The sequence below is a fragment of the Rhipicephalus microplus genome, chromosome 8, assembly GCF_043290135.1.
Source record: "Rhipicephalus microplus isolate Deutch F79 chromosome 8, USDA_Rmic, whole genome shotgun sequence".
In the NCBI taxonomy this organism is placed as follows: Eukaryota; Metazoa; Arthropoda; class Arachnida; order Ixodida; family Ixodidae; genus Rhipicephalus; species Rhipicephalus microplus.
The window spans coordinates 7,061,710-7,346,844 of record NC_134707.1 but is presented as its reverse complement, the minus strand read 5'-3'; the positions used below and the strand labels follow the sequence as shown (position 1 = coordinate 7,346,844).

Here is a 285,135-nt window from a genome sequence, read left to right as displayed (position 1 = left end):
TTAGCATGGGTACGTAATATAACACTGGTGCCTCGAGTGTCCATATCTTCGTGACACAGAATGCCGCAACACAGCAGGGACCGAGAGAGACGAGACAAAACTCTAACCATTGAGTTGAAAGTTCGCGCACCGCTTGTGCTTTTTCTCTCTCGGTCGCTGTCGCGTTTCGCTGCTCCTTGTATTGAATTCTAAACAACCATCCTGCTGACACATCCTTCCAAATGTCATTCTCTTTCTTTCAGGTCTGCGTCCGAGGCGTGTGTGGAGGTAGCACAGCCAAATTACCGCCGAAAAGAGTCACCCCCACCACACCAACACAAAAGACAACGCGCAGTGTGCCCAGCACCAGTGAATGTCACTGCGATTGCAGCTCCACGACGACTCCCTCCAATTACAAGTATAAGGCACGGCTGGGCCTAGTCAGGAATGGCATCGAACCTAATCGTGAACAATAAATGTGCTTTCTCGTTCAACAGAGTCGCAAGATGAATTTGCCACTGGCGAGTTCTAAGATTGGGCACCCAGCGTCTTGAGTAGGCTGCGTTGGGTAGGCTTTCCTTGCGATCAGAGTAGAGCGTACTAGAAGCATTTCTAGTACACTCTGTTTAGAGGAACAGCAGAGTATGTGTGTTGAGTCAAACGCATGCGACAACGGGTCTAACGCACGGGACATCGAACTTGAGGATGGCCACCAGGGGGCCAGGGAGTTCGCATGTGCCTCGCATCAGCTCCGCGGAAAGTTGTTTGGTCTGGTTCAAATTGTGCAGTTACAGCAAACAACTCCTATAATCGCCTGCCTGAAGTTCTCTGGATCATCTAGACCACGACTTCAGGACTGTGAGTACGTTTTGGGGCATTTTATGGCTATTTTGGTGTCGACTGCGTCTCCGCCCGGCAAAGCCTAACGCTAGCGGTGAACAAACGCGGCGGCTCGGCGGTGGCCGACGCCCCCGGCGTTCGCTTCAGAGCCCCGTTGTGGAGACGCGACGGCAATTAAGGTGACCGTGGAGGGTACTGAAATTACCCCTGAAGAATTTAGAACCGCTGACTGGATCATGAAAGTTGGAAAACATGTTAAACAGCTGCGTGACGCCGCTAGAGGTGAGAGACAGGGACGCCAAGATGGCAACGCCCGGGCAGAAAATGGAGCCGAGCCCGGCGAAGGCAGGAAGAAGACAGCGGCTGCGAACGCAGCATACAAAAAGCTGGGGCACAAGATCGCGGAGCGCTCGATTGCGTTGTATCTACCGCGGTTGCCGGCGAACGACTACAAGATAATCATTCGTCCGAAGTGCGGGCTGGCGCTCACAAAAATTCCGAACACCAGGCTCAGTGAGGCGGTGCGCATGGCAGCGCAAATTCCGTGGATTAAGGGACAAGAAAAGGAAGTGTTCAATGTTAACGACAAGCAAGGCACCCTGATTTTCAGCACTCCAGACATAGACACTGTCTGGAAGGTGACCAGGATTAAGTCTATCAAGATTGAAGGCAAGAGCTATGATGTCACGGCGTACCTCGCGCCGCACGAGGATAGCGGGCGGGGTGTGGTGCGCGGCATCGACCCGAGATTGTCAGTAGAGGAACTGACAGAGGCTTTTGACAACTCAAGGAACCCGCCGATACTTGGTGTCAGGAAGCTGGGGAACTCAAGTTCAGCGGTCATCATCTTCAAAAATGAGACAGTGCCCAGGTGGATGTACTGTTACGGCGTACTGCTGAAGTGCGTGCTTTATAAGAAACGATACGAGGTGTGCTACCGATGTGGCCAGCTAGGACACAGATCGGACGTGTGTATCAGCGACCATGTTCGCGCCGGGGATGCGGAATGACAGCTCCACCCGAGGACCATGCATGTGAGCCCAAGTGTAAGCTGTGTGGCAAAGGTCATCTGACAGCAGATCGGAAATGCAAGGAAGCTTTCAGGACCCCTTATACAATAAAGAAGAGACAGTGGGAGGCCTGGCGGCGAATGGAAGGAGAAGAGCGGAAGGCGAAAGACGCCGATCCACAAACGTGCAGAATGGAAGAGATCAAAGAACGGTCCAGGAGCCGGTCGAAGCATCGAAGAGGGTCAAAAGGAAGAGCAGGTTCCTTCCCAAGACTACCAGAAAGACAAGAAGGAGAGCTGCCACCAATGACTGGTCCAGTAAACGAGGGGACTTCCGGCAGTGCTGTCCTCAACAGTGGGAGACCCACGTCGCCGAACCGCAAGGTGGGTTGGGGAGATAAGGCCTCCCAGGATAAACGCAATGAAGAAATGGTAACCATTAAGGAAGAGAATCGCATGCTTAAAGAGCAACTAGCAATGATGAGTCGGCAAATAGAGCAGCTTCAAATAGCTATTAAGTCGTCTAACACAACACCGATTTCCCTACCACGAATGCCGCAGAATCAAAATATAAAAATGCTGGAGGAGCAGAGCGCTACTCCGCCTCCAGCAAAAAAGAGGCCAAAAGAAGCGGAAAAGCCCGTAATAGATGAGAACGTAGCGACAGTGATAGACATGAAAATAGCGCAACTGGAGGCAAACATTGAAGCCAAATCTACCCAGGACGATGAATGGCGTAAGGCCTTCGAGAAACGAATGTTCGAGATGTTTCAAAATCTGACACAGCAGTTGCATCAGCGGGATAAATAACTTACCGAGGAACTTAAAACAGAATTCGCGAAGAGGGATCGGGCGTATGAACAGCTCGCCCAAGAAGTATTAGGTAGGCCGATGAATCACCTTAGTGGCAATCATGGCTCACAGATTCAGTAAGAACACCGTTTGGCAATGGAACTGCAGAGGCTTCACGCGCAAGCGTGCGGTTCTGCAGGAATTCCTGAGGAAAGGGGATCGACCGGATGTTATAGCTTTACAGGAATGTGGGAGAAAGGCGACATTGCCGGGTTATAAATCCTATGTAAGCGAAGGCACGAGTACGCTGGTGGCCACCCTGGTCAGGCGAAACGTTACGGTGGTGCAGCATGACATTGGTAATGCACACATCGACCATGTTCTCATAGAACTAATACCCCAAAAAAAGGAAAACGCTAGCTTGTTCGTATTAAATATATACAGCTCTCCCAGACAAAGGCGATGAGACTTTGGGAATCTCTTCGCTTCTACGCGACGTAAGAGTAAGAACAACCCATTGCTGATCGTCGGTGACTTTAACGCTCACCACACGGCATGGGGATATAAGCAGGCTTCAATTAAGGGCAGGAAATTGTGGGATGACATGCAAACTCATAATCTGGAGTTAATAACCGACCAGTTGCAGCCAACGAGGAAGGGAAATAGTGTCGCGGTTGATACCACACCCGACCTTACCCTGACGGGGAGCGGCACTAGTGCCACTTGGTGCAACACAAACGAGGATCTAGGCAGTGATCACATGATCATAGAAATAGTGGTAGAGGGAGGCCCGGCAACACCTCGGAAACGAAGGGTAGAGGCCGTAAATTGGGACTCTTTCAGGGACCTCAGGGGCGACCCGACTCCCATTTCCGACATTGCCGAGTGGTGCGATGGGGTGTTACGTACTGTTAAGGAAGCCACTGAAGTGGTGGAAACCGAGGAGGACAACGAAGTGGTAGACACGAGATTAGTAAATCTTTGGAAGAAAAAGAAAGCTTTGGAAAACCGACTCCAACAGAGGATATGGGAACGGAGTATCAGAAAACAAATAGCAGCTTTAAACAGGCAAATTGAAGAGCACGCCATCACGCTCACGAAGCAAAGGTGGGGGAACGTCTGTCAGGAGGTGGATAGAAATATAAGTACGTCCGGGACGTGGCGACTTCTTCGTCACCCTCTAGATCCGGAGAGCACGAAGACAGCATCTAAACAACAATTGGAACGGATGGCGCACCAATTTGAAGGCACTAGGAAGGAACTCTTAGAAGAAGTTCGGAGCAGATACATTAATCCCGCCGGATCCGAACCTCTCCCAGATTATGGAGGGCGGGAAAACGCAGCCTTAGACGCCCCTATCTCCCTGGCTGAGGTGCGAGCAGAGATTAATCGGCTAAGGACTAGATCAGTGGCAGGGCCGGACAGAGTGACTAACAAAATGCTCCGTAATTTAGACGATAGGTCCATCGCTAACCTAGCAACGTACATGCAGGAGTGTTGGGAAAAAGGGACGATACCGCAGGAATGGAAACTCGCAAATGTAATTTTCATTCCTAAACCGGGTAAAAAACTCGGTTTCGAGAATCTTAGGCCGATATCGTTAACGTCTTGCGTAGGTAAGCTCATGGAGCATGTCGTTCAGACGCGGCTCAATAGGTACATGGAAGACAATGGTATGTATCCGGACACCATGATCGGTTTTCGACCCCGACTATCAGCGTGCGACGTGATGCTACAGCTCAAGGACCAAATTATAGACAAGCCAACACGAGACACAAAAGTTATCATGGGTTTAGATGTGGCAAAAGCATTTGACAACGTGAGGCACGTATCAATCTTGGAGAATCTGAGCTCCCTGAACGTCGGAAAGCGACTTTATGACTACGTCAAGGACTTCCTTTCGAACAGGACAGCCGCTTTAAAAATCGGGGAAGAATCCATCGAGGACATTAAATTAGGCAACAGGGGGACACCTCAGGGCTCGGTGTTATCACCCACCCTTTTCAACATTGTGATGTTGAAACTGCCTGAACAGTTAAAGGATATTGAGAATTTAAATCACACCATTTACGCGGATGACATAACATTATGGATGAACAAGGGCAGTGACGGCCAAATTGAAGGCTCTCTGCAAATCACCATTGATAAAATCGTGGAGTACCTGGAGCCCAAAGGACTTAAATGCTCGGCCGAAAAGTCGGAAGCACTCTTCCTCATGCCCGCCGGAAATGGCGGCTCCACAACAGGCCTGAAGTGGGCATCCACTTGTATGTTAACGGCGCAGAGATCCCCACGGTCGACAGTATCCGTGTCCTTGGACTAAGGATTCAGGCGAACCGTAAGAATTCTGAAACTCTTGCTAGGTTGGAAGCCAGTTCTAATCAGACATGTCGTCTCATCAGACGAATAGCAAACAGGCATGCTGGGATGAAGGAGGCGAACCTTCTTAGATTAGTGCAGACCTTCATAATAAGTAGGATAGTGTACGTGGCACCTTATTTAAAATTAAACCAAGCGGAGCGGGGCAAACTCGACACCATTATCAGGAAAAGTGTGAAAGTCGCGCTCGGACTTCCCCCAAACACGTCAACTGACAGACTTATGAAGTTGGGGGTATCTAACACACTCGATGAGCTAATTGAGGCTACTGTGACTGCACAACATCAAAGACTACTCGGATCTAAAACGGGGAGAGCAATATTAAAGAGATTGGGCTATGAGCCCACGCGTGAGCAAGCGCGTTCAAAAGACATACTGATACAGATCAGGGACAGGATAAAGATACCTCCGCTACCCAGAAATATGAACCCTAACTTTCACGAAGGCAGACGTAAAGCCAGGGTAGAGGCATTACAATCTAGGTACACTGGTCGACAGGACGTCGCGTATACAGACGCTGCGGAATATGAAAGCAAAGCGGCACACACGGCAGTGGCGGTCAGGGGAGATGGTGGCCTAATTGCGTGCTGCACAGTACTTGGTGTCGAGACTGTAGAGGCCGAGGAAGTGACCATAGCTTTGGCCATCAGCCAAAAGGGGATCAGGGTGGTCATCAGCGACTGCAAAAACGCTGTGAGAAATTACGAATCGGGAAGGGTGACGGAGACTGCCGTCCGTATATTAAACATGGTAGGAGTACCCAAAGAGCAGATTCTGCTTGTCTGGGCTCCAGCTCACCAAGGACTTGATGGAACGAGGAGGCTCATTCCGTCGCCCGAGGTCTCACCTACCGGACGACCCCAGGAACCTCCTGGGTTACCGAACAAAGAAGCGAGTATATGCGCACATACCATGAAATCGTCGCACACTACAGGCTGAATCGGCAAGTATACCCGAGAGCGGACAACTCACTAAGTAAGAAAAACGAGGTTTTGTGGCGAAAGTTACAGACCGGGGTTTTTCCAAACCCCGCACTTTACAGCAAGTGGCACCCCGCAGTTTTCCAGTCCCAAATTTTGTGATGAGGTAGCGAATTTGGTCCACATGGTGTGGACATGTCCAAGTCAAAACGATGGTTTTCACGCTGTAGAATCCTGGGAGGCCCTGCTCTGCAGCCCAGATCCCAACGTCCAGCGCGACATCATCAGTCAAGCCCTTGCTGCTGCCGCGTCCCAGGGGATTCCGGCCGACAGCTAGGGGCAACGGGCCATGCCTGAGCAATTGACTGACCTTTAATAAAGTTTTCTCTCTCTCTCTCTCGAACTTGAGGCAACTTAGTATATGCAAAAGAATGGAAGCTTGAGCGAGTTGGTATGAGTTCATCTTGGCCTGGCCAAAGCGGAAGATGCATCAACATTCGCCTGCGAGAACACGAACGCTCATTATCAGAGTCAAAACTGTTCCCCCTCGCCGCTCAGTGTCGCTAATGCGGCTGTCTACCGTTATTCAACGACACAATGAAACCGTTGCGTCATAGAAATCAACTAACAAGAAAAGTTATTTAAGCTTTCCACATCGGAAGAAGAAAAACGATAAGTATGTCAGCGTGCCATCAATTGCGCTAAGCGACGCAGAGGAAGAGAGAAATAAATAAAAGGAAAATACAGGGAGGTTAGCCTAGAAGAACTCGTTTGAATTCGGCTATCTTCTTAGCACCTGCAGAAGGTGATATCAGTGTTATCATTTCCCCTTGCTGGCGGCGTGTTCGATTGGTCTTGCTGTTTAGTGTTTTATGCATTTCCTGTCAAGTGGCACTTCTCCTATATATCATCTGTTTCTTTCCCGAATAAGTGTTAGTTGAGAGTCATCGCTTGTCTGTGTTCTTTTCTTCCGTCTTTGTCCCGTGTGCGCTGTTCAGCCAAGATAGTATACATGTAATACTCGGGCCGCTGTGCACCGTGGCCTGCGCAGTGTCCACGTCGTTTTGTTCGCTTGATGATGCCTTGAAAACCCGCACCAGTTTTTTTCTTATTTTTTATTGTTGGGTCTTGGGCAAATGCAAACACGAGGAGCCAAGAGTGGCTCGAGTATTGTGCAGGCGCACTTACATGTCGCGAATTTCTAGGATCCCTGTGCCTCTTGCAGGTCCACTTATGAAACTCTCTATTATCGTTATAAAGTAAGCAATTCCAAATCTTAATGGTCAACAGTGCCGGACACACAAAAAGTTATGACGTCAGGCACCAAACTATAAGAAAAGTGTAAATAAAGTCTTGATGTAAATTGCATGTAATGAAAGCGTAGTGCTGGAAGCTTTTACACAAAAATATGTGTCGATCTGTTGGCGTGTAGTTCGTGCAAATAACTTATGAATCAGGGGCACTCTTCATTTGACATAACGTCCAAAAATACAGTTGAGGAAGCCTTTTTTAATTAATTTTGCTTTGAGCCAAGATTTATACGGCTTAGCCGCACGCTTACGGTGGGGTAACACTACAAAGAACACACCAGACACATTTTAAAACAGGGTTACCCAAATGTGTCCTGGAGTAACACAGTGTTACCCCATGACACAGTGTTACACTTCCATAAGCACATCACTAAGGTATCATGAAACAACTAGCCTCGTTCATTGCATTAAAGATTATTATGTATACATCAGTGTGAAATAACAAAGAAAACACAGATGTGACAATAAGGTCGACATTCAGTGGAACGAACAGAACAAAGAGCGCCATTGGCTTTGCACATAACACTTTTCGTATGCGGGCTGCTTGCATTCAAGGGATTACTACCTGCATGTAATTTTCTTGCTGGTGCAACAATCTCACGTTGACATAATTTTCATTGTACTCAGTGACGAAGCTGTCCGTAAGCCTTATTACACCAGAAAAGCCACCACGTTTAGTAAACTTATTGATCAACATAAGCGCCCAGCTATTATAAATAACATATACAGCTTGAACTTAACAGACACTGCTTTACATGTTCGTTTCATAGATTTTAGAGGACTGATTTATCACACCTCGGCGAATAATGAGGGCTCCGATTTTCTTAAGTAGGTTGAAGTTTGCGAATACTTCCAGAAAACAATAAAATATTTTCCAACTTCAAGTACCATAAAAAGGTCTCATTGACTGTAAATAATTTACTAAGATTACATTTGCGATTTTTGTAAGTACAGCCAGCTGCATTGCGTAAAAGCTGTCGACAAGGCGAAACTCATGGCACGACACCGTTGCCAGATTCTACCGAGCAATCCAGCGAATATTCATCGTAATTAAAAGCAGCTCAAAAGAAGCGGAAACACAGTCAATTTTCCCATTTCCCCAGTAAACACAACCACCTTCTCTTTACTATGCAAAAGCGGCTGCTATGCCTAACTGGCAAATATAATTTGGGCGATGTCTGCAACAGTGCTAAAGAGCGAGAGAGAGAAAGAAAGAGAGAAATGAAATGCGCAAAGGCAAAAAAGTTCAAGGAATCAGCAAAATAAAGTATAGTAAGAGTTCGCGTTAGTTGACACGGCACGTGTTAGAGGTAAAGATGCTTACTCGGTGGTGGTAGTAGATGCCAAAGGGAGCGTTCGAAATGCCACTTCCGTTTTGTAACAAGGATCCGGGGGTTACCGAGCAGGTGGCCATTGCTCTAGCACACATTGATTCTGGCAGATTTCTAAGTCCTTGGAGACTTTCGCTCTGCGATTAAAGCCTGCTCGATTGGAGTAGTTGCAGAACCAGCTTGCAGACTGCTCCAGGTTAGGGGTACCACTCCGCGTATAGAAATACTCGGCTTCTGGTGAACGTGGGGTTATTGGAGGAAGCCCCGATTAAGCTGGACAAGTAGGCGCATAAGGAGGCTCGAGGATTAGTGTGACCTGCACTCCCTGAGGGGACTAAATCTCCTGATCCCGTGTTAAGAGGCCAGCTGTCAACGTACAACGAGATCACCAAGTATTACTTCGGGGGCAGGGCACTTCTATCGCCACATTCTAGACTAAACAGGCTACAGGCGGTTACATTAACTCTTCTGCTGACATGAACGTGCCCTAACCCGGTCGTAACGAATAAAATCAAACCGCCCTGCGGGGTTTCGGTCTATTGTGGCAAGTGCAGGGGTTTGCTCGATTTAGACCATATGGTCCAGCGCTGTTTGACGTCGGCTGGTGACGCTTCTCAGGGTGAACAGTGGTGACAGCGGATGCTTCCATGACGTGCTGACGGACCAACTCAGGGCTGCCCAGAGAACCCGTGTGACGTCAGAGGGGCTTGGCCGATCTGTCCCAAAGTGGGAGCAGCCAGCGTCAGTCCCGGACAGATCCTCAGTAACACAATAATGTCATTCATTCAGTATCATACTGTTTTGACTCTTAACTCGAAAATCTCAATGATGATTCGTAGACGTGATGGACAGCCCTGTCCAATCCCAAGTGATTCTCTTCTCGTCTTTTGTTTCCAGTCGCCTTTTTAACATATCACCGCTGCCTAAAAGAGCAAACTAAATGTGCGTCTTCATGGCCGTCAAAGCTTTTGCTTCGTATTGTGTTATTGTTGTTCCAGTCTTGAAGTTGTCTTGTTCGTGCATCAGTTATTCTCGTTCATTGCACGATCATTGTTACTGTGAACAAAACGTGTTCTTCTTTAACTGACATCAATCTATTTTTTTTAAACATACGCGTCTGATTTTACTTCCGTATGGCAAACCTTGTCATCGCTAAACTTCAAGTGCTGTGGAGTGCAGTGACCATCTTCAAAGTTCGGCGCAAGGTAGAAGGACAGTCGGAAAACTTTGTTCTGAATAACATGCTCACAAAAAAAAGTCCACAAGTGTCGTCTTTAGAAATGCTGGGAAGACAAATAATAAAGGGCAGTGGTAAAAGGTCAAGTAAGCTATAGTGTTGATTTATCGCAAAAAGACACAACGGGAAAGAAGGCAGCACCCAGCATTACTCTCAACTGACATGAATCATTGCGTCACTCCACTCTATACCAACCATATACAGGTAGGATATGCGTCGTGCATGTCCTACCTGTATTCTACCTGTACAACAACCTCAACTCAGGGACCCGAGCACAGTCATGATAGCGCATTCAAACAACAAAATTCACTAGTAAACTAAGTTCACTAGCAAACTAAACAAGAAGTGCAGCTCGCCCATCTTTGACGCTCGTGCTGCACAGGAGCTTGGGTTCACCGAAGCTCTGGCTGATCTGGAATAAATGACGTGCCACCTATGTTTTGTTGAGTGAGAGTCGTACATTGAAACAGTCACGGCTATTCTTTACGGTAGTCAATCTAAACAAAGCTTGATAATTGCACTTTTTGCAGTTCTGAGCTCATTGGGATCCTGTACCAGTTGGCAGGGATCACTCATGTTCGTTAAGGCACTCATCCAACAGCGGCCTGACTGACCTATACACAGGTCAGTGAATGAGCGCCTTAAAGAACATGAGCGATCCCTACCGACTGGTACAGGCTTCTTTGTCCGATTCCTAGATTCAAAGATCTTTGAAAATAGAATGACAAATGACAGAGTTGATACAAAATATGTTGTTCGGGCATCGCCCCAAAGTACAACATCAACGCAGTCACCAACACACCTCCCTTGGTCGCTTTCAAGAGAACAACGCATGAGGTTCCTTGCCAAGGCCAGTTTCTCCGCGTTGCGCATCGAAGGCTTTGTGCAGAATTTCGACCCGAGCCGAATAGACGAATACAACTTTATTGAACGTCCGGCCAGGGTTAATGCGGCCCAGGTTTAGGTCTTCCACAAGAAAATGACAAAGGTTTGCCTAAACGCCACCTCGCCAGATTGCTGGACTGCCCACGTTTAGATGCCGGGATCTGTGCTGCGCACAGCCATTGCCCACCTCAACGACGGGGTCTGCAGAGTAGCTGCTATGATTTCGGCAACTATACTACAACCACACAGCATGTGAAGTGTGGCTCAAGAACACCTCCTTCATGTTTGCCGAGATCAGCACCACCCAGCACTAGAATCTTTTCCCCAACCTTGTCAGTCTGCTTCTTCTTGTCAGTATTCTTCCTCCCCTTTTTTATTTATTTTTTATTTATAAATACTGCAATCCCTGATAGGGATTTTAGCAGGTGGGTTAGAGTGCATAAAAAGGATACATGGTTTACAACAACTGTTCAATTCAACACAGATGAAATGGCTCTTCTTCTCGGGTACAAAAAGTTGTTACAAATAATACACGAAAAATGGCCCCCCTTTTCTTTGTGCAGAGGCATGCACAAGGGAAGGGGGGCTGCCTTTGCTAGTCCCCTAAGAGGGGTAGGTGCAGGGGCAGCCGCATACATTGACCTAATAGGAAGAGATTATGGAGGGGTCACTGCGACAAAACTTCACCCCCCGCCGCCTGAAGGAGCACCCTGCACATGTCTATGGTCTTGGGTAATGAAGAATTTTTGGGGATAGACAGGAATTCAGTGACGTGTCTTGCCTGGGAAGCACGGTCCCGCATCAAATAATCGTTAGCCCCAACGGACAACTTTTTCTCGCCCTGACTCTCCCTGCTATACACATGCGCTCTCTCTTCTTCGTGAGTCACTTCCCCATAAAACACGTGGACAATATCAACACTAAACATTGAGGCTATCAGTGTTAACGCGATGGCGTTAAAGAGCTCATTTCCCAGAAATTACAGCGTCGGCGTCGGCGTCATTAATTGTCAGCGAAAAATCGTGATCTTGTAAGTGACCGAAAATCGAGAAAGGTGAAAATAAAATTCTGGGTTTGAGTGGGGATTGAACCGGGGTCGTTTCCATGGCAAGGGGGTGTTCTATACCACTGAACCACGAGCCAGATTGTGAATACATTGAAAATATCTTCCCCTGCTCGGAAATACAGTGAATGTATCTCTCATGCTTTACAAATGCATGCGTCTTGTATACATGCTTTATAATACAACATGAAACATCGCACTAATAATGCGTGGTACAAGAGTAGTTGCCATCGGGCCTCAGTATATGCGATTATTATAATGTCTTCGTGGTTTGAAGCCAGTCACCGACTACAGATGGCACACGTGTTACTGCGCCTATTCTCTTAAGGCCACGCATAGTGGATGCACTGCAAGTTCGAAAAGATTTCATGCACCATGTGTTTTAGGTACGCACTAGGGACAGCAGGATATCGCTATCGAGTTCAACTTTTAAAGGTGAAGCTGAGAGATCCCGTAATTATTTTTCGTGCTCTTCAACTGCATGATGTTATCTCCTCGTGCGCAGCCGAAAACACATAAGACGAAGCGAAATCGGTTTATCGCGCCCGGTATAGTCATGCGAGAAAAAACAGAACGGACGTGTGACTAGGTGGCAAAGCAAAGTTGGAGAATTCACGACTCATATACTCCTCCCACATAGAGCAATCGTTATGTCAATTCTTTATGATGTCACGCGAACAGCCCGCGGATATCTTCATTGTGCGGAAAATGCAAACGCCAAATAATGTAACGGTACTTTGTATATTGAGAGGTAGTTCAGGGGCATCTTAAATGCATTTCTGTTCACTTACACACGCAATCTACACTTCAATAAAAATACCTTCGGCAGCTTACAGTTCCATCAAGGTTTACCTTTGTCCTCTTGAAGCAACAAAACTATTCCTGCCTGCTTTATCGATCTATTGCTTCCAAGGCAGAGTTGCATAATCAAAAGGGGGCAGTGTATTCATATACACTGCAACAAACATGTATGAGAAATGCAAACAGCGAACAGCTGCGCCTCTCATAGCGGAAAAAGTTATGGCCTATCAGCTGATTATCAGACGTACGTGATGCGCGACCTCATACAGATGCAAGGAAGATAACGATAAGCACAAGCCCCATCTTTCACTGTCACTCTTGTTTGCTCGCTCTCGTACGCTACAAATGAAGGACAGTACACCGCCGACTGCACGCAAGTGCTACCTGTGGCTATGGCTTTACATATTGCTACGGGTAACTCTCACTGAGCAAGATTGGGTAGTGTAGGCATAGTGCTTGTTAGGTAGTGCTATCGAGCTTTGCCTGTCGAGCAACGCGTACAGCCGTCAGCACCTTTAACTAGAACACTTCGACGCGTGTCCAGGGCTAGTTTGATTGATACCAGCCGCTAGGTGCTTGGCGCTTTTGCCGAGATAATACTTCGGATAGGCTTGGATAATCGGCATGTATGCTTATCATCTTGACAACAGAACCCAAACGTATCTGGTGTCAGTGTCAATCAAACTGCTGCAGGACACGCGGAGGAGCATTCGTGTAAAAAGTGCTGACGGCTGTACATATCAGCCGGGGGACTACGCCCCTGATAAGTACGCGCTGCTCGACAGACAAAGATCGATAGCACCACCTGATAAGCGCTTGATCCCGTGGCTGAACACGTAGGTCGCGAATTGTCAGGCTGCTGCGAACGCATCGTGCTGAAACTCGGCGTTAAGCGCTGAACGTAGTATAGGTGAGCATAGGATTAGAAAAAAGGAGATGATCAATCAAAACAACTTCACGCGCTCTGCGATTGCGGTAATATGCAGCGGGAGCATTCTCGTACGTTTAATCAGAGCATCAAGAAGGCATTGTCAAATATATTCGCACATAAGGGTAAGCAGAAACTAAGATATGAAGAATATATTCGCACATAAGGGTAAGCAGAAGCTAACATATGAAGCATGTCGTCATATTGTGTTTTTTTTTATACATTCCGATACGACAAGCTTTGGTGTATATACTAGATTATTATAACAGTGTATATAAAACCTTTATCACACGCAAAAACCAAATTATACGTGAGCAAAATCTTCTTAGCGCGTGTGAAAAAGATGTAGAGTTCCGGAACAAAGCTTAGGGCAAGACCGTACTTGTTTCTATTGCTACAGTCTCGAAAAAGCGAAATATGTGACGGATAATTTCAAACGAGTTTTTTACGTTAGCCTTCCATCACGCCTGTTTTTCATTTCGCATCATCGCATAGTAAAAAGGACGCAGACGGCAGTGGTGAACACGGAACTTTGCCTTCGCACGCAATGCTGCACTTACAACACTTTCACACACAACACAAATGTTCAGACTGCTACTTCATCGCATCGAGATGGTCGTACATACCTTTTGCTGCGATGAAAACCCACAAAAGTCGTGTAATATTAACGATGACTGCCACACAGAGCACACAGTGGAGCAGAAAAATCCAACGAAAAAACCGCGGCAGCACAAGGGTTGATGAAGGTTCACAAGGACGGCCCACAAGAACACAGGCGAGTGTGTCACCAAAAGCACGAGCGGGACACCATGTGCGCATGCGTCGATTTCCTTATTTTCTTTTCACGCAAGTATTTTGCTCCGACAAGGCCATTTAATAGATCAGTGTGCATTGTTTCGTTTTGAAGGCACTTTTATGAAAATTGTTGGTTTGGAAATCACTTCCTGGCACACTTTTCGGCGCTTAGAAACTTTTTAGTTCGTTGTACATATCCAGAAAAAAAAAACGTTGTGGCAATCTTTAGAAAGCACAAATTTGGGACATCTACATTAGGGTAATTTGAAGCTGTGAGGCATCGCAGACGTTACAGTCACCTATCTATCTATCTATCTATCTATCTATCTATCTATCTATCTATCTATCTATCTATCTATCTATCTATCTATCTATCTATCTATCTATCTATCTATTTACGCTGCGATTGATTGGTTCAATGGTTTATTGATATGTGGATCTTAACAACCTGAATACACCATATGATTATGAGAGATGCCATAGTGTAGGGCTCTGAAAATTTCGACCATCCGTGGTTCTTTAGCGTGCACCCAAATCTGAGCACGCGGGCCTACAGCATTTTAGCCTCCATCGAAAATGCAGCCCGCAGCCGGGATTCAATCCCACGACCTGCGTATCAGCAGCCGAGTACCTTAGCCAATAGACCACCACAGCGGGGCATTTTTACGCTACGAGGTGAGGAGTAGTTCTTATTATTTTTTACGTCACTTTGGGTAAAACATTTTATGAAATTACAAGTACCTTACAAAGTAGTTAGGTTCCCATCAAACACCATAAATGGTAATTGATATCTTTACTAATTAGAGTCGAGTTCCAAGTCAAGTTTTTCAAAAGTTTTGAATTATAGCGATTGTTTACAAAGATCGGAAATATAAGTGCACTTCAAACATTTGAATGAACTTGGCAGAAAAAAAAGCCTTGTTTGCAGAAAAACGTTTCTTATTCAAAAAATAAAAGACGTAAGTGCTACAGACGAATTTGAGTGCGTCGTACATGCGTATCTTTCAAGTCAGGAATAGACGTACACAGTAAGTTCAACGGGCGATGAAATGTCAGTCAATGCCTTGTAATCGTATTATAAAATGAAGCGGCTGACAGCAAAGCCCTCAAGCCATTCGTCATGATGCTTCGCATAATCATATTTTCAGCACTGGTCATGTCGTCTAGAGGTAAGAAACACTGCTTTCCCAATACATGTTTTGATATCGGGAGTTTAACGTCCCAAAACCACTATATGATTATGACAGACACCGTAGTGGAGGGCTCCGGAAATTTCGACCACCTGGGGTTCTTAAACGTGCACCCAAATCTGAGCACACGGGCCTACAACAATTCCGCCTCCATCGGAAATGCAGCCGCCGCAGCCGGGATTTGATCCCGCGACCTGCGGGTCAGCAACCGAGTACCTTAGCCAGTAGACCACCGCGGTGGGGCTTCCCAATACCTGTCGTAGATTTAATTTTTCTGTTATTCCTTTGTAGATACGATGACATTTTTTTTCCGGCACCTCACGTAGGCGTTGCTTAAGCGAGGCAACCCTGTGTTATTGTCAGGTGTAGCCAAGGGTAGCCATTCCGCCACGGTCGTCCAGGAGCTACGGTTATCGATAGCCAACCCGCAGGTCGCGGGGTCGAATCCCGGCCACGGCGGCCACATTTTCGACAGAGGCGACAATGTTTGAGGCCCGTGCGCTTAGACTTAGGTGCACGTTAAAGAACCCCAGGTGATCGAAATTATATCGCGGTTTTGGGACGTTAAACACCAACAATCATTACTATTATGTTCAGAAATCGCCATCATAAATTATTTTGTCTACCATGCTACAATATTTAGGAGCGGTGCGTGGGAAAAAGGGAGAGATAGAAAACAGTTAGCCGTACGAGGACAAGAGATATTTCTCATAACCTGGAGGCCGTAACTCAAAGCCCCATCAGCTCTTGCCATTGAGCACCCTTTCAGAAAGGCGTCTGTATCATGTGACCCGCCAGACATCGTTAGGGGCCCGCGGCCCACACATGGCTGTTTTCATCCCATGAATTTTTTTCCTCTTGATAAGTATCTTCATGAGGTACTCAGACATGACTAGCCTCAAGCATTTTTTTCGTGAGGCACGTACCCTACGTGTTGGAAAATAGCCGTGGTACTATAAGAACTGTATAGTTTAAATTCAGCTTGCCGATGTCAGACACCTTTGAAATCTGTATTGACATGTTTCTCGAATCTGGAAACAAGTGCCCTTGAGAAACCGGCGAGGAGATGAAATATAAAAAAGGTCTTCTTTCAAATGGCTACACTATCTGGAATAATGTACAAGTTTTAAGCCACGCACTCATGGCGAGATTCGTATTTTGTGACACCTGGTTGTTAGTTTACCCTTTCACCATGCTATATCGCCTATATATATTCACGTGATTCCATACCCGATATGACGTCTGTTTAAAATGTGCTTTAGGAGTGTGTTCACCAAGCTTCTTATGCTCGGGGCAAGTCTCTTGGCGTGTAAGCTAGTGCAATGTACCCGATATACGCCCACCGTAACTTTAATGAGGAAATCCCCAACTATTCCACTATGCCATTCTGCTGATAAGTGCAGCACCCACTACACATCTGTAAGGCATCGTGTAAACTTTGTGCCGCGAAGAAGGCTTGTCGACTGGCGGACCCCGAAGTGAGCGCTCGCGAACCAGAGGCGGCACGCAAGTGGTGGCGAGAGAACCTCGACTTGAGACCTGTATCGACATTGCCTTCTCCAAGATTCAACTGCAACCTCTAGATCCCCTCGCCACATGCTTCTCCGGCCACAAAATTGTAATCTTCAAAGGAAAACGCGTCCCACAGCTTTGTAGTCGGTAATGTGATCCCTGTGCATAATTGCTTAGATATGCAAATGATACATCCTGTGTATATATAAGTGCTTAAAATTGTGTCAACATGTAAATAACGAAACACTGTGTATATGAATGCATATACAATCACCCCTAAAACAACATGTCACTGCTCTATATGGTGGTAGAGGACTTGTATGGCGAGACCATATGGTAGAATACTCAAATGCTGCACACAAAGGGCCTGATTTGAATAGCACTCAAATAGAACTGTTATTCAACAGCGAAGCTGATTAGCGAACCATTCATTCTGTGTCGATCACCGAAAACTATCACTATGATCTTAACTGGTATGCGCCGTTGTGCAGCTCACAAGAAAACATTAATGGGCATGTGCCACAGCTCGACACTGGTCTATTGAAAATTAAGAAGGCGCCATTTTTTGTCCAAAGAATGGCTGCGATGCGACAGTGGCGAGCCGGGGACCCCGAATACGTACTACAAGATAATGATAAGGAAAGGCAACGGTGGCTGCAAGAAGAACTTGAAATGCTGGAAGGCCTACGCCAACGAGGACGTACCCGTAGATCTATCAGGAGTGCGAACGTTTGGTTTCAGCCCGAGGTTTTGTTTCTGGAGTGTGGACGACCTTGACGTGTCTGCGAGCATCTGTGGTTTAACTCGAACCTGTCTGCACTGAGAATCAACGTTGAAACAACCTAACATCACCAAGCAAACATCTAGCAACAGCGTAAAAGCAACCTGGAACCTGCATCACCTAGCTGAGGTTTAGAAACAATCCAGAAGCAACCGGGCTAGTCTTCAGAATCGTCCAGTTTTGTTTTCTTCAACCATAATTTTTGTCGAGTTTTCGTCAAACCATAAGCTTCAGTTCTTGCAATAATATGTGATTAACATTTAGAAACAATTAAAAGCTCACGTCTACTTAATGTGCGCTTGTTCCTGTTTTAGCACCTCAACTTGCAAACACGCGACACAATGTAGATCCAATACTGCCGGTTGAGAAGACATGTATGTAATGTTTAGGCACCAGCAAAAAGGTAACATTCATCAAACTCGTGACAGTACTTTTTCCACGTACATCTTCTTCGTCTCTACCCTCCAGCATTGTTTCTTTTAAAAAACAACCCGGAAACAACTAAACTAGTCTTCTGACTTGTTCAGTTTTGTTGTCTCAAGCCTTGTGTGGCTTGGTGAAAGCTTCGCCGTTTTTTTTTTTTTTCGTTGACGTCACCTAAATCGACCGTTATTGAGATCTCGCAAAAGCTTTCGCCGTAAAAGTATGTGAACGTCCGCTGTTCCATTTGTTTTTCACAGGATTGCCTCAACCGAGGCTGGTTTACCCACGCCTACTGGAGGAACGTGCAGCCGATGGAAGAATGGTGATGCACCTGCACGACAAACTGACGTTGAACCTCAGAAAGGCGTCGGTGGCGGCCCGAAACTTCCGAGTCCTGGAACATGAAGATGGACGCGAAGTGACACGTTTTGTAAGTACTCTCGCTATGATCTCTAAAGCGTGGCTTTTGAAAATGATGGCCAAATTGGCATGCCAGTCATTCTCATGACATTGCGCTAATAGTATTAAAAGAAAACGTAAGTGTCCCATGCACATTTAGAATGTGTTATTACATGATCATCTGTCTGTGCCATATGATTAGAGCATAAAGTGTGTTGGCAGTATATAGTGAAGAACATGATTGATATGTGGGGTTTAACGTCCCAAAACCACTATATGATTATGAGAGACGCCGTAGTGGAGGGCTCCGGAAATTTCGACCACCTGGGGTTCTTTAACGTGCACCCAAATCTGAGCACACGGGCCTACAACATTTCCGCCTCCATCGGAAATAGTGAAGAACATAGTTACGTGAGTGAATCAATGCGACGACACATTGGCTTTATATTTCAGCCCTAATATACCCCTCGATATCAATAATCATTTTTTTACATAGCTCTTCTGGCGTCTTGCACAGATACTTATGGTCAGACACAATAGACGCAGTGGTACAGCGAACACATGAGGTATCTTAACAGATTTTATGCAACGGCAAGTTCACCGGTTGAATTATCATGTCAAACTAAAGTAACATGTCGAATAACACACTACAATGCCAATATCACACACACTAACAGCAAATTGCCCTCGCACGTAGTGTATGCGGCGTCACCGAACTTCGACTAAACACGAGAGTACGCCGGAACACATAACGGTATTGTCCCCACGGACTTCCACTGAGAAACAAACCGTCACTGACTATACGCCCCATCTCTGCTCAAGATCCCCGCATCAATCAATCAATCAATCAATCAATAACTGCAACACTCGGGCACCACGAGGCGAACACTACTTAATGGCGCGTACACCCCTACGCCTTTAATATAATGAAAACTACAATTCACTTTTAAGATGTCTAAACTCACTCTTGACAGTGTGTCATGAAACAGTCCACAACCTTGACAAAATGCCTCGACAAGATTTGCAGCAGGTAGTTCATTACTATGTTTATCTATCCATACGAACGTTAAAGATCACGGCACTACAAAAACATCGCTAGAATCGTTTCTCTGAACAAAATAACAAGATCACTTTCTCCGTGTAACGCACAGGCTGCCATACTCAGTTGTCTATCTTCGCTAGCGCGTTTCAATATGTCATTCTTATGACGGGAGATATCATTACTGGATAGAAAGTTCAATAGTCTACCCTTTCTGAGATTTCTTGTCTTAACGCTTTTTACTGCCTTACAAAACTTGGATCGAGCCTCAACAATCAAGCGCATATAAGCTCATAAAAATGAAAGCATAATGTGTGACGTCGAAGTAATTTAGATAGCTTGCGGGAAGATAGATCAGTGGCAGCGGTATCATGCACGCTTGACAACATTTACGAATATCGCATGGTAACATTAATCGCATAGATTATTTAAACAACCATTTTGGTACTCTTAACATTCAACAGAAAAAGTTATCCCATCTATATAAACCACCTCTCAGTTTTTTTTTTCTTTTGATTTACTGTTGCAGTGGACATAAGCTCTTGAACAAAACTGGTTTGACCCCACATTTATAGATATTTTTCTAAGTGACTGCTTGTTTGTACTTACGTTTGTGTTACTTGTCTCTTTCTTATTTCCTTTCCTTCTACCCTGCTTTATTCAATGCTTCTCTGTTCCCAAAAGATCAGGCAGGCATTGTGCCGCTGTAAGTGGCAGTTGTCAGCCTCTTCCTGGCCTGTTTCCTCTGTGTTTTATGTGTATCCAAATCAAATAAATAAACAATAAATAATGTTTGTGTGATGCTAAATCGCGAACAGGAACTCAGAATCTTCCAAAGCTTTCCGTTTGTGCTAAACACGTACAGTTTACTTATTTTATTGATAATATAACTAAAACAAATTTCGTAAAAACAAAAAAGAAAAGAAATTTAGTTTTGATTCACCCCTTTTTTTTTCAGTTCGACGGTAGAGATCTGGACCGGAATCTTCACGAAGATGAAAAACAGTTCGCGACAGTGCACGTCACAAGAACCGACGACGGGGTCGAAGTTGTGAGTTTCAAAACTTTATTGACGAAAAAAAATTCGTACCATGCGTTTTCTGCTTTTACTCTCTGTTATCGCTTCTACGAGGATGCAGAATGGTGTCATGGGGATCATAAATACGTCGTCGTGATATCAGCTCGCTACATTTTGAGCGAATGCAAAAGACAGACACTAACCCCGTTAAACTTCTTAGTTGGCAGCTTTAGGCGAAATTTTCCAAAATTTCACTTTGGTAAATTTTTAATACATAAATAGTATTACGGGTGTGTACCGCAAGGTTTGTTGCATACAAGGCATACAAAAACCTAGAAAAACCTAGCTCAAACGATAGTGGTGATGTGATATTCCAGGTGCGTAAATATAATTACTAAAAAGAGTTGCACATTTTATATCATTAAACATCGCACAATAGTGGGCATCAATATATACATGTATATGTACCATTTAATCATCTCTTTATTAAAGCTTCGATTTACACGTAGTCTGAAAAACAGAGCGCTGGATCTGTTTCGTATTGTGCTTGCACTTATATGGATACCCTGGGCGGGTTTTAGCCGTCGCCGTCATGCTCTGTATAAAGTCCATGGACATTATACAGAACTTGATGGTGACGGCTAAAACTGATAACATCACCCTGCACAGTATGTTCTACACGAGCGAAAAACCAGCATTTAGTAGGGTTACGGCAGATGTCATCCTAATAGAGTTACCTGCTAGCCTTGCTTCGTATGCTAACTTGTTGCTATATCGTATTCATTGCTTCAACCTTGCGGCGAAATTGTCATCTTTTATTGCATTGCGGTCTTATGTTGAAGTATTCAGTGTAACTGAAATATCCAAAGTGCCCCATGGCTTTGATGCGTTTGCTTGAAGTTAGCTGCTTTATGCAGAACACAACAGAATAACGTGTTACACTGAAGGAGAGAGAGAGAGAAATCAGAACAAGGCAGGGAGGTCAACCAGAAGTGTAGCATTCGGTTTGCTACTCTTCACCAAAGGGAGGGAAATGTGGGAGAAAGGTGAGAAGTAAAGCGAAGAGAAAAGTATAAACAAGAGAAAAAGAAAAAAAAAAGAACAGCCGAGGTGTTATAGCCTATTAAATAGGCCCCTACCACGCGAAAAGGCTTCGATCCACTTTCTGTGCAAAGATTGATCGTGTCGGCTTTCAAGCACTGACTGTTCTGACAAGGGTCTGTCGTCAAGGCGTGCTAACGCAGCAGCTATGGCGGCGGTCTGTGCGCACTGTAGCGATGACAGTGACGCAGAATGTGCTCTATCTTTTTATCGCTGCCGCAATGATCGCAAACAGCACCGTCATCCAGTGAGGCTATATACCTAGTGAAACGCGGTAACCTGGTGGAAATCGCGCAGTCACATTTCGATGACGTGCAATGCAATTCCAAGTGACGCGTTGCCTTTTGCAGGAAGGTGTTGTTGGACCACACCACAGAATCGAGCCAATGCGAACAATGGAGCGATCAGAAAACGGCCTGATTCCACACATGATACATGAAATTGAGAAGAAAGAACTGGTAGACATCGAGAAAGCAATACCTCTAAAAGGCAAGTGAACAAGCTGTTGTTGAACAGGTCGTTCAGACTTAATTGTAACTTTCCTTTATTCATCTTTTTGTTGTTTTAGGTGATAGCACCGTGAACGAAAGGGCTAATGTAGGTCAATATGTACCTGCAGAAGTCATCGTAGAAATTTTCATGGTCTCTGACTGGCTACATCATAAGCACTTCAACACAACGATTGAGTTAATATTTTACCTCTGCGTAATGATCAACTCGGTGAGTATCAACAGTATATTTACAGAACTTACTTTTTTACACCAAGCAATGGGGAATGTACATACATACATACATACATACATACATACATACATACATACATACATACATACATACGTACATACATACATACGTACATACATACATACATACATACATACATACATACATACATACATACATACATACATACATACATACATACATACATACATACATACATACATACATACATACATACATACATACATACATACATACATGCCTCCGATGCAAAAGCGAGATAGGTCCCATGAACACCGAACAGACTAATGGTGCATTAGCATGGCTATTTTCTGCCGGTTTTTATGCCCAATGCTATGCCACAAAACGGTTGATGTGGTGATGGCACAACACAAAGACCAATTGACGCAATTTCAAGGTTACAATTTTTATTGCAAGCTCGATAAACTTCATTTAGGCAGTCACTTAGAAGTACCATTCCTTATGTGAAACAATCAAGTAGAGCTCAGCCGTTATTGGTCAAGTAAGTGGGCGTTCAAACTGAGATTTGCTCTACCGTGTTCCCGCAGGTTAACATAAGATACGCAGACACAAAACAACCGACGGTAAAGTTCCTTCTTACGGGAGTTCATAAAGACCGGGTAAATAGTGACGTCTTTTTGCATGAAAGACTTCTGGCCCCTTTTGTCAGCAACTTACACTTTCTCATTTTCTGCTCAGTTTAGCACTTATAAAAAAGGTACCAGCACACAAATGGATGGCTCACTGACCCTTGAGAACTTCCGGAAGTACGCCCACAACAAAAAATATGAATACGGTGATCCCGATATGGTGTTCTTAATCACTGGGTATGTGCACCATTAAATCCTTAGTTTTTACTTCATATTATTATCAAATGATTTTTGTTTTCAACTCACTGTGGCATGACGTTTTTCAGGTATATATTATACTCCACAGAAAAAGACGGCACGAAGAACACGAATCTCTTAGGTAAGCCTATTTTGTCGTTGTACAAAAGTAGTGGCAGCATGAAAGAACAGGAAAAATAAAAAAGAATATACTTTATTCGCAAGAGTTTGGCACAAGGGTCATGGGCTCAATGAGTGAGGCCCAAAGTCCAGGGCTCCGCTGGCTACTGCCGCCTGTCTCACGTGACCCAGAAGGGCAAGCTGTACCTTTGGGTCAGAGCTGGCGAGCTGTGCCTCCCATTGCTCGAAAGTATTGAAAGCTTGCCTTGACCTCAAAAGGTAGCTAAATTTGGTGGTTGCTTTAGGTATTCCCATAAATTGTGGTAGAACGATGGTGAACCACCACACCACGGACAACCTGAAGACATCTTGGTTGAGAAAGACCCCCGTTTGAATACTGCGGAGGTCAGTCACGTTCTCCCCTTCTAATGATTTGCGGTGGGTGCTGTATTTTTGTCGCGTGCCTGACTGCTTAGCGAAAATTTCGCTAGGGGCCATTCTGGATGCGTCGTTATGCTCCTCGTTAGCTTCCTTTTCGGAGAGTTTCAAAGGATTGAAAGTGCAGTCCAGGCTCTGCTCGGTTCGTGCACTTTCGTTTCCCTGCAGGATTGCGTGTCCTAAACACCAGATCAGCCTGCATTTGTTCGTCAACCTTCCGCCAAGAAACTTACTCATTTTTATCGGAAGGCGGCCTTTTAAAAAGAAACGGCACGCTTCACGCGACTCGGTAATGATAACTGTATGCAGTTCAAATCTCTGTTCCTGCGCTTTGATCACAAGTGAATCAGGCCATTCGAATCCTCCGGCACCTCTGCGGGGCCAAATGGGGTGGTACTACAGAGTCGTTATTAGCCCTACATGTTGCCTGGATACGCCCCATCGTAACTTACTCACTGCCTCTGCTGCACGGACTTCCAGCCTCCACCGGAAGGAGACTTCACTTGTTATTGGCAAGGAGCTTGAGGGTATGTCTGGGTTTACCACGGTCAACTTCCAGTGCTTTAGTGTATGCGGAGGCTCTAGAGCCACCTTTGGCAGTACTTCGAACTAAAGAAACATCTCGAAAATTATTTTGAATTTTCACGCAACGTGAAAGTAATTTTTTATCTGGTGCACTAACACAAAGGACGGCAACGAGACTACAGGATAGTATATCATCATTTCAAGCAGTAGGACCAGAATTTAAACTATGGAAACCTTCAAAACCACCTCGGACGCTGCCACTTCTCAACGTTATCCGTGAAATATACGGCATAGAGAATAAAGCGGACATGGCACCTTTAGTAGCAGCACAGATGGTACTTCATCAGCTTCATGTATTGCATAATGAAAAAACGAAGATATATACAGACGGATCATGGGTTGAAGAAGCGTCAGCCTGTGCGGTCTTTATACCCGAAATTCAGAAAAATAAGATGAACAAATTATCGCACAAATTTTTATCGACGACAGCAGAATTGGCGGCTATCTTTGAAGCAGTTAAGCTTATTTGCGAGAATCCTGAGCCACGAAAATGGATGATATGCACTGATGGCAAACCTACTCTTCAGCTAATCAGAAATGTGAGATCACCTTAGAAAAATGGTGAAATAGCACGATGTATTGCAGAAACTGTGGAATATGCCTCATCGCAGGGTCACAACATCGTACTCCAATGGATACCCAGCCACATTGGTATAAAGGGAAATGAAGAAGCTGATAGCCTCGCGAAGAAAGCGTTCAAGGAAGGACGGGATTGCGCAATCTCTATGTCTGGGGCGTATATTCGACTATTTATAACGCAAGGAGCTAACCATTGTTCGATGGAGAAGTGGTTTGAGAGCCCTAAATCAAAGAAAACAGTACTTTATGAAGTTGATTCACACAGAAAATTTTCCATAGCTACAGACCTCCCACGACACCTAGAGACATTGATCCAACGACTTCGATTAGAAGTAGCATACACAAACAGCTTCCTGCACAAGATACATCGATCCAACTCACCGTAATGCCATTGTGGTCATGCAGAAGAAAATGTTCGCCATATTCTTTTGGAGTGCGTTAAATACGCGAATGAAAGAGAAAAATTAAAGAACAAATTAGCGAGTTTTGACAGACGGCCCCTCACAATAAAGAAACTAATTGGACCATGGCCTGAGATGCGTCTCCAGAAAAAGGCAATAACCTTCCTGACAGACTTTTTAGTGGAAACCGCACTGGACAAACGCCTATGACAGACAGCCAGAGATGGGTATATATAAAATGTGGTCATGTATATACTGACAGTATAATAGTAAGGTGTGCGTGTAAATAGTTTATGACTGTGTGAACTGCGCTAAGAAAACTGTGTATCGGCATGATACTTGAACTGGTTTCAGTGTGCTATTATGTTTTTTTTTCTTTTCCGTATTGTTAATTTTTGATTACCGTTCTGTATTATTATTTTATTTTTGGCTGCAGAACTTTGTGATCTGGAGTAGCCGAGGCAATAGGCACCTCAACCTCTCCACAGCAAAACAGTTAAAACAGAACAGAACAGAACAGATCACAAGGGCAATGACAAAGCATTCCGCCTCGCCCATCGAGGGCGTGTACAGCGATGCACATGTCACCATGCTGTTATGGCGGCTAAGCCTATGATACAACTGACCATTTGAATTTTCACCGGGAAACGTCCACACACAAAACATTTGGTTTGTTTTTAAATGTTTTTCAGAGCCATTGTATATTCTCTCCTTTCTGCACTTTCTGCTTGTTTTTTGAGGCCATGCTCTTGGGCAGCGGAAAGATGGTACCGCTGTCTTCAGCTCAGGGTATGTGTTATATAAACACAGGTCCAATAGTTTTTGGCTTGGTGTGCTTACCGATAGCCCTATTGTCACTTTTTAGGCATCCCTGATTATAGACTCGATGTTTTGTTCTGATCTGTTTAGCGCGTGTAAAACTAGACTGTACGTAACCTTACTAAGTACGAGAGCCTGTACTAATCTGATTGTGTCTCCTTCGTTAATTCCCTGTTTTTGGGATGTTGTTCTCTGGATCATTCACGCAACTTATTTCATAGCTGAATTTAATATGTTTACTGTGTGATTCGCTCTTTCATTGCACAGAACCCAGTAACCCAAAATACGATATTTGACGACTTCAATTTGTTTATCGATGTTTCCATTACTTTTGCATTTTTTTTCTACGTACCCTTAGAATTTCATGCTTGTTTCGGACACAGCTGAGCCCACTGACCATGGCAAATTTTTCAACTGCCTTTGCAGCCTCTTGAAGGGTCTGCTCTTTGCTAGCCAGAGATCTAAGCGCTGCCCACAGGGTGGTATTGTAGGGTGTATCCCAACAGCGGCACATTATCCCAGGATTGCTTGAATCCTATAATGGCGGTGATAAAGAGTAGGGGAGAAATGATGGCTCCTTGAGGGCTACCTTCTCTTGGCATCTCAAAAGCGTCCGACGTGACTTGAGACACGCTTATTAAAACCCACCTCTCTGTGAGGAAGGCCTTTACGTAATTGGAGGTGCTTGCCCAAAGTCCGATGTTGCTTAATTCTGTTAGGATGAACGTATGCGCGGTACTGTCAAATGCTCCTTTTAAATCAAGAGTTAGTATCACATGTATCTGCTCCCACGCTTATAAAGCTCACAACTTCCTCTTGTAATAAGAAGAACGCGTCTTGAGTGGAGAATCCTTTGCGGAAACTCAGCATTAAAACACGAAACTCTGACAGCAAGAAACGTCCAACCATCACGTTATAATGAATAATATGCTGGGCGGATGTTCAGTATGAAGTATCGTTGTGATTTCATAACGAAACCTCTTTTGATCAACGCGAGTTGAAAACTTCAGGGTGTTACCACGTCCCATGGGAACATGAATGTAGATTCAAACCTTAAGGTTTCTTAAGTCCTACGTGGATTCTTGCTGAGTCATCGTATAGTGAAAACTTTCTCGTAACCGCATACCCACAAACAGAAAGGAAAAATTCACAAAAGTAACTCCTGAAACACTTTGCATTTTAAGGTCGGTTATTTTGGTTCAGTGCATGCTATGGTTTATATTTACAGAACTAGATATGCAAATGAAAAGAATAGACAAAACACAGTGCGTCTTCTTCGCTGGAGAAGTGTGGTTTTTTCCTTTTTCATCTGTGTTCCTTACGGCGTAGGTTCAATGAAAGTGTATTTGTCGCTTAATATCCTGTCTCAGTGAAACGCTTTGTGTTGTGAGCTCCACTTGCGCTACCACAGTGTTGTATTAGTGCATGTGAGGAATAAAGCAGTACTTTCAGAGCTACTTCTCTCCAAAAAACACGCGTAGCATCCGGGACGAGCGCACCTTCAAAATTCCTTGTTTCTTGCAGGAATCGCCTTTGTGGGTGGTTTATGCACCGACCACTTCGTAGGCCTTGGAGAAGACACCGCGGGTCTCTACAGCGGAATGCACACGCTCGCCCATGAGGCTGCCCATGTGTAAGAGTTGACTTTTGGCTTTAAAAGTTCTGCTTCGGGACCACTCGGGCACAGCGCATGCACTAAGTGAACAAGGCAACCGTATTGGGCGCCGAAACGTTGGTTCGGTTGTTTTTGCGAGTGTACTTTTTTTGAACCATTGTTTTTTCATCGAGTTTTCGTCAAACCATATATGCTTCAGTTCTTGCAATAATATGTGATTAGCATTCAGAAACAGTTGAGAGCTCACATCAAATTAATGTGCGCTTCTTTCTGTTTTAGAACTTTGCAAACACGTGCAACATTGGAGAGCCGATTCCTTACTGCAGGTCGAGAAGACATGAATGCGATATATAGGCAGCAGCAAAAAGTCAACATTCATCAAACCAGTGACAGTACTTTCTCCACGTACATGGTCTCTATCCTCCCGCATCGTTTCTCTGTGGCCCGTTTCTTTCGCCATCCAGCATCTCAAGGTCAGCGGACTTCACTGTGCTGCCACAAGCCGACGAGAACTCATTATTCGAGCTATGCGCACTTCGAAACTATCCGCACGGCAGTTGCAAGAGGCACACCGTATCACAAAGCCGAACTTCTGTTCTCTATATAGGCCGTGCGTTTCCGATCATATAGGTACAGGCGTTGAAGAAAGCGTGTTTCTTGAAGAGATGCGACCATCATACCTTTAAGATTACCTTGCACTGCAAAACATTTCTATTGTACTTCTCGCTGCAATTATATACGCGCGTCATGAACACTCGTCAGATATGGACACCACGCTGTTTATCACCCACCTGTGTAAAGCTGTGTTGCTTACCTCAGCTCACTTATTCAGCTATATGTACCTCTGGACCCTTTCGCAATAGGGTATGTCGTAGTTTTTTGGGGTTTTTTTTTCAAGTAAAAAGGGTATAGTATGTACACGTGCAGTAGTGGCGCGCCGTAAACCAAACAAAAACACTGATCACGCATTTCAACTGTATACATAGAGTGTCCGGACTGATGCTATCTTACTGCACAGTGGTTGCTTAGATTGCCTCAAATCCGTAATCTATCGCACGGATTTAGTGTTGTGGTTCTGCTTTTCTTTAACGCTACACGTGTGCGCTCATTGCACTCTTTGATTCACTTTGCATGGCACGGAATTGCGCATTACCGCGAGCGGAAAAATGAGCGAAATGATTTACGAAATGAACAGGTCCATCTACAGCACACGGCTCCGTATTCGTAGCGCACACTGACCAAAGAGAGCCAACGAAAACTAAAATGGGATAGATAAGGAGGTGCAAAGCGAATGGCAGGCGCAGCAGGCGGACTATGTATTCCAGAACACACTGCCTTGTGAAGCTTGCCAAGAGATGCCTGTTGGGATCTTTGCGGCAATCGAGTCCATGGTCGAACGCAGCAACCTCTGTGGCAACACAGGTTTACGTACATACGTCGATCTGCAACACCGATAAGTTAATGTTGGTCAAACATCATTCTCACACACACGCGTGGCATCGGCGCTTGTTTTAAAATACATAGATTGATTGATATGATTGATATGCGGGGTTTAACGTCCCAAAACCACCATATGATTATGAGAGACGCCGTAGCGGAGGGCTCCGGAATTTTATGACCACCTAGGGTTCTTTAGCGTACACCCAAATCTCAGCATTTCCGCCTCTACCGAAAATGCATCCACCGCAGCCGGGATTCCATCCCGCGACCTGCGGGTCAGCAGCCGAGTACCTTAGGCACTAGACCACCGTGGCGGGGCAAAAAATACATATATTGTAATATTGTTCTTCAAATCTAGCTTAAGTTACAGGCGAGTTACTAAATTGCACCGAGGAATAAGAACAGACGTTGAAGAGCGCTTTAGCACGCGCCGGTAATTTCAGGATAAGCACGGCACCGATCTTGTTGATGAAACCGGTTGGCATTGGTACATTCTTTTTCTGCGTTCATGGTAACTCCTAAATTCGATTAAAACTCGCGCTACCTTGTTCCCGGCATTTTCAGGTCTCCCCCATTGCCTGCACAAAGCACGCAGCATTGGGAAGTCATTGAAGAATGAAGAATTTAAACAAAAGAATAGCATCTAGCACAAGAAAGTGCTGCGATATGGGACTGGTTTGTTTGTTTGTTTTTTCGCCCAACAATATATGCTGGGTGGAGCCTACGGGCTTGTCTATAGATGACGCACACATTTTCGATATCGCGTATTAGGCTAAGTTTTTTTTTTCATTCCGAGGAATTAAAAGGAATGGAATTGCGTCAAGTCCTCATTTCCTGGAATTCCATTGGAATGGAATGGGGGTGCCCATTGCGTAACACTGATTGAGACTAATTTAGCTGCGCATTACTACGCTACACCAAACCGAGATATTCAAGATACATGCGGTAATTATGCTAATTAAGCTAGTAAAGTATAACATCTGCTTGTGATCAAATGACTGGGACCCAAACAATTCCGATCGCTGCCGAACGAAGGCCAGATGATACTAATAAATAGTCAATCAACAGTAATTGGTTTCGACTAAATATTCAGTAAGCCCTGTGATATGCCTGCACACAGTACAGTGGGATTAAGCTTTTTCAATAATTCAATCTGAAATTGACGGCCGATGAATACCGATCGATAACCAATCAATATGTCAAAAAATTTAGAGGAAGAGCCGAGCTGTAACCTACATTACTGCTTATGTTAAGATCGCATTCCAGTCCGAAAAGGTCGAGACTGCTTCGAGCTATAACCTACATTACTGCTTATGGTAAGATCGCATTCCAGTCCGAAAAAGTAGAGACTGCTTCAGAAACAAAAAGCTCCGCTGTGATTCAGCCTTACGGCGCTTATTGCAATATTCCCACATCTGTTTTATTGACGCACTCTAAGGTTATCTGAGTGGGGACATCTTAATTGTAGCATACCTTACTTTTACTCGTATCTATTTTTCTGGACGAAATTCGGCGCACGGAGGGATGGTATCCACTGATCTATGCAAATTTTGTGCCGCTCCTCCAAGTGTTTCATGAATGCCTTTTAACCCACAAATGAGCACTATTCACCAGTAAACTTGTGTGTACCACGTGGTGGCTCACACAAGTGGTGGCTGTGTGTACCACGTGGTACCACACAGCCACCACGTTCGCCACTGCATAGGTTCATTCCTTGTGCCTGAAAGTGCATTGCAGTAAGAAAAAAATGAAATTCCAGCAGATCTCACGAATTTCGGGTATCGATTTCCTACAAAGCAGTCCACGAGCACCTGTCTATACAAAATAGAAATTGTTACAAATGGCATTACAAATACACATTTTAAACAACCATTTCAAATTGCCGTAAATTAGAAATTGTAAGCTTGAAGAGACGCAAGGAGCATATGATTGTAAATATATGTGAGATATATAGAAAAGTCAAAGCCATGTATGTGATGTACTTAGTACTACTCATGCGACATAAATGCAAGTTCTGAGACGCGGCTATTCAAATATTCCCCATGCGTATTTTAGTCCTTCTTGACTCGCCGAATGTAAAGGTTAAATTTTTTCAACCTGTCTCTTCAAGGCTCGGCGCTTCTCACGATGGAAGCCCACCAAAACCGTGGATTCCTGGAGACCCAGGATCACTGACTTGTCCCTGGAAAGATGGTCACATCATGAGCTACGTCGACGGTGGAACGAGACATCACCAGTTTTCATCGTGCAGTCTTAGGCAAATTCAAAACGTCTTAATGTGAGACACTTTCAGTTCTTCCTTTTGTGCATAATGCATATTTACGTTTGCCGTCAGTTTTGCAGTCACTTACGAAACGAAACGGACCTTACTTCTTCCCTAGCACCCATTGCTAGTTTAAGCAAGCCTGTGCGTGCTCAGTCTTTTGGAGCTCTCGAAGTGTGTGTTTGTGTGTGTATATACTAAAGTCATTGACTTTTTTATCGCTGCGATGCCTTAATTACATTTGTACTGTTTTCCCTAAGGCTTCATGCAACGCCATACGTTTAGCGAGATTCATGTGACAGCGAATTTAATCGCTTTTGTCTCCACAGCAGCACGTAGTATAAGCATTCAATAAATGGCTTACTGGTCAGTCGATTTAATTATATAGAGAATTCGTTTGCTACGAGGACATTTATGTAATCGCAGCACGTTTACAAAAGAATTATCCTTGCTAGGTTTCGATCGAAAGACCATACACAACTAACTCAATGAAAATAATTCACAGTGGTTGTATAACCCCCAGAAACTACTGCACTCACCTGCATGCTCACAAATCAATAAAAATTAACACGTACACATCTAGAAACAAAACCATTCTTGCGCACATTCTGTATAGTTGCATGTTCACTTTCGTATGGTAAACAAGTAATTTTAGTTACAATAAACGTGTGCATGTGTGGCGGCATCCCAATGATGTATGGATCACCGACTGGGAACATCCCTTCTCATGCTAAAACCCCTTCACTTTGCATTGTTTAAACCTTGTCTTGTTACGCGAGCAACACCGCGTTTTGGCATCGCAATAAGGAGAACGGTTCAGAGACCAGTTTTTTCTGCACAAGACGAAAACTTGGGTGCTGATAATGATTATGAGAGATCAGTTCGATTTCGATCATGCATTTTCAGATTGCGAGGAGAGATCTGTTGGCTAGTGAGCAAGACCAACCAAGGGCATACGGAACCGGGAATATTCCCTGGCATGGAAGTGGCACCCAACGAGTTTTGCAGGAGCGTTTTTCCGAATCAAAAGAATGTGACCGCTGACATGGTGAGTGATGGGCTGCTTTCATCGCAGCCATTCAGCAGGCGTGTAAGGAAGTTCTGTTCAACCAATCATTATGCACTGTTAGCGCGTGTTTGCATACGTTTGTATATGTGCGTGTATGTATTTATACATACTAAACTGGGGAAAAAAATCTTTCTCTCTTCATCGTTTTCTTTCTCTCTTTTTGAATTCATCACTTCTCCTTTCTTCTTATCCCTTCATCTATTTGCTTTTTTCGCTCTTTGTTTATCTTTCTTTCTGTCTTGCTTGATATAACAAACTTTGAAACTTGGAGCTTCTTTTTTCTCACTTGCACGTTTGCACGTTTCGATCTGTACTCGAATGTTTTTTTTTTTTGTTTTTTTGACCAACTAACTATTTGATCTTGATAGGACAAGGTGCGGGGTGACTTGTGGTGCAGCATCGCGTTTATGAGGGGCTGCGGCGTTAGCGCACCCAGGATTTCTCTTTGGGGGGTCGAAACTAGAGATAAAACTTGAGTACCACATACTAAAAATTGTTATAGGTTATATTACTTACAAATTATTATTATTATTATTATTATTATTATTGTATGAAATGAGGTGACGATGACAACGATCTCTAGGTGTTTTTACCGAAAGACCTTGAAAAACCTTGAGAAGGCCAAGAAACCATTCGATGAAGTAGTGCACATACAAAATAAACGGGAAATCAAATAAAACAAGGCGTAACCTAGTTCTCAACAAAGATGTCCGGCAAATACGCAAATACTTAATTTTTCTAGCTTTCCAGCTCCGTTTAGTGATTCTGGCGCTGACGTGTTGGCCGGCTGGTGGTGAAACAATGCTGTTTAAAAATATTATGACTTCTATGGCAGAGCAAACAAAATGAACGCAAGAAAGACGCACGGCGACACCTGGCGCAGTATGCCTTTCTTGAGCCCCAAGTATTGTGTATTTTGTCTTTTTACAGCCCCTCTTAGACGTCCGCCAAGAATAAAACAAGAATAGTCAGACTGACGACTCGTGAAAGCACTTTCTTTTTTCTTTTTTCTTTTTGTACAAAGCTTCTTCATTGGAAGTGAGCGCAGCTTGAGCCACAGAGGATGCGGTTTCCGCTCTTTTAGTGTAGGAGTATAATATGTGAATACGACACAATAGAATAAATGAGGCGATTTCGCCCTCAAGCCACTTCTTGGATTGAAACGACAACAACTTGAGAACAAGGCTGCACTTACGGGGGGAAGGGGGTCGACCACTGGTTGGAAGATAAAAACCCCCGATTCCCGCCCCCTTCGGTGCACCACTGACGTAGGTGACTCGGCGACAAGGACATTGGGGTGTATATGTGGGTTATGTCAGCCTCTGGGGGGGGGGGGGAGCTACAACCCCCTAAACCCCCACCCCCGTCGGTGCGCCAACGGCGGCAAGATTCTGAGAACCGGGGAGCGACGACAAGCGAGTTCCTTAAGGGGGCGAGGAGCTTATGCCTTGTGTTCCGAAAATTTTTGCTCTTGGGGGGTGGGCCAGGCCATAGAGTTTCCTAAAATCAACTAGAGGGGACTTTGGCGCTGCGATCGTTCAGCGACCATGGGAATGATGGGTATGACATGTATTTGCCTAGTCTTCGTGCTTGTGGGTGACGAATCGCACTTTCGTTTGTTGCTGTGTTTCAGTCTTGTTTCGAAGGAAAGAACAAACCCTTTCTAACTTCGTGACCCGATTCGAAATGGTAAGCATAAATGATTAAAGTGGTGAAGTGCAACTACTGAACATTCCCCGATTGTTGTTTCCCAGGTAAGCAGCTTCAAGCAAGGTGAAGGGCTGCAGCCCCTATTATGACAGAGTAATAACAACCAGAAACTGCACTGACCAGAGTAAAAAGTGAAAAACACACGTGTGTTTTTCACTTTTTACTTACGAGAGGGGGGGGGGGGGCGAAAACTTTGATGTGGGCTTCTTCTGTACAGAAAAAGCCCTCATCAAAGTTTTCGCCCGCCCCCTCTCCTTTAATTGCCAAGGCTGTTGTTCGTGCCGATTTTCTGTGTGTTTTTTCCCTTTTTACTCTGGCCGTGCAGTGTCTGGTGGTTTTTACTTTATCAATAGGAGCTGCAGTCCTTCACCCCCCCCCCCCCCCCCGTTCCCCGCTAGCGCCAACGCTACACTCCTGCCATCCGGTGGGTGCTCTTGTAAGGTGTCGTTCCTTTTTCGTTAACACCTCATCAACACATGTACTGGAAGATGTTTTTCAATCAACCTGCTGTTTCCATTAACCCACTTTAGTTTCGAAATCTTATACCCTTGTAAACCTATTTCTCCCATGTTCTTTCTTCTATTTTTCTTTCTGCAAGCCAGTGTTTTGATAACTTTCTTTTTCTGTCTTCTATTTCAGAATTCAGACCGTATGAAGGATTGCATGGTGAAATGCCAATATCCAGAAGTTACCAAGTACTGCTACGGTTACCGCTGCGATTATTATACGGTGACTAAATCCGTGCACGAACATGCACTGGACTACATGTACTGTGCTGTAGGCAAGGTAAGAGACTGGAAGGAACCACGAAGTTACTATAAGTGCATATATATGAGGTTCATATTTTATATAAAAATGCTGTGACTTGGGAGAACAAAATTATGGACAGCAAAGTATAGTGAAATTGAGCATCGCAAGAAAGTCTAATATTCATCTAGTGTCTCATATAACTATAGCGCACACTGCTGTTGTAAAACTCGTGTTACAGCGTTTGTGTAATCCCTATCATTGCCAGTATAAGTGCACGTGCCTGTATTTAAAAAAAAAAACAACATTGCGAAGCACAATGTTTGAATATTCACCAGCTGTAACATGTAGCAGAAACAAAACAAGTGTGCTTACCTTTATGTCATCTTCTTTTTCATTGAACGTAACGTACCTCTTGAGCCGACATTTCTTGACATAATGTATTGTGAAGCCACAACCGTGCGCAGGCGGTCTCTCTTTGTTGTTATAGTTTTGATAACTTTGCCAGTTATGGTGTTTTATGTGCAGCCATCACGGTAGAGTATCCCATATTTGGAATTCTGCATTGATTTTGACTACCTGTGTCTCTAACGTGCACCTAAATCTAAGCACATCGGTTTTCACCCCCGTCGAAGAACGAATGCAATGGCCACGAGTTGATTATGGCTGTACACTACATTCATTTTTCACCAACTATATAGTTCAGCAAACATATGCTGTTTTCGACTAATATTTCAATTTTATTTATTTTTTGCATTAACACTGCAATATCTGACAAACTGTTCTAAGCATGGGTACCTATATCATAACCCCTAACCCTACTCCAAAAAATGAATAAAAGCACCACAGAAGTTGGCATGCCTGCCTTTGTGCCACTGAGCATCAGAACAGACAGATGGTCGACAACTCAACGATGGAGCCGTCCATATATGTTGAACCTTCCATCAACTAGTATGACGGGTGAGCTAAAAATGTTTCGTTAAAGTACATCCCTTGGTAATACAGTTCGCCTGCAGACCAGAATGCCGCAGGTTCGATTCCGAGCACGACTGTCGCATTTCAATGGAGAAATGCTGGAAGCCCATGTGATAATTAAGCGATGTTAGAGCTGGTTACACCAGATGGTCGAAATTGTCAGAGCTCACACTGCGTCCCCCGTAATCATATCGTGGTTTGGGCACGTAAAACTCCGGATATCTTTACTGTTATCACTGGAAACCATCGATGGATTCACTGGTAGGCTGACTTTTATTTCCATTAGTGGCGTAAAACTAAGAACTCAAGCGTTGGTATTTTCTTTTCTTTTTTTCATTCAGGTTTGTGTACGAGGCGTGTGCAAGAGCAGCGGTGGCAGTTTGCCGCAAAGGCCAACCACCAGGAGTACAACAACGACGACAAAGAGAACAACAACAACAACAACAACCGCTGCTGATCGCACCACTGAATGTCGTTGCGACTGCAGCTCTTCAGGATATCCGCCCCGACCACCAACACCAACGCAGAGATATCGCTGGCCCGGTTTGATACGTAGATATTAAATGTGATTTTGTCGCCTAATGAAGTGAAAAACAGCTTGTTCCTAACGATCCATAATAAAATAGCGCTTAGTCAGCGCCAAGAACTTTCATTTGAAATAACATGGAGGAATCACGACACCGCCATGACGTTTCCACTCAGGGCTCGCAACAAGTCGTAAGTCTCGAGACAGAGCCGTTGGTCCTCTGCACAGACCTGAGAAGGGGCACGTTAAAATATACATATACTCACTTCTCCTCAGAAGTGTACTCCCAGTTCATACTCAGTTACCCGAGGTGTCAAAATTCCTCTACATAACGCCCACCCCCCACCCTACACAAAAAGCCCAGAAGCTCATTTTAGTATTTGCCGGAGAACGGGCATATAAATACATAAATTAAAACAAGCAAGTCATATGGTTTACTTATATATCAATACAACGGACCACGTATACGGAGGTTTACGCAATAAAAGGCACTGTGGTAAAAAATGAAAACAGTACAAATGTGAGCCAAAAATAATTTTAGATACCATCGCGCATCACCACCACAATGACTAGTGACTAGGTCAAAATGAACTTTTACGTGATAAAACCAATTAAGATATTACTAAGAAGCACGCCGTATATGTGGGGACTGAATGAAGTTTCACCTAAATTTCAGCCCAAGGGCGACTTTCTTTCCGCCCCAACTAAATGTGGCTGCTTTGGCCGAAAATCAAACCTGCACCCTCAGGCTCACAAGCGCGAGACATGTCCTAAGTGGTTCACAGGCGCGTACGCCGAATCGCGCAGATGCTGTTCTGCAGTAAACAGTAGGACAAGTTTCGGTAGGACGTCGAATCTCAAAGTTAAAGTTTGTTACGTACATGCGCCGCCGCTGCATTCACTGGAACCAAGGAGGTTGAACTAAATCTTCACTGCACTTCGTTGGTGCAGTAAAGCCGTGCCACGTACGCGGCGGCCATCTTGCCAGAAGCAAGATACGGGAGCCAAAGCGCACCCGTTGAGTGTTTTTGTTGTGGTGGTTTTTCCCAGTTATGATGTAATGCGCACGATTAGTTATGGATTCAGAAAAATTGCGAGAAAACTGTTTTCGCTCCTCTTGTAGAATTCATTTTAAGAAAAATATGAAGCTTCGTTTTAGGCATACCTTAATTATAGCAATAATTGGAAATATTTACTACGGTATAATACGTAAATCACTGTACCTGCTTTATAACATATGAAATCTGCAATAGCTGCTTTTCGTGACACCTATACTAGCTTCACTGACATACTATGTTCAATGTACCAAATATGAGACAGTGGATGTAACAGGATTAAGTGGCAGGTTGACAAGAATAAGAACTCAAATAGCAGATAAGAACACAATAGACTTCTTTCTGTTTCTCTTGGCGTTTTATTTGCAAGCACACACCAAGAAAGGGTATATGTAACGCAGGTTTCTAAAGGGACAAAATAACAACTTACGCCAGAGTGAAAGCTCAATGTATGACAACGTCTAAAACAATATCAACAGCAGTGCTCTACTTATCGAGAAATTAAGGTAAATGCACGATAACACATGCGCTACACGTAGCACATCTGCAAAATGATTCCGATGACGTGAAAGGTACCGCCTACCATTAATAACAAGTAATAAAACTAGCTCCACTGGAAAAACCTTCAGTGCATCAAGAGACGTAATAAAATGCCGCTTGTTCGTTTCTGTTTGATTCAAGAAAAAAAAACTGCCACACGTTACTATGGGGAATGGCGCGAGTGGTTCAAAAGTTCGATTTTCACCCGGTTTATATGGACAGGTCGTGCATCTAGCGGGGGCCCAACTGAACCAAGCAAGTATACCACTTTGCAGGCTATGGCAGGAAATTGTTCAATGGCGGTTTTTGCTGCTGTGGCTCCCGCTACTTTCGCTCTGCTGCTATTCACCCCGAGATCAGGCAATAGGGGGCAGCACCGTCCCCGTGCTAGTGTGAATAGGCGGCCGGCGGCGCGCACGCAAATGCACGCAATGGCGCGTTTTCTGAGCGCTGTGAGCAGATTGTCAGTGATTAAAATGCCTTGACTGCTGCCAAGTCGTAATAAATATGCCGTTCATTGCTTATTGGATATACGAAGCTCCCCGAACTTTACTTTTACTTGTGACAGAAACGCAGTCTGCCATTCAAAGGCGTGTTCACGCTTGCCGACTGTTTGTACTTTTACACTGCAGCGTGTCACGTTTCTTGTATTTTTATTTTAGGTGTTGAGCTTGTGTCTTATCTACTATGCACTGCTGAGCACGACTGAATTCATTCTTCATGCTCACTGGTAATGAATAACAAACCCGCTCACCCCCCTCCCCCCAAAAAGGAAGAAATTCGATATTTTTGGGCGATAAACCCAAAAATACCACTATTACACATTCCGCCTTTTCGTCTTAATCCTTTCTTCATGCCATAAACGTCGGACAGTCGATAAGTTTATTCAGGAAAGCTACATGACTTACAGCGCTTAAACGCGCTTGTTCTTACTCCTGTAACTGTATAAAAAGGTAATAGTTCAGCCCGCAGCTTTCTTATATATTTTATCTGCATCAAAGTGATGTAATGGTTCGGTTAATTGATGGAACGAAGTTTTTTTTTTTTTTTTTCAAGCGAATGTGTGTGCACTCATTCCATCTGTCTAGCACAACGCTACAAAAGCTCTCAAGATAATGTGAAAAAAAAAAGGCGACCTTCTCCTTGAAATTATACGTCATATGTGAGACACGCCGTCTGGAATAATTTTGATAATCTGGCCTCTTTTAAGCGAACCCAAATTTAAGAGCAAGGCAATTAGGAAATTCCAACCAAAAATTGTATTACAGTGCTTGAGTCAGCGCTTGGTCAGGATTTAAAACGTTGGTTTTCTTAATACAATTTTTAATTGGAGTTTTCTAAATGCCTCATTGCTATTACAACCAGGCTGACTTCTGCCAATATTCACCTTTGATAAGAACACGGGCCTGTCTGTATAAATATATCGCACAATGCTTAAATTGCGCACGGCAGCTCAAGTTTAATCAGCTTTGTGTCATTCAATTGAAGTACCGAAGTGTCAGAATTTACTGTGCAGCATTGTCATGACACTAGGACTGTACACTACAAGGTTATATCAAGCACAATTAAGGCTCGTCACAAAACCGATTAGCAAGAATTCCACATTTTTTAAGTAGACACCTAACAACAATGCAAAACTTTAGTTTATCCATGATTCACTAAAACGCTGCATTCACACAATATTTATTATTCCTCGTGCTTGGGCCGACGCCAAGTGTACTTTATGACGGGCTACAGCTAAAAAGCGGCACCTACACCGACATGATCGTGGCGAAGAGAGGCTACGACTGCGATACACATTACTCTCGCCAAGTGCTCGACCTCATCTTATTGCGGTACATATACAGGCGAGTAAGACCAAATGCTTCTGTAGACAGTGCTAGGCAAACGGTTACTCAAGCAATTACTACAGAAGTACAAGCAGTTACTGTTGCGTTAACAGAGTGGGACAAACCAACCTTTGAGCAAGAGCATGACGTACGCGTACGTGCTAGCCTATGTGGATAGCAAACGACGCTGGGAGCTATGCTAGGTGCGCCACAGCCAGTGGTCACCTGGCGGCGACTTCGCTCGATCTCGGGGCGAATAGTGTAGGGCGGCCGCGATTGCAAAGTTGGGCAACGTTGCGCACGGCAAGTGGCGTGCTACGTTCCCCTTGAGGCGAGCAATTTCAAGTGCGCTAACCCGATGCGGACCACTAAAATGTGATTTTAATTCAGAATAAGCACTTCCTTGGCACAAAAGTAACACTACGAGGTTTCTGGACGGCTATTTCAACAATCATTGTTTACTTAATAGCTAGCTGCCTTTCGTGTCCCTATAATAAAAAGCATACTCGTGAGCAAATATCTTTCTCAGCACTTGTCATTGTATTCTATTCTTGTGACGAAACCACATGCGAATCAGTTCGCCCAGCTCCTTTACAGGAAATAGAAATGTGGGTGTCCAAAGCATTACACAAAAGGACATACTCATTAAGAAGCATATACACATCAAGGCTTTCTTTGAAAGTTGTTTCTTTTCTCAAGACAAGGTTTAGAACCACTAGTTCTGGTTTTGCATGGACGTACTTAAAATATGGATTCCGCTTGCAGTCGACACTGCTTCAATAGCTTCCACACAGCTTTTCAATACTATTTCATTGCTATCGCTGCTCCTGTCAATGTATCAATTAAAACACTCAAATGGCATCCTAAGCTGCGAGTCAACGAGCAGATGCACATCATGAATTCCTGACCCAAAGTCGACATATCCGAGGTAGTTTTCCATAATCTCAATATGTTTTCTCATTTGTCATCAACAATAACGTATAGTATGGAGCTTTTTGGAGACAGTGACTAAGCCGTGAATCCAGCCTTTCTTTGTATGCAGTTCTCCTATACTGTGCTCTGCCGACATGTGCTCGGCATTAAACTTTGAGCGCACCTACTCATAAGCTGAGGAGATGAGAAAGTGCTGTAAGCTGAGGAGATGAGAAAGTGCTGTGTTAACGCGACCGCTCGCAACTCTGATAAATGTGTGCCTTCTTGGCAGCATTTTCATGTCCATCGGTAAAGTTGCTCCATCTAAGAGGGAAGACTACAGCAAATGACACCCCCTTCCCTTCCTCAGCCATCAGCTTTCGACTTTTGATCTCCTTTATTATAGCTTGAGGATAAAGCCCTGGCTCTTTTGGTTCAGTCTGTAACTTCTATGCAGCAGAATTTTTTTCTTCTGAAGCTGCTTTATCTTTCCCTTAGAAAACACGAAGCATTTTTTTTAATAAGAGCCGCTGTGTGGGTGATGCAACCATCACAACTTCAACAACCCTTTCGAATTGAATACATATAACTGTAGTACCACCTCGAGCCTTAGTTATGATCGCTCTTTCTGCAGCTTAAACAAGCACTGCACAGTTCCGACTAAGTGCCTCGTTTTGCTCGCTGCAGTACAAATAACAAAATAGAACGCAGGAATGTAAAAAAAGACAGGTCGCTAGGTATTGCCCAAACAACATTAATTACGCTAGTACGAGTAGCAAGTTAATCGTTTAATTGACACAAGGAATCGATAACTACGTAAATGTAGAAAGTCGTCTATTCTATTCACACACCGCACCAGTAGTATCAACAAGCACAAGGATGTGTATCACTGGGTTTCGCAGGTGTTCTATAAATGCGGCAAGCCCAGCCACACAACTAGCGGGTCACAGCGCAATTTGGTTGAAACATTCCGTCCAGAAGTGCCTCTAACACATATGTTATTGCAGTTCTTTGGCTTCCAGTCTTCCCACAATCTTAATTAGAACACACATGTTGAACAGTATGCCCTGACTTGCATCGAATTTTTGGATTCAGGAAACTTGACTGGGAAAAAGAATTACTAAGACATGTGCAGATAGGTTGCGAGCTTTCAACCTGTGTTCCACCATACAAAGCAGTTTTCATCAAGCTTGAAACATGCTACTCAAAACGGAAACTTTATCCCAGAGCACCTTTTTGCTTGATTTATGTACCCTTGAGCAATGCACACTGAATCCATTAAGTCCGGACGCCACAAAGCCACAGAACATTCGTAATATCAGTGCACCTACAGCGGCTAACATTGCGGAAGGCGCGCTTTCTGCCCATGGCAAGATGGCAGCGTGTGGCTTCACCTGAGGGGCGCCTCCTCTACTCCAGCAAATTTTACTTAACCTTGTAGGCTGAAACGAGATGTAGGTGCCAACGAGATGTAGGTGTAGGTTGAAACGAGATGTAGGTGGAATAATGTAGGTGCCAGCTGGGGGACTACGTCCCCCAGCTGGCACCTACATTATTCCAGTTGAAGTAGAGTGAATCGAATGGAGCTCACATAGCTTGCAGTGCAGAGCCTGCGAGCAGAGAGAAGACCCTCCTTTCCCACACTCTATGCAGCTTCTTTTGTGACATCGAAGAAATGAGCAAACACCTTTGTGTAGCTGTCCAGTCTTTGGCACTCAATTACGTACTCTCCGTGCGGAGGCATCTGTGTGATGTGCAACACTGATTGCTTCACCAGCCATTTCCACACAGCCTGCCTTCGCGTCTCTCAAGGCATAAAACAATACAGAGACAAAGAATGAACTAAAAAGACACAAACATACACAAGACAGTGGCAGAAAAAAACTTCATGCATAATCACTAATCGACAAATCAGTGTGCATCGGATCATGAACCGTGGCTTTTTATTTTGTTTTTGTTAACAGCTAGTTTTTTATTTCATTTTTGTTGACATAGTGTTGCTGTATGTTTCAATTTATGGGTGGTTAAATATCAATGTTTTCACGATGTTGCGGCCTTTATTTTTTTTATATTAACAACTTTTGTAAACAGTCACAGATGCTTTCCCAGATGTTTTCACATTTGCGCTGTACAAGTACACTCCGCCGGACAATGGCAGGTCCTAAGAATCTTCACCCCTAAAAAGGGACAGCAAGACAGAAAAAGAAATCAGTATACAAAAAGAAATAAAAGAAAGGGGAAGAAGAGAAAGCAATAAAAGAGAAAGAATGAACACCACAGCTACGCATAGTGAGTGTGTTCCGATACTCACTCTAGACAGCTAAATAGACAGCTAAATAGACAGCTAAGTGAACAGCGGCCATCTTTCTTAAGCCCCATTTAAATTCTCACGTAGCCAGCAAAATGACAGCTTCGATAAGACGGCATCGTAGACAAATACTATAGTGATACAAATACGATGCAGGCTACTTTGCTGTCAAAACAAGATGGCAGCTAAGTGAATTGCTTGGATAGCATGGATCGCGCCGTAGTAGTCGTCTGCACACAAATGCTTTTCCAGACACTCAACGTGAAGAACATTAAATTTTTCTTGGATGTTAACATGAAATAAGCTAAAAAGGTAACAGTTACAATTGTTTATTTTTTAGCTTTATGTTGGCGCCTCGTAACATAGAAGCCGTCCAGACGCTTTTACATTTCTCGGGCAACATGGGTTGAATGCTGTCTTCAGAACTGTCAGCGTAGACTGTTTGCGATGTTGTCTAGAATCAAAACACAGCCAGTATAGCACAGCAAGGAAATGAGAAAGGAAAGTGAAAATAAGGACGAGGTAAAGTAGGAAAAGGGTAGAGCATAGCACACGCATGTATAGTATAACATAGAAAGTGGCACTATTAGAGCTTTAGAATTAGACCGAATGGCCTGCAGAAAGGGTAATCATGCAGAGGGTGTGATATTGTTATCAGAGTGCAACAGTGATAGCTATCTTAATCGAAAGCAAAAGAGAACGGCGGCAAGCAAAGCACTGCAGGACAGTACACGACAGCAAGCAATGGTACGTATTACTGCTCAACAGTGCAAAACATAAATGCAGATGCAGCCGTGGAGAAGTGCACGGCCGTATGTATAAAGTGTTTTTTTTTTTTTTTCGTAGACAATACAAGCTTTTAAAAAATTGTACAACAATCAGGCTCCGGCCGTTTCGGCACATGAACTGTATGTCGAGGTAGAAATACTTTCCAACAGATAGTATGACATTGACGCCACTAACAAAAGCATGTTGATTGATTTGTGGGGTTTAACGTCCCAAAACCACCATATGATTATGAGAGACGCCGTAGTGGAGGGCTCCGGAAATTTCGACCACCTGGGGTTCTTTAACGTGCGCCCAAATCTGAGCACACGGGCCTACAACATTTCCGCCTCCATCGGAAATGCAGCCGCCGCAGCCGGGAATCGAACCCGCGACCTGCGGGTCAGCAGCCGAGTACCATAGCCACTAAACCACCGCGGCGGGAACAAAAGCATGTTAATTAGCTAATTATTGACTGGGTATTTGTGAATAAATTATGACACACCCACTTTGTAGAAATCGCATAAGTTGCACATAGTTCGACATTCATACCTGAATTTCCCAGGCGAACTTTATACTGATTGAGCCGAGAGCACATAAAGCGTGGCACTATCACAGAAACAATCGACCCGTGAGAGGGAAGTGATGAAATTTTCATGAAAGCACACCGAAAAAGATTGACATGTGAGGTTTAACATCCCAAAACAACCATACGATTATGAGAGACGCTGTAGTGGAAGGCTCCAAGAGTTTTGACCGCCAGGGGTTCTTTAATGTGCATCCAAATCTGAGCACACAGGCCCACAGCATTTTCATCTCTAACGAAGAAGAATCTGATTGGCAGTCACTCTAAAATAAAAAAGTAGACACTTTTCCTACAAGTTTACGTCCTTGTCTATTTTTTAAACTTTAAAGAGGCATGAAAACCTATTTCACGTGTCCGCAAGAAGACGCACCAAAGCAGCTGCATATCAGCTTTCTGCTTCTTAAGCAAGGAAGACAATGGTATTGCAGGTTTCTGGTGCACAATTAAATGGAGATGCTCACAACCACCAAACACTACACGCAAAAGCAAGGCGACACATAGGCACAAATGAGATGACTTGCAGCTTTTCATGAGAACATGCGGCCACGGCGCGCTCTCAATCAAGTTTCGTCACTCCCTTGTCACGTGCTCCAGTTTCAAGCAACAGAAGGTAGAATGGATGACAGTTGGGCTTGTTGATTCATTAACCTAAGCGTTGAATTGCACAAACAAGACATGAACTAAAAAAGAGATGAAGACACAAAACGCAAAGCTTGTATTGCGCTCTGTGTGTCTTCATTTAAGTCTCAGTCCCTGTCTTGGTTGTGCAAGTGATCAGTTTTCATTTCAACTTAGAAATTTGCTGACAAATGTCCTAAATTACGTGCAACTCCTGCACTTTCTTAAAAATAGGAATGCCATAGACTAGCTGGCACAGCTTTGAAATATAAACACCTGTCCTCAAGTCCATACTTCAAAAATTTAATTGTGAAGTTCTCTTTAATTAGCTAAAACAGTGTCATTTTAGCAGCTATTTTCACCTCTTCGCAGAGTTTGTGTGCCAAAACAACAACATCCTTACGTCAGGCTCTATTCATTTTGGCACATGAACTATGTGGAGGCAGAAATACTTAACAAGTAAAATGACACTGTCAGTGATAGATTTAACAAATAAGCGTACAACATACGCAATAGGCTTGTTTATAAAATCTGTATTGCCTAAAAAAATTGTATGCATGATGTGCAAACATTAAGCACACCACCGATAAGGTGAGCGATTTTCGCTCCTGTAGTAAAGACAAGATAATGACTTTTAGGGGTGCACAACAATTCACTTTATAAGGTATGCAATTATGCAAGTCGACACAGAACACATTGTTATGAACACATTGTCATAGCTTATTATAAAACTGTGTAACACGAAAATATTGTAAAGGCTTACCCCTGATAAAGGTTAGGTGTGCTGCCCAGACCTTGACAAAAAGCAATTTTCGTCTGTAGCGGTCAACAACACTGCCTACGCTATTCTGTAGTTAGCGGAGTAGCACGCTTTACCGATAGGTTATGTCATGCTTGAGGAGAAACCATCGCTGCCCCTTTTATTTCACTGACTGGTAGGGCACTTTCGCTTAACTTGGCACGGAAAAAATCAACCTCCCAAAACCACCATATGATTATGAGAGACACTGTAGTGAAGGGCTCCGGAAGTTTTCACCATCTGGGGTTCTTTAACGTGCACCCAGATCTGAGCATACGGGCCTACAGAATTTTCCCCTCCATCAAAACTTCAGCCGCTGCAGCCAGGATTTAACACCACAACCTGCGGGTCAGCAGCCAAGTGCCTTAACCACTAGACCACTGCGGCGGGGCCCGTATCGCAATACAAATCATACATCACAGATGTGTTTCACCCCTGAAATACGACACTTTCCAAATGTGTCTCATTACAAAAAGCAGATGCTCAAAAGTATCTGACATACTATAGTGACATTCGTGTATCAGGCTACTGACCAGTCCCGCTATAGCACATTCCCACCTGGGGATCTTCGTTCACATTCGACATTATGACCAGCTTGAAAAACAGCCTTACCGTTAATAACCACGTGACCTCCTCCAAGGCAGAGATGCCGTTACACATTCATCGCAACATAACTAAATCGATGCCATGATTATACACAATAAAGTCATCAATCAACATCGTCAATAGGTAAAGGGTAGCCGGGCCAATCTCGTCAGCTGAGAGATATATATTTTAATGAAGAGCTGGAGATGCTTGTATGGCTTTTTGCCAGGCATGCTGCTCTAAGTTCTGGGAGATGATTTAGACTCCAACGAAAAGTTTTTCAAAAAACCCGATGTTTCAAAACCGACTTGGTTCCTTCCTCAGGGGTAACTGCAGGACTACGCAGCAGCGGCATCTTCAGAGCACTCGCAGGGCGAATAATGACACCCCTCTTTCTCCTTTTGCCATGGAGCGCAGTCTATGTGTGTACACTGGGGAAGGGATCTGAGAGAGCAGTTGATGTTGTGGGCTGTCTTCTGTATGTGCCACGACTCGAGTAGTAACCTTCTCCTCCAGTTGGGCTTGCTTTCAAGAATGGCCGTTGCTTCGAAATTTATCGGGTGATTCAATGTCGCAGCATATTCGGCGACTGTGCTGCGCTCACTATAGAGCTTCCGCAAATCGTTGGGGTGTTGCTTCGGTCGTTCCAGTAGGTTATTCATCTTGCCGATATACGAAGAAGGGCACCCGGCACACAGAATTTCGTAAACGACATCGAGGGTCCTGTCTATTTTGGCCTCTCTTTCGGGCAAAGAAGGAGGCGGCCCAGCACACACGAAGGCACATGCTCAATGCGAACCCCTTCCTTGAAGATCTGCGCCAACATCTCGCTGATTCCCTGAACGTATGGGATCGGTACACCTTTCGAGGGGCTGCCAATTAGGGTTGATGGGGGTTTCCGTATCCTATGTTGCTCTGTGCGGCGAGTGGCGGCTCGAATGAAGTTTTTTTGGGTATTCGTTTTTTCTGAGGTCCGCAATTACGCTCTGTGTCATTGGAGCATAAGTTTCTAGCTCTCTGGAGTAGCATGCTCACAACCGAGGCCCTGTGGCAGGCAGGGTAGGAAAAATCAAATTGAAGGTAGCGGTTAGTGTGCGTTGGCTTCTCATGAACGGAAAACTCCAGGCCGTAGCGCTTTCTTGCCAGCTGGACATCGAGAAAGGGCAGGCAGTGGTTGCTTTCACACTCGGTCGTGAATTGTATGCCTGGGTGCACGATATTTAGATGTCTGAAGTTTTTAACTTCAGACATCATCATGACGCAAAAGCAATCGCCCATATAACGCAGAAAAAGCTTGGGTCGTGGCGAGAAGGAGCTGAGTGCTTTCTCTTTTATGTACTCCATGGTCAGGTTTGCCATTGTGACGGAGATGGAAGCTTCCATCGCGGTTCCACTGTTCTGCCCGAAAATAGTTCCTTTGTAGGACAAGTATGTACTGGACAGGCAGAACACCAGTAGACGGCAGAGCTCGTCAACTGCCAAAGGAGTCTTTTCACTCAGGCTTGCGTCCCCCTCAAGCGCAGAACGGGCAGAGGAGACAGCTAAGGAAACTGGCACATTGGTGAACAATGAAATGACATCAAACGAGACCAGGCTCTCATCATCGTCGACGCTCACATCTGACGCTAGCTGCATGAAGCGGCTGGAGTCACGGACATGAGTTGGTGTCTTCCGGGTTAGGGGGGCGAAGATTTGGTGTAGAAAATAAGAAAGGGCTTGGCATGGGGAGGAAGTGAAGTCTACAATCCGTCGCAAGGAGACGTCAGGCTCGTGAACTTTCGGTAATCCATAGAAACTCGGCGCGGATACGTTACGGTAGATTAGTCGCAGGTAAAGTGTTCCGAGATCCAGATAATGCTTGAAAATTTCCGCGAGTAGCTTGTTTAGCTGTGTCTGAGTTTGCTTCGTTGAGTCCTTTACTAGCTGCATGTATGCATACCCTTCTAAAAGAGCTGAAATCTTCCGATCGTAGTCCCCGCTGTCCAACACCACCTTCAAATTGCCCTTCTCGGTGGGCAAGATGACAATGCTCCGATTCCGTCGGAGTTCCCGAAGTGCTTGGTTCTCTTCTGTGGTCAAGTTCCCACTCCTTTGTAATGGTAATTTCCAAAGGATCCCAATTGATTTCAGCCTAATTTCTTCTCTGGCATATGGCCTCATGCTCTGGACGGCTGCCTCTACAGTCGCGACAAGTTTCAGTAGACAGGGCGTCATTGACATGTTATAGCCGTATCCTTTTGTTAGAACAGAAGTTTGCCGATCAGTGAGTTGACAAGATGAAAGATTGGTGACAAACCTGGAATTTTGGATGCTTTGGTGGAACCCCGGTGCAACATATAGGAAAGTTTCTTATCCTGAGTGGTCCGGAGCTTTTTTGCTAATGACGCCACAACGAAGTCCGCAAACGCCTCTATCGCAGACATCAACTCAGGAATGCGGTGCTCAAGTTGACGCTTGGTAAAGAACAGGTCCAATTCTTTTTTCCGTAGAGAGGCGTTCATTTCATGAAGGCAGGCGTTGATCACTCGTTCGGCTCTCGTGACGACTTCCAAGCCTTCATGGGTCGAGACAGGTCGTTTTAGGCGCAGGCTTTGAGGAATGACTTTCCTTTCTTTGCAGGTGCGACTGAATACGAGATCAACTTCCAGTTTCATACCCAACCAGGCAGACTTCTGACCAATGTTAACATTTATGCTCCCAGTTCTGGTGGATGATTATGATATGTAAGCTGATAAACACATAACACACTCAGCCTCACACACACATAGACTGCACTATTTACAAAGTTTTTCAGGCTTGTGACCCATGAGGAAATCGGTAGGGCTTTCGTTGTGTCTAACACACTAGAGCATTTCTCCTCATGAGCCCAAAATATGTCCAATCTCGAAGTCCCGTCGGAGATTTAAGGCCATTGAGCAAAAAACTTTGGCAGTGCCGTATGCCTTTCACATGTGTTTCGTTGCGCGAGTCAAGTCTTTGCACCGGCATTGGCGCAATGATTATCGACAAGCATGCGTAGACCGCATATAATGGGAACGCCCAAGGAGCAGCCCACCTATGAAGAACACCATCGAGAGCAGAGGCAAAACTGCCACTATCAGGCTCGCCAGTCACCTGCCTTCACCAAATAGATTGGGTCCGACTTTCTCCCATACAGTTAAACCCTTTTATAAAAGGCATGCTCCAAGCAGCATTTCCTGTTTCTTTACATCAGATGTTTTTTATAAGCACAAGTACCTCGTAGGCATGTTCTTATCAACCTGTATTTTACTGTAGGCCCACTGGTGTCTCTTATTCCCGTTTGTTTCTAATATCAGTGTCTCTTATAACGGGGTTGGACTGTATATGCTGTGGTGGTGCTGACACTCCCTGTAAAGTTGTTTGTGCAGCGTGGCGCACGTGTCACGCCCAAAAGTCGCATTTCCGGTTACAACCACCGGGCGGTAGGTGGCATTGTGTTCGCATTGATCACCACTATCATCATGATGGTGTAGCGCCAGTGGTGACCCCTGGCGAAAGGCAAGCCTTGGTGGCAGGCGAGAGTTGAGCGACTCTCTTCTGCGCGTGGTGGTTGCCGCAAACGGTTGTCTCTAGAGTGGGTCCCAGGTGCGTGGCACCGCAGGCTGCGCGTTCGGGGCCCTCGTGGTAAGTCAAGCATTGGTGACGCTGCCTTGGGTGTGTTGTTATTCTGTTTGTCATATCATTGCGTGTTTGTCATGAAGTGTATGGTATTATTTTGTACGGATGTCCTAGCATGTTGATAACAATTTATGTATCGATTCGGTGGACGATATCATCGTTATAAATTAGTTGAATAAATGGTGTGTTTGGTTTGTACCGACTGCGTCTGCTGTGTCCGTTCACTCCAAGAGCGTGGCGTGGTGCTTGTCATTTCAAGCTGCCCAACGTGGAGCTCTTGGAGTATCGGACGACAGTTTTCGCAGTTTAATACAATTTTTTGCTGGAGCCGGGGTAGAGTAGGCCTAGGGGGACTTCTTTGCTAGCGACGATGGTGTGCTTGTTGAGAGCGAGGAGGTCGGTATTGGTGACGTGTTTGAACTTCTCGGCACTCGAGATTTCTTTTTTTTTTTTTTGCTCGCAAGTGGTTTTTTGTTGTTAGGTTTCAATAACTTTGTTCAGTTAAGACGAGAGCCAAGCGGTCTGCATCCTGGGGTGAGCAAGGCTCAGACCACGTGGTTTGTAGGCTAGGCCCGAAGCAAGTTAGTATGGAAGTCTCGTGGGTGGTTTGATTTTCTGTAAATAGCTTCTTCTATCTCTTTGGGATCAGGGAGCTGGGCGTCGTTGTACTCAGGTATTGCTGCTCAACGCCGAGGCGTCGTAACACCGTTTGGGACGGTGGACGCCGATCACTCGGTAAGCTGCTGTGTGCGCCGAGTGATAGGGCCACCTTACAGAGTGGATGTCTTCTTGCGGCTGCCTCTTCTGCACCTAGGCTGGGTGGATTCCGGTTTTTGTCGAGCGACTCATTAGGCTCTGCGCAGCCGCCTTTCGCACGTGGCACAACTAGGTGGATCGTGGTGTTGATGTGTTGCACTCTGCTTCCCTCACTTTTTTTCATCTTGCAATGTACTAGCTATCAAGAGTAATTTTTGTTTTATTTTGATGGGCGTCTCGGCCACTGCCGATGTATTAGCTAGCAGTACTGACCATCGTACCACGTGGACGAAAAGCCCGAAGCTCCCTTCCCTAGGCCCTGCTCTATTGTTTCTGTCGAGTGTTTTGGAAAGTATGCAGCGGGAGGGATGTAATCTATGGCTGGCTGTCTTCTGCACATCGTCAGCACTGCTGGCCAGGAATGCGGTCGTAAGGTCAGGCGATGGAGATGCCTGGGACCTGCGCAACTGCCTGCAGTCCGGCGCCCTCGAGAGTGCTGGTCGCAACCGGAAGATGTGTTGGCGCGAGTGACGGATCATTGGCCGACGGCAACGTTGCTGTTGTGGGACCGGTACTGAGGTTTACTGAAGTCGAGCCGGACATTATGAAGGGACATGTGTTGCGATTTTCTTTTGTTAGAGCTTGTGTAGCTGATTTCTTTGTTTTTCAGAATATGGTTTGAATTAAGGTTGAAAATATTCAATATTTTCTCAATATTCATATCATGTCAGCGTGTCTTTATTGCGAAAGGACTTAGGTCTGCCGACCCTTGCCCATCGTCGCCGTGTTTTATCACTATCTCTTTTTCATAAGTTTTATCATTGTTCGCTCAATCAAACGCCGTACATTATTCCCCCTGGCAGAACATCGCATCGAACTGGGCACATCAACCATGTGGGCCGCCCCCGCACTCGTACTACTACCTTTTCAGGTTCTTTTTTCTTTCGCACAGCCATAGATTGGAACAGCCTGCCTCACCAAATTGCCGCCCTAACCAGCGCACCCGCATTCATGCAAGAGATATCTCATCATTTTTCAGAATAACAATTACTGGATGTCATTTTTCATCTTTCCAACTGATTGTATATACCACAAAATCATGTAAACCATATTTCCACGTCATGTTTAATAAATGCTTATTCAAATGTCATTTCTAACAATGTATAATGAACATATGTAAACCCACCCCTTATGTAATGCCCCTGTTGGGCTTTTAAGGTAATAAAATGAAATGAAATGAAATGAAAAAATGTAGGGTTGCTGACACCCCCTGTAAAGTTGTTGACGCTGCGTGGCGCACATGTCTCGCCCAAAAACCGCATTTCGGGTTACAACTACCGGGCGGTAGGTGGCGTGATCGCGTTGATCACCACTATCATCATCTTGGTGTAGCACTGGAAGTGACCCCTGGGGGAAGGCAAGCCTTGGTCGCGGGCGAGAGTTGAGCGACTCTTTTCTGCACATGGCGTTTGCCGTGAACGGTTATCTCTAGCGTGAATCCCTGGTGTCTGGCACCGCGGGCTGCGCGTCGGGGGCCCTCGTGGTAAGTCAAGCATTGGCGACCCCGCCTTGGGTGGGCTATTATTGTGTTTGTCATGTTATTGTGTGTTTGTCATGGAGTGTATGGTAATATTGTGTACAGATGTCCTAGTGTGTTGATAATGATTGATGTATAGATTCGGCAGACAATATCGTCGTTATAAATTAGTTAAATAAATGTGTGTGTGTTTGGTTTGTACAAACCGCGTCTACTGTGTCCGTTCACTCCAAAAGCGTGGCGTGGTGTTCGCCATATCAAGACACCACAATGCATTAACTTCTTTCGCTGTTGCTGGCGCACGGTTTGTCTGTCTTCAAAATGCAGTATAAAAAGGCCTTGGTACTTTTCGTCAGGAAGGCTTCCTTATGCCTAGTGCGCAATAACAAGAAACACATAATAAGTAACAGATGCAACCTCCTTCACGCTAGAAGGAAATATTGAATGGTAGATACCTCCTACCGCTAATGCTCACATGAAAGCCGACTGATTCATGAAGAACCACAATTCTGATCACTGTGGAAATTAACGTGTTTAATGCAGCTGCTTTACAACTTTACAGCTATTACAAGTGGTGTCATAATAAACGACTCAAATTCAAAATAAAGACATTAAAATAAGTATGTGTACAATGCATTGTATACTATATATGTTAAATGAATAATTAAATATGCTCAAGATGGAAAGAGTATTATGCAAACAAACATACAAGTCTTAAAACAATGAACGAATGCCAGTTCATCATGGCTATGCTAAAATGGCATTAGCATCATAAAAATAAAGCCACCTGCCAGCATGTGGCAGAAATAAAAGGCCGGCACTGAATTCCTGCTTGCAGTGCATGCAAAATAAGATCAGTAACACAACTGCTAACTCCGGAGCAGGCACAAAGGAAGCAATCAAATTAATAACTATAAACTCTGCCCAAATGACTCCACTAACACTGCTGCTAACTTCGAGCAAGTACAAAAGAAGCAATCAAATTAACAACTCTGTCCAAATTACTCGAACTGTCCGAATTACTCTGTCCAACTCTGCCCAAAGTACTCGACGCTTAACAAAATAAACTTCCGGTCATTAGGCTAATGTGTTTTAGTCCCAAAAGCAATACTCTGTGTGTGCATATAGACAGTCACAGGTCCAGAGACTGCATGAAAACCAGAGACTGCATGAAAAAACTAACATAGAATGAAACCACGCCATGTGCAGGCTTAAGCAGGGAAATATGCAAAATTTGGATGTAGCCCTAGCACTAGTCTTTAGATTACATTTTAAACAATTCATTCCACCCTCCGTACGTTGATTTGAAAAACCTCCTATTCTTAGCAGGGGGTGAAGCCACAGATGACTCGGTGGTGGTCCGCGCTGATCCGCTCCGTGCATGGGCAGCCGCAGGTGCCTGCAACAAAGGAGGCATGTTTTGAAAGCATCCAGCCTTTTGAAATAAATCGTGTAAAGAAAAAAATGAAGCTTGTTCATGCTCCAAAAGTTCACTAATCACATAATAAAGCGCAATTCCACATTAAAGAGACACTAAAGAGAAACAATGCGTTCATTTAGATCGATAAACTGCACTCTGAGATCTCCAATGTAATAAGTTCATTATTAGCGGAGAAAACAGAGGTTAAAATTTCATTTTTCAAATTTCGTGCCGAAATCTCGAGCGGGTGACATAAGAAATTCCAATGTATTTTTGATACTTTCATTGGCTCGATAAAATTTCCTGATACATCGTATGCTAAGTCCATGGCACCCACAGATTACAATGTACTTCATTTTATTGATTAGAAGCTACGTAGGACCCACATAGCAAAGAATGGCAGGTTGTCAGAAATGTGCTGTGAAATGAATAGGATTTAAAATACTAACATTTGTCGCAGATATCAAATCAAACCGTAAAATCATTTTAGAAGTAACTGCAGTCTCACACAACTGTAGCCAAATAAGCAGCAGATAATCAGTATGAGATAAAAGCAATGCTGCTCATTTTGGAATTTGATAACTTTAGCCTGCATGTCTAGCAGAGAAAAAAAACAGCAAAATGAGCTATATGCTTAATGCCAATTCTTGTCGCACAAGTGAGATCAAAGCTGATAATGCTGCACACTTGTAGCTCACTGGGATAATAGTACACAGCTTCTTTTCAGTTTCTTTAGGACTTATGAGTTGGTCAAACAGTAAAGTTGGTCATTTTCATTCTCTCAGCATCAATTTGGAGCAGGCTTAGAGCAATTATTAATAAAAATTCTTGTTTGGGGCAGCATGGAGCAGCGATTCAATTTTGAAGCTGTTTGGAGCAACTGGTGCAGCCCTTCCATCACTGAGAGAGATATTACACCGCACCATTTCAAAATGTTTGCTTTGGGCACATAGCTCCAGCGGACGCCACAATAAATTTTCGTGAAAGCCACGCAAAGCAGCAGCGAGAGAGCAGAGATTTACAATAAAGCAACGCACTCCTTTTTATATCACAGGGAAATTTTCAATGTCCTCTTCGTTGCGGATTTTGTCTGTTCAAGGAACTTTGCCGTGTGAGCTTGCACAAAGAAGGTATGTATACATCAAGCACTCTTAAACTATCACAAGATCCACCCCGAGCTACAAGATTCTGTAACAGAGACTGAGAATTGTGCAGTGGAAATTGAGGCTAGCCCGCTGCCTTTGTGCGGCTGTGCCGCCTTCTCTGTCGTTCTCATGTCCCGACATGACTTCCCTTCTTCGCTGTTTGTGTTGCCACAGGCAATGAAGTGTTGCGACCTTGAGCAGTACTGTGTTCTCGCTATGACGATAGTTAACGCGTGCCTTGCGGCTCACTGATACGGGACCCACGCTAGTGGCCGCACTCATTCGGGTTACGTGTACACTACAGTGCCTATAGCTCAAATAAGACATCTGCTAAAAGCTTTACTAGTAAAACAACAAAAAGAAGCTCAGAATTGTAATCATGTTGTATGACACAGGTTCTGATTTAGCTTTGTAACTCAGCTGTTTCAATAAGACATTTGCTCATTATCATTAGTCAATGCAGTTTATGAATGCTCAAAGTTATCAAATTATCATTTCTTTTCATGCTGCCATTTCATTTCATTGCATTTTCAGGGGTGGAAGTGCACTTCAGTGTTTTGAAGCAGCTCAGGGAGCAGAAATAATGCTGCTTAGGACTACTGTTGGCACAGTTTTTTTTTTTTTTAAGAGAAGTTTTGGAGCATGTTGGGAGCACCAGAAGGTGTGTTTGGGAGCAACACGAGTTAGTTTTGGAGCAGCCTTCTAGGTTCAAACATCATCGTAAATCTAAATTTTTTCTAATAAAAAGAGTCACACTTTGCTGCAGGCGAAACAATGAACGCAGTAGCAATGAATTGAAAGGTTACGCGCAGTATGGCAAGCAGATCCAAATATGCCCCTTGTTCCTCACGCACAAATGATGCATGAAACGTACTCACAGGTACAAATGAACACGAATAAGCATCTCAGTTGTTAGTTCGCTGTGTCTGAAAAGTGTGCCCTTTATGCGCTTAGTAAATACAACAGAATCGTTCTGGTGATAGCCCAAGGCCAGCCAAGACCTACGAGTGTCCCCACTGAGAGAGAAGTGCACTTTAGTGTCCACCCTGCTCCTTCTTTGCGGGGCAAAATACGCATGGGAGATGACAGCGCGAGCCACCGCGTCGTGACGATGTGGTGACACGTGCTCACTGTGCCATCTTGGTTAATGCTGAAAACATGATAGTTCCTCCCGAGATGCCCGTCAGAAGCAGTAAGTGGTAGATATAAATAGCTTGCCGTTTGAACGATGAAGGAGGTGCTGCTTCGAGGCTCAGTTGTTAGCACCTCGCACTCATAATTAAGAGATTCCACCGATGCTACTTGCCAGAGTCTTTTTTCGAATTATTTTTCTTTCTCGCGTTCTCATATATATAGATTTGTATACATATACGGTGAGTGTCATTGACGCCGGTGGCAAAATCCAGTGAAGAGTGTCCATATAATTGATTGATTGATATGTGGAGTTTAACATCGCAAAACCACCATATGAATATGAGAGCCGCCGTAGTGGAGGGCTTTGGAAGTTTCGGCCACCTGGGGTTCTTTAAGGTGCACCCAAATCTGAGCACATGGGCCTACATCATTTCCGCCTCCATCGAAAATGCAGCCACCGCAGCCGGGATTCGATCCCGCGACCTGCGGGTCAGCAGCCGAATACCTTAGCCACTAGACCACCGTGGCGGGGCTGTTTCCAGTCTCGATGGTGCAGCACTTTTGTTCACAGACATTTCCTCCGAGCAGCGCCAAGACACTTCGATAATCTCTATGATAGAGGTACTGTCTCAGCCGCCCCAAGGTATCGCCAATCGTTCACGACGACGTACAGCTCGATATTTCGCCATCTGTGATGGACTCCTGTATCGTCCCAACTACCTTTCCGATGGCCTCAAGTGGTTGCTTGTGATTCCTCGCCATCTACGTGCTGCTATTTGAGACCCCTTTTACATAGATCCTTAACGCGGCCATGCCGGTGTGTTAAAAACGTATGCACGCCTCCGGCTACGGTACTATTGGCGCGGAATGTACCGATTTGTCAGACAGTACGTACGTTCATGTTCCAACTGTCAACACCGAAAAAGCCCACTGAACATTGCCAATGGGCAACTGCAGCTGTTGCCTTGCCCATCCCGACCTTTTGACCTCATTGGAATTGACTTGTACGGTCTCCTTCCCTACACTTCTGACGGGAACCGCTGGGTGGTTGTTGCTATCGATCACTTTACACGCTATGCTGAAACTGCTGCGCTGCCAGAGGCCACATCACGGGAAGTTGGCTTGTTTATCCTTCACAATCTTGTTCTTCGCCATGGTTCGCCTTGTGAGCAACACAGCGACTGCGGACGTACGTTTATTTCCGAAACCGTGCAAGCCCTTCTTCGTGATTGCAACGTTATGCATCGGACAACTCGCGCATACCATCCGAAAACGAATGGGATGACTGGATGGTTTAACTGCACATTGGGCGACATGCTATCTATGTACGTGTCCTCTGACCACACAAACTGGGACCGCATACTCCCCTTTGTTACTTACGCTTACAATAGCGCCATTCAGTCTACAACAGGATTCTCCTTGTTCTTCCTCCTCAACGGGCGCGAGCCTTCCTCATTCATAGACACTATTCTCTTGTACCGTCCAAACGCTTCAGAATCCACAACTACAACTGTATTCGAAGTCGCCACTTATGCGGAAGATCGCAGGTGATTCGCACATTCCTTAACCGCACAGGATCAAGCGTACCAGAAGGACCGTCATGATGAAGACCAACCTCCCCAATCATATTCGCCTGGCACGTTGGTATGGCTTCGTGCTCCCTCCTCTGCTCTTGGTCTTTCCACCAAGCTTCTGCCGAAGCACAAAGGCCCCTACAGAGTCCTATGTCAGTGCTAACAGATAAACTATGTTGTTGAGCCGATTCAAACATGGACAGACCTACGCCGTTGCGACCATGAGACTGTTCATGTCGATTGATTGACACAGCGCTACAACCCACCTGGTTTACCCGTTACATAGGTCGCCAGGATGGCTCCTTTTCTGAGGAGGGGAGTGATCTGTAGCAATGAAATATGGCACAGGCAGGAGTGCCAGTGAAAGAAGAGAAGGAAGAGTGTTGTTGCTGCTCGCGCTTTCTCCGCTTGACAGCTGGTCGGCTTTACCTCTGCGTTTCCCCCAATAAACATGTTTTCTGCTCACTGCTAAAGACGCACTAACAAGACATTCAACATTCTTCAAAAAAGATGATAATGCTAGCAAATTCAAGATGGCGTTGCTAAAAATTCCAAGCAATTCACTTAAAACACAGACAGATGTAAGTTGTAAGCTGAAAAGCTCTCATATTTCGAAAACCGCTCTAAAAAGAATCTCTATGGCAATCTGAAATCGGATCAGAAAAATTAATCAAAAGACTGAAGTGTTGTCGCAAGGCCATCCATTCTGTGGCTACTGACATCATAACCATAATTTTTTTTCCACTTTACGAAGACTGCAATAGGAAATAAACATTCTAATACCTTATATGGTTCAATTTCCCCCCAAACATCAGTGTGACTATCAATGCTAGAAACTAGAGGTCATGTATTTACTATACTTACTAAACAGCAGCATGCCTACTTTTGTGTTTAAGCATGGAAATGATGATTATAGGTACATAAATTTGCATAAAATTATATCCTTATGGTTTAGATGCAATTTAGGTTTTGCAAATTAGCAGCTTTCAATGAAATCTTGTGCTATAAATACATAAGTTTTCGCAATGATATATACTCCTACACGCAGATACTCACTGCCTTGCTGTACTTAAACATCAATGAGTGAATTGAGAAAAGTAAAGCATAATAAATAATGTCACAACATAAGGTATTTAGGTTTTAAGTATGAAGATTAGACAAATCCATTTACTAACTAGAAGGTATCAACGCCACAGATCCCTGTGCTGGTTAGCATTTGTAAAATCGCCAACAAAAAGCTCTATGCCACAATCAACAAGGCATGGTAGTGAACCGGAAAGGCTGTAAGAAAAACCTAGCCCTCAATGTGTTATTGTTAAAACTTTAACACCTTCACTTCATTTCTCCACTTTCACGAATAAACTAAATCTGACCTAGAGCAGTGCCTTACCACTGGTGAGGCTGCTGTCTACAGCTTTTCTGTTGTCGCACAGGCAAAATGTCCATTTATTGCATTATTTACAATGAATTACAGCAAGTACACATTAAATGACATTACGATCCCCTGCAGTTTAGGTAGAATTCATCCTCCTCCTACCAACTTGCACTAAAACTAATAAAGCAGTCCAAGTAGTGAAAAAAAAAAAGAACAAGCTACAGAGCCCATGCATGATTTATGAGCAGTGACCTTGTAGCTTGTAAAACAGAAAAACAGAAACTACCTCAGGTGCTTCTGCAAACAGGTCAATGTCACAGGGTGATGCCTCTCTGCTGGCTTCACCACGCCTAGTTTTCTGAAACATTTCATAGTGAGCATAGTGTAAATTAGCAGACAACCGCATAGAGCAGACAACAGTACAGAGCAGGCAATGAACATAAGCACATTAATACAGTCGAATCTCAATAATTCGAACTCGAAGGGGTCCGAAAATTTGTTCGAATTAAAAGAAGTTCGAATTAATGAAAGCTAAGTAAACGTAGGGCTCCCCATGCAGTGGCGCATGTGCATTGAGCTAACACACGAGGGGGAAGTTTTAGAAGACTTCCATTTATTCACAAATCACAGGACATCCGTCATTATTTGAAGTAATCTGTGATTATTTCAGCACACGTTTGCCTTGCAGCGAGTCAATCAATTTCGCACACAGCTTGCAAAGCATGTCTACTTCGGCTTCAGCATTCTCCTGGTAAGGGAAGTTGTGCGCGGCAATGTCCAGCGCCGACACTTGAAGACCACGATGACTGCATCGACGCTACTATTCTCCGCGCCGAAGCCGCAGCGTGGCCAGCACGTGACAAGAAAGGAGGAGCGTCTCCACATGGAGAGAAGCAAATTGGCATTTGAGATAAACCAACACTCCACGGCAGCTTTTTTTTTTTTTCTTGCTTTCTTCGGGCGCGTGCTTGAAAAAAGAAAGGTTACGTGGCAGGGACAGGAAAGGGGGAAGCGTGGAACCGGCGCATGAGAGAGAACCATACTCAGCGACAGCTTTTTCTCTCTCTCTCTCTCTTTGCACGTAGCGATAGAAAAAGAAGAGTCTTCACGTGGCAGGGACGGGAAACGAAGAAGCGTGCACAGGCGTTTCGCAAATCAGCATTTGAGAGAGAGCAAACATTCCACCTCAGCCTTTTTGTTTCCTTTTCCTTTCTTTCGCGCTAAGCGTTGAGGTGTCGGAGGTGCCGCCGCGGGATTGAGCGGGGTGCTAAGAGCATTTTTGGAGTGCGGTATGTTCAAATCAACCGTTGAAAGTGTTTGTGCGTTCGAATTACCGGGCGCTTTCGCCCATTGAAATACACATAGCTTTGACGGGACCTCATCGTGAGTTCGAATTAAGCGTGTTCAAATTAATGAGATTCGACTAAAATACCTTTGTGGCAAAAAACACGACCAGATGACAAACAATCACAAAAAAAATTTGCTGACAAAAGCACATTAATATTTCCTTTGTGGCAAAAAACACAACCAGAAGACAAACAATCTCATAAAATTCGCTGACAGAAGCAATGCTCTAATGTACTATTAAATTAAAATGTTTCTTTATTACTGTACTATATTGTAATTTTTGCATTAAATAAAGGCCTAAATACCCTGAATTCTTGAGGCTCACTGGCAGTTGTCACAGCACCTTAAGTCCCTCAATTTTACTTTTCTCTTCAAATCAGGTTTATAGTTTCAACAACCAGAAAATTAATGAGTTCAAATCACAGCACCTTAAGTCCCTCAATTTTACTTTTCTCTTCAAATCAGGTTTATAGTTTCAACAACCAGAAAATTAATGAGTTCAAATACATGTGACAACCCAGCCAAAAGTTCGGTGCAGCGCTACAAATGATACAGCTGGTTCAAACAGGTGCAACAATGACAAATATGTCAGTGTGTGTGCATCAATCTTGTTCTTTATGAGCAACACCACTGCACCTAACCTTTTCGCTAAACGTCAGCAAATTTCACCCATTGTCAAGATACTTAAGAAAAGAGATGCTGACCCCAAACATTAAAGTAAAGTTTAAATTACGACATGTAAGCTGTAATTTTAACATTAAAGATGATGTAGTTCCCCGTAGCTTGTGCGATGTCACCAGAAAATTTATCAAGGGGGTGTGCTGTGCGCTAGCAATGTAACAAGCCCCCACTGCTGTGTACAGCAGGTGTGAGAGTAAAAAAAAATAAAGAAAATACATGTATTATATAAAGAGAGAGATAGAAAGAAACAGAAACAAAGAGGAGATACAGAAATAAAGGGTGTAAAAACATAGAAAGATTAAAAGAACAGAAAACAGAAAAAACAGAAACAAAAAAAAAAGCAGAGAGAGAAAGCGAGACAGGGGCCATGGAAAGAGAGAGGAAGATATAGAAAGAAACGAACAAAAAAGACAGCCAAACAAACAGCAAGAGAGGAAAAAAAAGAGAAATAAGGATAGCAACAAGAAAGAGTTGAAGGTGAATAGAGACAGAAATGAATAGAAAAAAGGAAACAGATACAATAAAAGATGCTGGGGGCATTCGTTATCGACTTCCTCACCTTGGCACGATCATAATCACCATCATCGTTTGTCTCTCAGTCCTTCCTGTCACCGTATGTCATTATTATCACCTTCGTTTGGGTACATACTCTGCCCGTTCATTTTACGAGGTCTTGCCTCGAATAAACCCCATCGCAATTAAGACTTCATAATATACACAAATGGAGAGAAAAAGAAAGGAAAGAGGAACAAGAAAAAAAAGGAAAGAGAAACAAAGAACACCGCCCAGCTGTGCTTCTTCCTTTAGGCTTAGTGCTAAAGTGCAAAACTACTATTTTTTATAATGCTTCACAGAGAGTTATATAAACTTAGATGAAATGTATAGCAGATTTTTAAATGTAATGTATTTTACTACTCATAATTTGCAGCCTACTCCTATTCAAAGTAGCTTGCACTTTTCTTCAAACAAAGTGATATATATACACAAGCCTGGCTCTAATTTTTCAAAATATATTGTGCAAATAAGTTAGGTCACAACAAGACTACCTATATATATATATATATATATATATATATATATATATATATATATATATATATATATATATATATATATATATATATATATATAAGTCATTTATTGCTTCAAAGCTCAGACTTGCTATTCACGCTCTGTAATGATATGGCTGGGACAGTCCTGATCACACAGCATTAATGAATAATCAGCAATGCCTGACATACCTAAGAAACGTTGAAAAACCCGATACTATATGCTGAAAACAATAAATTAGCACAAATCCACAGCACACACCTTCGGGCCTCGCTTACGAGAAGTTGCAGGTGTGGAAGGTTTCTTGCCCCTCTTTGGTGGTGTTGCCTTCTGAAAGAAATGCCAGATTTGTGCCTTTACTGTAGAAAGCTGCTGCGTTCAAGAATGCTATGCTTTCAGACACATCTAACAGTCCAGCGAGCTGTGCGTAAGCACACCCCAGCATTGACGAAGCACAAGTACCAAGGTTGAGCACAAATGTGTAAATTTGTGTTTACACAAAAGAGAAAAAAAGTGTAAAGCAAAAGTTCGGTGCTCAGTGATAAATGACTTCATTTTGTTAAGTATAACGACTGCTATGAACAACTGTTCATGATAATTGCACCTTGTTACTAAAAAATATGGCCACTAAAGGTAATGTTGGCTCTGATGCAAGTATTTTAGTAATATCTACACAGATCTCACACAAACTGCAGATGCTGGAAATGAAAGTACTATGTACAGTGTGGTCCACTGTTAAAGAGAACACCACATTTAGAAAAGTCCATATTGCCAGCCTTCAAGCAGCAAGTGGATTAGGAAACAATGTTCATGTATGGCACCAGTGTGAGATAATAAGTCAGAACTGTCATTCACTGGTAGTCTGACACAAAACCAAGTCATTATGTTTTCACGAGAGAATGAAATCCAAACACGCTGTGCGCAAGTGTTCCCTTTAACAGTGGTCCCATCTGTACATTACTGAGCCCTGAAATTTTTGTTTCAACCTGTTTCAACAAAATTTTGTTATTTCGTTACCTCAATGTATATTACACTGAGTTTCAACAGTACATACGCAATGCCTCAATAAAAATCTATTGTAACACTTAGGCTTGTGTGAATATAAATTTTTAGGTTGGAAGCAAACAGTGAAGCATAGCTTTGAAGTGAAAGTCACTTGGTCGAATTTCGAATCGAATTCTAATAGTGTAAATAAAAGGTTCTCAGCCATGGTGTGTCGGGGACTCCTTGTGAGCTGGTGAAAGGGATGGGGGACCCCTTGCAGCGGAGGGGAGAGAGGGAGAGGTACACAGGTAAATTAAAACACAACTAGAGCGGGAAACAGGTGCCTTTTATTGCTAACAACATCATCAAAGAAACGTGCCACATCCCTTAATTTTGGACAGTTCGCCAATATGGGGCACAGTCCCACGTAAAGAAAAATGCCAGTGAGGGTTGCGCAGATCATAGAAATGGCTTTCCGGACACCCTAGGGTCCGCAAAACCCCATTTGAGAACCACTGGTGTAAATAAATACAGTAGACACGAGATAATTCACTCTAATATTCATACCTTCGGTCAATTCAAACAAAATTCAATTTTTGGTTGGCCCTCTTATTTTTTCAGTGTATTTAAAAGCCCCTTATTTCAAACTCCATCATTTGGTTAATTCATACTTTTTACGGTTCTATATTAGAAAATATCTGCTGCTTTCCCAATGTTTAAAAATTTACATGCTTTAATAATAGGTCTAAAGATGAGAAATAAACACCTCAGGCTTTCAAGTAAACAAAAGATTTGCTAGTACATGCATGGTAATAAAGCACGTGCATGGTAAACCAGTTCTGACAACATATAGCAAAGAAGCAGTTGGAAATTCACGATTGCTTTAGTAGGTCTGATCAGCAGTAAACGGTTGATAAACTTGTGGACCATACACCTTTGCTTTCTGTTCATTGCGTGTAGTGAGGGTTTAAAAACGCTTAAGAAGTTTTCATAATCTGATAAAATCAATACCTAATCATAATGTGAGGTGTCACTTCACCGACAGTCATATATCTGAGAACTTCTGATAATTAAAGCTTCTTGACAAAATTCAGAGGTCCCTTCGAGTTTGAATTAACAAGAGCCGACTATACATTGAAACTTTCAATAATTTAAGTTCAAATCGAAGCAGACTCAAACACTGTAATATTCACGCAAATATTTGAGGCACTCAATTATTTACACAAGCCTGCGAAAAAGTGAATGACAGCACTCACTTTCTCGGTCTTGGCTCTTTCAGTGTGCTTGCCTGTGCTTTCTTCCTTGTTGGCGCCAGCCAGTGCATTACTTTCTTTTTGCTTTGACTTGGTGGATGTCATCATCTCAATTTGATTCACCAATACCGAGAGCTGCAGAAAGAAGTTATAGTTAACAAGGGACTTCATTCAATTCTTCACATGCTGAACACAAATATTATACATCTTTTCAACAAACAAACCCTAACATATTGCTCAATAAGGTTGAGAGCTGGGCTAGTAGGTGACTGATCATTACACTTTAAGGTTAAGCAGCACACTTGTTTACATGGACAACAGCAACAAGAAAGACACGATACTCGCTATGAGTGTTGTGCCCCTCTTGTCGCTGTTGAGAAGTGTGCTACATAACCTTACCGCCTAAAATATTGTCACGAGCAAAACAAGACCTACAGCCAGGAGTTCACCAGAACCAGAGCAACGAAAAATGTTTTCTTCTCTTCTCCTCAGCCCAAAACGAGTATGAGCCACAGGGGCTGGTTTATGAATGGTGGCATGCGTCATTACCCCCTCTCCCAAGAAGCACCGTCGCGATGTTGTACATGAAGGCAAAAAAAATGAAAAGAAAATGAGACGAAAATTACTATGCAAGCAAAATGAATGGTGGAAGGTGGAAGAACGTAGTTGGTTGTGGAGTCAAGGGTCAAATGAGAAATAAGAAAAATAGGAAAGAATATAAGGAAAAGACGAAACAAAAAGAAATACATGAAATTACCAATAAGGTCAGTCACTCCACTGGTGATTCCCAGAGCGAAAAGCATGATTTGAGACCTGAAACGTGAATGACTTCAGTTTGCAGGGGGGCGACGGGAACGTCTCGAAGTGCCTTCTGGGAGAACCTCGTAAGTAACATCGCCGAGATGTCGTACGACCTTGCAAGGGCCGAAGTAGCGGCGAAGAAGCTTTTCTGGAAGGCCACGCTGTCAGATAGGGGTCCACACCCAGACTTCATCACCAGGCTTGAAAATAACTTCATATAACTTCACGGTGACGAAGGTTGAAGCGGCGTATGTCTGCTGTTTGGAGAAACTGAATACCGTGACGAGCGAGTTGACGGGCCTCTTCTGCGTACTGCGTGAATTTGGCGGCATCTGTGTGGTCTATTCCTAAGTTGTCGGGCAAAAGCATGGCGTCGAGCATCGGCGTGACCTCGTGACCGCGGACTAAGCGGAAAGGTGTGAAACCATTACTTTCTTGAACAGCAGTGTTATACGCAAAAGTTATGTAAGGAAGGATGGCGTCCAAGTTCTTGTGATCGACGTCCACATATATTGACAGCATGTCTGCCATTGTCTTATTGAGACGTTCAGTCAGCCCGTTTGCTTGCGGGCGGTAAGCCGTTCTTTTACGATATTCCGTGCCACTTAATCACAAGACTTCCTACAGTATCTCTGCCGTGAAAGCTGTCCCACGATCAGTTATGACGACAGCTGGCACACCGTGACATAAGACGATGCTGTTAACGAAAAATTGGGCGACGTCTGCTGCGGTAGCTTTTGGAAGTGCCTTTGTTTCACAGTGGTGTGTTAAGTAGTCAGCAGCGACCGCAATTAACCGGTTTTCAGACGAAGACGTGGAGAATTACCCCAGCAAGTCCATGCCAATCTGATGAAAAGGCCCCTTTGGTGGGCCTATTGGTTGCAGTAGTCCCGCTGGTCGTAAAAGTAGAATCTTACGTCGCTGACAGTCGCGATATGTGCGAACCTAGTGCTTCACAAGTCTTTGCGAGACGTGGCCAGTAGTAGGAGCGATGGATCCGTTGCAGCGTGCGCGTATAGCTGAGGTGTCTGGACGAAGGCTCATCATGACCCACATGTAAAATGTCACCACGAAGCGTGGTTGGCACAACAAGCAGATACATAGCTTATGTAGCATGAAAGTTCTTTTTATAAAGCACTCCATCGCATAAACAAAAGGATGATAGCGAGCGTGCAAAGTTTTGAGGAGGGTGGGAATTGCGCCCTTCCAGGTAGTCAATGAGCGGGATAAGCTCAGAGTCATGACGCTGTTGCTCAGCCAAGCTGGTTGCTGATACAACAGAAAGAAAAGTGTCGTCTTCAAGGTCAGTGTTGGCATTTTCGACTGGTGCACGTGTGAACGACAGTCAGCGGCAGTGTGTTGCCGTCCAGATTTGTGGACGATGGTGACATCGAAATCTTGTAGCTGAAGGCTCCATCGTGCTAGACGACTTGAGTGATCTTTGAGCTTCGCAAGCCAACAAAGGGAACGGTGGTCGCTAACTACCCTGAATGGGCGGCCATACAAGTATAGGCGGAACTTTGCTACAGCCCAGACAACAGCGAGGCATTCCTCGCTATTGTGATCCAGTACAGGCGGAGCCTGGAGAAGGCTTCGGAGGGTGTTGAACGCATGGCACTGGTTGGGACCCCAAACAAACGAGACGTCGTCTTTTGTAAACCTGTTTAGGGGTTCAGCAATCTTCGAAAAGTTTTTGACAAAGCGCATGCAATACACACAAAGCCCCAGAAATTGGCGTAAGTCATGCTTATTTGTGGGCACGGGAAAGGCGGCAATGGCGCAGGTTTTCTCCAGGTCTGGGCGGATGCCCGCATGGCTCACAACATGACCAAGGAACTTCAGTTCTTCGTATCTGAAATGGCATTTCTTGGGTTTGAGAGAAAGCCTTGCTGTTCTAATTGCCTGACGAACTGCCTGAAGGCATTGGACGTGTTGTTCAAACATGTCTGCAAAGACCACAACGTCATCAAGATAAACAAGACATGATTGCCATTTGAGCCTCGTGAGAACCGTATCCATAATTCTTTGGAAAGTAGCTGGCACTGAGCATAGACCAAAAGGCAACACTTTAAACTTGTACAGGCCTTTGGGAGTAATAGAAGCCATCTTTTCGCGGTCGCACTCATCCACTGCGATTTGCCAGTAGGCGCTATGCAAATCGATGAAGGAAAAATATTTAGCATTGCATATACAGTTTAACGAGTCAGCTATCCGGGGTAGAGAATTAACGTCCTTTTTGGTGACCTTATTTAGTTTACGGTAATCAACGCGAAAGTGCAACGTATCATCCTTTTTCTTTACTAGTACAACTGGCGAAGCCCAGGGACTGGTCGATGGCTGGATGACATCGTCCTAAAGCATCTGCTGGACTTGGTCACGTATAGGGTCTTGTTCTTTTTGCGACACCCTATAGGCATGTTGTCGGATGGGTCTCTCGGTGGGTTCCGTGATGATACGATGCTGAGCAAGTGGTGTCTGTTTAACCTTCGACGTAGTGGCAAAGCAGTCTTGAAATGAGCCGAGTATACGCAAAAGGCTTTCTCGTTGAGTCGAAGGTAGACTTTCATTTACGTCGAGAGTGCTCGCGAAGGCCTCGTCAGGATGGCCATTCGATGAAAATGAAGCTAACGTGGACGAACTTTTGGCATCGGCAAGTTCTTAAAAATATGCAATGGCAGTGTGTCTCGTGAGGCGGCGATATTCGTCGCTGAAGTTCGTGACCAGCAGGTGAACATGCCTGTTGCTAGGCTGAATGATTCCTCGGGCAACACAGATTTGTCATGAAATAAGGAGTGAAAAATTGGCCTCCGCAATTACTGCGTCAGACACGTCCGGTCCCAATTCTACCTTGAAAAAAGGGGCTGCTTCGAGGTGGGAAAGTCAGAGAATTATTGGTAACACAGAGCGCTCTTTTCCGGAATTGCGTGCCGTCATTTGCCGCGCGAAAAGGATCCTCGAGCAACACAAGTGATTCACGCAGGTCGATGGTGGTGCCGTATTCACGAAGAAAGTTCATTCCTAGAATGACTGGCCGAGAGCACACGTGCAATATGAGGAAAGAGCCCACAAATGTTGACGTATGTATTCGAATGCGTGCTGTGCACATGCCGCTGCAATGCGTGCTGTGCACATACCGGTAGGCATCAACAGATGGCCCCCTGCCGTGCGCAACTGGGGTTCTTGCCATGATGTAGTAACCTTCCTCAGTTGAAATGCCAGTGTGGCGCTCATTATGGAATAGCCGGCATCGGTGTCGACGAGGGTGTTGAATGCATGCTTATCGACGAAGATGGCGATTTCGGCAGAAATGATCTTTCTGCTGTCGGAGAACACTGCAAAATCGGAATGGTCCTTGTCGGTTCGTTGTGTCGAGGAAGAGTCTTTTACAGTTCGCCGGACCGAAGTGGTTCCTAGTTTCTCCTGCGGGGACTTGGTGACCGGCTCCTGAAAAAAGCAAAAGATGACGAGGGCAAACTAGGTGACGTAGACCAGTGAGGCGATGGTGATCTCGACTGGTGATGCTGAATAATCAAAGGAGTTCACTGCCCGTGAGATAGGCTTTGATTTCCCGGGGACGCTTTCCCGGGGGACGCGGGGGACATCGAGCATAATGGTGGAAGCCGCGGAGACCTAGTTGCCGGTACTGACAGTTCCGGTATACGTGACCCGCTTTGCTGCAGTGATAGCAGAGCGGACGATTATTTGAGGTGCGCCAAGTGCTTGCCTTGCTACCAACTTTGTCTTGAGGCAGGCGGTAGAAGGGAGGGTGTGCTTGGAAACCTTGAGCCGAGAGGCGGGCTCAAAGCAGTGTCGTGGAACGATGGCATAGCCTGGTACCTTGGCCGCATAGCAGGATCTGTAGCCAGTGGCGCAGGGGATCGCAATGCCGCTGCGTATGTCAGGACTGGCGCCTCTCGAATCGGTGGTGCAATTGGGGCCAGGGGTGTGACTACCTGCCGAACTTCTTGTCTGATTACATCTGCGAAGGCTGGAACAAGTGGATGGGATCCCACTGCTTGAAGTTGTCGTAATATGTCCCAAACGATACTTCGAATGAAGTCTGCGAGGGCCTTTATATCGCTGTCAGAGCCGATAGAGCATGCGGTGGTCGGGATCTGGCGTTTATATTGTGACGACCGCTGCTGCAGAGTACGTTCCATCGTGGTTGCCTCATTGATGAACTCGGCGACTGTCGTTGGTGGATTGCGCACGAGTCCAGTGAAAAGCTGTTTTTTTACTCCGCACATCAAATGCCGCTCCTACTTTTCCTTTGGCATGGCACGGTTCGCGCGCCTGTAGAGCCGAAGCATGTCCTCGACAAACATGGAAACTAGTTCGTTCGGCCGTTGGTTTCTGCAGGGTATGGCTTGTTCAGCCCTCTCCTTCCTCTCAGTGTAGCGATAGGCGTCACGGAGCTGTCGGCTAAACTCTTGCCAGGTTGCAAAGGAGCCCTCGTGGTTCTCGTACCACGTCTTCGCAGAATCTTCCAAGTAGAAGTAAACTCGGTGCAGCTTGCGAACATAGTCTTATTCGTTGATACTGGCAACCCGATCGAAGTGGTCGAGCCAGTCATCAACATCCTCGAGGATGTCTCCATGGAACAGCTTTGGCGTCTGTGGCCATGAAAAACATGCGCGAGAAGAGAACCATGGGCATCGCTGGCTTGGACCGTCTGGCTTGTCATCGGATTGCTATCTTTCTGGGTGTCGATGCCAAGGGACCAAATTAAGGAATAGCCCACGCAGGCGGCGCCTGCTTCTTGCTCTGGGAGATGTAGCTGTTTCCAAGATGGCCGACACAGCCGAAGCACACGTACCCACTGTCTCCACCAGTAATGTCATGAGCAAAACAAGACGCACAACCAGCAGTTCATCAGAACCTGAGCAACGAAAATGCTCTCTTCTTCTCAACCCAAAATGAGTATGAGACACAACGGCTCGTTCATCAATGGTGGCATGCGTCAATATTGATTGGCCACACATTATTTCAATGAATAACACAGTGCTACAACCACAGAGACATGGTGAAAGCTGAGACAATAAAGGTCCCAGCAGAACAAACAATAATCCCCTCAGTCACTTAAAAGTATGAATGTGGTAAAAATTCAAAATACACGTAGCGACAGCTTTTTAAACAGCACGTTCTAGACCCTGAAGTACTGTTTTAGAAGAGTGTCTGACTGCAATAGGTGTGCACTAAGCAGTCAATAACCAATTTTAATTATCGGCCTCTACTTTCTAGAGCACTGCTCAGCAGGCACGAACTCTTTTTGTACTCTTCATCTGCTCAACATGTTATGCTTCCTCTCTAAACTACTGCACGCCAAGCTAAACAGCTAATTAGCTTGGACTGAGCTTATAGCTGTTATATGCTAATCAAGCTAATCAGAGATTTTTTTTTCTAAGAACATGTTAAGCCCACAATAATCAAGCCACGTCATGCCAAGGCCTTGCTACTAAACCCTTTCAGGCGCCAACTGTGAATAACTCTGTGTGTGTGTCAAGTGGAGATGTTATTTCAAGGCACTTAGTATTCTATTGTAACAAAAATAATGTCATATGTCCATTTCGAGTTGACAGGATCGGGTTGACTGGCAGATCGTGGGAAAAGCCCTTGTCCTGCAGTGAACATAGTCAGGCTGTTGATGATTATAAAAAATAATTCTGCAGGGCTTGTTGCCGAGATTTCCGTCTGTTCATAACTTCTTTTCACTTTCCGCTCTTTTCCCATTTAGCCAATATTTCTAAAAATTGAGCTGTGCAGTAGCGCTCACAAACTTAAAGGTTCTAGTGCCACTAACCGATTCACCGCTCGATGAGCTCGCCCCGGCTTCTTGTGTATCATGTGGCGGTGCAGTCGGTGCCATGGGCTTTGCTGCGGTCCACGAAATTCTAGACTCCAGTGGTGTTTTGGTGAGCTCTGGAGTGAACATCGTCTCATGTGCAATAGGACCAACTGCAGATTCTACAGCTGCTGGTGTGGTGGATCGCTGCTGCACCATAGGTTTTGCAACCTGCGAGATGCACCAGTGTTTATGTTTATTTAGGGTTCGCACATTACACATGGGAGAGGCATATTACAGATAAAACATGACCAAACAGTTGACATAATATAAGCAGGAAAACTTGAATAATATAAATTTCTTTATAAAAATGATTAACTATCGCATATGTCAATAGCGAAGTAACAACTAATGGCAGCCCATTAAACATCACAAATTCATGTTAAAACAGTAAAAAAAAAAAGAACAAGTAATGAAATATGCAAGAAATTCAGAAGAATGACAAGTTAGGAGAGTTGCAAAAAACTGACAGCAACACGAATGGAGAAAAAACATAGACAAGCACGACTATCACCAGAATCTTTATTAAAGTGCCTCAATCTTACAATAAATCTTTAGTTGCTCGTCTGCGCTTGTCTGTCCTCTTCTCTCCTTTCGTGTTTCCGTCCATTTTTTGCACAGCTATATTATGGTAAATTAAACAAAGCACAGTCAAGCAATGTCAAACATGCTATTAAGAAAGAACTCGAAACATGATGGACCTTTGGCGATAGCAATAGCTGATTGTGGTAGTAGATTCCATTGAGCTCTAGGTATAAATGCACGCAAGTAGGTTATGGCTTTATAGCAATGAGCGTGAACGTTTTTAGGTATAGATTACACAAAAGAAGGCAAATTAAGAAAGTGTTCATGAAGATTAATGTTGAGACAAATTTTATGAAGGAGAGTGAGCTAGGCTATTTATTGCCTAATGGTAAATTATAAAAGTTGTAACAAGAGCAACGACTTGAGAAAATGCCCCTGTTAGTCCTGATCTCTCGTTTAGGGTCAGACAAGATCTCCCGAGTGATATAAACCATAGATCGTGTTCATAAGTGATGATATTTGACACTGTCTTTGCGCTCTTGAAATGAGTAATAAAAAGTCTAAATAAAGTAAAGTGTCACTATAGTGAAACAATAAATTGGTTTATAATTAATTGCCAATAAAAACTCAAGTATGGTTAATTTCCCCAAAAAATCAATGTGGAAGGTCCCACTTTTAAATTTCCCCCTAAAATCCCTAGTAGTGATGTCACTGTTTTTAATTTTACTTATTTATTTATTTTTAAAATTTGGTGATGCAGATTCCACTAAGTTTCTTGAAATTCGCTATGTTGAAGGCCTAGATATAGTCCAGCCCAGTGTGCAGGCATGCTGTGGTTAAGGTACGCCACCAAAAAGTGGAGCACTTACAGTCTGACGTCACGGCAACATTCGGTGTGCTCCGCGAGTACAGTACAAAGGTAGAGCGTGCTCTTATTTCACATGCTCCAGGTGGCTGCCGTTAGACCACGATGCACTATGCACAGCTACGGCGGTCTGTAAAATGGTTGCGTGTGGGTCACGTTTGGAAAGTGCAGCCATGGCTTACTCTACATTGAGTGACAATTACATGATTTTATGTCCGTTCGAACAGATTATATATCACATCTGCATGTTGACCAGTAACGGTGGATACTCGTGAAAAACGTAGAGAAAAACAAACTCCTGGGAAGCCTTCGAAATTCACTCTCGCGTGTATACATACATGACTCTCTTTCCTTTCCAAAGCAACTTTTGTAGTTATTTTTTCTGGCTCCCCGAGCATTTAACACAATGCTAGTGAAGAAAGAAGTTTTTGCCAAGTCAAAAGGGTGTACTTCTCGATGGGTTCATCAAGTAGACCTTTCCACTTCAGCGGAGCGTATTCAGTTACTCGGAAAAGAGGCGAGACATGACGATATGACCACTTCGATGCACCTAACGCACCAGTACATACCTGTTTAAAAAGAAAGTGGATGAAATGTGCACAGTAGACTCCCGTTAAGATGAACTCTGTTAAGACGAATTTTCATTTAAGACAAACAGCACAAGAGTGTTTGCTTGGTTTTTCGTAGACTCAATGCAAAAAAAAAAGATCTTTTTAAGGAGAGATGCGAGTCGAAAAATCGCGTTTTTAGCGAAATTTCTCGTATTTCTGATTTTTATTGCATTGTAATCTTCAAACCTTCTTCTTTCATCTGTGAAAATTTCAAAACTAAATTCGAACCGCAGAATGCAAAAAAATGTGTATGAAGGCTGTGGTGTACACGTATCCCGAAGGAGTACGGCCACCAGCGTGGGTCCGGTCTTAGCGAGCCGCAGGGCACGCGTTAACCGTCGCCGTGGCGGGAAACACGATACTGCTCAAGTCGCAACACTTTATTGTGGCAACACCAAACGCAGTACAGCCCGTTGCAAAAAAAGGCGCGGCGGGAAAGCAAGTAGGCTTATCCACGCCACGGGCACAAAGTACTACACAGGGGTGCCACGAGCACGTCTCCGCGGTAAAGCTGATCCACGGAGACACCGGAGCAAAGGCCCGGTTGCTCGAGCGAGGGCAAAGGCGCTCGCGTTGGCTTCGAAGGGAGACGGGTCGGCGTAGCTAGGCCACGCACTAGGACACCGTACTGCCCTTCGGCCGGGAGTACGCAGCGGGGCAACAAAAGGTGAGCGTTCGCATCGGGCGCGAGGCGCCGTCAGCGAAGTCCGACGAGCCCCGAGCGACGGGACTCGACAGACGGAAAAGAATGCGTGGCTCACCGTTTGAAGTCCCGGACTGTACTCGCCGCTCCCGACGCAGCGCGCGAAAACCTCTCGGGAGGCTCCCCGCGCGGCGCCACAGTCAACATCCGCTACCGGGTGAGGGAGTTAAACGTCACTCCGCCCTTCCCAGCGCGGCAGACAGCAAAGGAGGGCAGACATGTCGGGACATGAGAATGGTAGAAAGGCGGGAAAGCCCGCGCAAAGGCAGCGGGCCAGCCTCAATTCCCACATCTCCCTCTCCTAAACTTGTCCTTTACCGGTCTGCAAAAGGCAGCCGGACGTCACCCATGCAGTTAAAATGACACTGCTATGAGCGGTAGCTAACCTCAGTCCAGCCCTGCTACTGCTGCTTAAAAGAAATATGATTACAAAGGAGAAACAAAACATAAATAACAAAATAAACACACGACACTATACAAATACTGCAGAAGGGAGCACAGCAACGTGGCACTAGTGTTCGTGGTGCTAAAGGGGGATAGCGTCCAGTGCGCGGAGGTGCGGTAAAGGCGTGACAGTGTCCGCTGGGTGCGATGCCCGAGTGCGAGGTCACAGGTACCGGAAGGGGGCTCACTGATGGATTGTTGCTGCTCTTGATAAGCCGCGAGTCCGACGAAAGCCGCTTCGGTTGTTCGGAGGCCCCGCATTTCCGGCTCGATGACGAAGCTGGACGTTGCGGGAAGCCGGGCCTCTCCGGTGGTCAGGGAGGCCGAACCAAAATTGGCTGCGAGGCGCCCTGGCGTTGGCCGGCAGCATATAGCTGCTTTCAGCTGGCCTCGCGCAGGAGCCATGGTGGAAAAGGCAGCACGGCTTCTTCGGCGACGGCCAAGAGCAGAGCACAGCCAGATGGTCTGACGTCAGTGGGTCAATGACCCCCCAGCACCTCCAGTGTCCGCGTCGATGGAGGGCAGCCATGACGCACTCTTCGCGGGCTCGCACTGAAGCGTCACGCACTTACACACGCACGCACACACACCGCCGACGGCTGCGCGAGCGTAGGCGCAAAGCGTCCTTCGTCTCTCTCCCTCCCGGCAAGCACCGACACACAAGGTCACACACAGCTCCCTTCGCGATAGCGAAACGAATACGGAAAAAAAAGTAAAAACAGAGCAAAACGACACTCAACCTCTGGCGAAAAAACATAAAACACAAATAACACTTAATATTAGACAAAAACATAAAATACACATGAACACTTCAAAAAAAAAAAAGAAAACACTGGCAGCAGACACGGCGGGGTCAACTTCTTTACGAGAAAAGGCCGTAAAGAAGCTAACCTATACTGAGGCTAGACAGTAAACTGAGGGCCTTCGGTTGCGGAGAAGTCCGCCGTCCGGCGCGAAATCACAAAGGTGACCGCTTCCTCAGCTTATACCGGTGCGGGGTCCGAATGCGGTCCGCCGCTCCGGGTGTGCCCGTTGCTTGCGCGAAGTGCCGCAGGGCACTGGCGCAAGCTTGTCAGACCATGACAAAGGGCTTCAGGTCTGCGATGTGGGCACGGCTGAGTTTTCCCAAAGGGGATCTTTCAGCTAGTACGCGCCACGGACGCTCACTGACAATCGGTTCATAAGACCGGGCGGCTTTCCAACCCTTGGCTCAACCGTTTGTCAGACGTGGCAGGCACGGAATAGCGATAAAAGCCACGCTTCGTGCCGGGCCAGGTCACAACATTGCTCAGTTTGCAAAAACTTTCGAGCCACTCAGGTGACCGGCCATGGGTTCGTCGTGAGAGGATCGCAACAGTGCGGCTCTCAGACTTTTGGGCATAACCACCTTAAACGGGTCTATGGACTCGTCGTCAGTGGCTATATATTTCAGCAGGAGCCCGTCATGGTCCAGCAAAATGAATCCGCCGGGGACTCAGCGACACACGCTGTTTCAGCCCCCTAATCGCGCCCGCCGCAGAACAAGCAGCGTAACGGCGCTCCGCGCCTCGTCAAGACGGCTTAACGGCGCCCGCCGCAAAGCAAGCAGCGTATACGGCGCTCCGTCCCTCCGAGACTCGAAACGGATCACTCTGCTGAGCCTTCAGTAGCTCTTCGCTGCCGAAAGCAATTCCCATTCTCCCAAATGGGGGAGTCTGGTATCGCGCCCACTCAGGACCGCAGCAACCGCCGCGTGAGTCGGCGTTACGGGTTCACTCTCGGCCTCGTGGCCTTCGGAAAGCTCCCCCGCTCGGCCGCTTCGCGGTGCGCCGCTTACCTGGATAGCAGCCAAGGTTTGTCCGCATGGGGACTCACCCTTCTCGCCGAATGGCGGCGAAGCTGCTGTTTCGCCCCCGACGCTTGCATGTGCTAAGGCACCGCGAGCGGCCGTCGCACCGAAATCCAGGTTCTCGGCAGACAACAGGGGGCACGAGATAGCGCGTCAGCTACCACGTAGGAGTGTATTCACCACAAAAAGGGGTGACGACACAGGCGAGCGCCGAAGGGCGCCCGTCGATAGAGGCGGTGGCCTCTTGGTGCAACGCGGCATGCCACGAAGCAGACATAACGTTCGGGTAGGGCAAGAGGCCCATTCCGAAGCGACGCGCCATCTCCAAAGGGAGCGGCTAGGCGCCTCGTGTCGTCACCGCAATAGGGGGTGCCGACACACACGGGTGCAGAAGGGTTCCCGTCAATAGAGGCAATGGCCTCCGTGTGCAACGCGGCATCCGCTAAAAGGGACAGCGGACAAAAGTCCCGCGAAGCAGCCATGTTGCGACGAGCCCGAATCGCGCAGGCGAACTGACTCGCTAAGAGCAGTCAAAAGCTAGAGCTTTTGATACCGCGTTGGGCGCCAGTGTGGTGTACACGTATCCCGAAGGAGTACGGCCACCAGCGTGGGTCCGGTCTTAGCGAGCCGCAGGGCACGCGTTAACCGTCGCCGTGGCGGGAAACACGATACTGCTCAAGTCGCAACACTTTATTGTGGCAACACCAAACGCAGTACAGCCCGTTGCAAAAAAAGGCGCGGCGGGAAAGCAAGTAGGCTTATCCACGCCACGGGCACAAAGTACTACACAGGGGTGCCACGAGCACGTCTCCGCGGTAAAGCTGATCCACGGAGACACCGGAGCAAAGGCCCGGTTGCTCGAGCGAGGGCAAAGGCGCTCGCGTTGGCTTCGAAGGGAGACGGGTCGGCGTAGCTAGGCCACGCACTAGGACACCGTACTGCCCTTCGGCCGGGAGTACGCAGCGGGGCAACAAAAGGTGAGCGTTCGCATCGGGCGCGAGGCGCCGTCAGCGAAGTCCGACGAGCCCCGAGCGACGGGACTCGACAGACGGAAAAGAATGCATGGCTCACCGTTTGAAGTCCCGGACTGTACTCGCCGCTCCCGACGCAGCGCGCGAAAACCTCTCGGGAGGCTCCCCGCGCGGCGCCACAGTCAACATCCGCTACCGGGTGAGGGAGTTAAACGTCACTCCGCCCTTCCCAGCGCGGCAGACAGCAAAGGAGGGCAGACATGTCGGGACATGAGAATGGTAGAAAGGCGGGAAAGCCCGCGCAAAGGCAGCGGGCCAGCCTCAATTCCCACAAGGCATCGCGGTGGCTCAAAATTTCGTGAATTTGCACCGATATTGGCCATCTTTGACTGCGCGCTGCTCCCCGTCGCAGTGCCGCCCGCCATCGCGATCGGTTGGGAAAGTTGATTGATTGATTTATATGTCGGGTTAAACGTCCCAAAACCATCATATGATTATGAGAGACGCCGTAGTGGAGGGCTACGGAAATTTTGACCACCTGGGGTTCTTTAACGTGCACCCAAATCTGAGTACACGGGCCTACAACATTTCCGCCTCCATCGGAAATGCAGCTGCCACAGCCGGGATTCGATCCCGCGACCTGCGGGTCAGCAGCCGAGTACCTTAGCCACTAGACCACCATGGCGGGGCTCGGTTGGGAAAGTTGCGTCCAGCCTTCTTCTTACAGCTCTGACGACTGCCAGTTTCGTACGTGGGCAAAAAAAATTAAAAACGAGGCCTTTTTATCACGTTGTTTGAGCGGTTTGAAACGCGCGACACCCTAAGCCGCATCACCATTGGCTACCGAGTCATTGTCAGCTGTGTTGGTGGCGGCCATCGGCATTTGGTCCATCTGCTTTTCTGCGCGTCTACGCATATTTCCGCGATGATTAGCCCAAAAAAGTGCAACGTGAGACCGCAGAAGTTTCGAACGAAGCACGAGTTCAAGGGAAGGCGGCGTAAAGCGCCCCGAACGACAGCGACGAACGAAAACATGCCTACGTGTGCTAGGCCTGACGGCGGCATCGACGAGTGCGCGAGCGACAGTGGCTGCGATGAAGAGATTGACGCTGCGCTTTCTTTCGTCAGTGCTTCGGAAAAGAAGCTCGGCTTCTTCGAAAAAGATGAAAGACAGCGCGATGAGGTTTGTGCAACGACAGTTTTGTGTGACACCCTCTTGCTGACGGCACTTGTGGCAGGTGCGGCATGCCCTGCTTGTGGTATTCAAAAACTTGCCGTTCGGGAGCCGGCAGAAAAGCGCAAGGGACTTTCGTCGCTCCTCGAACTTCATTGCGAAAACAGCGAATGCTCAGCGACTGTTTTTTCGTGCTCCTATACGTCACTGCGTGTTACGGCGGACGGCAGCAGCCGAGTGAGCCAACGGTACGACAGTGGGAGCTCCTGAGATAGTTTCGCTGTAAATGTGAAGGCGGTGGTGGCTGCACGCGCTGTCGGCATTGGGCATGAGCAATTGTCGAGATTTTGCTCCATTATTGGACTCCCAAAGCCAATGCACCACTGAGGATTTTTTTTCGATAGCAAAGAAGGTGCACACCGCTGCCATGGCAACTGTGAGTGAAAACTTGCGCCGATCCAGAGAGTTGACGAAAGAAGTAGCAGGCGAAACTGATGTGGCTGTTATTTTCGACGGCACTTGGCAGAAGAGGGGCCACAAAAGCCACAACGGGATTGGCGCAGTTATCTCCTTAGATACTGGCCTCTGCTTAGACTTCGAGGTCATATCAAATTACTGCCTGACATGCAGTAGGCACAAGGATATGGGCCCAGACAAGGAAGTGTGGCAGGCATTCCATGGCCCAGTCTGTGAAAAAAATGCAGACTGTTCCTCCCATGCCATGGAAACGGAGGCTGCAATGCGCATTTGGCAGAGAACATTGACTTATGACACCCCACTGCATTTCATGACATTCTTGAGTGACGGTGACAGCAAAGCATATAGTGCAGTTGCAGAGTCAAAGTCTATGGTGCTGTCAATATAGAAAAAGAAGACTGCACTAATCATGTGGCCAAGAGACTTGGCACCGCGCTACGGAAGCTGCATGTGCCATTACCACGAGGGCAGAAAATGAAAGAGCCAGCCATTCAGAAGCTGCAAACATACTATCAGATTGCCATAACAAGCAACAGGCGGAGTGTACGGGATATGTACACTGCAGTATGGGCTTCATACTTCCACTCATGCTCTACTGACAATGCTGGCAGCCACAAGTTTCGCCCTGCAGGAACAGAGTCGTGGTGCAAACATCAACGCGCTGAAGCACTTGGTGAACCTGCACCACGCCACACACCTCTCCTGACAAAAGCCCAGGGATTAGCTGTTTTGCCCATTTATAAGCGGCTAACGGATGAGAAGCTCCTTGTTCGATGCATCAAAGGGAAAACCCAGAACGCATCGGAATCCCTGAACAGCAAAATTTGGCTACTTTGCCCCAAGACTAAGTTTGTCTCCTGAGCGGTTGTCGAGACTGCCGCAGCTATGGCAATCCTGTGGTTCAACAAGGGTCATGCTACTTTCGAGCCCATCCTGGAAGAGCTCAACATACTGCCATCTAGAGATCTAGTTACTTTCAGTGATTCCCGCCATGCGAGGCGCATCAAGAGAATGTCCGAGCGTCTGACAGCAGAAGCAAGGACCCACCGTCGTCGTGGAGTGAAAAGGGCACGGCTAGAAGAGAGTGCTCACAAGGACCATGAGGGCACAACCTATGCTGCAGGACAGTTCTAGTAACTTGCAGTGCTTTTCAAAGTTCTGTTGAACATTATGGCCAAAGATTATGCATTTCTAACAACTCTGTGATAAAAAAAAAAGGCTTCAAACTTTCAAATGCGTTTTTCTCCTTTTGCAGTTTTGTGTGATCTGTGCTTCTTATACACGCTAGTTCGTATACTTAGAATTGTCATACCTCTATGAAATTTTGCACATAGCATGATGAAGGCCCATAGAGTGCAAGTATTTATTCAGATTGTCAGTGCTGCTTGATTGTGTTTTTCAAAAATTACATAACATTGAAAGCTCTTGGCAACTAGAGCCATAGTAAATTTTTCTATTTTATTATTGTATTTCACCTTTTTACACACAAAATTGATATAGTTTTTTGCACTCTACAGTTCCAAAGGATTATAGTCAGCTATATCTGCATGCTTTATCTCAAACTTTTATAGGTCAGAATTGTTGCATAACAATGGCCATAATTTTGCAGTATCTGACCTGCAGAAAGAAAAACAAGCAATCTACATGAAAATAAATCACATATTTGAAAAGAGGAGAAAAAACTCTATTAGCATGCCAATTTGTGTTAAATTCACACTCTTATTAAAGAAAATCGTTTTTCGAGTAGCATCTCCCCTTAAGATGAACCACGTAATAGGCCTCTTCTGTTAAGACGAACTTTTTCAGCGACCAACAACAACAGGGATTCAGCGGAACAAATCCTATAGTTTTCATGGGGGAATTCAGGCAAACAATAGAAAGCAAAATTGGGGAAAAAAAACCTTCTTGTCACAAACACTTCAAGCGAATCGAAAGCAAATAGAGACGTGGAAGAAGAAAGCAAGAGAAATGAAAAATAAAGATCAGCGCATAAAGCTGGTATCTCCCTCACCCCTAACCTATAGGTGGAGAAAGGGCCGGCTTTATCGGCAAAGAAAGCAACAAAAAGCGTTAGTTCTTTCATGTTGTCCTTGTGTTCCTCAGTTCTGTAACAGAAGTACAGTACAGTAGAGAGCAGAACACAAGAGCTTGGCTAGAGGGAAAAATGCAAGGAAAAGGTCGTGAAAACAAATCAAATGAGACTTAAAGCAGGAACAAAGATTGTACATTATAATCATATGAAAAAAATATGGTCCCACGAAGCATAAACAACATATGAGCACTAGCACTTCCATTAGAGGAGTCGGATGCATTATCATCGCCCTCACACAATTGTGCCTGAGCACTAGTTGTGGTCAGTTTGGATTGTTTTTCATAGGTCAGTCAGCCGGAATCCCTCGGGACACAGCAGCAGCAAGGGCTTGACTGATAATGTCGCGCTGGACGTTGGGGTCTGGGCTGCGGAGCAGGGCCTCCCAGGATTCTACAGTGTGGGAACCGTCATTTTGACATCGACATGTCCACACACCATGTGGACCAAATTCGCTACCTCATCACAAAATTTATACTGGGACCAGAAAACTGCGGGTTGCAACTTGCTGTAAACTGCGGGGTTTGGAAAAACCCCAGCCTGCAACTTTCCCCACAAAACCTCATTTTTCTTACTCAGTGAGTTGTCCGCTCTCGGGTATACTTGCAGATTCAGCCTGTAGTGTGGGACAATTTCACGGTGTGTGCGCATATCCTCACTTTTTTGTTCGGTAACTTGGGGGGTTCCAGGGGTCGACTGGTAGGGGATACCTTGGGCGACGGAATGAGCCTCTTCGTTCCCTCTAAGTCCTTGGTGAGCTGGAGCCCAAATGAGCAGGACCAGCTCTTTGGGTACTCCTACCATGTTTAATATACGGACGTCTCCATCACCATTCCCGATTCATAATTTCTCATGGCGTTTTTGGAGTTGTTGGTGACCACCCTGACGCCCATTTGGCTGATGGCCAAAGCTATGGCTACTTCCTCGGCTTCTACAGTCTCTACATCACGGACTGTGCAGCACGTCATCAGGCCCCAGTCTTCCCTGATCGCCACTGCCGTGGGTGCCGCTTTGCTTTCATATTCCGAAGCGTCTGTATACGCGACGTCCTGTCAACCGGTGTACCTAGATTGCAATGCCTCTGCTGTGGCTTCACGCCTGCCTTCATGAAAGGTAGAGTTGATGTTTCTGGGTAGCGGAGGTGTCTTTATCTTGTCCCTGATCTGTACAGGTATGTCTTTTGAACGCACTTGCTCACGCGTGGGCTCATAGCCCAATCTCTTTAATATTGCTCTCCCCGTTTTAGATTCGAGTAGCCTTTGATGTTGTGCAGCCAAGGTAGCCTCAATCAGCTCATTGAGTGTTTTAGATACCTTTAACTTCATAAGTCTGTTAGTGGACGTGTTCGAGGGAAGTCATCAAGCAACTTTCACTCTTTTCCTGATAATGGTGTCGAGCTTGACCTGTTCTGCTTGGTTTAATTTTAGATAAGATGCCACGTACACTATTCTACTTATTATGAAGGTCTGCTATTATATAAGAAGGTTCGCCTCCTTCATCCCAGCATGCCTGTTCGCTATTAGTCTGATGAAACGACATGCCTGATTAAAACTGGCTCCTAACCTGGCAAGCATTTCAGAATTCTTACGGTTCGCCTGAATCCTCAGTCCAACAACACAAATATTGCCGACCCAGAGGATTTTTGCACCGTTAACATACAAGTAGATGTTCACTTCAGGCTTCTTGTGGAGTTGCTGTTTTCTGGCGGGCATGAGGAAGAGTGCTTCCAACTTTTCGGCCAAGCATTTAAGTCCTTCGGATTCCAGGTACTCCACGATTTTATATATGGCGATTTGCAGAGAGCCTTCAATTTGGCTGTCACTGCCCTTGTTCATCCATAATGTTAAGTCATCCGCGTAAATGCTGTGATTTAAATTCTCTATATTTTTTTAAGTATTCAGGCAGTTTCAGCATCACATTGTTGAAAAAGGTGGCTGATAACACCGAGCCCTGAGGTGTCCCCCTATTGCCTAATTTGATGTCCACGACGGATTCTTCTCCGATTTTTTAAGTTGCTGTCCTGTTTGAAAGGAAGTATTTGACATAGTCACTGACAAACTCTGTTTCCGACGTTCAGAGAGCTCAAATTCTCTAAGATCGACACGTGCCTCACGTTGTCAAATGCCTTTGCCACATCTAACCCCGTGATAACTTTTGCGGCTCGCGTAGGCTTGTCTATAATTTGCTCCTCGAGCTGTAGCATCACGCCGCACGCCAATCGTCGGGGTCGAAAACCGATCATGGTGTCCGAATACATACCACATTGTCTTCCATGTACCTATTGAGCTACGTCTGAACGACATGCTCCATGAGCTTATCTACGCGAGGCGTTAACGATATCGGTTTAAGATATGTCACATATCAGCCTAATATATGTCGTGTCATTTGTGTGTCCGAGGCTTGTAATCGTGAGTAGCGTAAACCGAGATCTTCAGCTGCATGTCATTCAGGAAAAGTTTCTGCGGACTGAAAATGAGAAAATTCGAAGCTCAAAGAAAAGATTGCAGACTTTCATAAGCAACTTGGCATATATTGGCTTTCTCAACGTAACAGTATGCAATGGAGGCATATCCAAATGTGATAGCAAAGCCAGTAAAACAGTCTCTCAGAAAGTGAACAACTAGAATAATAAATTTTACATTCTTTGAAAGAAAGTTGTGCTTGGCTCTCCCTTTTTATCTTTTCTAGATTGTCAAAACCAAGAACTCGTTAGATTGGTTTATATACTTTACTTGAAAGCATACTTTTTTTTATGAAGCTGAGCCAATCAATTTTTTTTTATTTTGTTCCTTTCCTTGACATTGTAAGTATACTCCACTCCGTGTTTTCAAGCAACATATCTGGACATATTTCGCATGTCAGCATTTGGTTTTCGGGGGACTTGTGATAAGATGAACAAATTATCGTCGTCCCTTCGAGTTCGTCTTACTGTAGTAACAGGACACTTAAATGGCCAGTAAACAACCCTAAGCTCCGAAAACTCTTATGAAGAAAAATATTGTCACGCACCAAAAGCCGTAGAGACAAGCAAGGAACAGCGGGGCAGAAAGACACGAGCGTGTATCTTCAAATGAAGCGCTAACCACACTTCTTCTTCGTTCTCTTTGCCCTTTTTGGCTCGCTAGGGCTTGCCGGCTCACAACTCTAGGTGGCATTATTCCCCTTTCTATTAGAGCATCGACCCGATGCTCATACACAAGGGGACAGCAGGGCCGATAAGGAAAAAAAAAAGAAAGAGAGAGAGAAACAGTACCTATAGTGCACAGGGCATATGCAGGTGCAAAAAAAAAATTGTCTGAGGTTGTTCATTAGAGAAAAAACCATTAACACAGTTCACATTTCGTTCGAGACCCAACGAACAATGTAAAAAAAAAGAAAATGTTTGCTGCCCGGGCCCAACAAGGCGAGTATCACCGCGTAATATAAGGTTTTAGGTGGACGACATGCACAATCTCTGTTCGTAGTGAGTGGCGTTGGGTCGTTACTGAGCCTCCATCTGGAATAACTTCGTAGTTGACCTCGTTCGACCGCCGTAATACTTTGTAGGGTCCAAAGTACTTGCTCAGGAGTTTTTCGCTCAGACCTTGCCGTCTAACAGGAGTCCAAACACACACTTGGTCACCAGGTTGATAGGAGACTTGTTGATGGTGGATATTGTACCTTTGAGCATCTTCACATTGCTGCGATCATATGTGCACGCGAGCTAATTGACGTGCTTCCTCTGCATGTTGAATGTAATCGTCAACATCAGGAGTTAGCTCTTGCTGGTCAATGTCACAAGGAATCATAGCGTCTAGAATGGTTTGCACGTCTCGACTGTAAAAAGGAATGGTGCGAACCTTGTCGTTTCCTGGGTTGCAATGTTGTACGCAAACGTTACGTATCGCAGGATTTCGTCTCACGTTTTATGCTGCACATCCACGTACATAGAAATCATGTCCACCAGCGTTTTGTTCAGCCATTCTGTTAAGCCGTTACTCTGGGGGTGGTATGCGGTTGTCTTGCGGTGGTTCGTGTAACTGAGCTTGAAGATGTCGTCCAACAGTTTTGCCGTAAACGCTGTCCCTCGGTCAGTGATGACGAATAATGGGGCGCCGTGACGAAGCACAATGTGGTGCATGAAAAACTGGGTAACTTCAGATGCTGTACCACGTGGCAATGGCTTCGTTTTAGCGTAACGGGTCAAGTAATCAGTTGCGACGATTACTTGCTTCCCGCTTGCTTTGTCCACTTGCTTCCCGAGTGAGACAAAGGAAACAGTCCAAGGAGGTCCATCCCAACTTGGTCAAATGGCGTACGTGGTGGATCGATGGGTTGTAAGAGGCCTGCAGGCTTTACAGGTGGTGACTTGTGACGCTGACATTCGCGGCATCCTTTGACGTAGCGTTTGACACAAGCTGCGAGTTTTGGCCAGAAATATATCTGTCGAACCCGGTCGAGCGTCCGTGAGTATCCCAGATGGCCAGATGTTGGCTCATCGTGGCAGGCTAATAGGATGTCATCACGAAGGTCTTGAGGGACGACTAGAAGATAAGATCTGCTGCCAACACCGGTGTTTTTTTTGTATAATATGCTGTGACGTAAACAAAATGACGGCAACGTACAGGAAAGTGGACGAGGAACAGACGCGGTGCTGCCTTCTAAACGATTGATGACGGGCCTTAACACGGGGTCCGCTTGTTGCTTACTGAGGAGGTCTGCCCCAGTGAGAGTCCCCAGGAAGGCGCTGTCGTCTTCTACAGCTGTATGATCGGATTCCAGAGGTGTTCATGATAGCATGTCGGCGTCTTCATGCTTTCTACCCGACTTGTATACAATCGCGACATCGAACTCCTGAAGTTGCAGACTCCATCGTGCTAATCGCCCAGAGGGGTCTTGGAGGTTAGCCAACCAACATAAAGCGTGGTGATCAGTCACAACTTTGAATAAGCGCCCATAGAGATAAGGCCTGAACTTTGAGGTCGATTGGGGAAAAGTACTTTGCTTGCCTCAGCCTGTCAAGAGAATCATTCACTCAAGGCAACGGGTACACGTCTTTCTTTGAGACGTTATTCAGCTTCCTATAATCGACACAAAACGAAGTGTACCATTCTTCTTTTTTACAAATACCACTGGCGATGACCAAGGGCTGCTTAATGGCTGTATTACACTGTTTTGAAGCATTTCCTTCACTTGCTTTTGAATCGAGCGTAGTTTGGTTGGTGAAACGTGGTAAGGCTGTTGCCTTATAAGGTGCACGTCGCCGCAGGTGATAATACGGTGTTTGGTAATCGATATTTGACGGATTCTCGATGAGCATGCAAAACAAGCGTGCAATTCTATCAACAGGTTGTTAAGCCTTCGTTTGTTTTCATCAGGAAACGTTGGATTTATATCGACACCCTGGAGAGGTGCTTCGGCATTATCGGTTGCCTCGGAAGCACAACACTCAGTCACATTGGTTACTGGATAGGCATAGGCGATGACAGTACCAGGGAAAAGGTGTCCGCGCTCGTAGCTGAAGTTCGTAACAAGTACCTCGCAGTGGCCAGCCTGTAGGTCTACTAGGCTTCGTGCTACGCAGACACCTTGGGAAAAGAGTAGGGATCGATTGCTCTCCGCCACAATTTCATCGTGTGCTGATTTGTTACACGCCACTTGAACCGTAACACTTGAGTGCGGTGGTATCGTCACAGCATCGTCAATTAGTTGCAGACATACTCGATCATGACTGGGATTATGCTCTGGTGTGGCGCTTTTTGTTGAGAACATGACGAGGCGTTGTCAAATGTCGATGATAGCACCGTGCTCCCTCAGGAAGTCCATGCCAATGATCAGGTCTCGAGAACACTGATGGAGAACACTCAAGCTTGATTGATTGATATGTGAGGTTTAACGTCCCAAAACCACTATATGATTATGAGAGACGCCGTAGTGGAGGGCTCCGGAAATTTAGACCACCTGGGGTTCTTTAACATGCACCCAAATCTGAGCACACGGGCCTACAACATTAGAACGCTCAAGCTGACAACGAAGGTAGAACCACGAATCTGTATTCGTGCTGTGCAAACGCCGAGTGGCATGACGATGTGCCCACCAGCAGTACGAATTGGGCTGAGGTTCCAAGGCATCGTCACTTTCTTTAGGAAAGCAGCCTGTTTTTCACTTATTATAGAAAAATCCGCACCCGTGTCAACTAAAGCACTGACTTTGCGACCGTCGAGCAGCACAGGAATGTCTAATGAAATTTTTGCGGAGCCAGCTGGTGTCGTCGTCGGAGAATCGTCAGTTTGCGGAAGCGTCGGTAGGAGGCCTTGAGCTTGTCCAGTATGAGCGGCCTCGCCCCCGAAGGTCGCTGTCATTAGTTTTCCCGGCGTGGATTGGGCAACTGACCCTGCGCCACGCTCGAATAGGTGCGGCGATTAGGAGAAAATCGCCGCGGTGACGGGGAGCGTGACTGGTGCAAGAATGACGAAGTTCCGCGCTGTTGAGCCACATACTCTTCAATTTCAGGGGGCCGCTGACCGAACCTGTCTGGTGGCGAGTTCGTCGAAAATCCGCGTAGTCCAAGTTGTCGGTAAGGACACTGTTGGTACAGGTGCCCTGCTTCACCACAGTGGAAACAGAGAGGACGTCGATCTGGCGCACGCCAGACGTCTGATTTCCGCGAGATCAGGCGAGGTGCGCTGTAATATGGCGCCGCTTGGACCGTCTGCAGCATGGCTGGGGCCACGGTGGGATGCGGAATTGCAGGTGTAACAGGTTGCCGCAAAGCTTGAGCATACGACATGCGGGGGAAGTCACTGGATGGTTGATATTCCCGCATGCAAGGCGGTTCTCTTAAGGCATGCTTGCTGGACTTCCATCTCGGACAACGCTGGACAACGAGGAGGTAGTGGGCTGCAAGGGCACTGACAGCTTTTGGAGTTCTTTGCGGATAACTGAACGTATGAGCTCTCGGAAGAAATCCATTTGGCCACCGAAAGCTCTCAAGTAGTCTGTAGTTGAAGTGTTGACGTGCTGTTCGTATGACGGAGCCCGGTGCCTAAAAGTGCTTTCGATGGTGATGGCTTCCGTGAGAAATTCTGACACAGTTTTGGGTGGACTGCGTACAAGCCCACCGAAAAGCTGCTCTTTCACCCCGCGCATAAGGTATCGTACCTTCTTTTCTTCTGGCACGCCGGGGTCAGCTCGATGGAAAAGAGGCGCATCATTTCCTCGACATACATCGCAACCCCTTCGTTCGGCAGTTGTATGCAGGAATGCAGATCGCGCTCAGCTCTCTCCTGACAGTCAGAGCTGGCATATGTCCCCAAAAGTCGGCGTTTGAAGTCTTCCCATGATGTAAGAATACCTGCCCGGTTCTCATACCAGACACGTGAGTCGTCTAAAAGACTGAAATAGACATCCCGCAGTTTGTCCGCGTCATCCCACTGGTTCTGCACGGCAACAAACTCGTAATGAACAAGCCAATCTTCCACATCCTCAAGTGCAGTGCCATGAAAGGGATTTGGCATTCGCGGTGTGAGTAAGGTGCAATGAAGCGGCGTTGTGCCGTTCGTACCGGTTGGGTTGGTGTCAGTAGGGCTGGTCGGAGCTGCCATGTTGTTTGCGAGCAGTCCAAACTCAGGGGATTGCCCTCGGATTCTTCTGCTGGCGCGATGCACAGGGGTGACCACTGGTACAACGCTTGTGTTCCTGCTATGTGGAGGGGTACGGTGCATAGATTACCCAGCACCTCCACCAGTTTTTCACGCCCCAAGAGCCGTGGAGACAAGACTGGAACAGCGGGGCAGAAAGACACGAGCGTGTATCTTCAGACGAGACGCTAACCACACTTCTTCATTCTCTTTGCCCTTTTTGTCTCGCTAGGGCTTGTCGGCTCACAACTCTAGGTGGCAATATGTGCACTTTTGCTTTGTGAACATGATGCTGCAAGAATTTTGCAAATACGTGCTATATTAAGGAAGTAACAGGGGTCGCAACATAGCTCTCAGCTGGTTTTTGTTCTTCCAGGGAGGGGAAGGCATAGCCTGTCATCGTGACTGGTTTAGACCGATCGAAAGCTGCCCGCTACGCCAAGTCCCCGATTAGAGACATTTTGTCGCTGCGTATTAAAGGAGCATTGGCGAGACATAGGAAAGAAGCGGGGGAATCGTTTTTCGAAATGGAGGCTCTGCGCAGCACTGTAATATTCAGAAAATGTGATCACGGTTGTCTACCCTACGAATTGCGGAGCTTCTCTAGGGGGCGTAAGAAGAAGTTGGAACCTGTTGACTGGCCTTTTAAACTACCTTGACAAGTCTGAACTTGCATATGAAAGTGTTCAGCTGTTTGGGAACGATGCAGTGAATGCGTATCGACCATCCTGGTATGTTAGGCTAGCAGCATTAAACCTAATTCAAGGGCTAACGCTTGGCGTCCGAGATATACGTCACAGTGTGGATCTCTGAGGGGCAGCATTCGCAGCGGTGAAACATATTCAGTCCTTCTTATTTGTGTCAAGAGTTGTGAAAGCTTTGCAGTGTTAAAATCACATTGCAAAAGAAAGACCGGAAAGTGGGGCACACTGCTCGCCGACTTCCACTAATCAGTGAAGGCTGAAGTGGAAAGTCTACTAGGTGGACACACCAAGAATCGCACCCCAGTGCACAGAGAGACAAAAACATGTGCGCCGACCAAAAAGAATGTGTAGAAAAGCAGAGAGCGAAAGAAGCTGTCTATATGTCAACCGAACACTACGAACCGAACACTTCAAGCGCCCCTCCAAAGCTGCTCGCTGTGCATGGTGCTGGCGCCGAGCTCTAGAGCGAGTTAGGCTGTTGTTGCTGGCTGTGAGTACCCAGCGTATCCGACCTCGGTGTGCGCGACCTGACACCCTGAACATGCCAGGCTATATCTAAGATTTAAGTATCATGCTTCTTCAGAAGACAATGTACTTCATTTTTACTGATAAGAAATGACAGGCCCAGCAAGACGCTGCCAAAATCTAAGACATTACGACAACTAGTGCAGGAATTAATGGTGCCGTCACCACTCACATTTTCTTTTTGCATGTCTCTTTGCTTACCAAGCACCTCCTTTCATAGCAAGAGTGATGTTCTTGATGTTTGTGAAAAAAAGAAACTGGTAAGGGAAAAATCATTTTTCTCATAAATGTCCATTTATACAACATATCAATTCTATTCAAGGCATACTTTGCTCGTCTTAAGTTTGGAGTTGAATTGATAACTTCGACAGTACATGACAAGTCATAAGTTGTCGTAAAGCCGGAGCTGAAGGCGTGTCTATACAGACCTCACTAAACTCCTGGCACTACAACATTGTAGTGAAACAGTATTCCTGAATGGGAGGGATTCCGGGAGTTGCAACAGCACTTGCCTTCTTCATGAACTGAACCTCTTCTTTGGCCTCCTTGTAGAGCTTCTCCATACGCTCCAGATTCCTGGCTCCCGTCTCCTTCGCATTGTTGAGCTCAAACGACAGAGTACGAACCTTTTCCTTCAGCTTCAAGACTTCCGCTTTCTTCAGCTGCTCATTCTAGAAAGTTGACAGAAAAAGAGAATAATTCTACTCATTTAACCATGACCATTAATTAAGCAGGTGCATACACTGTAAAATATAGAAAAACCTCAATTATAAGAATGTTATGATGTAAAAAAAAAGACTCGTATTATCCAAAAACATTAAAAACCAATATGTGACAACTAAAACGTGCAGTACGTTTGCATTTATGTTTTATTAAAGGCAGAGCAACACCATAAACAGCTGTCATTGTAGATAAGGTTTATAGATGTCAATGGTCATACTTGCATTCATAAATATTAGACTTCTCGAATATTGAATTTGAGGTTCGAAGCGAATAGTGATTTTGGTCGAATAATTGCGAATCGAATTCGAATAGTATATATGACATATAAAGAAGAATGGGCATATTTATCATGACCAAACTAACCTGAACAACATTTTTATGTGAATAGGGCCTCTATGCAAATTCCATGTCTTTTTTTTGTTCAAAGGAAGATGAAACAACTTTAAGTAGTAGCAGGATTCGACTTTCAGCAGGATGCTAGTCATAGCCCTTAAAATACGTAACACATTAAAACTTATTGTACTTAGAGAATATAAGTTGTCATAACAAGCTTTTAAGCTAATAAAATGAATTAATGTAAGGGTAGTATTTTCATTTGAAGGGGCCGATCGACTTCCAAGTAGCAATGTAATGGATTCACTGAAGAAGCTTGTTGCCACATAAATTCACCACTGCAAAAACTATCAGGATCCGTCCAGTATGCGCGGAGCTGCAAAGATTTCTCGCATAAAATTATACATTTGGTGTTGCACGTGCAAATCATTGTTAAGGCGCAACAGGTCAGATTGGCGCAAAATGGTGCACCACTTACACCCCTGCATTCGCGCACCCCTAACTTTCAAGTACCTACCGCACTCCTCGTACGGTAAAGTATTGCCTTGTGTAATGTAAAGTACTGCCTTGTGTAATCTACAAACTGTGCCACTGCTAGCAAATCTAGCAGCTTTTTATTTTGTGAGTGATCAATGCATCCCAACCTAGTTGAAATTCCAAGATACTGCAATTGATTTGGGGAGCATGCAATAATTTATATTGTACGGGCAAATTCAAATCATTGTCTACATGCCAAGATGGGCATCTCTGAATTAGTGTAGGCATTGGGCATATACAGCTGGCATGTTAGAATTGCTGAATTCCTGGGTATAGTAAAAGCACAGCCCATTTTCCAGGAAAGCTGAGAATCGCATTTCAGCAGTGGCTACACAGTTCTGCCAGAAAGGAGCTTAGGAGGAATGCTTACTTTTTGTGCTTCTTCCAGTTGTGACTGAAAAGATTCTTGCAATGAGGAAATAGTCTGCGCAGAGAGGAGAGAAAAGTACTGCTTTAGAATGTTCCAGTTGCCTCAGCAACCGCAATAGTGAAATCAACACCTAATTGGCATTATTGAAAATCTTAATATCCTACCTTCTGGTGCTTGTCCGCTTCAGCACTTTTAGCGGCCACCTACACAGAAGCCATTCAAATCACATTTCCACCGACTCTAAAGTTACTATCCCGTGGTGATCAGAATGAGTGCTAAGGAAAGCCATAACTGCCATTACCATGTTCTTGAATGAAAAGGTGGTCCCCAACTGGTATTTCTCGTTTGCAAGTTATTAGAACTCCAAGCTCGATATACTTTGAGCTTACCCTCTGTTTGGTTTGGTAAACTTGTTTACATAAATGCACTGGCTGTATAGTAGTCACTTCACTTACATTTCCACATACATATTAGTGAAGAAATAAACAAAATCAGATGATAAAACTATTTTTGTAAAGGTACAGTGTTTTTTTCCAACAGCTCTAAGGTTTCACTAATTCATGCTAGCCAGCTTAGAGGTTTCAAAGTTTCATGCTAGTCAGACCGTTTCATCTTTCATTATCCTCTCTTCTCTTGCTGTATTACATGAGACATTTCGATGAACCAACTAAATATCTCATTCTGCTGACATATGCTTTTCTTATCTCTTCTCAATGAATAAAGTGCAAAGAAAGAAAAGAACAAATGTATAAAACATGACAGAGTAAAACGCACATTGATACCTTTCGGTACATGAACTCATGTTTCAGTCCAAACCAGACATTGTGATCCAGACTTTCACAAAGGCTGGTGCACCAGCCCAAATGTCAGTGAATATACTGCGAAAAGTAGATGTTTGTCCTACCCTCATGTTTCTTACTCTACCGGGGCCAGCGCAATTTCTTTGCTGCAGTGATGATAGGCCAAGGTGGCACTAATTTTGCCACTAATTAGATAACTTAGAAATCAATAATAAGAAATCTTACTAAACATTTTTATTGACAATTTATAGTGCAGTTCTTTATATGACCAAGATGTTCTGCATTGTAATTTATGCCGAGCCTAGTTTTTAAAAATAAAAAAAATATTGCACAAACTTTCAGAGATCTACTGTCGATTTTCTGGACTGCCATGTCGAAGAAACCACACCGGGTGCGCCGGAAGGCTAGTGCATGTGCTACATCACGCCTAATTTCACTTTGTGTAATCGCAGCGGTACTAATTCGCGCTATTCTGACATGCGCTCGCATTCTTGCACTTTACTAATCGTGCTACCGCCATCCCCTTGAGGAGGAGATACCACAGCTGGCATCGCCCCAGGGAATCAGACACTGGTCATTGTAGTATGAGAAGCTTTCTCCTTAATGTTTGAGTCTTGCACCTTCCAGAAGTTAAAATTACAAAGAGTCACAGAACCTTTGCCCATCATGGGCAAAAGACAATGCCGACATTGGTCGGCATGTTCTGCTAGTATGTAACTTGCGCAAGGCATGATAATTCGAATTACTTAAAGGAAAGTTCTGATGTCCTTCCATGAACCATTATTCCAGTGCCTTCAGTTTCGGTTCCTCCAGCAACGTGATCTGGAAATTCGATGATTGATTGATTGATTGATTGATTGATATGTGGGGTTCAACGTCCCAAAACCACCATATGATTATGAGAGACGCCGTAGTGAAGGGCTCCGGAAATTTCGGCCACCTGGGGTTGATCTGGAAATTCGACGCTGGATCTTTGAAGCTACGTGTAATAATCAACCTTTAAATAATAGGCTCACCATAAATTATGACATAGAACAACTTGGCCATGTAAACAACAACCCTAAAATTGAGAATAAAATGTTAATTAAAATTTTTGTTGATTCTTTCTGAGTGATCTAACTAGTGGCAAAGTCTTTCCTCTTCGGCCTGGAAATTGACTGTAAAAATAACAAGTGCCTAACTCTTTGATGAAAATCTGTATTGTTTAAAAATAATTGTATACATATACGCTTTGCTCAGAACACATGAAAGACACGTTGGATCGCTTAATCTCATACTCAACATGTGGAAGCATCACAAGCAAAGTTTAAAATGCTCAAGACCACACCTGGTTCATCAGCTCCCGCACCTTTGCTTGCAAGGCCAGACAGGCATTCTTCTCCTTTGCTATTATGCTTTCATTTTCCTGAGAAAGATCAAACAACTGTAATAAACTCATCAAAGTATTGGCACGAATCACTGAAGCTCACTGCCACAATACCCAAATGACAGAGCACTTGAAATAAATCGGAGATCTAGTGGGTAAATATCCATTTCAATAGAAAGTAAAGCATGCCCACGTGGACACATGATAATACTATTTCATTTTATTATCTTGCATGCACACCATCTTTATAGATGAATTAATACATCAACAAACAAAATACATTGTAAGTAAAATGGAAGTTACATTCAATATATACACAGCTGAACTCTACTAAGTGATAAACAGGCAGTATCGCAACTATCTCAACTACACATAACAAAGTATGTCTAAAGCTAACAAAATAGATGTAGTACACATGCCATGAAGTGTAAAAGTAACTTTTTTGTTGAAGTTCTGTCAAACCCTATCAGGTTTCCCGATTTCTCACGAAGTTCATGCATGCTTGTACATATCTGTCTGCCAATGACATTACGAAAGACTAGCAGGTTGAAAAAAAAAATAATTGTAAGAATATACTGTCGTATGATATAAATTATATTAAATAATATAGAGTGAATGTTGTGGTACGAATACAAGGTCTTGACTTTGCTTTTGTGTCTATCAATTTCTTGGGGGATCCCAGGAACTTCCGTGAGCCAATAGTTGAACCCCTTCGCAAAAGACTGACACAGAGGTTTGACTGTATAATTGATCTGATTTTTTTAAGGACTTACTGATGGCTCCCGTAGCTATTAACTTGTTAGGAATGCTTGCTCATTTTCAACATAGATGACAATTTATCACCCTGTTTAAACAAAATGCAGAGTGAATAGTACACTGGGTTGATCCTCTAAAAAGTTATAAATTGAATGCTTTCAAAGCAAGGATCATTTTTATGCCAGCACTTCACTTTTACAGCCTATTAATAGGCTTGCTAGTGAATTAGTTTTTTTTTTTTTTTTTTCGATTCCGCTGTTCCTCGTTTTCTCTTTCACAAAGCCTTACCACTTGCATTGCACTAGCATAAAAGCTACGCTGCCTCCATGATTGCCTACTGCAAGGCCTTGATAGATAGATTTATATGTGGAATTTAACGTCCCAAAACCACCACATGATTATGAGAGAGGCCATAGTGAAGGGCTCTGGAAATTTCGACCACGTGCGCCGAAATATGAGCACACGAGCCTACAGCATTTTCGCCTCCATTCAAAATGCAGCCGTTGTAGCCGGGATTCGATCCCGCGACCTGCGGGTCAGCAGCCGGGTACCTTAGCCACTAGACCACTGCGGTGGGGTGAACCTACTGCAAGGTCTTGTGAGCTTGTAATCTCACAGTGCAAGGGACGTGATCACAATGAGTCAACACTGCCTCTGAAAACACTGCACCCTGCATGGTGCAAAATCGCTGTGACATTCACTGAAATATTCACTTTTTATTTATGTGCACCATGTGCAATTGAAATAAGCCATCAGAGCCGCTGTTAATGCACCACAATAGGCTTGTGCAAATATGCGAGCACATCGAATAATAAACTAATTATAATGTATTCAAATTGGTTTCAAATATAAATGAATAAAGATTCTGAACTATTCGAAATGAAGGAATAGTGAATAATACTCAGCATGTAAACCCCTCCGTAAAGATGATTTCACTGCAGTGAGAGAATGCTGTACCGTGAATACATCTTTCCAGAAAAAATCCGTGCTGCCGCGAAACCCTACTTCAAAGTTAAATGAACATTTGCCCCCATCGATTCTTCCTTCTTAAGTTTAAAAGCTTGTTCCGATAGCTAATATGCTCTAAGCATAGCAAGCTTTAAAACGTAAGATATTGTACAGGTTATCACTAGCATTCTACCGAAGAGCAATCCTGCTACTGTTCAAATTTATTTCCACATTCTTTAAACAAAAAGAATGACATTTATACATGTCTTCTTTCAATTTTCAAACAAAAAGATTTATACAGGTTCGTTGGGTCTAGAAATATGCTCATTTTTCTCTAAAATATGGAATATACAGTATTGGAATTATTTTGAAGTTATTCAAACCAAATTACTATTTGCTTCTGAACTTTCAATTCATTATCTACACAAGCCTACATCACAAATTGCTGTCCCCACAGCGTTGACAAATGTCAGACTGTACCCACAAATTGCTAGACTAGCATCTCGATCATGATTCTCAAAGTGTTTTTTTTTTTTGCCAGGTAGAAGTTTTAATAACATATTCAATGCATTCCAAGGCACCACATTTTCTTTACGGGGTTCTCGACACCAGTGTTCTCATTTAGAGAAACAATATGCAAATTTCTCAACTTCTTCAAGTTACTCCTTTAAGGGCATAGTGAAAAAAATATTTGCCTCCAATATTTCCGCAAAATTGAAAGATTGGGTCATCAAATTGAGACAATTTTCATTCCAGGCAGATAATATGGGAAAACAATTATTTTAATGCGTTTTTCACAAACTTCCACTGCCACATCTAGCATTGGTGCCGTGAACTCGAGACGGTGACATTTTGCGATGTCCCACACACACGCAAGACGGGCAAGTCAACAATGCAAGCCGTCCCTCACGTCTCTCGACTCGCTCAGCACCCCTGCAGTTCCCAAAACGAGTACGAACAGCAACGGCCATGAACAATGATTCTGGATGGGGCAAAGCTCCAGCACTCTTGTGGAAGAGAAAGAGAAGAGAGGTGGAGAAAAGGAAGAGGAGGACACGTGCCTCCTGCATGTGCCTCGGCGAATGTGATGTTACACAACCCACGCTCGTGAGCAGATGCTGGGAGCTGACAATCCATCAAAAATAAAACCAACTGTTCAAAAATGCACAAATTAACTCCGTTAATCAGAACAGTGGCATCTCCAGAGTTGAATTTGAAAGTTTCATCAGTTTTTCCCATTTTTGTTCAGTATCCCTTTAAAAGCAAAAAGTGTAGGTTTTATAGAATTTTAAATCAGATCTGCTCCAATTTCTTACTTCAAGAACAACTTCATTCTGTGAACTGCTCCAAAGGCGAAAATTCATTAAATTAAAATTAACACTGCTATAGTGCTCTTTTTCTGTAGAATGATCAGAGAGCTGGTTTACGAAATAAAAAAAATTAATAAATGCATTTACTACCCCAGAATTAGCAGCCCAACTTCAGTCTAAGGACACTCGCTTTGATACACACCTCATGTTTACAATGTAGAAAAAAAGCATGTCAAAAATGAGAAAGAAAAAGAAAAGCCACATCATTCACTGGCCTTCTGGCTCTCCTCAAGAGCCTGTTTCTCAAAGCCAAGTCGGCGTAATGACATATTAAATCGATTCACCTGCAGCAGCATACGACACACACGCTCAAATGATGCACCATTTAGAACAGTGCTGTGTAATTGCAATGTTGAGCCAGATATGAGAGGAATAATATTCACAATATCACTGTCCCACTAATTATGTGTTTTTTTTTTCTAACTACATCCAAATGATCTGTACTGAAACCTCAATCTAATGCAAATGGATATAACAAATTATCGGTTATAATGAATAAGTAAAGAATAGTTTAAATTTAGATAGTGTTAAGAACATATGTTTAGAATAAATTTTCATATATAATGAGGTATTTTCGTGGAGGATCTGACTTTGTTATACAGTCGAGCAAGGATATATCGAACTCGAAGGGGATCATAAAATATTTCGATACATTAATAATTCAAAATATAAAATACGTGTATTTAAGACTTGAACATTTCAGGTCTCGGAAATTGTTACAAGGCCTAACATAATGATTCGCTCATAGTACAGTGAAGAACAAGGTGTGAGCTGCAAGCCATTGTGCTTTACATCGCATGAAAACAGTTCGTAAACTTGTCTTGCTTTTTGCGCTGCCAAGTTCCAGTCATCATCAATATCATTGAGGGTTTTCAAATAAGTAAATTCAGCTCCTTAGGCCACAACAGTGTTGATTGACGCAGAACGCGGATGCAAAATTTGTCGCCCGGTAAAAAGATGGTAAGCGGTGGCAGTGAAGACACTGGCATATTCATAACCACACTGGTACCCTTCCACGGTAACAACAACGGCAGCTGTGATTTCAGCATCGATGAAGTCACACACAGCTCCATCATGTGCACCGATGAAGTTGCTCACTGTCCAAAATGGTGCCCGGACGCTGGTAAGTCACAGAACGCACTGAGGCACCGTGTCGTCAACGGTCATGACGCGCCAGAAGTCATCACCTGGCCCGCAAGTAAAGTTTATGACAGTGCTCTACGTGACATCGCTCCAAGCGCAAATCATAATTTTTATCGCTAAATGCAGGTCAAAGTTCTGTTAAACTCTTGAATGAAGATTTGTCAGGAATAAGAAAAAAAGTACACAAATCCACAAGGCACAAAAGATAATGCCGTGTTCCCACCGTCAACATGTTAGCGATATCTATGTCATTTGTGGCTTTGTAGGTGGCAGCCGCTGATTTCAGCTGCTTTGATGCGAAAAGCTAGAAAAATCATAGCCTCTGAGAGATGCATTTTCAAACCGAAAACACTGAAAATACATCATGAGGCTGTACATCTGGAAGGCCATGCTTCTCAGGCTCACGTGCAATTGTGCGCCAACAAACAAGGAAGGGAATGCGAACATTTTAACGAAATTGCAGGGTCACTTCGCATTCTCATTTTGGTGGCCTCAGTAAATGGTGATCTTGAAAAAACTACACCCACGCGTTAACACCTGCAGATCGCGCGTCAAACATACCTGTGCACTTGCAAGTGCCGCGCAGCGAACCAGATCAGCGCGTTAGGATAACATTGCCTTTTTGTTGCCTGCACGTGAAAAGACATCGAGACTTGTTAGAATGCAGCCGAAAATTGATGAATATCCACTAGGAAAAATGCACTTTCTGGGTTTTGGCGCTGTGCAGTGTTCGATATAGCTGATGTCCTGCTGTGCGGGAGTTCGATATATGGTTGCACATGTCCTATACTTTAGCGTGAGATATTCAAGAGGATTTCTCAACTGTTCAATATAGCCAACAATTCGATAAATCGAAGCTTGATATATTCAGTATCGACTGTACAAGATTTGAGAGTATTTTACTGCATTAAGTTAGGGACAGTTGTTATGTAATTCAACATAATTAACAGAAATAATAAGTAAAGAGAGATGAGAGGCAATCAGACGAAATATTGCATATCATTTTTTTTTATTACAGATAAAATGTCCCAGCTTTGCACTGTAATTAAAACGACTGTAACAGCTTTGCACATGAGGTGTTTCCCCAATAGTATTGAAGGTGCCGTTAAGACCCTCGGCCACAGACGCAGTATAGGGAAAAAACATGCATTGCCGCATACTTAAATATAGGTCATGGTGTAAGATACAAACACTTTAGGTGAGGACACTTGGTCTTTTCCCGACGTCATCTGCGGGTAACCAGTGGGTGACCATAGGGACTCATTATATGACACGTTATGCCATTATGCGAGCCCCTCCTACCACCTGTGCAACGGATGTCGCTGACTTTCTTCTCCATTAGGTCATCATACACCATAGTGCCCCGGGTCAGCTACTGACTGATCGAGGTTGATGTTTCCTTTCAAAAGTTGTCGATGACCTTCTCTGCTCTTGTACAATGTATCACAAGTTCATCACCGCTTACCATTCGCAAAGAAACGGACTTACTGAGCACTTAAACTGTACACTCATAGACATATTACCCATGTACGTGTCTGAGGACCACCTGGAATGGGACTGCACGTTACCATTCGTTACATTTGGCTACAATTCGCCGCGTCACGACATTACTAGTTATTATCTGTTTTATCTGTTGTATGACCGTGACCTGCTCTTGCCTCTCAGCTCACTACTTCTTTCCGAGGCAAACTCAACCCCATACTACGCTCACGACGCCATTGTTCGCGCGGCTACGGCACGTCGCGTTGCCCGTGATTGACTCCTGGCATCTCAGGCCAACCAAAAACACCATTACGACAGTCACCAGTTTCAACCCTGGCTCCCTGGTTTTGCTCTGGCTGCCTTCACGTTGTGTTGGCTTGAGTAAAAAACTCCTGCCACGCTATATCGGACCTTACCGAGTTCTTTGCCGAGTTACCGAAGTCATATACGAGATCTTGCCGCTAACCCCCAAGCCTTCGTCCACCTTACCAGCTACTCTCGACTCGAGCCCAACGTCCCGTTCACCGATCCCATGCACCGAGACTGTGCTTTTGCCGCCGAGAGTTAATTTTACGTAGATGCTGGTGCCAATGTCGACTGGAGAATGCTTCTAGCCATAGAAAAGGTTGAAGTGTCTCGGGCTCAGAACTGATTGTGTCGCACTTACCTTAGGGCGTCTGCAACTTCAATTGCAACTCTACCCATATCGATACGTTTACGTGTTTTTGTGTGTGCGATAGTGGCCTGAATCCGTCTTTATTGTCTGCGATTGTACAGTGCGATAACGTCAGGATGGGATCAGGCATGAATTGGACGCGAGAGAAGTGCACATGGCGTTGACGCGACGGCAACGTTGTCACACTACGTGTTCATGAGCATTTGGGGCAATGAAGAAGTAAGGGCAGCTGCAGGGATATGCCATAGAAGATGTGCGATAACAAGCTTGGCGTGCATTGTGGTGTTCGCTTGCTTCGGCTGCCTCTCAGCTTGGCTGCTGGTAGGTACGAACTCCATCAATACAATGTTAAGTGCATATTGCATGTGTCATTGAAGCCTTAACCTAATGTTTCTGGCATTGTGCTGTTTGCCGCAAAGATCTTTTTTGTGCTCTTCACTTCGCGTACTGTTTTCGTGGATTGCTTCACACGAAAGAAAACTGTCAGGAATGCTTTACAGCGCGTTTGCAAGAAAATACTTTCTTGGCTTAAGAAATTGAGTTGCCGCTTGCATTGCTAGGTTTTCGTTGAGCCGCTACATATATTAGAATTCACTGCATAAGTGAAATTTTGTGAAAAGTGCAGCTATGCTCAATACTGTTGTCTGTGATGTTTGCAAATTGCTTGAAGCCCTGATGAGTGCAATAAGAGAGAAGTTATGAATCTAGAAAAATCTTTGCTAGCTAAACCTAGGATGTAACTGAGTAAACACTCCTGCCTCATCAACGGCTTGCATGACACCTAAAGCTGCTTTGTTTTTGCTGCAGCAAATACTTGTGGCTGTTTTTCGCGAAAAAGTGATGTAATGTGTGCAGGAGAAAATTAGTGCGAAGGTGGGAAGGAAAACGTAGCCAACATTTTTGTTTTCTTTTTTCAGTTCATGCCGGAGTCAAGTGGTGAGGCAACTACAGCCGTGTCGCGGTGTGCACTGTATGTGTAGTTGTGTGCGTTAATTGCAGTTTTATTCTGCTGCAATTCTTGTTACATTGATGGCTATATCTTTATTTCTTGAGTGTAATTTACAATCATGATATGGAAGCTCTATTTTCCGGTCTCGCAGTGCAATGAACCTCTTTTTGTGCCTCCGTTAATCAAACATTAACAAAATTAGCATGTGCTTACCAAGTATATCACTTAAAAATAAAAGTTTCTGCTCCTCCAATGATACTCATGTATTAATTAAATTGTGTGCATAGACACACATTGACATCGTGTGCCTGCCACTCTAGCGGTGCTCCTTACACAAAGCTCATCGCTGCATGCAAACGATGCGCTAAATAAAGATTAAAGTATGTCTTCAGAGATGAGCTCGCATGTAGAAGCGGTCTCGGAGGCTGTATAATAATCCTAGTCACAACAAAATGGCCTTCAAGACAGTCTTTTCTGTGGTCTGCCATCTCTGGGGTTGCAAAGTTTCACCACACCCGTTTGGTGCGCTGCGAACCCAAATCAGCGGCAGGGGCCTACGGAAGTGTCCTCTCTTGGCCTTTTATATTACTCCATGTCGATATCGCCAACATGTCGACAGTGAGAACTCCGACCAACTCGGCATTGTGTCTTTTGCACCTTGTGGCCTTCTTGCCTCGTTTCTGATAAATCCTGATTTGGGAGTTGAACTTAATGTTGACCCCCATGTAGCGATAAAGATTATGACTGGCGCTTGGAGCGACGTCAAGTAAAACACCGTTGTAAACGTTCCTTGCGGGCCAGGTGACGACTTCAGGTGCATCATGACTGCTGACAATGGCGTACGATGCCTCAGTGAATTCTGTGACTTATCAGCATTTCCAGGCACCATCTGAGACATTAGCGTCTTCATCGGTACAGATGACAACGTTTCTGACTGCATCAATGCTGAAACTTTGGCTGCCGTTGCCGGAGCCGCGGAAGTGTAGTCGTGCTTTAATGAATGTGCCAGCACCTTCACTTTCGCTGCTAACCAAGCTTCTGCCACGCTGCAAAGCTTGCATTTGCATTCTGCGTCAATGATTACTATGGCCGAAGGAGCTAAGTTCGCTTCTTTGAAAAGCGTCAATGATATTAAGGATGACTGGAACTTGACGGCATGCAAGAAGCAAGGCAAGTTTATGGACTAAATAAAGTGGGGTACCCTGCAGTTCACACCTTGTTTTTGAGTGCTTATGTTAGCTCTTGTAACAATTAATGAGGCCTGAAATTTTTTAATCTAAGCCTTAATATGCATATTTTATATTTCAAATTCTTGATATGTCGAACTATTTCGCGATCCCCTTTGAGTTGGATATATCCGGGATCGACTGTATACCTTTATAACGAATTTTTGAATATAACAAACTTATTTTCTTGTGAGATACAACTTTACCGTAATTAAGTATGAGTGTATACAATATTTAGGAAGTGACTACAATAGTTAATATCATCAGACCTCGGCTGAATCTCAAACTTCTACACCCAAGCAGTTACAAAAAAAATTCCTTCAAGAAACTCGCAGCATAAACAGCAAAAAAGCTGCGACAACTGAGGTTGTTCTGCAGTGGCTTACCTTTGCGAAAACCTCATCGTCACTTGTATCAGTTTGAACTTCAGTGTCCATCTACAAAGAAGGAATTCCCAAATGTGAAGTACATGCACCCCTTCACAGACAAAGCAAATAACCAAGATGTAAAAAAAGAAAAATAGGAAATAGCTGTCAAGGTAGTGTGTACACGTTCATAGATGCTTTGCCTCATGTTTGTGACACCGCTTCAGCTATTTCGTGAGACCTGTGGCCACATTATACAATGAAGTGTTTATTCATATGAAATGTAACACAAAGTACTCATTCAAGGGACAATGCACGCCATCAACGAAGACTGCCCCCAAAATATTACTTTTTATTTCATATTTTTGTTACCTTTAGTCATCCCTCACATTACAATCGAACACCAAAATACTAACTCTTTCCTTCTTAGATACAGTAAAATGCAACTCTTCAGATTACAATTGTGGTCTCCTTACGATAGAGTAAATATGATAATTAGAAAAATTAATGATAAAAATTTGTAAATCAATACTGCAGAAACCTCGAATAAACGTTACAATGTGCACTATGCACTTGAAAACAAAACAATCGCCAAGCCCACATGGAACATGCAGCGCATTCAAAGCGTAAGCTAAAAGAGCGGGCTTTCTTAAGCGTGTTGCACACTCTTAGAAGCAACTAATACAAGTGCACATGCGAAGTACCGACTACACCATGAATCATGGTAATTTTTACGAAGCAGAGAAGCGCTCACTATGCCCTCATTTGTCATTCTGTGGAGAACTGTGATACCCACTGGGTCCGTAAGAGATCATGTGCACATGGAGCTATTGCTGATGATGACGAAAAATTATGACTGAGCCCTCTGTACGGGTTGAAAGCTGTTAACGACTGAATTCTTGCACAATTCACAATGTATGATGCCTGGTTGTCATTTTCATACTCTTCTACCACGTCACATGACATATGTTAACATGATACCTTGTCCCACATGATGCCTGTATAGGGTTATATAGCAAAGGAGTTCCAGGCATTAGCGTGGCTTTGTGGTGGAATACTCGACTGGCGTGCAGGGGGCCCAAGATCGAATCCCATCCGATCCTAAAACTTTTTTTTTATTTAATGCAACAGTGGTTACGGACTGGTGTGGCGGCAGATCTATGGCACCAAAACGGCTCTTGTAATCTCATAACAGCTTTCGCTGAAAAACAAAATACTTAGAAATCTTCAAGGAGTACTAGTCCGTTAATCACTGGGTGGACAGATATTAATGACGAAACGTAAACCACATAAAACAGATAGAACAGTAGGGAACAAAACTTGACAATTTGTTACGTGCTAACAAAGTAAAATCTACTTGATCCGGCTTCCTTCAACTTTACCTATTAACTAGGTATTCAACATACTGGTGCAGTATACATGCCATGCTGCCTCTGACAAAAGAAATGTGCTATTTTAAGCAGAACGATTTTTGTACGAAAATTTGAAACGTTCTTCCCAATTCAACAGTAACATCATTCCTTTCGAGCACACAATTAACATGACTTCCGATACAATCCTTCCGATAAAACTGACCTTTGAGAACGGGCTTAATTCTGCTGCTACATCGAAGTCGTCAGCCTGCAGGTCAGCATCAAAAAATGAGAGATATGAAAGCATTAGAAAAAGTATGAAAATACAAAAAAGAAACAAAAATTTCACTTCAGATTAAAGCATGCAACCTCATTACTTTATTCATGATAGGTTCAGTTTTCATTCTGCAATTATCCTGCAAAAAAAAAAAGAAGGCTTCCAAAGGATATTCAAAGGAGAATAAATATCAAGCTATGTGCAGAGAAAGACTAAAACCATCACCATGATTCCATCTTCTGTCTGCACAAAGGAGTCCACCTATGAGGAAGAAAGCTTTTTCAATACTTACGTAGTGAATGTCTTATAGGAATAATGTTAAGCGACAACTGAAGAAAAGCTTCAAAGTCAACAAAAACATCACCTTTTCAGACTCCTCTGTCTGTGCGCCATGATCAACCTGGAACAACAAAATTCAAAAAAGCAAGATTTAATGGTCTTTGCTGGAAGTAAAATTTGGTATCATATTTATTAGAGCTGTGAGAAAAACTAAATTTCGGGTGCAAAGCAAATATTGAAGTGCGAGTGTGAACTGCATCAAATATTTTTCAGATACGACAAATCTATACTGTGCAAAAAAGTAAAAAGATGATTCCTAAGCATATTTTTATGAGGCAGCACCATTAAAGTGTTTCTTTCGGCTAGGTTGATGAAGCACTGGCAAGGTGGTGTTTCGTGGTTGTCTTATGAAAAACGAAACAATACACAGGCCGAATGGTATTCCTTTACACGATTTAATGCAATCCAAGGTGTTGTCGACAACACTTTACACATAAAAATCAAAAATGCTATTTTCTCAGCCTCTCCTACTCTTTCAACTTCTGTGGAAACCCAAATTATATAATAATAATAATAATAATAATAATAATAATAATAATAATAATAATAATAATAATAATAATAAATGGGGGTTTAACCTCCCAAAACCAGAATATGATTATGAGAGACGTCACAGTGAAGGACTCCAGAACTTTGACCCCTGGGGTTTTTTAACACGCACTTCAATCTAAACACACAGGCATCAAGCATTTTCGCCACCATCAAAAATGCCGCCCCCGTGGCTGGGATTCGATCCTGCGACCTGCGGGTCAGCAGCTGAGTGCCTTAGCCACTAGATAAATCACCGTGGTAGGTGAAAGCCCAACTGATGTGGTGAAGATGGGTGTGCTCCCTTCTAGTTCAATGTTCAAAATCTGCCTCTTAGAACCTCGATATATAAGAAGAATATCTGGAATGCTAGATGCTAAAAAACTTCGACCAATTTACCAATCACTCTGCTCAAACTTTAAATCCAAAAAAAGGATTAACTGAGTCCCCACCTTTGTCGCATCTATCGTCTCCATGTTCTAACGAGCGTTTTCTTCACTCAATAGATTTGCACCCATAACAGAGCTTAAAAAGCAGCTTTTCCGAAATACACAATTGTAATGATGTGGAGCCTATTAAAAATCTGAAGAAGTTACCTTTCATTTTTGGGAAGTTTGACGTTCTAATAATAAAACTTCCAGCGCAAATTTAGAATATTCCCACACCACTAATATTTATACTTCTTCAGTCTGTAATTTGACTTGACTGCCAAAAAAATGGCTTGTTCTCGTGTCTCTTCAAGCCTCACAGTGAAGATCAAATATACTGAAAGTGCACTGCATGAAAGGCCATACTAATGTTTAAGCACACGTCTTTTTGATAGCAAGAGTGCATTGGATCAAGGACAATAACAGTTACAAACCCTGTAGGGCTGCAAGAAAGAAGGAGGCACAGCGAAGTCTCTTTTTGTTTCATTATTCAAGGAATTTCTACAGAGATTGGAAAAAGAAATACAGACAAGATAACACAACAAAATCAATTTCAATGGGTGTTCGTGAGCATGCTGGAAAACTTTCTCAGTACATACAACATGTTCAAAAGAAATGGCTGCAATGCAGAGAAGGACAGGGTAATGTCCCAGGCATGTTCCTTGTGTGGTGACGGTTTCGACAGCTAAACATTTTTTCTGGAGTACATTTAAAATCGACCACAGTCAAACCTCATTAATTCGAACACGCTTAATTCGAACTTCCGGTTAATGCAAACTCAAGATGAGGTCCCGTCAAAGCTATGTGTATCCCAATGGGCAAAAGCAACCGGTAATTTGAACACGCAAGCACTTGCGGCAGTTAATTCGAACATACTGCACTTTGTAAATGCTCTCAGCACCCCGCTAAATCTTGCGGCGGCACCTGAGACACCTCAATGCTGCGCGCGAAGGAAATGAAAAGAAAAGAAAAGGCTGCGATGGAATGTTTACTCTCTCTCAAATGCCGATCTGCAACATGCCCGTGTCGCAATTCTCCCTTTTTCGTCCCAACCACGTAAAGACCCTTCTCCTTCCAACGCCGTGCGTGCAGAGAGAGAGGAAAAAAAGAAAACAAAGCTGTCGCTGGGTTGAATGAATGCGTGGTTGAAGGAAAAGAAAAAGGCACCATCTTCTGCAGCCCTTGCCCCTTGCGGGAGCACGGCTCTGCGCCTTAGGGGGAAGGGGGGGGTCTCGCACGCCGGTGCTGCATTTCTTCCTTTCCTGTCCCTGCCACGTAACCTTTTTTTCAACGATGCGCGCAAAGAGACCAAGAAAAAAAAACTGCCCTAGAGTGTTGGTTTCTTTCAAATGCTGATCTGCTTCTCTCTGCGTGGAGACGCTCCTCCTTTCTTGTCACGTGCTGGCCATGCTGCTGCTACATAGCCCGCAACGCAGTCATCTTTAGAAAGTCCGCGCTGGACATTTCCGCGCACAACTTCTATTGCCAGGAGAATGCTGAAGCCGAAGTAAAAATGCTTTGCAAGCTGCGTGTGAAATTGACTGACTTGCTGCAAGGCGAACGTGTGCAGACGCGCATCACCTATTACTTCAATTGTTAAGACGTTTATTGGCGGACACTCGTCGATGATCCACGACAGTGACAGTCAATGCAGGGACCGACTCTCAGCACGAGCTGCTCTTCTTATGAAAAGGGCGACCCACTAGAAGGCACTGGAGAGGACTACCGACTTCTCGAAGGCTTTGCCACAACTACCTCGGGTACGAAAAGGCAGCCTCCTGGCGACCTAACAGGTGGTTACAATGAGCGGGTCATGGTAGGCGTTGAGGCGCTCCACGTTAACAATGTTGCATCCTCGACGGCGCATGTTCGAAGATAGTTCGATTGGTTCAATGAAGTAGTTGACAGGGGAAGTGCATTTGACGACACGGTAGGGGCCTTCGTATTTGGGCAATAGTTTTGAAGATAGGCCAGTTGCAGTGGTAGGGATCGAGAGCCAGACGAGTGCTCCAGGGAGGAACGTGGGTGCAGTATTGATGGCGTCAGCGCGAATGCTTTTTTGCCGCTTTTGATCGTGCGCAGTAAAGATCTTTGCAAGCTCTCGACACTCTTCAGCAAGCTTGGCTGTAGCAGAAATAGGCGCCCACTCGGACGGATCTGGCTTGTACGGAAGTATAGTGTCGATGGTGTGCGACGGGTGCCTTCCATATAATAAAAAGAAAGGTGAAAAGCCAGTAGTGCTTTGAGGGGCGGTGTTATATGCGTAGGTGACGAAGGGTAGAATGTCATCCCAATTTGTGTGATCGGCGGCGACGTACTTGGAGAGCATGTCACCGAGCGTACGGTTGAAGCGTTCCGTGAGGCCATTCGTCTGCGGGGGGTAAGCAGCAGTTTTGCGGTGAACAACGTTGCACTCTTTGAGAATGGCTTCGACGACTTCAGACAGGAAGACGCAGCCTCGATCACTGAGCTGTTCCTGAGGTGGACCGTGTCGCAAAATGAATCGTTGGAGCAGAAAGGAGGCCACATCGCTCGCTGTAGCCGCGGGGAGAGCGGCAGTTTCGGCGTATCGCGTGAGGTAGTCCACAGCAACAATGGGCCAGCGGTTACCAGCCGACGTTGGTGGAAGTGGCCCATACAAATCGATGCCAATGCGCCCAAAGGGCCAGGCAGGGCAAGGTAGAGGTTGCAGACCTACCGGTGACAGGTGCGTTGAAGCTTTTCGGCGCTGGCAATATATGCAGGAGCGAACGAATTTCTGCACGTAGCGGTACATGCCGCGCCAAAAGTACCGTTGGTGAATGCGATCGTAAGTCTTTGATACCCCAGAGTGCGCACATTGCAGATCGGAATGAAAGAACTCGCATATGTCAGAGCGCAAACCGCGAGGTATGACTAGTAGCCACTGGCGGTCGTCACCGTTGTAATTGCGCCTGTGGAGGAGGTCGTCACGGACGGGAAAATGGTGGGCTTGACGACGCAACGCGCGAGTGGATGGAGTGGATGGATTAGCCAGCAAGTCTATCAGTGAGGCGATCCATTGATCCTTGCGCTACTCAGTAGCAATGGTATGAATGCTAATGGAAGAAATGGCAAGGTGAGATGCTGTGTTGTGGGCATTGTCATCAGGCAAGGGAGAGCGCGACAGGGCGTCGGCGTCAGCATGTTGCCTTCCATTGCGGTACAGCACGCGGTTGTCATAGTCTTGCAGGCGAAGTGCCCACTGGGCGAGACGGCCTGAGGGATCTTTCAATGACGACAACCAGCATAGTGCGTGATGGTCGGTGACGACATGAAATGGGCGACCATACAAATAAGGTCGGAACTTTGTAAGGGCCCAGACGATTGCCAAACATTCCTTCTCGGTGATGGTGTAATTACTCTCGGCCTTAGTAAGCGTACGGCTTGCGTACGGCTTGCATACGCCACGACATATTCCGGGAACCCTGGTTTGCGCTGCGCAAGGACAGCGCCAAGGCCGACACCGCAGCCGCGTCAGCTCGTAAGTCCGAGCAGAGTCGAGCTAGTTCAAAGACTCTTCCCAGAATATAGTTACGGCAAGTGACCGTAATCCTGTTGCTTGGGTCCGCGCAGAACTTCGATAGGTCTTCCTCTAGCTCCTGGACTCTCGCCATTACCCGAGACCCGAGATCCGTCCTGAGACCCGTCGCCACCGCTGTATTCTCTGAGACAGACGACCGAACATCTTCTTCCTGATCTGTCTCGTTAGTGGGTATGGGCCGCACTGTTCCGCTTTCAGCAGCGCCAACAGTGGGTATGGGCCCCTGGAAAAAGCACGCGCGCTCGTGCTTTTGGTCGGTTGGACGCAGCATCGGCTCCTGCTAAATCGCCAAAAGATATCCGTGTGTACCTCTGTAGGGGCCGTAAGGTCATAGTGGCGGAGTATGGGAGGCGACGTCAACAAATGACGGAGCGTTGTGAAAGCGTCATCGCACTGTGATGACCACAAATGGAGAGGCCCGTTACTTTCGAGGAGCTTCGTCAGCGGCGATATGATAGTCGCGAAGTTTTGAATGAAGCGCCGAAAGCAGGAACACAGCCCTACGAAACTGCGCAGTTCCTTGATGGATGTCAGCTTGGGGAACTCGGCCACGGTCCGGAGCTTAGCTGGATCGGGGAGAATTCCGTCCTTGGACACGATGTAGCCGAGTATTGTCAGCTGTCTAACTGCAAATCGGCACTTCTTTAGGTTCACCTGCAGACTGCCGTCACTCAGACGCGTTAAAACATGCCGTAGGCATTGAAGATGTGTCAAGAAGTCCGGAGCGAAAACGACGACGTGATCGAGGTAGCACAGGCACGTGTGCCATTTTAGGTCACGCAGAACAGTATCCATCATGCGCTCAAAGGTGGCGGGCGCATTGCACAGCCCAAACAGCATGACGTTGAATTCGTACAAGCCGTCGGGGGTGACAAAAGCGGTCTTCGGTCGAGCGTCCTCAGCCATAGGTACTTGCCAGTACCCTGAGCACAAATCGAGGGATGAAAAGAATTCTGCTCCTTGCAGGCTGTCAATCGCGTCATATACCCGCGGTAATGGGTACACGTCCTTACGAGTGATCTTGTTGAGGCGTCGTTAGTCCACACAGAACCGCACAGAACCGTCCTTCTTTGTGACGAGAACGACAGGAGACGCCCAGGGGCTGCTAGAGGGTCGAATAACATCACAGCGAAGCATGTCGTCGACATGCTCCTTGATTACATGGCGTCCTGTGGGAGATACGCGATATGGACGTTGCCGCAGTGGTGGCTGTGTGCCTGTGTCGATGCGATGCGTAACGGTGGATGTGCGGCCGAGAGACGGTCCGGCGACATCAAAAGAAGACTGGAATTCTTCCAACAGGCCCAGAAGTTGGGAACGCTGGCCTGGCATAAGGTTGTCGGGAATGGAGGGACCGAATACATCATCGGATGATAAAGCAGATGTTGAAACAGCACTAAGCGTACTGGAACTTGAGCAGTGCATGTCATCGGGTTGATCCATAACTTGTTCGTCTTCGATGGGTTCCACGCTGCCGAGACAATCCCCTCGCACCAACGTAACGCTGTACGGGGATGAGTTCACTACAAAAATAGTGGTGCTGCCGTAAGTGAGTTGCACGGTCGCGAAAGGAACCAGCAAGCCTTTTCTGATGAAAAGGCGATGAGATGGCGAGAGGAGCGTAGCGGTGTCAGAAAGGCTTGCGCAGTAGACCGACACCGTCGCGGACGAGTTTGCAGGCACTTGGGTGTCATCTCTGACGAGTAATTTGCTTGCAGCACATGGACTGTCGGCCGGCGTCAAAGAAGAGAATTGTGTGAGTTATATTTCTGCTGGTGCGCAATGAATGAGGGTGTCACGGCGGGAGAGAAAATTCCATCCTAGGATGACGTCGTGAGAGCATGAAGGAATTATGATGAATTCGACTGCATACATCACGTCCTGAATCATAAGGCGGGCTGTGCACATCACCGTAGGGTGAATGCTTTGGGCGCTGGCTGTACGGAGGGAGAGCCCGGAGAGTGGCGTGGCCACTTTGTGCATTAATCGGCTAAGTTTTGCGTCAATGACGGATACGGCGGCTCCAGTATCTACAAAGGCAGATGCACGAACGCCATCCACAAGTACGTCTATCACGTTCGATGGGCTTTCCTGAGTGCTTCTGCAGTTCGCCAGCGTCGCAGATGGACTGCGACGACTAGTTTTCCTGGTCGCCCTCGAGTGGACGTGGCCGCATCGGCGACAGTGAGCAACGTGGCGGGGATGGTGAACGGCGGGTAGACGGAGCAGGGCGGGACGATGGTGACATAGGCGGCGACTGGTCATAAGAGCGGCTTGATTCGCTGGGAAAGTTCGAGGCGACCTGCAGTTGCTGCACACGATTGCAATAGCGTGCTACGTGACCGACCCGACCACAAGCAAAGCAGATGGGGTGATTGTCAGCAGTGCAACATCTGTTCGCGGGTCCCATCCATGTCGCAGAATGCGATGGGCGAGCCGGCTGCTGGTATGAGTGCATGGTGGGTGGCACTCGGGGCCCATGGGGGACGTCGGCGTATGTAGGCGACACAGTTTCTCCGAAGGCCTGGGGCCTCGCGGTGGTTTCGGTGTAACTTAGGGGGTAAGCCACAGAAATCGGTGGGGGCGGCCTGGCTACAACTTGGGCGTAGCTGAGTGGCACAGATACAGGAGGCGGCTAGTGGTATTCAGGAACGACCTCCGTGATTTCTTGCTGAATGGCTCGGCGGAGTGGAGGTAGAAGTGTACTTGATGGCTGCTGAGCATGTTGCGGCGGAGCAAAAGCCAGTAAGGAGACCTGGCGGGCAACTTCTTCACGCACGAATGACTCGATTTCGGCGAGCAAGGTTGTGTAGTCAGGAACTGCTGACAAATCCGAGAGACCAGCCTCACGTGATAGTGGTCGACGGGTCATTAAGCGCTGCCGCCGCAGCTCATCGTAACTTTGGCATAATGTAATGACTTCTGCCACAGTGTGAGGGTTCTTGGCCAGGAGCATGGTGAAGGCATCGTCGGCGATGCCTTTTAGAACATGCGTGATTTTGTCAGCCTCTGACATGTTCAGGTCGACTTTCTTGCACAAGACAAAGATGTCCTCGATGTAACTTGTGAAGGACTCACGGGTCTGCTGTGCTCGTTCATGTAAACGATGTTCGGCTTGCAGTTTACGAACGGCAGGACGGCCGAATACGTCGACGACAGCGGTTTTAAAAGTGGACCAGGTCGGGAAATCAGATGCGTGGTTGTTGTACCACATTCCGGCCACACCCGCGAGGTAGAAAAACAGGTTACCGAGTTTAGCAGCCTCGTCCCAATGATTGGGGACGCTCACGCGTTCGTACATAGCGAGCCAGTCTTCGACGTCGGTGCCATCTGCGCCGGTGAAGACAGGAGGGTTGCGGATGCGGGGGACACCAGGACATGGCGTCGGCGTAGGAGGAAGCGTTTGCTGAGCAGCGTCCTGGTGTGTGGTAGAAGGCACGGTACGGGATCGAAGCTCCAAGGGCATCGAATGCGAACCAAAGATGTTTGAAGGGCACCGCACTCTCAGCACTCTCCACCAAATTGTTAAGACGTTTATTGGCGGACACTCGTCGATGATCCACGACAGCAACAGTCAATGCGGGGACCGACTCTCTGCACGAGCTGCTCTTCTTCTTATGAAAAGGACGACCCACTAGAAGGCACTGGAGAGGACGAACCACTGTTCGAAGGCTTTGCCACACAATTAATAACGGATGTCCTGTGAATTGTCAATAAATGCAAATCTTCTGCAACTGCCCCCTCGTGCGTTAGCTCAATGCACATGCGCCACTGCATGGAGAGCCCTCCATTTGTTTAACTTTCATTAATTCGAACTTCTTTTACCTCGAACAAATTTTTGAGCCCCTTCGTGTTCAAATTATCGAGATTCGACTGTATTTGGCTTATCCACAACGACGAAATAAAGAGGACAAGCAATTTTAAACCACTGGTTTCGTTCATTTGAAAGGAAATGAGATTAGAAAAAAAAAGGCAATGAAAGTTTTTGCTTTATAAGTACGCCTTTACACTCATTTCAAATATGTACTCATTAGTTTTATAGTAACTTGCACAGTTTTCATTTTGTGCCATGAGAATGTAAAACACATACTTCGTTTTGAAAAAACTTTCTATGCCATTAGTCTTTTACGGTCCTGACCCATCAATGGCCCATTTTGCTCCATATTAACTGTAGAATGTAAATAACTATCAAGAAAGTACATATAGGACATTTTGATGCCCAAGAAAAATTGTAAGAATCCCTAGAATACTCAGCCCATACCAATTGCTTAGTTCAGGTTCATAATAATTATACACAGGCAATATTAGGTCTTAAACTATACTTGCAACCCTCGCATTATAAAAAATATCTAGACGAAATTTCATCCTGATGAGGCTATCAGAAGTACAAAAAAAATTATGTGTAATCTAAAGTGGTCAGTCAAAATGGATCTAGAGAAAATTTCATATTGAAAATATAAGTCAAAGGTGATCTATTCAGCAAAAATAAGTTTTTCAAAATGATTTTTTCCATTATAAGAGCTCAGCAATCATTGTTTTTTTGAGCATGTGGCTTTAGTGAACTCCTCACGCAAAATTGTTACCTGGCAAGCCGCCAGATGACAATTTCCAGCGGACTCTGGGCAATGAGCCCTTTTCAGTTTTTAGTAACCAACTTGTCCTCTTTAAAAGAAATTTAACCTACTTTGATTTTAATTACAATCTTGTTTTTTGTTGTAAAAGTAGAGAAACTAGACTTGTGAGAGCAAATAAAAACAAGAAATATGTAATTTCGAAGAAAATAAGCGTGCATTTTTCGCCATGCACCTCCCCTTAACGGGTGCCTGGGGCCTCTTTGAAGTTCGGATGTAGTAGTTACACTAAGCAGCATAGATAGATGAATGCACAGCCCTAAAACTTTCCTCTCTCTCGAGAAGTTACACAGACAATGCAAGCTACAAGAAAAATTTGCTCACCTTGTTCTCCTGCTGCTCCTGTAGTTGGCGAAGGTCACAAGTAACAATCAGTAAGGCACTTTGTAAGTTTTCATTCTGACGCCTGAAATGAAGAACATCAAAATCGACAAGGTTTCCCAGCTATGAAAGGAAAAATTGGAATTGCATATATAAAAAGGCGCTACCAGACTAATATAAGTGGAAGAGTTGGCACAAAATATTGCATGAACTACTGACATCAGAAACTTGCGACAACAAACCAGTTACTAAGCAACTATAACAATAATGAAAATTTTCTTGAAAAAGAAATCTAAATGAGAGATCTAACATTTTGAGTATACAAATACAGCCTAACACAGATAAGCCGAGTCTGAAGTAGACCTATGTGCCGGTTTCCAAATCACCAGTGGTGCGACAGTGGGTGAGAAGGGGGGGGGGGGTTGATGCAAGATTCAAAAGCCAGCAGGAAGAAAACTTCAAAAAAAAAAAATTTGCGAAAAAAAAGAAGGATGTTTTCCACAGAAGGGTGCAGCAGTGAGAGTGATTGCAACATGAACATGTAATGTTAAAACAAAGTTCTAGCAGCGAACTCTTTTTCATCCAGTCTCGTGCAACTGCAAAACGCTGGTGTATGGGCATACAGCTGCTCTCGAGGGGAAAAAAAAAAACGTTCAGTTTGCCGTATAGGTGGTCCCAGCACAAAGTGGTGATACCATTGCATAGAAGGGTATACGAGCTGTTTTCCGATGCCATGACAATTTTGCATGCACGCCTATGCTCCCGATCACGCCCTTATAGTCTATGTTCTCACTCGGCTTGAACCACGTAGCCCCCTATCTTTCATAATCCTTCGTTCAGTGAAAGATTGACAGAGTACTTCCTGCCCAGTTGAAGTGCAATGGACAACAGGCCTCACATGCAGAGTGATGTAACCACATGTGGTCTCCTTGTGACAAAGATGGGCAGTTTGTTTCATCTAAGCTTCAGCCGTGTTTCTTGCTAGCGCTCGTGGGTACAGCGTAAGATGTGCATACAAAAGTTATTGATTAGGACTTTATGCAGAACGTGATGGCATGATGAAAATATATATACAAAAGGTTACCCCCCCCCCCCTTTTTTTTCAGGAGAGTAGCAATGTCTTCGCTGTAAAAAATTTGTCCTTTAGAAGTATCGAAATCTCCGGCGTCTCTTCCAATGATTTCATATCTCCTACAGGCAATATTTTTTCGACACTTGACGCAAAGCAGGCGGACAATGTGAGCACTAAGTGTTCAGCCTATCAGGATTTCAAGCTTGTCAGCTACGCTCAGTCCCCTCCGCTTGACTAATCAGAAACTCACATAACGGAGCAAGATCAGTTCATCGTGCACAATAATAATACAAGGCAAGGAAGAATAAGTGAGCAAATGTATGGGAATGCAGGATGAGAGGCAAGTCCCAACTGATATTTCTCGTATCAACAGAGATTAGGAGTGCTCTCGAGCGCCCCAATGACATCACGTGAATTACCGTTCAGGTGTCACGATGAGCATAAAAGTGGAAAACAGAGACGACAAGAGATAGTATTGCGCTCGACTTCTTAGAGGCTGCTTTGATTCCCTTAAACAGACGGGACATGCAAAGACGGGCACAAGAGAGTTGTCAAGACACCACAAACACCACGATGAGAAAAAAAAAATCATACGGCGGCGAAAATGAAGGTATACAAAAGAAAAAAAATTGAGGCAGCTTCGCACTAGTGGTGCCAAGCCTGAAAGATGTGCGGAGCATTCCTCATTTCTCTTTCGTTTTCTTTTTTTTACTTTCTTTTTTTTTATTTCTGTTCCAGTTTCCTACCTCTCCACTCTTTTCATTTCCATTGATTTTTTTCGCTTTCTCCCTCTTTCTTGCTTTTTCCATTTTTCCTTTTGCTCACATTCTATTTTCTGCCTGATTTCTCTTTTTTTTGCTATTTTCTACGTGTTCTTGCCTGTGTTATGCCAAGCGACAACAGCATACGACAGCACGGGCCTTTAAAGTGCTCCACAGCTAATGTCACCAAGGCACTCAAAGAACAAGAAGAAGAAGATTTCTCTTTGGTGTGAGCTCTCACTAAATAGGCTATAGATGCCCATGCTATATGGGGTTTCACCTGCATTGCGCCAAAATTTGACAGTATACGATGGCAGCATAAGATGACACCATATGAAAACCAAGGCCCCTAAATTGCTCTGCCCTTTTAGGAACCCTGAATCAGTTTTCTGATGTTTTGTCAGCATTTAGGCTAGAGCATCATCAAACCATTCACACCAGAAATTTAGTGACACACTTTGTACCAAGGCTGCTACAAACAAATTATACCACCACTGCCTGGCCTCCTCAACTCATCAGGCACACTGACACCGCTGGTGTTAGCAGAGCTCTCATGAGCGCCCTCAGCGTTTTGAGCTTTTACCAGTCAAGACCTCCGAAATCGCACGCCCACAGGTGTCTCGCAGTATCGGAGGACATCACATTCTGCACCCGGCAGCACATACGCTATCTGGTAACAGAGACAACAATGGCGAAGTGGTTCGTATCTGCTCTGGCAGGTGCCGCCACCCTACCAGCCAATCTCACTTCCGCGCATTCTAGAGCCCATGACAGCCAATCTGATCAGAAGCCATGGTGACGTGGCTGCTGATTTGCTCTGCCCTAGTCAAGCGACCAGTGCTTGGCACTTTGTGAATGTGTGTTGACAATGCGTTTGGCAGAGTAGCAAGAACATAAAGCTTTAAAGCATTGTAATAAATTGCACAGCTTATGCAAAGAGCTCAAATCGGTCTCTAAATCCCCCTTGGGACTGTCTACCAGCCCAATGTGCTTGTACAAAATCACCAAAGCCATCTCAGGATCCCTTACTTATCAGTGTATTCTCTATTCTCAAGCAAAAGGTGACACTCATTAGTCAGTTACACGTGACGGTCTACGTGAGAGATACCTGGTCCCTCTCTTCACTCTTGTGTTAGTATTTTCACATTGGGCTGTTTTAACAGGAATAGCTACCAACTAGCTTAGCTATTGGTTACACTAAAGTGTTAATTACCACCACTTCTCTATTTATAAGAAGAAAGTGCATTAACCCATTGATATACATTACTCATTCATTTTGTTTATCTATCCACAATGTAGTAGGTCAAAGGCTCCACAAATACCCAATCCAACGAGTTGGGTGATCGCCCTATAAGGGTGGAAGATGCTGCAGCGTCGAGTTTAGGCCAGACTCAGAAATGTATTTCTGGGTCTCACAGTAGGCAATACTTTTGAGACTTCTGGAGGAAAGAAAGATACAACTTCCTGAGAGCTACTAACCACAGTCCATTTCGGCCGAGCGCATTCAGTTTCTCGAAAAAGCGATGGGCCGTGACATTTGCTGTTGACCATGTTCAATGCACCAAACCAGCCAGCACATTCCCAACTAAGAAGGAAGTGGATGAAATTACCGAAACAGGAACTTGTCCACTTTGTACATGCATATGAATATGTCCCGAATATTTGCGGAGGATTCAAGGAATGCGTACTGGCCTTCACAGGTGCATTAGACGCGCGGCCGCATTAAACCTAATGCGATGGCTTATGCAATCAGAATATTTGCCAGGTTTCCAAGACTTATGCTCAAAAGTGGACGTCTAGGCACTGAGTTCGTTGCATCAATGGGCATTCCAGCTCTTTCATTAGTGTTGAGAGCTGTGAAAGATTCTCAACATCAAAATTATGTTGTGCAAGACCTGCAAACAGGCGGATTGATCGCCAAACTCCAGCAAATGAGCTGCAGCCCAAATGGACAGTCTCCTATGAAGACAAGTCAAAGATAAATTCCCAGCACAATGTATTGCACTTTACACCGTGCGACTCAGCCATAAAAAATTAAAAGGGGGGCCACACCGGAAGTTGTTGATTTGTGGACACTAGGAGCGCACGCTGTCGTGAACTTCCAATTTTTTTTAATGAGCTGCAGCCCAAATGGACAGTCTCCTATGAAGACAAGTCAAAGATAAATTCCCAGCACAATGTATTGCACTTTACACCGTGCGACTCAGCCATAAAAAATTAAAAGGGGGGCCACACCGGAAGTTGTTGATTTGTGGACACTAGGAGCGCACGCTGTCGTGAACTTCCAATTTTTTTTTCTCATGAGCTAAGAAAAAGGAAAAAAAAAACATGAGGTTGATGGAAATAGTGACATGAACTTGAGGAGGTAGCAGCTTCACAGGATATGGCCCTATAGGCATGCACTCTTTTATTTTTTTCTCTATTGTTGAAGCGCATTCAGGTCTTTTAATTAAAACCCAAAATAAAAACTCCATAATGTCAAAATGACACTGAAAAGGAAGATCAACAAAGAGGGCGTGTGGCTGGCTGAGATCCCAAAAATCAGCAGTGGCTGAAATGGAGAGTTCATTACATAGACACAACGAGAAGAGCTCCCCTGATGAAGTGATGTATTTTAGATTCCCTGGTCGGGTTAAAATGAAAGACATACAGCGGCGCGATCACTCTTGTGAATTCAGTGGCGGCACTATCAGCGCGAGCAAAACCAGGCGGCGGCGCACAGCTCTAGTCTGAAGAGATCACTAGACCAGTTTGATATAATACCAATTCTTTAGACCTCTGGCAACGCACTTCACTGCATTACACCACTCCAATGCTTTGGTTAGTATGTGGGGTTTAACGTGCCACAACCACCATATGATTATGAGAGACGCCGTAGCAAAGGGCTCCGGATATTTAGACAACCTGAGATCCTTTTAACGTGCACCCAAATCTGAGCACACGGGCCTACAGCATTTCCGCCTCCATCGAAAATGGAGCCACCGCAGCCGAGATTCGATCCTGCGACCTGGAGGTCAGCAGCCGCATACTTTAGCCAGTAGACCACTGCGGCGGGCTGCTGTGAACCTTGCTAAATCAAATTCTCCTGAAGCACACATGGAGAACTGAGACCCCAGTTGCAGATGCGATTTATGTATTTACGCATGAAATTCGATCCATTCTTTTTTGCAAAGCCTGTATCCCCCATGTGATTTAACTGCGTGCCCAGCAACATCTCTTGAAACGGTGCCATTCAGTTCGCAGGCACAAATGTCTTTCATGAAAAGACAGGCAAATGCAGCATGATTGATAGATATGTGGGGATCAACGTCCCAAAACCACCATATGATTATGAGAGACGCCGTAGTGGAGGGCTCCAGAAATTTCGACCACCTGGGGTTCTTTAATGTGCACCCAAAGGGCAAATGCAGCACTACTACACTAAAGTCTTGCTACAACAAACCCGGATATAACAAATATCGGTTGTAACTAAGCAACTGAAAAGTACTGTTGCATTAGACATAGTGGTAGAAAAATATATCTTTATAACAAATTTTAAATATAGCAAACTTTTTTTGAAGAAGATGCAAATTCATGATAGTAACAAGGTTTGAGATTATAAGGAGAGACAAGCTTGCAGGAGTTAAGTGTTCGGTGCACTAAATGTGGTGGCTAGTCTTAGTATCGCAATCCTATTTGTTGCTATCACATTCGCGGCATTGCCTTTGTGGAGAAACTGGCTTTTCTCAGCTACGGTAACACAACCAGCATGGGATCACAGCATACCGCAGCTTTGTAAAGAATAAAGTTGAGCTGTGATGATGACGTATGAATGAAGCTCGAGTAAGTTTGAAATGTCCACACAGTCTTTGAAGCAGCCAAGCAAGTGAACGGATGAATGAATTCTACTGAAGTATCAATCATTGGAATATACTTTAAATTAGGCACATGGAAGAGCACACGATACACTGATACAAGTGACTTTTTTGGCACGCTGTTAAAACATAATATAAACCAAAAGTACATTAGATGAGCGCAGAGAAGAGCCTTGAAAGACCTCAGACAACATAAAAAAAAGTCTTACGGATGCCTCAAAGAAGTACTTATGTCCCACATCCAATAAAGGAAGTCGTGTGGATGTCCCGTAGGCTTCAGCGAACGGATGTCCATTATATATTACAGACGATGACGTGAATGGATGGATGCATGCGTGAGATCTGCCTGCATCCACTCATTTATGTCCCTTTATGGGATGTTTAATGAACATGGTATATATAATCTCGTGTGGTTTCAATTAATCTACTAACTGATATTTTAACATGTATATGCACGTTGCTTCATGAATTAGTATACATTTTCAGCGATCATTTTTTAACGCACGTGTACATATATATAGGACTTGCGTAACCCTTCATAAATACACACATAATAATTAAGCAGGTGAGAACACATAATGAAGCAGTGTTTTCAAGATTTGGAAAATAACAAGCAAACAAGGCAACATAACCACTGAACATGTTATAGGCCTACAGTCACGTGGAAAAGCAGGAGTGCATTGCATCGCTGGAAGAGTACATTGAGGGGTATTAAAAACATGTAAAGAAATGCAAGACTTTCAAAGAGACAGTTCTTTCTACTAACTAGCATACATCCTCCAAATGCTGTATGTACTGGTAATTACTGAATACAGTGGAATGTACAACATCCAAATATAATCCCATTATGATCCCAAGATGTCCTATGTGCAGGATTTCCCGAGGATCTCGTTTTTTGTCTCATTCTGGAGCCTTCATTGAGGTGTCCGGGAATTCTTTGGGACATCCTTAGAAGTTCCCACATATCCTAAGCAGCTCATCCTAGGGGAATCCAAAGGATGGCTCTGTGTTGTCTGGGAGTACAAGTAAAATAAGTGAAAGAGCCGAATACCTGTCCACATAATTTCTATGCATCTTTTGTGACGCGTTTGAACTCTTGCAATGAACAAACAAGAAGCAAAAAGCACAATTAGCTAATAATGTAAAAAGAAAGTGATTTGTGGCAAACCTGAGCTCATTTGCAGTATCACAAGCATCTGTTTTCTCCTTGGTGAGCTGTTCCAAAGCTTCTTCCAGCTCCTAGTGGTTTCCCACAAAAGTTGACAAGGTTATTGTAGTATGTGTTATCACAGATGTTTGGTAGTCCAGGTATTGCACAAAATAAGAATGCAGACTCAGAAATGTTGACTGCTTTTAAAAATGTAGCAAGACTCAACAAGTGTTTTGAAGTTGTTCAGCATCAAAGCTTGCTACAGCATGCAGAAAGGTTTGTGGCACCTTGAAAACACAAACATCACTGGCTCCATAGACAATCTACTGCTATTACAGTTTTAATCAAAGCACTGCGGCTGCAACAGTCACACGTGCTCGCATGCAAGCGATTAGCCAAAGCGCAGTCAATGCATGAGGAATGAAACTTTTGTGGAGTGCCAAGCTTAGCTCAATTGTTTAAATAATTGAGCATAAACAGTGAAACATGTATCAATATTGCATTTTATGGCTAGACTTCTAAATGTCCCACATCAGCTTGCGAACATGCTAGAACAAAACGTTATGATAAGAACTAGGTGAGGTGCTGAGAATTCATTTTGCACAAAGTGGAAGTAGACAAAGATGTCAGATCATGTCACAATGACAACTGGCCTTCTAATCTGTGTGCTTGGCCTATATATAAAATTCACAATAAACATTATCAGGCTGAGTACGAGTGGCTGATATGCTCAGCTATCATACAAAAATGTTTTTTAAATAAATACTAGGTTATACGTTTAAAAACAAAAAAAAAGCCACAAGGGCATGAAACGGGTATCTTCTGTTCAACTGTACTGAAAAAAATTTTGCCTCCATACATCAGTTTTCGAGGGAGAGAGACAGCCACACATTGAGAGGCTTAATTTTTATTCCATACTGGCTTGAAAAACACAAATTTTGAAGTTGAGATCATTAGTGTTCTCAATGATGGATTTTGGCCGATTCCTCCTGGAATGAGCTATGGCCACATAAGCACTGTCTCTGCTCCTTTTGATCAAAGCTGGGCAGTAATCAGCACAACACGTATATTCAAGTGACAAGCTTATTATACACCCATGGCTGCTACAATACAGACACTCAAGTTATATGAGGATTTCCCTTAGGCCCGTATTCCCAAACCATCCTCAAATTTCACTATTGGTTGTAAGCCTCTGTTTTACTTGATGCACAAAGCAGGCCAGTATTCATGAACCAATCTTCTTGTGATCTTTTACATTGTTATTAACTTTCATGCCTTTCTAACACAAGTAGAGGGTACGGAAACTTGAGGGATACTCGTGTAAAGGCCCAGGCTGATTTGTGAAAACAGGCCATAGCTGCAGGCGCACAGTAAATGAGACATCTATAGCCCATATCACCAGATCACGGCTGTGATCTCCCGTCTCGCATACCACTCAACGAGTTTGCAGCCGTTTCATAATCACAAGTTTTTCAAGCAGGTGACTCAGCTGATCAACATCTACCTTCAGCTTCTTTTCCAACTCGGAAGCATGAGTCTCCTTCTCAAGCAGCAGCCAAGCAGCTCTCTCCCGTTCTTCCACTGGAATTGCTTCCGCCTGGGCTAGGGCTTCCCTGGTGACACACAAGCAGGTCAGCGCACACCGATATGCCATCGACACAAGCATGGGCTCACCAGCACAAATATTCAAGCACACCATCATGCAGGCCTTTGCCACAGCTACTTAGATTGCCATGCCAACCATAGAATTTCCTGAAATTAGCTAAAGTAGATTCTGGCGCTGTGATTGTTTAGCGAACATGGGAGTAATGGGAAGTACACGAATTCGCTAAGTCTTCATGCTTGCGGGCTTCGAACGCACTTGTTGCTTTGTTTATTGCAGTGTTTTGGTTCCGTTTCGAATAAAGGAACAAACCATTTTGAACCTCACGACCAGATTTGGATTGGTAAGCCTAAAAGGCGAAGGTGGTGAAGCGTAACTGATGCCGAGGCAAAGCAGCGCATATTGATGAGAACAGACAGATACAAGGAAAGATAGAGACACAGTGTGTGTTCGTTCTCATTGATACATGCCGCTTTCACCTTTGCATGAACAACCAACTAGCTCGAAATGTGTTATTCCGTAACTGATAAACTATTGCAGAATGTTGTTTCATGACAAAGCATCATCAAGCCACGTGAAGACAACCAGAGCCAAAAGTGCAAAAATTAGACAAATCCGTGTTTTAGCCACCATTCCCATGCTCACTGAAGTGCAATGCACTGCAGCTTTTATAGACACTAGCGCCAGAGTTCACTCTACTGTACTAATATAGGTAACATCTGAGCATGCAATGAGGTTATTTTTAATAAGCAATAGCGCAGCTGCAGCTTATAGAAGGTTTCGCTTGTCGGACCTAAATGTGCCATGAACCACCCCTTGTGTTTGATGATAAAACGCGTGTGGCAGACGGCAGGCGATGCGGTCATGCTGTGAACAGCTCAGCCAAATTTTAATCAAATGCAACAAGAAGTGTTCAGAAGGGTGTCTTGTTGGGAGAGTTGGTAATAATCCATTGTTAAATGTAGCACAAAAGACACAAAAAAGGGGAGCACAAAAGGAGTGTTCACGAGCAAGGCACAAAGATGCCACTTCCTAAAAGGCCCTCTCTTCAATACAAAACCCACATTCATGCAGTTCAGATGATGATGATGATATATGGTGTTTTTGGCGCAAGGGCCATTTGACAGCCAAAGAGCGCCAGTTCATGAGACAGGAATGTGGACAATGGTTGTGATTAGCGGCTGTATAAGGGCCATAAAATTCCTCGCAGTAAAGCGGGTAAAAACATACAAGTAATAAAATCATGACTATGCCGTGAAAGGTGTGCATGGTGTGAATAGGTGACAAAAGTTGGTGATAATGAAAAACGATGGTGGACATGTATGGCATTAGCACAAGTACCTCACCGGTTCATACCCTTGCGTGCAAGGGCCGTGAGGCAAGTGCTTTCCTGTGTAGCCACCGCAGCAAAAACCTCCCTGGAGAGGTCGTGCTACGGGATGCCCGGGTATATGATATGAAAATTGCGAATTTCTTTTACAAACGCTAACAATGATTTATGACTAAAAAGCGGTTCCCTACCAACGAACATTGCAGGGTGTAAAGGTATATGTTGTCGGTAGGGTAATGGAAAATGCTGTTTTCTTATAGTTTCTAAGTGTTTACACTGGATTAACACGTGAAGGACGGTTAATGGTTCACCACATTTGTCACACAATGGTGGATCGCCACCAGACAAAAGATATGTGTGTGTCGTGTATATGTGTCCTATCCTGAGTCTCGTTAGTATAACCTCTGTATGACGGGATTTTGATACCGGCAGCCAATGACCAAGGTGTGGCTTGATAATGTGTAGTTTGTTTTGTGTGTGTGTATCCCACTTGCTCTGCCAGTAGTTCCTGATGTTTCGTTTGAGAGACGGCTTAAGATCAAGGGCCGGGATTAATATGGGTGTAGGGCCAGTGCTTTTGTGGACAGATGCAGCAAGCTGATCCGCCCTCACATTGCCTTGGATCTCACGGTGCCCTGGCACCCAGCACACTACAACATGTTGTTTTAGTGTGTAGAGTGCGCACAAAATGGAGTAAAGTGAGACAAGGACCGGGTTTTTTTGTTTTTTAGGACTGTGCAGAGCCGTTACCACACTGAGGGAGTCTGTATAAATTACTGCTTTTTGTATTTGTAGTTGTTTGATGTGTTTAGCTGCCACAAGTATCGCGTAGGCTTCTGCTGTGAAGATACTTGTGCTTGGATGTAGAGGGCCAGCATCCGAAAAGGATGGGCCGACAGCAGCGTAGGACACAGAGGAGTTGGACTTGGAAGCATCTGTAAAGAACTCAGGACGTGTGTATTTGTGTTGAAGTTCCAGGAAGTATGTTCGGATATGGGCAATAGGTGCATGTTTTGTAACTTCTAGAAAGGACACATCGCAGTCTATGGTCTGCCATTGCCACGGTGGCGGATATGCTACAGGAGCCATTAAACTGTGTTCTAGTGAGACTCCAGTTTCCTCGGCTAGACTTTTCAGGCGAATCAGTGAAAGAAGATGACATAGAAATTTGCCATCGCGTGACTGCTAAGGATGCATCTTGCCCTCATATTGTTGTGCAGTTCAACAACCGGTCTAAGCGAGACGCAGTTCTGGAAAAGGCGAAAAAGTTGCGCTTAACGACAGCTGATATTGGTTTCCCAGGAAAGACATTTGTCTACGTCAATGAACACCTATGCTCACAGTTAAAAAAACTACTGGGACAAACTGTAGCGCGCAAGAAGGAAGCCGAATGGCGATTTGCCTGGACGAAAGGCGGCAAAATTTTTGCGCGAAAGGATGAGAAGTCGAGGGTGCTTCAGATAACTACTGAGAGCGATCTCGAAAAGATCGTTTAAATTTGTTGAGCTTCATCCTTTAGCAAAAAAGCTAGAAGAAAAACAGGGCAAAAAGAAAATGGCTGCAGACTGCTTAACGCCACACCAGTTGAGCCTATTGGTATCTGGTAGAAAACACCACATTTCCTACCTTCATATAAATGCGCAATCAGCCAGAAACAAGGCAGATGAGATAGCAATACTGCTTGAATCGTTTGAGTTCTCCTTTGACGTCATCATGGTTACTGAAACCTGGTATCGCCATGAATCCGACGTTCTTCGTATACCTAGCTATGCCACGTATTTCTTGAACCGCAGTGATAAATTAGGTGGTGGTGTTATGCTCCTGGTCAAAGATGTGTTTGAGTGTGAAATACTCGAGGCTTTTTCTGTGGTTACTGACGATTACGAGATTATGACTGTAAAATGTTCTTCGGGTATTTTTTCTGTGGTATACCGCCCCCCCAAATGTAACATGTGCAACTTTTTTACGTTTTTAGACACTTTCCTGTCGTGGGTCAATGAAAATGGTTACAATCTTACTATCGGGGGTGACCTAAACATTGATATGCTAACTTCCAGCCCCCAACGTCTTGAACTTTGCAATATCATGGAATCAAACGCATTTAAAAATGTTATAAAACACCCCACTCGATTTCATGCCCAATCCTGCACACTTATCGACGTCATTATAACAAATAGCACAAGTGCACCTCTTTGCTCGGGTGTCCTTAAGACACATATTAGCGACCATTTGCCTGTTTACTCAATTTTAAGTCAAAAGAAGCTTCAACTTAGGGATGCAAAGCCACCGCCTACCCCATTCCGGTACATATGTCCTAGCACAATTGATATGTTCGCTGCATATATATCCAAGATAAAATGGGACGCTGTTTTCCGTGAAACTGATGCAGACACAGCGTATAATGTTTTCATCGAACGTTTTAGTGAAGCCTACAACAAGTGCTTTCCGCTCAAAGCAAAACGCAGACCACGCAAGGCAAGAAAGCCTTGGATTACTTCGGAATGCCTTCAAGCTATAAAAGTAAAAAATGCACTTTACCAGAAATTTCTAATATCTAGAGACAAAGAAGACTTGAAGACATTTAGAAAACATAGAAATACTACAAACTCCTTATTAAGGAAAAGCAAACTTGAATATTTTAGCAACCTTTTCAGCCCTGAAAAAACCAAAACGTCCGAAGCCATCTGGAAAAAGTTAAACATGTTGCTCCACCCACACTCGGATGATAGCACATACCCGACTAAACTCATTGTAGACAACCGCGTTCTAACTGGTGATGACCTTGCTGAAGCTTTCAATAAATTCTTTACCTCTATTGGAGAGAGCTCACACGACAATAATTTTGCGCGATTCATGGGTTCGCAAGTAGGCGAAAGTGCATTTCTATTTCCAGTGACTACACAAGAGGTTACGGCAGATTTCATGTCACTAAAGAATAGCAGGTGTTGTGACGTAGACGGCCTGGAAATCCGTCCAGTTAAGCATGTTATTCATGTCATATCTCCTATTTTAGAATACATCATTAACTTAATCTTCTCATTGGGCACGTTTCCTAGTCGTCTTCAGATAGCCAAAGTTTCTATTATTTTCAAAGGTGGTGACAAAAATAGCATGACCAATTACAGACCAATTTCTATTTTACCTGTATTTTCTAAAGTAATTGAAAAGTTGTTACATAAACGAATAGTGTCATTCTTAACCAAGCACCACATTATGACGCCTTTTCAATTTGGTTTCACAAAGCAGCGCTCAACAGAAACTGCCCTACTAATGCAAAAAGAAATCATACTCGATGCATTTGAAAAGGAAATATATACACTTGGAATTTTTGTAGATTTCTCAAAAGCATTTGACAGAATCAACCACATTACATTAATTAAAAAACTAGAACACTACGGTTTTCGGGGGAACTTTATAAGTGTCATAAAAACCTATTTGAAATACCGACAGCAAAAAGTAGATATAAATGGCTACGCATCTAGTTTTAAAAAACTGTCACATGGCGTGCCCCAAGGAAGTATTCTGGGTCCCCTGCTTTTTAATCTGTATGTGAACGACTTGACAAACATCGATAACAATACAACATTTATTATTTATGCAGATGATACCAGCTTATTTTTTAAAGACTGCGATTTGCATAAACTAGTTGACAAAGCAAATAGTGTCTTGAAACTGCTGCACATTTGGAGCATAAGAAATTCGCTAATTATAAACACCTCAAAAACAAAATCTGTGCTCTTTCGTCCAATAAATAAGCCCGTAAACTGCGATTTATCATTAGTGATTGGCTCAGAATCTATAAGGATTGAACCGATAGTGAAAACTCTGGGAGTTTTTTTCCACGAAAACATGCTATGGAAGGATCAGGCTGAGTTTGTCCATGCTAAACTTTCTCGTACTGTAGGTATCTTATCGCGCTTACGTTTTCTCTTGCCACAAAAAATTAAACTCTTACTATATAATTCGCTATTTTTATCTACATTAAGCTATTGCTATCTAGTATGGGGCACCACATCGGAAAAGAACTTAGGCCGAATATATAGATTACAGAAAAAGGCTGTGCGCATAATTACAGGTGTTCCTCGCGATGAACATTCCAAACCCATTTTCGAAGCCCTTAATTTACAACCAATGCCTGAGATATACAATACAATTTTAATGAAGCGATATCGTACTTCCTTAAAGAATCACGACTCTTTTCTTACTGATTTAGCGCGTTTGACACCCTATACCTGCCCCTATAGCACACGAGCTACCGATGACTGGAAAATTCCTTACACACGTACTAACTATGGTCGCCAGATGATGAGCTACTTACTGCCACTAACCTTAAACAGTTTCTTACAATAAACCATTTATACTGCTCCGTTCTGTAAATGTTTTTCAACGTGTTAATAAAATGCAAATCGGCATGACCTTGAAGTACATGTTTTGATATTGTATAATAACTGATGATCTCATGCTGCTGTTGCTGTTGCTATGTTGTCAAATGGTGCGAAAGCCTTCGTCAAGCCTTAATGGCTTTTTGCTTTCGCCCCACAGCATCACTGTTGTGACTTTTGTAATGTCTCCTGTGATGTCGGAATAAACTGAATTGAATTGAATTGAATTGAACTGAGAAGGGCTGCCTCATCGAAGGCCTGTTTTGAAACAGAAATGAGCTCGACAAATCATTAATAGTAGAGTATGAGGGGTGCTTTTTATCTGCTTTCACCTTAAGGAAATAAACAAAAGACATATAAGTTCTCTGCAGATGAAGCGACCACTCATTTGACTCAACATAAAGGCTTTCTACGGGGCTGGTGCGAAAAGCACCCGTAGAAAGGCGGATGCCCAAATGGTGTACGGGGTCCAGCATCTTCAACGCACTTTGAGTAGCAGACTGGTAGACAACGGCCCCATAATCTAAGCGGGTGCGAATGAGACTTCTATAGAGGTTCATGAGGCATTGCCTATCACTACCCCATATAGTACGTGACAACACTTTTATAACATTCATGGCTTTTGAACATTTTGTTTTTAAATACTTGATATACGGTACGAAGGTCAACTTGTTGTCCAAGATTAAGCCTAAGAATTTATGCTCGGCTTTGACGGACAGACGTTGCCCGTTCAGTCGAATGTCAGGTTCCGAGTGTATGCCTCTCTTTCGAGAGAACAAGACACACGTGCTTTTTTGTGGGTTAAGTCGAAATCCGTTTTCATCTGCCCATTTGGAGACCTTATTTAAACCCGGCTGAACCTGCCGCTCACACATGGCCAAGTTGCATGACTTGAAGCCAAGCTGAACGTCGTCGACATATGTACAATAGAACATATTGCGGGGAATGGACAAGTGCAAAGAATTCATTTTAATAATAAAAAGTGTGCAACTAAGCACACCACCTTGTGGCACGCCTGTTTCCTGGACAAATGTTTGGGAGAGCACACTGCCCAGACGGACACGGAATGTCCGGTTTGACAGGTAACTTTCGATTATATGAAACATTCTTCCGCACACACCAAGGTGAGACAGGTCTCTTAGAATTCCGTAACGCCATGTAGTATCATAAGCCTTTTCGATATCGAGGAACACAGAGAGGAAATATTGTTTATGGACGAACGCGTCTCTGATCTGTGCCTCGATACGAATAAGGTGGTCTGTGGTGGATCTACTTTCTCGAAACCCGCACTGAAATGGGTCGAGCAAATTATTTGTTTCAAGAAAATGTACAAGTCGGCAGTTTATCATTTTTTCGAAGACTTTGCACAAGCAGCTTGTAAGTGCTATAGGCCTATAACTCGAGGGTAAAGAAGGGTCCTTGCCCTCTTTCAAAATGGGAATAACAATAGCCTCTTTCCAGGAGGTAGGAATAGTGCCAGAAGACCAAATAGCATTGTACAAACAAAGTAAGGTTTTTCGGGTTTCGTTTGGTAGGTTTTTTAACATTTCATACATCACACGGTCAGAACCTGGGGCAGAAGTACTGCAGGAGTTTAGAGATGTTTGGAGCTCAGCTAGATTGAAAGCTTGGTTATATGCCTCGTATCTAGTGGATTTGTGTTCGAGTTTCTGCTTTTCTATTCTTGTTCTGTATTTTTGGAAAGTGTCAGTATAGTGGGACGAGCTGGATACCCGTTCGAAGTGTGCACCGAGGAAGTTTGCCTGATCTTCCAAGGTATCACCCTGAGTGTTTACGAGTGGAAGTGTGTATACTTGTTTTCCTGCTATCCTACCGACCATGTTCCAGACTTTAGCCTCCTGTGTGAATGAATTAACCCCCGATAAAAACTTCTGCCAGCTTTCTCTTCTGGCCTGCCGACGCGTTCTCCTGCCTTGAGACTTTATTTTCTTGAAGGTTTCAAGATTTTCGGCTGTCGGTGAGTTCCGAAGCAGCCTCCAAGCTCTGTTTTGCTGTTTGCGCGCGTTTCGGCATTCAGAATTCCACCATGGCACACCTCGTTTTCCAAGGTGTCCATTTGTTTGTGGGATGCATTTTGTTGCAGCATCAATCAAAAACGTTGTGAAGTAGTTCACAGCAACATCAATGTTCAAAGTACAGATGTCATTCCAACCTAGACAAGCGATAGTATGAAACTGTTCCCAGTCGGCTCTGTTTATGAGCCACTTGGGAACACGTGGTGGACACTCAGTTACTGTCATTGTGCTCAAAACTACGGGGAAGTGGTCACTTTCGTACAGATTACTGACGACTTTCCACTGGAGTAGAGGCACAAGAGATGGAGATACTATGCTCAGGTCTATGGAGGAGTAGGTGTTATTAGCGAGGTTATAATAGGTTGGTTCTTTTCGATTTAGGAGACACGCGCTCGACGAGATAAGGAACTGTTCGATCAGTCGACCTCGCGCGTCATACCGAGAGTCACCCCATAACCTGCTATGCGCATTAAAGTCTCCAAGGAGAACATACGGCTCCGGAAGTTCATCAATTAGAGAGTGTAAATCGCGTTTTTGGAGCTGATAGCTAGGAGGAATGTAAATACTGCAGATTGTGATCAGTTTATCAAAAAGAACCGCTCGAACAGCCACTGCCTCAAGGGGTGTTTGGAGTTGTAAGTGTGTGCATGCTATTCCTTGATTCACTATGATGGCAACACCTCCGGATGATGTCATAGCATCAACACGGTCTTTTCAGAAAATAACATATTTAAGAAGAAAGTTTGTGTGTTTTAAATTAAGGTGTGTTTCTTGTACACACAGCACTTTTGGCGAGTGTTCATGTAAGAGTTCTTGGATGTCGTCAAGGTTTCTGAGAAGGCCCCTGACGTTCCATTGTATAATTTGAGTGTTCATGGTGAATGTGAAATAGTGCTGTGTGTACGAAAAGCGAGTGGCTGTTTAGACGGGGAGTTTGAGTTCACTTAACAGGGCCATCACCAGGCGCTGTTATTTGCTTTTTTGTTTTCTTGGCGCGCTCCAAGGAGCCACGCCGCTCTTTCGGCACCAAGGGTGCCGATGTATCCATTGCCTCCTCGGAGGCACTGGATGCCCGCACATGCGGGCTGTTAGTTCGAATTTTGGGCCTCGCCTGGTGAGGGGAGGCCTTGAGACCCGAAGACTCTGGAGTCTCCGGTCTCTGTTTGGGAGTAGGCGGTGTAGCCTGGGCTACAGCCGCCTTGGGGGCAGGTGCCACAATCGCCGGCTCGGAATGCGCGGGCCGGAGGGGTGGCGAGGGCTGGTGCAGCGGTGCCTCCTGACGCGCCGCATCAGCGTATGTAGGTCCATAGAATGGAGCGACTCTTCGCCGTGCTTCCTTAAATGTAATATTCTCCTTCACCTTCAACGTAATTATTTCTTTTTCTTTTTTCCAGTATGTGCAGGAGCGTGAATATGCGGCATGGTTTCCTTCGCAGTTTACACAGTGTGGCGGTTGTTTGCAGTTCTCAGACACGTGGCCTAGGACTACACATTGCACACAAGTCTGGCGACCACGACAGGTTTTAGAGCCATGGCCATACCTCTGGCATTGGAAGCAACGGCGAGGGTTTGGTATGTACGGCCTGATAGATGTCTTTGTGTACCCTGTTTGAATTGATTCCGGTAGTTTACTGGATGCAAATGTAAGTATTAAGTGTTTTGTCGGTGTTTCTTTATTGTCTCTTCTGATGATGATTCTCTGTACATTAGTGACATTTTGGCTCTTCCACCCCTCCAAAAGTTCAGTCTCAGTCAAGTCAAGTAAGTCCATGTCGGATACCACTCCGCGAGTTGTGTTCATTGATCTATGTGGTGTTACGGTTATTGGTATGCCACCGAAATCTGAGAGACGGTCTAGCTTTTTAAATTGTTCTTTGTCACGGATTTCGAGGAGAAGGTCTCCACTAGCCATTTTGGTTACCTTGTATCCTGTGCCAAGAGTTTCGGTAAGACATCTAGAGACTAGGAAAGGAGAGACGGTCCTGGCTTGCTTTTCAGTTTTTTCACAGCGAATGACGTGGAAATGGGGAAAAGTTTCTATTGGCTGGTTGAAGAGATTTATGTCGTCGGTGCGTACCCGCTTTAGGCCGGTACGATCAGATAGTAGAGGGAATGCGCCATGCATGCCGGTCTTATTTTTGTTCAGCAGCGTTGGCAGCCACCCACGACGGAGCCCAACAAGGGGACGCTGCAAGTTTACAGGTGCTGAAAGCTTGCAGACGTCAGCCGTACAACACTGCCATAACCCAATGCGCCTAGACCAAGGTAGGCTATTTGCACAGGGTTAACCCTTGCCGCCAGGAAAATTGGAAGTAAACAGAAGAGAGTAGAAGACAGGACAGATAGATAGTGAGAGATAAAGACGAAGATGTAGGCAGAGAGGGATAGGAAAAGGCGACTGCCAATTTCCCCTGGGTGGGTCAGCCCAGGGGTGCCGTCTACGTGAAGCCGGGGCCAAAGGGGTGTGTTGCCTCTGCCAGGGGGCCTTAAAGGTCCAATCACCCAGCGTCGGCTCAACCCCCAGAATCCCCTTTTCCCCGGACACGGCAAAGCCACGCACGGCTAGGCGTGGGAGGGAGTAGAAACTCCCCCGTTAGCTCGGGTCCGTGGTGTCGCTACACACCAAACGCCTACTTGCGCAGGCGCCCCTGCGGGGTCATGCAGTTCAGAGAGCCGTCATAAAGTAAGTTCTGCACCACACAGAAGATTCCAACTACTGGCTGGTAGTTGGTGAAAAGCAATGGCGGCATTCAAAGGAGATGTGCTTTTTTCCACAGGGTGGCACCATGAGCTGAGTGACGGGCTCTACAGTCTGCTAACATTATAGAATAAATGTGACATGTCCACCAGCGAGAGTGTCGAGAAGAGAGAGCAATCGCCCTTAATGATGCACACCCAAAGCCGTGGTGTGCACCTAACGTAGCTTCATGCCACGCTGGCCTTCAGTGCTTAACTTCTAGTGCTCTTGTCCGGACAAGCATTACTGCATTCAACGAAATGCCGCAACCCCTCTTGTACTTGACGGCCTAAAAAAAGTTTTGTGGCGATTGATTCGTGAGGCAATGAACTCTGATAATAGGTTCAGTCAATGTTAACAATAAAATATGGTTCAGGACCCCTTGACGCGATGAGATATGACATCATGATAGTTTCAGTAAGCCAAACAGAACAGAGTCAAGAGCGTTCGTTTTGCTCTTTTTCGGGTGAATACAAACCACAGCTATTATACATGGAAACAGACTGCAATGAAGAGCATCTTGGTATCTGCAGGTCACAAGATGGCATGGCTCACATTTGTACCTTTTAGCAACAACTTGACTCAGCTGAGACCACACGAGACAAGATAGTCACTCTTCGGCATCACAGAAAGCAAAAAAAAACATCCTAAGTGCGACAAAATGATGATTGTGACTTACTTAAGTGATGCTACTTCACTCTTTGCTTGTTCCAGATCACTGGTAGTGGCTGAAGCAAGCTGCTCGAAATTCGTCACACCTTCATAAAGTCGTTCATTCTCAGCCTGCAAGCAATTGAACTCCATTTTTACACCAGACCACAAATTCCAAGATAGCAGCAGAATTACAAATACGACAGACAAACTACAAAATAATACCACCGTAATGAATTTCAATACACACTTCAGCAAAAGTTCCAGAAAAATAACAGTCCCTCCAAACTTGCTTGAGAAGGAGTAGGCAAGCCCACCTCCCAAGACAAGTTTGAATAATGCACAACCCCCCCCCCCCCCTTTTGCTGAAGCCTCAAATTAAAACACTACTATAACACATATTCATACTAAAGTAGCCAGACCTCCCAGAACTCTTCCTCACAGGAACCTTAATTTATAAACAGCATTAAGCAAAACTTGAAAAACCAACAAAGATCGCCAGGCCTGGATGCTACGCGCAGCAGTCACAGCTAACTCTAGAAGAGTGACCATTCATAGCCTTTATTAAACACCCTTTGGGTAACTGCTACAAGCACAAGCATACTAGCAGGGTGCCCACTACACCATTAATTATCATTTTTCTTTAGTAAGGAGGCATTCAAAATGCCATCTTTCATCATTCCTTGGAGAAGCATGGTACTCGCTACACACTTGCAAGAAATTAAGTGCAATTTTTTTATGCTGTGGTTAACCACGAAGTATTACACCTTAACTTTTTGTACGGGGTTGGGGCATTCGACAGCCCACTCGTTCCGCAATTCGCATTGCAACATCTGGATGTTCCTTTGCTGTTCTAAAACTCTTTATTGCTCATATTAACGCAAGTCGTTTTCCGACATTAAGACTGCCTAAGGCCAGTTTGCAATATAGAGTTTCAAGCACTGGTGTGGCTCTGTGGTAGAATACTGGGCTGGCATGCAGGGGACCTAGCTTGGAATTCCTTTGTGTCCTTGGTGCCTTCTATAGAGTTTTAAATGCGAAGCTTTTTTTTGTGTACTGCAGGCACTTTTGCCATCTGTTTGTCTGTCTTGCCACTTACGTCTGGGTGCTTTCATGTTCACCCCCTTGGGTTGAACCAAAATTTGCATGAGAGGGTAAGATGGTTTGACGAATATGACGCGCTGGCCAAGACATGAATAATGTCATAATCTCGCCGCGCACATTGTCAAACACTTGCCGCCAGGCAGTGACACATACTTGGGGGCGGGTATGTGCCACTGGTATGCGAGTATGTGCCACAGGTAATTGACAGTTTATATCTCTTAAGTAACGAAGAGAACACACATGGGCAGAAAAAGCTGACATCGGCAGCGTTTACCCGACAAATTCAAAGAATAAATGTGAAGGTCTAGGCAGGAATCGAACCCAATCAATTATCAGACAATCAATTGTTCTACCACCATGCAAGGTCTCAGAACTACTTTTTAAATATTCGTGAATGGTGAATTGTAGTTGCAGTGCTCGGGAGCCATCTAATTTTTTAAACATTCGATATGTACTTCCGTGCTACAGCCATCATGCCGGGTTAATGTCAATTGCAGTTGGGTGCCCTGTACCGAAGTTGATTTATGTAGCAGCATACAGGAGCGGCCGCTAGATAAAAAAACAAGGTGTGATCTGTTGCATCGCGTCGCCATCAATGGCCAAATGTGTATTGGCAGAGTTGAGTTTCGGCCGCCTTATCGGGGAGGGCGCCGACACTCCAACCGTTAAAGCGGATGGCACTTCGTGTTTCAATGTGGTTGTGTGAGGATTTCTGCATGTCCGTGTGCTTTTAGAGTGCTTTCTTGTGCTTTTTCCTGTGTGCGATTGTTTGTGGAGGGCAGTTTGCTTCATGTTTCGTGTGATCGAGCACGATTCCATGGTGCGCGTGCATGGCAGACTGTTCTTTAGTGCTGTGACACCGAGAAGCTGTTGTGTGCTGCTGAGCAGCTTGAATGCGAAAAAAAAGACGCGACATTGAAGCGCAACATATTTCCCTGCGATCTACACTTTCAAAAAGCACATCAGGATGCGTATTATTGGTAACAAAGCACTTATTTTAGTCACAAACGAGCACTGAAGCAGACGCGTGCCGCTGCCTCCGGGCGACATCAAGCCACCCTGCCAAATGTTCCCTTCAAGGGTGCGCGCTATGTAACAAGAAAAGAAGCATGAAAAGGCACTTAGGGCATGCTCTTACCCTCTACACACTCGACAGCCAACTAGCACAGATGAGGAGAAATCGAGACATCCCAGTGGGGCCTCTTTTGGAGCGACCGTTTTCGCAGCCGAACCGGCGAGACAAAACTCTTTCCCCAGGCTGTTGCCCTGGTACATGCTACATGCAGTACAATTACTTGGAATGTTTGCAAAACCAGGAAGGGTCCAAACTAGAAATGTTAGAGGGTAGTACGGGTGGCGAAGATCGGGCAAGAAGAAGTTGTGATGTTTGAGCAGTGTGAGTGAGTCGTGTAGTGCAGTCAGTCGATGTTGATGAATCTAGTTACGACACCGCTGAACAACTTTGATGAGTGTCGCCGGGACAACGACCAGCACTGGAGTTTCTTTCAATGCTTGCTTGAAGAGAATTATGTGTGCTTTTGCGGTGCGTTTTAGTGGGCTGTTATGTCAGTTCTTAGAATCTGCCCGGCGATTGCTTCCTTATGAACGGAATCAGTGACCCTCTTCATTTTAAGCGAGTCAAAAGGGCAGCATTGATGAAGAGTATTGAAGCCTATACTCCACGAATGACTGGCCCTCCAAGGGCAAACTGTTCACATATTAGGCGCGATAGGTACTGCTAATAACGATTAGGAATTGAACCTATGATGTGGAGCTACGAAACAGGTTATTAACGGCCTACTGTGCCACGGAGAGATGCGTGCGAAAGCGTCTATCCTGGGAGAAGTGGTGGACCCAGTGCGGGCGCAAGGTGAACTAGGCCCATCCGGCCGCTTCAACGATACACACCAGGCCGCACCTTGGTTTCTAATCCAGCGGCCGTGGTCCAGGGCCACCATCCTCCAGAGCACTAACACTTCATATCAGCTTATTGCTTCTGCTGTTGCTAAAGAGACTTATGTTCCTCTTAGCATTGCTGCACAAATGCAAATAGCTTTATATAAACATCTGCAACTTTTCAACATATGTCTATGCACGTAACATTTGTACATATATACAGCATTCTTTCCTGACATGTCCTACAATAAAAAAAAAAATTACATCTTACCCATGCACGCTTCGCATAACGTCGATTCCCAAGGTATGCAAGATCTGCCGATTTTTTTTTTTCTTTTTTTGCGTGATAATGATTGGCGGCGAACAACTACGACGCACGCGACCCTTCATAACAGCTTTTGCTGTAAAATATAAGACTTTTTGCTCAAATGTACCCCGACCATGCACACAGCCCTCTAGTAAGCCTACCTTCAGAGCCCATATGGTCGAGGCATAGTTCACACACACTCCGTTCAGCCGTTGCAGCTCCATGTCCTTCTGAACACCTTCGTCGTCAAGCTCAGCCACCCTGTTGCGCAGGTGCGTCGTGTTAAAGTGTAAATCGCCTGTTCAGAGAGGGCAAACATCAGAGGAGCATGCAGGCGCATTCTCACTTATGCTCTGTTTGTATCTACTTATCCCTGCGCCACCAGCAGAACAATAGACTTTATAAATGCTGGCAGATCACATGAAACTTAAAGCAAGGGCAAGAGTTAGAATAAATTAAACTGTATTTTGTAGCAATCGTAACTACAGCATAAATAATTATCCAATTACTGAACGTTCAATAAGGTTACATTTCTTTATAAACTGAATTCAGCGACCCACTCAAATTACTTTCAATAGTTATCGGCTGGAAATATACATTCCTAAAAAATCACAGCATATCCACAGAGTGAATGATGTTGAGTGGGGCGAAGCGTCAGTCAGCCCGTTTGTGCATCCATTCATCTGTCCGTCCGTCTTCTAGTCTGTCTGTCCATCCGTCCGTCCATGCATCCATCTAGTGAACACTCCAAGTACCGCCATCTCGCATCTCACATCTCCAATACAACATGCCCACTCCGCATGTCCATCCATCCGTCCGTCTGTCTGCTTGTTTGTCTGTCTGCCCGTCCATGCTTCCATCCGTGTGTCCATCTAGTGAACACTCCAAGTACCACCATCTCCCATCTCCATCCCCTGTGGCACATACCCTCTCTAACCTCTGTTGTGATATGTGCCACTGGAAGCTACCGTTTTTTCCGGTGTATAAAGCGCACCTTTGTACAAGACGCACCCCCCAGTTTTCGCAAGTTTTCATGCAAAAATTAATATATAAGACGCACCGGTGTATAAGACGCACCTACATTCACTCACTTTCCGCAAAGAAACTTCATAACGTGCAGTTGAGCGAGCATTGTAAAATGCCGTACATACGTTTCTGAGCGCCAGTCCGTAAGAAAACTTATACTACACCAAACTTGTGAGAAAAAATAATGCGCACCCACTGAAATGTTCCGCACGACTGCAGGAAAACATTTTATTCCTCAAAGCCCTCAAAGTCCTCGTCCTCCGACGCGCTTTGGAATAGTTCAGCGAGCTCTGGCGGCAGTGACGCTGGGACTTCCTCTGTTTCCTCTTCGGAATCGCTGCTGCTGCTGCTGTCGTCGTCGTCGTCGAGGCCAGGGGCTGAGGATGCTAGCAGGCCTGCCTTGCGGAACCCCGCAGTTACGGTGGCCTGCGACACCGCACACCAGGCTTCGCGCACCCACTTTGCGACCTCGCAAAACGAAGCACGCCTCATGCGTCCAGTTGCGGTATAGCTATGCTCGCCGTCGGACATCCATGACTCCCACAGGCGCCGCAGAATAGCCTTGAAACTGCAATTCACTGAGATGTCCAACGGCTGAAACATTTTTGTCATCCCGCCTGGGATAACCGCAGCGGTGCAGTTTTTTGCCTTGATGCGCTTCCAAGTGAGCTCCGTTATATGCGCCTGCATGCTATCCAATACCAGGAGGCCCTTCTTCGCATGAAAGAAACCGTCCGGTCGCTTAGAAAAGCATTTTTCAAGCCACTTGCCCATCATCTCTTCGTCCATCCAGCCTTTCACGTTCGTTTCTATGACGACACCAGCAGGAAAGACTCTTTCGGCATCGTCTTCCGCTTGAATATAATCATTGGCGGAAGTTTTTGCCCGTCGGCGCAACATGCCAGCACAACCGTGAAGTGCGCTTTTTCGTGGCCGGTAGTTTTGATGGTGACAGACTTGTCACCTTTCGGTGCCACACTCCTTTCCATTGGGATGTCAAACGTAAGTGGCACCTCGTCCATGTTTATTATATGGCTGTTGCCGATGCCATCATCTTCAATGGCTTTCTTAACGAAAGCCTGGAATCTTTCAAGCTTGTCCTTGAAATCTGCTGGCAGATTCTGGCACATGCTTGTGCGGGCCCTCATCGCCAGCGCTTTGCGGCGCATAAATCTGGAGCACCAGGACGGCCCGCCAACAAAATCAACGGCGCCCACCTCCTTAGCTAGCGCCTGCGCTTCGAGACGCAGCTGCACCGTTGACATCGCCCTACCTTGGGCACGCTACTCCAGTATCCATGAGTGCAGACGTCCCTCAAGGTCTGGCCATCGTGCTTTCTTGCCGCGGTCAGCTTTCTTGTCACTCTTCATGGCCTGAAGCTTACCAGTCGACTGTCGCCATGTGCGGACCATCTTCTCCGTGACGTCGAAATGACGGCCCGCTGCCCGGTTTCCGTAGTCCTCTGCATACTTCACAGCAGCAAGCTTAAACTTCGCCGTGTAACTTTTCCGTTTAGCCGGCATACTGCAGGTGAACATAACAAAGGCGCGGACCAACCGAACGAATGAAGTTGCAAATGGCGACTAGTCCAACTCGCTGAACGACAGCGTAGCGGTGGTAGCGGCAGTAGCGGCCGAATCCGAACCAAACCGCCGAACCCGTCGCGCACCTATCGCCATCTTACGCCGATTTCACTCACTGAGTACAGCTCTCTATGGTACAGCCTCCGAAACTCGCGCAGCTTCAGTGAGCTGAGAACTCGCACGACGACATACTTTTTAAAATTTTTCCGTTTTATGTACTTTGGTTTTGTTTTAAAAATGTAGTACCGGCACGTTGAGTGTTCGTTATTATAATTATGATGCATAATTCGCATTGGACTGCTCTAGTGGTTTAAAAAAAAAGACTAATGAGCATCAACTTGTGTTTCTCCCAAAAAACTACCAAAAAAAGTGCGTATAAGACGCACCGTTGTGTAAGACGCACCTCCGAAAATTTTGGAAAAAAACCGCGTCTTATACACCGGAAAATACGGTACATACCACAACAGAAGGTAAACACATTCACGCCTTAAGGAGCTTTGCCCCTAAAAGTTATTTTCGCCACAAGGGCGAAGGGATGATGTGATGGCAACAAATTGGAATACCAAGCAATGAATGGCAGGCAACTTGAAATATGCAGCGCACTGCTCAAGCAGAAAAGGTGCACAAAAAGACCACTTAAGAGACTAGCGCAAACTTACATTCACACCTCAACACTTAAAGCCCGCTGCTCAAACAATGATGCACATAATGTACGCATAGGCATACACAGATGAGCCCGAACTAACAGTCAAATTTGTTATTTTGCTGTGTTTGAACAGCACGCTCCTTTCACAAACATAGCCGCTGAAGCAGGCGAAGTGACCTTTGTGCACTCTGTGAAATCAATGCAATCTTTCTGGTGAAGGCACAGGAGTTACAAATCAGCCCCATCCCAAGATGAGCGCACGCGCATGGGCGACCATACCCTGTAGGGCAGTAATTAATTTATTGATATGTGGGTCTTGACGTCCGGCATATTTTTCGACCACCTGGAATGTAAGGGGTGATCTTGCATCTTGTAGAACAAGGCTGCCTCATTCAAGTTGTAGACGTCGTCCTCTTCGAACTCCTGGAGCAGCGGTGCCAGCGTACGTATCTGCCAGTCGTCAACAACTGGCAGATACGTACGCTGTCCAAGCATCATATTGTTGCGCATGCCTGGGATGAAAACGAAGATGAGTGAACATGCTGGCTGCCCCAAGCTGGAGAAAGAAGGAAGACGACGACACTGCGATCATCAATCTGTTGGCCGCTCCGGCGCTTCTTTTCGCGACCAAAATAAGCGGCCCCTTCAGCCGTATAGTCCTGGTCCTCCTTGTGCGAAACAGATTGGTGGAGGTGCGGGGTAAGATAAACCCAACGACAGGAGCTTCACTACCAGGACTTCGCCGCAGCCACCACCTTGACGGACTCCCGCCTGCACCGATCGTAATGGCCCAAGATCAGCCATCTAACGCTTCAAGGCCAACTCTAATGGGTTCCGTGCCCTACTACCGAGCCCCGCCAACCTTCGGAGGAAAATCGGGAGAAGATGTCGACACGTGGCTCGTCCAGTACAAGCGAGTCAGCATGTCCAACGGCTGGGATGCCTCAGCTCAGCTCAGCAATGCGGTCTTTTGCCTTACGGATACTGCGCTCATGTGGTACGTAAACCACGAGGACACACTGACGACGTGGGACGTTTTTGTTGCGGAGCTGAAAGTGTGTTTCGACGGCTCGAGCATCAAAAGGAAGCGGGCTGAGAAGACACTGTCTTAACGCGCGCAGCTTCCAGGTGAGACATATACCACGTATATAGAGGATGTGCTGAAGCTCTGCAAGGTGGTCAATGATCAGATGTCAGAACAAGACAAAGTAGGACATTTGCTGAAATGCATAGCCGAGGATGTCTATAAGTTTCATCGGAAAAGAGCACCTGAACTCGGTGTCCGACGTCATTCGGCATTGCCGAACATTCGAACAGCTGAAAATGCGCAGGATTGCTCCAAAAATCGGCCGGCTCGCAAATATTACAACGGTTGCCAGCATCGACACGAGCTCCTGCCCAGACCTGTCCTCTACGATTCGACAGATTGTTCGCGAAGAACTTTTTCGCTACAGAAAACAGACACATTCAGCAGTTGATCACCATTCTGTAAACGACCAACATTCGGTATATGTGCCACGTGAGGCTGTGACTGCACCACCGCCTTCTACGACCCCTTGGCAATCGATGGTTAGTGCAGCCGCTGTTGAGTACAGTGCACCCCCACAGCCAAGGAGAGCACCACGCTTGCCAGCTCCTCGCCATGACCGGCTCACTCAGCGTCCGCCTTCTTCGCAACGCCCGGTCTATCCCTGTGATATACGGGACGAACCGACCCACTACGCCAGGGAAGACGATGTTCGATTCATCGACAAACAGAGTTTCGACCTCTCACAGTTTGCTACTCCTGTGGTGTCCCAGGACATATTTCGCAATTTTGCAACCGTCGACGTGTAGCCCCACGGTATGGCCACCCACCACACTTTGCACGGCCTTCTGAACCACTTCGGGACGACCCGCGAGCAACGTACTATGGCCCACCACAACACTCCACACGATCGTCTGATCGACTGCACGACGACCTTAGGGCAACACACCTGCTGCCTCGCGAAAACTACAGGACACGCTGCTTCCGGAACCACTCCCCTACATCTGACAAGAGCTTGACGCCTCCACCTCCTCGTGTTCCCCCTTCTCCTTCACCACGGCATCGTAACACGTCTTTTTTGCCACAGGAAAACTAGCAAGTGCGGCCGAAGGACGTGAGGTCGCCGGAGACATGCTAATATCAGAAATACCTCCTGTGTTGATGCTCAAGAACAAAGTACGTGTTTTTGTTGACGATGTGCCTGTGATAGCTTTGGTGGATACTGGCAACAATTTGTCATGAGTGCGTGTTTTAAAGATACCTTGGGCAGGAAGGTTTTATTTAAGTGGAATCAAGCTTCGAAGTTTTGCGGAGTGATTGGTGAGCTACTGCATCCTGTTGGTGTGTGTCAAGCTGACGCGTTTTTCGGAGGCCACGTTACCCCAACGAAGTTCGTGATTATTCCGCAGGCGACACATGATGTTCTTTTGGGTACGGACTTTTTGAGGGAGTGTGGTGCGACTCTCGACTGCCGCACAGGGACAATATTCTTGAGTGATCACATTCCGCTAGCACTCTTGGAAAACCCTGTGGATGGTGAGACAGCATTGTGTGTCTGTGGCGACACTTTCATACCATCGTTATCAACGGTTGGTGTACCTGTTGGTTGCAGTGACAGCTATTCCGCCGACTTTGATGCCAATGTTGAACCAGTGTACACCAGCTGCATGAAAAATAAGGTGTTGATCCTACATTGTGTGGTGTCGATTAGACATGAACGCGCTGGTTTATGGACTACCTATTGCTCCACAGAACCCGTGGTGTTACCAGCTGGTCTAAAGTTAGCCGTCGTCAGTGGACAACACGAGGCCTTACTGGTGACCGAGCTTGGAGATGCGCTGGAAGAGCATCGTAGTCACAGTTTGGAAACGGCTCTTCTGTCAATGGTTAATAAGTCGCTGAGCACAAGTGAACGCCAAACATTGGTGAATGTACTTTCGAAGCACGTTTCTGCATTCGACTTTGCGCAGAAAAACAAAAAGCGTTCTTAATCCCTGCTTCACGGACATGTCACACCATCAACACTGGTTTGGCCAATCCGATTAGACAAAAGCCATAGCGTGTTTTGCCATCCGAGCGGCGGATTATTAATGAGTAAGTGAACGAAACGATTCAAAACGGAGTTATTCAAGAGTCGGCGAGTCCATGGGCAGCCCCAGTAATTCTCAAAAAATAGAAAGACGGATCCTGGAGATTTTGCGTCGGCGGGTTATTAATGAGCAGGTGAACGAAACGATTCAAAACGGAGTTATTCAAGAGTCGGCGAGTCCATGGGCAGCCCCAGTAATTCTCGTTAAAAAGAAAGACGGATCCTGGAGATTTTGCGTCTATTATCGCCGTTTGAATGCTATAACAAAAAAAGACGTGTACCCACTTCCACGTATTGATGATGCCATAGACTGTCTACATTCGGCCTCTTACTTTTCCTCTGTAGATCGGGCTACTGGCGAATTCCCATGCATCCTGAAGATAAAGAAAAGACAGCCTTTGTAACCCCTGACTGCCTTTTTGAATTCAACGTGATACCACTTGGACTGTGCAATGCACCGGCGACGTTCGAGCGATTTATGGACATGCATTGTTCTTCGTGGCTTGAAGTGGAGCATTTGCATGTGCTATCTCGACGACGTCGTCATCTTTGGCCGCACCTTCAGTGAACACTATTCACGTCTGGATACTGTACTGACTTGCATAAGAAACGCTGGCCTTGTTCTTAACTCAAATAAATGCCACTTCGGAGACCGACAAACCCTTGTTCTTGGACACCTAATCGATCATGATGGCACCCGTCCAGATCCCCAGAAGACAGCAGCCGTTGAAACGTTCAGTGCGGCCAAGGAGCTCCACAGTTTTCTTGGGCTTTGCTCCTGTTTTCGCAGCTTTATACCTAAATTTGCCGATGTCGCGTATCCGCTGACATGTTTGCGAGGGAAGAATATTCCCTTCGAGTGGACTCCGGAGTGCGACTCCTCTTTTCGTCAACTGAAGTTCCTCCTGACGTTGCGGCCTGTTCTACGATTCAACCCTTCAGCTCCAACAGAACTGCACACGGATGCCAGTGGCATAAGAATTGGTGCCTTCCTATTTCAACATTATGGTAACCGCGAGCACGTGATCGCATACCCAAGTCGCTCCTTGAGTAGGCCCAAGCAGAATTACACTGTCACAGAACAAGAATGCCTCGCGGTAGTATTTGCGATTCAGCGGTTTCGGTCTTACCTATATGGACGCCCTTTTACAGTCGCCACCGACCACCACTCATTGTGCTGGCTCGTCAACCTTCGGGACCCTTGCGGCCGTCTAGCGCGCTGAGCACTTTGGCTCCAAGAGTATAACTTCATAGTCTCGTACAAAACTGGTCGACGACACGCTGACGCAGTTTGCCTTTCGCGCATGCCACTGAGCACTACAGAGTGTGATGCCGATGACCTCGACCACCTCGTAGCTTCTGTGTCACCAAAGTTTCCCGACCTCAGTACTTTCAAAGATGAACAGCGAAAAGACACCAGGCTATCATCGCTCTGCACAGCTCCGACGGCATGCCATTTCTGTGTACGCAATGAACTCCTGTATAAGAAGAACTTTTCCAGCACTGGCGCACATTTCCTTTCGGTAGTGCCGGAAAATCTTCGAACAGCGATTTTAAGTGCTATGTAGCACGACAGTCCTACGTCCGGACATTTAGGTTCTGCGCAGACGCTTTACCGTGCTAGGGAACGCTTTTATTGGCCGAAAATGCGACAGTCAGTCGAGGTGTATGTGGCCAGCTGCATGCAGTGTCAACGTCACAAATACCCATCTACTGCTCCGGCAGGTCTTCTACAGCCCTTGTCACCTCCAAGCACATCTTTCCAACAAGTGGGCATTCACCTCGTGGGCCCTTTTTCAAAGTTGGCTAAGGGCAATCGCTGGATAATTGTATGCGTCGATTACCTCACGCACTACTGCGAGACGGCGGCCATACCAGCCACAACTGCCAGCGACGTTTCTGTGTTCCTGCTGCAGCACGTTATCCTCCACCACAGCCCACCTCACGTGATCATCAGTGATCGTGGACGACAATTTACGACAGATATAGTAGAAGAACTGCTTCGAATGAGTGAGTCCCGCCTTTGTCACTCGTCGCCATACCATACGCAAACAAATGGGCTCGCGGAGCACACCAACCGCACAATTGTAAACATGCTCTCTATGAGTGTGTCATCCGACCACAAAAACTGGGATGACGTGCTACCATTTATAACGTACGCGTTAAACACCGCTAAGCACGAGACAACAGGCTATAGCCCCTTTTTCTTGATGTACACACGACCGACACGGCATACACTGGACAAAGTTTTGCCATTCTCGGCGCACGAGAACCTCTCAGTCGCTGATATCTTCTGCCTTGCAAAAGAGGCGCGTCATATTGCTTATCTACGCACTTTGGAATCACAGGAAGAATCGAAGGAACTCTAGTACGAAGAATCGGGTTATGCCAAAAGTTCTTGGCCACATATGACAGACCGTTTGTTGTTCTCAACAAAATCACTGAAGTGACGTACACAATAGCTCGCCTCACGAGAAGTGGTAGAAGAGCCGCTAAAACCTAAGCAGTCCATGTCCCTCGACTGAAGTTGTACACACATAGGTGAATCAATTACCTCGCCCGGCGGGCTTTGTCTGCGGGGGGAGGAATGTTGCGCATGACTGGGAAAAAAACGAAGATGGGTGAACATGCTGGCTGCCCCAAGCTGGAGAAAGAACGAAGACGAGGACACTGCAATCATCAACCTGTTGTCCGCTTCGGCGCTTCTCTTCGCGACTAAAATAAACGGCCCCTTCAGCTGTATACGTTCTCGTCCTCCTTGTGCGTAACAATATGCTGATGTACACGAGGACACCACCAACAGTGGGCTACTAGCGATGATGGCCATGATGGTGACGATAACGAGCCTGGCCGCGGGCCCCTTTGGCTTCAGTTGTCGATGTCGTGAACACCTTCCGTAGCTTTGTCGAATGCAGTGGTGGTGACAGTGAAATGCTAAGTATTGTGAGCAGGTTTAAGAACATGGCACTTGGGGCGGCGAACTACCGCAATAAGCAATGCAATATCACCAAGTATTTTAAATAACCTTTTTCTCGAAAGGAAAAAAAATGTGATTTCATCTTGTAGTTCTTGTTTGCTTTTTTTTTCTTCATTCCAGTTAATTTGAAGATTCGGTTAATTCAAAGAATTTTCACGGTACGGCAGCCTTTAGATTATCGAGGCTTTACTGTACTAAATAGTTCTTGCTCCTTAAAGCTACATGGCACTCCTGTCAAACAGCATTGCTTATGAATATTTTAATGAAATAGAAAGAATCAGCACTCACGACTGTCTTGTCGCAGCCCAAGTAAATCCAACAAAACGCTGAAAATGGAAATTAAGTTTATAAGTAAGCAAACTAATAAGCAAGCTAAGAAATGCAAGTTGTAAAAATATGGCGAAAAATGTGAGCCAAAAAAAAAACACTAGGTCAAGAACTCACTCATGTGAAAATTCCTCTACAGCAGCAGCTGTCTCTCCATTTTCATGCTGTAGCTGTTCTAACGAGTCCAACATTTTGCGCTGGGAGTCCCGAAAATCTTGCGCCATTTTTTCGTTGGTCTCCATCAGAGCCTTCACTTCAGCTTCCAAATGTTCTTTTATTTTCTAAAAAAAAAAGTATTTCAATAAGATAAATTATGGGTTTGTTAAGGGAAGAGGACAGAAGTTCTTCGGGACAACAGTGAATTGTTGGTTTTTCATAGTTGAATGAGCGCAAAAAGATTAGGTGCGAGTTCTTAATTCTTACATACAGTCAAAAAACCTTTTGCAATCAACAGAATACTTTCAGGTACTATAGAAAATTCTCAGATTTCATTATTTCAAAAAAATCAACAGTAAGCAGTACTTTAGTAGTGTGAAAAACCACAATCATGTTTGAATACAATCATAGGGGGCAGCAATCCACTTGAATAAAAAAGAAGTCTATTCCCAAGCTCTTGAATGCATGGCCATTAATGATAGCTGGTGAGGGATGGTTGCCACGATAGAGCAACTTGAAAAAAACGAGAGAAAACTGTGTGCTCAAGAAAACAAAACAGCTCACCTGAAGCTCATCAAGGCCTTTGACCTTGTCTTCTAAAGCCTCTTTATCAGCCATCAAGGCAACTGGAGAAAAAAAAATTATTTGCAGCCAGTTCTATGCTCAGAACAACAAAGTGTTAATCACATGACTGTGTGTGTGATTGGCTAGAATCATCATTCTGGCCATAATTATTAAGCATCACTATCATGCTGAGTATTAAATATTTTTGAATCCTCATCGACATCTTGAGAATAATTATCATACTCAAATATCAGAAATCCTACTCAAGCATTAACGGTGTACATTTAAAAGCATTGTATACATTTTCCTTTCACATTACATACACTTTTTGGGTGCAGTTTGAGGACCTGTGGGGCCATTCTTCATTTTCAAGTTCCTGACCTAGCCGACTTCACAACAGTTTCGTAGTAAATCTAGAATGGTATGACAAATATCACAACACTCAAAAAGTTCTGCTAAAACATTGACCACTTAAATCCATATATGTGCTCGCTATGGTTATAAGGTTATACCTCCTCAGTTAGACAAAACAAACTTTAAACAAGCTTATATCAGTGGTTATTGACAAAAACAATCTCGAAGTTTTCGTGTATTTAGACAGGGACTTCCTGGCTAATGATCACTTTTCAGCGTACAGAGCCAAGAACAGTGAAAGCATTTTGAAAGAAGCGTCGACATGCCATTCATATTTTGATGTCAAAGCGTGGAGACCGAAATTCAAAGCAAATAGAAGCACTATTCAGAAACAACTAAGCTTTAACAGGACATACAGAGATGAAAAACGGACATGGGTCGCCAGCTGCCTACTTGACACATTCCCATTTTCCGGCCCCAAAGCAAGTCTCGAATTATTACGTGCACCAATGCTGAGCATGGTGCCAAAAGTCAGGAACTCGACAGTGAAGAATGGGACCACAGTTTTTCACATGCACCCAAGAGTGCTTCTAAAGGAGAAAGTGTCTGAACGCTTTGACATCAAAATGCGGGTGTCCTGTCGACACTGCTTTGAAGATGCCTTCCATAAAAGCTTTCGTGACTGCGCCTATCCCTATCGATGGTATGTTGTATATATTTACAACTTCAATGTTTGCCCCCGTCCGAGCGCTTGTGGACACCTTACTGTTATATTCAGTTTCGGTTTTTACTTTGTGTTCTTTCACCCCCAGGGGGCGCGTCTGTCCTTTATGTATATATTCGATGTGTTGCGTACAATAAACGGCTTTTTGTACGGTGGTGCTGCCGGTGCTTCTTACGTCTTTCGCAAACACCACATTGGCGACGAGGATGGGATAAACACGTCAAGCTACCTTCAGCATCGAGTGTCGTCCGGGTCCGCCCCGCCATGAGTTTCTCCGGCCTTGCTCCGCCGCCGCCGTTCCTCCCGACGCCCGGCCGGCTGTCACTTCCATGGGGGGAGAGGGAGCAGACCTTAACAGTCTACCTTTTTTTTTTAAAATGGTATGACCTTCTAGCGTCCGGAGCAGCTGAGTTCCCACCAGCGCGACGCAAGGCCATTCTTCTGCATTGTTTGGGGGCGGAAGGGCAGCGTGCTTACCGGACTTTACCTGCAGGGTCAAATGCCGCAGCACCAGCAAGCGCCGCAGCACCGGAAGTACAAGAAAAGCCTCCCGCGGCCGCTACTGACGAGTACGAGGCTGCACTCAGCGCCTTACGGCAGCAGTTTTCCACGTCGTGTAACGTCGCCGTCGAGCGTCATCGTTTCCACCGCCGCAGCCAACACGCAGGCGAGTCCGTTCATGACTTTGTTGCTGCTTTACGGGAGCTCGTTTCGCATTGTTCGTTCGCTTCACAAGATGATGCTCTGCGGGACTGATTTGTTGCCGGCGTTGTTTCCAACCGCGTACGTGAACGGTTGCTGCTCGAGGGTTCCACCCTTTCGTTCGAGAGCGCAGTGCGCATCGCTCTTCAGTTTGAGCAAGCAGCTGAAGAGTTGAAGGAATTTTCTGCTTCGGTCGAGCCTGTTTCTGTACGGCGTCGTTCCCAGTATTCGCATTCTTCGCGAAAATTCAATTTCCAGCCAAAAGCGCATTTTCAGCAAAACTCTCCAAGCGCTAGCGGTTCGCGTGCGCCGCAGGGGCCCCGCCCCCCTTGGCGAGACAGAGATAGCCAGTCCGTTTCACCACACTGTTTCCGATGCGGCTCGCGGAATCACCGCGCATCAGCGTCACAGTGCCCTGCGCAGGGGAAGAAGTGTTTGTTTTGCGGTATCAAGGGCCACTTTCAGAAAGTATGCAACCGCAAGGGTCAAATGCAAGGCAGGATTCGTGAAGTTGGCATCGATGACGATGCTTTGTCAGGGGGAAGTTCTGAGCAAGTTTTGACTGTGCAGCATCCCGCTCGCAGCGCAATTTACATACAAGTACGCGTAGCGGATGTCAAGTTGTCATTCCTTGTTGACTCAGGGTCGTCTGTTTCAATTCTATCGGAGCAAGAATTTCACCAACACTTTCAAAGCAGTTGGCTCCTCCCAGCTCCGCATGTCACTTTGTTTGACTATTTGAAGCGGCCAATTTCCGTGCTAGGCTGTTTCCAGGCAGACGTTCAGTTTAAAGGGCGCTCTGCACCACTTCTTTTCTACATCGTTCGCCAAGGAACTTGTCTGATAGGCCTCAACGGCATTAAGGCCCTAAATCTTCGAATACAGGGCTCCACTCTTGAGTGCCTGCACACGTCCGTTGCCACGCCGCCGCGTGTTAATGACCCGACACCTTGTCACATTCCGATGCAGTCAATAGAGCAACCCAGGCACAGCTGGACAAGGATGAAGAAATTGTGTCGTTGGTCGAGTCGGCTTGCGTGACGAAAGAAGAATTCAAGCAAGCCGTCCTCAACGATGGTTGTCTGCAAACGGTCAAGTCGTTCGTGCTCGGTTCTTGGCCACCACAAAAGTCCATACCAGAGGAGGCAAAACCTTTCTACTCTGTGCGCGAAGAACTTTCTGTTGTTGATGACCTTCTACTGCGCGCAGAACGCTTTGTTGTTCCGTCCTCACTCACGGCTCAGTTCATCGCCGTTGCCCACGAGGCACATCCGGGCATCACGCGCACAAAGGCACGACTTCGTGAGCTATTCTGGTGGCCCCGGATGGACAAGCAAGCTGAATCCGCCGTGAAAAACTGTCACATCTGCCTGGAGGCAGATAAGTCTGCCAAAACATCGCCAGCGCCATTGCAGCCTATTGACTGGCCTGAAAGGCCATGGCAGAAACTGGGCTTAGACATTGTTGGCCCATTGGAACATGCACCTCACAATAGCCAATTTGCTATAACACTGGTCGATTACCATTCCAAATGGCCAGAGATATATTTCTGCAGCGAAGTGGCCACAAGCACCGTGAAAGACTTCTTAACCAGTGTTTTTGCCCGTGAAGGATACCCGGAAGAGATTGTTTGCGACAATTAGCTGCAGTTCACTTCACGTGAATTTGTAACCTTTCTTCAAAACCGAGCCATCAAGCTGTCTCATTCATCTGTATATTACCCCCAGGCGAATGGGCAAGTCAAGAGGTTCAATCGAACTCTGAAGAACTTCATCCAGGTTTCACTCCTTGAAAGGAGACCTATCCGCCAAGCAGTTACGGACTACCTGTCTATTTACCGCTGTACTCCACAGGCTACTACTGGAGTTGCCCCAGCAGTTCTGCTGCATGGGCGAATGCCCCGAACCAGATTGGATATTATGGGTTTTCGGCACCAGCGTTTGCAAAAGACCCAGCAAAGGAACTAGCGCGACTGCGCCAAAGGGTCCGGCTTCAACAGCAAAGCAGTAAGGAGTACACGGACCGCAGGAGAGTCGCTAAAGAGCCAAAGATAGCTGTGGGTGATTTCGTTCGAATCAGGAAGCAGTCCGTTCGCTTCAAGGGGGATCGCTCTTTTTCCTCGCCAGCTGAGGTGTTGGGGAAGAGGGGACCTGCCTCTTTCCGACTTGCAGACGGCCGCACATGGAACGCCTCCAAGCTTTCCCGGGTTCCTGAGAGGGGCACTAGTCCACCATACCAACGTTCGGAGCTACCTGCGCCACAGCTTCCGGTTCAAGTGCCGCAGCCTGCCCTGCCGCCGCCGCCTTCTCCCGGGTCACAGCCCCCGCCTCCTGGCGTACTGCAGTCTGCCGTACCGCAGTCGCCTGCTCCTGATCCGCAGCTGCCTGTACCGGAGCCTGCCATGCTGCAGCCGCCTTCTCCTGGGCCGCAATCGCGGTCTCCTGGCGTACTACAGAGCTCTACAAGCTCATTACCATCTCTGGCCGTGCAGCATCCCCATCGGCCGTCCCGAGAGCGCCGGCCACCGGTCTGGCTCAAGGACTATCAGACTCACTAGTTACCTGTGTGTATAGCACAGTGTGTATGTAGTGTAAATATGTATGTGTATACAGCGTGTAAAATGTACAGTGCATGCGTAGGGGTTTCTTACTAACACTTACTAACAACTAATCACTACATATAAGGGAGGGAGTATGTTATATTCAGTTTCGGTTTTTACTTTGCGTTCTTTCACCCCCAGGGGGCGCGTCTGTCCTTTATGTATATATTCGATGTGTTGCGTACAATAAACGGCTTTTTGTACGGTGGTGCTGCCGGTGCTTCTTACGTCTTTCGCAAACACCACACTTACATTACCTAAAAATATGAGTATTTTATCAGTTTCGCTTGTGTGTTTCTCTTTTTCATCACGTAGGGATCCTAAAGTGCCTTTCTGGACACGCAGGTGAGCATGCGTAGTTTCAATGATGCCGTCGAAATCACATGTGACCACTTCAGGAAAACGGTGAATTTCGGAGGATTCTCGTGCATCTGGGCTGGAATCTTCAAATTATAACACCAGCACAGGCTCGGAAGACAGCATCGACGTTTCTGAGTTAAGCACGGACGGAGAGAGTTCGTCAAACCGCCCCGGAAGATCAGCGGTCGTCCGCCGGTCAGTTTAGCTTCACGCTCGGACTGCATTATGGCCGGCGCACGTTGGTGTAAGTCAATTTGATAGGTTCTGAAGGTTAGGGCTCCTATCTGCAGGGTGTCTACACCCTTTGGGCGGGATCACTTGCCAGAAGCAGCGCAGAAAGATGCAGTTACACGCGCGGAGGCAGCCGGGACTTGTGGTGTACACGTATCCCGAAGGAGTACGGCCACCAGCGTGGGTCCGGTCTTAGCGAGCCGCTGGGCACGCGTTAACCGTCGCCGTGGCGGGAAACACGATACTGCTCAAGTCGCAACACTTTATTGTAGCAACACCAAACGCAGTACAGCCCGTTGCAAAAAAGGCGCGGCGGGAAAGCAAGTAGGCTTATCCACGCCACGGGCACAAAGTACTATACAGGGTGCCACGAGCACGTCTCCGCGGTAAAGGTAATCCACGGAGACACCGGGACAAAGGGGCCCGGTTGCTCGAGCGAGGGCAAAGGCGCTCGCGTTGGCTTCGAAGGGAGACGGGTCGGCGTAGCTAGGCCACGCACTAGGACACCGTACTGCCCTTCAGCCGTGAGTACGCAGCGGGGCAACAAAAGGTGAGCGTTCGCATCGGGCGCGAGGCGCCGTCAGCGAAGTCCGACGAGCCCCGAGCGACGGGACTCGACGGACGGAAAAGAATGCGTGGCTCACCGTTTGAAGTCCCGGACTGTACTCTGACCGCTCCCGGCGCAGCCCGCGAAAACCTCTCGCGAGTCCCCGCGCGCGGCGCCACAGTCCACATCCGCTTCCGGGTGAGGGAGTTAAACGTCACTCCGCCCTTCCCAGCGCGGCAGACAGCAAGGAGGGCAGACATGTCGGGACATGAGAACGGCAGAAAAGGCGGGAAAGCCCGCTTAAAGGCAGCGGGCCAGCCTCAATTCCCACATCCCCCTCTCCTAAATTTGCCCTTTACCGGTCTGCAAAAGGCAGCCGGGCGTCACCCATGCAGTTAAAATGACACTGCTATGAGCGACAGCTAACCTCAGTCCAGCCCTGCTACTGCTGCTAAAAAAAAATGATTACAAAGGAGAAACATAAACATAAATAACAAAATAAACACATAACACTATAAAACAGTTGCGAAAGGGAGCACAGAAAAGTGGGATTAGTGTTCGTGGTGCTGAAGCGGGAATAGCGTCCACTGCGCGGAGGGGCGGAAAAGGGCGTAACAGTGTCCGCTGGGTGCGATGCCCGAGTGCGAGGTCAGAGGTACGGGAGGGGGCTCACTGATGGCTCGTTGCGGGTTTTGATAAGCAGCGAGTCCGACGAACGCTGCGTCGGCTGTGCTTCGGAGGCCCCGCATTTCTGGCTCGATGATGGAGCTGGGACGTTGCACGAAGCCGGGCCTCTCCAGTGGTCAGGGAGGCCGAACCACAAGGGGCTGCGAGGCGCCCTGGCGTTGGCCGGCAGCATATAGCTGCTTTCAGCTGGCCTCGCGCAGGAGCCATGGTGGGAAAAGGCAGCGTGGCTTCTCCGGCGACGGCCGAGAGCAGAGCACAGCCAGACGGTCTGACGTCAGTGGGTCAATGACCCCCCAGCACCTCCAGCGTCCGCATTGATGGGGGAAAGCCATCACGCACTCTTCGCGGGCTCGCACTGAAGCGTCACGCACTTACACACGCACGGAAGCACGCACGCACACACACCGCCGACAGCTGCGCGAGCGTAGGCGCAAAGCGTCCTTCGTCTCTCTCTCTCTCCCGGCAAGCACCGACACTCAAGGTCACACACAGCTCCCTTCGCGGTAGACGAAACGAACGCGAGAAAAAAAAGTAAAAACAGAGCAAAATGACACTCAAGATCTGGCAAAAAAAAACACAAAACACAGATAACACTCAATATTAGAAAAAGAAACATAAAATACACATGAACACTTGAAAAAAAAAAAAGAAACACTGGCAGCAGACACGGCGGGGTCAACTTCTTTACGAGAAAAGGCCGTAAAGAAGCTAACCTATATTGAGGCTAGACAGTAAACTGAGGGCCTTCGGTTGCGGAGAAGTCCGCCGTCCGGCGCGAAATCACAAAGGTGACCGCTTCCTCAGATTATACCGGCGCGGGGTCCGAATGCGGTCCGCCGCTCCGGGTGTGCCTCGTTGCTGGCGCGAAGTGCCGCAGGGCTCTTGCGCGAGCTCGTGAGACCGTGATACAAAGGGTTTCAGGTCTGCGATATGGGCACGGCTGAGTTTTCCCGTATGGGGATCTTTCAGCAAGTACGCGAGTGGAGTGCAAGCTTTCTCCACTCGGTACGGACCAAGCCACTTAGGAGCGAGCGAGGTTGAGAACCCCTTACTGGCATCGCTAAGGGCGTGGTTGCGCTTCAGGACAAGATCGCCCACCTCAAAAACTAGGTCGCGATGCTTGCGGTCATATTGGGCCTTCCGCTGAGCCCTGGCCGACGCCAAACTTTGCCTTGCTTTGCAGAAAGCTCGACAAAGCCTGTCCGGAAGTGCCGACGCGTAAGCAGAGCAGTCTGCCGGCGCCTCCTCGTCCTCGAGCTGGCATTGAGTGACGCTGGTCACCGGATTTGCCAACTCCCTTCCAAAATTTAAGAAGGCGGGCGAGAAACCAGTTGAGCGACTCTCGGATGTTCGAATAGCGAACGCGAGCTCACTCAAATGGTCTGCCCAGTCCCTTTGACTTTCGGCAAAGGCCGCCAATATCGGTTTGAGCGTACGATTGACGCGCTCCGTCAAATTGGACTGGGGATGGTAGGGTGAAGTGGTGCAGTGATCAATTCCGAGGGAACGGCACGTGACACCAAACACCCGAGCGGTGAAATACGAAGCATTGTCAGTGATGAGCCTTTCCGGGAAGCCGAACCGGCAAAACACTTCCTGCAGCTTCTCAAGCACCGCTCGCGCTGTCACCTTCCGAAGTGGGAAAAGTTCCACCCATTTCAAAAAGTGATCAGCGACTACCATCAGGTGAATGAACCCCTGCTTACTTCTGGGAAATGGTCCCATTAGATCGCAGGTGGCCACTTGCCACGGACGCTCACTGACAATCGGTTTCATCAGACCGGGCGGTTTGCCACCCCTTGATTTCACCGTTTGACAGACGCGGCAAGAACGGCAGTAGCGAAAAATGTCTCGATTCATGCCGGGCCAGGTCACAACGCGGCTCAGTTTTGCAAAAACTTTCGAGCCACTCAGGTGACCGGCCATGGGTTCGTCGTGAGAGGATCGCAACAGTGCGGCTCTCAGACTTTTGGGCATAACCACCTTAAACGGGTCTATGGACTCGTCGTCAGTGGCTATATATTTCAGCAGGAGCCCGTCATGGTCCAGCAAAATGAATCCACCGGGGACTCAGCGACACACGCTGTTTCAGCCCCCTAATCGCGCCCGCCGCAGAACAAGCAGCGTAACGGCGCTCCGCACCTCGTCAAGACGGTTTAACGGCGCCCGCCGCAAAGCAAGCAGCGTATACGGCGCTCCGTCCCTCCGAGACTCGAAACGGATCCCTCTGCTGAGCCTTCAGTAGCTCTTCGCTGCCGAAAGCAATTCCCATTCTCCCAAATGGGGGAGTCCGGTATCGCGCCCACTCAGGACCGCAGCAACCGCCGCGTGAGTCGGCGTTACGGGTTCGCTCTCGGCCTCGTGGCCTTCGGAAAGCTCCCCCGCTCGGCCGCTTCGCGGTGCGCCGCTTACCTGGTTAGCAGCTAAGGTTTGTCCGCATGGGGACTCACCCTTCTCGCCGAATGGCGGCGAAGCTGCTGTTTCGCCCCCGACGCTTGCATGTGCTAAGGCACCGCGAGCGGCCGTCGCACCGAAATCCAGGTTCTCGGCAGACAACAAGGGGCACGAGATAGCGCGTCAGCTACCACGTAGGAGTGTATTCACCACAAAAAGGGGTGACGACACAGGCGAGCGCCGAAGGGCGCCCGTCGATAGAGGCGGTGCCGCAATAGGGGGTGCCGACACGGACGGGCGCAGAAGGGTTCCCGTCCATAGAGGCAATGGCCTCCGTGTGCAACGCGGCATCCGCTAAAAGGGACAGCGGACAAAAGTCCCGCGAAGCAGCCATGTTGCGACGAGCCCGAATCGCGCAGGCGAACTGACTCGCTAAGAGCAATCAAAAGCTAGAGCTTTTGATACCGCGTTGGGCGCCAGTGTGGTGTACACGTATCCCGAAGGAGTACGGCCACCAGCGTGGGTCCGGTCTTAGCGAGCCGCTGGGCACGCGTTAACCGTCGCCGTGGCGGGAAACACGATACTGCTCAAGTCGCAACACTTTATTGTGGCAACACCAAACGCAGTACAGCCCGTTGCAAATAGGCGCGGCGGGAAAGCAAGTAGGCTTATCCACGCCACGGGCACAAAGTACTACACAGGGGTGCCACGAGCACGTCTCCGCGGTAAAGGTGATCCACGGAAACACCGGGACAAAGGGGCCGGTTGCTCGAGCGAGGGCAAAGGCGCTCGCGTTGGCTTCGAAGGGAGACGGGTCGGCGTAGCTAGGCCACGCACTAGGACACCGTACTGCCCTTCGGCCGTGAGTACGCAGCGGGGCAACAAAAGGTGAGCGTTCGCATCGGGCGCGAGGCGCCGTCAGCGAAGTCCGACGAGCCCCGAGCGACGGGACTCCACGGACGGAAAAGAATGCGTGGCTCACCGTTTGAAGTCCCGGACTGTACTCACTGCTCCCGACGCAGCGCGCGAAAACCTCTTGCGAGTCCCCGCGCGCGGCGCCACAGTCAACATCCGCTACCGGGTGAGGGAGTTAAACGTCACTCCGCCCTTCCCAGCGCGGCAGACAGCAAAGGAGGGCAGACATGTCGGGACATGAGAATGGCAGAAAAGGCGGGAAAGCCCGCGCAAAGGCAGCGGGCCAGCCTCAATTCCCACAGACTGAACTTTGAAACTGCCCTTTTCGCTAGAGCTCTCAACTTTGTCTATTTTTTTACTGCTCAAGTTATTGGAGAAAACAGAAAACAAATGTTTTCTGTGGAATATGTGATGCAAGCTTGTCTTTTTGTCGCATCGCAAAACTGCTTCGCATGGTGGCATGAAATACAACACATGTAATGTTATTCTATATACGCAAAATATTTGCATTTACAGTGCTTATATTTACAGGATAATTGTGCATGTTCCTTGTGCTTAAAATATGTATTTCGATTTTTTTTTCTTACGCTGTTCAGAGCAGTGTTGATAGTCTCATAAAATTTCTTTGTTCATGTTACACCTTTTTTTTTCGTTTGATCATTTTTTGTACTATTATTAATAAAGTTGTAGTTTCAAACTGACTTTGTTTGAAAAATAACTCCTTAGTATACAATTTATTACTATAAACATTAACATAAAAAACTTTGGGTGCCATAAAAATGACGTTTTCTGGACAACCTATAAACAGGCAAATTTCTCATGGTCATGACAGTGTTAATGTGATGTTAACACCTGTCTCATCTCTTCGTTCATCAATTGTGTCTTCATATTTCGCATTACCTCCTCAAGAATGAACCCAATGCTGAATGCTGAAGATTGCATATATTATGACGACTCGGTTGTAACGAGGTTTATTGGCCGTGAACTCGCGAACAAACAAGCGCAACAAACCCGAAGATGAAGCGCACGTTCAATGACGATGATGATTGTCAGCCAGAACAGATGATGATGATTGACTGCTGTTCAGATGAGGATGAAGCACGTAATAGATGCCTACAATATGCATATAACATGAAAAGCAATACTTGACGTGCAAACTTTGAAGTCAACAAATACACCATTATTTCTAGTGCTTGCACTGATGAAGTCACATGCACCTTCTGTTAATAACAAATCATTAATAAACACAGTGATAAAAGTGACATTCTGGTTTTTGGAGCAGATTCTAGATAAGCAAAAATACTATTTTGGAGTAGCCACTAGCAGTCAGTATGATAAACTAATCTTAATTCCCAAATACAGTCTGCTCGTCAGGTACAAATACACAGTTAAATCAGATATATATCTAGATGATGCCCGTACATCTACTACTGTCGATATCCTAGTATAGAAGCTGCATACTATAGATGACAGCATACAGCTTTTTTTTGTTTTCATTTAGGCTTCTTGGATGGTCACTCTGATAAAGGTCACTGTTTTGCACTTTCCAGCGCCATGCTAAAACAGGTTCAGAGCACTTACGAACAAATATTACACTTTGGAGCGACTGAAGCAGCACTTTCATCACTGTGGACAAGACATTGCAAGGAGGAGGATAAAATAAACTGGGACACTACCTTTGTCAGCAGTCAACAATTTGATGGTGCCGTCGTTTGCTACTTTTCTGCACAAGGAAGATGTTATACAAGGCTTTCATTAAAAGAAAAAATCATGGCAGTCATGCCAAAATTTACATGTGATTCCAGTATGCTTTGTAAGCTAATGGCAAATACTTGCCGTTTTTTTAAGCAGTTCACCCTCGTGCTCACGAAGTGTTAAACGCTAAGGTTTTCAGAAACGAGCAAAATGAAAGAACTGTCTGCAAAATCCATGACTGTGCGGTATGATAAGTAAACTACTAAGCTGTCTGCGAACACAGGGTACAAAGTTTCGGGGGAAGAACATTAAATTTATATTTTCGATATCATAAATGGTTATCTCGGTGATATTATTTAACTTATCTAAGCCCACACAGACCTAAATGAAAAGGAAAGATAACAGGACAAGCGCTTACTGAACAAGAAAGCATATTTTTATATTTCGTATTCATTAATCTCTTATTTGCAAGTAAGCAGTTGTCCTGTTGTTCTTCCTTTTCGTCTTGGTCTGTGCACGCTTAGGTCAGTTAAATCACACGTTTCAATCTCCTAACAAAGTTATCCATCCTCTCACACTATATCTCAGGTAAGATGATTCGAGATCTCACACTTTATTATGTTTGGTATTGTGACACCAAAGATATGGCATTACAGCCATTTTTGAAAAGGCAAGACCAAGATTGTCTCGTTACATGATTCAATTTACATAAGAGAGAACAAGAAATGCAGTTACTCATCACGAAGAGTGTTGAGTTCAAGTAGCAGTTCGCCCAGCACGTTGCCAAAGTTTTCCATGATCACCACCGATGACGTGTTTTCCACGTCCAGCTGGGTGCAGATCCCTCCAGCCAGCTTCTTCAACCAATCTTCCAGCACAGCTTTTTCTTCCTAGAAAGGAGCACAGCATACCACCATTCAAAGAGGGCCTCCTTAGGCTTGTGCAAAAACACGCCTTTTTTAGTTCAAGGCAGACAGTGATTAGTAAACAGTGTGATTAGTAAAGAATATTTTTCAGATGATAATGTTTCCTTTCCTATCACGAAATATTTCCGGTTCATTAATTGAGCTATATAATAGCATCGTTGAGCTCGAAGTTGACGAATGTCACGCTGGAGTAATGCCGAATGCTAGCTGGGAACCAACGAAATTCCAGCTGCATATTCATTCACTTCAGGCTAATCATCATCATCAGGCTCCCCTTTACTCTTCCCTCATTATTTCTTTGAGTGAAATTGCCCCAACTGTGGCTTATAACTGATCCTCATCAAACGACCAGTCTTTGCAGCTGAAAAGTTCCTGGTTTGGTAATCAGGAAAAAATGCACGGTTTTAACCAAGTTTCAGAGCGGATTTATATAGTAGCAGGCATTGAACAGCCGTAGGGTGCAAGTTCAAAGCAGCAAAATATGTTACATCGTAATATTTGCAATATTTAGCCTATTTAAGACCATATAACCCTCTCTAAGTCATGTCTTAAAAAATGGATGTAAATTAAGAAAAAAGAGCTCCATTCACAAAAGCTAGGTGAAAAAAAAAAAAGCAATTTTCATCACTGAGGATACAGCAAAGATGTGAAACATTAACAGCATATGCAGAGCACTCAGAGGGCAATATTATATGAATGCAGTGACTGTTAGCACTCTAGAGCATTTTGCACATGCACAAAATACATTTGCAATTGCTCCAGTTGCTTCACTCATGCTTTTAATGCTACAGTTGCAAATACTGCAATTAAAACCCCACTTTCCATTATTTGTAAAAAGGAGAGTTCAGTATCACAAAAACATCAGGGTGCAACAGGGTACATGGGTTTGGGAGCAGTCGTGGGAGCAGGCAAACATGCTTTTTGCAGCAGGCTTGGAGCAGCCAGAAAGACGTTTTACATTTCTGAGCAGGCTTGCATGAGCCAGAAGGGCCTTCCGGCAAGTTTAAAGCAGTAGGAACATTCAGAGCAGATGTAGCCCCGTTTAAAGCCCTTGTGAAGCAGCATCGTTGTACTTTTCAAACACACAGCTAAATTGTGCAATAGCCTCATTATTGCAATGAAATTATATAGACACTCCCGGTGGGTGTTAATCGTTGCCATCATATCCTGTATAAATAAAAAATTGGTACCATACCCCTGCACATCCTATGTTCTATCAGCGCACGAGCAAGGGCGACGAACGCAGCGGAAGCAGAGATCAAATGATCAGACCGGCTCCTCTACGTTACTCAGAGGGTACGTGCAATAACATCAGATACCCCCGCCCAGGAGGCACGTAGCCCAAGAAAAGAGGAAGGGCTCCGCCCACTTTCGAGGAGCATAAAAGAAATGAGAAAGTGGGGGTGTCATTCGGGCAACAACTATGAACTTCGCTTCTAAGGACGTGGTCGCGATCACTGGCGCAGATGCTATCTTGGCAGTCAACAGTGAGCGACTCGCACACACTTCCACGTTTTGAACTCGCACTGCGAAAAGACTGTGCGAAAAGCATTGCTCTCCTTGGTTTGGCCATATTCTCGAACACCAACGTTTTGGACTGTTACGTGAGATCAGAGTAAGCTGCCAGCCTCACTTCGTATAAAGTTGCATTTGCTGCTATCACATTGATTGATTCACCCTTGTGGCGCAACTGTGACTTTTATGAAAAGCCGCCCATGTACATCTCTTTTACCTGAATGGGCGAGCATCAAATGCTGAATCGATAAAAGCAAAACACAGCGGCCAAATTAACGACAATGTGCGCATGCGCTCTATGAGCAATCTTGTGCCCCTATCTCCACTAGGGTGTTCCGAGAACCAGGTCCCCCTCCCGCCCGCTTTTGAGCACCGTTGCAGCCATCTTTTTTTTTTTCTTTCTCTTCCTGCCTTCAGGTTATAACCTGATTACAACCTGGTCATAAACCACAAATTCTGGAAACATATGAACACAAGATTGCCTAATCGACCTTCACCAGAAGGTCAAGACCAAGCAAGAGCTGATGACTTCAACTGTTATTTTCGATCGATTCTTACAGTCGATAATGGCACTGTGAACATAAATGCTTCTTTATATAATAAGGATATCCAATTGTTAGGCACGCCTTCTTTATCAGAGGCTTGCATTCTGTCACTGCTTCTAGGCATCAATGAAAAAAAAAGTTGCGGTACAGATGGAATCCCGAATGGCTTCCTTAAACGATATGCAGAACCAGTCAGTAAACATCTTTATTTGATATACTCCAAATCACTGGCAGACTGCTGCATTCCAGCTGAATGGAAAATTGCCAAAATTCTCCAATATTTAAATCAGGTATTGTCGCTAGTCCTTCTAATTATAGCCCTATTTCGATCACCTGCACAAGTAGTAAAATTCTTGAACATATTGTGTTCAAATTTCTAATTAGCTTTATTGAATCAAACAACATGCTGCATTCCAACCAGCATGGCTTTAGATCAGGACTATCTACAGTTACACAGCTCGTCGAAACACTTCATGACCTGTCTCTCTGCATAAATGAACGTATTCAAACTGATGATATTTTTTTCGCCTTCTCGAAGGCATTTGACCGCCTCTGGCACCCTAAACTACTACTGAAACTTAATCACTAGTTAGGCGATGGCCCCATCTTCCGATGGATAACTAATTACTTAACTGACCGTCACCAATACGTACAGCATGGCATCCACACTTCTGACCTAGCTCTGGTGTTGTGAGGCGTTCCGCAGGGGTCTGTAGTAGCTCCAGTTTTGTTCCTTATATAAATTACATAACTACGCAGACGTTAAACTCAGACTCCTTGCAGACGACTGTATGCTCTACAATGAAATACATCATCATGATGATCAGGTGAAGTTAAGTAATTCACTAAACAAAATAGCTCAGTGGTGCACTGATTGGCAAATGACTATAAAGATTGACAAAACTGTATTTATGTCTATTACCAACAAGGTGTCTAAGTTTGATTTTCAATACCATATTAATAATGTGCCACTACGAAGAGTTAACCAGTACAAATACCTTGGTATCACAATTGCGTCTGATCTTAGTTGGACAGAGCACATGCGTCAAGTGTCGAAAAAAGCGATGAGCAAATCATTTTTTATTAAACAGGCCCTGTGATTCGCCACACATGAAATGAAGCATCTTGCTTACGTCACATTTGTCCGCCAGGTCTTAGAATATGCTAGTATTGTGTGGTTCCCTCACACTGTGAATAATATCGCTATACAGGAAATGGTTTAGCGGAAAGCAGTGCGCTTTATCTTCAACAGATACGGGCGCAATGACTCACCTACTGCTCTATTACACCGTGCTGGTCTAGCCACCCTTCACAATCGTGCAAAGGTTTTCCGGATTAAATTTCTTTATCTACTTTTACGCAGATCACTCCGCGTAAACCCAGATCTTGACTTGAACTTTCGAGACACCAGAACGATGAGGCAAAGGCACGCATGGGAACTCGTAGAATACTCATTTAATGATACTTTTTTTATTCGTTCTTTCCACGCGTAAGTCGAGAATGGAACACACTGAATACAGTCATTGGACAGCAGCCAACATTAGAGAAATTTATGAAACTAATTGAAGGTACTTATCTATACTAACCTAGTTAGCATGTACAGTGATCACCTGTTTTTCTTCCAAGACCAATTCCTTTAGAAATTGGTCGCTTTGCCGTCTAAGCTAATGAGGCGATCTGGGAGACTGTACACAAAGACCCAACGGAAAAAACACATAGTGAGAAGATACTAAATACTTATGGCGATTCCATTTTGTGGAAGCCTTCTGGATAGAAGGTTTATGAAAAAAAATAAATTTATACACCCAACCCTAGCAAAAGGTTATGCAGATACAAGCCCACATGAGGAGGCAGACATACCTTTTCTAGCCTGAGCTGCTCCTGCAGGCCGTCTCTCTGTGTGACAACAGTACTATGCTCTTGGGCGAGAAAGTGCATCTTGTCTTGGCACTTGGCTGCATTGCAAGACATGCACAAGTGGTTCACTTCATGGTTTGCAATACACATCAGTGTCATATGCTCAACTATTAACATGACACTTAAAATGAGTTTAGCTCACATCAATCATATAATATCCATGGAGATCTGCCAGCAAACTTGCTAGGCATCTTGATACTTGTAGCTATACCTAAACTCTCATCAGTTTGCTAACACTTGTACTAGCCTTCCATCGATCGCCAGTTCCAGAGTCCTTGATAATGAACAGTGACTGCCATGCCACTACCTAACCATGTTACTATGTCAAATGAAGCCCTTATGTTGTTATTTCCTAGGGTATTATCCTGAAAAGTCGACAATATTTATTGAGACAGCTCATACTGCTTCCTTCCATCATTAGATTCTAAAATAAAGTGATATCACTTAATCTGAAGTAAATCTTACCATTGTCCGCTGTCAGACACTCAACACGCTGCTGCAGCTCTCCGAGCTGCTCTTCCAGAGCCATCTTAATGTCGACTGTGTTCTGGTACAACTGAGACTGCAAAAGTTCAAATGCCCTGGTTTGGAGATCACCTTGCCACTTTATATTTTATAGGACAAGCATCCTATTCATAAATCTTCGTAAAGTTCTGCATGTACATATGCTGTCACATAGTGCACAACCAGTCAACGAATTTCTCACAGGCAACACACACATTTATTCAACAGCTGGGCTTTAGTAACCTTCGAACTAAGAGAACCTTGCATGTGTGCCTCTAAGTGCGCATGTGGTATGTATTTAAGCATCACAATTTAAATGCAGCAGCACACACTGCACCCCACCTCTTGACGTTTCTTTAACAATGAAGACGAACAATCCAAAGTTTGAATTAGAAAAAGCGTCACCCACTTCAAACCAGCAACCAGCTACATTTTAGGCAAATTACACCTGTCTGAGCGGGACCTCAATTTGAGTTGACTGACACCTCTTCAGAACAAAAAAAACAAGCTCAACTATACAATACTTTTTCATCCAAGTCCTTCTTGCTGTCTTCAAGTTCTGCAGTAAGCTTCTTCATTTTATGTTTGCGTGCGGCTTCTGAAAAGATGAGGAAAAATAAACCACCAATAAGCTTTCCAGTAAAAACGTGCACAGTCAGCATATAGACTCCAATGTTTGACAAGCAGCGATTATTGTGACACGCAGAGTACTGCTTTCAAATTCTCCCACAGAAAGTAGTACAGCTCTTGCATATTTCTGGGAAAACTGTGAACCCCCTGCCTAAAAATTTATCATTATCATTTTATTTTAGAACAATTTTTTTTACCACAGAAATGTCAGCCACAACTAGCTTTCAACCTATATTGTCACGACGCAGACACAGCAGGAGTTCGATATAGAAGAGCTCACTTTAATTAAAAATGAAGGGCGCTCGTAAAGAGGACCGGGCAAGAGCTTCGTCTTCCTCTCTGGCTGTGCGAGCTCTCCTCTGCAGATTGAATGCGGCATTTGCCTCCCTCCAGGAAGAGCATCGACCCGATGCTCGGCTACAGAATTTGCGGTGTATGTAGTTGACGTATTACGCAACTGGCTCACTGCAATATGGCTTCATCCGCACAACGTGTACGATTTCAGATTTTTGAGCTCGCGAGGAACTGTCAGGGATGACCTCATAATTCACGTCACTTAGGCGCCGTATAACATTGTAGGGACCAAAGTACTTCTTCAGTAACTTTTCACAAAGGCCGCGTCGGCGAATAGGGCTCCAGACCCACACTTTCTCGCCTGGTTGATAAGTGACGTATCGGTGTCGCAGGTTATAACGTTGTGCGTCGTAACTCTGCTGTCGGGCGATTCGCACGCGTGCTAGCTGCCGTGCCTCTTCAGCTCGTTGGGTAAAGGCTTGAACATCCATGTCTCTATCCTCGCAGTCGTGCAGCAGCAGGGCATCAAGCATTGTCGTCACTTCACGGCCATAAAGAAGACTAAATGGCGTGCTCTGTGTAGTTTCCTGCTGCGCCGTATTATAGGCAAACGTCACGTATGGTAGAACGTCGTCCCAATTTTTATGATCCACGTCGATGTACATACTAAGCATATCAGCAATTGTCTTGTTGAGGCGTTCTGTTAAGCCGTTGGTTTGTGGGTGGTAGGAGGTAGTTTTTCGATGCGCTGTTCCGCTCAACTCAAGCACTGACTTGAGGAGCATGGCCGTGAAAGCGGTACCTCTGTCTGTTATTATAATTGTAGGAGCATCATGCCTCAGAACGATATTTTCAATGAAAAATTGTGCCGCTTCTACTGCGGTTCCACTTGATAAAGCCTTTGTTTCTGCGTAGCGAGTAAGATAGTCCGTAGCGACAATTACCCACTTATTTCCAGTATGCGAAGTCGGAAATGGTCCAAGGAGATCCATTCCGATTTGTGCAAAAGGCATGGTGGGCACTTGAACTGGTTGCAACAATCCGGCTGGTTTTAAAGGTGGCGATTTTCGTCGTTGACAATCGAGGCACGTGCGGACGTAATGCTTTACAGTGCCTGGAAGCTTCGGCCAGTAGTACTTTTGTTGGATTCTGGCCAATGTGCGCGTGTATCCGAGGTGGCCGGAGGTTGGCTGATCGTGGCAAGCGCTCAGGATCTCATCGCGAATGGATGTCGGGACGACAAGTAAGTGGGCATTTCCGCTGGGGGCGAAGTTCTTCTCGTATAGGACACCACTGCGCAAGCAGAATGATGGCAGGCTCCTTGCAAATATCTTGGGAACGCTTGTAGACTGGCCGTTAAGAAAATTAATAAGAGGGAGCAACTCACTGTCTTCTTTCTGCTTAGACGAAATGGTGACCGTGTCGACCACTCCTAAAAATGCCATGTCACCATCTTCTGAGACATCATCTTGCTTTATAGGCAACCTGGATAAGCAATCAGCATCAGAGTGCTGTCGTCCCGACTTATAGACGACCGTCATATCGAATTCTTGTAGGCGTAAGCTCCAGCGCGCTAGCCGACCGGATGGGTCCTTCAAGTTGGTCAGCCAGCAAAGAGAGTGGTGGTCGCCGACTACGTGGAAGAGACGGCCGTAGAGGTATGGGCGAAACTTCAGAACTGCCCATACTACAGCAAGACATTCCTTTTCCGTTGTGGAATAATGGGACTCGGCACGGGAAAGCGTCCTACTTGCATATGCAATCACTCTCTCAGCTGAGTCTTGCCACTGGACGAGTACAGCGCCTAAACCTACGTTGCTGGCATCAGTGTGGATCATGGTTGGAGCGTCCTCGTCAAAGTGAGCAAGCCCAGGGGGTGTCTGCAGGCGCTGTCGTAGAGCGTCAAATGCTGCTTGTTCCTCTTTGCCCCATAAAAATGGAACATCGTCTCTCGTTATGCGTGTTAAGGACGACACTATGTGCGAGAAATTGGCGATAAATCTGCGGTAGTAGGCGCAAAGGCCAAGAAAACGTCTCACAGCCTTCTTGTCCGTCAGCACCAGAAATTTTCGGACGGCATCGATCTTGTCGGGGTTTGGATGAACACCTTCATCACATGTCTTAAGAATCGGAGTTCCTTGAAACCCAAATGACATTTCTCAGGTTTCAGCGTTAACCCAGCGGACTGTATTGCTCGAAATACTACTAGCAGCCGTCTTAGATGTTCCTCGAATGTTGGTGAGAGAACAATGACGTCGAGGTATACCAGACACGTCTGCCACTTAAGGCCTGATAGGACAGTATCCATCAGTCTCTGAAATGTTGCTGGGGCTGAGCACAATCCGAAGGGCAAGACTTTAAACTTGTAAAGCCCGTCAGGCGTAACAAAAGCAGTCTTTTCTCTGTCCCGCTCATCGACCTCGATTTGCCAATAACCACTTTTAAGGTCTATCGACGAGAAGAAGCGTGCATGCCTCAGCCTGTCAAGTGAATCGTCAATACGCGGTAGTGGGTATACGTCTTTCTTTGTCACGCGGTTCAGCTTGCGGTAGTCCACACAGAAGCGTAAGTTGCCGTCTTTCTTCTTAACTAGCACTACCGGTGATGCCCAAGGGCTTTTTGACGGCTGAATAATGTCATCATTGAGCATTTTCTAGACTAGTTCTTGGATTGCTTCGCGTTATTTCGGTGCCACGCGGTATGGGTTTTGTCGAATTGGTCTTGCCGTCTCTTCCGTTATAATTCGGTGCTTTGTCAGTGGCGTTTGATTTACCCTCGAGGTCGACGAAAAACAATCTTCAAACTGGCCGAGAATATCTAGAAGACTCTGCCTCTGCGCTGGCGATAAATCTGTGCTCACGTCGACAGGCAGTGGTGTTGAAGCGACCGGCGTCTCTGCCTGTTGTACTGCGAAGCACTCGCGGAATTCTACAATTTCTTCGAAGTATGCAACTGTGGTACCCTCTGCAATGTGTCGACGCTCGTTGCTGAAGTTTGTCAACAGGACCTCTGCTTGCCCAGACACTACACTGACGAGACTTCTGGCAATAGCGATTCCTCGAGAGAGTAAAAGCGTCGATATTTGTTCCGCGACACCTTCTCCACTATGCTGCGTGTTACATGTGACAGAGACGAGGCGGCATGACAACGGTGGCATGGTCACGTCGTCAATCACGTGCATGGGCTTGCGCTGCAGCGCTGCGCTATGGTCCGCTGAAAAGGTCAGTACATCGTCCGGTATATTTATAATGGCACCGTACTCCCGCAGGAAATCCATACCCAAAATGGCCCGTTTACAACACTCTGAAAGAATAACCAAGGTTGCCACGAATGATGAATCCCCGATCTTGATTCGTGCGGTGCACTTTTCGGTAGATGTCAGCAGCTGGCCTCCGGCTCCTCTAATTTGCGGCCCCGTCCATTTCATTTTTACCTTCTTGAGTTGGTCGGCCAGATTCGCACTCATTAATGAAAAGTCCGCACCAGTGTCGACCAATGTGGTCACGTCGTGACCGTCAATTGAAAGTGTAATGTCGGCGGTGACAATCTCGTCTTTCGTCGGTTCATTCGGAATGTGCAGCACTTCATGCGGCGGTAATGGGGGATTTTCAAATCTTCGGCAATTCGCAACCTTCCCTTCTAAGGTCGCTGCTTTTAGTTTCCCCGGCGTGGACTGGGAGACCTTCCTTTCGCCATGTTCGTGGTGCTACCCCTATTAGATTGGGGAAAATGACCTGGGGAGGGCGAGCGTGACCAGAACCCAGGAGAAACGTCTCGCGGGATCGTCGCGCTCGTTTCAACGTTGCGCCTTCCGTCGAAATAGCGCCGAGGGGTAGTGAACGGAAATCCTTGATACCCGGCAACGCGATGAGGACAATACCGCACGATGTGGCCTGCTTCCCCACAATGGAAGCACAGGGGCCTGTAGTCGGGGGTACGCCATATGTCGGTTTTGCGGAGTGGGGGTCGCATCGGTGTCGACGTTTCCCTGTAGTACCAAGGCACTGTCGGCGGCTGTTGCTGGTGGTACTGTTGAGGTGGCGGCACGTTAGATCTAGGCTGTCGACGGAGAATATCTGCATGTGTTGGCCTAACTATTTCAGTGTTCGGCTCGGGAAGTGAAAGCGCTTGCCTTATTTCTTGGCGAACAACTTCTGTGACCGACGTAATTGCGCAGTCATTCGGTGTGGCGGCGAGCTTCTTCACCTCTTCTTGCACAATTTCGCGTATCAGGTCACGCAAAGAACGCTCGTCAGGAGTCACAGTGGTCACGGCGGTTGCGCTGATTTGTCCGGTGTTGTTTGGACGGTCGTACTGGCAGTACCGTAGCTGTAGTGCGCGTTCTATGGCGGTCGCCTCCTTCGAAAATTCGTTGACGCTTGAAGGTGGGTTCCGTACGAGACCAGCAAACAGCTGCTCTTTAACACCACGCATGAGGTGGCTGATCTTTCTCTTCTCGCACATATCGGGATCGGCTCGATGAAAGAGACGAGCCATGTCCTCAACAAACATAGCAACAGACTCGTTGGGCTTTTGAATCCGTGATTGAAGGAGTCGTTGTGCATGCTCCCGCCTTTCGGTGTTAGCGAAGGTGTCCACGAACTTCCGCCGGAACTCGTCCCACGTTGACCACACGCGATTCGTGAACCACGTGCGAGCCCCGTCTTAAAGAGGGAAATACACGTACCCCAACTTCTGTGCAGCGTTCCACCCGTTAATGTTGGCTGTGCGCTCGAACTCCTCAAGCCAGTCATCTGCGTCCTCATATGTGTTGCCATGGAAGTCCACAGGAGTTTTAGGGGTGAAAACAGTCACCTGTGTCGTGCTTGGGCTCGTCATGATGGGGCAACTGCTTCCCGGCGCGGTCATGTTTTCCGTCCAAGGACCAAACTCTGGGCTCAGGCCTAACAGGCGGCGGCTGGAGCGGTGAACGGGTGTTTCGACGAGCGGAAGTCTTTGTGGACTAAATCCCGGGCTGTTGGAAAGTGTCCTGGACATGTACCCAGCACCTCCACCAGTGTCACGACGCAGACACAGCAGGAGTTCGATATAGAAGAGCTCACTTTAATTAAAAATGAAAGGCGCTCGTAAAGAGGACCGGGCAAGAGCTTCGTCTTCCTCTCTGGCTGTGCGAGCTCTCCTCTGCAGGTTGAATGCGGCAATATTTATGACTGAAAAAACTCAACCAATATTCATCATCAAGCTAACAAAAATTAAAGTGCCACAGTTGCTTTCACCAGAAGAGCCACCTACAGCGATGCATTAGGTATGTTAAGCTGGAGTAAATTGAAGCACAACAATATTATCAATAAAGATACAGTAGAGCCCACTTATAACGAACCTAAGTGTGATGCATCATCTGTTTGCTGTATCCCGAAGTTCGTAGTAAATGAAACAAGCTTTTAAAATACTTGGCAGTGAAAACACGAAATTTTTCTTTCCCGATGCATGTGTTTTGAAGAGCAGAAGTGATAAGGTTAGTCTCGAGTTTACTTAAAGCAGCAGTGTGCTCTTCGCCGAGGTCCTTGGCATAAACAAGCTGCCTGGGTCTCTCAATGTAGGTAACTGCAAAAAGCATGCTTGTGGGCACTGGCTCCAAAGTTTCGTCATCGTCATCATCCAATTCCACCAAATCGCTCTTGCCATGCACTTCATTCACAATGCCCTCATCCATCCAGGGTTCCACAGTGCCGGCATCATTATCAGCCATGATGAAATCATCGCAACAGATGTCCTGCACGCCCTTCCATGTCGGTGTCAAAGACGTGCTGCCACAAATTGCTGCTGAAGTGGTTCTGTTTGGAAGCTTCAGACTCAGTATTGGGTCTGACATCGACTAAGTTAGCCTCGCGAAAACAGTTTCACACATGTAACCATCACCACTGCCCACGCAGCCTTCACCATCCCTACAGCTGAATAGTATACAGGGACGCCCAAAGCATCAAGTTAGCTGCCGGGCGGTCAACAGGTATGAGCAAGCGCTCCACGACGCGGCTCCTTTAAGTCTTAAATGGGCGAATTGCGGCCAAGCCAAGCAGTCACACTTTCAACAATTTGTTGTGCAGCAGGAAAGAAAGCAGAAGGCCTCGCACGCACACCAACAGCAAGCATGACGCATAGGCGCGATTTATGAACCCATTTCTCGTCAGAAAACTGCATTCAAGCCAGCTTAGCTGGCCGCTGGCGTCGCGGAGAAGTGAGAGGGGAAGAGTTGCGATAAAGAGAGGAAAGCAGACTTGCGAGCGACATGTGAAGTTGCGATAGAGTGATGCATGAGTAGGGGAGCATAAGGTGAGAAGGCAACCTTGAAAATCAAAACACGCGGGTGGAAGGGAGGTCGGGTAGCTTACATGCAGGGTCGACCAAATGCAAACTTCGCGCATAGGAAAACTTGGGAGAGTGGTCTGCGTGCTCAGAGGTCGAAGAATCGCATTGTGGCATCAGGAAACTTGCCTGCCCCGCCAACTTTTGATAATTCGCAATTCGTTCTGTGTAAAAGTCGTTTTTACGCTTCCGAACCATGAAGAGGGCATGCTGGGCCGAGTGCGAAGTGAGCGAAAACAAGTCTTAAACACGAAACGAATTCAAAGTCAGTGGGGTAGTGCAAGCAAGCGCACTGGAACGATACGACACGGATCCAGACAAGAAGCAGACGATCGGGTACAGTCGATGGCCGACGATGGTAGGGTCGTCATTTAACAATAAGAATTTATGAGCACCGCGCTGATGACTTATCAATGGTCGAAAGTGGTTTTCCAAGAAGTTACCAGACCACCATCTCTGTTCACAGTAACCAATCGACGACGCTCGCAGACGTTCTTTGTAAGTGCAATTTTGTGCCATTAAAATGATATATAATTCCACGGTCATGCGGATATCGTTCATTTCAAGCGAAAGTTTGTTTTATGTGGGACCATTATATTGTTACGTGATTTCGTCTGACTGAAAGAGGGCATAGTGGGGCATACCCAAGAAAGGTGCCTCAGTCTGAGAGTGAAGAAGTGGACGTGGTCGGTGAGCTGCATTGTGGCTGTGGACTGACAACTTTTATTTTCCACGTAACATTTTGGTGGAGGTGCTGGGTACTCTTCTGACAACAGAGCTACGCAGTGGACACCTCCTTAAGTCTGCTACCATGGCTCCGGGTGAGGATACGGCTTCGCCACCTACCTCAGCAACGACAGCAACCCGGCACGTCGCCCTAACGCAACCCCGTGATCCCGGTACCTTTACTGGAGAGGACAACGCGAATGTGGACAAGTGGCTTAGCATGTACGAGCGCGTCAGCGAGCAATATGGCTGGAACCCAACCGTTATGCTTGCGAGTGTCATTTGCTATCTTGACAAGACCACTCGCATCTGGTTTGCGACCCACGAGCACGAAATCACAATCTGGGAAATGTTTAAACAACAGCTCCGCAACCTCTTTGGCAACCCGTTTGGTCAACAGCTTGATGCCCGAAAGCAATTGGCTGTACGGGCACAGACGTCCACTGAGCCCTACTTGACTTATAATTATATTCAAGACGTCTTAGCTTTGCGTCAAAGGGCCGATCCCAACATGACTGAGGCCGACAAGATTTCGTACGTTTTAAAAGGAATCGCCAACGATGCGTTCAGCCTGCTTGTATTTACCAACGTAACGACCATCGACGCCGTGATCAAAGAGTGCCGCCGTCTCGAGCAGGCGAAGAGTCGACGCATTTTGCAGCAGTTTCAGCGCCTACTCAACACCGCGGCAACGTCGTCTTGCGAAGCCACTCCTTGTCATCCGTCTACAACCGAAGACGTGACGCGCATCGTCCGACGTGAACTCGAGGCCGCTTACCCGGCTGCCGACAAACCGACGTTGCCCGACGCCTTATGCCAGCTGTCGCCTTGATCCAGGCTGTTGTCCGCCAGGAATTCGCCAACCTTGGTATCCTGTCCACTGCACCCACCCTGGATAATACTGGTCCCTCGATAGCTTCTGTGGACATGAGACGTCGCCGTCCGTACTCTATTCGAACCAGGAACCCGTCTGAATGGCGAACAGCTGATGATAAGCCAATATGCTTCCGCTGTGGTTGCGCAGGACACATCGCTCGTTACTGCCGCAGCCAATGGCCATCTGTGTCTTCTGGCTCGTACCCCGCTTACAGTAACTCATTCCGTCCACCAAACCACCGTTATCCGACCCGCACTGAGTCTACAGCATTTACTGCCCCCGAGGACTACGGCCACCCTGTCCCGTCGTCGCCACCGCCTCAAAGCCGCCCTTCTCGTTCAAATACGCGTCGCCGCTCTCCCTCGCCATCGTTTAACCGCCGCATGTCCCCGAAAAACTAGGCTGCGCAGCTTCTGGAGGTGAAGCTGCCCTATTGACCTTACCCAAAAATCCTCTGTTGCCCTTATGTTTGAAACGGAGCACCCTAGAAGTATATGTTGATGGCACACCTGTTGAAGCTTTGATAGATACGGGCTCCCACGTCTGTATTATGAGTTCGCGTTTTCGTCGTCGCATGAAGAAGGTCCTCACGCCCCCCTTGACCAGTGTCGTCCAAGTTGCAGATGGTGCAACAGTCCCTGTCGTCGGTATGTGCACAGCTCAACTTACCGCAGCCGGTCAGCAAGTGGTCGTCCTCTTTACCGTGCTTGCAACATGTCCCCACAACCTCATACTAGGCCTCGATTTTCTTGCCGCCAATTCTGCTCTGATTGATTGCTCCACTGGTGTGCTCCGCCTTGAACTGCCACAAATCAGTGCCGCCCCGTACCAACCTACATGCCGATTACAATGCAGCGACTTTGTTCGCCTGCCCTCCAAAACTGTGACGTACGTCGATTTTCTGTGCTCACCAGCTGTGCCCGACGGTGACTATTACGCTACGCCTCTCACCGACGTACTCCTTGCGCACAATGTTGCAGTGCCCTATACAGTGCTCAGCATCACAGATAACAAAACTTGTCTACCTCTTGTCAATTTCGGCTACATGAATCATGTGCTTCCACAAGGCATTTCTGTGGCCCACCTGTGTCCATTGCTCGATTCACAAATTGAAGTGCTTGTCTTAGACACACTTGTTTCACCGCAGCGCACGTCACTCACAACACATTCGGGCAGCCGTCAAATTGTAGGCATGATCGCCACCGATCTGCCGCCTCCACAAGTTGAAGCCCTACAACATCTTCTCGAGGCCTACTAGGATATTTTCGATTTTGGCGACCGACCTCTTGGGCAGATGTCCTTTGTCCAGCATTGCATACACACAGGTGATGCCAACCCTGTTCACCGCCATCCCTACAGAGTGTCTGCTTTTGAGCGGAGCATAATTCAGAAGGAGGTGAACAAGATGCTAGCGAAGGACATTATTGAACCATCCTCCAGTCCCTGGGCATCCACCGTGGTATTAGTTAAAAAGAAGGACGGATCGTGGCGATTTTGTGTGGACTATCGCCACCTTAACAACATCACCAAGAAAGACGCATACCCTCTGCCCCGCATTGACGACGCCCTTGATTGCCTCCTCGGTGCCGCCTACTTTTCTTCCATCGATCTTCGTTCTGGTTATTGGCAGATTGCCGTGGACCCCATGGACCGAGAGAAGACGGCTTTCGTAACACCCGATGGCCTCTACCAATTCAAAGTCATGCCTTTCGGCTTATGTAATGCCCCCGCCACCTTTGAACGAATGATGGACTTCCTGCTCCATGGATTCAAGTGGTCTAAGTGCCTTTGTTATCTGGATGACGTGACTGTGTTTGCTCCCACTTTTGAAGCGCACCTTGAGAGATTGTCGAAAATTATTGATGTATTCCGTCTTGCCGGCCTTCAGCTGAATTCATCCAAGTGCCAGTTTGGTCGCCTTCGCATTACAATACTTGGACATATTGTTGACGCTTACGGCGTACAGCCTGACCCAGAAAAAGTTCGAGCAGTGAAGGACTTTCCTGTGCCAAAAACCGCCAAAGATGTCCGCAGCTTTGTGGGGCCCTGCTCCTATTTTCGGCGGTTCATCAAGAACTTCGCGGAAATCACTCGGCCCCTAACAGATTTACTCAAACCAGATGAGACGTTTACCTGGGCTCCCTCGAGCAGCGTTTTCCGACCTGACCACTTTGCTCACTTCTTCTCCTGTGCTGGCTCACTTCGACCCTACGGCGCCGACCGAAGTGCGCCCCGATGGTAGCGGTTACGGAATAGGTGCTGTGTTGGCTCAGCGACGTGGGCAGCATCGCGTGATAGCTTATGCCAGCAGGCTGCTGTCCACCTCGGAGCGTAATTATTCCATCACAGAGCGCGAATGCCTAGCGCTGGTGTGGGCAGTCACGAAATTTCGCCCTTACTTATACGGCCGACTATTTATCACCGACCACCACGCTCTCTGCTGGCTCGCCTCCCTCAAAGATCCCACAGGTCGTCTCGCCCGCTGGGCACTCCGCCTCCAGGAGTATTCTAACACCGTAGTGTATAAATCAGGAAAACTGCACAAAGATGTGAATTGTCTGTCACGCTACCCTGTGGCCGACTGTGATCCTACAAGCACTGATTCCGTGGGCTGCGTCCTTTCCATCTCCCAGCTGCTTCATCTCAGGGACGAGCAGCGTTGCAATCCGGATATCAGCCGCCTAATACAACAGCTCGAATCTTCATCGCAAGACGCTTCTGTTCGCATGTTTACCTTAAAGGACCGCACCTTATCAGCGTAATTTATCGCCCAATCGTCACGACCTACTTCTGGTCATACTGAAGCACCTGCGTTCCACAGTCCTACGCGAGCTCCATGACGCGCCAACAAGGGGTCACCTTGGTGTCTCTCGCACATATGACCGTGTCCGCTGCCGCTTCTACTGGTCTTGCCTTTCACGCTCTGTACGTCGCTATGTCAAGGCTTGTGAAATTTGCCAGCGTCGCGAAAAGCCGTCGGGACTCCCTTCCGGATATCTTCAGCCCATCGACATCCCATCGGAGCCATTCCTCCGTGTTGGTTTGGATCTTCTCGGTCCCTTCCCAATATCCGCCTCCGGAAACAAGTGGGTCGCAGTGGCTACGGATTACGCGACCTGTTATGCAGTTACGCGAGCCATGCCAACAAGATGCGCTACAGACGTCGCTGATTTTCTACTACGCGATCTCATTTTAGTGCATGGAGCCCCTCGTAAATTGCTGACAGACCGAGGCCGTACGTTCCTTTCGAAAGTGGTTGACGATATCCTGCGTTCCTGCTCTACTCAACATAAGCTCACGACATCGTACCACCCCCAGACAAACGGGCTTACAGAACATTTAAACCGCACCCTGACAGACATGCTATCGAAATACGTCTCGACCGACCATCGTGACTGGGACCTTGCACTACCCTACGTGACGTTCGCATACAATTCCTCCCGGCATGACACTGCTGGGTACTCGCCATTTTACCTTCTGTTTGGATGGAACCAACATTGCCGTTGGATACCTTCCTGCCAGCCGCTACGCAGTCTAATTCTAAATATGCACGCGACGCTATTACCCGAGCTGACCACGCTCGTCAGCTTGCCCGCAGCAGATTAATGGAGTCCCAAGACTCGCAGAAGCATCGTTACGACGAGCGGCATCAGGACGAACACTTTCCAACAGGTTCCCTCGTTCTTCTTTAGTCCCCTACGCGACATGCAGGCCTTTCAGAAAAACTTTCTCGTTTCACGGGCCCATACCGCGTGCTTAGACGAGTGACCGACACTACATATGAAATTGTCCCTGATAATCCATCAACCTCTTCCGCTCTGCTGTCAAGGAACATCGTCCACGTATCAAGCCTCAAGCGTTACCACACTGCTCCTGCTGTGGCCCTGTAAACTCTTCGGGTCGGCGCTTTTGCCGCCGGAGGTCGTGTTACGTGATTTCGGCTGACTGTAACAGGGCATAGTGGGGCATACCCAAGAAAGGTACCTCAGTCTAAGATTGAAGAAGTGGACGTTGTCGGTGAGCTGCGTTGTGGCTGCGGACTGACAACTGTTATTTTCCACGTAACAATATATAGGCTCGATTGTAGTGTTAAAAAGTTCTGAGATCACTGCAAATGCTGCTAGGCACAGTTCCCACTAAGAGCGCAATAGTTGCACATGCCAGCAGATTCAACCAAGACCTTTTGTCAATGAGTAAAATGGTGGATCTCAAAGGCCTCACTTTTGTTAAGGTAGGGTAAAAGACTGAACTTGAGTTTCAGAATTTGGCAGTACAGCAACACTTATAATAGCTATGACTATAAAACTCTCAAGTTATTTTTAAGATTTTATTTAAAATCAACATAGTTGTACAACATAAAAAAACAAGAACATAGGAAAGGATACAACACGGGTGCCGACTTCTAACTAAATTTGATTAGTGAAAATGCCAGAAGTATATACACATAACAGCACACCTCAGCACAAATGCACACCCTATTATAACAGCCAGGTACACAATCTTTTTTGAGTGAGCGCAACAGAAGCACACAGTTGTCCCGAAACATTGTCAGCAGTTCACATTCATACTCACTGAGGCTAATCAAATGCAACTGCTAGGTGACCCCTGTGTGAGCATGCCTTCTGTTGCACTTACTAAAAAAGATATTGCATATTCAATGTATCCATGCGTTACATAGAAATCAAATATGTGTATATCAGCAGACACTAATACCAATCAGCTTTCACTGGATTTGTAAGATTAAGCTTAATATAAATGACACACAATAGTGATTGATACATTATGCATGTAACATGGCTGAACTGGGCTAGCTAGCGTGAGATACAGTATTTTTTTTTCGTGAAAATAAGCACGGATCAACAGCAAGACAGAGTGTAAAGATATGTAAAATACATGCCACACAAGCTTTAATGTGCTTGTTGCTTCAGTCCTCTCTTGTTTCAACATTTCTCGCGGGTTTTTACCACAATCGCATTTTCCTTGTGCTCTTCCAAGTTGTATGAACAACTTGGACTGTGCAATATTATTCTTATCTAGTTCTTAGTCCAATTTCATGCTATAACCATATGGTTTGAACCATCCAAGTTAAACAACAGCTGTCCACGGCAAGATAGTGGTCACTAATCCCAGCTTAGTGATACACATAGAGTGTGTCCAGAATATTGCCACTGGTACGTAACAATATCTTTGCCAACTTGTCAAGCTTCTTAATCATACACTCCTTAGATTGACCAGGTTTCACGAGCCACAGGAAGGTTCATATGAATAACAACTCACTCTTTTCCACAGCCTTCAACAAGTGTCTCGTCATATCGGCCACGAAATTCGGCAACTGCTGCAAGGAAGAAGCGTAGAAAAATCCCAGACAACTTATTGACAATGTTGATCTCGTTGTGTTCACAAAGCAAGAATATAGCTCTGATTTCATGTATGTGGGTGAGTGTGAAACACTAATGCAAAAGTAAACCCAAACCTGTCTTAAAGGAGCAGTGACAAACTCAACGCATGTCGCATTTTTTGCACCAACACATAGTTTTGGATCCCCTAGTAACAATTATTTACTAATAATGCAACAGTCATTCAAATTAATATATGTCATATCGATTAGTATGACCAGTATCGAACCCAATTCAAACAGGTACGAAGCCCACCAAATTTCAGCACTGCCGAGCTGTCATCTCCCATGGTTTTGCCCCATTTGATCACGTGGCCTCACGAAATGACAACTCGAGTTTCAGCTGACAATTCGTCAGCTCAGTGCGCACATGTATAAGCATGTCTCCACCACCCCCCTTGTCATTGCTACCGTCATCAATGTCCACAAGTGATGATGAAAACACTGATTGATTTGTGGGGTTTAACGTCCCAAAACCACCATTTGATTATGAGAGACGCCATGAAAACACTGAGGAGTATAGAATCGCTGTGATCATGGTGTGGCGAATAATTTTTTTATTCTTCGATTAGAAATAGAAGCATGACTGAGCAGCAGCGACGCAAATAGACACGCACATTAGGGCCACGCTGGCTGGTAAGCCATATCATTACATGTTCGCGATAACCATGGCGTCAAATAATCACATTTGCCTTCACGAGTCATCAACAAATCACCTGAAGTGGCACAACAAAAACGCAAGATTCACACAAATGCATTACACAAACTAAGCAAAACAAGCAAAACAAAGCAAGTGAAGCCGTTGCAAGGCATTACCACAATATAAGTTTAGTTCACTATAATCGCAACACTGAAATTGTCTGCAGTGTCGCTGCTCGCTTATCATCACTAAGAGCCTGAGGCGTGGCCTAGTAGCTTGCCGAACACACCAACACACTGTTGTTGTCGCATGGCCGTGAACCTGCTGTTGAGACTTTGAATGCTCCTTACACTCGAAATAGAGTAACTTATACTAAACGGACGCCATTTGTACTTAGCTAAATAACCTCATGCATAACAAGCAATTTAATTAATGCCAAATTTTGAATTTGAAACTTGGTGTCACTGTTCCTTTAAAGAGATAATGAACCACCCCTTTAGCTTGGTGAGAAAACACATAATGAATAGCAGCCACTACCATAAATATCTCAGCCAAATCTTGAAGTCCTACACGGCAAGGAGTTTAAAAGCAGAGCACGAATATGCCATTTTCTCAGGTGCTTCTGAATTAATACAGAGGCCTGCGCCCACTCTTCACAGCTGCTGGTGCCGGCTGTTTTGAAGTCAAACAACAGATAGAGGCCCATAGCAGTCACAAATTAAAGAGGCCCTGAAACACGTTTTTAGTACCCATGGTATGGATTCACAAAAAGAGCTTATTGCCTCACGAATTCAACGCCACAAAAATTTTTAAAATCTGTCCAGTACGAGTGGAGTTGCAAATATTTGTACCACGCTGCAATCACCTTCCCTCTTCTCTCATCCTGACAAAAGCACTGGAAGCTAAGAGAGGCATGGCATGGGCAAAGATAATACGTCACGCACGCCTCATGCCCATCAGCATTTTTTTTTATTTCTTCTTTCTTCAAATGCGTGGCTTTTTCAGTAGCGGCTTCTCGCGGCGATCCCTGTAACGACCGAGCGTGCCATGTCCAAATCAGCCAATGGTTGATAGATGGCCTTCTACGGGTGATTTTTAAACTTCCTCCGTAATTTGTCGAGAGAAGGGAACGCAATCTTGAGTTGATTTGATAATTTATTGTGAATTCCAGGCCGCATGCTGCCTATAATATTTGGCTCGTGTGTTCTCGGAAACCTCTACAATCAATCGGCAGCCTTTTATGACCATGCTCAAACAGGATTGTAGGGCCCTTTTAAAAGCACTGTTTTGAGTGAATGTGCTTCTTGCAATGGGTTGCCACCAATTGTCAGCACAGAACTTCATACTCTGCTGATATTACATGGCAGCCACACTAGAGATTATGAATCACAATGGGAAAGAGCAATTGCGTATAAAGTAAAATACGTGCACTTTTGCTTTGTGAACATGCTGCGGCAAGAATTTCGCGAATGCGAGCTACATTAAAAGGAAGTTACAGGGGTTAGGGAATCGTTCTTAACTGTTCCAAATTTTCGTGCAGATCAGCAACCTTCTCCCTCACAGGGAGAAGGGTGCCGATCTGCACGAAAATTTGGAAGGGAGGGCAAGGCATAGCCTGTCATAGTGACTGGTTTAGACCAATCAACCAGCTGTATCCTACGTCAAGTCGCCGATCGGCAACTTTACGTCACTGCAAGTGAAAGGAATATTGGTCAGGCATAAGAAAGGAGCGCAGAATTTTTTTTTTTTTTTTTTTCGAAATTAAGGCTTTGCACAGTGTGCGGGGCTACAATATTAGAAAAATGTGATTGCCGTGGTTTACACAACGAATGGCCGAGCTTCTTTGAGGGGCGTGAAAAAAAGGAGGAGCCTAATGAGTGGCCCTTTAAGAACATGATGCTTGCTAACTTAACTTCTTTCCTCTGTGCCACCCCTAGCTGCATAGACTGGAGTGAGCACGCCGAGACGTGAAAAGAAAGAAAGCACTCGAAGTGCTTCACAAACCTATGTAACTCTGCTCATCCTTGATGGATACGAGAAATTTTCCCAGCAATAGATTCGTGAAGCAATGAACCCTGATACCAAGGTTATTCAATGGGTGGGTTAAGTTAACGAGCTCATGCGCACCCTAGCCAAAGGAGTGCGGTCTAGTAAACTTGACCATTAACCCCTTAACTGCTCATTCACTTTGAAATTTTCCGGCCATAAAGTGCTTATTTTTTCATTGCTGATTTCGAATCTGATCATACTAAAAGCAGCTGGTCGATGTGGAAAAAAATTTTTCACCAGATACTTAGAGATAGAGTTAGTTAGAGTTAAATGAAAGGACTGAAGTTTATTTCTGAACAATACATAAAAAATCCACTACCTGCTGATAATAAAATTAAAAACCTTATAAACAAGATAGTTACAGACGCCACATCTTTTTTCACTTGTGTGGGCTAGGCAGCCTTGAGTATTTCACTTGGGAAATTTCGGGGCAGTGCGGAAAATTTTAAAAGACGGAATAATGCAAAGCGGCTTCACTTGCGGGCACTCGCATTGTTCGCGTCCAAGCTGTTTTAATCATCACTGGAACAGCTACTAATTCATTGTCATCGCTGTCTTCACTTCCGAACACAAGATAAATATCTGCAATCGAATCATCATCACTCGAAGAAGATCACGAAAGCGAATAGCTTGTTTTCCGTGTCTACAAGCCAGCTAAGCATGGATCGCCGCTACTGCACACTACCTTTCCATACAAAAACTGCTCTCCTGCCGCAGGAAGAAACTAAATCCTCAAGAAAATGCTGCCATTTAGTGGATGACGTGCAATGTAACTCGCAAATGTGTGCTCCTCCGCCTGAATGCTAGAGAGGAGTACCTATTCCACTAGGACGAGTTCTACTCGTCCAAAGCAGTATGGCGACAGTTTGGGCAGGACGAGCTATACTCATCCAAAGCAGTTAAGGGGTTAAAAAATGACCTCTGGTTCATGACACCGTGCACGAGGGCCTGCTAAAGAGCTCGCCTCTACTACAGCTTCCAGACGAATGGCGTGCTTCCAGCTGTCTCCACCGTTAAAGTGTGTTTTTCTTTATTAATCGTTCCTACTTAGGAAACATTACATTTGCCATATAACCGTTTTGTGCCCTCAAAAGCAATTATTCAGCAGAAATCGCCGTAGGGCTAAGCTCCGAAGGCATCGCACTCGAGCGCATATCCGAGCACGTTCCTTTGGAGTTCAGAGCCCACCAACATAACGCTCCTAAAGATCACTCATTATGAAGGTGGTTCAGGACCCTTTTAACATCTTGAATTAATGACTGCATGACTTGAATCATGATGAGGAGTCCCTTAGCTATTTACTTCCCTAGATAAAAAATTAAAGGCTGCATACGTACAGCGCTGTACTGTCCCGTAGCCCTTGACTCTTCCATCAGCTGGTCATTCACACCGTAGCCTTGTCGTAAAAAAAAAAATGAAGAAAACATCATTACTTACTGCTGTAATCAAAAATTTAAACTAGAGCTGTGAAAATAGTGTTATTTTGGGTGCAAAGTAGGGGTAAGCAAATATTCAAACTTTTACATATTCTTCGAGTGTTTGCTATTCAAAAATTTTTCCGTAGTTTTAATATTGAAGCCTAAAATTTTGCTATTTGCACAGTTATTTGCTATTTGATTCGATTCGCACTACAGTTTTGACTATTAGAACTTTAAAAAAAAAATACAGTCAACGTTCGATAAACAATGACCCCTTAAGCTTTTTTTTTTATGCTTCAACCTATTATACTATTGCAAGTGTTGCAGCAAAGCCGCCTTTCAGAGCTTGATATGGTAGTGAATGTAGTGACTCGAGAAAACGCCGATTCCTACAAGGAGATGAAATGCACCATTACGATAACTCCTTCGCATTTTTATTGTGTTTCACTTTATTACTTCTTCATATTGGGGCAAAGCTACCTTTAGGGCTCCGCTATGGTTGTAAACTGATGTCAGTGTGCACAACATTTGTACACATCCTTAGCATCATTTTGCAAGATTTCACTCAATAAAAAAATTAGAACACAGTCACCTTTCCTCCGCATGCTTTGCATGACATCGATTACCAAGGCACGTGGGATCTGCCCAACTTATTTTGTCTTTGAGAAGTTCAAATAGTAAAATTTCACTGTGAATCTAATCGAATAGCAAACACTATAAGAAAAATATTCGAAGTTTTGAATATTCGCACACTCCTAGTTTAAATGGCTTCACCCCACCAATAATTAAGAATGCCAGTCTTATACCAGCTATACCACAGTGCACTGAAGTGAAAGAAATATGTCCACTTTTTATACTCACATGTGGCTAGCCTATGCTGCAAGCGTTGCATAGCAATGTAGTTGTCTTTCAACGCAAGTTCCCTCTCTGCAGCCCTGTGAGCAAGAAATAGCAAATGAGCTCTTTCAAGTGGAAAGGTTTTAGAATACAGTCAGCCCAAATTAGCTCCCAAAACATTTGTTTTGTTTTTATGTTAGGAGGACAGAGATGGCTGCGAAGGGGAGGTATTACAGTACGCCGTTCAAACACCCACTGTACAACCAAGAGAGTTGTAGAAACTCAATATCCAATTCCTCCTGCAATGACTTTTTAAAACTTGTTATAGCGCTAATTTGGTGCATTTTGGCAAACATTGTTGTTCTACGCGATGCACCTACATATTAGGATTGAGAGTACTTGAACATTTTGCAAACACAGTACAATGACGACATGGACAAAGAGAAAACGAGGGTCAGACTATAGCACTGACTCACAACTGAACGTTTATTAACAGGCATAGGCTGCCAAACTGACTCATGAGTGGACTCGCTCGGACTCGGACTGACGTCAGGCCACGAGTCTTTGTTGAAAAATCAAAGCGAAGTTGGGGGCATGTTGATTACGTGGGAAATTTTATGAATCTTTCACCAAGGGACAATGTTATTTGATGACATCGTCATTTGATCTCATGATGTCACCAATTGAGGCTATCTGTGATGTTATGAAGAGTGTCATGACATTAAGATAATTTTTTTCCTCAGATTATGAGAGATTAGCCACCAGGGGGCCGAGGTGCGTAGTCGCACCTCACATGGGCTACTGCTCTTACTGCTATTTTCTGTGCAACCTTGCCTAGACACTGCTCGCATTTGGTGACCTGGGATTCCTCATGTTACAGGGCATCGTTTGACAGCAGACTCATCGCAATGAGTACTTTTTACTAGATATTGAACTCCAAACATATTGTGCCTGTTCGCTGGGACCCAACATCACCAAGGAATCCAGAGGCCGCGCTGCACGTGCACGCCGCTGTGACACGAGGATGGGCCTGCAAAACAAGCTGGACGCCAGCGGCTCGTAGGTGCACGAGCATGCTGCTCGCGCAACACACAGGCACAGCGTCTGAGGTTAAGAGCTAACGCTCTCATGGAAACGCAGACGTCTAACCCATGTCAAGGGGGCTCGAGTACGATGCAAGTGTACAACATGGAGGGTAACTCAAGAACGACATCACACTGGACGTTTGATGAAAATAGTGGCAAAACGACAGGCAAAGCCTACATTGAGTGGCTACAAGCTGACCGTAAAGGCAGGTCAGCCAAAGAAGACAAGTCAGCCGAAGAAGGAGCTACACAACCTGTGAAGTCAGATGCTGAATCTCAACCGCAGCGTCAACGCAGCACTAGGATGCGGCCATTCCCTACTGATGACTACAAAATTGTATTCCGCCCGCAACCAGGACTAGATCTTTCAAAGCGAACACTCATCGAGGTTACACATGCCATGGGAAGATCCAGTGGCTTGGTGCAGCAGGACTATTATGACCATGTGCGAGTGCAGGTGCAGAAAGTAGAGAATGTGATCATCGCAAGCACAGCAAGCACTGAATGAACTTCCAAACTGCAAAGTCTAAATGATATACAGCTCGGTGGAGTAATATATCAAGTAAATCCGCATATTCGACTTCCCGATGATGTGTGCACCAGAGTGATCAACGGCCTCGAACCAGGAACAAGCCACATGGAGATTGTCGCAGGACTTCGCATAGACCCAAAATAGCAAGTCTTTGGCGCGCGCATGCTGGGATCTTCCACTGCTGCAGTTATTACTTTCGACGGGCAGCACGTTCTTTTTTACGTAACGTACCTCAGTGGAGACTACCGATGCAAGCCATACCGAAGTCCATCCAATATAGCCAAACCTGTGGCGCTATAGGTCACCGACAAAACGTCTGCCCTCAGCCGAAAGCGAACTTCTGCTATAAATGCGGCAACGAAAAGGCACAGAACCACACGACTGCCAACCAATGTGCAAGATCTGTGGAGAATACCATGAGACTGCTGGAAAGGAACGCAGGAAGAAACTCCACAGCAACCCCCCTCCTTATCAAGTAAGACGCCAGCAGCTCGATAACGCCCGCGCCCGTGAAAATCGCTGGAGTGCTCAATCCAATGATTTACCCGGGTCGGTTATCACACCAGAAATTTCACGGGCCCCCTCTTTTCACCAAAAATCTGACCAAAGTCGCTCTCGCTCTAAGAAAAAAGGTCGCTCTGGATCCCGCACGCCATCACGGTCTCGCTCCGTTAGGAGAATCAGTGACGCCGCCGCGGTGGCCGGCAGTGACGAGCCCAGTTCTCTAAATACCACAAGTGCCTCGACCATCTCGCCTGCTCAGACAGCGATCATAAGGGCTCTAGAAAATAAAGTCTAAGATCTACAATGGAGAATACAACACCGCCCACCAGCCGAGTGTAGCACGCTAGAACTTGACGACAGCATACTAAAACAGACGGAAGCAAGAATAATGAAGCAGGTAGACGAAAGGCTGCTAGCACATGAAGCGAAGATGCTCGACCTCGTCGAACGACCTCTTGAAGTTTTCGAGGAAGCCATCACTGCGAAACTCCTCGCATCCATAGACATAACCATAGAGAAAGTGGTTACTAAAATTATGGAAAAGGTAGACCCACTGACCCGTACTGTAAGCACGCTCGACGCCAAGCTTGATGGCTTCATGGCCCAACAGCATAACTTCATAACTTATGTATACAAAAATTTCGTTACCCATGAGCAGCTGGTGGAGTAATCAGGAATCAAGTGGAAAGAGCGAAAGACTTTAGGGGATGAAACTGCAGCAGAAATTCGATCGACAGCACCAAACTACCAGCACCAGGCGGATTCGATCGACAGCACCAGGTGGAAATCAACTGCCAGAATGGCAGCTCCCACACGTAGACAGTCTGAGCCACTCCCCACTCTTCGAATTTGGCACTGGAATTGCAGATCCTACAGACCTCGTTCTGCAAACTTGCAAGAATATGTTAAAACAAATAATCCAGATAGAATCATGTTGCAGCAAAACCAAACAGAAAAAATCAAGCTCCCTGGCTACAGCACTCTCACATGCTCACCCCGCACCGCAATTCTTGTCAAGAAGACTCTAACCGCACAGGCTCATAAAATTGAAGACATTGGCATCGAACACACCATCGTGGAGATAATCCCCACTCGAAAGACTCAACAGAGCTTATACCTGGCTAACCTTTACAGCCCTCCGCGGGAGCAGTTGCACGAATACGACCACTTCGTCCACGAGCTCCGTCGAATGGTTAACGGCAACCGACTCATCTTAGTTGGGGACTTCAATGCTCCACACACGGCCTGGGGCTATCACAGCACCACCAAGAAGGGGGCGCGTGTTCGCGACGCTGCACAGCAACACGGTCTGACACAGTGGAATGACTTGCCTCATCCAACCCGAATGGGCAACAGCATGTCGAGGGATACTAATCCTGATTTCACGTTCACTCAAGTCGTGCACAACGCAACGTAGACAATGCTACTGGACACTCTAGGGAGCAACCATCACATCATTCAAATAGAGGTCGAACAGGCTCACCGCTTGCTCAAGACAGGTAATGCTCGGCTCATTGACTGGACCGCGACTATCAAAGACATTGAAGCCTGGTTAAACAGTATTGTATGTGTTGCTGACGGACATACCGAAACGATACACTTGAACGAGGACAATCCGGCAGTCGATAATCATCTCTTTCACCTATGGGAAGCTCGAAGATCGCTTATTAAACGATGGCAACCGAAAAAGCTCAACCGCAAGATGAAGCGCCACATTGCCGTACTCACCACGCAGACACAAGAGTATGCCAAAAACCTTGCGAGCCAGAACTGGCCGTCCTTCTCTTACAAACTTCAAGGGACAATGAGCACAAAGAAGACTTGGCGCATTCTTCGAGCCCTGATCGACGACACCAACACCAGAACTAATCAAAGAAATACAATTCAGCGGCTCATGCACAACCATGAGGGCACAGAGCACCAGTTACTCCAAGAACTTCAAGCAAAGCTGTGTGGCTCTGTTAACCAGCAAGCTACCTCCATCAACACTTTGACACCCAGGGAGTACTGAGGAGCACTGAACGAAGCACTAGATCAGCCTTTCACGCAGGCAGAGCTACACGTGGCCCTCGCTAAGCTTACGCGCAACACAAGCCCAGGAAAAGACAGAATGACCAATAAGCACCTACGACAGCTACCGCCCCGGACGTTGATGGCACTCCTTCGGCACTATAACGACTGCTGGAAAAAGGGCGAGCTACCACAAGCCTGGAAGCACTCGGAGGTGACCATGGTACCCAAGCCAAACAAGCCCATCTCGATTACGAATCTTTGTCCCATTTCCCTTACATCTTGCGCTGGGAAACTGTTTGAGCACATGGTAAACGATCGGCTCACCATACACCTCGAAGACAATGGTCACTGCCCGAACACCATGTTCGGCTTCCGCCAAATGCTCAGCACACAAGACGTCCTCTTGCAGATAAAGGAAGATATTCTTCTCTGCTTGAGCAAGCACAATAATTCATCTGTTCTAGCTCTGGACGTAAAAGGTGCATTTGACAATGTGAGCCACGAAGCTATTCTGCGTAGCCTGGAAGATGTCGGCTGCGGAGCCAGAACACACGCCTACATACTGGCTTTCCTCACCAACCGCACATCCACTGTAGGTATTGCCAATATCTGGAGCGAGCTTTTTCAACTCCCTAACAAAGAAAGGCACACCGCGAGGCTCAGTCGCAACACTATTGGCATGCGCAACACTATCCGCAATACGCCTCGAGGCAATATCACCACTTCTTTTCAACTTGGCCCTCCTTAAGCTCCCATGTCTCTTGGACGCTGTCCCTGGGATAGATCACACGTTATACGCAGATTATATCACTATGTAGACAACAGGTGCAAGCACGGGGGAACAGGAGGACCGACTTCAAGAGGCGGTTAACATCACTGAAGAATATCTCAAGACCTGCGGCCTCCAATGTGCTCCGGAAAAGTCGGAACTGTTAGTACTTGCGGCATGCACCCGGGGTAGACCACCAAGCTATGACGCTCCTGACCCACAAGTCTTTCTGCAGGGAGTCAAAATGCCACAAGTTGACACGCTTCGAGTCGTTGGACTACATATACAGAAAGATGGGTCTGGCTCCGCTGCCCTACCCCGGCTTCAGAACACTGTGACACAGCTCACTCACCTAATCCGAAGGGTGACTAACCGCCGCAGTGGCTTCAAAGTGGACGACACCCTTAATATGGTACAAGCTCTCCTTTACAGCCGCATAATGTACGGAACTCCCTACCTCAACTTGAAGACAGCGGAGAAACAAAAACTTAATCTGCTGATACGAAAGGCTACAAAGCTTGCCCTAGGACTGCCGCTAGCCGCCTCCACTGACCAACTGCTTCGCATGGGAGTTCACAATACGTGAGAAGAACTCACCGAAGCATACGTCATCAACCAGGTTGAGCTGTCACTCACAGATCAAGCCGTCCTTCGACGCACAGGATACGAGACCACCCTAGAACCCAACGAAGAACGCAAAAGCAAAATACCGTCAAAGCTCTGAGAATGCCTTGAAATTCAGCAGATCCCTCGGAACATGCCTCCTTAACATCACCGAGCAAGGCAGCTCGCCAAGGTTAACATGATCCGGAAAGACCATTGCAATGACCCGCAGGCGCGATACGTGGATGCAGCCAAATATCCGGGACGTAACGCCTTCGCGATTACCGTCACAGATTACAAGAGCGCGGTACTGGCATCGGCGACTATCCTCGTCAAACGTGCGAAAATAGCTGAAGAGGCTGCTATAGCCCTCGCCACCCAGACGAGTGAGGATCCCATCGTGGTCTTTACCGACTCACTAACAGCGGCACAGAACTACCTGAAAGGCAGGGTCTCCGCAGTGGCAATTAGGCTACTAAAGCGCATGGACAATCCTTTTCTCTACATATGCATCATGTGGATTCAGGGTCATGAAGGTCTCGAGGGAAATGAAGCAGCACACACCGCAGCCCGCAAACCTGTCAACCAGGCATTTCTGTACGAGATCCGAGGCACCTCCCACTCAAGATAAGAATCAGAGGCAAGAAAACCGGTACCACTAACGTATCATGCACTGCTGCAACATTATCGGCTCGAACGCAGGTCATACCCTCTGCCACATCCAAAACTCACAAGAGACGAAGGCACTGACTACAGGCAACTTCAAAGCAACACGTTCACCCACGGCGTACTATTGCACCATATGTGGCCAACGTTGCACAGCTACATCTGCCCTCACTGCAATGTGGCAGGCACTCTGGCGCACATTCTACTGCAGCGCAAAGTAGACGTCCCAAGACTACAAGCAGCAGCACCAGATGCGGACCAAGACCTCCTCAGTGAAGCGTGGGAGGCTGCGATCGCCCAGCCGGATCTGGTCGAGCAGCGTCAACTCGTCGCTCGAACCCGGCGGGCTGTCTAAGCCAGAGGGTTCCTGGAATAAGGGACCCTCCCACCTTCACTCACAAGCTTCATTCAATAAATGTTTTTTTCTCCCTCTCTCAGATTATGATTTCATTTGTCTGACTTATTCAGATGTCAATGGTCCATTATGTGTCGTAGTCAACTGGGCATAGCAACAATGGCGTTAATTGAAATGAATTAAAGTGGACCGAAAATCGCCCTTTTCATTGGCAGGATTCGAACCACAACCTTTGAATAACACGTCTGATGCTCTGCCATTTAAGCCATGACGGAAGGTACTTCTTTATTCACCAGTTCTTAAGTGTTGCTGTACATCTGAACCCTGACAGTGTTAGACAGCGCATCCTGTAGCCAAGGCCGTGAGAGTAGAACACTTTTTTTGCCAAAGGGCTTCACATGGCAGGTCATGTGGTGTAAATCTTACCTACGAAAAAAGAGATTGCTCGTACATTTTAATTATTTTTATTCATTTCAATTCACATCATCACTAGCAAATCAAGTTGAATACCATAATTATTTGCCTCTATGCCTTCCCTGGCCTGTTGATTCCATTCTGTGGTGTCTTAAAAAAAGGAAATGAAGAATGGGCCCCTTAAAGAATTCGCCTTCTTTTTTTACCAACTGACCCCAGGCAGTTGTGGGGCAAATACTCTCCCCAGTGTAGTTAGCAATGCTATGCAGCTCCAGAGTGAATGTCACGTAACAAGGCTTGTGTGAATAGGAAAATTAAAGTTCTGAGCAAATTCAAAGTAAATATTGATTTGTCAAATAATGGCTTAATCCTACAAACGAGTGGTTGTCTTCTTTCCCTTTTTTTAACTATTCTGCCATCTTGCGGGTTTCCACAGAACTCATTTGCAATAAATTGCATGCTTTCCTGACACACAAGCGGTAATTTCACAGCACACGCAACTCGCAGCTATTAGCGTGACATATAGCCCTTGTGACAAGAAAGTAGCTCCAACAGCACTGATTTCAAGAAAGGAAATGCAAGCAAGGATTGTCACTTAGTGCAAGAAAGTTGCCCCAAATACTCCCAATTCCCTTACATTGTAAAAAAAAATATAAAAAACGAGTATTTAGGAATCATTTCTGCCATAGAAAAATATTCATCATCTGGCTTGCTTGTGCATTTGCTTTTAAAAAATAAACGCTTTTGCTGTTTGCAAAGACAGGTCCTGAACGGCTTTCAGTTTTTTGAGCCAGCATACAACCTAGTGGCCATGGTGACAAACAAAAGCCGGCTATCTTTTAGCCTGCTCTTTAACAGTTTTCTGCCTCTGTCTGTCCAAATATTTTAATTACAGTTTTTTCCAAGCTACCCACAACATAAGAGTTAGTCCCTTACTTCAATCACATTCCTGTTACCTGAGAGCAGAAAAAGAGAGAGATATAGTATGAAGAAAGGCAGGGGAGGTTCTTTCGTTACTGTAGCAACCCTTAAAAAACAACCTTTTTGCTTCAGTGTTGGAGAGTGACAATTGAGGTGACCGAGAGTTTCTAAAAAAAAAAAAAAACACGTCTGGCTGCTATTTCGATCTTGAAACCGAGTGAAAAGGTAAACTGGCTTTCACCACTTTCCTATTAAGAATGCCAAGTCATTCTAATAGTGCGCCTGCAGATGATGACAGCCAAGTGCCCGGACCGTGACGACAAGCAAGAAAGCATGCACGGTAGATGATTATAGTTGCAAGCCAGAAATACTTCCAAAGTACACAGTTTTAGCACCCAATCAAATGGAACATCAAAAAACAACAAAAAAAACAAAGAGCTGCATATGCTATGCAGAATACCTCATGCAGGCTGCCTTGCAACATTGCTCCACCTCTTCCGAGCTTTTCTTGAGTTCCATGAGCTCAAGGGTGATACTGTTCAAGCGATCCAATATTTGCTGCCTCTCAACATTGCAGCGATCCAACTCCGCCTCCTGAAGAACCAGAAAGCAAGAAATAAATACCTGCAAACTGCTTGTATGCCACACTGACAAAAACATGTTTTCGAATTATTCCTATGTACAAGACCTTTGCATTTTTTTTTTTTGCCTTGTAGTTCAATTGAAACCTATTCTGTCTAAAAAAAAAAAAAAAAACGCCAGGCCTGCGCGGAAGGTGCAGCACAGTCACATCGAAAGCTAGAACAGCGGCCTTTTATAGCATTTTCTAAACACTCATTGGGTAACTGCTACAAGCACACTTGCTGGGTACCCACCACGGCAATAATAATAATTCCTGGGTAGTAGACCCGCATTCACTATGCCATTTTTTGTCATTCTTCTGAGAAGCGTTGTATACGCTAAACACTTACAAGAAATTTCGTGCAAATTGTTCATGCAGTGGCTGACGACGATGAGGAATTGTGCCTGAAGTGGGTATGTGCCACAATTAATAGTGATCGAAAAAGAGCTTTTGTAATGGGTTGGAACATTGGACAACCCACTCGTTGTGCTATTCACAATGTGTGATGCTTCATTGTTCCTTTGCTGTTCTAAGACGCTTTATTACTCATATTAACACAATTCCTTTCCCGACATCAAGCCTGCCTAAGGCAAGTGTGCCAACAAGTCCCAAGCACCGGCGTGGCTCAGTGGTAGAATATTGGGCTGGCATGCAGAGGACCCAGGTTCGAGCCCTACTGTGTCCTTGGTACTTATTTTTTTGTCTTATTTCGCGATAGCAGTTAGGAACACTGAGGGCAGACAAGTACGGCGCTGCGCGTAACCCCGAGTTTTGATCTCATAACAGCTTTCGCTGTAAAAATAGACACCTGCTACAACCTGCGAAATGGACTGCCCTGCCTGTACAAAAATTATGAAGTCAGCATGTGTCATAAAAAAAAAAGATTGATTGAGATAGATTGAATTCGTGGAGCCCGCACTGAGAGTCTTGAAATTCTGCACTAATATAATATAGGCAACTACTAAAACCTTTAAGAGTAAACTTCCTGCAGTACAAAAGTTCATTCTCTATGGCAGCTAGTCTGTTCTTGCTACATATGTTACATGCAACACGGCATTTTGCTTGTTAAGCCTAGGCCAGAAAATATGGAGGCATGATCGATGTTCTCATTCGCATGCATCGTGATGAGTAAACGCGCAAAATGCTTCACAGCATGGGACGATTGAAGCAAGGACTGAACACACTGCCATTGTGCATGAGCTTTTCTCTGCCAGGAAAGCCACCTGGTAGTTTTTACAATCCTCCCACAGCCATAGAGTTTCCTAAAATTAACTAGAGGGGACTCTGGAGCTGGGATCGTTCAGCCACCGTGGAAACGATGGGTACTACACAACGTGTTTCGGTCAAGCAGTGATTCAGTTAAGGACAAACAATTTTAACAATACAGTAGTTTACACGATGATGGTGGCTTTTTCCACAGCTGTAATCTCCGTGGTCACCACAGTGCTTGGACAGCAAAGTAGCTGACATCTATGACCACACCTGCCTCATTGCTGAAGCAAGATTAGAGATCTTTTTAATGAAAGCTCTTGCACTCAGTTTATCATACTCACGAATAAAATATAAACCTAGTGATCTTGCATAATCGCGAGGCGAATCGCTTATGTAAAATTCACCATTGTTTAAGACACACCACAAAAATACATCAGGAAAAAATGCATCTTATAAAGAGAAAAGTATGGTAACATTGTTCCTAGGAATTGAAATAAACTGTGATTTGAGGCATCTACAGTTATGCGCTCTTGTTTTTCGCTACACTGTTTACTTTAGTTGCTTAAGAGGTAGCGACATTATAGCTGTGATCACAGGTAAAGACTATTCTAGCGGTGGCTCAGTCCATTCCCATGACCCACCCAAGTTTTCTGAAAGCTTCTAAACAATCCCAGAGTAATTCTTTGACTTCTGCGAAAACATCCGAATTCCCTGACAATTTCCGGTAACCTGAACAGAGCATCTACACAAAGCTGTAAAGCCGGCTCCTCACCTTCGATTGTAACTTCGTTTCCATGGCTACAATTTGATCGTCAGCAGCTTGAAGAAGACTAACCGCCGTCCTTCGAGGCATGGGCAGAGGTAGTTTTCTCGGCAACCCACTTGTGGCACACACGGCTGAAGCAAATGCCATGCAAAAGTCAAGCTAATAAAAACCAGGCACAATCTTCAAAACAATGTGAATCAGAAACAGCTAATAATAGTACATGGTATGCTGACAATAAGAATATTATTGCTGCTACACTAATACTTACACAAGCAAAAACATTTCTAAAGAAATGCAGTAATGAAATAATTGCACAATTGAAAACTCCTATATTATACAATGTTAGGTATGTGCAGTCAGAAAATGAATTCCATTGACACAAATTTAACATTGGCAAGTGTACAAATTTAAAATTTTTAACCAGCTATACAACACCTCTCTAAAGATTGCTGAAAAAAAAAAAGATTAGCCAATAATGGCTATAATGTCCTGTGAAATGCGGTTACAGCCTGATGATGTACAAGGCAAAAAGAAATCGGTTAAAAAGCAGTGGATAAGAAGATTTGGTGCAAACCTTATGACAGTGCCAACCACATGCATCTGTAAACAAGAGATTGCCCCAAAAGTTTTTACTCTGGGGCTACACAATAATCTCATAAAAAACTCAAAATCAAGGTTAAAACATTCAGTAGGAGATCTGCCTGTCCAGGAACAACTGAGTTTAACCGTTTCACTACTGCAAGAAAGGAAAAAAAATATGCCCAAATTACCTATAAATTTTTTTTCCCTCAGTTTTTAAAGCCATTTTTTAATGAAACAGTACCATTCAATCAATTCAATAGAGTTCCTCCCTTTCACTAATAGCTAAAAAAATATAACTTGGGAATGGCTTCAACAAATAGAAATACGTACAAAGACACAATAAAATGAAAGCCGATCTGCAACTGGCACAGTATTGACTAAAGAGGCCATCTCGTGTCAAGAAACAAAAGTGTGAAGAGTATAGACTTTATTGGTTCCATCTGTGACTAATTTTTGTTGATGAAGAATGCTACAGTCTCACTCGGTCATTCCGAAACAAAACTTCGTCCTTATAGTTGTCAACAGCAGCGAAAGGGTTAATGAAAACTCCATTGATGATATGTGGGGTTTAACGTCCCAAAACCACCATATGATTATGAGAGACGCCGTAGTGGAGGGCTCCGGAAATTTCGACCACCTGGGGTTTTTTAACGTGCACCCAAATCTGAGTACACGGGCCTACAACATTTCCGCCTCCATCGGATAATGAAAACTCCAACCAAACAATAAATTTCCGACACTCTGAGACCTGACAGGGCGACCTTTCTGCAAGCTTTACGAGTGGTTACCTGAGCCTTTCTACAATAACACTGCCCTCCATTTATGACCCATGGCTTATACAAGTCGGAGCAGAATTTCGTGCAAGATGGTAATTCATAATTTCAGTGATGGAAGTGACTTTCTACATTTTGGAGCATATTTTCGAGCAGCCATAAGTGTTTTTTGGAGCAGAAAGAAACGCTAGTTTGGAGAAGCTACCAGTGTTTTCTGAACAGATACTAAATTTGCCATACATAAGTTGGAGTTCGAGCCTTGTCGAAGTGATTCATAAATATCAATATTTATAATGAAATATATTCAACAGACAACAATCAATTTGAATTTCATGAAGCAAGCAACGGCCAGTTGTCAAAAATGTGCTGTTAAGTGAGCTATAATTTAAAATACTTGTATTTGAGGCATAAATCAAAAACTGAAAACGCTGAGCAACACATTTTAAAAGTAATTAATCCCGTATAACTGTTGCCAAGTCAGCAGTATATAATCGGTATGAGATAAAATTAATCCTGCTCATTTTTACATTTCCATACACGAGACTGATGTCTAGCTCAGAAGAAAAAAAAAACAGCCAAATGAGCTATATATGCTTAATATGACAGTTCTTGTTGCATGAACGAGATCAGAACCGATAATGTTGCGCACAAGTAGAACACTAGGATGATAGTACGCAGATTCTTTTCAGTTTCTTTAGAATTTACGAGTCAGTCAAAAAGTAAAAGTTCGTCCCTTTTCATTCTCTCAGTGTCATTTTGGAGCATGTTTGCAGCAATTCCTAACAAAAATTACTGCACAGAACAACATATCTCTTTAGCAGCAGCACTTACATTACTATAATTAATAAAGGACCACACAACAAAAAAAGATGGACAAGAAAAAAGACCCACCCAGTGCAAACTTTTAACTATATTCATTGTGCCACAGGATCAGAGTCTGCAAGCATAATGAAAAAGTAATAAAACTGCTTATTACCTTTCAAGTGACCTTCGTCAACCAGCTCACCGCCTGTGTCACTGTGCTCTCGCCGCATTTCAGCGGTCAGGTAGGGCCCCGAAATCGCTGTTGCCCTTGGCAGGCGCTGGCCAGGTCTCAGGCTCATGTTTAGGGTTTTGGCTGAGTTAACGCACGGTGAGCCAGGCAATAAGTGGGGAAAAGAAAAAGAAGACGGTCATAACAGAATTTTCAAACGTACTCCATGGTAATTTTTACTACAACAAATATAGATAAAAAATATACATCTATTAAAAAATATTATAATACAACACATTCGCAATTGCTATGATCAAATATTACCCCATCTTCCCTTTTTATTTATTTCCTAATCATTCAACATCACTGAAATTATCTACTAAATTTAAAACTACGACATCCTGGCCAATCCACCAAAGTGGTTACGTGCCATATTCTGTAAAGCACGAGCAAAACAAAAAAAAATTTTTTTGGCCGGATGTCAAAAAGTCATCAGACCCCTCTGAACTGTGGCAAACCTAAAACATCGCCAGCAGAAAAAAAAAAAACTTGCAGTAAAAACAATTTTGCTGTAAAAATTAAAAAAGGTCAGCACCTGTACTTATACGCATGCTACAATAAATATACACTAGCCACAGATATTGCTGTGAATTCTGCTAATTAGCATAGCAATGTCTCCACTAATAGGGTAATTACATGCTTTGACATAACAAGTGCTTTGTAGCAATTTGATGGAACACCACGGATGACAGAAAATACCTCAAAGCAATTGCACTGGGGCTCTGACCGACATACGACTGCGAGGTTCCGTAGTGATGGTAGAGTAAGGTAACTATGGTGCGGTTCCTACGCGCAGAATGCAGCTTTAGAACAGGACGGCCACAACTTTCTAAAAATAGCGCATGAGCAAAGCCAACCCTACGAATGATTAATGCACACGCTTAGGGTCTTCGTATAAGCTTGTACTATAAGTGTAATACTAGTTACTAAAGCATAAATGAGCGTTTTAGTACATTTTTTTTTTCGAACTAGAACATCACGGTGGGTACGGTTACCTTTGCCATTTCAGCGTAGTACTTCAGACTCCTGTCACTGTGTCCGCCTTTAACGCGTTTGTAATTTGCTTTTCAACTGACAAGTAAACAAAATTATTCAGTATGAATCAAGAGACAAATTGTGACACAGCCCGCACGAATAAGAACGCAGAGTGCATAGAAAATCCATATACTTACTAAGGAGATGGAACGCCACAAGTGTTAACGTTCGGTTACGTAACTTGCCGAGGCCGGACGCACTGAAAATGCAAGAACAAAACAATGTAATAGCATAATTGAATGTCTCGACTGATTCAAAGTGCCATTCAGTGCATCTTCTATCATTTGACGTGAAAAGGTCAAGCTACAGGAAAGTTTACGAGCACCGTAAGAAACGAAACTTCACTACGCGTCTCCGCCACCACATGCTCATATAGGTGCCCGTTTTCGAGAATTACGATAAGCGAAAGCGTTGAAATTAGTTCGTAAATGTTGTTGTAATCCTCTCTCACATTCGTAAGTGAATTGAGTCACGCAAATTAAGCTCAAATTTATTCTAATTCGAACTCACCTAGGCACGAGAACTACGAAGGCAGCCTTACCAAGCGAAGGTACGCGAAAACGCGAGAACTAACGTGCGTCTGTCTCGAAACCGGATCTAACCAGATCCAAACCAGAAGCCAATAATGTTGTTTCACAAGTTACAATTTCATCCTTAAAAAAATTTTAAGTGAATAAAATTTAAAATACTTACGTTTTCTTGCAATTTTTTGTTGCTAAGTTTCAAACAAGTTTGACGCTATGCGAAACAACCGCGCGAACTTCTTTAGTAGATTGGATTGGATGTGAACAACCTCGCTATTCAGGCGCGCGTGTGTTACTTTGAAACGCCGCTAGGAACCGTGCATTGCGAAAAGGAAGTACCAGTTGTCAATTTTACGTTTTAAAGGGAAAAAAAGACAAAACTTGTGGTTAGTTCAGTAAATATTATGACTAGGTAGCGTTAGCCGCCGCCTGATCTAAAGGGCACAGCCACATCTATCTATCCATTCATCCACCCATCCTGATGCGCAAGCCAGTTACACACCTTTCCTTCCTCCGCGCAGTTATATGTAGTTGCAAATTATTTCTGTTTTTGTTTTTTCGATGGTGCGCATGCGTGGGTTTAAATGTGCACCTTGAAGTACAAACTAAATGAAAGAGCACCTACCAAAATGAACCGGTTTAGAGCAATTAAAACAGACGTTTTGGCCACCGTATAGTAACCAGTTCACTCTACGGTATGGTTTACAGTAAAATAGCTCAGCGAAGCAGGCTTCGGTCTGTTTTAGAGCACTGCCAAGACACCTGGCGTACGCTTGCGACAGATTACCCATCATTTCTGTTCAGCGTTTTTTTTTTTTTTTTTCTGTAGTCAGGATAAGAAGAGATTCCAGATATCGACGCGAACACCACTTTCTTAACTTCGCAATTGCCATTGCCTTGGCCCCGTCGTTGTTGTGAGTAGACGCATCCGCGTGTTCCGCAAGTGCATCGGGTACTCCGTTATTTTTCTTGAACTCATTCATGTGGTCTTTCAAAGTTACTACTCTTCCCGATATTATCATATTCGCAGTCTGCACATGGAATTTTCATAAAACATGCCTAGGAACTTTTCTTTTTTGAACGCGGGCTCTTTACGTGCGCGAGTTTGTATTTAACTTTACGGACAGCGCGGACGTATACGTCGCGGACAACGCGGACGTTTCTTAACATGCGCGGACGTGTACGTCGAAGGTTCGTAAAAACCGTAGCAACCATTCACTGACACTTGACACATAAGGAATGGATCGATGCACGAGCTTGGGGTGGCACACCGCGCGCGAGGCGGCGTTGCGCGTGTGATTTGCTCCACGAAACTGACAGTGTGCCCGTAGTCAGAAAGTTCGCAGCGCGCTTTGGAAAGATAAGAGGTTGGGCCAACGTCACTGGAGCAAATCCTATGCACTCTTTGTATGAGGGATTCATTGATATGTGGGGTTTAACGTCCCAAAACCACGATATCATTATGACAGACGCCGTAGAGGAGGGCTCCAGGAATTTTGACCACCTAGGGTACTTTAACGTGCACCTAAATCTGAGCACATGGGCCTATGCCGTTTCCGCCTCCATAGGAAATGCAGCCGACGCAGCCGGTATTCGATCCCGCGACCTGAGGTTGATCAGCAGCCGAGTACCTTTGTCCCTAGACCACCGCGGCGAAGGCATCAGGTAAGAGGACAACAAAACGTTTATGACAGGCTGGGTGGACTGACTCGTAATGCAGGTAACGGCCGGAGTACGTCGCCTTCCTGAAGGCACCAAAAGAAAGGCGGCCGTTTCTACATGTAAGTCCAGTAAATGGTGGACGACCAGAGAGCTCCGTTTCTATCTCAGGTATGTATTTTCCTTTCGAGCAATTAGGCTTAGAAACAGCAGCCTATCCAGGGGGCGCCCCCCCCCCCCCTGATATTTTTTTCTCCGTGGCATACAAAGTGAAAAATGACCATCTCAAAGAGTCCCGAAAAAAGTGTCTGCTTACGCCTTTGTTTAAGAACACAAGTCAGCGCGATTCCACCGCCGCGGTGGTCTAGTGGCTGATTGTACTCGGCTGCTGACCCGCAGTCGCGTGATCGAATCCCGGAGGCTGCATTTTCGATGGAGGCGAAAATGCTGTAGGCCCATGCGCTCAGATTTGGGCAGTGCATGTTAATGAACCCCAGGTGGTCGAAATTTCCGGAGCCCTCCTCTGCCGCGTCTAGCTCTCACAATCATGTCGTGGTTTTGGGACGTTAAACCCAGGGAGGTTTAAACCTCCTTGGTTAAACCCCACATATCAATGATCAATTGAGTCAGTGAAATGTACACTGAGCATTCTCTAAAGTGCCCCTAAAACAACTTTAGATTTAAAGATGACAGAGTGGTTTCTTTCTCGCCTTCACTAACTTTCCTTTGGGGTGGATTCAGCGACTCATTTCAGGGGGGGGGGGGGGGGGCGGTCACTTGAAGTAACACTAAAGGGTGGGTAGATGGTTAACGGTCGTAGCATAAATGCCGGTAATGTGTGCTCACAGCAGTCCCACTCAATTGTTCTAATTGGTAATAGGAGGTTGATGACAAGCGCTGCAGAGAGGGGGGGGGGTGCGAGATCACTCCTACCCCCCCCCATCCCTTTGAATCCACCAATGCCTTTCCTACAGGCTGTATCACCTATTCACTGTTTATTTCTTCATAAAGCACCACTGTGGGCAATGTTAGCACTAAGTACTGAACCTATCAAGATTTCGCGCTTTTCTGCTTTACGCTATTACGTCCGCTTACGTAGTCAGAAACGCACCAAATTAAGTGCAATCAGTTAAACACGCACGAGTCATGCTATACTAGGTATGCGCGACAGCATGTATGGCAGAACAGTGTGACTACAGGCATCTGTCGTACTTGAACCAATCGAGAGCTTATTTCTTCGTGATATCGCGTAAACAGACTGTTGGGGTCTCAAATCAGGCCTCGAAATGCACGAAGAGTGTCAGGAGGGAATGCTGCGCTCGTTTTGCGTATTTTCGGAGGTCGTATTGGGGCCCTTTGAAACTATAAATTATGTTTCCTCCTCGAAGTGATATCATAAAGAAATAAAAAAAAACATTGGCCCCGTATCTTCACGTTTCACTGCAAATGTCGTCGAAAGAAGATAGTTTTGCGTCTAAAGAGAGTGATCGAAATGATTATTTGATGTTCTGCGCGAGCAAATCAGTCGCTGCCTTAGAGTGCCTCGACTCGTGCAGCGGAGGCGAACGAGCACATCGAGGCATGTCACACGTGAGACACGAGCGCTATCTGGCAGTTATCTTGGAAAACGAAGCGTGCGGAGTGCGCGCCTGTCTCGGAGGCGATAAGGTGAAGAGCGCAAGGCGACGGGTAAGTGCCATTACAGTGTCGTCTTAGCAAAGCGTTGGAAACACTTGCGCTTTCGTGCATAGCGTTGCATTGACTGCACAGCGTTATAAACGCTATGGCCCTTAGAATTACTTATGTATGCCTTTTCTAGTATAAATAGGCACATTCAGAATATTGACGTGTTGTTGTTGTGCCGCAGATGTGCGCAATCACTTTTTAATGGACAATCGCACAAGTATGAACGCTGAAACTTGAGCAATATTGGTGGGCGCTGTGGGTGAGGTTGAATTTTGGCCATTTCGGAGTTGTTTTGACGGACAAACCAACAAATATACAGACAGACAGACCAAAGGTTTTGCGTCGAAGGTCTCCAAGAAAGATTATCGTCTTTAAAAATTAAGAGAGGACGCTCCGCGAAACCTGGCCTCATGAAGTACGACATGACTACGCAACAATCTATAGTGCTCTCACCAAGCGCCAGAGAAGGCAAGTGCGAAAAACAAAAACAAAAAGTCAATTGAACAGCATGTTTTTTTTTTACAAAATAATAATTATACGCCCATATTTGGTATGTTCTTTATACATAAAAACAATTTATTCAACACACCTTACATAGCATTTTTTGTTAAGCCGCACTGCCATAAACAACATTAACGATTCGCGCTTATTCAGGTCACCCTGGGATCGTCGACACTGGGGCACTGTGACAGGGCCATTTGCGATGCTATACTTAATTATTTAAAAGAATTAAAGAGAATGCCATGTTAAAATTTTCAGTACATCCAAAACATTATGTTTAATCTATCTTTCACTCTAATTCATTTCATTAATTAGTTCACATGTTTTACTTTATGTAGCATTGCATTGAAAGACACCAAAATCATCACAAATACTTTTGTACCTGTTTAGATTGTCTTTTTCGCACAATTTCCGCCCTCCTTTTCTCCTCCCTCTCTCTCTCTCTCTCTTTTATTATTTTTTATTATGTTTCACTAATTCTACTGTCGCCCACTTCGGGGCTGGTCCCCCGTGGTGGGCAGTGCCATTCTTTCGGGAATCATCATTATCGAGTCCCCACCATACAAGCATGTGACAAGCCCAGGCATAACATCGGGAAGGTCTCGTTTCTTCGGCGTTTTCGTGTGTGAGACAGTAGGTGAGGCACGTTTTCAAGCGAGGCTTGTTGAGTGGCATGTGGTTGGGCTAGTTGGGTCATTGATTTAGAAAAACGTTACAACTGCGCAAATAAGACAGCATGTAAAAAAACATAAACACGCCCACGCACGTATCACTTCGTGTGGGGCTTGTTTATATGTTTCTTACGTGGTGTCTTATTCGCGCAGTTGTAACCTTTTTCAGAAGCTTGTTAGGACGGCGAGGTTAGCTAAAAAAACAGTTTGAGGCTGCATGCGGCGGCAAGATGTGAACATTGTGCAACGTATGCTGTATAGAAAAGCATCTGTGCGATGCTTTCTCGTTTTGTGCTTTTTGTGTGCTCAACATCTACTTCGTCATAAAATAAAAACAATGTGGATACTCTGTCTCCGGTCTATTTCATTTATACATAGATTTGTCGCTTGTTCCACAAGAAGAACAAGCATAAACAAGTGCGTTGAATAAAGCCTTAGTGAATTATGATTATCTGCATTATGCATCTCTTTCTATTATAACTTAGCCGAATTAAAAATTATGCCATGAACTCAATTCGCACGAACAATTTTGAGCTATACAAAATAAGGAATCGCTAAATCGAAACGACAAACAATACCCTTGCCATTTGGGCGGAGAAAAATGGTCTGAAATCATTAACTTCCGCCATAGCCAAACGCCGGTTGCGCACAGTAATCCAAATTTCGCGCCAGTGAAACCCAAACGGAAAGCGTAGGTTAGTTTTTTTTACCAACCACCAGATGCGCTAGGCTCAATTGGCGTGCTGGGTCAATCGGAGTGTCCACTCTTAACTTATTTTTTTATTTCTCAATGGTGATATCGGCTACCATTCTTGTATGTTATTTAATTTATTTGTTTAATTATTCAGTAGTTCACACCTAATCTCCAGTCGCGCGTATGCACTGTACGTCGTTTCGCACGGGTGTTACCGGTCGCTGTCGCAACCCACGCTCACATACATCCATAACGGGGGCGCTAACACAGTGAGTGTACCGCGTTTTCCGAAGTGTAAGCCGCGGTATAACGAAGCAGCTACACTTTAGCTGTACCCTGGATCAAATCCCACACTTGGTGGCCTGGATTTTTCGATGGAGGTGAAATGCTTAAGGCCCGTGTGCCTAGATTTAAGTGCACGTTAAATAACCCCCGGTGTCTGAAATTTCGGGAGCCCTCCACTGGGCGTCTCCCATAATCATGTGGTTTTGGGACGTTAAACCACCACAACAAAAATTATTATTATTATTATTATTATTATTATTATTATTATTAGTAGTAGTAGTAGTAGTAGTAGTAGTAGTAGTAGTAGTAGTAGTAGTAGTATTTTGCAATTTAGCTGTAGTCTTTTCGTTCTTTTCCGATTCGTTCCCACTATTTCACGTTGGCGGATCGCTGTGGCAGCGTGTTGTGTTGACCAATATACCTGTGCTTGCGGTGAGCAAATTTTGTCATCGAATCTTGCGTTCGCGTTTTACTTTCGTGATGAACTCGCAGAACTGTTTCCCGGTTAGGAAGGAAAATTGTAAAGCTTAAACTTAAACGACGCTTCAGAATTGGAGTGCACGCTAGTGTTCACGGATTGAAGCTCAACAATGCAGGAATAAGCATACCTATAATGTACTACGTGGGTCAGTTTCTGCTGTTTTTAGTTCTTATATTCACAGTATCGTGACGAGGACGAAGGGATCAGACTGTTGATCCAAGCTGAAACTGTTTACTTGGCCATGCTTGAAGCCGTTAAATTGAAGTCAAATTACAGCGGTAGACGCTGGCACTGACAGTGGTGAATAGGTAATGTACTACGTGCTTTCGTTTCTTCTGTTTTCAGTTAATACTGTCACGGGATCGGGACGTGGACGAAAGAATCAGACTGTTGATCCAAGATGAAACTGTTTATTCCGTCGAGCTTGCGGCCCGTAAATGGAAGTCGAATCACAGCGGTAGACACTGGCACTGATAGTGGTGAATAGGTAATTTACTAGGTGCTTTTGTTTCTACTACTTTCAGTTCATGCTGTCACGGGTACGTGACGTGGACGAAGCAATCAGACTGTTGATCCATGATGAAACTCCTTATTTGGCCGAGTTTGAGGCCGGTGAACGGAAGTCAAATCACAGCGGTAGACGCTGGCACTAATAGTGGTGAATAGGTAAAGTACTACGTGCTTTCGTTTCTACTGTTTTCAGTTCATGCTGTCACGGGATCGTGACGTGGACGAAAGAATCAGACTGTTGATCCAAGATGAAACTGCTTATTCGGCCGAGCTTGTGGCCGGTGAATGGAAGTCACATTAAAGCGGAAGACGCTGGCACTGACAGTGGTGAATAGGTAATGTACTACGTGCTTTCGTTTCTTCTGTTTTCAGTTAATACTGTCACGGGATCGGAACGTGGACAAAAGAATCAGACTGTTGATACAAGATGAAACTGTTTATTCGGTCGAGCTTGTTGCCGGTAAATGGAAGTCGAATCACAGCGGTAGACACTGTCACTGATAGTGGTGAATAGGTAATTTACTACGTGCTTTTGTTTCTACTGCATTCAGTTCATGCTGTCACGGGTACGTGACGTGGACGAAGGAATCAGGCTGTTGATCCATGATGAAACTGCTTATTTGTCCGAGTTTGAGGCCGGTGAACGGAAGTCAAATCACAGCGATAGACGCTGGCACTGATAGTGGTGAATAGGTAAAGTACTGCGTGCTTTGGTTTCTACTGTTTTCAGTTTTTACTGTCACGGCTTCGTGACGTGGACGAAAGAATCAGACTGTTGATGCAAGATGAAACTTTATTCGGCCGAGCTTGTGGCCGGTAAATGGAAGTCGAATCACAGCGGTACACACTGGCACTGATAGTGGTGAATAGGTAAAGTACTACGTGCTTTCGTTTCTACTGTTTTCAGCTCATGCTGTCACGGGATCGTGACGTGGACGAAAGAATCAGACTGTTGATCCAAGATGAAACTGTTTATTCGGCCGAGCTTGTGGCCGGTGAATGGAAGTCACATTACAGCGGTAGAAGCTGACACTGATAGTGGTGAATAGGTAAAGTACTACGTGCTTTCGTTTCTGCTGTTTTCAGTTCATACTGTCACGGGATCGTGACGTGGACGAAAGAATCAGACTGTTGATCCAAGTTGAAACTGTTTATTCGGCCGAGCTTGTGGCCGGTGAATGGAAGTCACATTAAAGCGGAAGACGCTGGCACTGATAGTGGTGAATAGGTAAAGTAATACGTGCTTTCGTTTCTACTGTTTTCAGTTCGTACTGTCACGGGATCGTGACGTGGACGAAGGAATCAGACTGTTGATCCAAGATGAAACTTTATTCGGCCGAGCTTGTGGCCGGTGAATGGAAGTCACATTACAGCGGTAGATGCTGGCACTGATAGTGGTGAATAGGTAAAGTACTGCGTGCTTTAGTTTCTACTGTTTTCAGTTCATACTTTCACGGGATCGTGACGTGTACGAAAGAATCAGACGTGTACGAAAGAATCAGACTGTTGATCCAAGATGAAACTGTTTATTCGGCCGAGCTTGTGGCCGGTGAATGGAAGTCGCATTAAAGCGGAAGACGCTGGCACTGATAGTGGTGAATAGGTAAAGTACTACGTGCTTTCGTTTCTACTGTTTTCAGTTCATACTGTCACGGGATCGTGACGTGGACGAAGGAATCAGACTGTTGATCCAAGATGAAACTTTATTCGGCCGAGCTTGTGGCCGGTGAATGGAAGTCACATTACAGCGGTAGATGCTGGCACTGATAGTGGTGAATAGGTAAAGTACTACGTGCTTTCGTTTCTACTCTTTTAGTCCATACTGTCACGGGATCGTGACGTGGACGAAAGAATCAGACTGTCGATCCAAGATGAAACTGTTTATTCGGCCAAGCTTGTGGCCGGTGAATGGAAGTCACATTAAAGCGGAAGACGCTGGCACTGATAGTGGTGAATAGGTAAAGTACTACGTGCTTTCGTTTCTACTGTTTTCAGTTCATACTGTCACGGGATCGTGACGTGGACGAAAGAATCAGACTGTTGATCCAAGATGAAACTTTATTCGGCCGAGCTTGTGGCCGGTGAATGGAAGTCACATTACAGTGGTAGACGCTGGCACTGATAGTGGTGAATAGGTAAAGTACTACGTGCTTTAGTTTCTACTACTTTCAGTTCATGCTGTCACGGGTACGTGACGTGGGCGAAGGAATCAGACTGTTGATCCAAGATGAAACTGTTCATTCGGCCGAGCTTGTGGCCGGTGAATGGAAGTCACATTACAGCGGTAGACGCTGGCACTGATAGTGGTGAATAGGTAATTTACTACGTGCTTTTGTTTCTACTACTTTCAGTTCATGCTGTCACGGGTACGTGACGTGGGCGAAGGAATCAGACTGTTGATCCAAGATTAAACTGTTCATTCGGCCGAGCTTGTGGCCGGTGAATGGAAGTCACATTACAGCGGTAGACGCTGGCACTGATAGTGGTGAATAGGTGATGTACTACGTGCTTTTGTTTCTACTACTTTCAGTTCATGCTGTCACAGGATCGTGACGTGGACGAAAGAATCAGACTGTTATCCAAGATGAAACTGTTTATTTGGCCGAGCTTGTGGCCAATGAATGGAAGTCAAATCACAGCGGTAGACGCTGGCACTGATAGTGGTGAATAGGTGATGTACTACGTGCTTTGGTTTCTACTGTTTTCAGTTCATACTGTCACGGGATCGTGACGTGGACGAAAGAATGAGACTGTTGATCCATGATGAAACTGCTTATTTTGCAGAGTTCGAGGCTGGTGAACGGATGTCAAATCACAGCGGTAGACGTTGGCACTGATAGCGGCGAACGGAGCGTCAGCCATCGATCAACTGACGAGCGCTGACGCGCGTCGTCATGTTTACATCTGCCGTCGAATATTGCAGCGTTATCACTAGCGGCCACGTGCGTTTTGGAGCAAACTGAAATGCTTGCGTTGTGTGCGTAATCGCATCGCAAGGGTCTAAGATTATCTCGGTTGTTCTTGGTCAATCGGCGTTGTTTGCACCAGGCAGCACTTGCACTGTAACAGGGCAATGACAGAACTTGCGAAGTGATCACGGCAATATGATGTAAGTATAATTTCTATCCGAACACTTACGTCAGAACCATAGGCGAGTGCACTGGTAGTAGAGCGGACATCCGATTCTCCGGATATACTTTGTATTTTCCGTGCGATCTGATTTTATACATATATGGGGGCCTCAGTGGGATAGCGGGCAGGGAAGGGATGCTGACCCCTAACTTAGCCACCCCTGGTCTTAAACAGCTGAAGCAAAAAAAGGCTCATGATTGAGGTGGCGGCGATAGCGAATTGAAGGTCTGTCAGCAAGCCATCCGTAGCACTAACAAAAAAAAGAACTAGATTACTTGAATTCACTGGCACGTGGTTTTTCCATGTAAATTCAGCACTGTTTTGTTTCCTTGTCTTTATCTTTGCGCATTCATTGATTCGATTGTCATGTCGTGTGACAGGTATACATATTCTTGTTGGTTTGCAACAAAATCTTAGTTGTAAGTTAGCGCTTGTCCTCGTTGTTCCCTTAGCCCGTTGTTACCCCCCCCCCCCCTTTTTTTTTTTGCGCTTCAGCTGGCGCAGGCGTCCAACCACGTGATCGAACAGTTCATGCCGGCAGTGCCGCTCGCCTGTACATTGCAGAGACTGGCCGCGGCCACCTAACGCTCGCCGGCACCGCCTTCAGCGCGACGGCGGGACAGCGTTCTTTCTTGTAGGTGGGAAAAGCGGGCGCTAAGTTCAAGGTCGCCTACACGAGCGGCGCGTTGACTCAGTCCTCGCACCGAGCTTTCCTTGTACGGCGACTACGCGTGGGGACACCGGTGTATACGCGTGCACCTTGCGTGTATCGACGAAAACACGCGACCTGCCGAAAAAGAAGACTGCTTGGCTCCAAGCAACGAGTCTAACGTTGTTAAACGAACGAGAGGAGGGGAACCTGAAGCGCTTGCTCTCTTGGTTAAGCACGGCGATAATTACAACCGACAGAGTTATTGTCTGTTGCAGCGTTCACGATACCTCCTTGGCATGATTGTCAGTTGGCTGCGATCAATGTCACTCCACTGGCTCTATTGGACGTGTAGAGCTGGAGTGGATTACTTTCAACAGCGAAGCTGAACTTAGTCGAGCATTTCGTGTCCACGATCCACGGTAACGCTTGTGAGCATCATAAAGGGGCGTGCGCCACTGACGTTGAGTAAATCCCACTAAAGACAACTTCCATCAAAAGAGGAAGAACGCGACAGCTAGCCCAACAATACAGTCACGTGACAGTCAGTAAAGGTTGTGGCTATACCGCCTCCTCAAAGCTTAACAATGAACGTGTTTATCAGAGAGCAGTGATAAAAAAATGTCGGATAATCTTAAGCGAAGGCTTCTTTGAAAAACCGTGCAAGAATTGTATGATCAAGATTTTTATTGTGCATAAAAATGGCAGTTAAATTTGGGGAATATACATATACAGAAGAAGGTCCCAAATTCAGCAGACTGTTGTGCTCAGATTTGGGTGCACGTTGAAGAACCCCGGGTGGTCAAAATTTCCGGAGCCCTCTACTACGGCCTCTCTCGTAACTATATGGTGGTTTTGGGAAGTTAAATTCCACATATCAATCAATCAGTCAAGTCAACAGACTACACAAGGGACCTCCCATAAGAAATGCGTAACAAAAGTACGTACAGCGCAGCTAAATATTGTAGGTCTAAAATCATTCAACACAGACCATATAACAAGGCTAGAAATTTCCAAAACCAGGTTGAAATAAACAAACAAGATCAATAAATATATAATTAGCAAGAATAACCACGGAATTATCGAAATAATATAAATAACAATCAGTAAGAACGTTTACAAAAAGTGCTGCTAAGACCACCCACAAGAGGGCACCCCTGCCTCGAATGCCTTATAGAGTTATTGTATATGCCACCTTGGTAGCATATATAACTAAGGTAGCATATACAGTAACTCTAGAATGCCCCTTCCACTGCTCTTCACCGACGCTGTGTCGCCACATCTGGTGAGGAAAACGACCTGACGGATCTCGCTGCCGATGAGGCGTGTTTCAACTGTCACAACAAGCAGGAAACCGATGAAACACATCGTTAAGTGACGCGCATGTCGCGCGTTCGAGTTTGAGAACGGAATTCAACTCGCGCCGGGGAAACTCAACGTGCTTACCCCAAACATTGACGTCATCGATGGGAGCAGAGGTAACTCGACGAACTTGAATCGCTGGGCGCACGTGCTACGCACATTCTCGGGTTTCGCAGTAGCGAAGCTGCTGCAGATTTTCTATAAAAGACGGTAGTCTTTCTTCGGATACTTGAACGCAGAAAGTTTCGTCTGTCTGTCACACGGTTCAGCCACCCGGCCAAATTTGAAGGGTCTCTGAAACAGTTTTCCCACATTCCGTTTGTGATTAGGCCAGCTGCTGGAGCAAATCACTCGCACCAGAGTGCAACCGAAAGACCCATTATTGACGGAGCTACGAGTTGTAAAAAAGTACCCTCCTCCTCCGCTCCGCCTTTCACCCTCAACTGCCCTCAACTCTTCCTTGGAGCGCTCGGGGCCAAGCTCGACCACATACGCGTAAATCCCGCCGCCGATCTGATACCGGCAGTCTTTGCTGCGCGTTGCACAGCCAATCAGATCAGCTGTAAACGATGACGTCAGAGGGACAGAGCGTATCGCTCGGTGTATGGGCGGTTGAAAATGCGTTTGGCCGAGTCGCAGCGATCTGCAGTGATCTGGATCGATTCGCAGCTTTAAAGCATTGTAATAAATTACACAACTTACGCAGATAGCTCAAATTGGTCTCTAAATTACCCTTGGGACTTGGTCTACCGGTCAAATGTTTTTGTAAAAAAATCTTCAAAACCATTTCAGGCTACCTTTAAAGAACTTGCTTAACGCCCAACCATATGAACTGACGGCTGTGTTCATACTTGTGAATATTGTTGACCAAAAAAAAAAGCTAATATTACGCACATCTGAGGCGCAACATCTACACGCAAGTACTAGAAATTATAGATCCGTAATTATATATAAATACATAGATACGCAATTCTAAAGACACTAGCGTTTCCTACGCTGCACTGGAAATGCGACGCTATGCACGCAAGAGCCCTCTGCCAACGATATAGTGCTGCAACTCGACAGGGCGAGAACGGTAAGAGACCAGCATCACGTGTGGCCGCGTATGAAACCAGGACTCCTGTATACTACGACCGTCAGAAGAGACGACATTTGCAGAGAAGCACGCAGGCCTAGATTACCACTTGATTGGATATTCACCTGTTTAGGGGTTATCAACTAGTGATATAGATTTTTTCTACCTTTTCTCTCTCTCTCACTCTCTCTCTGTGGGGGGGGGGGAGATGGGTATATAGTTACGCAGATACGGGACTGCATGAATATCGTTAAATGCTGCTAGAAGGCTTTCCGTCATATTCATCGACGCCGTCCCTCCCGCTGTACCAATACGAAGAAAAAAAAATGGCCCCATATCTGCATGTTTCACTGCAAATGTCGTTGAAAGACGATAATCTTGCGTGTGGAGAGAGTGAACAAAACGTTTATTTGATGTTCTGTGCGAGGAAATCGGTGAATTGTATTTGGGAAGCGCTGCATTAGAGAGTCTTGATCCGTGCAGCGAAGGCGAACGGACGAATTGAGGCACGATAGACACGAGTGCCATCTGGCAGTTATCTTCGAAAGTGAAGGAAGGCGTGAGCACCCGCGGAGGAAGAAGCGCACCTGTCTCGGAAGCGATAAGAATTAGAACGCAAAGCGACGGGCAGGTGCCACCACCGTGTCGTGTAAGCAAAGCGTTGCAAACGCTTGCCTTTTTTTAGCATCGCGTTGCGCTGTCAGTGCAGCGTGATAAGCCCTACGGTCCTTAGACTAGGACCGTAGTATAAGGACCGTATAGAATAAACGCTACGGTCCTTAGACGTTGCACTGTCAGTGCAGCGTGATAAACGCTACGGTCCTGTGTGTCTTTATACTATAGAGAAGGCACTCTTGTGTGTGCCTTCTCTAGTACAAAGACACACATACAAAACATCGACGTTTTGTTACGGTGCCTCAGCAAGTATGTGCAATAATTGCTTTTTTAATTGACAATCACACTAGTATGAACGCTGGAACTTGGGCAATATTGGTGGGCGCCGCGGAGGGGGTTGGCCGTTTAGAGAGAGAGAGAGAGAGAGAATAAACTTTATTGAAGAATTAAAATTACGTGACTAATCCCGGGTGGAGCCCTCTTGTAGAGCCCCACTGGCCACAGCGGCTCGCCGGGCCTGGTCTAGGGTCACCAGTTGGCTCCCCAGTGCCAGCTCGGAAAGCCGTGCCTCCCAAGACCACGTTGTGAGTGTTTGTAGTGAGCGCACCAACCTAGATACTGCATTGGCTGGCCGCTCGGTACATTGGTAGGTGATGTGTGTAAGTGTGGCTGTGTGGTTACTACACCATGGACATACCCCTGTTGTGTATATATGTGGAAAAATTGCGTGTAGTTTTGATATGTGGGGGTATGTGTTCGTTTGGAGGCGGCGCCAATCCCGGGCTTGTTGGCTGCTTAAGTTCGGATGTGGAGGGGCGTACGTGCGTCTTGTAAGGCGTTGGTTTTCCGATATCTGCCTGCTTGTTACACTTTGCTCTTCATGATGCCCTGTGAGGTGTCCTGAGGAGAGTCCTGCGTCTCGGCCAGTAAGTCCGCGAGCTACGCAGTTTGCCTCCTCGTTTCCCCCCAGGCCGTCATGCCCTGGGCACCAAGTGACGCCATGTGCCTCCATCAACATGGACCCCAAAATATCAGTGACGCACCTTGGAAGTGTGCCTCTAAGGTATAAGCGACATGCAGCTTGTGAGTCTGTCAAAATATACGCTGAGCGCCCCCTTCTTTCGGCTTCTCTGATTGCCAAGGCTATGGCTGCTGCCTCTGCGGTGGCACTTGATCTGGTGCGTAGGGACGCGCAGGCCACGACTTTGCTTTGGTTAGTCACTGCCAATGCATATGCTTGTTTTCTGGAGCCTTGTGGTGGCGCGGGATAAAGACTGACGTCGGTAAAGTAAGCGTCTGGATCGCTACTTCTCTGCAGGAGTTTTCGTGCTCGCGCTTGACGGCGCTTTTTGTTGTAGAGCGGGTGCATGTTTTTTGGAACTGGTTCCACGATTATTTGATCACGTATTTGCTTGGGTGCAATGACTGTCTCATCGCCACAATATTGAGGGGTGAGAGGGTATCCCAGCCTCTGTAGCAGTGTTCTTCCCTGGAGCGTAGTGGTGAGTCGTTCTCGCTGTGCGATTAGCGTGGCGGCGGCCAATTCTTCATACGTATTATGCATGCCGAGTCCCGTGAGTTTTTCTGTGCTTGTGCTGTTCGGAAGTCGCAATGCTGCTTTGTACGCAATTCTGATTAGTCTGTCAATCTGCTCTATTTCGGGCTTGCGTGTTGATTGAAAGGGAAGAGCGAACGTGACTCGGCTGAGAACGAAGGCCTGTACAAGGCGTACCGTGTCGGCCTCTGTCATCCCATCATTACTTCGCGCAATTCTAGCTATAAGGGATGCAATACTCTTTACGGTGTGTTTGAGTTTGCCTATTGCAGTCTTTACGCTGTTGTTTTCTTGCACGTGCATGCCTAATATTCGAGCTACTGGGGTCCTGTTGATGATCTGTCCGGCAATTTCTAGCTGCAGCGCTGGTGCACGGTTGGACCGAGTGCGGGGGGGTCTTATTTGCAAATATTCCGATTTGCTAGGTGCGCACGACATGCCTGCAGCAGTGAGGTAGCCTTGAATCATGTCTATAGCGGTTTGCAGTACATCTTGTCGTTCTCCATAGGAGCCCTTTGTCGCCCATAGCGTAATATCGTCCGCGTAAAAGGCACAGCCCAGGTTTGGTACAGTCTCCAGCTGGAGGACTAGTTTCCGGAGGCCGATATTGAATAAAAATGGAGACAAGGTGGAGCCCTGAGGTGTGCCTTTCAGTGGGAGGTCGTATGGTGATGATTTGGTACCAGCTATGCCAATCTGCGCCTTGCGATTTCCAAGAAAATCAGATGCATAGTTGAATATACGTTGTCCGCATCCAATGGCTGCAAGACCGTCTAGTATGGTAGAGTGCGCAATATTATCAAATGCTTTTTCGATGTCGAGTGCAACGAGTAGATTGTTGAGACTACCTGGCGCTGGGTTAAGCACTTCCTCTTTGAGCAGTAAGAAGATATCCTGGGTAGACACACCTCGCCTAAATCCGTACATAGATGTTGGTAGAAGCCCCCGATCTTCTGTGTATTGCTCAAGGCGAGTGAGTATAACTTTTTCGAAGAGCTTGCCAATGCATGACGTTAAAGAAATTGGTCGTAGCTGATCAAGGCTTCGCCGTTTGCCTGGTTTAGGTATGAGTACAACCTGTGCCAGTGTCCATTCTGCAGGTATCTTTCCACTCGGTGTCCAGACTTCCTGATTAAAGTGGTCTGTGATGGCTTGTAATGCTTCATCGCTGAGGTTCCGTACCATGGCATTTGTAATGCCATCCAATCCGGGCGCTGTATTTCTTTTGAAGCTTTGAGCTGCTGCATAAACCTCAGCAAAGGTTATGGGGGCGTCGAGCTCAGTGTTGGGTTCTCCATTGTATTCTTGACTGGGTGTTGGACTAACGTTACGCTTGCGTTCTCCTGTGTAGCGTTGTTTCAGCTCTTCTATTAACTGATCCGGATCACCTTGAAATTCCCCAGCTAGCCGTTGAAGGGTAGCGTTTGTTTCGGTTCTTGTTGCAGAGGGATCCAAAAGACTCCGTAGGATGTTCCACGTCTTTTTCGTGCTTAATGTGCCTTTTAAGGAATCGCAGAAGGTGCGCCAGTTGTTGTTGTAAAGTTCCTTTGAGTATGCGTTTACTTCCTCCGTGATTTTCGCTATACGGAGTCTGAGTTTCTTATTTAGCTTTTGTCGGCGCCACCGTTTCGTGAGGCCTCGACGAGCTTCCCAAAGATGTGTCAAGTGGGTGTCAATGGCAGGTGCGTCGGTAGTTGTTTGATATATCTTGGTGTTCTTGTCATAGAGACCCTTAATGTACGGTGTCCATTGGGCTATAGTTGTTGGCTTGGGCCCGTCTACTTCCTGTTGCTCTCTATATTTAGTCCAGTCAGTCAGTCTGGCTTTTCCGAGCGGGCGTCGCAGTCGAGCTGTTTCATATGTTATTTGCACAATATTGTGATCGCTACCCAGATTGTCGTCCAGCACACTCCAGCGCATGGTCGCGGCATTGTTGGTTACGGTAAGGTCGGGAGTGGTGTCCCTGTTGACACTGTTTCCTATACGAGTCGGTATGCCCGGTGTCGTGAGGAGTGTGTAGTCGTAGCGCTGTATCGCTTCTAAAAGTCGCGTACCTTTAGGTCTGTCTGCGCTATAACCCCATGTGGTGTGCCAAGCGTTGAAGTCCCCAGTGATGATCAAGCGGTCGCGTGGTTGAAGCTTGTTGTTCAAATAGTGGAAGATATTGCTGAATTCTGCTTTTCTGTCTTGTGGGGGACTATATATGTTACATATAACCTGCCTCGGGCGTCCTTTCTTCGCTGGCCAGAGCGTTACGATAAGGTGTTGCGTCTCTTCGTTCGGTGCCGTTATGCATGTAGCTGCCTATTCTTTCCGGACGAGTGTCGCAATCTTAGGTGTATTTGGATCCATGTACAGTTTGTAGCCAGAAACTGTTTTAGGCCTAGTTCCCACCTCTTGCAAGCAGATTACGTCAGGAGGAACCAGCGCCGCCTTTATGTATAGAGTGAATGTAGCGTGCTTGTTGTGCAGGGAACGACAGTTCCAGGACCATATAGTGAGATTCTCGTTTGCTATGTGTCGGTTAATTGCCATGATGCGAGGAGGTGGGTGTGCTTTCAGCGTCCGAGGTAAGCATGCTTTTGGCGTCGGACTCCTGGGACCGCGTTTGGCTCTGCTTACGTCGACGCTTCGTTTCTTTGTCGAGGCTTTCATGAACGTATCGCTTCAGGTCTTGAAATTCGACAAAGAACTGTTTCATTTGGGCTTCTGTTTGCTGCAGTATGTGCTGTTGCATTAGCTGCAGTTGTTGTTGTAAAGTGGGGTTTGTCGCTGTTTGTTCTGTTCCTATATTGGCTACAGGATCTCGTGGTGGTGTCGATTGCGGTTGGATGTGCCCATTGTCCCGTAGCTTTTCGCTTGGGTGGCTAGTTAGATTTTGAGAGGCCTGGACTGTAGTTTTCGGGGTGGCTCCCATTAATTGGGCCAGCTGTTTTTCGAGCCACATTATTTTGTTCTCGTATTTGTCAAGGCGTTGCTTAAGCTGTTTGTTTTCAACGATTACTGCTTGATAGTGTACGTTTTGTGTGATGGGGGGAGTACATGCAGACTTGGGAGCCACGGCTTCCGCCCAGCTTACCGGAAGTGATGATGCCTGTTGGGTGCATCCTTGATCCCCGCCGTTGCCTTTGGCTCCCCCTCCTGGAGGACCGCGGTGGAGGTTCTGCTGAGTCGGTGCTGGCGCGCTCTTCTTGGATGGCGGGTGCGGCTTTCTGCCCGGGGACCGTGAACGCGACCGGGATCTGTGCTTGTCATCTGCTGACTTGTAGGCGTTTTCTTCCTCTTCAGAGGAGAACCAGCGGAGATTCTTGGTCCTCGGTGGGTCGTTGCTAGTGCCCTGTTGAAGCTTATCACTGTGGCCTGCTTGTACTTGCGGCTGTTTAGGCTTCGGCGGCTTAAGTCTTTTTTTGCAAGTTGGATCTCCTGTGGGGTGAGCCTCCCCGCACGAGGCGCAACTAATAGAACACGGATGTCCATCCGTTGGATTAGTCAGTCCGCACAGCCGGCAAATGGGGCGATCCGGATGCGGGCAAACGTCCGCGCGGTGTCCTTTTTCTCGGCAGACCTTGCAGACTTGAATCGTAGGTCGGAAGGGGTAGCAGCGGAGTTCACCCCCGTAATAGTAGACGGTACGAGGTAGCGTTGGACCGAAAAATGTAATGGCTGCGCTTTTCGTTGTGCCTATCATTCTGGCAGTGATGATCTCCACACCGTGCGTTCTGACACGTAGGTGCGCCATGAGAGTTTCGGTTGAGGTGTTCATCGGTACGCCGTGAATCACCCCTCTCAGAGTATCGTCTCCATTTGCGGCGTATGCACGGACAGCGTGAGCCCTGCCGTTAAGCACAAGGGCGCGTATCAGACGCACTTTGTGCGCCACTTCCTCATATTTGGTCGACAGAATCGCTATGTTTGACCCTGGGTTGATTCTAAGGATGAAATGGTCATCTCTGATGCCAGCTTGGCATGCCTCGATGATTGCTTGCGCAAGCGTAGGAGTCAGAATGTTTCTCAGCGGGAGGCCCTGGTTTGGACGAATGACGATCTTGTAATCGTCCTTCGGCAACGGCGGTAGCTTTGGCAATTTCTTGAATGTTGGCGTGCCTGTCTTAACTTGGTCCTGGAGCCCTGCGCTGCCGCGTCTCCGCTCCAGTGCCTCTTGCTTGCGTTTTTTGGTGGATTTCGCTGCCTGCCAGCTAGCGTCCTCGTCTGCATGCGATTGAGCGCCGATAGCGTCTCGGCTCACCGTATCGTGGTCGCCCTGGAGTTGATCCATTTGGTCGTCTGCTGTACCATCCTGGTCTAGGAGGTGGTATTGTTGGTCGGTCGCCGCGTTGAGAGCCATAGCTGGATGAAGCTCCGACGCGGGCGTCCCCAGCGTCGGTGCAGCTGCCGGCGGCTCCCCAGGTCAGCGTTTGGTGAGCGTCCTAGGGGTGACGAGCTTTCTGAAGTCCTTTGGCACCTCCAAGTGGCAAGAAATCCTCTTGAGTGGTGCCCAGGCGTTCCTCGGAACTTCTTGAAGCTGATAGTAACGTTTTCGAGTGGTTGCAGACGGAAAAACACCACTAAAAATCATGAGAATCCAGAGCGCGAAGCGAGCGCGTCTGCACTACTTCGAGCCCCCTGGCGGTCTCCTTGGCCGTTTACGGTATCGTTTAGTGCCTTTGAAAAATTGTTACTACGGACAAACAGACAAACGTACAGACAGACCAAAATTTTGGCGTCGAAGGTCCCCAAGAAAAACTATCGTCTTTAAAAGGCGGAGGATATTACGTGCTTCGGAGGAGTTTGTGCAGAAAAATATTCCCCACGGGAAAGTGTCCGGCTGGAAGATAGGACCTATCCGGCGTATATTATACTTTTTGGGGGTGATAAATATGGGCTATAGATATGCACTGGCTTGGATATTCACCTGTTTGGAGGTTATCATTGCACGATATACAATTTTTTAATAATCATATTAAATCACACAGTGTGAAGGTCAATTGAGGCCCCGCCGCGGTGGTCTAGTGGCTAAGGTACTCGGCTACTGACCCGCAGGACGCGGGTTCGAATCCCGGCTGCGGCGGCTGCATTTCCGATGGAGGCGGAAATGTTGTAGGCCCGTGTGCTCAGATTTGGGTGCACGTTAAAGAACCCCAGGTGATCTAAATTTCCGGAGCCCTCCACTACGGCGTCTCTCATAATCATATAGTGGTTTTGGGACGTTAAACCCCACATATCAATCATATCAAGGTCAATTCAGAATATTTCAGAGTGACGGGTGACACTGTCATCTTTAGAAACAGTGAAGGTGCATGCAATACGACTGCAAGTGCGAACTTAAAGAACGTATGGGTAGATTCAACAATCAGTACGCAAAAGCGACCACCGGGCAATTTCGAACGACCTTACTGCTAAAGAACAGAATCGGACGCAATATGAGTATTGCCGCCGAGTTATCAGAGGTGTAAAAAAAATGTTCGCAGGACTGTTGGAGCCTGAATTTATCAACAGAGAGCAAAATACAAGTATGTGTGAACACAATGTTTTTGATAAAAAAACAACACTCGTGTCCGTCACGGCTGTACAGATGTACTTCGCGGACACCGACGAAATATCGAAACTGGGGCGTTTCGTTCGTAAGGCTAACGCATTTCTATGATTTGCAAGCCTTTCGAATTTGTTGTATCACTGCAATTCAATTCACAGTCCTTAATTTTTTAGTTGGAGGCAGAATCGTGTCCAGGAATTGTTCTCGGGGGGAGGGAGTATATGTAGAGCTGCTTGCTTTGGCAAATAGTGGTCGATATGAAGGTGTGTAAATGATGTAGTATTAACCAAGAAATTGAAGCGTGGACATATTTCGGGGGATGTCACAACCTCCTCACCTACTCTCTAGTAGCGGCCGTGGGTGGAAACGTCTTATTGGATCTTGATCATACCATTCTTACACGGGTTTACAAAGAAGCCTTCGCTTAAGATTCTCCGATATTTTTTATCACTTCTCTCTACTAAACACGTGAATTGTTAAGCTTTGAGGAGGCAGTATAGGCACAACCTTTATTGACTGTCACGTGACGGTGGTGTTGGGCTAGCTGTCGCGTTCTTCCTCTTTTGATGGAAAATTCATTGATTGATTTATGTTCGTGCACAGAAGATGCACGAATGAGCGACAAGCCAGGCCACATTAAAGTGCTCCGCGCATAGAAAAGGAAGACATCAGGAGAACATTGAAGCTTCTGATGAAGCTGAACTCGAAATCGTAGCTGAACGCAATCGGGAAAAAAATTCCGGCACCTTCTACTCACCCATTTTCAGGATTGACTGCTCGTTTTATTCATATCAAAATCGGCACCTACACGTTTATTCACTACTAGTATCTCGCTTTTTTTCTCTTACTTTATATTTATTTTGTTTGATGGTTTTAATACTAACATGCCATTCAGTTCTGTTGTGTTTTATTCAGTGACGTTTTCTTTTGAATAATGGAAAGTCTTTTCACAATTTGTGCTTGTTTTTTAGCTTGTTTTACGTCATTATCTCACGCGTATACTCATCTGATGTTCATTGCCGTTCCATTCCTATTAAAATTATTACTATTTTCACATTGTTATTTCTGTTAGGACTTGTATAATAATTGACAAGTTGTTCATGTTATTGTTTGTATGGAAATTGTACCGATTCGTGTATGTATATCCTTTTATGCTCCCCTTACACAATGCCCTGTAGGGCCTGTAAGGTATTTTGAATAAATAAATAAATAAACATTCGTCAAAAGCGATTGCGCTACGTTCTGACAAGCGGACTCGTCTTCTTCAAGACAGTAAATTGAAGACGACGAATCTTCTTGCATGAACGTCGGGTCCAGAACCTGTTGATAAATTGTTCATTGCATATTAATATGTTATGTATGCAGCAATTTGTCGATCAGGCAAATGTGCAGCGCCAATTCGATGTTGAAAACCTGAAGCGAGTAAAATAATTTCAGTCAACTCGTCACCTAAATTCTTGTTCGTGTTTATCGTTCGTGCGCTGGAAATGACATTTAAAAATCTGCATACAAAGCAGCATGCTAAACGGAGCTGATGTAATCTCTCTACATTTAGAAAATGAGAAGTATGGGATTAGGTAAAGAAAACATCACAGTTATCGGGCTTTTTAATGCGGGCCGAACAGACTTAACGTTTCGAGGACACCCTTGACCTTATCTCCATAATAGAAGTGGGGGGGGGGGAGACCTAGCTTGACCATAGCTCTCCCCCCCCCCCCTCCCTACGATTGGTCTAGTTCGATAGAAAAAAGCGTTGCAATTGATGCAAAAAATAATGAAGCTATGCCATTCTTCGCAAACGCCTTCGCAGGTTAGCAAACCGGAGGCTTCGTCAGGTTGAACTTCAAGCTTCCCCGCTGTCTTTCTCTCTCTCTAGTGGGACAAACCAAATGTAGTTTTTATTGTTTGGTTAATTCACTTACAAAACCGCTTTAAATCAGTTCGGTGCTATGCGCGCTCGTTTCCATGTCGTGTCGTGCTCACTCATTTCAGCGGCATGCTTGCGAACCCGCTAGTATGCCGTCCTACTAATCGATTAAACCGATAAGACACCTTGTGTCTTATCGGTTTAATCGCTCAGCCACGACAGGCTGAGCGATAAGACACACGATAAGACGCACGATCGTTCGAGCACTCTGTAATCGAGGGCATGTGCATTGCAAATCCAACAGCTGATTAGCACATGTCAGGTACATTCTGCATCGCGCTTTTTTACGTGGTGAAATGTTCGCTGTAGCGTTATCAGAGAGAGAGAGAAACGCACCTTAATCACCCTTTGTCTTTCATATTCGCCAACACTATCACCTTTAATCTGTCGGAAGTTTTGCTTTTCGTAAACTCTTATCGCGAAATGCTTAACGATTCGCAGCCGCTCTTACAAGCAAGCGTCGTTGTGAAAAGCATCGGTGAAGCTAATGCGCTCTTTGATTGATTGATTGATATATGGGGTTTAACGTCCCGAAACCACCATTTGATTATGAGAGACGCCGTAGTGGAGGGCTCCGGAAATTTAGACCACCTGGGGTTCTTTAACGTGCACCTAAATCTGAGCACACGGGCCTACAACATTTCCGCCTCCATCGGAAATGCAGCCGCTGCAGCCGGGATTCAAACCCGCGCCCTGCGGGTCAGCAGCCGAGTACCTTAGCCACTAGACCACCACGGCGGGGCCTAATGCGCTCTTTAAGAGCACACGGAAGACGCTCAATACAGTATGAAAACCTATTCTAATCGCTGGAATTAAAAACTCCTTATGATTAGCCATATTGCTATTGCGTTTCGACAGGACCGACTTTGGGAAGGGGTGTCCTACTTTTCCGCTTCGATGGTTCGGTGGTGCCATTGTTTGGCTGCTGGCCATAAGGTCGTGGGTTCGACCTCGGCTGAGGCAGACGAGTTTCGATGGATGCGTAATACTGTAGAAGCCTGCCTACTGGGCAATATCACTGCACGTTGAAGCTCTACCGATATAGTCAAAATTTCCCGAGTTGTCATAGTCATATTGTGGTTTGTGCACATACAACAAAAAAAATCGACGTAAGAAAGCTTAAAAAAAAATAAATAAATAAATAAATAAATAAATAAATAAATAAATAAATAAATAAATAAATAAATAGTCAATAATGTTCACTTCCCACTCGCAGTCACCGGCCGTGCGAAATCGGCCTCTAAGTGCATTCAGTACATTCAGCTTGCATGTGCAGAGAGGTTGGGGTAAACCTGGTGGTGGTTGTATTCAAACGTATACAGCCCAGCGGCACGAAAAGTGGACTCTGCCCTCACGTGCCCAATTAAAGCGTAGGCGTAGCCGTGACGTCACGTTGGCGTCGCGCCAATGAGGCGGTCACGTCTGGGGCGAGAAGAAATCCTCTCTCGTGGGTCTCGCCATCAGTCCGGCCCAAAACCGGTGTGGTTTTTGTTTCGCTTCACGTGGAGCTCTTCAGTCTCTGCCTTGGCTTCGGTGAGGTTGTGCGCTGCGCGGGGTGCTCACACGAAACACACAGGCGGCTTTCGTACGCAAGCGAGTCCGTGCCCACCGTGGTTTTGTCTTTTCCCTGCCAACAGAGAGAGCTACCATGGTCGTCAAGGTGAGTTAATGTCGGTTAACCATTACGAAGTTACGTCTGTCACTTCTCAATAGTATTGCGGCTAACACAAAAAAACGAACCCTTAAATTTAGACTTTCCTTCATTACGAAGGTTGTTAGTTCGTATACCCCCGACGGAAAAGGGTAAATTTTGGTCGACTTGAAAACATTTCAATTTGTCATAATTTACACATGACACTTTAAAACAGCCTCAATGCTTCTGGTGCCTTTTTTTGGTCTAATTGTCTGTTGAATTCATCGAGTTGTATTGATCATCAGATTAACTAAGGTATCATAGTTACTCATTAGCATCCTTCTGGAACAACTGCTCTCTTATTCGTATCAAGCAGGAGTTTTCTAGTGCGAAAAATTCCTGTGTACCTATTGCCAAGTATTCTTCCAAGTTTTTTGGGTCATGGGAGAGGTGCATGAGCAGTTTTATAATCGTGATGATATTTAAGACATCGCAGACTACTCTGTCTACTTTTGGCAAAATACACGACCGACATAAAACAGTTACTGCTTTAGCGGTACAATACGTCCTCTCTCAACAACAGGTGACGAAAAAAAAAGAAAAGAAATATCATACAGAGTGGTCAAGGCAGCGCGAATGATTCTGAAGTTTCACACCTAACGCAACTTATACACCCTGTATGCTTGTGGTTAGCCGTGCCAAATACAGGTGAAACATTTGCAATCAAGTGATGCCGCACGGCATAGGCATACATTATGAAAGCACCATACTGGAAACGATATATCACATGACGACTGATAATAAATAAACAAGAAATAGTATTGTGATGGAGGTGAATTCAACGCAGTTTCATCGCGTGTGCTTAAATACAACCAAATATAAATGAAAGTTCCATGCGCTGAACTGTGACACACCTGTCACTAATCGGTACATCATGTAGTCGAATCAAGTAGCTTTTGTTCTAACCGTTAATATGTATATTTTCTCTGCTAATTTAAATACTATGCATATTAGTTATTAAAAGACCTTTGTCATGGTTAAACATATCAAATTTGGCTGAGAAATTGTGTCCGAGTGTTGGTTGTAGTTTGCCGGAAATTTTGAACTTTAGATAAAAAAACAAGTGAACCAAGCATGTGTCCGGATGTTAATATAACTATACCTAACATGTGCATGACGCGTTACATTTTGACAGTGCTTGAGCGAGCTCTGGCGTCTGTTCGCGGGTGGATGGGAAGGCTTTGTGATCTTTCGCAGTAGAGTACTGAAGGTACTCAAATTCGCTCACACATTTTACTAAACATACGAACTGGAACGCATTAAGCCTTCCAATAGTAGAGTATCGTGTACTCTTAATCGTTAAACACCTTTTCTAAACAAACCAGCCAAGTGATGGGGCCCACGGAATGGTTTGCAACTCTCTCATAGCATGGAGTACTAAGTACTCAAAATCATTACCCACTTTTTCTAAACAACCAGTATAGCTGTCCAGGTCTAGCATTGCTTTCAACACTTAACCATGAGCTAGAATTTTCGTCAACAAAGCCTCATCCAGTGGGAGGTCCATGGGACGGCTTTATGTTCTCTCTTAGTGGAGTACTTAGTACTCTAAATCGTTAACAACTTTTGATAAACACACATTGGGTCAGCTCATTGCTTCCCCATAGTAAAGTGCATCCTTGTCTAAATTGTCGAACTTTTGTTCTAAACACAACTTCACCAGCGTAGTCTAATGTTCTTCTATAGTAGAGTACATCGTTCTCTGAATCGTCAAAATTGTCTTCTAAATACAACGCTTTCGTAGCACGATAGTGCCGGGTAGAGCTCACAGCTTTCCGTTGTAGCTTATACACGGTACTCTAAATCGTCAAAAAGTTGGATTATCTTCATACGTAGTAATGCACTGGCATGCATCGCTCATAAATTTACGCCCTTACCTGCGCGTGCCGCATGGTTGGGCACACGGCTGTATGCGAAAAAAAATTTTTTTTGATGGTGGGGCGGCCTCCTTTATCTAAAATGGGGGCTGGGCTGGCAAATGGTTATTTTGCGCTATGCGTGTATGACGAAAAAAATTGTCGGGGGTGGGGCACGGATCCGGAGTTCCATTTCAGGCTACGCCACTGGTTTAGCATACGGATCATTTAGCCATGTATTACCCTAGCCAGGTGGAGAAAGACTAGACAATATATTCTGCAGCGACGCTTCCAGACACTGTTCTCATATCAGATCGAAACGGTGAACCGAAAGATAGAGCCGCTATCAGAGACGGCCTCTATCGCACTTGAGATATGGTATAAGTGAAAAGAGTGAGTGGGATGTCTCAACTATGAAAGCGTAACACGTAATCACTTTGAGCGTCGTTCGAGCATGCCGCTTCTTTGGCACGAGAGGCCGGAATGTAATCAGTCTGAAACACTTCGTGCAATAATGAATCGTTAGAGCCTTACGTCATATAGAACCAAGATGAGGTTATAAGGGACACCGTTGAGGAGGGCTTGGGATATACAGTTCACCTGAGGTTCTTTGACATGCCATACACATGTGCATCTAGCTTTTCTTCTTCATCAAAACTCGAACACCGCGGCCGAAATCCAACACGTAACCTTCGAGTGGGCAGCCAATCATTGCAGCCAGTATACCATCTAAGTGGATGAACAAAATCTTATTCGTAAAGAACCTTCACCTTTTGTTTGTATTTCAAATTTTCACTACGGTTTTCTCAGCGACTTGGACTTTCTACATTCACCATTTAACTTCCCGACCAGACACTCTTGCGTCAAATCAAATTTTGGAACATTCACTAGCGCGTTTTGAAGTTCGCTCAACTTTTGATAGGCACCGCTCCCCTGGCTTTGCTATATTTAGCAGACCAATGGAAGAAAAATCATGGAACAGGAACCGTTCTAAGCATACTTAGGCGCTTAGCAAGAAGTTTTTTCGGTTGACTGTGGGCGTTGGCGCCACGATGATGTTCCTGCGCCAGTCGTGGCAAGTCATAGGCTTTGATTGCTTCTACACTATAAGGCCTGGATAGTTCGCACTCTAACACGAAGTACACTGTCTAATGAAGGAGCCGAAGATTTGACATACCAGGTGTCTGGAAATTTTGCTGAGCCACTGTAGCCAAAATAATAAAAGGAACAACAACATCCATATCCATGATGTCACCATGAATGATTTCTTACAGGTATCATTTCTTTTCATAATGAGACCTACCATAGCAAAATTAATGACACGCATGTTTGCTGGGTGTAGTATACCAATGGAAATTAATCTACGGCTTTAGTGTCCCTTTACCGGAAAACCGACCATGTGACAATGTGAATGTATATGTAGGTCGGTCATATATCACTTAATTGGCGGAACATGGGAACGGCCTCTGCCCTACAGTGCGCGCGCGTGTCAAGCAAATGACGATTATGATAATGATGATACGAATGAACGAGCCTGAATGCACAACACAGCTTCCGTAAGGGGCAAATCTTTTATCCTCCTTTGAATACAGGGGCAAGGACGACTGAAGTCGACAGTACATGGATTTAAAGAACGTGGAATAAGTTATGCAGGCATTCCGCTTGCATCGTGTGCTTTATTTTCTCTCTTTTATTTTTCGTTACGACTCACCATCAAAGGTCTCGAGGTCGACGTGTACACAAAAAACCGCGTGGTGGCGCCGCCTCAGAGGGGACGAACGTCGCATCCGGTCAGCACGGCAGAATGGCGCGCCGTCTACTGTGTAGGCGCACAGTCACGACCGTTAACATAACACACACACAAATACACGCGATCTCATGCGTACGAACGCACGTGCAGATGCACGAGCTCCGTGTTCCGAGGCTCGTTTAGTGCGTGTACGCTCAATAGCGGCATATGCCTCACGGGCCGACCTTCGATCGTGACGCCGTCCCGCGGACGTCTGTGGGACGTGATTGGTCGCCACGTTTTCGCCGCTGGCCGCCCGCGACGCTTCGGCGCTGGGTGTGGACGCAACACGACGTCCGCCGGGGGGCGTTCGTGGCGTGGAGCTATTAGGCTAACTGATGCGGTCAGCTGGAGGTGAGGCCCTCCTTACAGCACGTTTCCCACATATGCTGCAGTGTACAATGATGCCTCCCCGTGAAACAATCCGTACTAGCACTACCAGCATATTTATTCCGATAGAGGTAGCTTTGGTAGTCGCAATTGTGTGTTTCAATGAACTACAGGGAGTTTCAAGGAGCTTTCTATAAGGATATTATTAGAAGAGTGGATCACCTTATGGGGCCGGGATGTCTTACGCTGTCGTCGTCCATTCGCGTAACGCAAGTCAAACTACATTTAGCATAGCCAGCTGTAGCTTATTGAGCACACACTCGATGGCACCACAGAGAAGTCTTCTTGCCCTCGTTCTTGAAGCGTCTGGATGATGATGATGATGATGATGATGATGATGATGATGATGATGATGATGATGATGATGATCCTTGGATGATTGACACCTAGCCACTCGGGGGGGATTGGCCAAGAGTCGGGCGCATCACACAGACTGGATTTTTTTTTGTGAGGTGCTAATAGAGGTTAGAACTACAATCGTAATAAACCGTTAATTATGATGGATCGTAGTTTTAGCTTAAACTTTTTTAGCTTCCGTCTCTTGTTATTCGAGCGGCTTCATCTTAGTGGCCCAGGAGGTCGTGTGCTGTGGTCGCTTGGCGTATCGCGAGCAAATCCACGTAGAAGAATTGCAAAAGAGGAAGCAAGCGATAAATGAAAGCAGGGAGAAAGAAAGAAAAAAAATAGGATGAATATTGAACATAAATAGAGATAAAGAAAACAAAAACACAGAACAGAAAAGGGTCGATAAAAAAGAGAGAGACGGAAAGAAGAAGCCAGAAGAATCAAAGAGAGCCGATGGAGCTCTGCAATCTCTTCAGTCTTGGCACCACTGCCTTAGTTTTTAATTTCATGCACTCCAAACAAAAGCTGGAAAAAAATAATAAGGACTGCTATCCGAGTATATATGCAATAATGCGACGTTGTTGAGCAAAACAAAAGTTTTTATTGAATATTTTTTCTTCGACTTACCATTTTTTTTGTTATTTAAGAAATGTGAGTCAATCACCTGGTTTATTGGAGAAGTGGTTGTCTAAGCGTGAATGAAATCAACTTCCCTATCAAAGATTTTCCGCAAGAATGAATTGACAAACAGGCAGTTAAGCGGTGTGTTCTAATTACCCAGCTCGGCAGATTAGAAAAACAAATATCTTGACGTGCATTCCTACACTTCCGAACCATACTAAATCGATTCGAGATGCGTAGCGCAAGTTATATCTTTTTAACACTACGCACAGGGTATAGCTGAAACCCCCTCTGTAGCGCGGCTATTTAACAAGAACTTATTAATGCCCTAGCGTTAAATAGCTCATTTTGCAGAGATTCTAGCGTCGGTGTTGGTGTCACTGGTTATGAACGAAAGATAATCTTGTCGGCAGCCGAAAAACCGAGGACGATGCCAATGAAATAAATAATAAAAATATTCGGTTCGAGTGAGAATCGAACGCAGGCCGTCTGCGTGGCAAGCAGGCGATTTACTGGGGCCAAGCCATAGCTTGACGCCTATTCGGAAAAGAAAAAAAAATACATGCTTTGGCAGTGCCACTCATCACGTGATTCTCGACATTTGACCGAAGAAGAATGGAGCTCTGCGCTCAGGAGCTCAGAACTTGCACATCAACTCTGGGCTGTCCAGAGGGCCCACGACGCGGCGGTGAGGCTCGGCCTCATCATCATCATCATAATCATCATCATCATCATAATCGTCATCATCATCATCATCATCATCATCATCATCATCAGCCTGACTACGTCCCCTGCAGGACAAAGGCCTCTCCCATGTTCCGCCAGTCAACCCGGTCCTGTGCTTGCTGCTGCCAATTTATACCCGCAAACTTCTTAATCTTATCTGCCCCCTCCCCCCTAACCTTCTGTCTCCCCCTAACCCGCTTCCCTTCTCTGGGAATCCAGTTAGTTACCCTTAATGACCAGCGGTTATCCTGTCTACGCGCTACATGCCCGGCCCATGTCCATTTCCTCTTCTTGATTTCAACTATGACAACATGCTATGAGGCTCGGCCTATACCGTTCCGACGGGGGAGCGGCCCGCTGCTTTACCTCGTTGAGGTAGTGTTCCTCAGGACATCGATAAAGTTCTGTGTCGGTCTGTCATGCGAGCGTCATGTAGTGCGAAGAGTCTCATGTAGTATCGCTTTGCGGAATTGTAGGGTCGTGCGAGGCGTCAAAACATGTCAATTGCTCAACGAGTACCGGCTTTAAAGGCCCGCTCGTCGCAAAGCGTTCTGACGTATTCAATCGTCGTCAGCATAGAAGCATGAGCTGAGGGAACACTTGAGTAGATTCTCGTGTTGCGTTACGGACGGATAGTCGGTCCTTCGCTGATTCGCAATATGAAGAAATGTGGCGCCCATGATTTCTTCACGCCACGTCAGAATGAAGAGATCCGGCGACTTTGACGGACGAATTCACGTTGGCATAAAGCCACAAAAGTCGACTGGACGCTGCGAAATCTAGCTTGTGAGCTGCCAGTGCGCGATTTTCGTGTACGCGTTTACTGTACCAGCGCAAGAATTTGTTATTGTTTCTTATAACCCCGTTTTCCTTCCCTAAATTTAGGACAGCTAATCGGGCACCACCATCTATGAAGCGTATCCACTTTTTAGAAGCGGAGATACGACGCTTCTCAGAAGAAAGACGAAAAAAAGAGAATGCCGGCCTTCTACACCCCCAAAAAATTAATAATAATGTACTAGTGGGTATCAAGTAAGTGTGCTAGCCGTAGTTACCTAATTAGTGTTTTTTGAAAGGCTCTGAAAGGCCGCTCTTATAGCTTTCGCTGTGACTAAGTCACGCCTTAGGCGCAGGCCTGGCGTTTTTTTCTCCTCGCCAGATTAGCATGTGAATGACGGAAATTTGTCAGGAGCACCTGCACATCCGTTTAATTGGGGCAAACACCCTATTTCGATTAGGAACAAAAATATCGAATGTCTGACGTTGATCATACGTGTGACACATGCCCATACTTCCTTGGCAATGATTGAAGGTAAATAATGATGACTGAAATGGGAATTTAAGTAAATTAGTGTAGCAAGTGAGCGTGCGCCAAGCGATTTAAAGTTATCATTGAGCGCATAATATGAATAAATTGTGAATTAAGGTGACGTAAATTGAACCAATGTGGTATTATAGTAATTAAATGTGAGTGTAGAGTAATCATGGGTGCTTCTAAAGCTAATTTATATGAAATGTGAGTAAAATATCGCGAATTGACACTGCAGCAAGAACATGCGACCATAGGTTCTTACTGGTGCTCTAGCTAGCTCTATCTAAAGGGACATATTGTGAGAAGAGAAGAGCCTGCACCACTACTGTATCGCAGGTTATCTAAAGGGACAGTTAATCTCTTTATTGCTGCATAGCTTTTACATTATTTCAGCAAAATGTAGCCCGTGAATCGACCGCTTCTAGCGACCTCGAAACGCGCGGTAGCTCGTCGCAACAGAAAAGCGGGAAACCTATCGCGACCAGCCGTGTGCAGCAGACGCACAAGTCAGGACTTTACTGTACGGGTGTATACCACATCCTTGAGAAACACCTCACACATGCCGTTCATCCGAGACATGTGCAAACACGCTCGGCATCGCGAGGGCCTCTGAAGCGACAGCCACAGTAGACCACGGCTCTTGCTCGCAAATAAAACAAAGGAGGCGCGGTCTCTCCAAACGAGACGCGACACAGAGCCGTGACTTTGTCTCTGCAGACGCCAGCATGACAGGCAACGGGGGTAGGGCACACGCCCGGCATCTGTTGCGTCCGTCGCTGAATTGAGTCGTCAAAGAGTTGAGCTTGTGTGCGATCATGCAGCTCTCCGTATATGTGTCAGTACTTGGCCTTGTCTTCCAGGGCGAGTCGAAAGAAAGAGATGCCATTTAGCTGAGCAAGGATTGCTGGCCTCCTTACGTATTGTAATATAGGAGGTGTCCCAATCCATGGTCAATCCGAAGCCGTTGGCTGCTTGATTGTGCAACATTTGGAAATACGCTCGAATGGAGAGTCTACGCGCACTCCAGTAGCGTATGCGCACGTGATTTGATCAGAAACGTCATGCATGACGTCAAACCGCAGGATCACAATTTGAGTGATAGGCAATGTTCTGCCTTAAGTCGCGTGAGTATCGTTAGTCGAGCAATGTCGGTGGTTGGCATGGGTTACTGCGGGGGACATGCAATCTACCCTTCACACACCTCCCCCCCCTTTGTAATCTGTGGAGGACGCCATGCCGGCCCAATAGGCACCATGCAGACGAGTATTCCATTGAGACTGCAGAGCTAGAACGCACAGCCCAGTGGATAATAAATTATTGATTGACATGTGGGGTTCAACGTCCCAAAACCACCGTATGATTACGATAGACGCCGTATTGGAGAGCTTCGGGAATTTCCACCCAAATCTGAGCACAACAGTCTGTTGACTTTGGGACCTTCTTCTGTATATGTATACCGAGCTCTGCATGCTATGGCTGTCGGCAATGCCATAGCCCGGCTATCCGTAGCCACAATAACATCACGGTCAGCAGCGTCTGAAAACGTTCCAGTCACAGCTGAAGTAATTCAGCGTGCGAGCTTCAGAGATAGCTGTTTACGCTATGAGAAAAGACAGGGCGCGTGCCTTCGTGTATATGTGGGTCACGGACTCGCCTAGCCTCACCATGATGCCACTTGCATAGCGCTGTGCCGTATAGAAGGTTCATGGATTGTTACAACTATGCTCAAGAGCTTGACAACACACGATGGTCATGAATCACTGAAGAGAGGCGTATCGGATGTCTCTATTCGTGGTTGCATTTCTTCGCTTGTAGTTCGATATATGGTGTCAAATTTGCGTACGCCGGCAACGGGCATTTCCTGCGAGTTCGGTTGGGAATAAAGGGCAGCTACCCTTCTAAGCTGGAAATAAAAAAAACACAGACAAACCGACAGACAGACAGACAAGCAGACAAGAAAGAAAAAAATAAAGAAAGAAAGAAAGAAAATAAGAAAGAAAGAAAGAAAGAAAGAAAAGAAGAAAGAAAGGTAGCTTGTGGTAGAATAGCAGTTGCTAAGACAGCGAAAGAGTTTGACAATGTAATTTATTTATTCATTCATTTACTGCCTACAATGACCTGTGGAGACACCAAAGCTTGCAATTATGATTTACTATCATTACATGCAACTTTTCTAAATAATGAACTATTCAACAGTAAGAATAAACAATAATTAGCGTAATATAGCTACGTTTGCAATGAACCCCACTACACACACTAAACGCGCTAATGAAACCACCGCCGTACAATACTTTTTTCAACGCATCATCGGACTAAAGCACTGGGACTGGATGGTAAGGATAATTACTACAGAGGGGGAGGAACATCAGGACCAAATCTGCGTTTGGCGATACTGCAATAAAGAAAAGCGATTGAATATTTTGAGTGAAGGGAAATTCACCGCTGATGCCGGTGATGTGTTGTAGCAGTTTAGTGATCTATGTGTATGCGACGGGCTGTAGGTTAGTAGTCTCCATATGCGACAGCGAGTGCTTTCCAAAGGAACCCCGCGAATGGAAAGATGGAAGTTTACGACAAAAAAAAAATGCGTAAACAGAGGGCGTAAACAGAGCTGATGTTTCAACTTCGAGCTCTTGAAGTCGAAGTTCTTAAAATCTTGAAATTCCTCTCGGAGTTTCAGCTTTCAAGTTCTTCTAGCTCTAGCCCTGAATAATAGAAGTATACTTGTCAAGACTTTGGCTTGAGCACGCTATTCCTGTCTGTGGATTTTTTCATAACGAGCACTTTGTGGGCTTTTCGTAGTCGAGATGCGCGACGCCATGGTCCAAAGCATGCTTGTTCACTCAATAAACTATGCAAATGCCAAGTATTTCATACCGCAGAGCATGGCAGGGTTGCATGGGAGGTGTTCCTGCCCACCACTATTGTGGCGCTGGGCACCATCGGCAAGACCGAAAAATAGTTGCGTATTTATGTGCTTCACTGCAAATGTCGACAGACGATAGTCTTCTGCCGGCCGGCCGTCTTTTGTGCATAGCGTCGCATTTTCAGAGCAGCCTGAGAAACAATAGATTCTTCAGAGTTACGTACCTAAGTATGTTCTAGTAAAGGAACACTCCTCCTAATACTTACGTATTTATGTTGCGCCTCAGTTATGCGTGATGTTTGTTTTTTGTTCGACAATGTTCGCAAGTGTGAACGCAGCCACAGGTTGAAGATGGCTGAGCGTTCAGCGAGTGCTCACTTAAAATCTGGCTGCGAATGTCGCACACGACAAACAGACAGACCAAAAGTTCTGCATACAAGTACCCGAAGAAAGATAAAAGAACAGCCGAGCAGATGGGCCTGCAAGCCACACAGCCACCCACAGTGGTGGTCTGCTGGGGGCACGTAGTGTGTAGTACGTGATAGGCAAGGCGAACTTCAAGTCACGTCCGTGGCGCGATCAATTCATGTATATCGGAGGGCCTCCCCCCTTTCCTTCTTCTCTACCCTTTGCTTTCCCGGCGGTGACCCGTGAAAACCGCGACCTGGATGCATGTGGCGGCGCTTGTTGCTCACCGACGCAGGCCACAGACGCGCATATATGTTGTTTGCCCACGCAGCCATGGAAAGCCGTGCACAACGGAAGCTCGCGTTTCTTCACTCGCGCCGCAATCATTTGCTCTTTACTTTCGGGTAGGCCCATATAACTGCGGCCGAGACCCAGATCGAGACCAGGCGACGCGCGAGACGTGAGTGGATCACGCAGTGGCCATCGAATCGCGCCAGGTGGCTTGGGGACGGTATGGAGTGCTTGCTCTCATCAACAGGGCATGCACCGCAGTAATTTTCTTGAACTTCATGCTTTCTGGACTTCACACTTCGCGGACTTGCTGAAATGAAGCGCGAAAACCGGGACGAAAAAGGTGTGACGGGACGAGCGCTGGTGCACACGGGCCTCAAGCATTTTCGCCTCCACCGAAAATGCCTATAGAGGTATACAGACTCAGCAAGAAAGCAGGACGAAGACTTGTTTCAACAGGAGAGAACAACGTGAAGATAAATAAAGATAAATAAATAAAGATAGATAGATAGATAGATAGATAGATAGATAGATAGATAGATAGATAGATAGATAGATAGATAGATAGATAGATAGATAGATAGAAGCGCTCGAGCTGTTTTCTTGCTTATCCTTGTCCATGCATTCATGCTTCACATAAAAAGGGAACACTAGGACAGCATGGCGGTGATTGTGGAACAGAAGCTGAAGAGAGTGGATGGTTTTCTATTGCATCCACAAATGTGCGCAATGCAATCATTACGCGGGCGAACATCACCTTTGTATCTCGTGATAACGATCCACTGCTATCAACGTTCACTGCGGCATTGTGCGCTTGGTAGAAAAGGAAATGAGGGGTATGAGGTGGACATAAAAGCCCGGTGATTTCGCGGGCACAGGAGGTAACCAACAGAACGTTGCGATGTTATCACAACGCGCTGACGTTATGCGCGAGACGGGCGTTATAACGGGCGAGAAGGGAGACGGACGACCACCGGAGTCGGCCAAGACCCACATTCGGTGCCGATCAAAGAGACAATGGGGGTTGCCGCTCATTACCGGCGCGATCTCTCGCTGCTCTGTCTATCTCCACCCGACGGGGGAGTATCGTCCCAGCAGCAGTGGCAGGGACACGCATTCGAAGCCATGGGACGACTGGCGTTGATGTAACGGCCGCGCACCGCGCGTGTCGGAATACGGCGGCCTTCTTGAAGACGCACCGGGCCGCCTCTTGTTTTTGCACGGCCAGCCCGTGAGTGAGCAAGTGCATCGCTGATTGGAGTCCTCGCCCCCGACCGGGTGCAGACCGCCCGGGGCTCTTCGGGCGTCTTATAAAAGCGACGCGTCGTCCTCATGTCGGCTTCTGCGGTTGGGCTCCACGGAGGGATGTGTGAACACGAGTGGTTCGTTCGAGACACTCGCTGCACTTTCAGAGTTGAGGTGAGCCATCAGTGAAATAGTGATAACAATCAACCCGACGGTATAGACTGTATATGCTTTGGAGTAGACTGTCGCACAGGCTGTGGTATAAAGGGTGGTATAGACTGTGGTACTGTTTGTTAACAGTAGTTGTGTTAAAGACTGCTTAGAGCGCCCATAGTATAGGCTGTTCGCAGCAGCTATGGTGCAGACTGTTTAGATTAACTATGTTATAAACATAAGAGTGTCTATGGTATTGACTTACGAGATGGTATGGTATAGACATTAGAGTTGAGAGAGGCCATGGTATAGACTTCAGAAACTGTGGTATACAATCAAGATGGGCTAAACATGGTAGAGGTTGTTAATATCAGATGGTATATACTTAACTGTGTGTCTTTGGGTAAAGAATGGGAACAGTGGCTATGGTATAAACAGTTAGCAGTGACTATGATATACAGTGCTTACAGTCACTACGGTATAGAATGCTACAGAACTTGTAATCATGAGTTCAGTTTTCGACAGGAGAGACCGCTTATGTGGTGGAGGTGAAAAGTGAAAAATGTCACGTTTGTGATTGATTGATTGATTGATTGATTGATTGATTGATTGATTGATTTGTGGGGTTTAAAGTCCCAAAACCACCATATGATTACGAGAGACGCCGTAGTGAAGGGCTCCGGAAATTTCGACCACCTGGGGTTCTTTAACGTGCGCCCAAATCTGAGCACACGGGCCTACAACATTTCCGCCTCCATCGGAAATGCAGCCGCCGCCGCCGGGATTTGAGCCCGCGACCTGCGGGTCACCAGCCGAGTACCTTAGCCATTAGACCACCGCGGCGGGGCGAAAATGTCACGTTTGCCTAGGTTCATATGCACGATCATCATTTTTTTTTTTTGCAGGTCGAAGCTATTACAAAGCTGCTTAAACACTATAATGTGTCTTATGTGGCCACTGTTGCTTCGGGTGGTTAAACCGACTTAGTAAATGGTAGTATATGGGGGGGTGGGGGAGATATATGGGGTTAACATTGGTACATAGACTGTTGCATGTCTTGTGATCGTGAGGACATCGATTTGTGAATGAAACAAACTGGAGAAGGAAACACACGACCTTTCATAAACTGTACACAATGCCGGCGTTGTGTCTAGTGTACAGTCACTGTCACACAATGTAACTGAGAAGCAACATTCCTTTCGTACCTCCGCGAGACTTTTCAGAGTCCGAAAAACGGCAGGAAAGGGAAGATGGAAGCTTGCGATCGAAATGTCCGTAAACAGTGGCTGTTTTATCGAGCCGGTGTATCAACAAGGGGACTTGTCTTCTTCAAGTCTTGCACTACAACAGTTCTGGCGTTGAAGACGACAAGTCCACTTCTGCTAGAGCACACGTCCCCCTTTTCATATCCAGTTAACGTATGTTCACATCCAATAGATTCTCAATTTTGTCACTCTTCGGAACCGAAAACTACCTTTCCAACGCATTATGTGCAACACAAATACACTGTCTCAATCTCGCAGATTATCACATATACTACAGCTCAATTTGGCAGATTCTTCTCTCAACCGCTCTAAGTCGGCTGGTTCCGACTACAGGATGCCAAGGTGAACCATAACAACGCGTCACGCTCACCCGATTGTGAAAGCATACTACACGGTCGGCTTCGCTCTGTCGCTTCAGAGATTCGCGACCGCTCTTCTATAACGAACTTTCACTGACCCAGCCTGGCCCCCAAGAGTGTCGCACGGCGCTTTGTCGTCACGTCGTCTAATGTTACGCATACGCCCGCGCTACGAGGTTGCAATATCACGTTACGTTGCGCTCGGTGTCTTTAGTTGAGGCGGTGGCGGTTGGAAAGGAACGGAAAAGGGGACGTCTTTTATGTAGAGACAAAAGACATAGCTGGGACGCTCTCTCAGCAGAGTTCTTTGTTAACGGCCGTACTAGCAAAAAAGGGTTGCGTAGCACGCAGCCTCACAGGCTGGTTTCGCTAACCAAGGTCCACAAGGGGTTGACATTATTGGGGATACTACCATATAGTTTCCAAACATTAACTAGAGGGGACTCTGGCACTACGATTGTTCAGCGACTATGGAAATAATGGGTAGTGCACGGATTTGCCTAGTATTCCTTCTTGCGGGCCTCGAGCACATTTTGGGCTTTGTTTATTGCTGTGTTTTGGTTTTGTTTTCGCATAAAGAACAGACCGTTGTGAACTTCGTGACCTGATTGGAATTGGTCAGCCTAACCGGTTGAGGTAGTGAAGTGCAACTGCTGAACATTTGCTGATTTTTGTTTCGTCACAGTCAAGGCAGGTTCAATCCACGCGAAGCCAAACGGAACCGAAAGTACGAAGACTAGAAAAGTGCGTGTATCATTCCCACGCATGCTAACTGAAGCGCCATGCGTTGCAGCTCCGATAGACATTAGTGCCTGAGTTTCCTCTACTGTGTTTATAGGATATACCCTATTGGTATACGACTGACATTCTCGTTTCTCTTTCAAGCACTCCCGTTTAATCCCATATTTCCAGCTTTTCAAATATTTAGAGAAGGTCTTCTGAAGATGAAGAAAGCACCATGAAATGAAAGAGAAAGGGTATTTCAGTTCGACCAATGCGAAACCTGAGGAAGGGTGACGCATGTAGTGTGCGTCAATATTTCTCACAGCAAAATATTCACTTTTTACTGCTTTACTTGCCACCGGTTCATTAATCCGCTATCAATTTGAAGGTACGTTTCAGGAAGGGACGTTTCAAATAAATGATTTTACAGTAGAGATGCACGTTTGTGTCTCTGACTTTACATAAACTTGAGCACCTCGGTACATTGTGTCGAGGATTCCAGACACCCTTCTGCTAATCCAGACGAGGTTTTATAAGGTAACGACGAACCTTTAGCTCATAGAAGTGGGATATGCATAGTAGTGATTTATCCGTTTTTTATGGCGCATACCCATTTATGATTGACATGTCGATACCCTAAAGTACTTTGCACTTAAAACTATAGAACCAGTTGGTTATGGTTCAAGCTAAGAATTGCCCCGCCGCGGTGGTCTAGTGGCTAAGGTACTCAGCTGCTGACCCGCATGTCTCGGGATCGAATCCCGGGAGGCTGCGGCGGCTGCATTTCCGATGAAGGAAGAAATGTTGTAGGCCCGTGTGCTCAGATTTGGATGCACGCCAAAGAACCCTAGGTGGTCGAAATTTCCGCAGCCTTCCACTACGGCGTCTCTCATAATCATGTGGTGGTTTTGGGACGTTAAACCCCACATATCTATCAAGCTAAGAATTATATTGGATACATACAATATTAGAGCATAACTGTACGTGACGTCTTGCTGCTGATGCTAACAGTGTCCTAGATATGCCTAATTTTATTTTTTAAATATTATTTTGCTGTATGTTATGTGGACGTTTTAGACGTTTTCAAGCATTTACCTTTCCTTGTGATACGACTTCTTTGACTTTATCACCCCTTTGAAGCGCCTTTAGCAGCCCATGAAAAAAGTACATGAAAAAATATAAACTAGCTCATTAGTCCCTCCTGCTTTCTCGTCTTTACGACACGCTTCGTAACGCCAGAACGGGGATTGACGCGACATAAATAACGTACAAACTGTCACTTGGTCCAGGTATAAGAAATATCAGTTGTGAATTGTCTCCTACACTGATTTGCTGTGCCGCCGCACACCCGATCTTCCTTGACTCGTGCATCTAAACACACAAATATCTTTCGCGACTATCTGATTTCACTGCCGCGGTGTTGGCCGTTTCCGAGTGTGCCAACGAAGGTAAAAAAAAAACAGTCTCTATAGTCGACAAGCGTGAAATCTTGATACGATCAACGCTTTGTACGAACAATTTGCACTTTTTTTTTTGAAGAAATGAGCAGTGAGGAGGTGATATCGCGTATGGGAAGAGTGTAGGGAAGGGGTGAAAGAATCCACTCACTCGTCTTCAAAGCGGAGGGGTTTCGTCATTTCGTGATCAACCTGACTACGCTCACTGCGGGGCAAATGCCTTTCCCCTGTTCTGCAACCCTGTCATGTGCTTGCTGTAGCCATGTTATACCCGCAAACTTCTTGCGTTGTTGCACAGGCTGCCTGAACAGCGGTTGACGTTAGCACCGTTACGTGTAACCGCGGTTCGCTTATGTTAAGCGGTGTGCGAAACCGCGGTTATGCCGCTAACTGCTATTGTGGGAGACAGCTAGAGCTTGGCAACCTCTGTTTGGCGGTTAACCGGGGAAATGGTGGCGTTGATTCAGGTGGTGTTAGCCGGCTTAACCGGGGACGCTTTTGCGCTGTGTACATCGGCGAACCATGGTGATCGTAGCTGCGGTTAATTTACCTGTGTTAACAAGGGTATGAATCCTATCTGGCCACACAATTTTCTTTCTAGCCCTCGTGCGTTTGCGTTCTCTTGGTTTAGGGGAGAGAGGCTCTTTACGGCTTCGAAAGCAGTGAGGTGTCTTTTTCTTCCTGCATGGCGAATCAGAGATAGGGAGATGATGAATGACGGAGATGTAGACCGCACAGCTGGCTTCAAGTCACGTGCGAAAGCGTTTCAAAGCGGTCGTCATTAGCATTACGGTTGCTGCCGTTACGGCGGAAGAAGCAGACTCCCGAGTGCCTCTGCACGAGCACGCACCACGATCGTCATGGGAGGACCATTTGGCACCGCGTAGACGAGGCCGTTTAATGCGGGACCCGCCCCGGGGGTTTTACTCACGCATTAAGCATCGTTGGTCGCTCGCACGTTAACGATAAGGAAGCCTGGGAGCGAGAGTACGCACGTGATGCTTTCTTCATCACCTATAGTTAGAAATATATCTTTTCAGGGAAGCTGTTTTAATTTAACATGATCCGCCGCCGCCATCGCCGTCGTCGTCGTCGTCGTGGTAGTAGTAGTAGTAGTAGTAGTAGTAATAGTAGTAGTAGTAGAAATGGTGGTAGAGTAGCAGTAGCAGCAGCAGAAGTAAGTAGTAATAGTAGAAGCAGTAGGCTGTAGTAGTGTAGTTGTAGTAGTAGCAGCAGCAGTAAAAATAGTAGCAGTAGTAGTATAGTATAAAAAAGTTGTAGTAGTCAGGCAGGTCACGTGACCTGAAGGGGGAGTGAATAAGTAAATAAATAAAGCAAAGTCATTAGGACGCCACTGATTCTGCTCGAAATGATTATAACGGTGACAATAAGCGACGACGACGATGACGACGACGACGATGATGATGATGATGAATGTGATGATGATGATGATGATGATGATCGTGATCTAGCTGGCCAATCACGTACACTCACGCTCTCACAGCTTCACTGTCCGACGGTACTCACGGCGTTGAAGTGGCGGAATTTTATTTTTTTTTCTTTAATTGAGATCAACTTTAACACACTATTCAGCACTGCAAAAAATTACTTCTTTCATACTTAGTGTGCATTTCGTTTAGCCTATTTAGTCTACACTTATGCACCGTATATGGTAAACTATTACAAATGAGTTGCCCGAATTTGCTGGTCTTATCATGCATTCCGCGATTTAATAACCAGCCACCTATATCCGTTAGTCTATATATGACTCTTATACTGCCCTTAGTAGAACTCAAAACCCGCACGTTTTTATCAATGTTGCCAAGTCCATGCAACCATATTGTGAGCCTGTTAAATAAGTCATCTTCGTAAATATTCTCGTAATTGTTGCATCCTAAGACACACTCATCTTTTTATATAGTACAGCGATCACCTATTTCGCGGCTGTATACCTGATTTATAAAAACTATGGTAAATGCACTATGGCTAATGCACTATGACTAATAGAGTAAACGAAAATTCGTCTTTCAACTTGTCTTTTCGCAATCTTGACTTAATTTGCTCTTCCGACACGATAAATGCCGAATTTAGACTCTAAAGTGCAGAGGTGTTGCCGTCGAGTTTGTTCGTGGGCGCGGCTGCATGCAGCAGGTCATTTGCATTTCAAGAACAAAAACGTGCATCAAGCAAAGCAACAACTCGGCTTCAACGAGAGGGACGCGTGAGAAGGCTACACCCGATCGGATACTTCCGGGTCGTGACCGCAAATGAAACGGTCTACGATGAGAAACAAGGTTTTTGTCCCTTCCTCCCCCCCCCCCCCCCCCTTACTTCTCTCCGTTCCTTTCGTTTCAAGATATGAATGACGAAACCAACAGTCCAGCAAAAGCGAAGCAGCATAAAAATCTGACTAAACCCTCTCACACCCAGGCCAGCTGCACGTTTTCCTATCCAGTATGCAGATCGGTTTCGTAACAGTCGTCCCATATCTCCCCGAAAGAGCAAGCTATATCGCTGTTCGCGTGTTGGCAGTGGTTTGTGTTTATTCGGCCGAATTTTTTTCTTTCTTACGTTTGGATTACGGGAAAAAAGTCATAATGAATGAGAGAAGGAGAGACCTCACGGAGATTTGCCGAACGTGCGTTAAAGGACACACACACACACGCACACACACACACACACACACGCACACACACACACACACACACACACACACACACACACACACACACACACACACACACACACACACACACACACACACACACACACACACACACACACACACACACCTAAGAAAGTATATAACGAACGCACAAATAAGAAATCACTTGATTCGTACATTTAGTTTCCCTTTTATACGTGCTCGCTGGTGCCGCATGTTTCACTAGGCCCGCCATACTAAATCGACGTCGTCTTACGCAAGAGTGGCGTACGAGGCAGTGATTATACGGAAGCGTCGTACGCCCTGACTTCTTCCTTTTTTTGTTGCCTTTTTTCTTTCATGCACGCTTCTTGCGGAGACCCCACAGTGGGGTAATTGATGGGCGGCGCGACGGTACGTCGTCTTGGCAGAACTCTCGCGGCGCCGAGACTTCCTTATCGGTCGAGGGCCGGGAAGTCGAGGCGAAGATTCAATTTGTCGCTTGACAGCTCCGTAGCCGTTCCACCTGCCTAACTAAACGCCGGAATGACACGTCATGTGTCGTGGTTTATTGAATACCTGAACGCTCAGAGATGGACGAATGCATATGTGCAGCCACACTACGTATGCAGTTGCAGTGTGTAAGCACTGCAACTGCTTTATCCCGTTAATAATTTCTTTCTTTCTGGATACTGCTTTATTACGTGTCCAGGGCATCTGAAGGACAGCATGCCTGCGCAACCATTTGTATAGCCTTTATATATAATTAGTTATCAATTAATACAGAAGGTATATAGTTACACTGATAGTGAGGTAAAAAAAGTGAACTGCTGCAATGCAGTCACCGTGTGCTCCCTCTTCCTTCCTTTTTTTTTAATCACATATAACACAACCTCTCTCCAGTGTAAGTTAATATGCCTTGCTCTTTGAAATGTAGTAATTCTTCGGGTACTTAAATGCAGAAAGTTCGGTCTGCCTGTCTGTTTATCTGTCTGACTGTCTGTCGCACAATTTAGTCACGCGGCCAAAATTCAAGCATTCGCTGAACGCCCAGTCATCTTGAACTGGTGGCTGCGTTCATACTTGTGAACATTGTCGATAAGAAAGCAAATATTTCGCGCATCTGACACGCAACACCAATACTTTAGCACCGCGTGGTGTGTCCCTTTATCAGAAGTTCGTAGACACATTATTCTAAGGAACCTAGTGTTTCTTAAGCTACACTAAAAGTGCAATATGCACAATAAAAATGTGACGCAATGCACGAAAAAGTCCTCTTTCGACGATATGGTGCTACTACATAGCAGTGGTCTTGGGTTTCGCACCGGCTTATGTTTCTCAACGCCACTGCCAGATAGCGTCCATATCCCACGCAGCGCCATATCTAACGAGGATGAGACCAGGACACGTCTCTAGTACTGTAGTGAACTAGATAAATAGTACGGCCGGCAGAATACTATCGTCTTTCGACGACATTTGCAGCGAATAACGCTGATACGTGGCCATTTCTTTTTCTTCTTGTCAATCTGTACACCTATTGCTCCTCTACTTCTTTTGCAACAGCGACGCTGTATGCGTCAGTCCACGAGTCTCAGTGCACATAAACATAATGAAGCAATAGCATATGACACCTCGAGAGGTCTCCGCGCTTGCACTAGTTTCTCTTCCAAGTTTTGTCAGCATATGTAACTATAGGCGGGGGGGGGGTATCCACCGAATCATCAATTGCTGCCCACAAAATCTTACAGGTGTTTGTTCATATCGTTTAAGCTAACGTCAGCAATCGCAGTTTGCACCAAAAATATTCCAAGTGGGGTGATAGAGAAATCAGAAGCTACGACAGAAGACGAATCATCAATCGCTACCCACAAAATCCTACAAGTGTTTGCTCATATCGTTTAAGCTAACGTCAGGAATCGCAAGGTTTGCACCACAAGTATCCTAAATGGGGTGATAGAGAAATCAGAAGGAAGGAAAATAGCAAGAAAAGAACGGGAGGGAGGTTGACCAGCCTATAGGCAACCGGTTTGCTACCCTGCGCATGGGAGGGGGATGGGGGAGATGAAAGATAGAGAAATGAGAAGCTACGACAGAAGACAGAAATCAGAAGCTACGACAGAAGACAGTTGCATGGATCACAGCTAGCGATTAACAGTGGCGCCGCACGTTTCAGTGTTACTGATTAACCATCTGTAAGGAGTGCTTGGGTGGTGAATTTCGTGACTCCGAAGAACACTTCACCAATCTAAACAAATTATACGAGGCGCTTTCTCGCGTTTGCTTAAGCGTGAATTGCAAAACACTCACCCTCCCACCGACAATGATTCAATGATTGTCAATGTGTTTTTTCCCCACCACATTCGACCCTGAAAGCAAGAACGCCAACGCTACAGGTGTCAGATCGACTGAAACGCGCGGTTCCGTGGAGTTAGCTTTCGTTACAGATATACGCCAACGGCAGGGTCGGTGTTGTGCCGCCAAACTTCGCACACATACGTACCCCGTCGCTCGCGTCGCGCGATAGCGAAGAAAAAAAACCTTCCTGGACCACCTACGCCACGTCGTCTCGAGATACGTGGCGGCCGACGCAGCAGTGTATCGTGAAAGACAAACCCACCTACGTGCTTCAGATTGAGAACGAAGTACGGCAAATTAAGGAACTAAAGAAAGAAAACGAGCGAGGTAAAGGCAACAACCAACACGTGTGACCTAGTCGCCAACACCGACGCAGTGCAGTCGGGTCGTAGCGGACGTGCAAGGCGTCCTTGTCGGAAGGCGCGACGTAGACTCCCACGCTGCGATGCAGATTGGCCCGCTAAGCCCACGGAGTGATCGCCAAGAAGGCGATGCATATGCCTTCTAAATGACGTGTCGCAGCCTCTATGCCCACTGAGTACACCACAGAACTTGCATACGGGTCACCTTGGCTATGGGAAAATAAAATGAGCCTTGTAATGAATTCGACATGCTTTTCATCGTTTGTGAAAGATTACAGATTATGAAGACATGGGCTTTTGTTTAGTGCCTGAAGTGCGTACTGCCGAAAGTCAATTACTCAATAGATTATTAATTTCTTTCCTTATGAATACCGCTTTATTACATGTCCAAGGCAACTAAATGCATATACGATAACGTCTCTGTGGTGGTTCGTTGACGAAGAACGGCGTGCAGGTGGCACATGGTGGTTTCTCAAAGTGGAAATATCTACCTAGCTCGTAACGCACTGTCCCAATTGTGGCTGTATGCGGAGGAAGAGGCGTTGAATTAATCCTTGTGCTACGAGTTCATCGAGGATACAGGGCGACGGAGCGGCTTTGTTGATATGCGGTGCACGTTGTTGAAGAGCTGTTTGGTCCTAAATGATTCGCTGCATGCACCGCAGAAAAAAACGATTCCAAAGCGTGGGAGTCCCAAATATGTGCGCAACCGATGATAAAGTCGGCCCTTTGTAGAAAATCGAACGGAGAAAAGTTCTTTTCGAATCGCTGATAGGTCGACGATTTTCTTGTCCACTCAATGCCTGTAGCGAAAGATGTTGTACTTTTAAAATGTAACATATACCTTACGTATACGTCGGACATGCTCAAGCCTGTCGGCTGCAGTCACCATTGTTGTCCTAGCCCTTTCTCACTCTTTATCATTCATTCATTCATTCATTCATTCATTCATTCATTCATTCATTCATTCATTCATTCATTCATTCATTCATTTCTTCTTTATATACAGATAGAAAACATAGAGGAAGGGCAGAAGACATATGAAAGCTTGCATGCCAATTTAGGTCCACAGCAGTTAAGTTGGACGTGGTTTAGATGGAAAGTTCAATTTATAACAAGGTGCAGCTCACCTCACTTCTCTCCGTGTGCTTTCGCAAGCGCTCCAAAGGCAAGTAGTATTAAATTAAGCGTGCGCCAAACATTGTGAGGTGCTTTCTAGGCCACATTTTGATTAATATGTGAAACACGCATCGTTTTTCTCCAAATTGAAATGGGAAGGTAGATCGCCATATTAGCTTTGGAGATCGTAAGATATGCATGTGTAGGTCGAGAAATCGTGAGCGTTCAAGAGCGATCCTTTCTGTAGTGAATAACTGTTTAGTGTAGAACGATTGATTGTGGCGCAGTGAATCGGTGACCACCCCGAGTTACGAAGCTTGATACTTTCTAGGCAACGAGTTCATCAGTACGGACTCTTATGATTTCATTGCTGTGATTGTGTGTTGGCCCTTGTAGAGTACAGACAGCATAGGTCGCCAATAAATGATGGGGCTCACAAAGACTCACCCAAGATATATATTTCATGCCTGCGGCTCACTCGGACTCAAACTCAACCAATATTTTCCTCGACTTTACTGACTCGGACTCCAACTCAGTAAAAGTTTGTTCAACCGGACACACGCGGGCACAAACTCACCGAAATATTGCTCACACTGACTCACTCATCTGCGCCATTTCGAGCAAGTCGACTCATGAGTAAGAGTGCCGACCTTCGGTAGATGGTGAATAGATGCGGCATTGTAGAAGTTAATTAGGTGACGGTGACGAAAAACTTAGTCGGTATGTATAGCACTGGCGTATAGCCGCCAAGCGGACGTGTTGGGTTGTTTACCCCGCCTTTTATTCATTCATTTACTTATTGTTGTTGGTGAAACCATCTGCTTTATTTTCTATATCTGTTATTTCTAATTGTATATTTCACATTTATTTTTTGCCCTTTTTCAATAGTTCAAAAACCGTGAGCTAACAAATTAACAGTATTTTGTCAGAACTAACCGGATTTTGGCCAATCCTTCAGCGTGGGTGTGTGCCACAGTTTCCAGGCACTTACGTCCTTCCTTCCTTGCCAAAGCCACGCGAAAAGAAGTGCGTGGCTAAGATCTGGTCCGCTAGGTGCGGCAACTATCCCAACTACGAGAAAACTGTCAACTCTTTCTATGTATACAAAAGCGAGGAACGTCAAGCACCGACCAATTGTCAAAGCGAAAAAATTCACGCATCTCCACGATGGGAATCACGACGAGCGAGTAAAGTAATGGGGATCGTTCTTATCGTAAAACAGCCGTGACATTGCCCTATGCCAGTTTCGCATGTAAATGTGTGACAACGGGTGTGCACAGTATATACAATGTGGTTCTGCCGTTGAGCCGTCACTTCCCGCGTTAATTCCGGGGTAACAGCTTGTCGCCCGCTTGGTCGCTTTGTCGCTGCTTCGCGAGCTCTCGTCTCCGGGGCAGCTTGTTGTCCGCATCGACATTGCCTTCCACTGGTGAGAGCGCGTTCACGTTCGTTTTCATTCATGGAAGAAACAAAATGTGGGGACTGGAACGCACCCATTCTTCGTTGTCACCGGAGTCATCGTCATCACATCTGTGAGCACGAACAACGCACAACAGACGAGCCCAGACCCTAAAGGCCTTCGCTCCTAAATGAGAATTGGCGTTTCGGCCCCGCTACGGGACCTTCAAAAGGAATGAAATGTTTCCAGGGAAGTGGGCGAACTAATGAATGAATGCATTTATTTGCAATAATTATTCTGTGGGTCAATCTGCGTATATATCAAATAAGCTTATGCTCCAATATAATATCCATCCAATATAACTCTTAGTTTGAACCAGAACTATTGATTTCTTATAGGTTTTATATTTTAAGTCATTTTTATAAATAACCGGTAAAACTGGAAGTGCTTGACCAGAACTGCTTGGAAGAGAAACCAGACTGTCAGGTGGTGTTCGTGCCACTGAGGTACAATGATGCCATTGGTAGCCACCTCTAGTGGCCAATGGCGGCCGCAACAGGGAATCGGAAAAAAAGAATTCGTGCTCATAAAAAAGAATAAGAGAAAAAATAAAAAAAAAGGCCCCGTGTATTTTGGGTTCATGGTAGGTGTGAAGTTAATGGAGAGAGAAAGCGAGATAATGACTGGCTGTAAATGGGCAAGGACAAAATTATCATTACTATGCCGCAGGGAGAAATGCTGCACACGACTTTACCCGCAGGTCACCTTTTAATGAACTCTGTTTATGCTGACCACGATTATAGAAGCAAAAGGATATAATTGGTCAAGGCAGACAAGATTATAAATCGAGGTGCGCACGGTAATTAGTAACGCAAGAGCTCAATCGTTGCGCTGACCTTCCTTATCTTCAATTTTTCTTCACGTGAGCCCCATTTTCTCTGTCAATGGGCCCCTTTCACTTACCGCCAAAATGACGTTTCCCACCACCTGCTAACTACACCTTACTTTCTTTATTAGCTTAAAAAAAAAACACTTCTTAAAGCTCTTTTATAACACACTCACTGCTCTATAGGCAGCTCGTTTGAAGCGAAAAAACAGTTGGTCAAATTCAATACTGCAGCTTCTACACCAGTCTCAATAAGTACAACGAAATCCGTAGACGACCCTAATTATTGCCACAGTGGTCTGGTAGCAGCCCTCGCACCTCGGCGCCAGTTGCGTAGCCTGGGGTCGCACACCGAACACGTGCCCCCCCCCCCCCAGAAAACACGATGGCGCTAAAGGGACCCTATAGAGAATCAATGGCTCGGTTTAGATTGATAAAGTGCACTCTGAGAATCCTAATACCATACGTTTCATTGTCGTAAGCTCATTATTAGAGGAGAAAATCAAGGTTGAAGTTTTACTGTTAAATTTCTTGCCGTAATCTCCGAGCGTGACGTGAAAATTTCCAAATGTCTTTTTCGTACTTGGGCAACATTGGCTCGATGAAATTTTCTTGAACTTTGTATGATAGGTCTATTGCCCCCACATATGACAAAGTACTTCAATTTTCTCGATTAATTAGAAGCGACGTATAGGACCCAGCAGACGCTTTCAAAATTTATGAAGTCATGCTGTTTGGTGCGGGAACTTAAAGGGGGCGTCTGCACTCGCATTTTCATTCCGCACGTTTTCCCGCTTACCAAGTGTCGCGTCGCGGTAAGAGTGGTGTTTTGGGATTGTGTAATTGTACGTTACAAAAAAAAAACAACTTGTATTGCTCTTTAGTGTCCATTTAAAGAGCCCATTTCGTGGAAATGCTGGCGTCCATGTGGGCGTCGTTGGTTGCGAGCGAAATATTAAGATGTCGTTCGTAAATGCAAATGAAATAACAGAACTTCCCCGAGTCCGAGTGATCATCGAATCCAGGCCGTTTGCGTAGCAAGCAGGTGTTATGCCGCGCAGCCATGCCTCTGCCTGGAAGTACACTGAAAACAACTTTCTCTACTCACAAATGCAGTAAAGATAACTTTCACGCTTTACAAACAGACGCCCCCTGTACACAGACTTCAAAATATAAGGTGTAGGATCGCAGTGATACTGCGTTGTACAAGCGTACGTTGCCACTGGACGTCAGAACACGTGATTATAATAACGATTTCGTGGTTGAAAGCAGGCCAACCCGTAGCAAGAGCCACACATGTTACTGCGCGTATTCCCTTAAAACCACTTGGTGCACATCACATAGCATGTTCGAAAACATTTCACGCGCATAATTGCACGTGTTTTAATACATGTTACACATCACACAAAATGCAGCCATATGCTAAAGCTTCGCTGACACTAGCCACTTTCAGCTTTATCGATTACGTTGTGGTAATCCATAACTTGAAGTTCTCGGGTGACATCATGTAATAAAGGTATGCACTATGTTTGAAGTAAGCACCGGGGACAATACCTCCATAGCGGTCACGGCGAAGGTTAACCCTTCACCTTTTCTTTTGTTTGCCACGGTATATACAGCGAACAAAATGACACTCGACTACATGTGCCTGTCTGGCCTCCACTTCAGTTCAACAAGGTTCAGTCACCATGTGACGATCATGTGAAGGAGGTGCGGCCTCGTGATCAGGCTATTAAGTGCCGCCATCGTGGTGATGTTGTGATGTGATGATTTTTTTGCATCGCTTGTGTTTACAACACCAACGCCCAATTTTCGCGTTTGATAAGGCATATATAATGCTTTCGCCTTAACAAGACAGAATCGGTCTTGAACGCATTTGTTCACCTTAAAAGATGTCTGCTAGCCCCGATGCGTTGTCTCCGTTAGCTTCAGCGCGTGCGCCACGAAAATCGCGGAAGTTACGTCGCCGAAGTGTCAATAAAAAGGAACTTTTCCCTGTGTGCCGAGCGCAATACAACGACACTTCCTTTTGTTCGGGAGTCGCGCATGACTCCTTAAAAGGAGTCCATAGTCGGAGTCAAGTGCCGCGCCACGAACGCAAACGAATCAAATACATAAACCGGTTGGCCTCGGTGCAGTCCCGCCGTGTAGTGAGAGTGAGACCTCCTTCGATGCGAACGCACGGATCGATGTTCTTAGAACCAAGCATTTCGACATGGCACGTCTTGGCGATCGACACAGCGACTACTCTGCACGCTGCTTGAGCGAATCGGGCGCGCAAGTGAGCATAAAGGCGGCAGTCGTGATATTGAGACAATGACGTAACCTTGATGGCTGTTTCGGCGTGTATACTCGGCTGCGAAGAAACCTTGACAGAATTGAGGTATTGCGGATGCGTCAAGGAAGCGTTGCTCCTTTAAGCTTTATTTTTCAATGGTTCTGGCTCGATAAAAGCGTGCAATAATGTGCAAAAGAAACAACATATTTTGTTGCGGATAACCAAGCTTCCCACCCCGCTGAAACAAAAAAAACCGCTTGCTTGGCTTAACAAAATTTACTAATTCTCACGAACGTATGACGTGAAGCGCTTTGTTCCTTGTCTACCTCCAGCAGCGCATCCCCACCCAAAGACGTGGGCAGGGTACCCCTTCCGGGAGGGGGGGGGGGGGCGAAGGTTTGTTGCATGCCCCTTCCCTACGGGACTAATTTTGCCGCCACCCCCCTTTTTTATGTGACCGGGAGGAGGCTGCCTCCACCCCTATAGTCACCTGAAATGGCCATATTAAGTGTCATGCTGGGCGTGTCACCGTACAAGCCTCCCCAATAAGTATACTTATCAAATAACCTTCCTCTCCCTCAAGGAAATAGCCACAGGTGTTGTGCATGAAACAATCGGGTCAAGAAATGGCGGTGTGCAGGGAGAGCACGAACCTCCTCGAAGCCTTGAACAATCACGAGCTCTCCGCGTTCTCACGAAGACGGAGGACATTTAAGGAACGTCCATTGAGCGCGTTTTCTTGGCTTACGCGTGCTCACCATTTGTCAAAGGCGAAGTCCGTGTTTCGTGAGCGGGCGCGCTCTCTTGTCGTGATCTGCAGACGCAGCCGGCGCCGAAACGAGGAGGCAAGTTAATCGTGAGTGGGTGCCTGTTGTGAACAGCCTGGTATGGATCGTAAGCCCTTTGTGGATAATGCATGGCTTATACAAAAACATTATGAAAAGATCGAGTAAAAAAGAATGTATTTTTGTTCCACAACAATATTCGTCATTTGACTTGCTTGCACTTCTTCACTTGGCTAGTCCGTGCCGGCCACTTTCCTATCAAGAATGTTATGCTACGATGGTAACGCGCAGGTCGTTTGTGACCTCAAAGTGCCGGGTGCGCGGCGATAATGCAAGAAAAGGAAAGCGAAATAGATGGCTATTATTATTGTGAGACAAAAAAGCGTTTTTTTTCCTCGCTTTTTTTTTAGAGTGTATATGTATATATGGCTCATATATGGCGCTTTATTAGCCCCACGTATATGACTCATATACAAGGTTATGGGCCATATAGGGCTCATGAGCTACGTACGGATCATAAACCTGACAGCATTATTGGATTATATATGGCTTCTAAAATGAACTTGTTATGACCAGTAGACAAAAAGATTCGGCTCCCTGCGTTGTCAACTCCGACGGTGCCAAAAGTCACGTGTACCGCATAACCGCATTCCCCGGTTAGTTATTCAAGCGCCAATCAAGTGTCGATTCACATAGCCAGTCTATGTGATATGATTATAAGTGACCACCAAAAGAATAATGTAGATACAATTATTATTTTTTACTACTGATACTAATAATACTGTGGGTACTTTCACTATAATTATTATTATTATTATTATTATTATTATTATTATTATTATTATTATTATTATTATTATTATTATTATTATTATTATTATTATTATTATTATTATTATTATTATTATGCAGCTACAGCGGTTGACAATTTTATCATGCCAGGTGATGGCACAGTACTCAAAAAGAGGCTCTTTCTTTGCTTTTTCATACTAATGTGATCAAGTTGGCACTTATTACGTTGCGTGTCTTCATGAAGCGATATCGTGATGCGTTGCTTTTTCAACGTGCCGCGGAGACTGACGATTTGTCAACGCTAATGAACAATAATGAGGAAAAATTGAGCGTCCCGCTGCGACAGAAAACGAAAAAAAAAAAACTTGCGTAGAAGACGACGTCCTTGAAAGCTATTGCTCCAAACTAGTATTGCGTGTTTACCATTTCTTCATGTCCGTTCAGGCCGCCTGAGGCAAGTACGTACTTGTGGCACTGCATGAAAATGTCTTCACGCTGCAATAGTTGAATAAGATGCAACACAGGAACGCGAGTAATTTCAACGCGCCTTGCGTGTTCTCAGCCTAATGTGAAAGCCGGAATAAAATTGTGTTCGTGCCCCCCTCCCCAATTCCTAAATTTCGTACATCTACATAGCACGTGTGTTGTGTATGTCTTTTGTTCCCAGAAGGCTGTTGTTTTAGCGTCTGTTGGTTTGCGGTGCGGCTTTTATAGACGAAATCATTATACACGAAAGCTACGCTAGCTTTTGAATACGAACATGACTGGTCAATGTAGTCAATATGATGTTTATTATTAAATCTCTCTGCATCGGGTGACTATCAGTGACTGTTATAATCTCATGTTGTGTCCCAGTCGTCGCATAAATCACTTGCATAGGTAGTCTTTACATACCTTCCAGCTGCTAATATTAAACAAATTGTAAAGCCCAATCTTGACCTTCCTGTACAGACGGACTATAACTGATAGCCCAGTGACGGGTAAGGCGGGGGTTCTCAATTTACATGCATCCAAGGTCATCAAGTACTAGTAAGCATTGCGGTGTGTTAGAGTAGTTACGATAACTTCGTTTATCAGTCAAGTAACCAATTCATTCATAATTCTTTTCAACTATGTCACTCAGATAAATGAAATTAACTTGTGAATACCTTTCGTTTTCTTTATGGTGACGTCTTAGTGAAGGGCTCTGGAAAGTGCAACCAGCTGGTGTCTATTAACGGGCAGTTAAATCCAAGTATACGGGCCTCTAAGCACTTCACCTCCATGGAAATGCGACCGCCGCGGCCGAGATTAGATCCCGCGACCTTCAGATCAGCCGTCCAGCTTCATAGCAACTACTGACCGCCGCGGAGCGTGGGATGCATATCTTCACCTACAAACCTACGATCGCATTCAGGCGTTGCTGCGTGGTCAGCTCTTGTATTGCCGAAAGACCGCGGGCTCGCATGCAATACCAGTCCAGAAGTTCATACAACACGCTGTTCCTCCTACGCCGTACATTACTCATCGACCGCGCGGAAACTTCGAGAGAACTCCACATGGCGACGACAGATGACGACACGAAGAGGGCGAGAGTGTTCGAGACTAGGCGAGAGTCGCTGCCACTACGAGTGTGCAAGAGCAACGTCCGCGTTTTTTTTTTTTTTTTGCGCATACACCCACGAGCTCCGGAATCGTAGGTGGTGAATAAGAAACAATAAAAATAACTGAATGAGAGCGGACCAGGTGCATTTGAAGTAACGTGTGTGTCGACTCACTTGAGCTGTGAATCGCCTTCTCAGACCATTTGTTTTTCTTCGCCAACGCTTTCGTTCAAAACTGATCAACAACCAGCGTGTAGGCACCGTGGTGGTCAAGTATAGTTACGGTGTTCTACTGCTGATCCGAAGGTCGCGATGTTCACTTCCGGCCGCTTCACTTCCGCCTTTTGCAACGGAAGCAAAACGCTAGAAGTTCATGTACGTAGATTCCGGTGCACGTCGAAGAACCCCAAGTGACCGAAATTTGTGTAACCCTCCACTGCGGTGTGCCTCATAATTATATATGACGGTTTCGGAATGTAAAACACCTGTTATTAGGGAGTATTCGATTAGGGGTCCCAGAAGTTTGGGGCCCCAAATAAATAGCGTCAAAGCCACTGCACATGCGAAAAACCCATACCGCGTTTGGGTTTTGGTTTGGGGACGCTATTTCTCGAATTTAGCGGGAGCCCGGGTCAGACAAACGTGATGGCACCCAGTGAAGTGACCGGACCGAGGTTTGGGTGAGTATCTGAAGCGCCGCAGACCCTATTCGAAAACTCTTCGCTCCTGCTTGACCCAAAGCGTGCGTACGTAAACGGCTTTGAGGCCCCTATTTCAAAACTCCCATTATCATTACTATGAATGGTTGTAAGACGTTTTACTACAACATTTTACACAGTTGGATATGGGGAATGTTTGTCCCGTCATATTTTAACACGATTGCGTTTAAAAACTCATTTTGCAGCAATTTCTGTGTCAGCAACTGTACTCGCATTATGCAGCCTACAATATTCTGAAACGGCCGATGTCACGCGAATAGTCGCGCGTTTCCTTGTGGCACGGTCGAGGCATGCATCGAACACCGAAGTGAGGCCAGTGATTGCGCAGGTGGTGCGCACAGGTTCTGACTGCGCAATTGCGTTCCACTCTTGAAGGCGAAGCTCTATAGCGTCCTCCAAGTACTTCAATAGGTTAGCGAAGCAAAAACAAGTGAAATTAAAAAAAAAAGATAAAGCAGATGAATCAGCATCACATCGTTAAAGCGCACATCGTACATGCTCTGCCGCTGGCTAACGAATGCTGCGCAATCAGAAACAAAAGAAACAAGGTTGTGTACTCGGATTAAGTACACGTTAAAGAAACTCCAGATGGTGCACAGTGTCCGCACTATGACTTGTTTTAGGACTATAGTTACAGGGGTTTTGGCACGTAAGGCTAAAGAATTATTTTTATTGCTTGAATCGTTTTGTAATCTCCCTTTCGAGACGTCCTGCTCAGCAGAAGTTGTGTTAGATTGGGTCATTGACAACGAAGAGTAAATACCTCTCGAACGAACTTTCACGGCGCACGCGCTCAGCGTGGTATGTCAAAGATCAACATACGCATCGCTTAAAAAAAGGAAAAGAGCGAGACGCTGAATTACACCGCACTACTCGCAGAGTACAGCGATTATTTTTCCCGGATGAAAAGCAGCACCTGCGCAACGCCTTAAGGGCAAGAAAACGTGGTGACGTCAGTAGAAGGACAAACCCGGCAGGAAGCGGGGCACCTACACTTTACTGCATTCATCATGTGTAATGCTATAAACTGGCTAGACGTCTTGCACTATATGCGTTCGCACAAAGCAAGTTTAATAATTTTGCCATCTACACTATTTCTTTTTTATTTTTAAGCAGAGTAATAGGATGCTTTGTGCTTTAAGAACAAAACACATTGTGTATACGGTTGCCATGAAGGTTGTTTTGAATCGCCTAGCGTGTCTGACTTGGTATCGTGGCCTCCGCGATTACTTCCGGTTGCGCACAGCCGGAGCCGGTCGTAGAGGCCACATTGACGACGAAATCCAAACAGGAGACGCACGTAGTCGCTGATTTTGCCGAGACCAAACATCCACATCCACAGCTTTCACAGCTGATGTGTAAACTGAAATATACTCGAACTTGCTGGAATACCGAAGCACATGTACGCGTTAAACATAACAGTGAATTGACCAGCCCCTCCCACTCCTCCATATCATGTAGAGGGGATGCCAAGTACTCCCCATAACTTTACTCTTATGGACCTATTTCATTGTTGTTAAAATGGCAGTGTTACGGCCGTTATGGCCAGCTTTGACCTATTGTCTATCAGTGAGTTCCCTGGGCTAATGTTTTCACTGTATGTGGCCCTTCTAGGTCTTAACACTAATGTAAAACGCTTCTGTGATTTTATTCACTCTATGACCTCTTACAGAGAATGCGATTGTTTTTTTTTATGTCTTAGGAGCCTTTCATTCCGGGATGTTCGCTGGCGACACGCGTGGAGGTTTGCAGAGAACCTTTTTTTTTTTTGAACAGACGCACGATCCATTGTCAATTATTCGCAAGAACTGAGCAAGCTCCGATGCTAGAATAACCCGTTTCATATGAGTGTGACCCCTCCCACGTCGCGCCTTCTGCAAATAGCTACGTCGACCGTGGTCGCCGACAGAGGTCATCAAGGTCATTTGGTGCTTCACAAAGAGAAGTCTTGTAGTGTACCACCAGGGATGTATATCCTTCGTTCAGTTCCTTCTTGCGTACCTTGCATGCATACAACCCGCATGTGTCCCCAGCTGGCCACGATTAAACGTGATTCTTCGAGATCCACACTCACGCCTTTCTGCATGGCATTACCGTCTCGTGACGACGCCTCCCGCTTTCGCTGCTAGGGGGCGTTTCCTTCGATAGCGCGGCGCAAACTGATTGTTCCGTACAAGGTGACGACGACTTCGGGTGGGGTTTGTGCTTGCATATTTGTGTTCGAGTATTTGAAGGCGTGGGGGGTCACTCGCTGCCTTCTTCGAGAGAGAAACAAACCTATATATACGTTCACCTATACCCTCCAACGAAATTTGTTACAGCACTAATGTGAGACATGCGCTGTGAAAGGCGTTGTTACTTTTGTCTAATTTACAAATAAGCATTACAGAAAAGAAGGCCTGTAATTAGCAACCAGGTGATACAAAGAAAGTTTAGCTGAAGACGCCAACATCGCCATATACCTAGTGTCTTTCTCCGCTCATAAAGTAATAACGTTTATATTAACATCCAAGCAGAGCTCCAGCAAGACTTCTGCATCTGTAATGTTCGCAGACAGCACAAGAGATTCAATGTGTAGGAATGAACATTATGGTGTGAAGATTAGCTAGCCAACTAGATGACAGCTTGAAATATTTTTGTTTGTGTTTTATCTCGGGGACGCAACACGCTTATCTCTGTCAAACTGAAGGTTGCGCCTTTCGAAGTGGACGAAATGATAGAGGTTCGTGTACTGTGCCATGTCACTACACGTTAAAAAAACACCAGATGGTAAATATATATATATATATATATATATATATATATATATATATATATATATATATATATATATATATATATATATATATATATATATATATATATATATATATATATATATATATATATATATAATGTGTCAGCCCCTTTAATACTGAGATATTTCTAGTGGAGTGAGGCTAGTCGACAATCGCAAACCACTTAAGTGTTCCTTTATTAGATCCTGAGCTTTCCCAGAGTGAAGGCCACACTCCACACGCTGGCTCAAACAGAACTAGATGCTGAAATAAGTCTCCGGGCTCCACGACAGACACAACAAGCGGGCGCAAAGTGGCCAGAAAGAACTTTCACATTGACCCACATTTGCGGATCCGACCTTCTGCGTCCGTCTATGCACCTGGTGGCCGACGGGCGCCTTTGCCGACGTGCGCGAAGGCTTTCGACCCTTTCCCTCCTTCGTCGCCGTCAATGCCGGGATTGAGGTCTTCCGTGGGCGTTGATAGGCTTTCCCCCGTCGCCGTCTCGTCGGTCGGCCCTCCGCAAATATGTCGAACTTGCCCGAGGTTGTGGGCGTGATACACTGTGGGAGCGTGGGTGTGTGTGCATCCCTTGGAGTTTAAGATGAGAGCCAGTAAGAATTTTGATGTTGAAATTGTGTGCAGCGCAGAAAATACGAAAAATCCAGAAACCGAGAAATATGAACGCTGACCTCGAACTGGTTCCTTATATCGAAAAAAAAAAGCACATCAATGAATAACAGCATACACGAGATAGTATACGCTCTAAAGCTCAAAACAACAACAACAAAAAAATAGAAGAAGAAGAAGAAATTAACATCACATTCGACAATCATACACAAACCCACAAGAAACGTAGTCCATCCTTACCCTGACAGTTGCACGATGTGCGATTTTAGAAATGACAGTTCTTTCCGGGCTAACGCAATCGATAGTTTGCTAACTGAAACTCGTGTACAAAGTCGTGTATGCATGGTTTTTCTTTTTTTTTTTCGAAACAGAGAACCAGTTGAAATTCAGCGCCCGTCTGTGTATGTTTCTTTACCTTTTGAATTTCTCTGTGCTTTACGCGAGTTGAATATTGAATACCGATATTGAGTAGCCCGCACCGATACCCTACCACCCTACCTTCAGGGAGTTTTAGACGTCTGGCCTTTGGGTGCCTAGAGAGTTCTTTGTGAATTCACCACACCATGGTTATGGTATTAATCAAAAACTTTCTAACTCACACATCCCGGGGGCGGCGTCGTTAGTGAAAATCTGATGCAGGCGAGCGTAAGCGAATCCGGCCGTCGAAAGTGTGCACGTCACGTGCTGATACTTGCGCGCGCTGTTTTCCAATAATCAATGCTCTATTTATCGTGACTTTGTCGTTGATCAGCCGTTTCTGATATGACTTTGTGATCTTTTTCCCCGATGCCATTTGTCACTTCGCGTTGCCACGTTTCATGGTTCGCTGGATATTGTCACGTGATCGTGACGTGCACGAAAGTAGCAGGCGGCATGTCCACGCAAGATGATACTCTATATTAGGAAGAGCTTGTGGCCGAGAAAGGGAGTTAGTTTATAGCAATCCACACTGCATACACTGATGGCGGTGAACAGAGCGTCGGCCGTCGATAATATGAAACGCGGCAAGGCGCATCGGTATTTATAGATACAGCATCGAACTTTATAGCGCTATCTCTGGTTACCGAGTTTGTTCGAGAGTAAAGTCGTCTGTTCGCGTTTGCATGATTAAGCCTAACAGACGATCCTGCAGTAATTGGGAATGCTCCCAGACATTCTGACGCCAATCGGGTAAGGCAGTATCTACACGTATATTAAAGTGGTAACATAAAACATTAAAAGAAGTTGATTGATTATTGTGTCGGGTTTAACGTCCCAAAACCACCATGTGATCATAAGAGACACCGTAGTGGAGGGCTCCGAAAATTTCGACCACCTGTGGTTCTTTACGTGCACCCCAATCTGAGCACATGGGGTTAAAAGAAGTGTGTTAGCCAATTTGAATGCATGACCCTTGTCATTGGCGACCTGTAGGAACTGAAGTGCTGCGCTGCCTAATACCGTGGATGAAGCTCCCATTCTCGGCTTGGAATAATAATAATAATAATAATAATAATAATAATAATAATAATAATAATAATAATAATAATAATAATAATAATAATAATAATAATAATAATAATAATAATAATAATAATAATAATAATAATAAGGGAACAATTCGGAGAGAACGTTGCACAGCCAGAAATAAAGGGAGAAAGTAATAGAGAAAACAAACACAGCAACAAAAAAAGGAAGAAAGAAAGAGAAAGAAAGAAAGTTAGCAGGCAATGTACGTATAGGCCAAAGTTCGCTTACCCCCGTTCCCCTGCAGGGCAAAGAGTCTTGAATTCTCTTGAATTCCAATTCGGGTTCATTTGTAGCCATCGTTGTAGGATTACCTAAGGCTGCGTTACTGTGAGCTTAAATGGACACGCGTGCAGCGCCTATACGAAGACATTAAACGCAACCCTTCAGCAGCCACCCGCACATTGTTTGCCTATTATTGTTTAGCCTGTCGATGTTGCATGTGATGTATCGCGTATGTATCGATAATATCTGGGGTTTAACGTCCCAAAACCACGATATGATTATGAGAGATGCCGTAGCGTGGTGCTCCAGAAATTTTCACCATCTGAGTGCTTTTAATGCGCACCCAAATTCAACTACACGAGCCCCAACACATTTTCGCCTTCATCGAAAATGCAGCCGCTGCAATGTATGAGTTGACATCTCGTGTTCACCTATAACTTTGCGCGTTTCAGTATCGCTCAGCGACTGGCCCAGTAACAAGTGCTACGGAACATGGTTCGGTGTCTATGGCTGTGTTCCGCTCTGAAGTACAATGCCATGCTAGATTTTTTGCGATTAAAGCGTGAAACATTCATTCATTTCGTGACATTTCAAGCAAGAAAGTGACAACTTCGCGTTCGGCATCCAACACGCTTCATGTAGCGGTCTTTGAGCCGCACTCTAATTGTGCCATTGTCTCGTTTACCTAATCGACACCTTGGGGGCCTTCATAAGTGCCTCCTGTCGACAAATTAGCGCTCCTTGGTGAGGGGCCTATACTAACGAACGCAACTGGAGGGACGCGGGACTGCTATGTTACTCTTTGTGTTGTACCAACGGTCGTACGGAACAAAGTTAACTGGAGAAGAGCGTGAGCCCTATATGTCAGAACGCACGTATACCGTCGCACCAACGGGCAGAGTAATCGTCATTTCTGTTCGAAAATAAAGCAGATGTAAGAGACCGCACGTTTTTCCCGCACTAAAGAACGCGGCCGAACGCGTGGTCTTCAGATCGAATTAGAATGCGGGACTCGCAACTTGCTCGCTAGTTGTGACGAGGTATGCAAAACGCTCCTCGTAGACCGAACACCTATAGTATACGATGTCTTTACTATCTCACTGAGTTACGAAAAAAGCAATAAACGTGAATGTGTTATTCACGTAAGACATCAAGAATTAAGGAGCAAAGAAAAAGTAACATAGGCAGCTTTCCAACTTTTTCCAAGTCGGACATTGATATCAGGCAAGTTTCCATCAAACACTTAAGAATGCAGATCCTCATGACTTCTAACTTTCCATTTTGTGCAAGTGACCTTCTAGCTTGCTACTGTTGCGCTGCAAACCTTAAATGTAATTCGCACACCCCTGCTGTGGCCTAAGTGGTCTGGATGACCGCCTGCCAGCTTGAAGAGAGTTGTTTTTCGGACGCGTTGGGTAACGTCTTGTGAAAACTGGTCGGGAACGAGGCCACTCTGAAAAGAAACACGCTAAAGTGGGACGCAACTTCAGGCACTAACTGGATGCCTCGTCCTGTTTACATTTTATTCGAGCTTTCGCGTTAAGCAACTAGTCTGGTAGCGTTCTTGAAGTTACATTAATTATTGTCCCATTTCCCTCCACCTCCCCGCAAGAAAGAAAAAAAATGTACTTCATTTCGCTTCGCCTATACAATTAGTAGCTAAAATAAATGCGTCACGTAGTCATCAAGTTAGCGAACAAACATACACAAATACACACCTATTGTTACCTTTTCACTCGCGTAATCTCCTTGTATTTATTTATTTATTTATGTATTTATTTATTTATTCATAATACCTTACAGACCCAACAGGGCATTGTGTAAGGGGACCATAAAATAATTAGATACACGAATTCGTACAATTTCCACACAAACAATAACATGAACTAATTGTAAGTTTTTATACAAGTCCTAACAGGAATAAAAATGAGAAATTATTAATAATAATTTAAATAGGAATAGAACGGCAATGAACATCAAATGAGTATACGCGTGAAATAATGACGTAAAACAAGTTTAAAAAAAGCAAGCCCAAATTGTGAAAAGACTTTCCATTATTCAAAATAAAACATCACTGAATAAAACACAACAGAACAGAATTTCATGTTGGTATTCAAACCATCAAACAAAATAAGATTAAAGTAAGAGAAAAAAACGATATACTAATAGTGAATAAACGCGTAGGTGCCGATTTCGATATGAATAAAACGACCAGTTAATCCTGCAAATGCCTTTAATTCTTTGCTTTAACACAAGCAGACTCGTAGCGAAGCCGTCACTTTTTTGTTTTTTTTTATCTATATATAGAGACATAAATGTGAGTTGGATGATACAGATTTTATCGTCATCAAAGGTCAATAACCTTGATGATAAACCCTGTCTATACCTTTGGAGCAGAAAACAGGAGACCTAAAAGTAAAGTTCCATCTAAGTTCAGGACGATGCATCGACCAATGGAAAGGCGAAATGTCGTGAAATGTCACTCCTAAAACGACAGTTTAAAAAAACGTGGTACCGCTGGTTGCCACACACATTGTTGTACGACGTCTGCCAAAGAAGAATATAGCTGTGTGGACGCTTATGAAAACAAAGTCTCGATTAAGCTTGTCGAGCGTGGATTCTTTCCTATGATAATTGTCTATGCAGGCCTACATTTCTTCCGCTGACGTCACCTAGAACATCACCTAGTGAGTGCGTGTGACTGCCGGTGGTTCCGCATTGTTGTTTAGAAGCGGCTATTTCACGAAACCTTTAGGGGACAAGAAAAGAACAGAGTGGGTCAGGCAAAGACAACATAATTACAATTAGAATGGAGAAATGAACATGGGCAGAACACGTGGCGCCTTTGTAAGCTAACCGCTGGCCATTAATGGTATGAGGTCTTGGTTTTGACGACCTTTGTTGGTCCCGAGAACCCGGCAGCCAATAGCATATCTTGGACCCATTACGATGGTGCTCATACATGACAGTGAAGAGGATACATAACTGACGCATTGATTGATTTGGGTGGTTTAAAGTCCCAAAACCGCCATATGATTATAAGAGATGCCGTAGTGGAGGGCTCCGGAAATTTTGACCACCTGGGGTCCTTTAACGTGCACGCATATCTGAGCACACGGGCGTACAGCATTTTCAATGGGACCCCGCCGCGGTGGTCTAGTGGTTAAGGTACTCGGCTGCTGACCCGCAAGTCGCGGGTTCGATTCCCGGCTGCGGCGGCTGCATTTCCGATGGAGGCGGAAATGTTGTAGGCCCGTGTGCTCAGATTTGGGCGCACGTTAAAGAACCCCAGGTGGTCAAAATTTCCGGAGCCCTCCACTACGGCGTCTCTCATAATCATATGGTGGTTTTGGGACGTTAAACCCCACAAATCAATCAATCAATCAATCAAGCATTTTCGATGGAGGCGAAAATGCAGCCACCAACGCCGGGATTCGATCCCGCGACCTGCGGGTCAGCAGCCGAGTATCTTCTCGACTAGACCCCTGTGGCGGGGCTACATAACCCACGCATTATGATGACGATAATGTACAGATGATGAGGGTTAGTGTGATAAATGTCCACAGGAGTAGCAGACTGGATTCCAAGAGGAGGCAGGTACGCTAGAGGGGGGCAGAAAGTTAGGTAGAAAAGTAAGATAAAAAAAACTGTGGGTAAAACGTGGCCGCAAGTACAGCACAGGACTGATTGGCGAAACATGGAAGATTATCTAAAAAGACATGGCGCACAAGCTCATACAATGAAGTCATGGCACCACAGAGGCCTGATACCAACTGAAGATACGCGCGACCGCGGAAAAGAAAGAAGCCACAAAACTTAACTTATCTGTGCATGTCCAGTAGGCGAACCTATCAATCCGACACGTGTGGTTGTGTACGTCAAATATAACTGTTAAGGCACCTGATTTCCACCTGATGATCCAAATTAATCGCTGGTTGGACCACGCATGCCTATACCACTATTATCAATACGCCATGCCTCAATCACCAGAGGTGTTTCTTCGTTACTCTGCCTGTGCGAAACTGCGCGTTCATTGAGTAGTGGCGTGTACTAACAATCTCCATCCACAATGTTTGAACCCTGTCTGAAGAGACTCAATAGTTTCCAACTCTCTCAGTCCCCTGTTATTCTACGGAAGAGACATTTGCCTTGCAGGGGGCGTTCTTAGGCTGCTACTGCTGCTGATAGCTTGCATGATTAACAGAATACCATTAGTGAAGGCATCATGGTTTCCTCTTTTTGAGTGTACAGCGTGTCACCAATGTCGCCTCTCCTCTTAAAGTGCATTTTGGGTCTGTATTTGGGTACATGAGTGTGAGCCGCACGACTTGGCTTTCCCCGACGTCAAACGTTGCTCGCCCTGTGTTCAGCCCTTTCTGTACTCGCACGGCTGATCACTGAAAAGCGTGCCCACGTAACAGGTATCGCGAGCAGCTCACTCTTGCTTCCGCCTGCGTCCTTTTGTTCGACTTCAATGCAGTACAGCGACGACGGCAAAGCGTGAAGGACGCCATGGCTACTGCGCAGCGTCGACAGCAGCGAGAGGCACAAGGACGATACCAGTGTCACCGCGTCCCCGTTATTCGCGACAGTGTGCGGTCGCGCTCTAGTACGCCCACGGGTAGCGACGCGCTCAATTATTCCACGACTCTGACAAAAGTGGCAACGCGAGCGCTATCGGGATTTCGTCGCGTCACTGTCATTGGTGAAGTAACGAACATGAATGACAGAACTCGAAAAAATTGCGGTCTGTAACCCCGAAATTTATTTATTTATTTTCAGATTTACTGCCAGCCTTTGAAAAAGGCCTTTGGCAGGAGCGGGCAGAACAAATAAAAGAATGCGAGAACATACGCAAATACGTCCACAAAGCAACCGCAACAATGAGCGGGAACAAAATAAAAATAAAAATATACAATTACGCAATCAACAAAGTGACAGCAGGTACTATCAACAACTTGTTTGGTACCAAGCCAGACCTACATTGATAGAAACAATTAATAATATACAAGACATGACTGGAAAGAGCAGGAGAAATCTGGATTGTACAAGAGGACACTGTAATTTGTGTCTTCTTGATGTAATACTGTGGGCTAAGCCAGAACTGGATGTGGTCCAGTGTCATTTCGTGCTGCGTGTGCCTTGGCGAAATAAAATTTCGAGCCGGGGAAGAGCGGTTTAGAGCGTGGCTGTGGAAGTTTTCCGCAGCTGCTACCTCACATTTATGGCATCACGATTTCGTTGACGCTTGATCTGTCATAATTTCTGAGCGTGTTATTTTTCCGCAAAGGTTGGAACATGACTACGGGAAAAGCAGAGAGAAAGGTGAGCGCCAATTACCAGCTGTTTATCGACAGCAAAGGCTGCAAGCTAAGAAAACTTCCGAGCATGCGCAAATGCGTGAAGAAGTGGCGTCATACATGTCAACAAAAAGCTGCAGGTGTATGAAAGAAGGATAACTCGAATCCATATAGCACAATTTATGTGTCACTGACACAGGCGGACTGCTTCCCTGTAATGTTAAGCGCTTCTAATAGCTTCTTCGCCGTTTGATCCCTGCTCTTTCCTATGACCTTGCGCAAAACATTGCACACGTGAGCATGACTTAACATGCGCACGGGAGATGTGCACTCAGTTCTTTCTCGCAGTTTATTGTTGCGAACGGATATTTGATATCTGGAAACACCGCGCCTGCACGATCCCGCCTTGTGTTGTGGTCTTCACAGACAGCGCCTCCTCTGAAATAAAGGAGGCGTTGATATGTGGGGTTTAACGTCCCAAAATCACCATATGATTATGAGAGACTCCGTAGTGAAGGGCTCCGGAGATTTCGACCCCCTGGGGTTCTTTAACGTGCACCCAAATCTGAGCACACGGGCCTACAACATTTCCGCCTCCATCGGAAATGCAGTTGCTGCAAATAAAGGAGGCGTTAGCTGAGTAATGTCTTCCTCTTGCGCTGGTTGTTCTCATATCCCAATACGGCTAATACGGCACAGTGGTGACCAGAGGACTTCTTGTAGGCGGCAGTGGTCTGAACACGCACTTTTTTGCATTTTTAAGTGCCAGAGCTGCCGTTTGCTGCAATGGATAACTTGTCGCAATACATACATGCCTTGGCAGTGCATAGCAAAATGGCGCCTGGGTGCGAGAATATTCCGCCAGGAGCCTATAGGCGACAGGGAGCGAGATAGGTGTGATTGTGTTTGTACTTTTCTTGGCATGATTGTCTGTTGGCGCCCATTGAGGCTAAGGCAAGAGTGTCAAAAATGCGACCAACGGCTTGCTGACCGTTCCCTATGCAGGATCGTGTAAAAAGAACGCTGAATTTCAGAAACGGCGTGCAAATTTCAGCCGTTCTAGAGATCAGTATTGATCAATTTCTCGAGTACAGACGTGAAATCTCATTCAGAAATCATTCATATGCGAGATAAAAAAAAAAAGCCTTCTTTAAAAATGTTCACGGACACATTATTCAAGAAAGAGAGAGAAAGAATGTGAGGAAGGTAGGGGGTTAACTAGACTGAATTCAGTGTGCCACCTTACACGTCGAGAGAGGGGAATAAGGAAGTAAAAGAGAGAGGAGGAGGTGGCCATATTGCGCACCAAACACACACAGTGCAGCGTCTCACAGGCAGTCGCTCAGAGATGTTGCTTTCAGGAATTGTAGAAGGGCTCGTGCGGCTTTCTGGGCTGATGAACGTGAAGACCACACGCACTTGCAGTTATCATAGTTGGTGGAGTCAGCCATATCGTCGTGAAGTCTTTGATGACAGCTTTACTTGGAGTATTGAACTGAAGTTCTGTGGGCATCGAGTGCAGTGCAGAAGAATATTGCAATGCATAAGTGCGGTAATATGTGCGATGTGACGAAGTTTTTCTGCAGCGTCGACCCTTGACATGGGCATGAGCAGTGTAGGTGCTGCGTCGTGGGCGAATCGGGCAGCGTTGTCGGCGAGTTGTTTACCAATGATCTCACATTGACCCGGCAACCGTAGAAAAACTATGTCATGCATGTCTTTGGTTAGTGGCGCGAATGACTGATTTCATTGTTCTGAGACACCAACTTATGATAGTTCCCGCGGCGCGGACTTCACAGAGATTGCAGAGCCACCTTAGAATCGTAGAGTGTAGCCCACTTGCCAAGTGATTCTCGCATAACAAACTTGATTGCGGCTAGAAGGGCGATGAGCTCGCAACCTGTAGATGCCGTGACGCGTGAGGTCTTGAACTTGACGGTGATTGACAGGGATGGAACTATAAATTTGTTCAAATTCGGAAATTGACTCGCGTAGAGCTTGCACGGTTGTAATTATCTTAAACGGAAGCGAACATGCGTGCAACAATTACCTAGCGTTTAGCTTAAATTTTCATTATTTAAATGCACCTTCTTTGGTTTCACAGAGCGAGTATGTGTCCGGATACTACGTCCAGCAGCGGCCGTGGTCTCCGACCAAGCGACGGGGTCCCATTTCGTCGGACTTCAAGACACCAGGTCCGGGGGCCTTCACCATCCCGTCCACCATAGGTGGGTCACATTGAAGTTAATTTGAGTTAATGACAAGGTGATGTGCAGGGTTCAGGTAAAAATTTTAAGAAACCGTCACGGGCGCTGCGTGACCTGTACGGCGACAGTGAACTGGCAAAGCATGTCTCAAGCGAATATTAACCTGCAACGTTTTCTGGAAGTTATTTGACATCAAATATCAATCACTAAACGCCCGACACGATGTATCAGGACGTCATGCAGTTCAGTCTGTCCGTATGCACGCAATATTTCTTAGAGGGCGGTATTCTCAGCGCAGTTGTTTAAACTTTTCAGGTGAAAAGGCAAGCACCAATGTGACGAAAGGGCAGAAGGCTCCGGCGTTTACTTTCGGAACCAAGTAAGTCTCACCGTTATGAATGCATTGCACATGTTGAGATACTAAGGCAAAAGACAGGGCTAATTAGTACATGTCGAATTAGACGAACACCAGCGGGAAACACAAAACTAAGAAAAACAACACGATGGGACAGGCTGGTACTTACACCCGCTGGACACCAACTATAGCGCACGCGTGAAATAGCAATGCTTCAAATAAAACACAATCTGCAGACACACATTTCGAGATGTGATTCGTGGCACAGGAGGCCCATTTCTTCGCATGTCGACTGATGTAGCTGCACAGATTGCTCAATGGACTTCAGCCGAGCTAAGAAAAACATGTGCAGTGCCGTCCACTGTTAGGGTGAACACGGCTGAGCGTGGTCGCACTCCGCGCAGCGCCAATGTAGCCGGTGCGGCCGCGCACGGAAGCGTAGTGGCGCATGCGTGCACATACACATGGAGAGGCTTCACGTAGTCTGCTAAATCGCTCGAGCAAGTCGCTCCACGGTAGGCAGAAGACGACCTTGCCTGCCAGCTGTACATCAAGCATGCGGTGCGCCTGCGCCACTTCAATTCGATGCGCGGCCGCTTTGGCTTCACAGGCGCTCCGCACAGTTCTGTTACGCTGAGACGTGTTCACCCTAACAGTGGGCGGCGCTGGGCGTGTCATATTTCATCGCCACCTTCTTGATTTTGCGCGATAACTCATGCACATCTGGCTTGACCAGAAAATTGCATTGCTCTCGTGAGTAAGCGGAGGCGTTAACTGTTTCCGCAGAGTGCGACCTTTCATGCGCTTGCAGCAGCTTCTCGGTGATAGCTCGCGTCACATGGTCTGGGAACCCAACCGAGCTTCAGACTACTAACTTGTTGCTGTACACTCGCCTGTATCGTGTGAAATCAGCTCTTTTGCAACGAGCTCTTGAAAGGAATCATTGCTATACTCCTATTTGTTAGCTTTCAGCGATAAGAACCGTATATCAGGATGCATTTTAGTGCATAATCTATATTTCCAGCACAAATGCGTGTTGACATAGAATAAAATCTCCAAATTTAAAAAACCTATAGCCTTACTTCATGCTACATCATACGTGAAACGGAGGAACACCTTATTTCGCGTTGAAACGTTTGCAAGTTGGTAGGACATAACTGAATATACTAACAGTGCAACCTATAAGTAGTTTGTTTCTATCCTTGTTTCTCCCTTTCATAGTCATGCTGTAACTACTTCTATGTTGCGCTGTTAGTATATTCACCTTATTTCGCTTTCGTTTTCTTACTTCAAGAGATAGTCATGGACAACTACCGTGCCAAAACTAACATAACAGCCTTCGTTGTAGAAAGGCTCTAGAAACGCTGCTCTTCCAGGTTTCGTTGTAACTGTGCTGCATATTTCACGCAGCTATATCATTTTTTGTTGTTTTGCGAAAAGGGGGTAGAGGGCTTCAAGCGTTGATATGACAAAGTGGCAAGATACTGGACCACCATGAAGCGGGCCTGGGTTCAAATCTCGCTCGATGCTAGACTTTTTTTTTTCTAATCGCGTGATAGCGGTCACGGCCACCGGTGATGGCGGTGAATAACTAAGCCACCAAAATCGGCTGTTCTTGGGATCTCACAACAGCTTTCGCCCTAAAAAGTGGCGACGTACCTTTAGTGCACGCTCTCTCCTTGATCATTATTCGTGCTACAACGAGCGGGTGCGCCTAACCGACTCTCCTCTGACGCAGGACCGAGGAGAAGCGCGACCTCTTCGTCCCGGGTCCCGGCGCGTACAACATCGCGGGCCTCTCCGAGAAGGGCAAGGAGACGGTGCCGGCGCCCACCATGGCGCCCAAGCTGCGCGAGCCCGAGGGCTTCAAGACGCCCGCGCCGGGCGCCTACAACCCGGAGAAGGCCGAGCAGTGCGTGCTCAGCGCCGCGCCCATGTACACCTTCGGCTCCAAGATCAGGGACCCCAAGCCCGCCGACATACCCGGTGAGTCTGGCAACGCTGTTGACTCCTAACACAGGCTCCATTCAATGGAGGGAAGAATCCTCTCCTTTCTGGACTGTGGCATGGAAACGCAAACGGTGACGTCACAGCCTTGGCAGTGATTGTTTTTTTCTGAAGGGAGAGAGAGGGAGGAGGTGTCACGTATCTTAAGAACAGCCCAAAGCGAATTACGGAGGGAGCCTTCGGTTACAACGTGCATACCAGCATGGTTGAACGATTTTAGGCTGCAAAGCCTGGGTGAATTGCAACAGCGCCTAACCAAGCTGGTGCTTGGTACTGTGGCGTGTTGGTATAACAAAAACGGTAATGTGAACGTGCATGTGCTCGTACGCGTGTGCGTGTGTTATCATTTTACGTACCATACTAAACACTCAAAACGCACTGTTCGTATCAAACAAGGCAATACGACAGGCCAATATCGCCGTGAATATCATACACGAATTTCTAACAATGTTACTGCGCGTATGTTGCTGGTCACTGCTGCTCACGTGAAATCAACTCTACCCGCATACATTGTTATAAATTTTAAATGTGTGTTTGGGTCTACTTAACAATTTACGGATGGAGTCAATGAAAATACTGCGACGTGAAACGTGTAAGGAACACTACAGCGCTCTCTGTAGTGTTTCAGAGAAATAAACGATCTTCGATTTTTCGCGCTTCGACTTTCCGCATTTTCCGTCTTTAGCCTATAGATGGCGCGCGGTCTTTGCACTCGGACAGCATCCACGGAAAGGGCGCGCGCTTGAATGCTGCCCGCTGCCGCAGCAATGGATCCATTCATAAAATCTGGGATAAGCGTGGCACCGGAGGGAGGGGAGGGGGGCTAGTAATCAAAGGTATCCCTCGTACATTGATTTAATTAAGAGGGGTGCTAAATATGCCTTCACTGCCCCCCCCCCCCAGACTCTGAAGGGGGAACCCTGCACACGCTTATGGCTTAGATGGCATGAACTGGATACAGACAAGTTCATGTAAGGTGGACGTGCACATGAGTTCAAGTTCACAAACATAGTGAACGTGAGCGCATGCGAGCATGCACACTTTGTGAATGGTGTTCATTTTGAAAATATAAACGGGGAAGAAACGGCACTTTCATAATACGAAACGACGTTAATGTTCATTCTGATGACCTTGATCGTGCTTGCTCGAGTCCATCCTGTAGTTGCGAAATGGGCGTGTCGTACCGGCCATCACCTCAATCCCAGGGCGTATATGTTTACACTTCATGAGTTGACTCAGCCGGATTCTGTCGAGTTCAAGAGACAGCTGAGCAAGATACCTGAACAGATTCCACATCAATAAAGTGATAGCGAGCTTCACCACTGAACATTGCGCTACGTGCAATATTTGTGTGGACATTACTGCGACATGATGAATCTGAGTCTTATGTTGATTGCTGTAATTTTTTATATATGTGTCTCTGTTGGATGTTTTTGTGAAACAGTCTTGAAATAAACGCTTAAACCCTACCTATTGCTTTCTTATATTTCTTACAATTTCTTGCACTTGGGCTATTCTTTGCTGAAGAATGGACACAAACAGTGTTTCATGTGTTGCTAAAGTGGATGCCTAGGCGTGTTGGTACATGGCAGATACAAAAACAGCGCGGAAGACGGATCACAAGAAAAAGAAGGAAACAAACGACGCGCAACGGTGCATTGCCGGGTTCTTTGTTCACAAGCGCGGGAAAACATTGATACTCGGCCACAGAGGATTGAGCTGATGTTTGGCGTGCCTCTGAAATATCGTGTACGCGGAGACGCAGCCTAGACATTATGCTTTTTGCGTTACATCAGACAAAGAACGAAATCAAGTTGCATGAACTCACTGTGATAATTCTGATAATTAGCGGATGGTGCTCCTACATGCATATTGCTTTTGGTCTCTTGTACGACGCGCACGAAGACGAAGAGCTGACATTTCCCAGGCTTTGAGCAGAATCTGTCAACGCTGCGAAAAGTTTCAGTGCAACTTTCTCGTCATTCGCTAAACAATATTACAACAGAGTGCTTACTACATGTTACATTATAAGAAGTGGCCAATTTGAGTGCGTGATTAATTGATAATTCTAGAAATACGACTCCTAAAAACTGGATGAAGTGTACGAACCATGACTATGCCCGAAAAAGCGCCCTTCAGAATTTTTTTAGTGGACTCAGTACTAATGTTATTTGTCTTACTGCTGCTTGTCGTTCTATTATATTGTGTGCATTTGTTAACGAACCGATGTCGTGATCCGTCTGGTGTCCAAGTTCCTGAAAGATGTTTAGGTATACCATACATGCTGCGCATGTTACGGAGTTTGCCTGCAGAGGCAATCATCGCACACTTGTGTTCTTAGGTGTGCGTAACCTATTTATTTCTTCCTTTTCATGTTATTGAATATTGGTTAGTTATATATTACTATCGTTATTCGAAACAACCCGTTTTAACGAAACGTAACTTCCCATGTTTCCACTTCTACATAAACATTCTCTAGCTACTTTTCTGTTGTAGTATGCTTTTTCACATCAAAGTGGAAACGAAACACACGTACGGAAGTAACTGCAACGATCGTGTCGTCTCGGTGACCCCGTCGACATTGCTTTCAGAGGCCGACCGGCCAAGCCAAGAAGAAACTCACCGCCGCCCGCAGCTCGTCCACCGAAACAGACGAGCGCCCCGCTACTCCTTCGGCCTCAAACTTAAGAGCCTCTTTCGACCCAACGACAACCCCGGTAAAACGAACTGCGCATGCGCGCGCCTCCTGGGCACCTTTTCCGACTCTGCACTTCGTCACGCTCGTTGCACCACCCTGCATCACGAAATGCCGCTGCACTCTTTGTTTAAGGCACGCTCGTCAGCGCTCAAAATAGGAACAACCACTGCGCACGTGAAACACTTTTCGTATTTTCTTTTCTTTTCTTCCCAGCGAGACACCGGTCAAACAAGCGGCAAATGTCACGTTGTTCTTGCCTTATCTCCGAGGACACGAACCAACTCCGTTACACTCTGCAGTTTTCACGGTCTGTCCCTGCTGTCTTTTGTAGTTTTATGCGCCGTTACATAGGTCGGCAATGAACCAACTGTAGCCCAGCAAGCAACCACCCCAAGACGCCTATCTACGAGCACGGTTGCTTTTGCCGCATGTTGCAGAATGCACACTGCCTTATCTGGAACTATCGCTGCATTTTCACTTTTTTGTATGGCTATGTTCTTAAAGAAGTAGTTTAGGGGAAGGTAGAAGCTTGAAGGGGTGCAAAATCTTTTTGAACACAGATTGCCGATGCCATCACCGTCTTGGCAAGTGGAGATGTCTCAAGAAATTCATTTGTGGGGTTTAACGTCCCCAAACCACCATATGATTATGAGAGACGCCGTAGTGGAGGGCTCCGAAAATTTTGACCACCTGGGGTTCTTTAACGTGCACCCAACTGAGTACACGCGCCTACAACATGATGTCTCAAGAAAGTAACTGCCTTGACTAGCCGAAATGTTATTCCCTCCAGCGACGCGCCGTGTTCGTGGATTTTTTTCATGTGTGCGTACTTAAGAGGGAAAGAGTGGTGTATTGATTCAAGAATAAACAACAGTGTGGTCAGCGTGGCCACTTAGAACTGATAAAGAAAAAGCTGAAGAGTCGGCCTGTAAACATACAGATGTATATTCACTTACGTGTAGTAATCCGAACACTTGGGTAGTCGTCTCGTAGCATACTAGCACTTCGCCCCGCCACGGTGGTCTAGTGGCTAAGGTACTCGGCTGCTGACCCGCAGGTCGCGGGATCGAATCCAGGCTGCGGCGGCTGCATTTCCGATGGAGGAGGAAATGTTGTAGGCCCGTGTGCTCTGATTTGGGAGCATGTTAAAGAACCCCAGGTGGTCGAAATTTCCGGAGCCCTCTACAACGGCGTCTCTCATAATCATATGGTGGTTTAGGGACGTTTAACTCCACATAACAATCAATCAATACTAGCACTTCAATGGAATTGTTGCGTTCCACATTGCTCCATAACCTTGATCGCTTGACTCTGCCTACCATGGATTGGCCTCAATGAAACACGCCTTGCAGCTTCACCTGCCGCGAGGAATATTTCCAGGGAAACACGTGCAAACACAGGCACATAGCAGTAATACTCCAAACGCCGACTGACAGTTCAAAAGACGTACAGAGGTGAAGGAGAAGGTGGACACGAATCTGCGCATGACAAGGCATGGGGTGACACTTATCGATCCAGCACGCGGTGGGGTCTATATGAGAGTTAACTGTTCAGGCATTCGATTTCTTTTTTTTTATCCAAGCTAGTCAACGGCTGGCTGATGCATGCGCTACCACTGCTATCAATATGCCAGTCTATACTGTCAAAAGCGCGCCTTCATTCTGATTGATTGATTGATTGATTGGTTTGCGGGGTTTAACATCCCGAAACCACCATATGATTAAGAGAGACGCCGTTGTGGAGGGCTCCGGAAATTTTGAGCACCTGGGGTTCTTTAACGTACATCCAAATCAGAGCACACGGGCATACCGCATGTGCGCCTCCATCGGAAATGCAGCCGCCGCAGCTGGGATTCGATCCCGCGACCTGCGGGTCAGCAGTGAACCTTAGCTACTAGACACCGTGGCGGGGAGCCTTCGTTCTTGCGGCGGGATGACACATCAAATCCATCGAACTCTGGCACCCATTCATTCTCGACAGTGTTAAGGTAGATGAGATGGTGAGCGTCCACTTAGTGACCTCTTATGTTCCGATAATCTCCGGTTAGCACGATTGCCCGTGGGTCCTACGTATCAGCGGCCGCAGTCGAAAGAAACATTTTAAACTGACTCTGTATGGCAACGAGTAAATTTGTCAGGTAGTTTTACAAAAGAACATTACTTCGCCTTTTTTTCTGTGACACGCTCATTATTTACATGTACCGGTGACGCAAATACTACCTTGATGAGTGGCAGCCGTAAAAAACATTGTATAACACTGTATACTCCGCGGTGAAACTCTTTTTGAGTGTGCCACATGTGGTTGGTACCACGTTTACGAACACCCACTCTTCCCCATCAACAGCCTTTTGATGCAAATATCAGGTGGTCAAAATTTCCGGAGCCCTCCACTACTGCGTCTTTCATAATCATATGATGGTTTTGGTTAAACACCACATATCAATCAATCAATGATGCAAATATCGCCGCTTTCTAAGCTAACCCATGATTCCCCTCCTTCTCTACGAAGAACATGGCAAACGAACCGCAGACGTTGTGCAGTTCTGGCCATATCAAACGCTGTGTACGTCATACCCTCACACACTTTGCACTTTTCCACTCCGAACATCCTGCTATACATATACCTCTCAGCACTTTGATCTGCATGCGCTTGGAAAGTGACTGGCGATGAACTCAAATAAGCAAGATTTCCGGTATTCTTCATCACGTGCGCGGTCACCTCAAAATTGCGTCGCTTGTGGCACCACGCATGGTACTGCGTCAACACCTCGTCAACAACTCTTTATCAGCACTTGGACGCTGTAATCGCTGGTATTCGAGTAACACGTGTTTTGGGCTGGTCATACCGCATAAGGCACATAGCAACGAAATGCCAGAAGAATCCTACCATATGACAATACGGCAGCTACAGCTCGCTGACGCCTTAACTCAGTTACAACACATTGTGGCTCTCGCAAATGCTGTCGTTTGAAGGCTAGAAAAATAAGACAGGTTTTAGACGTGTCTTCCTATTCATTTGAAGCGCCGATGCGTAGATTTACCAGCGAACGATAACCAGTACGGCAGGAGCGAAAATTCTGTAAAAACAATCAATAACTACGTCATGCAATGCACATAAATCTGGTTGTGTACTACGTTACATGTCATTGCCTTTATATAGCCGGAAGAGTGACAGAAAGGATAACTGTAACATGGTCCTTTTCTTAACTCTAATTTTACTGTAGAAGCCTTGAAAGCATTACTATTCAACGATAAAAATAGAGTTGCTTGCATGTGTGTTTGAAATTGTAGTGTTGTGAAACAGTGCCAGAGTGTGGCGCGTCTGTGGCAACTTCATCGCAGCTCCGGGTGTTTACGACATCGAAAAGGGAGACTCAGTGGTCTACCCGAAATCTCCCAGCTTCTCGATACGACGACGACTCCGTGAGCCTAGCCCCGAAAAACAACCAGGTCAGTCTGAACACTTTTCAATGGGAAGAGATGGGAAGTCTGAACGGCAAAAAGTTAGGTGGAGCGTCGATTAAGAAATTTGCAGGGATAAAATGGAATTAGCTTGGACAAAACAGGGTAGGTTGAAGAAGTCATTGAGAGTGGCCTTCGCCTTGCAGTGGACACAATACAGGCTGAGGTGGATGTTGATAATATAGTATGATTGTTGTTGAAGGTAAAAAAACCTGGAGGCACTGCGCCGACCAAAGTAAAAGTAAAAAAAAACACAGAAAAAGGGACGTTTAGTCTCTCACAGGGAAGCCTTGTTCATAGTGAAATCAATTCAATTCATAGTGAAATCAATTCCCTGTGGGAGCCGAAACGTCCTTTTTCTGTTTTTTTTTTTACTTTTACTTTGGTCGGCGCAGTGCCTCCAGGTTTTTTTACCTTCAACCATGTATCATCCCGACCATACGGGCTTGCGTCAAACTTTAAACTTCATAGTATGATTATCTTGATTATAATTATGACAGTATGACTGTCTTGAGTATGATGTCTTGATTGGCCAACCTTAGCCAACTTAGCCTGCATTTACCAGCACTTAGTCAATACTAGCGAACATTCCTAATAATAGAAGCATATTCAAGGTACAGTGGCAGGTACCAGCCAATGTATTGCCTATACTGAGACTGGAAGGATGTGGGGGAAGACGGTAGGCCAGAAAACGTCCTGTCACCGTACTCTGTTCCTTCAGAAATGGCAGAAGAAGGGTACGATGAGTTCTAAGGCATAAATTTTAAGGCTGGTCCTTTCATTCCATTGTTGAGAGGAATTTCTCATGCCACGTCCTGGATCGTACGATGGTGCAAAGATGTACGACAGCTCTCACACTAGACCACCGGAGTATACCTTCGGCAGGCGCCTAAAGGAATCCAAAACGGAGGATTTTCCTGGTGCGTGGGGAACTTTTTTTGTGACTTACTTTTGCACCTTTTGCAGTTGCGCACTGTGCACTACTGCACTTTTGTTTATTTTGAATTTAGTTTATCTGCACGGAAGCACTGCACGAAATGATCAAAATATAAACTTGAAACATATGTAAAACGCTGATTTAGTTGCTGGTGAACTGTTGCTTGAAGTGACTTAGTTGTGGAACGCATTTTCGTGGACAAGTTGAGAGGTGACTAAAGCACCTTTTCCACCCACCCTCCCCACCACTCTTTTTAAATGATGATGCGTTTGATTAAAAGCATAGTGGGAGAACAGCAAAGCTATGGCTCATGAGACGGAGTCTTCTAAAGATTGCCAGAGCAAGCTTTGCCACTGATATCAATTGCTATACCGGGGAACTTACGCGTAGTACATGGGTTGTATCTAATCTTCGCTAATTTAACGAATATTAAATAATCAACTTCAAATGTTCTGGAGGTGTTATGCATTCCGCTTGGGTTTTATGAAAAAGAAATCTTGTTTCTATTAACGTTGCAATACGCTATGTTTTTGCATACATTTACGCTAAAGCTTTCATGGAAATATGTTTGTGCACATATATACGCTTATTAAATGACATTACATTTACAACACTCTACTTCTCGGCATATGATTGGCCCACAGAGATACAAAGCTGTTTGGAGCCAGCACAATCAATTTTAAATAATGATGGTTGAACCCACCATGTTTGCAGCTTTCGCATACAAAAAACAGGGTCCTCCAGTAATCTTCATTACTTCATGTCATGTTCATAATTGTTCTTCATGTCATGTTCATGTCATTACTGTCATGTTCATGTCATGTTCATTACTGTCATGTTCATGTCATGTTTATAATTACTTCATGTCAATCGGTGGAGACAGAAAGACGGAACTCTTTTACATGGTTCAGAGGTGTGAGCTATTATGTACTGAAGTTGAGTACATGCTTCCTTCATACATATTCACTTCGGCAGCGCCTGGAACTTACGACATAACCCGAGCAGACGGGACTCTATGCACCAGATCTCAAGAACACACGATGGCGTACCGACTGAGGGAAAGGTCGTCCGACAGCGCTGAGCTTCCCGGTTCGTTCAATACACATTGCCATTGCCCACGCACGTACACATTGGTCATTTCAGTAGCTGAAAGCGCGCATTTGTTCAGCCCCAGGAGACTACGACACGACGAAGGCGGACACGACAGTCTTTTCAAGAGCCCCGCAGTTCAGCCTTGCCGAGAGGCTACATCACGAAGCGCCAGAGTCCGTAGACTTTCCTGGTTTGTGAATTCCCTTTTTTTTTTGTGAAAGTTCATTTTCGCAGCGTGAACAGCAAGAACATTCGCAGGTCCTACGGACTACAATATAAGCAGAGGAAAAACTACGGCGACCTATCGATCGCCGCAGTACAGCTTCGGATTAAAGATTAAAGACAAGCCTCCGGATTCCCTGAAATTCCCAGGTTCGTCATCATGTTAGGGTTTTTCTGGCTTGAAGTAATGTCAAAGCACATGTTGTTTTGAAAGCACGAAACTTTTGTTGTAGCTGCACGACACAAAAGCAAGCTTTACCATTACCTTGCTTTTTTTCTCTATACATCTCTCTAAAGTGCTTTCCAAACAGCTCTACTTAATTCTGGCTAATTTGTTTTATTTGCTGGTAGATAAGTGTGACAAATCGAATTAGTGCAAAGGTCAAAGCCAATTTCGCTTACGCTCATAAAATGTGTCATGTGTTTGATGACGATGACATAGCCGGAAAGAATTTGAAAGACTTTGAAAGAAGCTGGTACTGCAGTATTACAATTGCCATTCGTTTTCCCTCATAATGATTTCTTTGCCCGTTGACTTGCTGCTCTTGCACCAAACAAATTTGGTGTCACTCTGTGGTATCTCTTCTACCAGTCCTTTCATGTACATACTTGTTTAAGTATATTTTCTTTGGTATCCCAGCAAGACCAAGGAGTGGTCATTTGGGTACTTGAGGGTCATCATAAAAATATTTAATCGTATAGGATGGCCCGCAGAAACATAAATTAGAACGAATGCTTTGATATCGTTAGCTTGCGAATTATACTCGCCTGCAGTTTTCATCCAAGAACTTTGAATTCGCCCTCGTTTATGGCATTTTCAGGCCCGGGAGAGTACAGTCCAGACAAAGGAGATCGCATAGTGCGCACTAGATCACCAGAGTACCAAATGGGGTCAAAGTTGAAAGAAAAGCCTCCCGAGCACTTTGACTACCCCGGTTAGTATGGCTTCGAGATTCATTCACGTTGATATTCACCAGTCGCACGTCGTGCTAGCTCCAGTGTCACTTCTGTAGGGCCAAGCGAATACCACTCAGAAACAGCTGACCACGTGACCAGAAGTCGCTCTCCACGATACAGGTTCGGCGTCAAGATAACAGACAGGCCACCCGAATCTCTGCAATACCCGGGTCAGTTACATAGTTCTCGAAATCCCTGCACTCTACCAACTGCTTCTTTTCTTCCCATGCTTGTGTTTCTACACGTATGAACTCAACATATATAAACGCAATGAACCCTTAGGCCCCGGTGAATACAACGTTGACAAAGCAGATCACGCGACGAGGAAGCGGTCGCCACAGCACCGAATTGGTACCAAGCTGAAAGACAGGTCACCCGATTCTCTTCACTACCCGGGTCAGTACCGGTTAACTTACTGATCACGCGTTAGTTTAGGTGTCTGTTATAAGTTACACCATTAATGCTGAAACGCAATCCCTTCAAGGTCCGGGTGAATACAATTCCGACAGATCAGACCGTATCACTAGAAGCCACTCACCGCAGCATCGCATTGGATTAAAGATAAAAGAAAAGTCGCCTGAGTTTCTGCGGTATCCTGGTCAGTGACGTTTATTAAACACACATACTGAAAGCAATTGCTCTTTGAAAACAGTTGCTCTCTTTGGGGTCTGTTTATTTCGTAAAGCTATAATAACGCCCTCTATCTTGCAAGATTTTGTAGCTCCAATGTCGTGCACTCAGTGCCTGGTACCTGGTACAGTTGTTGCGGATATTTGCTGCGGACCCAAAAGTCTTGGGTTTGATGGAGGTGACACGCTAGAACCCAGTCTACCGTGCGATGCCTGAGAGCGTTAAAGAGCGCATGTTGGTCAAAAAATTTCCGGAGGCTTCCACAAGGATGTCTTATAGTGACATCATAGTTTAGTCTCGTAAAACCCGTGATATTAATACCCGGTACGTGCACTTTACGGATGGCACGCGCGCTATGTGCGTGGCATAGCGTTCTTAGCTGGAAAGTAGTAGTGAGAATTTCAAGAAGGGAAATACAGGTGAGACCGGTGCTAAAAAAGACGCCCCAGTGGGTGTGACAGTTTTCAGAGTGATCATAAATGGGCACCGTATTTTTGGTGACGATTACTTAGTAAAAGTGAACACTGTCCATAGGACCAGGTGAATACGATGCTGACAGAGGGGACCATGCGACCAGAAGCCACTCACCGCAACACCAGATAGCCTGCAGGCTAAAAGAAAGGCCACACGAGTCGATTAATTTTCCCGGTTCGTCCCATTCAATTACGTTGTGTTCATTAACTATTTCGTGCCTTTATACATTTACCTTACTGTACTTATTACTGAAGTACGGTGACGTCTACAAATAGGTCCAGGTGAATACAATGTGGACAGGGCGGACCACGTAACAAGAAGTCGGTCACCACAGCATACATTTGGTATCAAGATAAAAGACAAACCGCAAGAGTCCCAAGAATATCCGGGTCTGTTGCTTCTCCCGAATTTCTCGGTTTAAATGCCGTCTCTTTTGTATAGTTTCGGAATGCTGATGATTATTATTTATAAATCTCATCGCGCTCTCAGGACCCGGTGAATACAATATCGAGAAGGCAGACCAGGTCACAAGAACCCGGTCACCAGAGCATAAAATTGGTGTCAAGATAAAAGACAAGCCAGGGTCTATAGACTATCCTGGTCAGTAGTTTTTTATGAATGATTTAGTTTAAAGACGTCTCTCGTATATTTTTTAAATACCGATGACAATCATCGCTAAAGCTAAGTAATCCTCCAGGACCCGGTGAATATAACATCGAGAAAGCAGACCACGTGACAAGAAGTCACTCACCACAACATCGGATGGGCGTGAAACTAAAAGAGAAGCCACCAGAATCTCTTCATTATCCAGGTTAGCGTCTTACGTAGCTCTGTTTGAAACACGACTGTTTGATATGTGTTGCATTTTACAAGTAGTCTGTAGTACAATGCACAAACTCGCGGCTGCTGTCCTCAGGACCAGGGGATTACAGTGCGGAAAAAGCAGACCACTTGGTCAGAAGTCACTCACCCCGGCATAAAATTGGAGTCAGGCTTACAGAGAAACCACCAGAATCTCTGGGCTACCCAGGTTGGTTCATTTCATATGAAGTACATCTCGTTTTCTTTTGTTTAAAATGTATGATAACTTATTGCTGTAACATAGTGACAAAGCTTGGTTGTATCTGCAGGTCCAGGAGAATACAATGTGGAAAAAGCAGATCGCATGATAAGAAATAGTTCACCGCAGCATAGAATTGGCATCAGGCCTGAAGAGAAATCACCGGAATCACTTCATTACCCTGGTTAGTCATGGGTAGATTTATCACGTCTGCACTCGTTTTGTTCTTTGCACTTGGTTAAATTGAACTACAGCGGATGAAAATGAACGAAATGAACAAATAAACATGTAGGTCCGGGTGACTACGACGCGAGAAAAGCAGACCTTGTTACGAGAAGGCGACCGCCAGAGCACCACATCGGCAAGAAGCTAAAAGACAAACCACCAGAATCTGTGCAGTACCCGGGTGTGTTGGTACATCTCCTTTTTTATGTCATTTATAAGACGGCTGTACACGGAATCTGAGTAGTACCGCAATAGAATTTACAATCCAAACGAACGTTCTCAGGTCCCGGTGAATACAGCGTGGAAAGATCAGAAGAAATCACAAGAAGTCGATCCCCACAGCACCAAATGGGAGTCAAGCTAAAATACAGGCCACCGGAATCACATGACTATCCCGGTTAGTTGAGTCTGCATAATACCACCATTACTTACAAATTCTTATCAGATATTTCACTGAGAAGAATAATTGATATCCTTGATGAAAAATTTAGTGCAAAATATTGTAAGGTGCAATGACCGGGCTTTTTAGACCCCGAATAATCAGCACTGACATCAACTTATGACTTGACACTGACCTCAGGACCTGCACAGTACAACGTGGGAAAAGCCGACCAGGTTACTCACACTCATTATCCTTGTCACAGGATTGGCGCCAGGTTAGGACAGGGAAGACCAGATAGACTATATTACCCTGGTCAGTCAAACGCTCGAGGATACAGTGAAGCACAGGATATTTATATCAATTGCTATGTATTTACGTCCTGGCGAGTACAACATAGAAAAGGCTGATAGAATGGCACACATCCACTGGGCAGAGTAGAAACTTGCTGCCAAGTTAAATTAAAAAAGACCGGACTCATCGGATTATCCTGGTTAGTATATCTTACAAGGCATTAGGGAAGCATAAATTTCATTGACTAAATATCTGTATCCTTAGGTCCTGGAGACTACAACATAGAAAAGGCCGATAGAGTTGCACGCAGCCACTCCCCAGAATACAAGATTGGTGTTAAGTTAAAGGAGAGGAAAGCAGATTCACTGGATTACCCTGGTCAGTTTATATCTCAAAGCTGCTGTGAAGCAGAACACTCACTGCATTGCCTCTGTCTTTAGGTCCTGGGGAGTACAACATAGAAAATGCCGATAGAGTTGCACGTAGCCACTCTCCAGAATGCAAGATAGGCGTCAAGCTAAAGGAGAGACGACCGGATTCATTGGATTACCCTGGTCAGTTTTTTTTTTCAAGGATATAGGGAAACATAAATTTAATTGACTCAATATATGTGTATTTAGGTCCTGGAGACTACAACATAGAGAAGGCCGACAGAATTGCGCGCTGTCGCTCCCCAGAGTACAAGATGGGTGCCAAATTACAGGAGAGAAGACCGAATTCATTGGAATATCCTGGTCAGTTGTTCTTACAAAGCTGTAGTGATGCAGCATGCTCATTCCGTTAATCTGTCTTCAGGTCCTGGAGAATACAACATAGAAAAGGCCGATAGAGTTGCACGCAGCCACTCCCCAGAATACAAGATTGGTGTTAAGTTAAAGGAGAGGAAAGCAGACTCACTGGATTACCCGGGTCAGTTTATGTCTCAAAGCTGCTGTGAAGCAGAACACTCACTGCATTGCCTCTGTCTTTAGGTCCTGGGGAGTACAACATAGAAAATGCCGATAGAGTTGCACGTAGCCACTCTCCAGAATGCAAGATAGGCGTCAAGCTAAAGGAGAGACGACCGGATTCATTGGATTACCCTGGTCAGTTTTTTTTTTCAAGGATATAGGGAAACATAAATTTAATTGACTCAATATATGTGTATTTAGGTCCTGGAGACTACAACATAGAGAAGGCCGACAGAATTGCGCGCTGTCGCTCCCCAGAGTACAAGATGGGTGCCAAATTACAGGAGAGAAGACCGAATTCATTGGAATATCCTGGTCAGTTGTTCTTACAAAGCTGTAGTGATGCAGCATGCTCATTCCGTTGATGTGTCTTCAGGTCCTGGAGAATACAACATAGAAAAGGCCGATAGAGTTGCACGCAGCCACTCCCCAGAATACAAGATTGGTGTTAAGTTAAAGGAGAGGAAAGCAGACTCACTGGATTACCCGGGTCAGTTTATGTCTCAAAGCTGCTGTGAAGCAGAACACTCACTGCATTGCCTCTGTCTTTAGGTCCTGGGGAGTACAACATAGAAAATGCCGATAGAGTTGCACGTAGCCACTCTCCAGAATACAAGATAGGCGTCAAGCTAAAGGAGAGACGACCGGATTCATTGGATTACCCTGGTCAGTTTTTTTTTCAAGGATATAGGGAAACATAAATTTAATTGACTCAATATATGTGTATTTAGGTCCTGGAGACTACAACATAGAAAAGGCCGACAGAATTGCGCGCTGTCGCTCCCCAGAGTACAAGATGGGTGCCAAATTACAGGAGAGAAGACCGGATTCATTGGAATATCCTGGTCAGTTGTTCCTAAAGATGTAGTGATGCAGCATGCTCATTCCGTTGATGTGTCTTCAGGTCCTGGAGAATACAACATAGAAAAGGCCGATAGAGTTGCACGCAGCCACTCCCCAGAATACAAGATTGGTGTTAAGTTAAAGGAGAGGAAAGCAGACTCACTGGATTACCCGGGTCAGTTTATGTCTCAAAGCTGCTGTGAAGCAGAACACTCACTGCATTGCCTCTGTCTTTAGGTCCTGGGGAGTACAACATAGAAAATGCCGATAGAGTTGCACGTAGCCACTCTCCAGAATACAAGATAGGCGTCAAGCTAAAGGAGAGACGACCGGATTCATTGGATTACCCTGGTCAGTTTTTTTTTTCAAGGATATAGGGAAACATAAATTTAATTGACTCAATATATGTGTATTTAGGTCCTGGAGACTACAACATAGAAAAGGCTGACAGAATTGCGCGCTGTCGCTCCCCAGAGTACAAGATGGGTGCCAAATTACAGGAGAGAAGACCGGATTCATTGGAATACCCTGGTCAGTTGTTCCTAAAGATGTAGTGATGCAGCATGCTCATTCCGTTGATGTGTCTTCAGGTCCTGGAGAATACAACATAGAAAAGGCCGATAGAGTTGCACGCAGCCACTCCCCAGAATACAAGATTGGTGTTAAGTTAAAGGAGAGGAAAGCAGATTCACTGGATTACCCTGGTCAGTTTTTTCACAAGGATATAGGGAAACATAAACTTAATTGACTCAATATATGTATATTTAGGTCCTGGAGAATACAACATAGAGAAGGCCGACAGAATTGCGCGCCGTCGCTCCCCAGAGTACAAGATGGGTGCCAAGTTACAGGAGAGAAGACCGGATTCCTTGGAATACCCTGGTCAGTTGTTCCTACTAAGCTGTAGTGATGCAGCATGCTCATTCCGTTGATCTGTCTTCAGGTCCTGGAGAATACAACATAGAAAAGGCCGATAGAGTTGCACGTAGCCACTCCCCAGAATACAAGATCGGTGTTAAGTTAAAGGAGAGGAAAGCAGATTCACTGGATCACCCTGGTCAGTTTATATCTCAAAGCTGCTGTGAAGCAGAACACTCACTGCATTGCCTCTGTATTTAGGTCCTGGGGAGTACAACATAGAAAATGCCGATCGAGTTGCATGTACCCACTCTCCAGAATACAAGATAGGCGTCAAGCTAAAGGAGAGACGACCGGATTCATTTGATTACCCTGGTCAGTTTTTTTACAAGAATATAGGAAAACATAAATTTAATTGACTCAATATATGTGTATTTAGGTCCTGGAGACTACAACATAGAGAAGGCCGACAGAATTGCGCGCTGTCGCTCCCCAGAGTACAAGATGGGTGCCAAGTTACAGGAGAGAAGACCGGATTCATTGGAATATCCTGGTCAGTTGTTCCTAAAGCTGTAGTGATGCAGCATGCTCATTCCGTTGATCTGTCTTCAGGTCCTGGACAATACAACATAGAAAAGGCCGATAGAGTTGCACGTAGCCACTCCCCAGAATACAAGATTGGTGTCAAGCTAAAGGAAAAAAAGCCGGATTCGTTGGATTATCCTGGTCAGTTTACTTTAAGAGATTGTTGGGAAGCAGAACGTTCACTGACTTGACTACTGTGTCTTTAGGTCCAGGAGAGTACATCATTGAAAAGGCCGATAGAGTCGCCCGCAGCCACTCTCCGGAGTACAGCATCGGCGTGAAATTAAAAGATAGACCGCCGGACTCTTTGTATTATCCTGGTCAGTATAGGTGCTGTTAGGACGAAGTCAAATTCAATGTTTAAACCTGCTGCCCTATCTCCAGGTCCTGCAGAGTACTACCCTGAAAAGGCTGACAGGTTGGTACGAAGCCATTCTCCTGAACATGTCATCGGCGTGAAATTGAAAGAAAAGCTTCCAGATTCACTGGAATTTCCTGGTTAGTATGCGACATGTCCAAGTGAAGGGTTTTCTGATATAGCTTACTTATTGTCGACATTTAAGCATGCCTTAAAAAGCACGATTAAAAAGCAGCGTAATCGTGCTTAAAAAGCGCGATTACGCTGAAGTGGGGTAAAAAAGCACATAAGGTAGATAGAAAATGACGTATTTACAAGTGTTTGTATTGCCACAGATGTGTACGAAAAAGCTGAAAGAAATAGCTCAGACTGCAATGAAGGCGTGTGTCTTGCTGCATTGTTTATTGACTCTTTGGTTAGCGCCATGAAAATTTTTCGCTCGAAGGGATGCTAGTGGTGAACTTAAGAAATTGATATTATTAATTCCAAAGTTTTCAGAACAATTACTCTAATAGTCTACAAGCTAGAAATCTTTCCTTCATAGGAAAAGCTTTTTTATGCAGTGCTTCGTATTTCGAGAAGTACAGGTTGTCTACTAAAACATGGAGTCCTCTACTTGATTCCTTCAGTGATATTGTTTATGCTAAGCATAACGATGGTATTAGCAAAAGTCCCTCTAAATGCTGTTTTTTTGTCGTAGCCATCTTGAAAGTATTGACGAATTGATCAGCTATTGGTTCAGGTTTGGCGAAAGGAGGTAGTCTTCCTGAAACTGGAAGTCACTTGCGTTGCGGGCCGTAGAACGAGCTGTGTCTGATCGTTTCCGTTGCTCCCTCTGACAGCTGCTTGCGACTACGACGTCTCCAAGGGAGATAACATAGTTTATGGCTCCCCTCCCAGGTATACGATAGGCTTTAGGACACCTCAACCAGTGCCAGATTATACGAGCTTCCCAGGTAGGGCTCTCATACCATTTGTGATTTGACAAAAAGTGATACCATTTGTTTCACTTATACTTGTTATGGGAGTGGGAATCATTACTCATAACAAATGTTACTCCATCCACGAATAGCACCTGGAGACTACAGCATTTCAAGGAGTGAAGGCACGCTTTATGCTGGCTCTCCTAAATTTAGTCTAGGAATAAAACTGAAGGACAGGCTTCCTGACCACGTCAATTACCCAGGTTCGTTCAGCTTCAGTACCTTATTTTCGAGGGATTTAAGTTCTCGTGTCGCGATTGTACAGTATATATTCACATAATTAGGGTTTGCAGCTGGCCGAATCGGTCAATGATGTCCATAAGCAGATGTCAAAAAGCATCACTCACTTTTTTATATTGACGTTCTTAATTTACCCATCACGTTCTACAGTAGTTGTGGGCTCAGAGTTTTCGCCTTAAGTAAAATCAGCCAATGCGAACCCGTTTTCTCACATGCTTGCACGTGTATTCGGTAGAACAAATATATTTTGTAGTGGATAATGGAAAAGGAGTGCGCTGTATTGACTATGGTTTGCAATGGGCCGCGCCGCGCAATGTGGCCCATTCAGCTGCAAATTACATATACAAAGTGAGCTTATTTCATAACGCACGGGTACTGAAGTTCAAAATAACAAAACTAGCGTATATTATTTAACACCGAAAAACCGATCACGAAGTAACTTTTTTTTAATAAAACTTACCGGACGACAGCCAGTGCTGTTCATGGATTGCC

General features: G+C 45.6%; 4 protein-coding genes and 1 pseudogene across 43 annotated transcripts in view; 4 read left to right on the top strand and 1 right to left on the bottom strand.

Annotated features, from left to right (window-relative positions):
* Positions 1–473, top strand: part of LOC119165167 (venom metalloproteinase BumaMPs1) — a 26,830-nt gene extending 26,357 nt beyond the window's left edge. Inside the window, exon 13 of the mRNA XM_075870905.1 lies at positions 243–473. Coding sequence (XP_075727020.1) covers positions 243–455 — 213 coding nt within the window. The 3' untranslated portion in view covers positions 456–473. The remainder of the gene's footprint in view (positions 1–242) is intronic.
* A 14,895-nt stretch (positions 474–15,368) lies between these two features.
* LOC119165166 (venom metalloproteinase BumaMPs1-like) lies at positions 15,369–36,646 on the top strand. The gene is made up of 13 exons (XM_075870904.1): positions 15,369–15,438; positions 18,433–18,605; positions 20,572–20,664; positions 22,083–22,221; positions 22,301–22,452; positions 23,025–23,096; positions 23,176–23,303; positions 23,393–23,445; positions 27,770–27,878; positions 31,411–31,578; positions 32,470–32,611; positions 34,982–35,128; positions 36,406–36,646. The coding sequence occupies exons 1-13, from the start codon at positions 15,390–15,392 to the stop codon at positions 36,625–36,627; spliced, it is 1,647 nt and encodes a 548-aa protein (XP_075727019.1). The 5' UTR covers positions 15,369–15,389; the 3' UTR covers positions 36,628–36,646.
* A 6,206-nt stretch (positions 36,647–42,852) lies between these two features.
* Positions 42,853–197,872, bottom strand: LOC119164054 (uncharacterized). Of its 5 annotated transcripts, none has more exons than XM_075870900.1 (35): positions 197,804–197,872; positions 197,248–197,309; positions 196,019–196,159; positions 193,694–193,818; positions 191,548–191,681; positions 183,250–183,323; positions 182,308–182,366; positions 178,164–178,221; positions 164,560–164,633; positions 163,997–164,093; positions 163,475–163,569; positions 159,364–159,518; positions 158,610–158,656; positions 147,421–147,482; positions 146,818–146,981; positions 146,662–146,699; positions 137,187–137,323; positions 133,747–133,850; positions 122,484–122,592; positions 120,998–121,068; positions 114,146–114,227; positions 104,698–104,733; positions 104,559–104,594; positions 104,280–104,324; positions 102,726–102,776; positions 93,751–93,828; positions 91,788–91,826; positions 91,624–91,677; positions 90,173–90,331; positions 71,084–71,296; positions 64,486–64,617; positions 62,507–62,575; positions 59,454–59,525; positions 53,788–53,918; positions 42,853–43,103 (listed from the first exon to the last, which is right to left on the bottom strand). In XM_075870900.1, the coding sequence occupies exons 3-35, from the start codon at positions 196,143–196,145 to the stop codon at positions 43,088–43,090; spliced, it is 2,943 nt and encodes a 980-aa protein (XP_075727015.1). In that variant the 5' UTR covers positions 196,146–196,159; positions 197,248–197,309; positions 197,804–197,872; the 3' UTR covers positions 42,853–43,087. The 5 variants fall into 5 exon arrangements, with proteins under 5 accessions (XP_075727015.1, XP_075727014.1, XP_075727018.1 ...); XM_075870899.1 differs by lacking the exon at positions 197,804–197,872 and adding an exon at positions 197,621–197,717; XM_075870903.1 differs by lacking the exon at positions 197,804–197,872 and adding an exon at positions 197,621–197,717 and having other exon boundaries at positions 53,818–53,918.
* On the top strand, positions 148,475–151,757 carry LOC142769113 (uncharacterized; annotated as a pseudogene).
* Positions 197,873–221,426: 23,554 nt separating the features above from the next.
* The window catches only part of LOC119164047 (uncharacterized), an 84,932-nt gene continuing 21,223 nt past the window's right edge, over positions 221,427–285,135 (top strand). For 7 of the 36 annotated variants that reach the window (XR_012885465.1, XR_012885462.1, XR_012885464.1 and 4 more), the window contains exons 1-43: positions 221,427–221,629; positions 264,933–265,056; positions 265,351–265,414; positions 267,129–267,376; positions 269,989–270,114; positions 273,437–273,544; positions 275,469–275,582; positions 275,662–275,775; positions 275,844–275,957; positions 276,629–276,742; positions 276,821–276,934; positions 277,047–277,160; positions 277,249–277,362; positions 277,929–278,042; positions 278,144–278,257; positions 278,358–278,468; positions 278,566–278,679; positions 278,785–278,898; positions 278,999–279,112; positions 279,221–279,334; positions 279,437–279,550; positions 280,091–280,204; positions 280,267–280,380; positions 280,447–280,560; positions 280,622–280,735; positions 280,798–280,911; positions 280,978–281,091; positions 281,153–281,266; positions 281,329–281,442; positions 281,508–281,621; positions 281,681–281,794; positions 281,857–281,970; positions 282,037–282,150; positions 282,210–282,323; positions 282,388–282,501; positions 282,563–282,676; positions 282,739–282,852; positions 282,917–283,030; positions 283,090–283,203; positions 283,269–283,382; positions 283,447–283,560; positions 284,263–284,376; positions 284,493–284,606. Coding sequence is in view for 30 of the 36 variants with exons in the window: in XM_075870891.1 (XP_075727006.1) it covers positions 221,618–221,629; positions 264,933–265,056; positions 265,351–265,414; positions 267,129–267,376; positions 269,989–270,114; positions 273,437–273,544; positions 275,469–275,582; positions 275,662–275,775; positions 275,844–275,957; positions 276,629–276,742; positions 276,821–276,934; positions 277,047–277,160; positions 277,249–277,362; positions 277,929–278,042; positions 278,144–278,257; positions 278,358–278,468; positions 278,566–278,679; positions 278,785–278,898; positions 278,999–279,112; positions 279,221–279,334; positions 279,437–279,550; positions 280,091–280,204; positions 280,267–280,380; positions 280,447–280,560; positions 280,622–280,735; positions 280,798–280,911; positions 280,978–281,091; positions 281,153–281,266; positions 281,329–281,442; positions 281,508–281,621; positions 281,681–281,794; positions 281,857–281,970; positions 282,037–282,150; positions 282,210–282,323; positions 282,388–282,501; positions 282,563–282,676; positions 282,739–282,852; positions 282,917–283,030; positions 283,090–283,203; positions 283,269–283,382; positions 283,447–283,560; positions 284,263–284,376; positions 284,493–284,606 (4,897 nt within the window). In the remaining 6 variants the exon portion in view is untranslated. The remainder of the gene's footprint in view (positions 221,630–264,932; positions 265,057–265,350; positions 265,415–267,128; positions 267,377–269,988; positions 270,115–273,436; positions 273,545–275,468; positions 275,583–275,661; positions 275,776–275,843; positions 275,958–276,628; positions 276,743–276,820; positions 276,935–277,046; positions 277,161–277,248; positions 277,363–277,928; positions 278,043–278,143; positions 278,258–278,357; positions 278,469–278,565; positions 278,680–278,784; positions 278,899–278,998; positions 279,113–279,220; positions 279,335–279,436; positions 279,551–280,090; positions 280,205–280,266; positions 280,381–280,446; positions 280,561–280,621; positions 280,736–280,797; positions 280,912–280,977; positions 281,092–281,152; positions 281,267–281,328; positions 281,443–281,507; positions 281,622–281,680; positions 281,795–281,856; positions 281,971–282,036; positions 282,151–282,209; positions 282,324–282,387; positions 282,502–282,562; positions 282,677–282,738; positions 282,853–282,916; positions 283,031–283,089; positions 283,204–283,268; positions 283,383–283,446; positions 283,561–284,262; positions 284,377–284,492; positions 284,607–285,135) is intronic. The other 29 variants (XM_075870881.1, XM_075870870.1, XM_075870880.1 and 26 more) reach the window with 23 other exon arrangements.

Bases quoted from the DNA above. Each gene is read 5' to 3' on its own strand.
- LOC119165166 (XM_075870904.1), top strand. From the start codon at position 15,390: ATGATGCTTCGCATAATCATATTTTCAGCACTGGTCATGTCGTCTAGA. The intron at 23,097-23,175 runs GTAAATAGTGAC...TTTTCTGCTCAG, and splicing joins CGGGAGTTCATAAAGACCGG to TTTAGCACTTATAAAAAAGG. The intron at 23,304-23,392 runs GTATGTGCACCA...GACGTTTTTCAG, and splicing joins ATGGTGTTCTTAATCACTGG to GTATATATTATACTCCACAG.
- LOC119164054 (XM_075870900.1), bottom strand. From the start codon at position 196,145: ATGAGCCTGAGACCTGGCCAGCGCCTGCCAAGGGCAACAGCGATTTCG. The intron at 146,700-146,817 runs GTGAGTTCTTGA...TTCCATTTTCAG, and splicing joins GTAGAGGAATTTTCACATGA to CGTTTTGTTGGATTTACTTG. The intron at 64,618-71,083 runs GTTAGTGGCACT...TTCTTTCTGCAG, and splicing joins GCTCATCGAGCGGTGAATCG to CTCTCGGTATTGGTGAATCA.